The 288,358-nt window shown below is 41.6% G+C and overlaps 6 protein-coding genes and 1 pseudogene across 14 annotated transcripts; 2 read left to right on the top strand and 5 right to left on the bottom strand.

Moving 5' to 3' along the window:
• Positions 1–55,044: 55,044 nt before the first annotated feature.
• Prpf4b (pre-mRNA processing factor 4B) lies at positions 55,045–87,970 on the top strand. Of its 5 annotated transcripts, none has more exons than XR_005972382.1 (17): positions 55,045–55,214; positions 61,868–63,061; positions 64,787–64,960; positions 68,146–68,301; positions 69,635–69,716; positions 71,398–71,608; positions 72,654–72,727; positions 74,210–74,300; positions 74,881–75,028; positions 76,200–76,337; positions 76,965–77,118; positions 80,680–80,794; positions 81,423–81,574; positions 82,063–82,149; positions 83,304–84,042; positions 84,546–84,591; positions 85,095–87,970. XR_005972382.1 is itself a non-coding variant. In XM_041632657.1 (15 exons), the coding sequence occupies exons 1-15, from the start codon at positions 55,174–55,176 to the stop codon at positions 83,505–83,507; spliced, it is 3,021 nt and encodes a 1,006-aa protein (XP_041488591.1). In that variant the 5' UTR covers positions 55,045–55,173; the 3' UTR covers positions 83,508–84,796. The 5 variants fall into 5 exon arrangements, 1 of the variants encoding a protein (XP_041488591.1); XR_005972381.1 differs by having other exon boundaries at positions 83,304–84,591; positions 85,095–85,181; positions 85,982–87,970; XR_005972379.1 differs by having other exon boundaries at positions 83,304–84,591.
• Positions 87,971–92,581: 4,611 nt separating this feature from the next.
• On the bottom strand, positions 92,582–100,616 carry Fam217a (family with sequence similarity 217 member A). Of its 2 annotated transcripts, none has more exons than XM_041632955.1 (7): positions 100,446–100,616; positions 99,322–99,418; positions 97,511–97,614; positions 97,399–97,412; positions 96,604–96,678; positions 96,451–96,518; positions 92,582–94,039 (listed from the first exon to the last, which is right to left on the bottom strand). In XM_041632955.1, exons 1-7 carry the CDS (start codon positions 100,447–100,449, stop codon positions 92,818–92,820), a joined length of 1,584 nt encoding a protein of 527 aa, XP_041488889.1. In that variant the 5' UTR covers positions 100,450–100,616; the 3' UTR covers positions 92,582–92,817. The 2 variants fall into 2 exon arrangements, with proteins under 2 accessions (XP_041488889.1, XP_041488890.1); XM_041632956.1 differs by having other exon boundaries at positions 97,533–97,614.
• Positions 100,617–111,380: 10,764 nt separating this feature from the next.
• Positions 111,381–127,517, top strand: CUNH6orf201 (chromosome unknown C6orf201 homolog). The gene is made up of 4 exons (XM_041632634.1): positions 111,381–111,558; positions 114,141–114,339; positions 121,597–121,819; positions 127,482–127,517. The coding sequence occupies exons 1-4, from the start codon at positions 111,381–111,383 to the stop codon at positions 127,515–127,517; spliced, it is 636 nt and encodes a 211-aa protein (XP_041488568.1).
• Positions 127,518–129,557: 2,040 nt separating this feature from the next.
• LOC121433954 lies at positions 129,558–142,907 on the bottom strand (annotated as a pseudogene).
• Positions 142,908–151,949: 9,042 nt separating this feature from the next.
• LOC121434092 (enoyl-CoA delta isomerase 2-like) lies at positions 151,950–176,122 on the bottom strand. Its single transcript, XM_041632901.1, has 9 exons — positions 176,006–176,122; positions 173,709–173,807; positions 172,320–172,508; positions 170,478–170,547; positions 168,238–168,337; positions 166,923–167,043; positions 154,798–154,887; positions 152,906–153,049; positions 151,950–152,273 (listed from the first exon to the last, which is right to left on the bottom strand). Exons 1-9 carry the CDS (start codon positions 176,111–176,113, stop codon positions 152,118–152,120), a joined length of 1,077 nt encoding a protein of 358 aa, XP_041488835.1. The 5' UTR covers positions 176,114–176,122; the 3' UTR covers positions 151,950–152,117.
• Positions 176,123–194,624: 18,502 nt separating this feature from the next.
• On the bottom strand, positions 194,625–226,397 carry LOC121434141 (enoyl-CoA delta isomerase 2-like). Its single transcript, XM_041632962.1, has 9 exons — positions 226,087–226,397; positions 221,898–221,996; positions 220,500–220,688; positions 218,659–218,728; positions 208,391–208,496; positions 207,085–207,205; positions 204,920–205,009; positions 195,508–195,651; positions 194,625–194,871 (listed from the first exon to the last, which is right to left on the bottom strand). Exons 1-9 carry the CDS (start codon positions 226,192–226,194, stop codon positions 194,716–194,718), a joined length of 1,083 nt encoding a protein of 360 aa, XP_041488896.1. The 5' UTR covers positions 226,195–226,397; the 3' UTR covers positions 194,625–194,715.
• Positions 226,398–234,657: 8,260 nt separating this feature from the next.
• Positions 234,658–274,182, bottom strand: LOC121434140 (enoyl-CoA delta isomerase 2). 4 transcript variants are annotated; one of them, XM_041632959.1, is made up of 10 exons: positions 274,096–274,182; positions 253,035–253,197; positions 247,544–247,642; positions 246,257–246,445; positions 245,737–245,806; positions 243,665–243,764; positions 242,262–242,382; positions 237,114–237,203; positions 235,592–235,735; positions 234,658–234,974 (listed from the first exon to the last, which is right to left on the bottom strand). In XM_041632959.1, the coding sequence occupies exons 2-10, from the start codon at positions 253,140–253,142 to the stop codon at positions 234,819–234,821; spliced, it is 1,077 nt and encodes a 358-aa protein (XP_041488893.1). In that variant the 5' UTR covers positions 253,143–253,197; positions 274,096–274,182; the 3' UTR covers positions 234,658–234,818. The 4 variants fall into 4 exon arrangements, with proteins under 4 accessions (XP_041488893.1, XP_041488895.1, XP_041488891.1 ...); XM_041632961.1 differs by lacking the exon at positions 274,096–274,182 and adding an exon at positions 253,852–254,070; XM_041632957.1 differs by lacking the exon at positions 274,096–274,182 and adding an exon at positions 253,668–253,966.
• Positions 274,183–288,358: the final 14,176 nt, after the last annotated feature.

Genomic DNA, 288,358 nt, shown 5'->3' with positions numbered 1-288,358 from the left:
GAGCGTTGATTAAGGAAGAGAAAACTGGAAACCAGGGGTCAAAGAACAATAGATACCTGTTTCCTTGGTTTGCATTAATGTTCTGTAGCCAACAAACGGCCTCGGGCAATTATTTGAGGCCAATAAGAAAACCTCCTTTGGACTGTCCTAAAAGGAGCCAGGCGCACTGCCAGGTCTTTTTGTTTGTTTATACTGTCAATGAGCAGTCTCTATCAAAGTGATAAAAAATTTTAAAAAGCTTTATTGGGAGCTTTAGGAATTGTAATTTGGCAGATTCAGGATTGGGCAAAGCTCAAAGTAAGTGTGTTCCAAAGAGGAGAATGAAGGCTTTGGATTTAAGAAGGAGACCAAGTCATCAGTTCAGGGAAATGTCACATCTATGAGTCCACAGCCGATCAGTCAGCTTGGGGGTACAGTTTCAGGCAGCTCTGGGGGACATGGGGCTTACGTAGAGTGTTAGGATGATTTGAAGTTTTTGCCTTTAGACCCCCAACACCCCCCCCAGACACACACACGCACATGCACACACACAGGCATGCGCGCACACACAGAGTGCTTCCAGCTTGAGCAGAATTTCCCATGACTTCATAGCATCCTCCCACTTGCTCTTTACTAAGGAAATAGGTGTTATTTTCGATTTCTCACATTTCAAGAGAGGAAACCGAGTTATTCAGGGATTTAGAAACTTCAGATTTCTAAGCATTTGAAGCGGGATTAACCTTAGGTTTGCTGCCTTGCTAACTGCTATGCTTAACCAAGTAGAAGGCATCCTTGCTTGTATTCATTAGAGCTTTTGGCTGAAAGCATCAGAAAGCAGCTCTAGCCAAGTCAAACATCGAAGAATTTATTAAAAGGCAAAGGGGTGGGCAGGGATCATGGAGGATGTCGGTCCAGCTGATAGAATCCATAGAAGATGAATGGACTGGGCTCAGGGGCTTACACAATTCAGAGAGGCACTGAAATCTTGACAAGCAGCAAGCTCCCACCAGGGTCAGGCAGCCAGGCTTAGCCTTTGCTTCTAAACATGACCCCCAAGCCCTACCCTTCCTCGGGGCCCAGAGTCCAGGAGACACGTCTAAATTACCATGCTTGTTCCCATGGGTGCTTCTTGCAGTAAGAAGGACAATTAAACCCTTTTTGCTTCTAAACTGGGAAAGAGACCCTCTTCCTCCAACAGTACAGGGTAACTGAAGTCATGAATGCCAAGTAGTCGATCATGTCAAATGTCCCCAAATTCTAGCAGCCGGCCTCATGGAAAGCTGTGGAACTGAACTGCAGGGTAACCTTGGCAGTCCTCACCCACCTCCCAGCTACCACAAACTCTACAGGTTTAATCCTGATGGTTAGCTTGCTGGGTTTAGAATAATCATGGAAATATGCCTTGGGGCAAGTCTGGGAGTGGTTTCTAGACTGGGTTAACGGGAAATGTTAAATATTGGTGACACCATTCCCTGGGTTGGATCCAAGACTGAACGTGCAGGGAAAATGTGCACGCCCGCCAGGTGGCTCTTTGAGTAAAAGCCCTGGCTACACAAGCCTGGCAACATGAGTGACACCCTAGATCCCAAAGTGAGAAGCAGGAGCCAGCTCCTCAAAGTTGTCCTCTGACATCCACAGGCACACCATAGTATGTGCACGCTGGTCCTCACAAACACTGCACAGTGCGTGTGCACATGAATACACCCCCCCACACATTCACGAATACACATATACTAAAAATAAATCCAAAAAATCTAAAGAAGAAAATGAGCTGAGTACTAGCACTCCCTTCTCCTCCCTCTCCTTCCCCCCTTCTCTCTCTCTTCCCCCTTCAAGGAACCTCTAGCTCATGCCTGCTTGATCTGTAAAGTCCCATTCCTCACTCCCCCACCTCCTCAAACTCTGCCCACTCAGAGAGTCTCCAAACAAAGGGAAGACACCAAAAAAGCCCAGTTCCTCTTTCTTGGTGGCTACTGCTGTTTCCTGAAGTAATAAGGGCGGCAGGGCTGCGTTCTCAGCACCCCCGGCCGCCTGCCCGGCTAGCTTATGCCCAAAATAATTACACAGACACTGTATTCTTTTAATCACTGCTTGGCCCTTTAGCCCTAGCCCTTACTGGCTAATTCTCACATCCCGATCAACCCATCTCTAATAATCTGTGAGAACCGGTCTTACCGGGAAGATTCTAGCCTAGTCCATCCTGGGTCTTCATGCCGGGAGCGGGGCATGGCGTCTCTCTCAGGCGTCTGCTCCTGAGAGGAAAGCTGTGGAGACTCCGACCTCACTTCCTCTTCCTCCCAGTGTTCTGTCCTGTTTTCTCCTCCCACCTATCCTCTAACCAATAAAATGGGCCAGGGCAGTGCCTTTATTAGCCAATGACCTTCCTCCATCAGTTTCCTTTCCGAACGCTGCCAGCCCCCCAAGTCCACACCTAAAACAGTCAGCTTTGGATCGTATTTGGGCACAAACCCAGCTTGGGGCTCATTCGTCATTACCCATCACCTATAACCTATAACATCTCCCTGCTTTATCTCGGGTGTCTGGCTTTTCTGTCCTCCATCTCTAGGACTGGAGAACCCATCTGGGAGTTGCTTTGCTCAAATAAACCTGTTGTTATACTTTTTCAATTTGGCTTGATCTGGTTTACCGCGTTAGCAGAGAAAACTATCATCAGGGGACAGAGAACCTATTAATGTCCAACTGCCTCCCACTCCAGTCACCATGCATTCTCCGCTATGATGGACTACCTCCCTTTGAAATGCGAGCTGAAGTAAACCCTTCCTACCCAAAAGCCGCTTCTTGTCAGGTATTGTGCTACAGCAATAAGAAAAGAAACTAATGAATATGTTTTCTAGAGTTGAGTACAAGCAGGTGTCCCAATAGCTATATTTTTTGAGTGAACAAATTTTCCCACTGTTTCTCCAACTATTACTATATAATGTCACACAGCTCTGGACAAATCAGACAGCCTGAATACTTCACAGACTTGGAATATATAATTAGAGAAAGAAAATTCCCTAGTGTACTTGAGCAAGGTTTCAGCGGTGCTGAAAGCACACTTAACTAACCTAAGAATTGTCCTCTCGGTCGTCCTTACCTTCCCAAAATTCAGTGTCCTAAGATCCCTCCTCGAGTCAAAGCAAGAAATAGGCTCTATTCTTTCCTTCTCTGGGTCACGCATTCAGCCAGTGCACTAAGGGAATGATCAAATCCTGTCATTCCATATGCAGCCGTGGAGTTGGAGAGATGGCTTGGCTCTCACAGATGGCATGTGTTGAGTTCCCAGCACCCACATCAGGCCGTTCACAACTACTATAACTCCAGCTCCAGACGAATTTGGTGCCTCCAGCCTCCCTGGGCACCAGATCGAAGAAACATTTTTAAAAATGTGTCTGTCTTGAGCATGCACAGACTGGTTTTTCTCGCCGTTATCCCCTCATCAGTAGAGTATAACAACTGCTTCTCTATTGTCCTAGGTACCACATTAAGTCTGGTGATGACTTCAAACACGTGGAAGGGTGTGTATAGATTCTACACACGTGCTACACTAGACAGGCATGGTGACACCCACTTGAACTCCACTACTCAGAAGCCTAAGGCAGGAAGAATGTTAGTTTGAGGTCAGTCTGAGCTTATAGGGTAAACCTTGTTTAAAAAAAAAGCAAATAAATACCAAAAGGCACCCCCCCCCAAAAAAAACCCACACACAAACCCAACCCAAACATTGTTTTTTAATTACATACTACTTATATAGATAAAAGTAGCAACAGAGTTCTGGGATGGAGTTTTATTGTACGAATCTAGCAGTCCCTGTATCTAAGGTAAATCATTAGAGTAAACAACTGTTTGCTAGAAGGACTTTAACCTTGAAGAATCATTGTGGCCAACAGTGATTTTTTTCCATGATTTGCAGTTGTTTTTCTGAAGGAGTATTACAGCTTTCAGATAATTTTGGTCACGAGCCACTTCTGGCACACCTGCAGCTCTTGGGTTATTGTGTCCGGCAAACGGTACCCTAAAGCAGCAGGGGTGTGTGATGCTTTCCTTTAGAGAGACATCTGAATTAGGACATCTGAATTAAAAAGTACGCGAAAATACTTTACCTAGAGAAGCAACTTTGTGTAATCAATAAAAACGCCTTTGTACAGCTCTTGGAGGTTCAGTTCAAGTCATGAGGGGCTGGACATTCCTGATGCCACACAGGCCTTCAAATTTCATTTTGGGGTGGCCTCTTTCTTTGACCGACTCACACAACACCGAACACCCCCACAGAGTTTGGTAGTAATAGCAAACCAGAAGCATCTCGCCTGGCTTTCATGCTTCAAAAATTAAAAGTCTAAAACTGCACAACAAAAGGCAACTCTGTAGTTTTTCTTAGAAACTTTCCTACACATGAATCTGCTGTTGCTTAACAAGGCCATGACCATGACATTGACTCCTAAGTGGGTTGTAGGTAAAGACTGGCCTCTCACTGTCTGGGAGCCTTAGGCCCAGCTGTGAACAAAACAGAAGGGAATTTGGTTCTCTTTATTTGGGTTCGCCTGGATGTTGTTATGGGGCCCTGCAGATTTCCACAGTTCTGCTCTCACAGAGCAATTATTTCCAGAAAAGATACTGGCTCAGATGACTGCCACATTCCTCATGTGGTTTCTGAGTTTTGAGAACAGCAAAGCCCAGAGCTCCCCAGCCTTCTGTGCACCCTGGTAACGTGGCAAAGAGAAATCATGACTGCCAAGGAGTCGTCATGTCGATCTATGGCAACGTGTTTCCAGAACAAAATACTTGTTCAGATTCCAAACCCACATGTGTGCAGACTGTAATTTTCTGTGTGGACAGCAACTCTCTTTTACAAACAGGATTGGGGGTGGGGGTCACATTGAAGACTTCTGCCTTTGGAATATTTCATGCTGGACTCAAGCCTTGACAGACCATTCTGTGGCCAGTCTATGTGCCAGGGTGGGCAGCCGCGTGTGCGGTGTAGAGCAATACCTCTGAGTCTTGACTAGTTAAAAGACCGTGCCGGTGAGTTTCTGTGTTTCTAGCTTCATGCAGATTGGAGAAGGTTAGAGGAATCCCAGGTTCACCAGGAGCCATGGAGTCAGCTGCAGGCTAGAACAATTTGTGGAGTTTTGAAGAACCTGGCTTTAACCCTGGAGATTTGGTCCTAAAGGGCAAAACAGAGAGAAATTTAAGACTCCTCTTCCCTTAAAACTGAAAAGAAACAAAACTTGTTTCTGTTACCGTGTTAGCATTTTGCAAGTACTCAAAGTAAAAGAAAAATGCCATAAAAATCGGGACTTTTAGTACCAAAAGGCTCACTTGCACCTCTTCCATGTGAAAGAGATTCCAGTTCCATGATGTCACTGCTCGGTCAGTTTCTGATGATGCGGCTATCCCATAGCCCATGCTCTGTTTGCGTAATTTCCTCCTTTGTGCCCCTAAAGCAAATAAGGATGATAAGGAGGTTATATTTAGTAAACTGTGCTTGAGTAACTCAGTGTGTGGTTTACTATGCACACACACACACACACACACACACACACACACACAGTTCTCACAGTGGCTGACTATCTTCCCCTGTCCACATTTGAGCCTCCTTGTTCCCTTCCTGGATACACTGTTTGGAAACAGTATTTAGTGCAGAATTACCCCAGCTCTTTACTTTCCCACTTTGGTTTCCTTTCGTGGGTTCTGGGGTTCCTTAGCTTGTCATTGTGCCCAGGAGATGATGTCAGAGGAGTCAATCCTCCATTTCACCCCCTGCATCATTGATCTTAGCTGCTGCAGATGGATTTGTCTCCAACCTGGGGTCTGAGGTCTGTTATTTCATAATGCTTCTTCTTCTCAGATCTAAGGGAACCATCCATCTTCTTAGTCAGCCTCTGACTCTTTGAGGCTTGCCTTCTTCTTGCATAGGCCGTTGTCTTCCTTGCAAGTCAGGTCTCAGGCTTGGCCGGACTTCAAACCTGATCCGAGGCAGGCGATCTTAGACAGATCTGGAATCCAATCTAACCTCATTCCAATAAATAAACTCCAGCTGCACAGATCTGTAGAATTTGAAAAGAATTTGGGAATAGAATTAAGCCAGAAATAGCACTGTTAAATCTGGTCATGTGACATAATTCTGGCAAGCTTGCAGACATGTCTAAGTGCACAGAAGTAGGTGACCCATAACTAAACCCAGGAGACCATGACTGGGAGCCAGGGTGCTTTTTGTTTTGTTTTGTTTTTTTTACCCCAAGACAAGGACTTAGCAAGTACAAACTCAATAAAACGTGGCCTGAACATCTCTGTCTCTAGCTCATGTGTCTTGGATAATATCCCTTGAGTGAGCCAACTTCAGCCTCTCAGTGAGTAATCTCTGACAGCCTCACACTGGTTCAAAGTGCAGCCCTTGTGTGAAAGGGAATAATGGCTGGGAAGCTACAGAAGGATCCTCCCGGGTCCCTCTGGACCCCCCTAAAAACCTCTGCAGAAGATCAGGTCTGGAAGACCTTCCTTTTGTATGTTGATACTATGAAGCAGAGCAGACCAGGTGTGTTTCCACATGAGGTTAGTGTGATGGGGGCTGTGGCAGTAGCACAGTGACCTGCCTTCCTCTATAGGGAAACGGCCCCGGCTGCCTCTGAAACATCAGGCAGTTTTAGATCCTACACATGCTATGCAGTCTCTTATCGTATGCACCTACAATCACACTTAGTTTACAAACCAGACCAAGAACAAGGCTAACAGTAATATTTAATAATAAACAGGATTGTCTTAATACACATATGGCCACTAAAAACATACTGCAGCATTTTGGTCTCTCTGGAATTTTCTGTTTACTGTTGCTGTGTACTGCTGACTTCACATATCTTTTTCCAAGGAAAGTAAGACCACAGGGAACAGAGCTTCATTGCATGGAATAAAGACAGTAATCCTATGAATGGAAGGCACAGCACACGGTCAAGCAAGCCCCTGGGGGCCCCACCTTCCTAGTTTTTTTACCCTGAGATCTCATCACCCTTTAATGCATCAGTTTGGCCCCCCACCTGCCTGCTCCCATTCTCCACTGGACTGTAAGCATCTCAAGGGTGGAGGCTTTGTAGATGCTGTTTGTGTTCCTAATATCCACAGTGGAGCCTGGTACCCAGAGCTAGTAAAGGACACAAGAGAGCCAGGACTCTGTCACCTAGGTTTTCGATACAGGTCTGAGACATATTGGCCTGGTGATGACTTTGTACAAGTCACCACCTTCTCAAGTCTTCATTTTCTCTCCACTATGGATATAGCAGGGCTGCCGTGAGGACTAACTCAAGAGTAAGTGCACATTTAACCATGCAGCCCTGCAAGACCATGACAGAGCCATGTCATTCGAGGGGGACATTTGAAAATATCGCACACTGCTTAAAACGTATTTGGCATTTTGGAATCATCTCCCCTGTAGGCTTCATAGGAAATGAACTTATTGCCAGCTCAAGTAAACCAGCATTTCCAGGGTTTGAGGCTCTAGGCCTGTGGGGTGAAGGGAGGGAGTGGGGAAGACGGCCCCCCGCAGGTTATCTCAACACTGGTCAGAATTATGTTTTCCCAAAGATTCTGGACATCTTTCAACGGATCAGGTTAACATCCTTGGCGTTTGTCTTGTTATCCTGCAAACCACTTGGAGGCAAGTGTGGAGGGCTGTTGGAAGACTGTATTGAAGGAAGCTGATCTGATGCAATTTAATATTTGTGATGGCAGTACCAGCCCATGAGTAAGTACAACCCCTTAAGCAGTCAAAGGGGAGGAAAAAAAAATAGATCATTCAAGAATTCTCCCCCTGGCCCATATGGGACTGCCTGTCTGGAGTATTTTTATTAAAACTTCTTTTCACAAATCCCACAGATCAAAAATCTTTCCTCTGTAAATTTCTTCTCTTAAGCACAAACCTCGGTCGTGTTTACAGAGACCAGGTCCGTCTGGCAGAGGGTCACGAAGGCAACTCAAAAGCTGACAGCAGCAGCCCTGCTACCAAGGCCACAGCGTCCAACGGTTCGCCCTTCTCACTGTCCTAACACCTGTGCCCAAATGAAAGCAACAGCGTTCATGTGACACATGGCACTGTGCCTCTTAACAGGCTCGCCAGACTTCAGTATCAAAGGTGGCTCACCTCACCAAGTCCTGTGTCCCCAGGAAAACAGCATTCAGATCTCCAAGGCAGGCTCAGAGCGCACAAACTGGGCTACAGGTAGTCAATGTCCTAATGGTTCTGGAGCAGATTTAAAGTGACAGACTTTTCAGGGCAGGAACTAAGACCAAGAAGTGAGCGCTCCCTGGCGGAGAGGTTGCTAGAGGTGGCATTAAGGTGCACACCCCAAACTTGAGCCCAAATAACACGTTGCGAAGGTGCGAATGGTTCTCAGTATTCTTTCAGCTCTCAAAACGACCAGACCAGCGCAGCAGATCCCAGAGGCCCGTGCCACACCATGTATTTTAAAAGCAACGCATTCGTTTTGATGGTATGTTTCTCTCTCTACCTGGGCTCTGGAGACGCTGGCGTGAGTAGCCTTGGGCTCCCAGGTCCTGAGGAGTGAGGAGTCTGAGGCAGATATGAAGCTGAGCAGCAAGGGTTGTGCCAACAAACACACAGCAACAAGGACAAAAATGTTGGAGGTGAAGAGAGAAGGTCTGGGTTCTCCAGAACAACTGTCACCACCATGTACCAAGATCCCTAGAGTCTCTGACATCACTTGCCCACCTCCCCGCGGCATAGCCCCCACAGGCTCTTTATGAGTTCCAACTGGAGTTACACTGTGACCACGCTGACAAAGCCAGTCCTGGAGGGGCCCTCTGTTCTCCTTGGCTGCCTGGCCTGGGCGTGGACACATGGCCTTTCCTCTTACTTCATCTGAGGGTAGATCGGAATTTTCCAATAGGAATGTTTACAGGGCAACTCGGGAACAACAAAAGCCTGGAATGAAACTCAGAGGTATTTAAGGACCTGATTGATGAACAAAGGTAACTAAAATTCTAGCACAGATTTGCTGGTCAGGGAGAGAGGCTTGAATGCATCTGGGGGTGCAAGGCCAGGCTGCAGATGAACCCGCATGCCGTAGATTAGAGAGCAGAAGACCATCCCTGAAGCTGTTTCCTGGGTTCTACCCTGGGATGGGCTCCTTACCTCCATATCCCTTGCTTACATGGCTGGCTCACTTGCCTGGTCTGGAAACCAGAGTCTCTTACAGTTGTGAACGTGTTTGCTGTTGTGTTTAAGGATAATGGACATTTCTGCACTGCATCTGTACTTTGGCAAAGATTTTAGATAGAATCTGTTTTCTGACTTACCGTTTGTTTAGATGTTATCTTTTTTTTTAATTCATTTATTTATTTATTTATTTATGTATTATGTTTACAATATTCTGTCTATGTGTGCCTGCAGGCCAGAAGAGGGCACCAGACCTCATTACAGATGGTTGTGAGCCACCATATGGTTGCTGGGAATTGAACTCAGGACCTTTGGAAGAGCAGGCAATGCTCTTAACCTCTGAGCCATCTCCCCAGCCCCGTTTAGATGTTATCTTAAGAATGAAAAGAATAGCTTGGCGGTGCTGGCACATGCTTTTAATCTCAGCACTTGGGAGGCAGAGGCAGATGGATCTCTGTGAGTTTGAGGCCAACCTGGTCTACAGAGTGAGTTTCAGGACAGCCAAAGTTACACCTAGAAACCTTGTCTCAAAGAAGAAGAAGAAAGAGGAGAAGGAGAAGGAGGAGGGGAGGAGGAGGGGGAGCGGGAGGAGAAGAAGGAGGAGGAGGAGGAGGAGGAGGAGGAGGAGGAGAAGAAGAAGAAGAAGAAGAAGAAGAAGAAGAAGAAGAAGAAAAGAAGAAGAAGAAGAAGCAACCAAAAATCTCTCCTTTAAGGTGGTGCTGATTAGGACTAAGTTATATGTAGTCTGGCCAACTGAGATTGACTAGGCAATGCTGAATTCCAGAAGCTACTGTCAGGAATGTAACCACCCAGTGAAAATGCACGGTGATCTGCCAGCAAACTATAAGCAGGGGTTCGCGGGGCTAGTTTGGGAACTGGGTCAGAAATGCCAACTCTGCCATGTTCTATTGCACCTTCCTTGGGCAAGGTTCTGTCCAGTGGAGGAGTTGAGTGTGCTGAGGCTTCTGTAGCCACGCACCAGAGGCAGCTTCTGACAACAGAAACTTCCTCCTCTCCATTCTGGAGAATGGAGTCGGAGAACAGCACCAGAGGTAGCCAGCACTTCTGGTTTCTTACCATATCTTCCCATATCAAATAAAGGACCAGAGAATCCTTTGGGGCCCCACCCTCATGACCTGCACTTTCCTTAAGACCCTGCCTCCTAGGTATCACCATACTAATGGCTTCAGTTTATGAATGTTGAGCTGTGGCATCCTTACCCATGAAATGGCAGAACTCACATGGCTTCTGATAGGAGATAAACTTATTACAGTACCTGGAACATAATAAACTTGCAATAAATGGTGATAAGCCTTCGATGTTGTATTCCCCTGCACCGAATGCTCTCCAGGTTGTTGCCAGGTTGATATTCATGTCTCATCTTGGGGATTGAAAAGGCCATTTTGTTTTATCCTGAAACAGCCCTGAATGAGGGTAAAAAAAAAAAAAAATAGAGACCAAATGCTACCGCATTCTTAAGATGGCTGTGAATTGTCAAAGTCTTTCAAAATGATTTTTCTTGAAGCAAAATATAAAAATGCACAAGCCAAAAAAACCCTCAAAATCATAACGGCCGAGCTCAGAGTCACCACAGTGTAAACAGAGCTTGGAATCAGAAGCAAGGACCTGTGCCCACAACCCTACTGGAACTCCTTTTGACCCCCAGGCACCCCTGGGAGGATGTAGCCCCAAACCAAGCTAATCTCCCTGCTTCCTTCTCCTGTCACTCGGATGCCCTGTCGCTGCCTAGTGTCTCTCTTGGCTATAATTCTTAATGTTTGACGTCGAGTTTCTTAGGATGTTAGGATATTGGCTTAAATGGCCTCGGTTGTCTTTACCCGTAACTGAACCAAGGCCTCAGGGCTGCCTGATGCTCTGTAAACGACTTCCACCTGAACCTCCTCTCATAGCATGTCACTGACTGAGATGGGACACACCTCCTACCATTATATGGCTAGAAGTTGTAACCTTACTACCTTAGACGACACCAACACCGTAATTAGCAATAGGGGCTTTAAAGGGATGGTTGATTTATTCTGAGGTCATTAGGGTGACTGGTGTCTCGATAAAATGGGAGGACCGTAACAGATATCTAAATATTTTTCAGTGTAATAAAAACTCAGGATTCAGAAATTGAGATAAAGATCTGATAAATCCAAGGGCAGCAGAAAGTCAATTGGCTGACCTCCTTTTCATGTATTTTCCTGACCACCTCTTCCAGGATTCATATATGAGAGAAATAGATGGTATTTATCTCTCTGAATCTGGTTTACCTCACTTAACATAGTAGCTTCCAGATCCATTTTCCTGCAAATTTTGTAATTTTATTTTTCTTTATGGTCAAATAAAATTCCATTATTTCTGTGTTTTACTCAGCTGTTGAAAGATATTGAAGGTGATTCCATTTTCTTGCTATGGTTAGTAGAGCAGCAATAAATCCGGTTGTCAAATACCTCTGCAGCAGGATATAGAGGCCTTTGGGCACGTATCTAGGATAGCAATAGCTAAAAAATCTGGGTCCCATTTTCTTTCATTGCTCTACAATGCCTGCTTTTGTGCCGGCACCATGCTGCTTTGGTGACGTAGGTTGAGGAAAGGTATGTCTGAATCCTCCAGCGGTGTCTTTCTAATCAGGGGTTCTTTGGCTAGCTGTGATCTATTGTGGTGCTATATGATTTTTAGAATATTTTTCTATTCTGTGAGGAGTATCTTTGGAATTTTGAGGATGGGTTGCATTGAATCTATATATTACTGTACGATAGCCATTTTCACAATATTAATTACACGGTGCAGAAGCATAAACCTTTTTGGCAACATCTAGTGTCTTCTTCAATTTCTTTTCTTGATGTCTTAAATTTCTCATTGCTGAGATCTTGCACCTCCTTGATGAATCTTCCAGATTTAGTCAATTTGGGGGATATCATTTTCAAAATTAGACGTCCGGGGCCCAATTCTTACCACTTGTAGTGTCTTTCCTTCAGGGGGAGCTGGATGAATAGTCAGATCTTTCGTCCATCAAAAGTTAAGATGAGCCGGAAAGAGGCCAGATAATTGCTCTTTACCAAATCCCTTGGCCTGCCCTCCGCTAGTGTTCCAGACAGGTTCTGGTCTGAAGTCTCAGAATCTGTTTGTACAAACTTTACCATGCTTCTTTAAATAAAAAAAGATCTACCAGAAGAGGGAATGTGTGATTTTTTTTTCTTCTTTGCACACTTCTTCATAGCCTGTGAAGGCCAGGACTCTGGGCTTGTTATTTTAATTCTGTGTCATATTGGAGATTTATTTGTTGCTGTAAAGCTGTCATGCTTACAAATGAGGCATCCAGACAGTCTCTTCATGTTTCATCTGAAAGGAAAATAATGGTATTCATTTGCTTCCCCACCCCGTGGAGCTCACTGAGCAGTTCCTACAGTGCATAGCTGCACAGCTCTGTTTATGGCAGTGGTATCTTCCACTACCGTTCTCCACCAGTTTTGTGAATAAGAGCTGGTTTTTACCAAGTTAACATGAGAGGGAGAGATTCATTCTTGTCTTCTTCTAAGTCGCCAGCTGGGAACGGAGAGTGGCCGCATTGTCTTAGTCAGCTGTGGTTCCCGCCTTCCCCTTTGAAAAGAACTAAATCTGCCTGCTTAGTTAGGCTCATTGTTCCATAAAATCATATCTATTTTCTCCGGCCGTTGTTAGTGTGGATTGCGGATGTTGCATGTGGCCTGATGCATTGAAAATCCAGCTATTGAGCCAAGCCTGAGCTTTGCTTAGGCTCTATTGTTCCTTACCATTTCCAAAGAGCTTCTGATTGCGCGCCTATTAATCATTCTAATATGCCTTCATTATACAGATACTTGTCATTCTGTGATTGTTTCCAACGTAACTCAGTTAGGAGCAGCTTCCCTCAGGTTGATGGTGCTTCAGCATGCAGACTCCAGCATTGCTTCTACATCTAAACAGCATACTCTGTGGCTCATATGGTCTAGAGGTTAGGTCTCTTCATTCACAATCTCACACATTCCCTCTGGTCGCCACTCTTGTGTTAGGTGCTGGACCCACAAGCCTACAAGAACTCCACAATTCATAAGGGGAGAGGGCCAGGGAGCACATCCTCAAACAGACCCATTGCCAGCCTCCAAAGAGCAGAGAGACTCCCTCTCCTGGAAAGAGAAGTCAAGGGCAGAGGCGCTCCAAGGATCACCATTTTCAAGACTCACCAATTTCGGAGGACCATCCAGGACTCATTTTAATCTTCCTACTTCTCTACTCTCCATGCTCTAGCTCCATCCTTGTGCTTATGAGATAGAAGAATCAAAGAAAGCAGCCAGACACCCCTATTTCCAAGGAGCAGTGTATCTCACTAACAGTGAAAAATACTTCTGAAAACATGACCCCAGTCTGTCCCTTGAGTCCTACTGGACAAAATGTATTATTTACTCACATTTAAACCAATCACTAGCGAAGAACGTGGGTTGCCATGACTGTCTCCAAATCATCAGAACCTCAGGATGTCAACTCAGAAGTTGACATTCTCCTTTAAACAAGTAACTGCAGGGAATACGGAATAGCTAAACAAAGTTATGAGTCTCTTAAAAAGCAGAAAAGAGCCAGACAGTGGTGGTGCACGCCTTTAATCCCAGCACTCAGGAGGCAGAGACAGGTAGATCTCTGTGAGTTCAAGGCCAGCCTGGTCTACAGAGCAAGTTCCAAGACAGTCAGGGCTACCTACAGAGAAACCCGGCCTCAAGAAAACAAAGCAAGCAAACAAACAAACAAAAAATAGAAGCAGAAAAGATGAGCTTTGTGTCCCGGATGTTTTCATCTCCCTAAAATTCATACATTTGAAAACCAAGGCCTACTGTAATAGTAGTAAGAGGTGGGACTTTTTTTTTTTTTTGATTTTTTTGAGACAGGGTTTCTCCGTAGCTTTTGGTTTCTGTCCTGGAACTAGCTCTTGTAGACCAGGCTGGCCTCAAACTCACAGAGATCCGCCTGCCTCTGCCTCCCGAGTGCTGGGATTAAAGGCGTGCGCCACCAACGCCGGCGAGGTGGGACTTTTGAACATTATTCAGGACCTCTCTCATGAAGAAGAGGCTATTTGTGACTGTGAGGACACAGCAGCATGGTGCCATCTGCAACTTAGACCGCAGCTCTCATCAGACCCACATGTGCTGGAACTGAATGTTGTACTGGAGGGCTCCATGAACCATGCGTTTCTGCTTTGTCTCAGTTTTCCAGCCCTAGGTGTTTTGTTATAGCATCCAAACAGACCTACGTGGAGATAATGCATGTTAGGTCAGCGCCAATGGAATCTGCTGTAAGCACTTCCCGTCCAACTGGAAGTTAATGTCTTCTAGATAAATGGCAAAAAGAATCCACAAACCTGTGGGGTTTTAATTTTTATTATAATACAGTGTCTTGTTATTCTAGAGCTATAAATATATAATCTATTTCTACTATTTATAAATTAAATATAAAATGACAAAACAAATGAAAGGAAAATTGTCAAAATTAAAGCAACAAAGGACCTCATTATGCCAATATAAACCTTTGATAATGAACTACTATAGAAACTTCCTAAAATACACACCGACATAAATGAATGGAGTTTATATAGCAGGGGAAAATGACTCCCCACATGCCTTATATTATAGAAAGCCCAATGCCAAGTATGGGTTACTTCTTTTTTGGCTTACTGGTTAGGGGACCACAAGACCTCTGCAAACATTACAGGCTACTACCACTGTTTTGGTTACCTTCTAGACTGTATATGAAAAGACCTACTACTAAGGATACTACACACTTGAATCATAGGGCATGCAGAAATCAAACTAGAACAGGCCAGCTTTCTTAGTGCCATGGATATTACGAGTAACCAGCCACTTTCTGATTGTATTCTAGGCCTGGTCTAAAGGACGAAATTCATGTCTGGAACTGTTAGTTGGGTCAAAAAGTCTGTGGCTGGCTAAGTTATAGACTCCAGTGGAAAACCTAACACTGCTAAATGGGCATAGTAATAAGCTGCCCTCTTCTCAGTTCTAATCTTTAAACCCATAGATTAGTATATCTCTCAACCCTCATCAGGTAAGATTCTTTTTGCAGTAGAGTTATTAATCCAGAGACCTTCCCCACTGGTCAACCTGAAGAGACTAAGAGACTGTGGCATGCTCAGCCCTAACGAGGACATCTCTATCATGACCTTTCCCCTCAAGGCTCAGGGATTATCCCAGAAGAGAGGGTAGAAAGACCATAAAGGTCAGAGGTAGTAAATATCTCCACTGAACTAATATTTGCCAGACTTGACAGCAACACTGTTAACATGACCACACAGCAGCTGTGATTGCATGCACAAGACCTATACAAGATCAAGACAACCAGAATTCCAGCATGGATGAGGTTGAGGTTCCCCACTCCTCGATGAAGCATTATTGGCAACTGATAAACTGCTAAGGGAGGGAAAGTCAGTTATCTTTGGGGATACAGCCCTGAGAGGCTAGCCATGTTCCAGAAAATTGAATACCCATGTCACATATAGGCTACACTTAGTGGATAAACAAATGTGTGCTCTCATGATATCCGTGTGTTGTTTAAGTTTACTTAAATGATTATCAGCTGGAAGTTTGATACTATAGGAGGCAGAACATCATTAATGCTTTTCAGAGTTGGTCCATATTTTGAGAACATTGCTTTGTGTAAAGATATACTACAAGATGAAAACACCATGTTTAGACAATATCAGAAATTATTGGAAATTCTGTACTAATCCTAAGCCACAATTAATTTAACAATTATTTCATGAAACTCAAGTCAACTCAAGTAGCAATTTTTAAAATCAAATGTTGTATACAGTTCAGTCTAAAGATGCTCTAATTTGATGTTCAGACGCAGTAAGAAAATATTATGTTTTCCTTATAATTAAACCATTGTGCTTTGATAAGAACAAAATCTTTGCATGTACAATAAAACCACTGATCTCCATGACAGCAATAGGTTCTAATCTGAGCTGAGATGGTTCACAGGGCTCTGTGGAGTCAAGTGGCAGGAGGGCATGCACAGTGGTTTTAAGAATCAAAGGATACAGTGAAGTCATGGGATGAAAGATGAGCAAACCCGACCAGAAACTCCTCAGACACATTAAGTTTGATTTCTATTTAACTTGTGTGCACACATGTCCGTGTGTGTGCATGTGTGTATATGTACACTGTGTAAGAATGTGTAACATGTATGTCAAGGTCAGCAGTCAGTTCTAGGTGTCCTCCTCAATCATTCTCCACCTCATGTGATGAGACAGGGTCTCTCACTGAACCTAGAACTCACCTACCCAGCTAGATAGCCTGGTCAGTGAGCCCTGTATACCCTCCTGTCTCCACCTTCCCAGCACTGGGATTATAAGCACAAACCTCTGTGTCCAGTTACATGGGTTCTGAGGCATCAAACCCACGGCTTTATGCTTGCATAGCAAGTACTGTACTGACTGAGCCAGAATACTTGGAGTAAACCAGGTGTTTTTGTTTTGTTTTGTTTTTTGTTTGTTTGTTTGTTTTTTGTTTTTTTTGTTTTTTTTATTTCTCCAAAGATCTCTCATTTATTCTCCAAAACACCTTATATATCATCAATTAAGCGGGAAAACACATTAGTCTGTCTCCTAGGCAACCAGGTGCCTTATCCTGAGTGAGAGGTCGGCAGTCAATGACGGGTTTGAAGCTTCTTCTCCCCAGATGCTTAAGACAGGGGCTTGCATAAATGATGCCTGTTCCAATGACGGGAAAATTTGGGTAAATGAAGAGGACTTTGCCCAAACCAGGCGCGACTCATCTGTCCTGTTGCAGAAGCACAGGGGTTATTAATGTTTTTGGTTTTTTGTTTTGGTTTGGTTTAGGGGTGGTTTTTGTTTTTGTTTTGTTTTTTTTTTTTTTGACAGGGTTTCCCTTTGTAACAGCTCCAGTTGTTCTGTAACTAGCTCTGTAGACCAGGCCAGCCTTGAACTTACAGAGACTCACCTGCCTCTGCTTCCTAAGTGCTGGAATTAAAGGTGTGTAACACCACTGCCTGGTTATCCAAGCTCCTAACTCTTGCTCTCTCAAGTGAATCACTAGATGAAGCCAGGCAGCTTTGGAGATCACAGCATTGGATGAACCTCTGTAGTGATGGAGGAGGGTCATCTGTCTATTGGTTAATAAAGAAACTGCCTTGGCCTTTTATAGGACAGAAAATTAGGTAGGCGGAGTAAACAGAACAGAATGCTGGGAGAAAGAAGCCGAGTCAGGCAGTTGCCACAGCTCTCCTCTCAGAGATGGACACAGGTTAGAATCTTTTTGGTAAGCTACCACCTCGTGGTGTTACACACATTAATAGAAATGGGTTAATCGAGATGTGAGAGTTAGCCAGTAAGAGGCTAGAGCTAATGGGCCAAGCAGTGTTTAAAAGAATACAGTTTCTGTGTAATTATTTCGGGGCATAAGCTAGCGGCAGGGAAGCGGCCCGTTGCTCCATTACTACACTGTAGAAAGGGGAACTAGACTCATAGCGCTGAGGCTGGTATTCACCACCCATCTTCTGTGGTGGAACCGATCTCTTTTTTCTTTGTTGAGACAGACAGGGTCTCACTGCAAAGTCCAGAGGGCCTGGAACTATGGAGACCAGGCTTGCCTCAAGCTCACAGAGGTCTGACTACCTTTGCCTCTGGAGTATTGCAATTAAAAGGATGCACCAATTTTTTTGAGACTCTGTCACTCAGTGGTACAATTCTTTGACCCAGTGCAAAACCCTGTGAATCAGAAAATACTGCAGAGGCTTAACAGGTACTTGTAACAATTTGACCTTTTATTGATCTTGATTGGAATAAACCATTTAAAAACTCCACGAGACAGCAAAATTTGAAAGTAAATGCTATTTCTTGTTAAGTATAATATTAATACTATGTTTTTTGAAAGAGGTTTACTATTTTTATTACAGGTATAATGATATGATACCTAGAATTTGCATCAAAATACTATAAGGGAGCTATAAGTGAGTAAAGATATTGACCCTGTTAGACTGAGATGGGACCCAATGAGGGATACGTTGAACTGCTCTTATTCTTGAAATTTATGAAAATGTAACAAGTTTTTTCATAATGAATCTATTCCTAAAGGCCTTCCCCCAGCGAGGTAATTTGGGAAAGACTTCCAGAAGAAGCAGCTAGAGATGGTGGGAGACTCTTAAAGGAGCTTCATCCTTCCTGGAAATCCCCAAAGGATGCTGGTCTTCTGGAGCTTTGAGGACCTTTATTTATATTTCAGGGCCTCCAAGGACCTCAGCAGGTAACAGACAGTTGGATGTCCCTTTGTGTAGGTCCAGGACCTAATGCAGCAAAATCTGTGTTGAATTAACATGGTTGCTACAAAGATGCTGGCTTAAAATGGGCAGCAGTAAAATCTGAACAAGAGTTGCTCTGTTCCTTTGCAGCCTGGAGGGTAGTTGGCCAACGTGAACCTTTTCCCATTTGGCATAGACGATGCCTTCAGAAAGATTTTATCAACTGGGTCTTGCGGAAATACTGGTGTCAGAGTAGGTAACACTGTGCTCACTGTGTGACATGAACCTGGCATACGGCCTGCTAGCACGCTGCCCTGAGGATTTTCTTAACCACACCTCACAAAGGGTTCCCTATTTGCTAGGAGCCGATGCAAAGCTCCAGGCCTCAGGAACTCTGTCACGGTAGTGCGTTCGTTTTTCTTTATTATGTAATTGCTTTTAAAAGAAACCTAAATTTGTACTTTTTTTCATTATAAAGATAACATAGTCATAAAGCGTAGAAAGTCAAGGAAGAGAGAAGCCATGCATTCCTTCCTTGCTGCCACAAGCAACAATAGACATTTTAATACATCTTTACTGTTTCCAATTTTTTTACAAAGATTTTCTTGTTAGGATTTATTTATTTATTATGTATACAATGGTCTGCCTGCATGTGTCCCTGCAGACAGAAGTTGGCACCAGATCTTATTACCGGTGGTTGTGAGCCACCATATGGTTGCTGGGAATTGAACTCAGGACCTCTGGAAGAGCAGTCAATGCTCTTAACCACTGAGCCATCTCTCCTGCCCTAGAAGTTATATTTTTCATTCATGAAGTGGTTCAAATACACAAAAAGTAGCATAACATATATCTATATGCTGTCTCTAACCATATTTCACCACTAAAATACAAATTTTACCATTTTATTCAATCACTGCTGTGCTCTCTTCCATTTCAAATGCGGGACCTGATCATGGTTGAATAGGAACTCTCCTGCATGAGGCACTAGGCACTGGGTACCGTGTCCAGGCTCAGAACAATAACCAAGAACTGACACAGCGAAAGCTCTCACCCAGGCTGCCAGTCCCCTTCCTGCGTGCAAAGATGGCAATTGTGCCATTTGGCAGCCTCAGGGTCTGACTCCTATTTACTGGGTTGTGCATATTCCTGACATCTATTGCCATTGTGACTGCTTCTGAGATACACATAAATGATAAGCCACTGTATTTTCTGCTTTTTCTTCTCAGAGTTATGCCACCCAGACATTGCTGAAATTTTCCCAGACTGAAAACCTTCATTTTAGCTGGGGCACTGAGTGAACAAACCAGTTTATTCTTTTCCCCAAGGAGGGTTAGGTTGCTGCTGCTTTGGTGTTACAAACATTCTGCACAAGCCCTTTCAGTGACTTCTTATGTACAAGGACTTACTGGTGAGCATTCAGTCTTCTATGCCAAATCCTCACATTCAACCAACTGCCCAGAGAAAATACTCCCAAAACAATGGCATTTGTGTGGAGCTTTCCAGCATATTTTTTTCCTTGCCACCCCTAAACCATCCATACGATAACTAGTCACATAGTTGCTATTTACAAACAGTTATATTGAATTAGGAATTATGGGTAATCTGGAGATGATTAATGAGGAGAAGAAGGTGTGCATAAATCTTACACGGTTCTATATAAGGCACGTGGGCATCCCCAGTTGTTGGTGTTCAGAGAGAGTCCTGGACCACCTCTTCCACAGATGCTAAGAAGCAACAGCAAATGCATCTTTGTTAAAGAGAAAGTGACAGACTGCTTGCTCTTCAAAGCATTTGCATAATGCACACTCCAATTTTTCCAAGTTCCATTTTCCCTACGGGAAGTTGAACAATACAACTTCATATTAGTACAACAAGCCATCTACACCGTGAGCAAATACAATATGCTTGCCATGGTGTAAATATTGTTGTCCTTTCAAAATTCACGCGCTGGAGCCTAATCACAACATGGTACGGAGCCTTTAGGAGGTGGTTAGGTAATGAGGCCACACAATTGGGATCAGTGCCTTCCCTACTCCCCAGTGCTGGGAATTGACCTCAGGACACTGTATATTCCAGGCAAGCACCCTACCACAGAGCTGACCTCAGCCCTGAGATTAGAACCCTCATAAGGAGAAGCCATTATCAATCACTACAGTTGCAAGCACCTTGGCCTCGGGCTCCCTTGAACCCCAGAACCGAGTGATAAATTTATGTTGTATATAAATTACCCAGGCTAAGGTACTTTGTCATAGTAGCGCAGACACAACAAAGCCCAAGGTGTCTGCTGTATCATCCTTACTCCAATTACTAACCAACTTGAGCTGTGGTTTGAATATCAGTGATGCTATCTAAGCATCCACACATCAACGATTTGGTCCCCAGGGTTTACTGGAAGGTGTTATGACTTTTTAAGAGCTAGGGCCTATTGGGAGGACCTCAGACTGTAACTGAAGTTTCTCTCCTGCTTGCCAAGTTCTGAACAATCACTCTGAGGCTTATATGAATTACAAACTATTTGGCCGATGGCTCAGGCTCCTTACTGGCTATCTCTACATATTAAAATTAACCCATTGCTCCTGTACTAGTGAGCTTTATATTGCTGAAATAAACCACCTGCGCTAGTCACTCTAAAAGAGAGAAAAGTGGCTCACTCATAGCCATTTGGTTCTATTGCTTCAGGCCTCTGGTGAAGCAATCATGGCTAACTGTGAAAAGAGAGTGACAGAGGAAAGGGCTGGAATCCCATAATTTGCTTCTATTGTAACTGTTGCAGGAGGTCCTCCCACTCCTCCAGCCTATAGCCGCTGAGATACCAGCCCATTGGGGCGTGGTCTCTCTCCCTTTAAAAAAGTGGCCACTTCCCTCTCCTCTCTCTCTTCACTTCCTGCTCGGCAGGCGACTAGACTCCCTTCCTGGTTGCTTAGAGGGCTGTTGCCTGGGACAGTGATCTGTAAGTTTTTTCCCCTTTAAATAAATACCACCCTATTAATCATAATTCCAAACTGATGCGGCATTGTTTGTGACTTACGCCTTCATGTAACTTAATGACGTAAATAAAGACTAGCACCCCTCCACACACACTTAAAGGTGCCACCATCTCTCGCCAGTGCCAAGATGAGAAGGAAACCTTTAACATACAAGCCTCTGGGTGACACTTATCTACATCACAGCAATTCCCCGAGAGGAAAGGACCCATCAGGACAGGAAGTTAGCAGGAGACAGACAAGGGTTGAGGTGACATAAACACAGACTTGTTGGAGATGCTGGCAACATGGACTCTCTTCCGCAGACAGTCCAATTGCACTCTTCTCCTTTTCTTTTTCTTCTTTTTATCGAGACAGGGTTTCTCTGTGTCTCTCTGTCTGTCCTGAAACTCACCCTGTAGACTAGGCTGGCCTTGAACTCACAGAGATCCACCTGCCTCTGCCTCCCTGAGTGCTGGGATTAAAGGCATGCACAGCCACCACTATATCTGGCAGCTTTTCCTTTTCACACAGTGCTCAGGCTCCTGTTAACCCCAGTTTGACAGTAGAGCTCTAAAAATACCAACAAAATCCTACTTACACCAAGACCTGCAGGTGTTAATGCAAAAGCTTAGTTCTTACTCAGTTTAACAGTTTCCTCTGGAGCCAGATATGCGTGACCAGGCCCAGGAACACGATTCCCCCAAATACCACCTCCACCATGGAACCGGTTACACGATGATGCTTTATCACTTCCAGAACAAGAAAGTCCTACATCAGAGTGTTTACAGAATGCACTGGTGAGGACCACAGCGGTGGTACAGCAAAGCAAGGCAATGTCTGCCACAGGTGCTGTCTATCACCGGTGTAGCTTTCCCGTTGGTAGACGCTAACGGTCAATTGAGAGTACACTGTAAGATTTTGATAGTCACTAGAATGTTAGGGAGGTGCAGTCAGTGAACAGCCTTCCAAAGAACTAAAAATAGCCCTGGATGATTTGGCTCTAGTCTGAGATATTTTAGATCTCCATAATCTTAAAGTTGAGTTATTTGGCCTTGTTAGTCTCTCTCCCTCTTTCTCTCTCTCTCTCTCTCTCTCTCTCTCTCTCTCTCTCTCAGAGAGAGAGATAAACAGAGAGACAGAGAGGGTACTGTGTGTGTGTTTCTGTCTTCTGGGAACTTCACACAGGTAGCTAATAAAGCAGCCTGATTAAATCCATGGACAGCTGGTGGCTGTCCTCCAGGCCTCTGCGTTTTACCTAGATGCAGGATAAGACAACACATCAAACATGCCAGATGCCTTGGGGGTGCCCTAGCTAGATATCTGGTCTCCACGGACTATGAATATCTCTCTGAGTCTCAGCAGAGCAGTCAAGAGGGGTCCTGGCAGCCACCTAGATACAAGGAGTCGCTCTTGGACTCGCTGTCGGGGACGGGGGTGTTGCCTGGTGACACTGGCAGTGTTATCAGGGGTTCCTTCACCAGCCCTCTCCAGACATCAGGAGATACCTCAGACTGAGTAGCTAAGTTTCTGAAAGGAGCTGAAGCAATTTCTGGAAAGAATCCACATAGCTGGGTAAGGTCGCAGGCTTTCTGAATTGGCTCGCAGCGGGTGCAAGGCTGAGTGCAAACACACTCCTCCCTCTTGGTTCCCCAGGGACGTGGGGTAACATTTTGTGGATCCTTCTTCCCATTTACAAAGAGCCTGTGTGCAGGGAAGGAATGAACCCAAGCCGAGGTCTAAGGATTTACGCTGGGACCAGGGCAGGGGGAGGAGGGGCAGCTAATCCCAGGACCAGCTGCCACTGAAAGGGTGTTTGCAGTGCCGGGAGCATGTAAGCATCTTTGTTTGCTGGGCAAGGCTGGGAAAATGACTTGCATGAGCCCTGCAATCAAAGACTCCAGGAGAAAGCTGACATTCTTCTTCCTGTTTCCAGGGGAAGGGGAACAAATCCATTATATAAATGATGCAAGGCTCAGCTCCCGGGAACACACTGGCTAAACAGTCACAGGATGGTGCTTTAGAAGCAGCCTTGGGCTTGGCTCCTGAGCCACTTTGAACTACTCATTCATTGGCACTGCCCGAGTTGGGGCAGACAATCCCATAAATATCACCCCGATAGCAAGTAATTGACAGCTACTCTGTCCGTCGTGTTCCCACTTTCATGAAACAACTCCCTGTCACCCTTTTTTTTTTTTAAGCAGACCAAGGTCAAGATGCGAAGTCGCTCATTCCTAGCTTACATCCCACCGAGCAGCAGTGGGAAGCCGTTGCTTTAAAGTAGATGGCAGAAGGTGGTTCCACAAGGACCAAATGAAGAGGCCTCTACATACTGGCCATGCTGTCTTTCATTCAAAGCCAGTGGCTTGGGGTAGGGGTGGGAAGGCGGGAGGAGGTGTCTTGACTCCGAGGACCAGGGAGCAACATGTGAGCTGGGTGTTTCTCTTTGTGTGAGGCCTCAGAGGCTGCTGCCGACCCTGTCATGGAGATGTGGCTTCTTGAACCTTCCAAGCTATGCAGGGAGAGACAAACCAGCTGTTACTCAGGGCAGCATGCTTTTGCTGGGAAAAGTGAGAGGCACAGCCCTGGCCAGCAGTCCTTGAATCCTGATCCCCGTAAGGCCCTGGGGCTGTGGAAAATCCTGGGCTTGGAGCACCGGCAAGTCAGCGTACTTCCTGGAGTAGGGAAACAAGCTCTTTTCAACTCTCCTTTCTCCACCACAGGTATCTGACAAGTTCTAAAGTAAATATCTCATCCACTGGGGGGTGTGGCACATGGGGGCAGCAGAAGTCCCAGGAGAACACCACAGGGGCTCTTCCTTCCTTCAAGCGCTGTGTAATAACCACAGCAGGAGCTGTGGAACCAGGAGCCTTGGGAGCTCAGCTCTTGCCCCATGCTGAACAAGCTGAGTTCTCCAAGCTATCATCTCTGTATCTGAATCAAAATGAATGATTCAAAGAAAGAAGCAGAGAAAAAGGTATTTCTAAAGTTCATGAAGTTGATCGTGATGGCACCGCGCAGCTGACTTGGGTCCTCCCTTCTTCCGTTAGCGATCCTGTAAACTCATCGGTTCACCAGGCTGAACTTGGTGGTATTGTTGTGCTAGTCTGTCATTGACTTCCTGTGTGAGGTGAGACGTTATTTGTTCAGGTAGACCCTAGGAACAGTCTCATGACACTCAGCCACCTCCAAGTTTCCCCTCTCAGAGACTCCACTAACCCAAAATGGCTCAGATGCTGCAGTGTGGTTTAACACATGAAAGCAAGAGGGATGGCCAACAAATCCCCCTGGCAAGAGCAGTAGGTGGGCCTAGCAGATGTGTGCCACGGGAGGGGACACACCCTCAGACACTGTCACAGAGTGCAGAATAGAATGCACATTCATCATCTCCCACTAATCTGGCATCGCTCTGCTCAGCCAGTGTTTGACAGAGCCTTCCCCTCTGCTCCCAACCTCCCTCTTCCTTCCTCCACAATGCCCTAGGTCTCTTCTACCACTCTGATTCCCTTGGAAAATCTTGACTATAGTCCTTGTAGTCCATCCTCAGGGAAGAGCATGAGGGGCAGTTTCAAGGAAGTTTCCAGCTCTATGGAAGCTTCTGGAACTAAGCTTCTGGACACTATACCATCAGGTCCTATACCAACCCCCCACCACCACCAGGAGAGGCAAAGGAGGGGAAGGAAGAAAGCCAGTGTCACCATACACCTTAAATATTGTCTGTGACTATAGCATCAGATACTGTCCCTTTGGGGCACTTTTGGCAGAATGATCTCTTTTCTGATATCTATAGAGTTCTAAGAAAGAGATGCTACTGAATTCCCTTCCCCTCTCCTAACAGCTCATTGCCAAGGAGAAATGCTCTCTCTCTCTCTCTCTCTCTCTCTCTCTCTTTTTCCTGAGACATCTTAAAAATAGCATAAGGGTCAGTGGAAGGTTAAGCGACCTCCGCTGGATCATGCCAAGCTCAGGAAGTTCTGCTGCTGAGACGTTGCAGTCTCTGGAGACCTGGGAGCCTGACACAATGGGGTCTTTCTAACATCTGCTACCACAGGCTGATGAGCTAAATCAATCCCTGCTTCTTGTAATCAACGGAAGCAAATGGCCTTCCCTTCAAACCAGCTGTCAGCGGGGACTATAAATTGGCTCATTTTATGCAGATAGATGTCCTGTGATAGGCTGTCAGTTAAATAAATGCTTTCTTCAATGTGACTTGAAACAGCAAGTCAGGAGTGGTAGCAGAAAATGGAAGGAGCCAGAGCAGAGTTCTGATCTCCTCAGTTATGTGGAAGCTCCATGACAGTTTTACAGGAGCTAAAATTTGATGTTGCTACGTCAAGGCCATCATCCTTACAGGGACCCCTCACGTCTGCAGAGCAACTCTCTTCCAGGCTCCAGACGAAGGGTATAGCTGTTTTTTTATTTCACCCACCATTTGAGTATGCCAAGCGTGGATGCTTACTGTTAATACCTGCCAAGGTAAAGCAAACTCCAGACCCAAAGTTGGAAGCATGTTGCACTGCAAGACAGGGATGAGTTTAGAGAGACAAGTGCAATTCTGAGTGGCCCAAACCACCTAGATGTGAAACTGGTGTTTGATGGAAAGTCTGTCTCTCCCCCTGACTGTGATGGGGCTTCTGATAATTACAGAGCCTCCAAAAGCTTACATTTTTATTTAAAAGTTTGCCTTCAGAGACAAATGGAATGGGCAAACCTTTTTCTGTGCCTCTCTAAGTGTCTTTCCTATGCTCTTTTTTCAGCCTGGTTTGGATGACAGCAGACATTACCTGTATTAGTCACTGTTCTATTGCTGTGAAGAGACACCATGATCAAGGCCACTTTTATGAAAGAAAGCATTTAACTGAGGGCTTGTTTGCAATTTCAGAGGTTTAGTCCATTATCATCATGGCAAGGAGCATGGCGGCAAGCAGGGAGCTGTCAGAGCAGTAGCTAAGAGCTACATTTTGACCCTTAGGCTGAGAAAAAGAGAGACTGGGCCTGGCCTAGGCTTTTGAAACCCAAATACCGCTCACAGTGGCACATTTCCTCCAACAAGGCCACACCTCCTAATCCTTCTCAAATAGTGCTATTCCCTGCTAATTAAGCATTCGAATATATGAGCCTATGGGGACCATTCTGATTCAGACCATCACACCACCTCACAGGAGTGAGTCAGTATGCAGGGTGGGGGACTTGGAGGGAAATGATGGGGAGAAAGAGTCAGACTCACCTTACATCCTAGATCTGTTGCTGACTGGCTCTAGGAATTCCAAAGTTTGTTCGGTTCCTGTTGTAGTTTAACTGTCTCCACCAATATACACATTCCAACTTAATTCCCATTGTAAGACATTAAGCAAAGAGGCAAATGAGAGAACCCGAAGAAGAAGTTAGAACTGGAGAGTGGAAATGGGAAAGGAATATGATCATATGTCGTTGTATATATGTATGAAATTGTAAAGGACAATTTTATGTGAGGGATTAGACCACAAGCACTCATTCATGGAAAATGCACCCGTTGGTTAACGCGTTATCTTAAGGATCTTTTACAATTGCTGGTTTGCGTGTGTCCTGTGTCTGCCACAGTCTTGTCATAGAACACTTGGTGGCTCCTCGGGAGTCTGAAGAGGAAGGTCAATACACACCATGAACGCACAAAAGGTGACTTGGAGAGTCTGGGTGATGAAGACAGTCAGTGTGGCTCATCAGACTACACAGGGTGAGAGCTGACGTGGGGGATGGGATAGGAAGGTGTGAGGACATTCTGCATTCGGGTAGAAGACTAGTAAAACCACTCAAAGAAAAGCACTAAAGTTGGAGAGAGAGTGGAGGAAGAACCCAAGAGAAGACAGGCATTGTCTTCAGCCAATCCCATTCCTACAAAGGAGGGGCTGAAGCCACAACAAGCTTCCAGAAGGGTTAAACCTTTAAGAGGAGGGGGAGGTGGATGAATAAAAGAAAGAAGGGGGTAACTGGAAAAATAGTTTTAACAGGTAAAGAAGCTGCTGGTCTTAATTTGATCCCCAGAACCCACTTGGAGGATGGAAAGAAAGGACTCTGTCCTTTGACTTCCACAGGTGTGGTATCACACACGCGCGTGCGCATACACACACATGTGCACATGTCACACAAAACTAGGAAGGAAGGGAGAAAGGGAGGAAAGAGAGACAAAAGAGTAAAGCTCCCAATCCAAAAACCAGAGAAGACTCCTTAATAAAAAAAAAGGGGGGGGGGGACTCAAAATTCTGGGACTCCAGCCTGTGATTTAGAAATGGGGGTACAAAATGGAAGAACATCTGATAATCTGACATGAAATCTTATTTGTGGTCCTCAGTCTCCTTTCTTGTGACAATCTAGAAAATTATATTTCTACCTATCCTGGAAATGCAAATCCCCCCTCTTTCTCCTCTTTTTGTGGTATTGGGGACCATGATTGGCAATTGCTCTACCACTAAGCTATATCCTAGTCATGGAGACAGTTTTTTTTTTTTAAAAAAGAAGGAATTCTGCATCCATATTCCTTTTAAACCTGTGTAGATAAGAGGAAATGCCCTTTGAAAACAATAAAGCCAGTGTCGTTTGATTATGGTTCTGAGCCAGGACAGAGCCAGACACTGCAAAAGGGGGAGCATTGAGAGCATGCATGCTAAGACTCCATCGCCATGGTTTAGGGCTCGATGTCTCCCACAGGCTTATGAGTTTGGACTTTTGGTCCCCACTAGTTTGGAACCTCTGAGGTAACTGACATGACTGGAGGAGGTGGGTTCTTGCGGTGAGCCTCTGAGGGGTATAGTCTAGGCTTCTCGCTGAACTCTCTGCATCTTAATTGGCCAAGATGGTGCTGCAGGCTCCTACTGAATTAAAGCAAGCTGCCCAGGCTGCCATGACAACCTGTATGTTGGGAACTGTGGACCCCCAGACCCTGAATTTCCTGTGCCTGAGTAAACAGCTTGTTTTCTCTATGCTTGCAGCTGCTCTGAGCACAAGCCTAATGGCAGGGGAATGATTTCTGGTGGGCCTGCAGTTGAAAGATCCCGAGAGCTGGGGTGTGCCCAGAGCACTATATAAGCTGCCCCTGAACATAATAAAGGGGGCATTCTTGATTCAAAGATGACCCGTGTCACTGTCTCACTGTCTCTGTGTGTGTATGTTTAAATCTCCAGGCCCTTGCCTGACTAGTGAACTGTCTCGTAGGGCAGGCACCACACTACAGGCATAGTACCGTAGAACACGAAGAACAGTCAAACATACACTGTACCACAGTCATTAAGCCATCCTGCCTGAGGCACCTTCTGCCAGGTGTTTTGACACAGGAATGAGAAACACAATACAGATTGGAGGCAGGAGAGTTTTTATATCATTTCATAGCAAACAAAAGCAAAGACAACTTGGAACTCAAATCAGAGATGTATTTTTGTTATAAACATGTTAAGTTCCTTAGCACTAGTGCTGTTACTGGGTTTTTGGAAACAGCAGCACACTCTGCAGCCCCAGCTAACCTAAAATTCTCTAAGAATTCCAGGCGGGTCTTAAACTCACAGCATCTTCCTGACTTGGCCTCCCACATTTGTTTCTTTGAGTTTTGGGTCACGTTTCTTAAGTTCTCCTGTCCTTCCGTTTTTCATTTGTAGAACCGTGCCTTACAGCAAACTGCTCTCTGACTCCACCTGGCAGACAAGGGCGTTCCCTGGATATCCTAGGAGTAGAGAACCTCTCGCCTTTGCAGGAGGAGACCACTGAAACTTAATGAAGACACAGGCAAACGCATCAAAGGGATCTTCTCTATAATAAGTTGTTAAGTACTAAGAAGTGAGACATAACAGCTTGCAAATATAAGGAAGGGAGATGAGGACTTTTTTAAGTTAGTGTAAGACCGACATCCTCTCCCAAGCTAGGATTTGAAAGGCACCTGCTTGAGGCTATAATCCCTCCCAACCAGAGCTGCTACTGGAGCCTCATCATGGATATGAAATTTCTACCTTCATGAAGAGGCAGCCTATCCTGTGTACTTAAGAGTGATGTATGTGCCCCCAGTTTTTCTGAATGACAGCTATAACTCGAAAGGAGAGAAGGTGTGTCCTGGCAAGGCCTTGCGCTGTGGCCTAATTTATGTAGAGATATGTGTGGTATGATTTCACATGTAGGGATGTATGGAGCAAGAAATTTTCAGAGGCTTTCTGCCTGGGGGTTGGAGGGGGGCTGGGATTGATGGAAACTCTTGGGCAAGGGCCCAACAACTGGTAATAAAAGGGAAGTGGGCCATTTGTTGACCAAAATCTCAAGTGCCAACTGCTTTAAGTGGCCCATCCTTCATCAGGAGTGTCCTGGCCAGAGAATATCGCTTATTTTTTAATGGAGGCAAGTCTGGTTCTATACTTGCACTCCCAAAGCAGTTCTCTCAGCCACAAGGGAGTTTTCAGGTGGCTAAACAGTCTAGGAAAGGGGACCTCCTCTGGCACTATAGCATCTGGTAAGGAACACAGGTGAGGCCACCTCCTGAGGGTGGATTATGCAAGAGGATCCAGGAGACTGGCATCTTGTCTTAAGGTTATTTCTATGATCCAAAGTGCCATGGACAGACAGATGTGGTCTGGGAGAGTATTTTTAAGACAGTGTTGTGTGTAGCCAGTCACATTAACTTAAGTAGTGTAGAACACAGGATTGAGAGGGGCTGTGTCTTGCATTAGAAACCATTGAATGACTTGTGGCCATAGACAGTGATCTGGGAGGCACTTTGGGAGACACAAAAAGAGGTGTCAGGCTGATAGAAGTGCCTCCTCACTTTTTAATTATTAAATTAAATAAAATTATTTTTGAGATGGTTTCATGTAGCCTCGGCTGGTGTTGAACTAGAGATCTAGCTGAGGATGACCTTGAACTTCTGAAGCTTCTCCTGAGTGCTGGAACTAAAGGCATGCCCCACCCATATTCAGGATGTATGGTGCTGGGTTCCAGGGTAGGTATGCCAGCTAGTCTCTGTTGACTTGACACACAAACAAGAATCACCTGGGAGGAGGGGACCTTAATTGAAAAACAGCCTCCGTCAGATTTTCATGTAGGCAAAACTTTGGGGGCATTTTCTTGATGTGATGATTGTGGGTTGGCCCAGCCTACTGTGGACATTGCCACCCCTAGGCAGGTAGTCCTGGGCTGTGTAAGAAAGCAAGCTGAGCAAACCATGAAAAGGAAGCCAGTAAGCAGCATTCATTCCTTTATGGTCCTGCTTTAGTTCCTGCTTTTAGTTACTGCCTTGGCTTCCCTTGGTATTGTGCTATAACTGTAAAATGAAATAAACCCTTTCTTCCCCCAAACTGATTTTTACAAGCACTCCTCCAACTGTGTCATGTCCCTGTTAAATAGGCACCTCAGCTTAAGAGTTCAGGGTAGACCCTGTAACAGGAGGAACTGAAGGATGCTGGGAGAACCTGGCAGCCAGGTCTGCTTTGATGTGTTAAATAGGCACCTTAACCATTTATCTTGGGTTTGAAACTCAACGGTCCCCAGCCACTATTTTAAAAGTTTGCACAGCTGTCAGAGCCTTTTGTGGGAGATGCCCCCGTTTAAGACAGGCTGTTTTGTAAGTAGCCACAATACTTAGATTCATGTAGAATTTGTGAGTGATGAATATATTGTCAGTGGAATCTGAAGGGGACTCACTGTGTGCTAGCTTTTCCTTAAGGAGTGTGTTAAGTGGGTTACCTTGGCAGAATGTTTCATTGATATAATGCTGCCCCTGTGTCCCGGATGAAGGGCGGGGGGTGGGGGGGGTGGGGGTGGTAAGATAGTGCATAGTAGCAGCGCTGTTGAGTTTCCGGTGGTATGTTGTGCCCCTCCAGAGAAGACAAACTGTGCCTGGATGGCCGTTGCGGGAGGCTGTGTACGGAACACATTGGCCAAGTCTATAAATAGCTACTTGTAGTTGTGGATGAGATAAGGTGGGTGATTTTAATAGTCCTGGGTACTGGAGGTCGTAGCAGAATGAACTATAGTATTAAGTACACTATTAGCCTCCAGGAGTTCTCATTTATCTTCGTCCAGGTTCAAGAACTAGCAAAACAAAAACTGGGGCTACTAAACAGATAAGCAGTGGGATAACCATTTCCTTTTAATTAGATATTAGGTAATAAACTTTAATTATTAAAGGTCATTTTAATTAACATTGGCAATATTAATTATTTTAACTGAGAGCCGGTGGGACCTATTTATCAAAATAATTTGTAATTGTCAATGACTTAATTTAATTTGAATTTATCACTCACTGTCTAAAAGTTTCTATGCCCATTTTAGGTCTCTGGATACTATAAAGGACTATAAAAAAATTTTAATTAAATTTATCATACTTAGTTTCCCTATTTCATATTAATTTTTTGAAGACTACAAGGGGACTTCAATGTTTGCATTTAGCAGTTAGACTAGTTGGTTTTGTGTGTCAACTTAACACAAGCTAGTCATGAGAGAGGAAAGAGCGTCAGCTGAAGAAATGCCTTCATGAGATCCAGTAGTAAGGCATTGTCTTAGTGTGATCAGTGGCGTAGGGCCCAGCCCATGGTGGGCTGTATCATCCCCTGGACAAGTGGTCCAGGGCTCTATAAGAGGGGAGAGAGGAAAACTAGGTGCAGTAGCCAGAAGGCCAAAGGTACAATGGGGGCAGATAATCAAAACGTCTGGATTATATAGAGAAGAGCCTTTGGGGGAAGGGCAGCCAAGTCCCAGGGCAAGCCACACCCTGTAACAGGCAGAAACTGAGGGCTGCTGGGAGAACCTAGCTAGCAGGCCTGCTTTGATATGTTCAAAGACACCTCAGCCATTTGTCCCAAGTTTGAAGTTTCACAGTGTGTTCCTAGGGAAAAGGGAGGTGGAGTCTGAAGATGATTAGGAGGGAGGCTATCCTTTGTGGCCTGCTGCGCTGCAGACTTTGACGGCCTAATGCATCAAGTAGACAAGGCCTACTGGTGGGTACAAGTGGCTGCAGGGATTCTCGAAGCTGGGACCAGAGAGTGGCTTGAGCCCATAGATCAAAAGGGAGGTGGGGGTGGGGAGTATGGGATTGATGTTGGTGCTGGAACTAGAAAATTCATTTACATAGACTTTGCATTAATTTGCATATCAGCCTCTCTTAATAAACTCCAAATATTCTTCTATGAATCAACCAATTAGAGCAGCTAACCAGTGTTGCAGCCCAACCCAGCACAGGGAGCTTTGCACACATGAAGTTCTAAATAGATTTGTAGAGTCATAACCATGAAACCGCAAATCAGCTTAGGCCATTCACAAATGCAGCTGGCAGCAGTTGCTTCTCAGTTCTAATGTGAGATCTCTCTCTCTCTCTCTCTCTCTCTCTCTCTCTCTCTCTCTCTCCTCCCCCTCTCTTACCAAGGGCCTCATCAATACTAGTCAAGTAGTCTCCTAACAAATTCCAGGAAAAGTTGTTCCTTTGTAATAGCTGAGTGATTTTCCCCACTTCAATCCCAAAGAAGGAAAGAGGAGGCCAACAAGATAGCTCAGTGGGTAAAAAAGGTCTGTGCAAGCACGAGGACCTGAGTTTTATCCCTGGGACTAACGGTGGAAGGAGAAAACAGATGAAAATGATACTCTGACTTCCAAGGGCTGTGGCATGTGTATGCACATGTGCACCTGCGTACAAGCTCGCACACACACACATAGAGACACATACACATAACACACAAAAATAAATAATTTAGAAGGAAGAGAAATAATTTATTTACTGTCTTTCATTGTGTAACTGTTGTGTCCACACTTTACTGTTTAATAGGAATGCTGTCTGGTTGCTAGTTACTGAGAACGCATGGAGAAGGGCGCATTTGTACATACATGGTGTGAGGTTTCCCTTGGGGTCTGCAGGCATGACTAAACTCCCAGCTCTGAGATGCTCTTTTCATCCTTTCTCCTCGCTTATAGCTTTCCTAGAATAAGAATAGAAAATCTGTCCTAGTTTGCTTTCTGTGGCTGTGATAGAGATTATGCCCAAAAGCCAGCTGGGCAGAAAAGGCTTTATTTCAGCTTACAGTCCATTATAACTGGAAGTCAGGACATGAAGTCAAGACAGGAGCCTGGAGGGAGGAACTGAAGCAAGGTCCTTGAGTGCTGCTGCCTACTTACTGGGTTGTTCCCCTTGGCTTGCTCAACTGCATTTTTATACAACTCATTCATAGGACATTTGAGAAAAGGCAAAATTAAATGGGATGGAAAATGACCAGTGATGTTAACCAGAGAATGCTGGGGGTGAAGAAACTGTGGTGGCGGATACCTGACTCTGTAAACTTCTCATCCTAAAAAGTGAATTTTACTCTATACAAAGTAAAATAAAATTAATCAGGGTCTTATCTCCCATACAAACCCTAATAGAAGTTCTTGCCCACAGAGTTAGGGATGCAGCTCAGCCTGTAAATTGTTGGCAGTAAGGCTGAGGACCTGAGTTTGGATGATCAGTGTTAGTTCCTGGAGCCCCTTGGGAACCTGGCACAGTCACCCCTCTGCATATGGCAAGAAGTTCCCTGACTGTATGCAGGTGCAAAGGTCCCTTTAAGAGACAAGCTCTGCCCATTTCCCATCTCTTTCTCTTGCCTGCCATTCTTCTGAAGAAATGCCTCTCCACCTCTTCTTCCCTACTTTCTCCCTCTCCCCACTCTCTGTCTCTCTCTCATTTTCTCTTCCCTCCCCGTGGAGACCCAACAATGTGAGCGTATTTCTACCTTGTCTCATGGTCAGAAAGTTTGGACGTTGCTCAATATGGTTGACGAGTATAGCTATATATCCTGACTCACGATGTGATTACTTGACTATTTTGACATTAAAATGGCTCATACAGGTAGATCCATTCCATCCTGACAGATGATCAGGATATGCAAGCATACCTCTGCTCCTTCTTTTGTAATATGAGGTTACCTGTGGAATGGTTGCCTTCAGGATGCTTGGTCCAGGGCAGCTTAACTACCTAAACAACAGAATGCTAATGACTTAATGCCTCAAAGTGTTAATGCAATTAACAAGGAGGGCCCGCTTGTTTGTCCCAGGCTAGCTTAGCCCCAAAATAACCACACAGAAATTGTTCTAATTAAATCACTGCTTGGCCCATTAGTGTTAGCCTCTGATCTTGATTTAACCTATTTCTATTAATCTGTATATCACCATGTGCCATTGGCTTACTGGTAAAGATTTGGCATGTCTTACTCTGGTGGCGGCTCCATGGCAGCCCTCTGACTCTGTCTCCTTTCTCCTAGCATTCAGCTCTGTCTTCCCTGCCTACCTAAGTTCTGCCCTATCAACAGGCCCAAAGCAGTTTCTTTATTAACCAATGAAAGCAACACAAAGACAGACGGACCTCCTACACCATTATATATATATATATATATATATATATATATATATATATATATATATATTTTAAACAGAAAAGGAGTTGTGATGTGGAAATCCCCTATGTGTGTTGCTTGTATTGGTTAATGAATAAAGAAACTGCCTTGGCCTAGGGCATAACTTAGGTAGGCAGAAAAGACAGAATTGAGTTCTAGGAGGAAGAAAGCAAAGTCAGAGAGATGCCATGGATCTGCCGGCGACAGACACTGGGAATTTTACCTGGTGAGCCACTGCCATGTGGCTATACATAGACTAAGAGAAATGGGTTAAATTAAGATGTAAGAATTAGCCAATAAGAAACTAGAACTAATGGACAAAGTGGTGATTTAATTAATACAGTTTCTGTGAGCCTATTTCTTTGGGATTCCAGAATATACAGAAGACCAGTTGCGACACCCAGCTTCATAGGACTGAGCAACTACTAGACTTTCCATTCACAGCTAACATCATTGTTGGATGGCAGCCTGTAAGTCGTTCCAATAAATTCCTGGAGAAACAGACACACACACACAGAGAAAAAGAGAGAGAGAGAGAGAGAGAGAGAGAGAGAACAATAATTCCATAAGTTCTATGACTCTAGAGACCCCTGGCTGATACACTCATGTACAGTATAAATATATATATATATATAATTTTAAATATTAATATCAAGCAAAATGCACCTCGTTTACTATGTCTTTAGTCAGTCCAATCTATGAAGATAGAAAGAAAACGTTGTTCTCCCTGACAAAGATCTGTCACAGTCTCTGTATGCCGCCCTCAGTCTGGACTAAAGCACAAGGCAGGCAGAGAGTGGCGACAGCACAGATCATCTGCAAGAGTTAAGGGTAGAATGTATACATGTCAATTTTGAACTTTTTCATCTATTAAACATATGATTCAAGGAACTTCAATTATGGAAAATAACTTATAATTTTCATAGTTTCCCCCACACAAGAAGTATTTACTGATCCTTTCTGTGGTCCAGGCTCTGTGTGAAGGTAAAAGAGCGTGGAAACACAGATCGTCACACTGGCATGACATACCATGCTGACTTGAAAAATCAACATAAGAAGTACCTTGTATGACATAGGAAATACCTCAGAATGTTGATTTTTGCCGCCTGCCAAAATATATGTATGTACACAGATATATACAGATGATCTTCAATTTACATTAGTTTGACTTAGAAGTTGTTGACTTTATGGTGATAGGAAAGTTATATGCTTGTAACCAGCAGAGAAAGTATCACGAACTGATATTTTCCCATGCTACAGATGTGTGGTCCAATCTTCTTCGACGATTCTGGGCAGCTCCCAATGAGCTTCTCACTGAACTCCCAATCAGTCCATGAGCATCAGGACAAACAGCACTCTAATGTTCCATATTACTAAGCTATGGTGTTCACTACAGTAGATTATGACATGAATAAGATAAGTTGCCTTAGGGATGTGGCTAAGAGATGCCAAAAGATCTGAAGTATAAGGGACAAATCTGGGCGAGTAGCTGGATTAGGGGCAGGGATAGTTCAGGAAAAGATTCTTAGGACAAGTACAGAGGGCTCTGGGGGCAGTGGAGCAGCACGCAGGAGGCAAGGGCAAGTGTATATCTGTGAGCTGAAGTCAGCCTCGTCTATAGAGCAAGTTTCACGATAGCCAAGGCTACACAGAGAAACCCTGTCTTGAGAAGTAGATACAACAAACAAACAAAACATTTAGGAAGGAAGAGTTTGTTTGGGTGCACAGGTTAAGCATACAATCCATTAAGCCACTATGTTTGGAAAGTCAAGTCATGGCAGCAGAAGCTTGAGACAGCTGGCCATATGTGTGCATCATCCTGAAGCAGAGAAAGTAATAAACTAACTTTCTGTTTTTTATACAATCAGGGATCCCATTCCATTTACCAGTGCTACCCGCTGTTAAGGTGTGTCTTCCTGATTCAACTAATCTACACAATCCCTCACAGGCATGCCGAGAGGCTTGTCTCCTTGGTGACTCTAGATCCTTCCAAGTGACAACATTAACATTCATACATACATAAGTATACATTAACGTATGCATATATAGCTATACATACGTGTTATGCAAGCACTTTACCATTGAGCTACATCCCCAGCCCTCTCTTGATGAAATCAGAAACCACCTCATGAGCACAAAAATTAAGCTGCTTCTCTGTCCTTCCCATAGTTTCTTCGTACTATGTTGTATGTCATGATAGCACCTGCTGAAGGGGCTTCAGATGAAGCACATTTTTTTCCTGTCCCATGAGTTTGCATGTTGTTGATTCATTGAAAATGAACTTGTTGCCATAGCTCTAAACTGAAGAGGTTTCTCAAGCACATCTGTCAGGCATGCTGCACCCTTCCTATATTGGAAATCAGCAGCCAGCACCTCAGCATGATGCTGGAGGCCCGTTATAAATAGAAAAACAGAAAACATGGTATATAATAGGAAGCAGTAATGACAGATATTCACAGTGAGAGCTGGGACAAGGAATGACCGTGTCACCCTAATTCAGTTCACCTAGAACTTTGCACTGAGCAGCTTGAAGATTTTGCCACTCTGTACATGTCTGCAAAAGACTGTAATGTCCTGAGTACTGTTTTGGGGGTGTTGAGCTTAGGGTTCTTAGATGATCCTCACTAACAAGATCCAGGCAGGAGGATCTCTGTGAGTTTACGGCCAACCTAGTCTACATACAAAGTTCCAGGCCTGGCAGAGTTGAAGAGTGAGACCTCGTCTCAAAACCAACAAACAAAAAAAGTAATTGTTTAAGAATTCCCATCCTGTTCAGATTTAGAACTTATACTGGTTTTTATACATTTTTCACTGTGCTATATGCCTGCAAGTGACATAGAACAGTGTGTGTCACATGTGCAGTGTTTAAGGCACATGTGTGTCTTAAGAGTCTTGTCTGATTCTGATTCAGAGGCACAAGGGGCTCAACACTGTCTCTAGTGACTCCATGTTAAATAGCAAGGCTGTAGAAAATATGCTTATAAAACTAGAAATAGTGCTGTAGGCATAGGGAAAATAGTAAACTCCCAACAAAGTAAGAAATTACTTTAGAAAAAAGTTATTTGTGAGTGTGGGGTTGGCTCAGTGGATAAATTACTTGCCTTGCTAGCTCAGAGACTGAAGTTCAGATCCCCAGAAGCCACATAAGCTGGGTGGAAGAGAGCACATCTGCAATTTTAGTGCTCAGCAGGCAGAGACAGAAGCTGTCCAGACAAACTGGTTAGGCCAACTAGTTACATCTATCACAGCAGGAAGAGAATGGGAACCTTTGTCAAATTTGCATGAAAACTCCACTGGACTGGCTGCAGCTCTTAAATCAATTATCACTTAAAAGAAATGAAAGTATCTATCTCATTTGAGCAGAAAAAAACCTAGCTGACTAATGAGAGAAGGACCTAGTTTCTACAAGAGCAGTGTGTACTCTTAACACTTGAGATTTTTTTTTTTTTTTTTTTTTTTTTTAAGACAGGACCTTACCATGTAGCCCTGGCTGGCCTGGAACTTACTATGTCTTATATGGTCTCCAACCCAGATATCTGTCTGCCTCTGTATCTCCAGTGCTGGGATTAAAAGCACGAACTACCATGCTAGCTATATAACCTTTTGAAAAAATGGAATTATCAGCCATGCATGGTGGCACACACCAATAACTCCAGCTCTCAAGGGACAGAGAGAGAGAGAATGACTAAAATTAAAACAAGGATAAGTAAATACATAAATAGAATAAAAATTTAAGAAGAAAGAGGATGGGAGATACAGCTCAGTGGCAAAGTGTTTGCAGAGGGCCACTTCTAAAATTAAGTTCTAAATGTTTTGAGAGGCTCAAAAATCAACTAAAAGTTTATCTTTAAGTGGCATTGGCTGGGTTACTGCGTTGACTCCACCCTCTGGGGGCACACAGCTCATACCATGTATGTATGTCATACACTGCGCACATTTAAAAACTGCACACACAGTTCTATAAACTGAGAGAGTGACTCTCCAGATTGAATGTTCCACATTATTTGGTCCTTAAGTGAAGCAATGAGGACAGAGGTGCAGATCAGCTTCGGCAGTCTGGAGCTTGCTAGGTAGGGATGACACATGACGTCAACACCACAGACCCCACTGAGCAGTTCAGGAGGAGCTTTTCCATGAACCAATCACTCACAATATGCCCCAGCAGCCTCCCCTCTAAGCATTTCCTTTCTTTTCTGCACTAGACTTTGTTGTGATAAGCCCCAAATAAATGGTGTTTCCTGGCTAGGAGGATGCTGTAAGAGAACAAAAGAGAAGAAAGAAGATGAGAAGACGAACTAGGAATACAATAAATGGAAAGGCTTTGGAGGTAACTGCCCCGTATTTTATTCAGTGTACCACATCAAGGGAAAGAGATGTTGGTCATGAGACATATTTTAGTTGAGTAACAGTTTAGAAGGCCTACATTATTTATAACCTCCATCAATAGTTCACTAAACTCCAGTGGGCATGGTGTACTCCTTTCATCCCACCAGTGGGAGGAAGAAGTAGGCCAATTTCTCTGAGTTCCAGGGCCTGGAGATATTGTTCAGCAGTTAAGAGCACTGCCTGCTCTTCCAAAGGTGCTGAGTTCAATTCCCAGCAATGACATGGTGGCTCACAACCATTTGTAATGAGATCTGGTGCCCTCTAGAGAAAGAGACCTGGTCAGTCATCTTCATCAACTTAGATCATGAAGCCCAATATGAACAGGCTCAGGGGAAAAAAAAAAGGTATGTCCAGGAGAATTCCAGGCAAGCCAAGGGTACATAGCAAGACCTTGTCTCAAAAAAGAAAAGAAAGAAACAAAGAAAGGAAGGAAGGAGGGAAGGAAGGAAGGAAGGAAGGAAGGAAGGGAAAGAAAGAAAGAAAGAAAGAAAGAAGGAAAGAAAGAAAGAAGGAAAGAAAGAAAGAAAGAAAGGAATGCAGGAGAGGGAGGACTCTGTTGGACACTGGTAAGAATTAGGTCATGCTGCATAGCAGTAGGTTTTAGTCTAAGGTTGAGACTGTCTGCGTCTATGAAGCTGAAAGATTCATCGTATTCATTAACCCATACAATGTTCTCTGGTCTCTCGGCCAAAAATGTTTTTCCTTACTGAGTTTGTTGAAGTGAAATCCATGCCCAATTAAAACGATGCTATTATACCTTTCAAAGGAACCTAATTACAGATCTTATGTTCCTGAAAGTATGAAGGTGACAAATGACTAGCGATGCGGCTGTTGTCGACACCGTAGAATTATAAATACAGCCCTGGCTCACTGGGGCAAATATTTCTGAAGCCCGAATAGCTACAAGTAACTTTCTTTCTAAATAGCTGTCCTTTTTAATAGCCCAAGGCCACAATATCACATTTTCTAAGAGAATAATAGAGCATACACAGAGCAGAAAATCCACATGGGTGTTTTTCTTGTGGCCATTGTGATAACAAGCTAGCTTTAGCTACCATGCAAAGGCAAGAAATCACCCTCTCACAGACATGCAATTTTAAATTAAAACTATAGTACAGTATTCAAATTGTTGCAGTGTTCATGCTTGAGTTTTCATGGTTTGAATGTGAAATATCACCATAGATTCATATGTTTGAATACTTGGTCCCCAGCTGGTGGGGCTGTTTGGGGAGGTTTAGAACGTGGAGGAAATGGAGCTTTATAGGAGAAAGTAGGCCAGTGGGGATGGGGATTACAGCTTGGTCCTGCTTTCTGTCTGGTCTCTGCTTTCTAATCTGCAAAGACATGAGGAGGTGGGGAATCATAGCTACACCCTCTCACAGCCATGGAGATGATTGCCCCCATGCCTTCCCAAATGATGGCATATATTCCCTGAAATTATGAGCCAAGGCGGGGCATGAAGATGCAGGCCTCTAAGCCCAGCACTCAGGAGGCTGAGTCACATAGCTAGATCTCAGTGAGTTCAAATCAAGCCTGTTCTACACATTGCATTCCAGGCAGCCAGGGTTATAAGAATGCCATTTTCCCCACTTATCTTTGCTTTAAGGAATATGTGTGTGTGTGTGTATATATATATATATGTGTGTGTGTATATACATATATATATACTCTGTATATTCTGTATACATGGAATAAATATGTACATAAGATATATATGAATCTATGTATCTATATAAAATACATTATATATAACATATTCCTCTAAAGTTTAATTTTAATATGCATATAATTTAATTTTATTTGTATATAATGTGATATATACATGTATATAATTTAATTTTTATATATACATATTTAATATGTGTATAAGATGTATATATTTCTCTAAAGTTTAATTTTAAAATTATTTCCTTGGTCATTCCTTTCCATGCAAGTATTTGTTATCTCTTACTCTTAATATATCTTGAAATTAACTCATGGGTATAAATTCAAGAATATCTATGCAAATGTTCTGCAGTGCTCATGGAAGAAACATATGGATTTGACTATGCACACTCCTCAGCCAGACTTGGTGGAGCAGCAGTAAACAACATTCAAATACAAGGAACAGTGAGTTTTTGCTGTTCTGTAGGAGTAAAAATGTACATGGTTACTTTAACAGTCTAACATAAAACTTAATATTTAAAATACAAAACACTATTTTTAAACTCAGTATAGTTTTTCTGAACACACAACTAATTCTCCATACATTTGTGTTTGTTGCCTGGAGCTATAATTTAGTTCTGCCCCCCTAAACAATCTCTCCCTTCATATACCATACCTCTAAATCTATCCTACATGAGTTCAGGCTATTTATATAACATAGACCATTCTCTGTTTAATTTGCCAATCTAAGCCTTGCTTCATTTAAAAGAGGCACTGGAGGGAATAAATCATAGAAACTGAACTTGCTCCCCAATTTCATGTGTGGGCAGATAGAAAGACATCTGTGCAGCAGGGATCCGGGAACTGGGGCATTCCACTTGCTCTTGTTTTTCCAAGGGTGAAAGAAGAGACGAGTGTAACCATGGAAATGTTCCCTCCAAAAAAACACAGGTCTTAAACAAATCTCCATTGCCTAGAAAACACAGGAAGCCAGGAGTTCCCGCTTTCAGACAGAGAACTCAGCATCACCATGACAAACAGTAGCTGGCAGGGATTCCTCTCCAAGACAGAAAGACCTGTCTGTTTCTGACACAGCCTTTTGCTTTCAGTGTGGGCAAGATGCTTTTCTTCTACTCAATTAAATGTTTGTTAACAACTGTGAAAATGAACCAAATGTCTAAATTTTTCTTTTAAAATTATTGTCATTATCATTATTATTGATAATGCCATGCCATGGTACATGTGCAGGGGTCAGAGGTTAACTTTCAGGAATTGATTCTACCCTTCTACTGTGGGATCTGGGGTTCAAACTCAAGCCATCAGGCTTGTGAGACAAACACCTTTACCTGCTGAGTCATCTTGTTGGCCCTCAAATTTTCAGTCCCTATCTGTTGGATACATTTAAATCCTAAATTTAGACTGGATAAGTCTTATGGTTGAAACAGGGGTAGTCCTACAATGGACATAGATCTTTTTTGGTCTAAATATAATGAAAACAATTAAGATTTGGAAAAATTCATGAAAAACCTAAAGCCACTTTACTCAAAGAAGCTGAAGTATTCTGAAATTAATAAAACAATTATTACCATATGCCTGTCATGCTAAGTACTGTCAAATGCTAGGGAAACAAGTGTTGATAAAAATAGACAAGATCCAGGCCGGGCGGTGGTGGCGCACACCTTTAATCCCAGCACTCGGGAGGCAGAGGCAGGCAGATCTCTGTGAGTTCGAGGCCATCTTGGTCTAGAAGAGCTAGTTCCAGGACAGGAACCAAAAGCTACTGAGAAATCCTGTCTTGAAAATCCAAAAAAAAAAAAAAAAAAAAAAGACAAGATCCTTGATGTTTTACCACTTGTATCTATATAATTTAGTAGAAGAAAGAATTATACAGGGAAGGTGGATAATCATAGGAGTATGAAAATGTAATCATAAAACTCATTCTTTTGTACAAACTCGTAAAAACTTAATTTAAAAAGAAACCGTTATCTACAGTATTGTTTTAAGTGTGACAGGGAAATGGAACAGGGCAATAGGATGCTTGTAAATTAGGAATGGGAAGTGACCTCAGACTGGATGGTCCCTGAAAATGGATCCTTGAGCTAAGACCAAGGGCTAGAGGGGTGAACCATGTTAAAAAAAAAGAGGGCTCTGGAAAGTGGAACAAAAAACACAGTGGGTTTTGAAACAGGAGTAAGCTCCATGAATTTCTGGGGAAGATAGTGGCAAAGCAGACACACGTGAAGGAAACAGCTCTACAAACTTAAGGAACACAAAAGAAAACAATCACTTTCATTAGCATTTTATGATTTCTCATTTAAGATAGAGATGGTTGAACCAACTAATTTTCTGACTTCCACTTATAAAGCAGATATTTTAAAATAGAAATGGATAGGATTAGATTTATTAATTGTGCTTCAGTAGATAGAAAGGTAAATGACTAGTAAAAATATAAGCACAACAGATTGAAAAAAAGAATCTAGTCAATAAAATTGTACATGTAAAGGAAATGATAGTAAAGTTTAACAAAGGCAATGTAGTAACTGTAAGGAGTAATATCAATTACCACAATCAAGCTGTGAGAATTAAAAGAAGGTAAAATAAAACTGAACATAGTGGTGGATGCTTTTAATGCCAGCATTTGGGAGGCAGAGGCAGAAGGATCTCTGGGATTTTAAGGCCAGCCAGAGCTACATAGTGAGATCCTGTCTAGGAAAAGCAAAAACAAACAAACTCCTAAACCAGAGCAAAACAAGAGAAGGTGAAACAAACCTTCAATATTATTATTTTTCATTACTCATTTAGAAAGTTTTAAAATGTGCCCAAATTAAGATGTGGCAATTGAGATCAATTAATTAAGATTAATATAGTACTCATTTATTTTATGAACTTTAGGAGGCATATGAACAAATTGGTCAGTATATAAATGTATGCGACTTAGCTAAAAAACACAAGTCACCACTGAGTAATGGGCAATTCTTTGCAGAGACTTCCTAAAGTAAAAAGTGTCAATCTAAGATTGACAGGCTCAGAAAGCACAAGTGATCTTTCCACATTACAAAGCCCTTAAATCATTCTTCTACAAGTCAAATACTGACTACTGACTCAGAACCAAACATTTAATCAATAGAGTATCGCTGATATCTCAGTCCTCAGGAAATAATAAAACCTACAGTAGAGCATATAAGACAACCCAGGAATGAAGGAAAATGGTAAGTGTGTGCTATGTTTCCCGTCTTTGAATATTTCCATTTTCACAAGATAGGCCAATGGCTGTTGAGATTGATTACATGATAAGAACAAAATCATACTGGTCCTTTACTGCCCTCTGATGGAAGACGCACACAGATACACAGAAGCTTCCACCAGTAACTGTAGGTTCATTTGTTAGCCTTACATGTAGATGTTTTAGAACAACGCACTTAAGACATATACGGATTACAATGAGTGTTTGTAGAACTGAGCTGCAAACTTTACCGACAGTTGATGTTTACTTAAATGAGTAATCACTCTATAAAATAATCTTTGCAGAGGCGGGTAAATGGGTCAGCAGCTAAGAGCCAGAGCTGCTCCGGCAGAAGACTGAGGTTGGGTTCCTAGCATCCATGTGGCAGCTCACAACAATCTATAGCTCCATTTCCAGGGGAACTAATGCCCTCTTCTGGTCTCCACCAGCAACCCATAATCATTAACACACAGACATACATGAAGGCAGACATTCATACACATGAAGTAGAAATAAATAAATCTTAAAAAAATCTTTGTAGCATATAAAGTCATACATATCACATAATTTGATATTATATCAAATTATATCATGTAGCTAACTTATACACTGTCTTATTTAAGCAAAAGGGGGAGGTGCTGTAAGAACTCCTTCAGCCAGTAGCTTTTAAGATACCAGCGCATTTGGGCGTGGCCTCTTATATTATGAATGCAGCCATAAAGTGCATGCTTGCTCTCTCTTCTAGCTGGCTGCTGGATTCGGTTCCTGTTCCCTGTTTGTGCAGAGGACTATGATCTGTGAGTCTACCCCTAAATAAATAACCCTCTATTATACGCAATTCTGAGCTAGTGTGGGATTATTTTGTATCTTCCATCATCACTGAGGGCTCTCAACTTCATCAAATGATTAGCCTATTGATGGGTTCACAATTAGATGGGCTGGCTGGAGGCAACAGAAACTTAAGAGGCAAAGCCCAGGTGACAGAAGGGGACTTGAGGGCTACATCTTGTTCTTGCCCATCCCTTGCCTGTCTCTCCCCACTGCCTTTCTCTTCTACTTCTGACTACAGAGGGATAAGCAGCTTTGTTCTAGCATGTTTTCTCCACCCTCCATGTCCTGCCTCACTGCATACCCAGGAACAAGGAGCCCAGGACCACATCCTGAAATCCATGAGATTCAATCATAATAAATCTTTCCTACCGAATCAATTTCTTGACTTGTTTCTATGTCAAAATATCTAACAAAAGTAACTTATGGAAAGGAGGAAGAAAGGAAGGAGGGAGGGAGGGAAGGAAAGAAGGGAAGGGTTGGTTGCAGCAAAGACATGGCAGCAGGAGTCTGAGGCAGCTGGTCACATTACATTATGCAGCCAGGAACCAGAGAGAGATAAATCTTTGTGCTTAGCTTGTTTTCTCATTTTTATTCGGTCCAGGACTTCCACTCATAGAATGGCGTCACTCACATTTAGGGTGAGCTTTCCCACCTTTATTTACCTAGTCTAAACAATTCCTTATAGGCATGTCTTGAGACCTGTTTCTATAGTGATGATAAATATTGTCCAGCTGCCAATCAAAATACACATTTCCTTTAACTGACTACCCCAGCTACAGTCCAGTGTTTTATTAGAAAAACAACAGATTGTTTTCAGGAAAGTACAGGAAAGATGAGTTCACATGTATATCAGGACCAGAGGAAAGCTACCATTCGGATAAGAGGTCTCATGGAACTGATGCTCAAGACAGTGTCTGAAGAATGAGCTGTAGTCACGACGAAGAGAAATTTGGGCAGGAGGAATAAGAAAAACTCTAGGCCTCCAGGGAAGAAAAAGTAGAGCATATTTGAGGATTACCACGAACACACACTCTTGCTTCACTGAATTGTGCCTGAAAGCAGAGACTGACATCAGCAGGGCTCAAATCATCAAGGCCGTGACAAGGCATGTTAAAAAGTTTGAGTTTATTCGAAGTGTTCTTTTCCAGGCACATGGTTTGCAGCTAGAGAATGGCATTGTACTTTGACAGTGTACTTTGGTTTCTGGGTGGGAAAGAATTTGGAGCAAAGCAAAGACAGAAGTAGAAAAGTCAGAGGAGAGATAACTGCAGGAATGATTGAACACTGTATTAGGGTTCTCTAGAGGAGCAGAACAGATATATACATGGGATGTACTAGAGTGGCTTACAGGCTATGGTCCAGCTAATTCAACAATGGCTGCCTACCAAAGGAAATTTAAGAATCCAGTAGTTGCTCAGTCCACGAGGCTGGGTGTCTCTAAAGGTCTTCAGTACACTCCAGAATACTGAAGAAGTCGGCTGTACTGTCAGTGAAGAAATGGACCTGCCAACAGGAGCACAAGAGGAACAAGCAGGCAAAGAGCAAGTGCTTCCTTCCTTCTTCCGCATCCATCATATAGGTTATCACCAGAGGCGTAGCCCAGGTTTATGATGGACCTTCCCACCATAAATAATCTGGAATCTAGGGTGGGTCTTCCCACTTCTAATTATTTAATTGAGAAAAATTCCTCACAGGTGTACCCAGTCACTTGGGTTTTAGTTAATTCCAAATGTAGTCAAAGTGACAGCCAAGAACCTGTATGAGGTTCTCAACAAACTTTGGCCTGTTAACGTTCCCTCACTGTGGGGTGGAGGTAGGGGTGTCATTGGACCTTCAACTGAGGTTCCAGCCACTCCTTCCCTAATTGCCCCAAGTACTTCCTGCACAAAATTCTGCCCCAGAATTCCATGTCCTTGGAGGAGACAGAGGGTAGAAGGTGAATAATAAGGAAAGGACTCCAACCTCGCAGCTTTCAGGAGAATGTCACCCATGCCCAGATGAGACTTGTCAGCATTTGGGGGGGGGGGGGTAATTCGCACTTATCACATATACTCCAATAAGTAAACCCAATAAACTAATTGGTTTCCAAGCTAGACTTGGGTGGAATCATTTCTTCGCTTGGTTATTGGTGCTCTATGTGGGGAAAACAGACACATTCTTTTCTCAGGAAAATTAACGGCAAAGATTCACAAGGCCAAGGCGCTTAGATTGAGAATGTGCTACTGGAATTTGGGGAGGCAGATAAATTCACTGTTTTGGTGGTAAAATGAATAGTGCTTGCTGATACTTGATGATAATCCTGAAGAACTTGATGATGACTTATTTAAACAGCTGATGAATGAAGCTGGAATGTACTGAGGTAAGGAAGACAGGAGACAATTCAGCAGAGAGAAAGAATAAAGTTCTAGCCAAGTTCCATGCAATCTTCCTTCCCTCTTGCTTCATTTATTTGGTTTTTGAGTTGGGTTTCTTTTGAGGACCAACCTCAACAAAAAAACACTTCTTGCTAGGGTAGAGGCATGGGAAAATAAAGGCAAAAGACAGTATTGGGAGGGAGTTTCAGGGATTTTTCAGATCCTGAAAACCACCCGCATTTATTTTTCCACAGCTTTTATATGAAACGTAAACTGGGGGAGAAGATAACAAAGGCTTCTTAACATGACAGCAGGAGACTTCCCATCATCAGCATTCTGTTGCCTAGGTAGCAGGATGACTTAAGTCATGGTTTACTCATGTACACTTGGTCCCATAGGCAGAAAACACCCCAGGTAATCTCATAGTTACAGTGGAAGGGGCAGAACTACATTGGCATATCCTGATCACCTGTCAGGATGGTGCTGAGTTTTCTTAACTTCAAGAGAGCCAAGCAACCACCTCCTGAGTTATAAGGTGCAAATTACTACTGTTAGTCTCTCAAGTTCTCTGACCACCAGACAATGCTGAGAAATGGGTCTGCATTTCTCTGCTCCCACAGGTTTCAGGTAGCCCAGGTTGGCCCCTAATTCACTCTGTAGCTTGGGATTATCTTGAGTTTCTGATTTTCCTATCTTCTTCTGCTAAGTGCTGGGCAAAGTGATATGTGCCACCATGTCAAGTTTCAGTAAAAGATTCCTATACGTCAGTCAATAAATATATATAAAAAACCTCAACATATAATTGACAAAAATAGTGGAAAGACATGTGTTATGGGAATTTCAACCCCTTTGGCCAATGGCTTTTGGGGATTATGACTCCTAGGGTGTGGTCTTGTCTGTGGACAGGACAATTTATAAGTTTAGGGAGAGGGTGTTATGCTCTCTTGTTCCTGCCTTCTCTTGGGTGGTTGGAGCAGAGCAGGTGACTTGCTCTTCACCCCTGGACAGAATGACTGGGCGACTGGATTGGACGAAGGCAGCTGAATCAGCGACAATGTCTAAATCGTTCTGTATCAGTGAGTGGTTACCCCTATTTTATACCTAAATAAACACTTGAGAGCCCTTAACAGGCTCTTGTGTCATCACACTACAGGCATGAGACTCTTTAAAAGAATGTGCAGAGTAAGAAGCTATGACTGAAGTGGCAAATACAGGAAGAAGAATCATTGAGACCTAGGTCAGAGGAAAGGCAAGAACGCATCATGCTAGGTGCATACCTTTTGTAATCATCCCTTAAATACTAGCTCTCTTTCTGGGCAGTTATTTCAGCATCAATTTCATGTTTTATTCCACATAGCAGTGGCTACTTAGTCCGTACGGCTTACCGGCAACCTAGACCCACGTGGACCTCTCCCAGAGACTGTAATGCACTCTTTTATCCTTTAATGGTTTTCAAGGCATCTCCATATTACGTGGTTAATCCCATTCATCGAGTCATCAAGCAGGTGTGTCACTTCACAGCCCTGGATTCTCCTATGGACAGCTCATTCTCGCCTCATCCATGGCTGCATGTCTTATTACCCATTATAGGGAGCACACAGACACTCCTGTAACAAAGGAAGCATACAATCCCAAGCCACAAAGGAAAAGACAGCCACATGGGGATTGCTCCCATGAATACTCCAGCCCACACAGATCAGCCACTTGAGCACGGCTCAGCACCTATGGCAAGATCATCTAACCACTCCTTCCCAAGTCACCTTTGGGACGTGTCAGTCCTTGTTAAGAAGCCAGTTGTGTTGTGTGACCTTTACTGAGGAGATGAGAACAAATGTTTACTCGTCCCAGGTAGGGAACCAATGACAGAGCAAAGAAACAACTCCATCAAAACCCAATCTGGCAAACTGATAAATTGATCTACCTTCAAGGCAGAATCTCTTTAACAGTTAATACCACTTGTTATGCCTTGGGTAAGAATGAAGCCTAAGAGTCTGGTAAAGTTTTTCCTTCCTGAGTTTTAAGAAGTCTTCCAAGTGCTTTAATTTGGAACTTGGTGTCTCTCTCTCTCTCTCTCTCTCTCTCTCTCTCTCTTTCAAGTCTCACTATGATTAACCTTCATCAGGCGATGAAAGAAGACAGAGACAGAGACCCACATTGGAGCACCAGACTGAAATCTCAAGGTCCAAATCAGGAGCAGAAGGAGAGAGAGCATGAGCAAGGAACTCAGGACCGTGAGGGGTGCACCCACACACTGAGACAATGAGGATGTTCTATTGGGAACCCACTAAGGCCAGCTGGCCTGGGTCTGAAAAAGCCTGGGATAAAACCGGACTCGCTGAACATAGTGGACAATGAGGACTACTGAGAACTCAAGAACAATGGCAATGGGTTTTTGATCCTACTGAACGTACTGGCTTTGGGGAAGCCTAGGCAGTTTGGATACTCACCTTACTAGACCTGGATAGAGGTGGGTGGTCCTTGGACTTCCCACAGGTCAGGGAACCCTGATTGCTCTTCGAGCTGATGAGGGAGGGGGACTTTATTGGGGAAGGGGAAGGGAAATGGGAGGCAGTGGCGGGGAGGAGGCAGAAATCTTTAATAAATAAATAAATTAAAAAAAAAAAAGAAAAAAAAAGTCTCACTATGTAGCCCCTGGAAGTCATAAAGATTCTCTTGCCTCTGCCTTCTGAATATTGACATTAAGGACTGGGTCCCACAACAGGGACTTTCTGAGTCTTAAGGACCCTCCAACTAGGATGAAATCACTACACAGCAGAGCAGAGCAAAGCTTTAGAAATTACCTCAGTCCTGAGGTAGGTTGTTTTCTAATTTTCTGAGAAATCGCCATAATAATATCCAAAGGGGCTGTACCAGCTTGCACTCCCACCAGCAATGCAGGAATGTTTTCTTTACCCCACAACCTTTCCAGCATAAATTGTCATCAGTGTTTTTGATCTTACAAGTACGAGATGGAATCTCAGTGTTATTTTGATTTTCTCTGATGACTAAGGATGTTAAGCATTTCCTTAAGTGACTCTTAGCCATTTTAGATTCCTCTGTTGAGAGTTCTCTGTTTAGTTCTGTACTTCATTTTTTTTAAATTGGATTATTTGTTCCTTTGATGGCCAATTTCTTGAGTTCTTTGTATATTTTAGAGATCAGACCTCTGTCTGATGTGGGGTTGGTGAAGATCTTTTCCTATTCTGTAGGCAGCATTTTGTCTTGTTGACTGTGTCCTTTATTTTACAGAAGCTTTTCAGTTTCAGGCGGTCCCATTTATTAATTGTTTCTCCCAGCAATACCACTTTTGGGTATATACCCAAAGGATGCTCAATCGTATCACAAGGACTTGTGCTCAACTATATTCATAGCCTTGTCATAGCCAGAACCTGGAAACAACCTAATTGTCTCTCGGCTGAAGAATGGATAAGGAAAATGTGGTACATTTACACAATGGAGTACTGCACAACAGAAAAAAAAATAATGGCATCTTGAAATTTGCAGGCAAGGTGATGGAGCTAGACAACATCTATTGAGTGAGGTAACCTAGACCCAGAAAGACAATTATCATATGTACTCACTCATAAGTGGATTTTAGACATAAAGCAAAGAAAACCAGCCTACAAATCACAATACCGAAGAACCTAGACAACAATGAGAACCTTACATGGGAAGTAGCACAAAGCTGTTATGAGCTAGGCACCTTGTAACAAGAACAGAAATGCTCACTGAAACTAAAATTAGGTAAAAATTATTGTTGCATGAGAAAGCAAATCATTACAAATTATATATGTATAGGAAGGAGGTCTGCTTGTTCATCCTGGCTGCCCGGCTGCCCAGAACCAAAATAATCACACAGAAATTGTATTAATTAAAACACTGCTTGGCCCATTAGCTCTAGCTTTTTATTGGCTAACTCTTACATATTAATTTAACCCATTTCTATTAATATGTATATCACCATAAGGTTGTGACCTACCAGCAAAGTTTCAGCACGTCTCTCTCTGGCAGTGGATCCATGGTGTCTCCCTGACTTTGCTTTCTTCCTCCCAGCATTCTGTTTAGTTTCCCCTGCCTACCCAAGTTCTGCCCTATCAACAGGCCACTGCAGTTTCTTTATTCATTAATGGTAACCACAGCACACAGAGGGGACATCCACAACATATATATTCTATACTGAGGGTATGAAACACTAGAACTAAATTTCCACCCCTCCACACATCTAGAATCAGCTCTTTTCTTACATTGCTGTTAAATACTAAAGGCAACCACCCAAGCTAACACATTTTTAAAAATACGGTATTGAGGTTAGAACCCAGGGCCTTGTATAAGCTCCCCATGTGCTTTACCACTGTACTATCAATCCTCAAGCAAAAACTTCTAAGTGGCTTTCTTTTTCCCATATCCAATACATTAGTAAATCCCATAACCTGTCCTCTCACAACTTACCTCCATTTCACATTACCTCTCTTACAGCAATCTAAGCTACCACTATCTCAGTGAGATTCCTAGATTACTTCTTCACTGAGGCAACGAAGATCCCTAGAAATCTATTTCCATGAAGTAGCCAAGTAAATCTTCTAGGACAAATTTAATCATGTAACCCTGTGATTTCCCCAACTTACTTCATGCAGTTAATTTGTAATGAAATCCAAATTCTACAGCTCTTTATGGCTTTATCCCCACACCTCAATTCTCTCTCTCTCTCTCTCTCTCTCTCTCTCTCAGATCCTGTCTATCTACACATTCTTGGAATTATGTAGACCAGGGTGACCTCAAACTCACAGATATCTGCCTGCCTCTGCCTCTTGAGTGCTGGGATTAAAGGTTTGTAGCATTACTCAATGGCTTCTGCCATAATTTCATCTTCACTATCCTTAGCAAATTATTAAATCAAATTCATAATTCTATTTTGAAAAACACAATACACATATGCATAAATATGAGAAAGGATATTTCCAAACATGAATAATCATTGGTAAAAAGATTACAATTAATTTTTTCTTAATGTAAAAAAAGTTAATTTCTAATTCCAACAATTGTTATACCAAAACAAAAAAAGGCATTAAACCCTTTGCATCTAGTGTGGCAATAGAGTAACCATCCCCCAGACCTTAGCACAACCTATGCCATGTTGGAAGCACCATTTTTATCTTAGAACCTAGCACATAGGTCCCAACACCTGCTAAAACTGGAACATCGAACTAATCCATCAAAGACCTGGTCCATGATTCCAGGACCCAAGAAAGTCTTTAAAGGGTCACTCTGCTTTTTGGCTTCTGTAGTTTTTCTCCCTTACTGTTCTTGCTAATCAAAGTGTGACAACCATGTGGTTTTTGTGCACAAAGGACAAAAGGAGATAAAGCTCGGGGCTGGATGATTTGGGTAAGTTCCCTACATAGTCACCAGCAGGCAGTACAGATTTTCTATGTGTTCTTTATTGGAGTTTCCATGCAATGCTAGTACTTATACATAGAAATATAGAAAGAAATCATATGTCACCAAAAATAAATCACACAAGAAATACTTAGTAACTACTATTTATTAATATAGACATTTTGGTCATTATTTCATTTTTATACAATGAGAACTACTATCCCCAAATTACTGATTGGTAAAACTAGAAAAATATAAAAGTGAGTTATTCTTAGCTACACCATAAATGAAGAAGCCTTTATTGACATAAATCCTAGGTTCTTTTAAAAATAGTTGTATTACATCTTATTTGTGTGTGCATGAATAGAGGTCATTAGACAATTCATGAGGGGGGTTGAATATTGAACCTAGCCTCAGGCCTCTTGGCAGGCATCTTTTCCCACTGAGCCACCCCACCAGCCAGCCCCCTTGTTTTTTCTAAACACTGTTCTGTTTTTCTTTATAGTTATAATAGAGCAAAATCTGTTACAATCTAGACACCTAATAACAAGAAAAATAATGCAGCTAGATGTTTGCCAAAGCAGAATGACATAAACATTGAGAGCTATCACATCAGAGAGCAAACTATGTCATAGTGAACACAAGTGTGAGAAAATTAAGTATTTCACATAGGAAAAGACTAAAAATAAACCGACATATTCTTGTTTGTTCAATGTGGGTAATGGAGGGAGAGTTTTCTTTACTTTGCGTTTGCCCCGTTTTCATAAATGCACCAGAACTGCTTCAAAACAACAAAGAGCTAAATTAAGACAGGAGGCATGATGCCTCCTCATGCGTGTTAACACCAGTTTGGCGTCTTCCCACAAAACCCCAAATTCCAACTCTAAACTCGAGTGCTGTCCACTTGGCTGGCGTTCTACATCCTTCAAAGACATCTGGAAACTACAAGAGTCAAAGGAGTTTACGATGCTCGTAATTTGTTGGTAGTGTGTCACAATGAGCCTATTAAGAGCTTACTGGGATTGATGACTATCCGCCTTTTAGAAGGTACGAGTTTACTAGCTTTCCACGGGAATAAACTTAACTCAAAAATATTTTTCAATTATTTCAGGAATGTGCAACTCGTTAAAAATAATCCTCGAAGCAAGCACAGGTTGTAGGGAAAGATGAAGCGTTCACAAAGATGCGCTTGCCTCCAAAGCCTCAATTTTTTGCACTGTCTGCCCGCGGTGCCCCAAGCGTTGTTTCCAGTGTCACCGAACAGGACGGAGCTCTACTGGAGGGAACTTGGGGTCCGCATGGAAGCGCAGAGCGCAGAGGCAAGCTCCGCTGCCGCTCCGCTGACGTCGCAGGCCAGGAGGCGGAGACGCGCTGGGCAGGAGCCCGGAACTGGCACAGCCTTGCTAAACCAACCCGCCTCAGTGCTGTGGCAGCATTGACCGCGGCTCGCTTTGAACACGCCCACGCGTTTCCCAGGACGCACGCACGCCTGCGTCTTTCTAGGTGCCAAAGACTTCCGGGAAGCTGGTGCGGCGCCTTGGAGCGTTCACTTCCGCCCCGCTCCGCGGAAACTGTGGCTACGGGTCCGGGCGTTCCGATACCAGGGATCCCGAGGCGGAAAAAGTACTAGAAGGAACTGTTTGGTCTGTCCGTCACTTTGTAAACGTTTCCTGAATGATTAATGTTTGATTCACCTCTACTAACTGTTAACTGTAACAATATGGAATGTTTTAATCTTCTCTTTCGCTCCCAAACTGATAATAGCATGGAAATGAACTTTGTGAAAAAAAATCTTCAAAGGAAAAATTTTGCCAAAAATTCCCTGACTGCTTTATTCTGCTCTTTTTGTTTTGTTCTAATTGTTTGTTTTCAAGACAGGGTTTCTCTGTAGCTTTGGAGCCTGTCCCCCCACTAGATCTTGTAGACCAGGCTGGTCTTGAACTCACAGAGATGCTTCTGCCTTCTGAGTGCTGGGATTAAAGGCCACCTAGCTTTATTCTATTTTAAGAAAGGTTTACATAAATCTGAAATTGGTCACAGTTCGGTATCGGACAGCGTCCGTTATTTATCTTTTACTTATCCCTTCCAAAACCAGAAAGCTTAATTTTCATATAAAGCAAACCACAAAGAACATATGGTCAAAAGGGGACCTGGGGGAGATCCAGGCGCTTTAAAAGCTTTCGGCTAATCAATCAACAGCAGTAAGAGACACAGAGGTATTTTCACCCACGTCTGGGCTCCATCAAGAATCAGCTCCCAGAGATGCACGCCCAATAATACCAACATACCACGCCTTTGCTCCTTACTCTAAGTTTCTACACGGAAACACTCAGCTTCCCTAAGGGGCGTCGCTCAAGTTAGAAAGGCCTTCGTCCCCGCTCAGCCCGCCCCTAGATCCGGAAGTGACGTCAAGACGCGCCTGGTCCCGCCGCCGGAAGTAAGGTTTTTCTATCCGGATTCTTAGCGCGGACTCGGAGCGCTGCTTTTCTCTACGTGCTTTGCACATGCGCGACTGCTTTTCCCTTCTTCCTCCGCTTCCACTGGCGTCCACGGTTCGCGGAGCCGCCGGCAGCGCGGCGGAGAAGTCGGGAAGTTCAAGATGGCCGCCGCGGAGCCCCCGTCGCTGCGGGAGCAGGCGGAGTAAGTGGACCGTGCGGGGGGAGTGGGGGCGCCGGGCCCTGGGGCCGCCGGCCTGGAGGCGGTGGCGACCGGCGCGACGGGCGGGAAAGTTCAGGCCTAACGGCGACAGCCAAACTTTGCCTTTCCACGCTCCCTGGGTGGTGCGGTGGGAGGCGTGGGAGCGGCCCCGGCTTTGCTGCCCGTGGGGCCGCGGCTGTTGGGGCGCCAGCAGCGCGGCCTGCTGCGCGTCGTTGCCCTGGGAGGCGGCGGCTCGAGCGGCCTCTACAGGTCCAGTTCGCGTGGCGGCTGCGGCTGCCCTGAGGTCGCGCCTTCGTGCTCCTCCCCCGGGGACGGTGGAGCTCCCTGGGCTCGACCCACGGCGACCTCTGCGTGGGGGAACCGAGGGACAGTGGCGCCAGGCAGACCAAGCCCTACTTTGCTAACGCGTCCCCTAACGCTGCGGTCCGAGACGGAGGTGCTAGGGTCGCACTTTCCGACTGTCTCGGAAATTGTCTATGCTAGCGAAGTCCTTCGCCCTCCCCTATTCAGCCACAGCCCGGTATTTCTCTGCCCATTGGCAGCTTATTTCCAACTACCAAACTTGAGGCAAAGTGAGGTACACTTCCTGGTTTTTGAGGCCTGACAGTTTTTGCCCTAGTTTATTGCCTGTTCTGAAGACACATGGGAGAAATGTTGGGAATTGTTGCTACGTCTAAACCATTCTAGTCTGTGTTTATAAGTAAGCTAACACAGAAGTTGTTGAGACCAAGTGAAAACACATCCTCGAATAGGCAAAGGCTAGCCGTTGCTTAAATAAGAGCAGTGGTTTTATTTTTTCCTCGTGTTTATGCTAGAAAATTTAACTTAAAGGAGAATGGCATTGAAGACAGTGTTGCAACAGAACCACCCCCACACACACCTGCATTATCTAGGGTTTCCAGCCTCTCTAGGAAAGCGTTTACTACCGTCTCCAGCAACTTGTGATAGAGGACGGCTTTGCTACCAGATAAACTTGACTTCTTTGCTCAGAGTCTAGTCCTAGGTTCCCCTGTCAGCGTGGGTTTTTTTGTTGTTTGTTTTGTTTTTTGTTTTTTATTAAGTGTGTTTTGTTTTGACAGTTTGGCTTAGCAGAGAACAGACAGGGTTTTAACTAGACACAGCTTATTGTTTCTCATAGAGGTCCTGGTGTGGCAGTTACAGGATATCAGGTCAGTACAATGGGTGTCTTCGGCTGTTCTGGTAATCTCAAAAGTTCCTAGTATTATGTCCGTTTATTTAATTTGAAGGTAGAGTTCATTTTGAAGATGATTCAGCCCTATGACATTTGCACGATTAAATAATACTATAGTTATAAACATGCATTTGTTTTGGGCTCTGGCAACTGCACATAACACTGGGGGTAGTCTTTAATTTGCCTCCCTTCCCCCACAGAAATTGTGTAAATTGAATATTTTTTTCTGTGCCCTATTTTCACTAATTTGAAAGTAATTAATGAAGAAAGTGACAGTTTGCTATGAAAGCAGGCACTATGTGTGGGTCTGACCACAGTGCTCAGTGTCTAAATGGCTTCTAGTACACTGATTAGCTTGTAGTTACAGGGAAACTATTCAAATAGAAAATTAAGAAAGAATACATATGTTACATAGTTTAAAAATTCCTCAAAGAGCTTTTGTTGTAATTGCCTGTACATTTGTCAGCTTCTTTAGTTTAGCTTTAAAAAAAAATCTATTTGCGGTCACTAGTGACAAGGTACTATTCAAATCATTCAAATAGTAGCTCATTAATTCTTTTAACAATACTACTGAGGTAGATGCTGTTATTGCTGTTTCTTTTATGGGTGATGAAACTAACAGAAAGGTAGTTTGCTCAAGGTCACATTTAAATTTGTGCAGTCTGGTTTTAAAGACTCCTTTTTGACTGTTGTACTGTGACCCCTTTTCATTTTTGCTTAAGGTTTGAAATAATTTTGTTGCTAGTGTCCCAGAAAGATCCTTGTAGGGGGCGAAGAGGAATTAAGGATCAAACTCGACCCTTTTGCACGTGTTAATAAGCAAGTACTTTACTCCTGAGCCACATTCTCAGCCTGAGATTATTGAGAAGGGCCTGGTACTGGGAGTGAACTCAGCCTTACCTGTGCTAGCCTAAGTAAACACTCTGTCACAGAGATACACTCCACCCGCATGAGGGTTGGCGGTGTCCTTCAAACCAGCCTCCCAAGCATGCCGTACCATTCCCAGCTAAGATGTGTTTTTGATGTAATTCATTAAAATTTAATCTCTAAAACATGATTTGGAAGCTAGATCTAAGACTAATTGGTCTTTGGGACCCATTCTAGCTGATATATACATCAATTCTGTTTTTAAAGTATTTCAGTTTGTAAGAGAAGTCGTTTAACGACTTCCTTTACATTCACTCTGCTTAACATTAATATATATATTTTTTAAGATTTGTCTCTTTAAAAAACAATTGTCTAGCTCGCTTGTCTCTAATGGATAAGCTGAGTCCTTGCAATAATGATAAGACTATCCTAGCTGGGCAGTAGTGGTGTATGCCTTCAATTCCAGCACTCAGGAGGCAAAGGCAGGACCTCTGAGTTCAAGGCCAACCAGGGTTCACAGAAACTCTGTCTTGAAAAGCCACAAATTTTTAAAAAGGAAAAAAAGAATATCGATTGATAACAAGGCATGATGTTGTAAATATTTAATCCCAGCTCTAGAGAGGCAGGTCTCTCCGAGTTCCAAGCCACCTAGGGCCATATAGTGAGACTCTGTCACAGACAGTCTGTCTTTGATCTGCTCATGGTGGTGCATGCTTATAATCCCAGTAAGGGGGTAGCTAAGGAGGGAGGAATGGCAGTCCCAAGCCAGCCTGGTTGCATTGTGATAACCCCACCTTACCCTGCCCCTGTTTCTGGGAGAAGTCTGTGAAAAACAAAGGTAAAATAACACTTGTGCTTGGTGATTAATGAACCTGCTCCCCCCCCCCCCCACCCCAGACAGGGTTTCTCTGTAGTTTTTGGTTCCTATCCTGGAGCTAGCTCTTGTAGACCAGGCTGGCCTCGAACTCACAGAGATCCGCCTGTCTCTGCCTCCCGAGTGCTGGGATTAATGGTGTGCGCCACCACCGCCTGGCATGAACCCGCTTTTGATACTTTATTTATATACCAAATTTTTTACTTATTTATATACCAATTTTTTGTTGTTGTTGTTGTTCCAAGATTTGACACATGCCAGGCACTATACCACTAACGTGCCCCTGGAACCATAAACTGTGACACTTGTTTGTTTTGAAAGATCAACTGTAGAAGTTAGCAGTTTGCTGTCTGGGTGTATAGGATTATTTTAGTTAGCACTGTCCCAAGGTAACGTTTGTTATCAGGAAATTATAATTTGTAAAATTGTAGATTTTTTTTAAGCTAGATAAAATGTCACTTTCTAATGGAACTTATTTCATACATAAAGTTAAAGGCTATACTTAACATTCTATTTCCACCATTGAAAAACAAAACAAAAAACCCAGGTGTTTTGGGGAGGAAATGGGTAGATTTGAATCACTTAGAGTATTGCATATTAAGTACCGAGGAGTAAGTACTATGTGTGCGCATAGAAATCTTCTCATGTAATTACTGTGACCACATTGCGTGTGAATTAAATCTAATTTTCCAAACAAGCCTATGATTTGTCTGTTACTGCTATCTAGATTTTATAGCTGGAGAAATAGCATTAGAGGAGCACCTTTCCCGGGGTTACAACACCTGGGTTGTGTTGGGGGCACTTTGAGTCAAGTAGCTTGATTCTAGAATCATTCCCTTTTGATGGTATTCCTTCAGTGAATTAATAACCACCCAGTCATCTCCACAGAGTATGTTTGAATAGGATTATTTGTCTAATATGTATACAATAATTGCTAGCTGGGGGGGCAGTTCATGCTAAATACTGTTACAGATAAGCATTTAATATCTTTTTAGGTAGGTAGAGTTGTTTTCCCCTTCTGAACTTATAGATACTTTAAATTTGCCAAATTGTAGTCCCAGCACTGGGCACACAGAAGCAGGTGGATCATTTGAGGCCAACCTGGTCTACTAAGCAAGTTCCAGAACAGCCAGGGCTACACAGAGAAACCCCATTTCAGGGTTGGGGTGGGGGGGTCCTTGTCAAATCCTCACTATAGTACAGTAGTGGGACCAAGTTTTCACTGCAGCAATCTAGCTTGAGGATTGCTTGCTTTCATTTTAGAGCAATTTTATGTAGTATGATTTATAATTACTTTCATGACTAAAATTCTTTACTATGAATTTTATACTTGTATAAAGTAATTTTTTACGTGTATTTTATACAAATTTAAAATGTGTATTAAATTACCTTTTAAAAGATGAGTGCAATTTTTCTTGGACCTTTCCCCCTTATCAAGAGTCAAGGAAAAAAAATGCGATTCAGGGAACCATCCTATGTTTCTCCTGTATCATCTCATAGTCTACTAGTAAGAGATGAATACATACTAAAACCCGGCTCATCACAGGACAGTGTCCTCTATGTGTCTCTTCAGTACTTTAACAGAAATTGAAGTTGTACGTTCAGGGTTCCTTTGTGCCTTCCATGCCTTTGTTGTTGTCGGCTGGTACCTTCTCACTCAGAAATACTCTTGTCTCCCTCAAGAGTATTTGAGGGAGACAAATAGTAGTCTCCCTACCTACCAAGTCTTGGTAGTATCCCTACCTACCAAGTTACTGAGAAGGGAGGCCTGCCAGAGGAAGAGACTGTGTCCCCATGTCCTGCTGCAGTCCCCAGAATGGTGGTTCCTTTCTAGGTAGCTCAGCCATCCCATTAACCTCGCAGTTCCTGTGCCTTTGGGTTCTCGTTCTGTCTCAGTCTCTTCTAGAACCGCATACACTTTGTCACCTAGAGTCTTCCACAGGGCTGGCGCATTGACCACAGGTATCTGTGGTTTTCTCTGTATGACTGCCTTGTGCTGCCTGCTTTCTCCATTCCAAGTGCTGTTTCTCCACATTCTTTCCTCACTCTCTAGAATACTGTTACTGCACCTTTAGTTTTTAGCCCAGACTCCTTCTCAGTTACCATCTTTTCTTTACCATGCCCACTTAACAGATGGATTGGATTCTCGCCCTCCACTCACACACACCTCCCTACCCCTGTGATCTACAAAACACCCTTTTCGTCTATTCTTAAAAATAGGTTTAAGTGACCTTTCCATGTTCAACACCCCCTTGTTTGTGTCTTTTGTTACTGGTACTTCTCTAGTGTTTTGTGTGGTGTCCTTTCCTGAGGGAGGCAAATGTGTCCTTGCACATTTTTATTTTCTGGTCACCTTGCTGAAAATCTGTTTATAGTAGTAGGTCATTTTAAAATGTTCAGGACTGACTAATAGATTCATGATTCTTCCATGATTCTTCCTATGCAAGAAACAAACAAAACCTTACCCAGAAGCATTAGGAATATATCATTGGAGGCACACAAACTGTACCTTCTTCCAAATTAGTGTGGTGGACGGAACCCAAGATTATCCTAAATTCACCCTTGGTCCCATCTTGTAGAAAGCAGTGGTGAGTTGCTTTCAAAGGGAGATGATACGTGCTTATTGGTTGTCAAAACTGTGACCTTTGGCAGGATTGGTGCATTCAATATGTTATTTCATTTAGAATGTTTTGAATTTACAGTGGCTGTGCTGGGACACAACCCCATGTAAGTCAAGGAGCATCTGCAGTGTTGTCAAGGCTGTATTTAATCTGGAATTACTGAACATTAAGTCTTGATAAGTTGAGAGTCAGACTCTTTCAATAAAACGCAAGCATTTAAATAAAATGCAGAACATGCCTTAGTTCATTCTTTTTTTGCATCCACCTGTGAATATGAACATAATTTGGGATAACAGTTTCTATTGGAAATTCATAGAGAGCGAATAATTTGCTGAACAAATACTAGATCAAATCCTGCAACGTTTCTGGTATTAGACTACTGTTGACCTCCAGAATGTCCTTCCTTGTGGTTGTTGTAGCTAGTCAGCTACAAGCCAGGAGTCCTCACTCTTGGCTAGTTCTCTGAACTCTTGGCCCATCGGGATTTGTTTATATTATTACTGTCATCTTGAGAAACTTCCAGTGCACAATGACTGCTTATTTGAGCTAGTCAGTAGTAGCCTTGAGATTTTTTTTTTCTTTCAAGAGGGGATCATTTAGTGAGATGTTCACTAGTAAGCTGCTAGGCTTATTGTAGAACCAGCAAGTTCTCTGAGTGTCATGCTGACGAGATTAGCTTCCCAGTATGTCAGTACCTATGCTTTATGAAAACAAAGTGGGCCTTTTGTTTAAGTTTGTGTGAAAAATGCTTGTTGAAAATCAAATTACCGGAGTTTCTATGTAGCTAAAATTTATGGGATTTTATTGTTGCTGGTTTGGATTTTGTTTCAGTTAAATGATTTTTTTCTTAAAGCCATACTCCATAATACTTTTAGTTTTTTAATTCAACTATTAAAAACAAATTGTTGTATCTCTACCATCTCAGCACTTATCATACACCTCCTTTGAAATAAAATATCTGAAACTTAACAACTTTTAGTGACTAATGTGTTACATTGATAGATCATTTTATCTTTACCATTGTTATAACTGAACACTGAATGAATATTGTGATTGTTAAATGTGTTTCATACATTTATAGAATGGATGATGGTGATAATTCTGAAAAGAGTGTAAATGAAGAAAATGGAGAAGTATCAGAAGACCAGTCTCAAAATAAACACAGTCGTCACAAAAAAAAGAAGCATAAACACAGAAGTAAACATAAGAAACATAAACATTCCTCAGAAGAAGATAGGGATAAAAAACATAAACATAAGCATAAGCATAAGAAACGTAAAAAAGGAGCTGTAGATGCCTCTGACAAAGAAGGCCTCTCCCCTGCAAAAAGAACTAAACTTGATGACTTAGCTTTGCTGGAAGACTTGGAAAAACAGAGAGCCTTGATTAAAGCTGAGCTTGACAATGAGTTAATGGAGGGAAAGGTCCAGTCTGGAATGGGGCTCATTTTGCAAGGCTATGAGTCTGGCTCCGAAGAAGAAGGAGAGATTCATGAAAAGGCAAGAAATGGAAATAGGTCCAGTACCAGGTCTTCCAGTACACGGGGGAAACTTGAAATTACGGACAACAAAAATAGTGCAAAAAAACGAAGTAAAAGCAGATCCAAAGAAAGGACTAGACACAGGTCGGACAAAAGGAAAAGCAAGGGAGCTGTTGACATGGTGAGAGAGAAAGCAAATAGGAGCAAGTCCAAGGAGAGGAGAAAATCCATAAGTCCGTCCAAAAGAAGCAAATCTCAAGACCAAGCAAGAAAATCAAAGTCCCCTACCCTTAGACGGCGGTCCCAAGAAAAGATTGGGAAGGCCAGATCTCCTGCTGATGATAAGATTAAGATTGAAGATAAAGGTAAAATAAAAGATAGGAAGAAATCACCAATTGTAAATGAAAGAAGTCGAGATCGATCTAAAAAATCCAGGTCTCCAGTTGACCTAAGAGATAAATCCAAAGACAGAAGGTCAAGGTCCAAAGAGCGAAAGTCAAAGCGGTCTGAAATTGACAAAGAAAAGAAGCCAATTAAGTCTCCTTCAAAAGATGCCTCTTCAGGGAAGGAAAATAGGTCACCCAGTAGAAGACCTGGCCGGAGTCCCAAAAGAAGAAGTTTATCTCCAAAACAGCGAGACAAGTCAAGAAGAAGTAGGTCCCCACTTCTCAATGACAGACGGTCTAAGCAGAGTAAATCGCCTTCTCGAACTCTGTCTCCAGGTAGAAGGGCCAAGAGCCGATCCTTAGAAAGAAAGCGAAGAGAGCCAGAGAGGAGACGACTTTCTTCTCCAAGGTAACCTGCTTAGGAAACATTTCATGCTCTTTACTAGTGCTTTATATTTTAAAGGGAAAATAGAGTATGATGGTAATTTTAAATGAGATAGTGATTAGTTTCATAACTTTAATGTAACTTAGTACATTAGTTATATTAACGCTGAAGTGTTTATAGTAATTTATGTGTTTTATGAATAGTTTGATGACCATTTCTTTCAAATTCTTAATTTAGCCTCAAATTTGTTCAGTCAACCATTTAAATCGAAGCAGTTTACTAAATCTGCATGGGATTATTTTAGCTCACTGAGGGGGGGTGGTCCTTCATAAACTCTCTTTTTAGGGGAGGGTGTTGAGGCATGGTCCCATGATGTAGATGTGACTGGCCTCAAGCTTAGTGTTCTCACTTGAGTCGCCTAACTTCTGGGTTTACAGGTGTACCCCACTACGCTAGCCCTAAGCTAGTAGATTATACAACCAAAGGAATGATTTATTAGAACCATAGAATGAAATTTGGGGAAAATGGAAGAGGCTTTTTAGAAACTAGTTTATTGTGTATATAGGAATTGTGTATTTGAAATTATCTGATCTGCCAGCTTTTACTTAACTAAAAAGATGTTGGCATGAATTCTTAACTATTTATTCATTGCTATTAATATTAATATGTTCATGTAACTATAAGTTAATCTTAAAGTTAAATCATCCCATTCTGAGAACTCTCAGGAGTGTTTTCAAGAGACTCATTATTCTTCACTTCTGAGTAGCCTTCTGTTAAACAGCTCCCCTTTCCTTCAGCATTCTGCTTGGATTGTCTTATCTGAAGTGTTTTAGTCGTCCCATTTTGCTTGGAGTTCAGTAGGAAATTCTGAAAGTTTTATAGAAGACCAAACTTATGTATTTGAAAAACCCCCCTTTTTAATCATGAAAAGGTCAAATAATACAGAAGCCTATTAAGTCCTTTGCCTCCCCATCCCTCTAAGCCTCTTCCAATAAATTTGTATCCTGCTAGCCCACGTCATACGCACATTATAGTTGAATATAAGTGCTTTCTTATAAATGGAGTCTGCAAATTATCTCAAAGTACAAATGGTATACTATTTTTTGAAACATGCTTTGGTGACAGTATATAGGTCATTTTTTTATATTTTATAACCACAGTAAATTACAGTGTGGCTGTTGTGTGTTTTGCTGATGAATGTTAGATGGGTTTGTTTTTCACTGTTGGACACAGAGGTTCTGTTGGTTATATTTGAAGCTTCTTTGTAGAATATTCCCAAGTGAATTTGTCCAGTCTCTATATATACAGTTGTATCTTAGAAAATTTTGCCTAACTCTAAACTCTCACATGTCCCAAGGCACAAACACACACACACACACACATATATAATAAATAAAATAAGATTTGACCACAGAATTATCAATATATAGACACTTCAAAATGAGGAAATAGATTATTATAAGCCAGTTAGGCAAATTTCCTTTAGTTGTACATCTAAAATTAGAGTTTCTTTTTAACATGAATACCCTTTAATTCTTAAATTTTGAGGTCATGGGAAATACTTTCATTATATGCCACAATGCCATAACATCACAATGCCAGTGGGGTCATCTGACTTTAAATGCTAATTCAGAGTAAATTAATCAGAGTTACTCTCTTTAAGTTTGTGAATCTTACACTCTTTACATGTTGAGAGGATTCTTTTAGTTTGTTCTATTTTTGCCTTAACCTCCATTTGTTTCCCTTAAGAACACGGCCTCGAGATGATATTCTCAGTAGATGCGAACGATCAAAAGATGCTAGCCCCATCAATAGGTGGTCTCCAACCCGAAGAAGAAGTAGGTCTCCCATTAGGAGGAGATCCCGTTCCCCATTGAGACGCAGTAGGTCTCCAAGACGAAGAAGCAGGTCCCCTCGGAGAAGGTAAGTATAAAGGACAAATGTTATTGTCTCGACTTGTTCACATTTGACTCTTTGAAATTTTAATTGGCAGGTTTTCCCATAGACCATTTTTCTCTGAAACATTTTTGTTGATCCCATAGCCACTTCCTGCCAGCATGTGGTATTGCACACTGTTTTCTTTAGTGCAGTTTCCTTTGAAATTCATGCAAGCCATAGGTCTTCAAGAACTCAGTTACGAGGCTAGGGAGATGTCTCAGTTGCCTTTCCAGAAGACCCAAATTTGGGTCTCATCATTCATGTCATGTGACCAAAACCACTTGTAACTCCAGCTCCAAGGGATCCAGTGCCCACTTCTGGTTTTCCTGCACACGTACATACACATGGTATTCATGAATACAGGCACACATAATAAAAGGAGTCTTTAAAATTGATAATACCTAGATTTTTTTTTTTAAACTTGTAGCAAGACCTTTTTTAAAAAAGCAAGGTTGTATAAGTAACTTGATTTTTGGTTAGGATTTCTGACTAAAACATTTCAACTCATTATTTGAAAACATTTTATATAAAGTATATTTACAGGTTGATAAGAAAGGACTTAAAATCCGTGCATACATTAACCTGAACATAAGCATAAATGAACATTCTTTTGTCAACCTTTAATGTCGTTTGAATATAGTTTAGGAAGACAGCATACTAAAGGCTTACATTAAAACCACCTTTTCATATTTCTGATGATTTACTTCTTAAAACTATCTTCCTAGATATGGGAATGCATAAAAGTGCTTCTGCTCAGTGTAAGGTTTCTGCCTTTGCCAAGTTTGTGTGCGCCAGTGTGTACAATTGTGATCTCCTTCCTACACAGACTCGGGCAGGTGGTTTTCCTGCTGCTATCCTCTTGACCACTTTCTTTCTTCTCAGTTGTAGATCCATTTTCTGTTTGTAGTGTCATCTTTTCGTGCATGCAGGTGTCCAAGATGCCCAGAGGGCATTGGATCTCTTGGAACTGGAGTTAGAGGCAATTGAGTCACAGCAAGTTGTGAGCTTCCTGATGTGGATGCTGAGAACTGGATCTAGGTCCTCTTTAAGGACAGTAAGCTGGGCTGGAGAGATGGTTCAGTGCTAAAGAGCCCTGACTACTTTTTCAGAAGACCTGGATTTGGTTCTTGGCACCCACATGGTGAATTACACCCTCTCCTTCTCCCCCCTCCCATAAATAAGTGGATTGATTAATATTATAAAATTTAAAAAGAAAGCCTTAGGTTTGTCTTTTCTGTACCTAGTAAGCAGTAGTGTGCCTTTAAATTGATTTTATTAAAACATAGCTAGGCCAGTAGGGTGGGAAGAGGTGCTTGCACAAAGCTTAAGTTTAATCCTCAGATGCTACAGGGTGTCAAATGAGAAGTAGCTCTTGAGAGTTGTTTTACACTCATGTGCCTGTTAGACTTGTACACATGAAGGTGTAAATAATGTTTAAGACTTCATAAAGTAGGGGGAGGGAAATGGGAGGCTGGGAGGAGGTGGAAACTTGATTTTTGTTTATGTTTTTTTTCTTCTTTTCTCAATAAAAAAAATAGTAAAAAAATTTAAAAAAAAAAGACTTCATAAAGTAGCATTCTCTGGGATGTATGAAATTATGAGGTGTGACAGGCACACCTAGTCACCACAGTCTAGAGAGAGAAGATTCTACCTCTTTGTTATCAGCATCTCCTTTGACTCTAGCGCTTAGTGACCATCTGTGTGTTCTGTCCTTGTAGTTTCAACTTAGGTTTTATAGAAACTATTTTATGCTCTTACTTTGGGAGTTTATGTAATTAGTAATACAGTTAAAATGCATAGCTGGCATAAACAGCTTAGAGAACAAATGTTGTTGAGACCCAAAGGAAACCTTATTTTTACTATATTAATAAAATGTATGGCCAGAGAGATGGCTTAGTGGATAAGAACACTCTACAAGCATGAAAACCTGAGTTCAAATCTGCTGTGGTGATACTTTGTGTATGTTTTAACAAATAAAGCTTGCCTGAAGATCAGAGTGCAGAGCTAAGCCACTAGAGGCCAGGCAGTGGTGGTACACATCTTTCATTCCAGCACTTGGGATCATATGCCTTTAGTTCCAGCGCTAGGGAGGCAGAGACAGGAGGGCAGTACAGTCTGAGGCTTGGTGGAGACAGCTGAAGTCTGAGGATCGTCCCTGCAGTCAGAGGACAGGATAGCCCCTTTGGTCTGAACATTGGTAGAGGTAAAAGGTCTCCTTAGTGGCTGCCTGCGCTGCTTCTCTGATCGTCAGCATTAATCCCTATATCTGATTCTGGGTTTTTATTATTAATACCAGTTAGAATTCATGCTGCATCCTCATAACTCAGATAAAATGCTGAGCATGGCTATATAAGCGTATGACTCTGGCATTTAGGGGACAGACAGGTAAATCCTGAGTGCTGGCCACTCCAGCTATAAAGGCAAGTTTCTCAGGTCATAATGAGACTCTTGTCTCAAGAATTTAAGATGTGGAAGACAATAGAGAAAGACATCCTGCTCCCTTTTCTGCATTCTTACACTCTCACATGCGTCTACATAAGATAACATAACACATATATCTAGTATGGACCAGTACTGAGTCACAACTTTGGTGCTGGTAAATATTGATAGTGTAGCTCAGTTGTAGAGTACTTGACTTGCACACACTCTCCAGAACAACCAGAGAAACAAACAAATATTTGTTTCCATTTTGCTTAACTCCATATTCATGAAGAAAAAAAAAGAATATGACAGGTTTTATTAACTATGTTTGTTGAAATTTTTAAGTGAGGGGCCAGAGAGGTTCCTCTAGAGCACTTGGTGCTCTAGCAGAGGACCTGGATTTGGTTCCTAGCAACCACATGGTAGATCACTGTTGTATGTAACTCAAGTTCAGGAGATCAAATGCCCTTTCCAGGCCTCTGCAGGTATCAGTTGTACACATACATACATTTAGGCCCTCACAAACACAAATTTTTAATGACTCTAGGTCAGCCTCCTCCCAAGTGCTGGGATATATGTTGTGCCACCATGCCTGTGCACCTTTCTTCAATAGACTAGTTTTTGGAGATAGGTGGGTTCCCAGAAAAAGAAAGTCTCCCTTTATTCTTCCCTACGCATGTATGCCCTTTGCTTACCTTAATTGATACTTTAACAAACACTTATTTGTTCCTTTTTTTTCCTTCAAATAGAGATAGGGGTCGAAGGAGCAGGTCTCGCTTGAGAAGAAGATCTCGGTCACGTGGTGGTCATAGGAGAAGGAGCAGAAGCAAAGTAAAGGAAGATAAATTTAAAGGAAGTCTTTCTGAAGGAATGAAAGTTGAGCAAGAATCTTCATCTGATGATAAGTAAGACTGGAGCTACACCCATTTCATGTGCCTAGTACAGGAAATGTACTAGGTGATGTAGATGTACAAGAGATCTTTAATTTCTACCTGAGTGACATAAGTGAATCCCTAATTTCATGCAGAATTTACAAGCTAACCTTTTGTGGTCATTAGGTAGGCTTATGGCATAGATAACACTCTGATTTTAGGGGTTCTGATTTGTCTAGATTGAGTTGAATGTTGGGCCATCATTTTAATGAGTCTTCCTTTTGTTTTTATTAGAACAGACAAGTTTAGGGGAAGACTTCTACAAAGTTCAGACTTTTCGGCTTGTCAGATGTTAATGTGGTTTTCAGTTGGATAGTTGTTAGTATGTCAGTGGTGTTTCTCAAGTGTTAGAAATGTTTTAAAGTTTCTATAAGCACTATCTCCAAATCAAAGCTAATTTAGTTGGGTATTTCTCACTAGCACTTCTTGCCCTCATTGGACACATTTTGTTGGTGTCTGAAGACGTTTGATTGTTACCTTGTGTTAGAAGGCCAAGAATACTAGATCTTGCAATACCCAGGCTAATTTCACCTCACAAAACAACCCATCCCCCTAAATCAGTAGTGCTTGGATTAAGAAACCCCAACTGGTTCTGTGACTGAGGAAGATGCGAAAGAGAAGAGTTCTGCATCGAGCCTGACACAGTCACAGTGCACTTCTTAGTGTCATGAACTACTCAGCAGACGCTAAGCATTCAAAGGACAGCTATGCTTAGGAGGCCCTAAAGTTTGGGGTTACCATTGAAGAACATGTGGGTGGATATTCAGAATATGGACATTCGGAATAGTGTGTTGGATATTGAACCTTATTGCCCTTCTGAAAGAGTCAAGTGTTTGCATGAATACTTTTATTTTCTTTTTGTGGTTTTTTTGAGACAGGATTTCTCTGTGTGGCACTGGCTATCCTGGAACTCATTTTGTAGACCAGGATGGCCTTGAACTCAGAGATTTGTTTGCTTCTTCTGGGATTAAAGGTGTGTGCCACCACCACTTTCCAGCAGACCATGAGCGTTCTGTGATCTAGAAAAAAATAATAGCTTACTTGTTCCAACTTTTCTTTAGAGGTGAGAAAACTCAGATCAAAGCAGGAAAAGAACTCTTTTCTATGTTTATGTAGAGATCCTTCTTGTTTTCTAGTTTTGGTGCCATGAACAAGGTGAGGATAAAGTTTGCTAGGCTTCCATCAGGCAGCTGAGAGTCGGACCAGCAGTGATGGCTCAGACTGTGGCTCCAACTTTAATTTTTAAATATTCGAGTGAACAGTTTGGAAATCTGCAAAAATGTATGAAAACATTTTTTTTTTAAAGCCTTGAAGATTTTGATGTAGAGGAAGAAGATGAAGAGGCGCTAATAGAACAGAGGAGGATACAGAGGCAGGCCATTGTACAGGTATGTGATGTGTAAATGGACGTTTCCTGCTCCAGGAGTCACTTCCTGGTTACTACATAGAGGCTTATATTAATTGTAAATGCTCAGCCATTAGCTCAGGCTTGTTACTAGCTTTTACACTTAAATTAACCCATAATTCTTACCTATGTTTAGCCATGTGGCTTGGTAACTTTTCTCAGTATGGCATTCTCATTTTGCTTCTCTGCATTTGCCGGTGACTACTGACTCCACCCTTCATCTTCCCAGAATTCTCCTAGTCTGGTTCTGGTGTTCAATCTCTTCCTGCCCAGCTATTGGCCAGTCTGCTTTTTATTAGCCAATGAGAGTAATACATATTCACAGTGTAGGAAAAGATTGTTCCACAGCAGTGGTGTTCCTTCTAATGCCTGGTACTCAGAGGAAAATAGATTTTTAGGTTGAGCACAGAAGGGGAATAGTGACAGTAACCAGATCACTAGAAGAGCTTCTACATTTGTGACACTTGTATTTCTTCAGTTACTAGAACTGACTGTTTGGTTTTACATAGAATTGTGATATATGTAAAACATGAAAATTTGAAGTATTTTTTTTAACAAACATGAAAATTCTTATAGGATATATTGTAAATTCATTTAGCAAAATCAATGATTGTTACTATACAAAAAGCACCTTAGTATCTAAAAAGATAATGGCAAGGTTTGTAATTGGAAAATTTATTTTTTTGCACGTATGTTGTGTACATGTACATGCATCATGGCATGAGTATGGTGTATGTTGGTGCTGTGGGTTATTTGGAAGGACTTAGTTCTATGTGTGTGTGTGTTTTCTAGGAATTGAACTTCGGTTGCCAGGCTTGGTGGCAATTAACTTTTACCCACTGTGCCTTAGTTGCCAACCCATAATTGGGCTTTATATGAAAGATGAGTAAGAAAGGCATTCTGTTCGGGTCTTAGCAGTCACAAAGTAATAAAATTTGCTGCTTTGAAAGAAAGGCAAACCACATATCTTTTGCGGTCCTGAGACAAAATCCTGGTACAGCTTTTGGGTCATTGGGGACAACAATCCTCATAAAGTGTCTCAGAGGACAAAGACAAGAGCAGCCATGGCAGCTCACATGTAGCAAACGGTAAGTCAGGAAACCAAGGAAAGAATCAAATGCAAAAGAAGCAAGATAGACCTGGGAAGTTTTTAATGGCATTCTGGTAAAGTCTTTATTAAGCCGATACGCCTGAAAACTTGGTTGAGCCTGTTTTGTTATTGGCCAGATTCAAGATCCCTTATCTGCAACCCTTGCCAGATAAGATTCAAAACTTAGACACTTTTGAATGTTAAACAGTATTATGGGGTGTATCTGTCTACATCACTTAGAGCTACCTAAGGAATCTAAAATAGATCCTGTGATCAGCACATTAATATTTCTAAAATGAGATACATGAGTAGTCAAACCAGTGGGTAAAGAGCAATGAAAAATATAAACTCATAGTCAGGTCAGGTTTACCACCTGGTGAATGTACACCAAACACAAATACTTTTCAGACTTGGTGAAATTTGGAATTTTGTAAGGATTGTGCACCTGATGCAAGGCAGGTATGGATGCTTTGTTGTTTTAGCATTTGCATGACTCCCAGTGTCTAATGCAGCAACTTTAGAAAGTCATCTATTTAGATAATTTCTGAAGCTCATGTATCTATTGTTATTACAGAAATATAAATACCTTGCTGAAGATAGCAATATATCTGTGCCATCTGAGCCAAGCAGCCCCCAGAGCAGCACGAGGTCACGATCGCCTTCTCCAGATGACATCTTGGAGCGGGTAGCTGCTGATGTAAAAGAATATGAGCGAGAGAATGTTGACACCTTTGAGGCCTCAGTAAAAGCCAAGCATAATCTAATGACTGTTGAACAAAATAATGGTGAGTTAGTGTCTTAATGATGCTTTTCTCTGGTTTTAGCTGTATAACCTTATAATGATTAGATTTGAGGGAAACTAAACGGGAGTAAGAATATTGTGCTTACATGCTTTTTAGCTTATTTTGTGTATATGTGTGTCTGTATGGCATGGGTTTCATGTGCAGGCCAGGAGACAACCCCAGGTTTTATTTCTCCTGCTTCATTCATCTTTTCTTGAGACAGATCCTTTACTGTCTTAGAACTTGCTGCATAGGCCAGGCTGGCTCACCAGGGCATCCACCTGTGTTTGTCTTCCTAGTGTTGGGATCACAAGTGCAGCTATGACGCCCTGCTTTTTTATACAGGCTCTGGCAAAACAAGGACTCCATTGATTCTCATTTCTTGTTAAGGGTGTCTGTGTTTTATTCAGTCATCTCACAGATGTGTGTGGATTATATCCAGTTGTGGCTACCCATTGGATACTAATTTAGTAACACTGTATATCAGGTTGTTTTCAGAGCTAATCCACAGAGTTTTGGAATAGTTTCCTAGAAAGCCAATGTGTAAGAAGTAAAAAAAGTTTGATTAATACTACTGATTGTTCTGTTGACTTAGGTTTTAGTTTCTATTTTCATTTCTCAAGTATTAATGTGATCCCTGGATGAGAAGTGGATTCTTTGCGTGTGCTCTTGCTGTATATTGTCAGATTCTGTCTTTCAAGTTACGTCATCTTGCCATTCCATACACCTAGGTACTTACTTAGCCAAAGTCTTATTAATATAGTATTGTCTTCTAAATAAGATTTTAAGGGTAACTACATTTTAATCCAAGATTATTATGTAGTTGCTGTTAACTTATTTATTTAAACTGACAGTGGCTAAAGTTGATGTTAGTCTTTCTGACGTGTACTTGTAGATTTTTATATCAAGTATTATGAGCTGCTTTTCAAATACTGGTTGAAAGTCAGTGTGAAAAAGGAAAAGATTTGATTAATACTACTGATTTTTCTGTTGACTTAGATTTTAATTTGATTTTATTTCTCAAGTATTAATGTATATTTCATTTAAGGTTCATCTCAGAAGAAGCTTTTGGCACCTGATATGTTTACAGAATCTGATGATATGTTTGCTGCTTATTTTGATGTGAGTAGTTTTAAGTTAGTACTTAGGAAAAATTCTGTTTAACTAGTGTATATGAGCAGTTACAGAGAGAAATGAGGTTCTCATTGACAAAGTAAGAAAACATCTGAATAGGCTATGTGAGTAGCATTTCAAAACCAAAGTGTACTAATTTTGTACCTCCCAGAGGCCTAAACTGTTAGTTGTTAAAAGGTAAGGTGTACAACAGAAGTATTAGAGAACTTTACCAGAGTTCTCTATCCAGAAGACTAAATGTGCAGTACTTGTCTGCTTGTATGTACATACCCCACCTCCACACGTGAACAGGAATATATGCATGTGTTAGATACCATGGGGTGTTAGTTAACTGACCTTAGTCACTAGTTGGTTGTGTGTGTGTGTGTGTATTTGTTTTTGTTTTGCTGTAATATTTAACAATGCCATTTTATTAGAAGTCCTGACTACAAATACAGCTGAAAGTCTGGGGCCATTTTCAGTTTATATTTAAAGGATCATAAGAAATTCAAGGCCTTAGTAAGAAGAAATAGAGAGGATATAACAGGAAATAAAAATGAGGTAGAATAAACAGTGTATGAGACCCTGAAGACTCGATAGGCCTAAGTAATCTGCAGTGCATCACATGAACCACAACAGGCACACTAGAAGAACATGAGATGAATATTGTCCTCATTGAACTATCAGCACCTATCATTTGCCTAGATGATACTTTGTGTTCCCATTCTATTACTATAATGAAATACCTGGACAATTAATCGTAAAGAGAAAAGATTTATTTGGGTTCCGATCTGTAATCATCTGGCAGCACATCATGGCAGAAGTGGATGGCAATAAAACTGCTCATGGTCAAGAAGAGGAAGAATACAAGAAGGATTTTGTGTCTCAAAATCTTTGAACTTATGCTAGGTGATGACTCTTTAAAAGATTCCACTGCCTTCTGGCAATGCCACTTGGGGAATCCAAAGCCTTTGTCACAAAGACTTGGGAGTGTAGGTTGGGGTGTCTAATAACCAAACTATGACATCATTGCAGGATCTTCTGGGTACCATGGAAAATAATATAGAATAGGGTTCTTCACAAATACTAGAAAATTAAAAAATGTTATTTTTAATTTTCCACACAGACTCAACCTAGAGCAGCCATTGAATGTTAGTATACTTCATGCCTGTGTGGTAAGGGTACAAATGTCTGTGGACAAGAAGGCAGAGAAAGGAATGTTGGGAATCAGTAGGCATTGTTGGACACTGTGATAGTTGACAAGTTATGTAGGGCTTTTTCCAGATCTGATTTTAAATTTTGTTGTCATTTTTAGTACCCTAATCATACCCTGAAAACTTGGAAATCTTGAATATTTTTCCTGGTATTAAGATATTAGGCATTTGGTAATTATATTCTGGCTACTTAATGAAATGTTAGTTTTGCCATTTCTTGTTACTAAGGAGGTTTGCAGTCACCCAGCGAGCACTCATGTTGCCTCCCTCATTTCAGAGTGCTCGTCTCCGTGCTGCTGGCATCGGGAAAGATTTCAAAGAGAATCCCAACCTTAGAGATAATTGGACAGATGCAGAAGGCTATTACCGTAAGTTTGCATTTTTCATCAGCTTTAAAATTCATTGTACAATTCCATAAAAGCACACTGTTTGGTGTAATCACACATTGTTTAAGTCTCAGTAGAAAAGTTTGGCACAGCTAGTCGTGGCATAATGAAGTTTTGTTATATTCCAGTCAGCAGCCCAGAAGAAGCATTACATGTTAATTAAAGTAAAGCTAAGTTTGTTTGTAGATAATTTCAGCCGTGAGTGAATCCTTTAGAGGAGACGTCTATCACTTGACAATCTTTACATTGTAAGTCAAGAGAGCAACATGCAGAGGAACTCAGGTGCAGTCACAGTCTTTGTCATGCAGTGTTACAGCTGAAGACACTTCGGTGAGCATGTTTATAAAGTTGCCAGCAGTTGATGGGAACTCCTGGAATTGTCTGAAATAGGCATGCAGCTTCTTTCACATTTTGAAAAGATGACCAGCAGAGACCGTGACTGATTTTCCATTGTGTATTGGAAACTGGAGATTTGATCCAATTTTTAAATAACTTCAATGTGTTAATAACTTTTTGATTTTGTTTTTATAATCAAACTTTTAACTTTTAAATTTGGTTTTAGGTGTGAACATTGGGGAAGTCCTAGATAAGCGTTATAATGTGTATGGCTACACTGGGCAGGGTGTGTTTAGCAATGTTGTACGTGCCAGGGATAATGCAAGAGCCAATCAGGAAGTGGCGGTAAAGATCATCAGAAACAATGAACTCATGTAAGTAACTGAACCCAAAACAACAGGAAAACACCCAAACATGAATCTTTGGGGGGGGAAAAATGAAATTTATGTCCCGGCAATGTGGAAGAGATGCATGGGCAGCCCATATATGGCAGTTCTGTTGAACTTGTCAATCAATACTGGGTTTCATGGTCTAAGTTGATGAGGATGACTAACCAGGCAGGTCTCTTGCTCAAGAGGGCATTAGATCAAGCCACCATGTCTTTGCTAAGAATTGAACTCAGGATCTTGGGAAGAGCAGACAGTAACTGCTAAGCCATCTCTCCAGCCCGTGAATCTTAGTTAAATAAAATTTTTAGAAGAGATTTTTTTTACTGTATATTTTAATTTACAGCCATATCTTACATGTGATGATCTAGAACCATAGATTATGTTGAACTCATTTCAGTACCTACTCTGTACCAATACATCCTTAGTTCTCCTGCCTTACGTAATGCCGTGTCCTATTGTGACAACCTTAATCTAGAAGGAAGATATCAAAGTATATTGATTTCTGCTGACAGGAATTATTTGTCTTTCATCTCTTGACTTTTTTCTTTCATGAGCAGAAGTAATTACTGTACCCATCTATTTAAATTTGTACCACACACTGAGCTGGTAATAGAACCAGATTTTCACTGGCTTTTAAATGTTAGAAGTCTTAGAGATTTTTATTCAAGTCTTTGATTAAACTTAGAAAGATGTGTTTGGTTTGGAAGGTCTGGCCTGTACTGTAGACACTAAGATGTAGCTTATGACAGTTTACTGTCAGATTGTCATTAGCAAAGTTATACTGAGGAAGACATGCCCAATAGTTACGCTCTGAGAAGAACCAAAATAATTATATCAAGGTATTTTGAGATTTTTTTTAAGTTTTTTTCTTATGTGCACTGGTGTTTTGCCTGCATTTATGTCTGTATGAGGTGTCAGATCCCTTGGAGCTGGATCACAGACAGTAAGTTGCCATGTGGCTGTGAACCCTGGTCCTCTGTAAGAACAGCCAGGGCTCTTAACCACTGAGACATTTCTCCAGCCCCAAGATTTAAAAAAAAAATTAATAAGTTAAATATAACACTTAGTGTTACATGTGTTACAAATGGCATATCAGGCTGTATCTGAAAGATGTTACTCCTAAGTTCTTGTACCCTAATTTTCTTTTTCATTGCAGGCAAAAGACTGGTTTAAAAGAACTAGAATTCTTGAAAAAACTTAATGATGCTGATCCTGATGACAAATTTCATTGCCTGCGCCTCTTCAGACACTTTTACCATAAGCAGCACCTCTGTCTTGTATTCGAGCCTCTCAGGTAAAGTGTCAAACTGAGCAATCAAGTACACATATAGTTATCTGCCTACCAGCCTCATCCTGGGTAAATGCAGGGGAGATTTCGGGACTGCTTAGGGTTTTCCTGCTGGTTCTTTTCGTTAACCATATTCTCCTGAAAATCATCAGTGTGTAAAACATGAACTGATTGCTGTATCGTGTGGCAGACAGTAAGTAACCTCAGGTACCATGCAGGTCAGCAGTAATGTGGCTTCCAAGTTGTGTTTTCAAGGGGGCCTTTCTTGAGTAAAGGAGGAATTACTATGTAGTATTTCTTCCTTTATGTTGAAAATCGAACTTTGTTGGGAAGCTGTACTATGGATATATTGTTATTCTCTCAAATAATTTAGCAAACATTGGGGATAAGCTTTCTTAAACAATTATATAAACTGTATTTTGCACTTGATTCTTTTTATTTTTCTTAAATAAAACAAAAACAAACTCTTTTTTTCATTTTACATAGCAATTCCAATTCCCACTCCCTTCTTTCCTCCCATTTCCTTCACCTTTCCCCCACCCCATTCAATTCTTTTTTTTTTATGCTTGAAAATATTTTTGCCTTTTGTATTTGATTTTTGACCCTATTTTCTTTGATTTTCTCTCCTTAAAGTATGAACTTGCGAGAGGTATTAAAAAAGTATGGTAAGGATGTCGGTCTCCATATTAAAGCTGTGAGATCCTACAGTCAGCAATTGTTCCTGGCGTTGAAACTCCTTAAAAGATGCAACATCCTGCATGCAGATATCAAGCCAGACAATATTCTGGTAAGTCAAACAACTAAACTAGGTCAGCTTTGGTGTATGTCCACATCTCTTCCTGCTAATAACAGGACTACTGTTATGTTGCAGAATAACATATTTTAACAGTATAATTCTATGTATTAATAGCCCATTGTGACCTAATTTGTCAAATTTTATCTTTTTTGAAATTGAACCATGAATTTTATAGAAAACTCTTGAGGGAAGAGGAAATGAATCATCCCTTTTTAAAAATGTATTGATGGATTTATAGTGTGCAGTGGTCCTAAGAATGATGGCAGTCATTTCCTTGAATAGCTGAAGACGACTGTGTAGTTTTGCTGTGTTGAAGTGTGCTCTGATCTTGTGAACACTAAAGAAATTGCTCTCTACTGAGCAGCTATTTGGAGTTCAGTTTTTAAGGTGCATGTTTGGTTTTATTTCCCCAACTTCCCAAATCTCATGCTGAGATTACAGGCACATCCTACCACATTTGGTTCCTGTCTTTTTTTTTTTTTTTAATTGCCTTTGAAGCTGATTTCTGGGACCCAAGCAGTGAGGCTCAGCTCCAGCTAGGTGTTATTGTTGAAAGGTCTTTCTTTGAAGTCATACCATCTCTTATTAGTGATTTCTGCTGTAGTACAATCAGATTTCTCAGTGACTAGTGATTTTGCAATCTGAAGACAACGTCATCATGGTGATAGCATTAATGCACAAGCACACCCCTGCCTTTCTTCCCCTCTCTGTAGCAGTCAGTTTGAATCATATTCACAACTTGATGAATTGCTTCATTGTTTGCCAGTGATATGATCTACAACGTGTGTTTTCTTTTGTAATTTTTTCCCCTTTAAATCTTACTTTATGAATGTGTTTACCTGCATATATGTACATATACTAGGTGAGTGCAGTGCCCACAGAGGGCAGAAGAAGGTGTCACATCCCCTAGGAATGACATAATAGACAGTTGTGGGCACCATGCATGTTCTAGGAATCAGCCTCTCTCTGGAAGTGAAAGTCAGTGCTCTGAGCAGCTGGACTATCTCTCTAGCCTTAGCACCCCCAGTTTTTCATTGTTTTGTTTTTGTTTGTTTTGTATTGCATTGTTTTATTTTTGTTTGTTTTGTATTACATGCTTTTTTTTTAGTTCCTTCTGGAATAATACCATAGAGGAAAAACCATATATGTTAGGTTTTCTTTACTGAGATCATGTTTGAGCTGTGACAAACCAAATTCTTAAAGAGATTGTGAATGGGTGAGGGGCTATTGTAGCTCAGAGGTAGAGTGCTTGCCAGCATGCCTGAGACTCTGGGTTCAATCTCCATCCAGTACCATACCCCAAAACTGCGATCTCATAAAGTTTAATGACTCCCAAGGCTCTAATTTTGAGTACACAGTTATTTTGTATAGTTATATGTATGTGGTACATGAATGTTACACGTGTACATAAGGGTGCTTGTGCCCATGTGTAAGCATGTAGAGGCCAAAAGTCAGCATAGAATGTCTTTCCTCTTGTTCTCCATCTTAATTTTTCCCCATCTTAATTTTTCGAGGCAGAGACTCTCACTGATTCTGGAGCTTACTCATTAGCTATGTTAGCCAGCCAGTGAGCCCCTGGGAGTGTCCTGTGTCTGACAATACAGTTCTCCCACCACTCCCATCTTGAGTGTGTGCTTGGGACTTGAGCTCTGGTTCTCTTACTTGTAAAGCCAGCATTTTACCCACTGAAACCACACATACCATCTGTCTTAAAGTAATTCCTTCCAGTCTGTGACATTAATAATGATGCACATTCTATCTTGATGCTTGGTTTGTGTTTATTGTATTGTACTGTGTGTCTACTATAACTTAGGGGTGGGATTACTGAGAAATTAGCGAAATGGTAGGTATGCTTTACGTGGATTAAGAAATTGATAGCCAACTTTATACTTATTTTTTACTTCAGATTGGTCTTTTTAAAAATTGTGAAATACAGCATATATATCAAACACCTGCAGTTTAAAAGATACGAAGATGTTTGGCAGTAGCTCCTCTTTTTTCCTTTTATGTTAGTTTAGATTTTGGGAACCACGAAAAGGGGGGGGGGGGGAACAATCTTAGAGAACACTAGAACTGATTTCATTCCTGTCAATCTAATGCTTTAGCCTAGTTCTAGCTGCAGTGTGATTCATGTGCAGCATTCCCCATGGGGAATAAAAGTTGCTTAGCAAACTAAAGAGAGGCATTGCTGAGGGTATGTTGCATTGGTGTATTTTTAGCCTACATGAGGGCCCTGCACTGTACCCAATACCAGGTAAATCACCATCTGAGTGAGTGTAGGGCTCTGCTAACATTGAATGCATTGTAACCAGCTCACACGTTCCCCTGGTGCATGGTTCCATGTGTTTTCTGGGTGTTAGACCTTTTTAAGTAGCTAGATTCATTTTTTGTTGTTGCTTTGTTTTGATCACAAAAAAAGTTTACCATTTTAAGATAACTTTCCGCTGGTCTCCAAAGTAAAGAAAAAAAAATCAGTGTTGATATTGTGTTATAGTTTAAAATAATTTGTGTTTGGCTGAGCTTCCTGGCTTAGGCCTTTAATCTTAGCGCTTAGAGGCAGTCACACTTTGTGAGTTCAAGGCTAGCCTGGTCTACATAAATAAGTTCCAGGCCAGCCTGAGCTGCATAGAAAGGCTCTCTCTGGGACTGTGGGAAAGAAACTATTATAACTCAATTCTGTGGATACAGTCCAGCCTGTTCCACTAATTTCACCTTGTGGTGATAACTCCCCTCACAAAGAGAGTTCTAGAGTCAGCTAAACTAAATTGTCACGGGGCTGGGATTAGTGGGCCGAGTTCAAGTCCCACCTTGGCATTTGTATGTGTCTCTTTAGAAAGGGGGGGGGGGGCTCTGGAATATGAATTAACTTCACTTGTTAATCCTGAACATGCTTCTGATGGTGAGTGGCAGCAACGGTGGAGCAGCTCCAGCCTTTCTCAGCAGATGTCACTGTTACTGTATACGTGGGAGTACTTACCAAGGAAACAAGGATAGATGGCTAATAGAGTTCATGTCTGTCAGTTCTCTCACATACATTTAAATTTTTCAGATTTAAAGTGATTACAGTGGATAGAAACCAGATACCTAGATGAAGAATCATTTAGTGTTAGGTGTCATCTTTCCTTTGCCATTGTATTTTTCTGGCAACTGGTAGTTGACTTTAGTCAATTTTTTTTTTTTTTTGATAAATATTCTCATGCTCTTTTTAGAGAGTAATTTGACTTTAGACATTCAAGGAAATCTTAGAAATGCTTTGCCTCATGAAATGAGATTTTTATTTCATGATTCAAATCCATTTTAAATACCGTTAAGTAAAATTAAATAGGCCCAATGTTCCCCCATGCTGCCTTACTAGACAAAAAAAGTCTTACTAGTTGTAATAAAATATTTTAAGAGCACTTTTTTATAATTAGGAACTTGTATAATAGAAAAGGAAATTTTTAAATGCGTGATTTTTTTTTGTATTGAGTTTAATATAAATTTTTAAAGGACAGTTTTGATTTGCCTAATTATTTCTGGCATGAATTGAATTTCCTTCAAAATGTTTTACAGGTCAATGAATCAAAAACAATTTTAAAGCTTTGTGATTTTGGATCGGCTTCGCATGTTGCAGATAATGACATAACGCCTTATCTTGTCAGTAGATTTTATCGTGCTCCGGAGATCAGTAAGTTTCTTAGAGTGTTGTTGTACCTGGGCCATCCTCTGTGGTGGCGGCAGCGTGTGCAATGTCTAAGCACTGTTTTCCATCGTACTTCAGCAGCCGCACCAGTTCATTCATGAGGAAGGGAACCATAGCAAGTTCATCCTCCTCAGGTGGAATGAAGGTAGTTGTGGCAGGAGTCTTGATCATGTCGAGCAAGAGTAGCAAAACAGTTGTGGAAAACCCTCGACTTTAGAAGACTGCTCTTGATTGTTCAAGGTCTGATTATCACGTTTATGGATTGTGTGGGACCTTTGGTTTGCTCTTCCTGTTGCCTGGGTTGAGGTGGACTAGCGCCTCCAGCAAAGGTGAACGGAGAGAGAAGGAAGGCAGCACCTGTGCTTGTCCCTCTAGTTTTCTCCTCTCGTTATTAAACCTGTTGCCATTTTTTTGTTTTTCTTTTTTTCTTTCTTTCTTTTTTATTTTTATTTTTAAATATATCTCTTAAGAGTTAGTGGGAAAGAACATGAAACTAAACTGAGACATGGATATGGCTATAGTTCAAGCTCAGGTAGTCCCCATTACTGGAAATAAAAGTTAAGGAGTTGTTCATTCTTATTCTCATGTATTAAAACCTCCATTTTGTTTTCAGTTATAGGTAAAAGCTATGACTATGGTATCGATATGTGGTCTGTAGGTTGCACCTTATATGAACTCTATACTGGAAAAATCTTATTTCCTGGCAAAACTAATAACCATATGTTGAAGCTCGCCATGGACCTCAAAGGAAAGATGCCAAATAAGGTAGGATAAGTTCCTTCCTGTAGACTTAAAGACACTTTATCATCTAGACTACAGCTTGTAAAATAAAGCTCTCAAAGGCATGGGTAGGTAGCTGTTGTGAGGCCTTAGCTCCTTTCTTGTTAGGGGTTCCAGTTAATGATTTTAATCAGCCAAAAGCTATGAAAGAGAACTCCCTTTTCAGTAGCAGAAGGAGGGGGGCACCCTTGTTGTTGATGAGAAAGAATTGCAACCATGAGACATTAAATGAAAGACAGAATGGAGAGCGGCACATGCGTTAGTTACCATGTGAGGGAGTGCACTGGTCAGAAGAGAAGGCAGCTAAGCATGGCAGACTTACATGATAGACTTACTCTTGGTTCTGTGTACAAGGGCTTCTGGGCCCTAGCAAGAGAGTCTTAAATAATGTTTGCATGAATTATTGCATAGAATTGGTAGTGTGCCAGGCTGCTTTATAGTAATTTTAAAGCCCTTTCCCCACTGTTTTGTAGATGATTCGGAAAGGTGTATTCAAAGACCAACATTTTGACCAAAATCTGAACTTCATGTACATAGAGGTTGATAAAGTAACAGAGAGGGTAAGTCTGGCTTGAGTGTGCCACAGTGGTGGTTCCTATTTGTCTTTTCAGTGTGGGGACTGAGGTGGGGTTTCACATTTATTCGGTCAGTGCTCCTGCCACTGCACTAAGTCCCCATGCTGTATGCTTCATTATCCATGAATTGAGTTCTGTGTGCCATGTGCATTTGTGATTATTTTTAAAATGACAACAAAATATGCAATTTCTTTTTGCTATTAATTACTGAACAAAGCACATCAGGCCATGAAAGCAGTAAAGGGAGTGAAAATGTTTCTTTATTGTCATAATAGTCCCTAGTTAGGCCCTTGCCACCTCACTTAGATCCCTTGATCTGACTTTCCATATTCTTCTATATTGCTATTGGAGGATGTTGTCTATATTTTGAGTTTTGCAGAGTCACAAGCCAAGTTCTCCATAAACTCTGCCTTATTTAGCATTTTTCTCCTCCTTGCAAAGCCACTCTTGTCCAAGAAACACACTGGTTCAGGCATACTTGGGCTTGGTGCCTTTGCTCACAGACTTCCATGAGCTGAATGATATCCTGAGTTACCTCCTCTCCTGAACACATTTATCCAGCATTGCTGAAATAGACATTCCGTATCAACCTTTCTAAAACCTACAGGATGAAGTAATAATTTGCTAATTTTTGATCTGTAATACCAAACCCTTGCTTTTGTTAGAGCACTGGGTAACTTGTTCTGGTACTGGCCTGGTTCAGACCGTCTCTTGCCACTGAAGAATAAGACCAGAGAAAACATAGTTCATGCAGCAGATGCTCATTTGACTAATTGGGGGTTTTTCCATTTAAGTTCCTTGCTTGTTTGAAAAGCTGTGGAGGATAAAACTACCTAAAACCCGTGATTGGTCATCATAAGTATTCTTGTTTATATATTAATATAGACAAACAGCCGGGCGGTGGTGGCGCACGCCTTTAATCCCAGCACTCGGGAGGCAGAGGCAGGCGGATCTCTGTGAGTTCGAGACCAGCCTGGTCTACAAGAGCTAGTTCCAGGACAGGCTCCAAAACCACAGAGAAACCCTGTCTCGGAAAAAAAAAAAAAGAAAACAAAAAAAAATATAGACAAACAAAGTTTGGTTTACATTTACATACATGTAACCTATTTAGAGCCATGCATTGTAAAAATTATTTTTAGGAGAAAGTTACTGTCATGAGCACCATTAACCCAACTAAGGACCTGTTGGCTGACTTGATTGGGTGCCAGCGACTTCCTGAAGATCAACGTAAAAAAGTGCACCAGCTAAAGGACTTGTTGGACCAGATCCTAATGTTGGACCCGGCTAAGCGAATTAGCATCAACCAGGCCCTGCAGCATGCATTCATCCAGGAAAAAATTTAAACGAGATGAAGAAACTCCAAGGGTTTGAGTAACTAAATACAAAGACTGAAGAAATTTCACAGCAGTTTATTATTAATGTATATAAACTTATAAATATTTCTGCAGCAAATTTGAGGAAGCATGATATATTTGAATTAACACCAAGGGTGATATTTCTTTTAGAAATGTTAGTTAAACTGTTTTGTGTCTTATGTGAAATTTCACTGTAGAAATGTTTTAATTGCCAAGACTGCACAAAATTAAAGTGCTAATGTATATGGTTGCAGTTCACATAAAAGACAAAAGCATCTGTTATGAGTAGCAGTGCTGGGTGGTTGATTTGTTTTTAGCAGACTTGGCTTCATTTTGGTCTTCAGATACAATGGCCAGCATAAATGCTGTTTATATTCACGTTTTCCTAGGTGTGTGTGTGCAGGCCACAGCAGCATGCCCTTGGTGTAGTCAGTGCCGAAGGGAGTCTGTTCCTTCTTGAGCCTGCCTGCAGGGATGTCTCCTCTTTTAAAGCAGGTTGTGTACAACATTCAGTACACTGAAGGTAAGCTAAACCATCAACATCACCAGTGTTTTAAGATGTTATTTTATTGGAATAATTGAAAATGAGGGATAGCTGTGTGGCAGAATTTCCTGCATGTGTGATAATTGATCTTGTTTTATTTTTCTGGCATCGCGACTGTGGCATAGTTACAGTTTCTGTTCTGTTCATCACATTTAAAATTTGAAGCGTATGTGCTTGATGGATAGAGCGCCTTCAGTGTACTGTTTCTTATTAACTTTGCTTTTTTTTAAATCAACTTGCTATAGACTTTATATACATTTTGTTAAATACAGTTCTTAGTGACATAGAAACTGCATAGTTCTCATTTACTAATTAAAATGTTGAGGCCTACTTCTGAAAGTCCTCATATTTAAAAGATAGACAGCATAATGAGATTTTTAACTATTTGTATGTCATTTTGAAAGTGTACTGCTTTATGGTAAAAGTGTTTTTCATTTGTTCATTGTTTGCATTATTTGTGATCATGTTGTCTTTCAATACAGGCATAAACCTCCCACTCTTGAACAAAGCAGCTGCTTTTTAAAAGCGGTAATTGCTTCTTTACCTTTTATTTCTTTTGTAAATGAAGCTTTTTCTTTAAAAATGTGACTTTAAAGTGTTGTCTATTGCATAAACAGTTGACACTCACTTACTGTAAAGTGAACATTGTTCTCCTGCATGGGAAGTGGACCATGCAGAATTCTGTATGTTCTCAGTATGCATCACTAGATAATAAAGTCTTTTGTGAACAAGGCATTTGTAGCCATTTTTAAAAGATTTTGTCTTCAGTGCTGGTAAATCAGGTAAACTGTAAATAGTTAAAAACAGTCTTTGATTTTCTCCTGAAAGTATTACCTGCTAAAGATATAACTCAGCCTAGCCTGAGTTTTAAATTTTTTTTTAATTATTAGGGTCTTAATTATTTCCCCCAGATAAAAAGTTTTGTCAGCTTTCAGTGTAGTGAGGTTATTCCTGTAGGTTATGGGGTATAACTCAGGATTTAACTAATGTTTCTGCTATTTTCTCACTTTTCCTTTTGATGGTGCGGAAAGAGAAAAAGGAAAACGGGGCACAGGCCATTCGACGCCTTCTCCAAGGGGTCTGATTTGCTGAGACACCAGCTTCACCTTCTTAACAAGGTTATTTCTGACAGCATGTGTAGATAAACATTTAGCAACAATTTAAAACAAAATCATGTAAATCAGCTTGGTTTTGTAACACAAAGGAATTTGTATTTTTAATATGGTATAAGAGAATTTTCAGAATCCTGTGTAATCTTTTCTGTTTTGGAGTGGGTAAACTTACTGCTTGTCTCCCTGAGGATTATGAGAACAATAAAATTTTGGGGTTTAAATAATATTTTTACATTGTAAATGGGATTTTTTTATTCACCCAGGCACCTAATTACAACAAGCATGCACATTTTGGTGCATTCAAGAATGGAATATCAGAGTAGCAGCATTCTCCTGGTGGGTTATGCTCCATTTAAAGACATGAAATGAACTACACAGCCAGGAAGGTGATAGATGAGATAATAAACCACCTATGAACCTACACCCCCATCTCTCTTCATGGTTAGACTTACTAAAATAAGTACAAGGTGATTTTCATCTATGGGTAGAGTGAGGCCTTTAAACAAGGCGTCACAGGTGCAGCGCCCACCTTAATGATCTGAGTAGCGAGTTTCCCACCATGACTGACTTTATTTTGGTGCTGGTATGCTGCATAGTCAAGTATTTTGTAGTTGTTTTCACTCAGTAGTTAATGCTTTGGCTTCTGGTGGTTTTCATGGCTTCATTTTATAGTTAATAAGTTAATTTCCACTAGAAACCATTCATCTTATGCCTTCAAAGCTGTTGCCTACTCTTTAAAAAAAAAACAAAACAACAACAACAAAAAAAAAAACAAAGTTGCTTGTTACTTGTTCTTTGTGTTTTAGGTGCGGCTCAGTGGAAGATGACGGCAGCCAGAAGACATGAGCCGAGGCTTCTGTCCCATAAAGACCTTTTCAGTTCTCATTTTTAGTTTCAGCATTATAATTTGGGTGTCATTGCTGTGGTAGTTAGAGTAGTGGTGCTGTTGTGCTCGTCTGTAAAGTGTTTGTTTTTATCACATTTGCTGCAGCTACACCCTTCTAAAATGAAAATCAGCTTAGTCATAGAAAAAGCCCACACTCATGGTCATCAGAGTCACTGAGAAAGCAATAAATAGCTGCCAAGTCAGTGTACATTTGAAAGTAATCTGCGAGTTGGGTTTATTGACCACACCGGGCAAGTGGAGGCAGTAAGAGATTGAGATCAAGGCCTACGTAGCCTATATGAACCCTCTCCTTTTGTTTTTGTTTTCTTTTTAAAATAATTCTTTAGCTTTAAACAGGCACCTAAATTGTATGAGTAGTAAAATTTTAATAAACTGTTTGACTCTCTTAATAGCTCTTCTTTCTCTTAGTCCTTCATGACCAGCTTTTTAGTGCCAGAGACAAGGGGGAGGTGTGAACGATGGTACTGTACTATTACTTTTCCCAAAGGGACTCTGTAAACTGTGTTAGTACGCTCCATTCTACGTGGTGGCTGACTTCTCTGAGGAAGAAGTCTGGAGGTGTGTGAGAGCTGTTAGGTTGGGGTCATTTGGCTAATGACCCTATTTATCAAACCTGTGTTTGTGTTTCTGAGTGGCTGAGCTGTTTCCACATAAAATTGTTATGAGCTTTAAACTTTATGGGAAAATGACAAGTGATTATCAGACTTGAGGTTAATAAAACTATTTTGTCTTTTAGAAAAATTTTAAAGCCAAGTTTTGTTCTTCTTAAGAAATAAAAGATACGTGGGTATCCATGTACTCATTATACACATGGGCAGTTAATCCAAAGATCTTCTGATGTTAAAACCATTATTCAGAGCAGTACATGCAGACACCTCGGAGAGTGCTCAGAAAACTCTTAAGCATAACTCTCAGAGATTTGATTATCTGAGATTAGAGGAGGAAAGGACATTCAGAAAGCATCCGTTGTAGATGCTAGCCTCTTGGCAGACTTGGTTCTCAGGGACCATCAGAAATGAGGGAGTGTGGCAGTTGTGAACAGGAGCAGCTTATTGGTATAAACAGCAACCTCTCAGTACTTGTGTTTACACTGAAGTCCTGATTGAAAACCTTCTGGGTCTTGATTCCCAGTGGCTACTTTCTCAGCTATTTTGTTGAAAAATAATAATGTGATTTATATCTTACCATTGCAGTTACCATCTTTTTTCCTAATGAAACTAAATACTCAGGACAGTTTTGGAATAGAAAATACATATTTTATTGTGTGTAGCAGACTTAGTAAAATGTAGTTTTCTCATTTTAGCCCCAGGTTTGCATTTATCCTAGTCTACCTGCATAGGCACAAATAGACTGAAATGAAACAAAGGAATTACATGTATTCAAATTTAGGTTAGACATTTAGGAAATGAATGTATTTATTTTGGCAATGAGATTATATAGTGAAATGTGATATGTAGTATGCTTCCTTTCTTATGATACTATTAGCAGTTGGACTCTATAAGAAAGTATTGTTCTGTGGCCATAGTATATGCAACATGAATTTATTCTCCTACATGAAATGTTCTTATACAAATGTTCACTGCAAATTCATTGTACTTTTTACATGTTGATACAAAGTTGACTATAAGATGTGTTTTGTTTTTCTTTTGTTGGTTACATTGAGATACCACTGTGGTATCCTTACTTTCTCCTGTATATAGGGTAAGGGACTGTTCTTCTGAAGAACCATTCCATTTAGTGATCAAGATACAGTAGCTGCTCTCAGAAAATGCTTGACGTGTATCCTAATTGTTCACGATACCATTTGAGTTGTAACTTGCATTGTAGCAGCAAATGATCCCCAACAACCTCATAGGAAGCTTAATAAAGTATGCCTCTTGCTACCATATTGTCTGTTGGTATTTTCTCTATAGACACCATTTATCACCTGATATTTCTGAGTTTATTTCACTAGTGGCAGATGTATTTTGAGAAGAACCTCTGCTCAAACATTCATTAAAGTCAAATGGGAGTCTTTCTAACAGACTCTGAGAAAAGGAGCCCAGGGAAATGGCTCAATCACTAAAGTGTTTGCCTTGCAAGCATGAGGACCTGGGTTCACATTCCCAGCAGTCACATAAAAGCTGGGCATTGTGGTTTGTGCCTGTAACCCAGTGCTGGGAGGGCAGAAACAGGGTACTCTGGACTTGCTGGCCAGACTTTCTTACAGAATCAGATGCTGCCTCAGAAATAGAGTGACATAGGAAAACACCCATACATACAAAGAGTGCCTTGGGAAGGCCTGAAGGGGAATGTCCGACTTAAAAACCTGGAGGCTTGGAAAATAGGATGATTTTACTCAAACATCAAAATGTTTTCAAAGCATTAGGTACAGAATTCCACAGTATTCATGTTCCTTCTCTGATTTTTCTCTTGGCACATTGCAGTGTGAAAGCTAGGCCTATTGGATTTTTCTTAACCCCTCAATTTTACTCATTTAAGGAACTGTTGACAGCTTTAAAAACAACAGATAAGAGTCTATAGCACAGAAAACAGGATTGGAAGTGCAGAAGAGTGTCTGTTGATCTTAAGCCATCTCCTCAGCCCCCAAATAACAACTCACAGAGCCAAACAAATGCTGAAAGACTAGAAGGATAGATTTATGGAGATGAGGAAGGAAAAAGGAAAGGTGCTAACATAGGAAGGTGTAAGCCCCCTGAGGTGTAAGCGAGTAGCCAGGCTCTGCCCCCCAACTGCCAGGCCTCACCCCCCAGAATACTCTAACCTCAGTAACAGCCTGATCAGCTCCTTCAGATGGCAGGTAGCCAAGTGTGACTTGAAATCCTACCAATCACCGAGTTCTCCCCACAATCAGGCCATGCTAGAAAGCTCTGCTCTCAAGAAACCCTATATAAAGCCTGCCTCCTGCTCTTTTCTGAGCTGCTTCTCTCCTGAGCTAAGGCAGCCACCCTCCTGTGTTTTTCCCAATAAATTTTGTGTGGGGTTTGTTGTGTGGTGTGACTTTGTCATAATCTTGGCTCCTGTCAGGATACCTTTCCCTTCAGAGCTGTAACACATTGATGCTGTGACCAGATAGACTCTCCTAGTGCCTGTGCTCCCCCTTGTGGTCTGAGCCACACTGGGACCCTATCTCTCATCTCCATTACAGCAGCAACAGACTCACCCATCTCTTGGCACTCCATCCACCTAACTAGGTGATTTCCCCTTTGGTAGGCCTAAATGCTTCCCTGAGTCCGAGGAAGTGACCATTGAGGTCCAGCACCCTTGGGGTACTCTTGGAGGCAGAGGTACTTCAAACCAAGGTCTTAAAAGTGTATGCTAGCCTTTTTCACCTGACCCTGTACCCCCACCTTTAGAGCTGCAATCCTATAGTTCTTTTAGGCCCAGTGGGCTATTGTGCCTCTTCCCTTTTTCCTGCCTTCCCTTTGGAGCGGCCTGTAATCCTACAGCTCCTCTAGGCCCTTGTGGATTTTGTGACTCTGTTTCCCAACACTTTCTCCATGGATGAGATCCTGTTCCTGAGATTGATTTTCTTGTCACTTTCTGGCAAGCCTGCAGGTCTCATCAAAAGCCCTGGTACCAAGATCTCCTGGCTGCCAGGCTATTAACTCTGACCCCCATTGAATACGGTGATGACCCACTAAATGGCTTGGTCCTCATTGGTCCTCTCTGAGTCCTGGGGACACCTGCAACTACAGGCTGCAGTGACATTCTTCCTGCTTATCCTCCCCCCAGCCATGGGAATGGTGTCTTTCATACCCTCCCATTCTCCCTTGAGATGCCCTTACAAAACCTTCATCTTCTACACCTGGTACCTTACCCGAAGAACCCTAAACTTGTTCACTTTTGCAATCAAATATGCCCTCAATATCCCTTAGATAACCAATCCAAATGATTGCCTAACAGTACTATAGATTCCAACATTATTCGGATTTTACAAATACTTCAAGCAATTGGGGAAATGCAAAGAGATTCCCCATTCCCCAAGTTCAAACTTTCTTTTTTCTCCACTCCAAGCCGTGTTTTAGTCTCCCCCCCCCAATACACACGCACACTACACACACAGTTTAAACATTCTGTCTTATAACTTACCATTGATGGATCTCTAAGTTTGTTACAAAGAGAAAGCCATGAGCCTGACAGATCAGGATGGGGAGAAAGCAAAGCGGTAGACCAGCTGCAGTACGCACACACCCAAAACACACGCCTCCTTGCTGGCTGCTGTGGCTTTCACCTCCCTCCTACAGCATCCGCTGTCTATAGCTAGGGGTCAGAAATTTCCTACCTCTAAGCCTTCTTTTGGTTTCAGCTTATGGGATTCAGTTTTACAGGGATCAGGTGTCCTTTAGGTATGGGTGGCATTAGACTGTTTTTTATGCTGTCCTGTTTCAATTAAAAGGTGGCTTTGGGACTGACATATGGCTTCCCCTCCTCTAGACCCAAGCATGCTTGTTTAAAGGTTTAGTACAAAATATTACTGCCCCATATTAACTGAGCCACCTGACCATGTAAGAGAAAGGAGAGCAAAGAAAAAATGGGGGGACAGACTACTCCCAGTGGGTCTGTCGCCACTCATCTCATACTCTTTTGGTTTTGGTTTAACTCTTAATTATTGCTAAGGTATAAATCTTATCTCAAGATTTGTAAGACTGAAATTTTGGGCTCTTACCTCACCACTTATTAACTACTCCGAGGCAAATGCCACTACCACCCCTTGTTTCTCCCGCATCTCACTTCTTGCTATCACAGACTGTAGCGTGAATTCTAATTGGTCTTAATAATAAACACCCAGAGTCAGACATTAGGAGGTTAAAGCTGAAAGATCAGAAAAGCAGAGCAACCAGCCACTAGCAGTGCGCTCAGCCGCCTCTTACAAAATCCTCAGACTGAATAAGAGATCCTGTCTTTAGAAATGAGACTGAATGCCTTCTCTATGAAACCTCAGGCTGAATCCTGAGCTCCTGTCTCCATCCGCCTTATATTCCTTTTTCTACCCAACCATATCATTTCCTATCTCCACCTCCTGGGTGGGATTCAAGGTGTGAGCCACCACCAGTAGGCTCTGTTTCTCTTGTAGACTGATTCAACCTCGTGTAGCCCAGGGTGGCCTTGAACTCACAGAGATCCACTTGCATGTTTCCTGAGTGCCGGGATTAAAGGTGTGTGCTATCACTGCCTGGTCACTTTGGCTAACTTGTGTGCCTAGCTCCACACTCAGATCTTCAGACAATCTTTATTTGTTAAAACACACACACACACATCACCACACAGACTGCTTTAAGTCCTCAGAAACATGCTTTGTGGGCACCCTGGATTCCGTGGACTGCAATAATATCTTAATCTTTAGTCTACCATGCAGCCCAAACAGTTCGAGTGCCTCGATTCTCTGAGACACTCAAGTTTATCACTGCCTACCCGCTGGGTGGTTGGAGACTTGTGCTCTGGTGTTCCTTTTTCTTTTTTTTTCATATCCATCTCATTTATTGATTAGAACGCTGCAATTTTTAATTATCTATTCAATCTCACTTCCTTGGATTTTTACAAAATACTTTTTTCTAATTATCAGCATACACAAATATAAATTTGTTATAACTGAAGCATAACCTTCTAAAACTTTAATCTATGAAATGACTAACAAACATATAGGCATCCTCCTGAATATTAACCTTCATCAGGCGATGAAAGGAGACAGAGACAGAGACCCTCATTGGAGCACCGGACAGAAATCTCAAGGTCCAAATCAGGAAAAGAAGGAGAGAGAGCACGAGCAAGGAACTCAGGACCGTGAAGGGTACACCCACACACTGAGACAATGGGGATGTTCTATTGGGAACCCACTAAGGCCAGCTGGCCTGGGTCTGAAAAAGCATGGGATAAAACCGGACTTGCTGGACATAGCGGACAGTGAGGACTACTGGTGTTCCTTTTTCTAAAACTAGAAAGAACCCCTACTGGATGTCATCACAGGTTATAGAAGCACAGCATGACTAACGAGAGGTCCAGGTGCTAGCAGTCGGGGGCATAGTCACGGGCAATACCGCTGAAACAGTGGGGCTGACTACTTCCATAGCTGTTAGCCACCTCTTCCTCTGAGTCCATCCAAGATCTCCAATGGGTGAGTTAGACCATCCTTACCCTCCAGGGCCAAATGGACTCACTGGCCCACCTGGTACGACAAAATTGGCAGGGATTAGATGTACTAATAACATAGAGAGGCGCTCTTTGTTTCTTTCTCAGGTGAGGTTTGTTGTGCAGTGTGACTTTGTGGTATTCCTTGACCCCCCACCCCCCAACTGCCAGGATACCTTTCCTTTCAGAGCTGTAACACAGGAAGGACTAAGACAATCACTTCAGAGAACTGCAACTCTTACCTGGCTGTATATTAGAATAAGACAATAACTGCAACAGAATAAGCCAACTGTACCATTTATTGATGATGGAATCATATTGGAAAACAATCACCAAAAAAAAAACCAGTCTTCTGAATAATTTGCTTTACTAAGTGAGACATTTCTTGGAAGTACAACATACAAAGGATTGTCAGTATGTCAGTGAGGAAGCCCTTGACTACCTGTAGAGACGGCAGTGACGTCACAAGTTCTACCCCATAGCATATCGAGAAGTCATTTTGTAACGGTGGGGTGGTTTTTATTTCTAGTACCTGTTTCTCAATGATGAACCATATTTTTGATGGGTTTCATGGAATAGATTTACTCACACTGAGATGTACGGAAGCTATTTTTGGTCAGTGGGTGAGCACTTGCCTCTGGCTATGAGAGAAGGTGATAGGCAGTTTTGTTTCTGAGTGTGGAAAGCTTTATTCAGTAGTATGCTTTTCCTGTGAAGTTTCCTTTTGGCTTTTGGCGCCTTACTTTCTTCCTTTGGATTTTCTGGAAAAGACAGGGGTATGGGAGAAACTGCAACTGGGGACCTTGGTGGGAGACATTTTGTTGAAACCACTTTGGCCAGTGGTGGAGTTGCCTGGGCAGTAGTAGGCTTGGGTGGGAGTTCCTGGCAAGGGTTTAGAATGGCGCTTTTGGCATTCTTGAAGTCATCGAGAGCAGCAGCGCACTGTTTCGCAGAGGATGAGCATTTTAGCAGTGATCTGGAGCTCGACTTACATTTGCTGGCACCGTTCCAGGTCCATTTAGAGACATTTTGTTCTGGCTTTCCGGAACAGGAATTGTTTTTTCTCTTGTCTCGACTTCTGTCTCCACTAGAGGTCTGTAGAGTCAATGTGTCAGGAAACTTAGGTGGCCTGGCTTTCAGTGCGATGGTTTTAGAGGAAGAAGGTCGTTCTGCCATGGAAAATATTGAGAACGTGCTCTGTAGCCTTGGCTTCTCTCTTTGTATGGTCAAATGTTGTAATCTTTCCAGTTCCAATAAACGAATTATTAACCGCTCAATGGAGCTTTCTGGAGGGTGTACCGAGGCCTTCCAGCTCTCACATTTTGACATGGCAAATCTGTGCAAGTCCAGAGTGTTGAAAGGAGCAGGGAGAAAGTCAGCGTAGACAGATGCTTCATTTGCTTCCTCTGAGAAGGATCTCTCCACGTGTTCTATTGTTTCTGGCTTTAAGTTCAGGTCCATCTTTTTAAAATAGCTGAGCAAAGAGTCATTCCTTTTCTCACTTTCCGATAAGTCACTTTCATCTGTGACATTTTCTTCCACATTGAGGTTTCTGTATTTCAAATTCCAATTTATAGCAGATATAGAGTCACTATTGCTGTTTCCCATAGTGGAGTATGAGCCAAGATGAAACTCACTTCTATCCTTAAGGAAGTCTCCATCAGCATAGGGCCAACAGAGCCCTGCTGCCATGAACTGACCAGGATGAGCACTGACTTGCTTGCTGTCTGTCAAACCCGGACCACTTGTTAACAAGTGGTTTAGAGAGAAGAGCCTGGCACTGTTGGCTACACTGGAGCCAGTTTCTGCTGAAGATTTTTTTAATTCCCTTAAAAAAAAAAGAATTAACTAGAGGCTTCTTGAGTAGAATTAGAATACTACTAAATAACGAGGCTGGAATTAAGAGTACTTGCTCTTGTAGAGGACCTGAGTTCTCAGTTTCCAGTTCCCACATGGTGGCTCACAAGCATTGATAATTCTAGTTCCAGTGGACCCAATGCCCTCTTCTTACCTTCATGGGCACCAGGCATACAATACATACATGAAGGCAAAATACTCATAGATGTAAAAAAATACTCTAAAATAATATTAGTAGCCTTTATCAAAGATAGGTTAATGTTTAGTTTCCAATAACATTCATGCACATAGCTACCTCTAAAATGTTAGTTTCCAAGTATACTCGAATTAGATGCAACTACATAAATGTCTTAAGGTATACTCTAAAAAAACTGATGGGCAACTCTTGTGAAAGCACAATTAAGCCCATGATGATGACTTAAAATGATTAACTGTTGCTATGTGTATGTACTTAAAGTAGCTAAGTGTCTAAGAACAGGACACCAGAGAATGACTACCTGTAGCTTTGAGTAGCATTGAAATTACAGTGAAATACTTGTGGACCTCGAAGTACATGAAACTTTTAAAGAATATATATGCAGGGCTGGAGAGATGGCTCAGTGGTTAAGAGCACTACCTGCTCTTCCAAAGGTCCTGAGTTCAATTCCCAGGAACCACATGGTGGCTCACAGCCATCTGTAATGAGGTCTGGTGCCCTCTTCTGGCCTGCAGACATACACACAGACAGAATATTGTACACATAGCAAATAAATAAATATTTAAAAAAGAATATATATGCGTTACTTGTAATAAAGACTTCAAAGTTAAACTCTGATTTTTAAAAAATTATTTTAGCAAATAATGAACTCAACAGTATCTGTCAAATAAAATTTATCTCAGATGTAGCCCCTGGTAATTGTCTAGGCATTAGATTAAAACGATACTGGAAAAATAATATAGAAAACAGGAGTTGGGGGAGCCAGACCAAAGAACACTGGGTTTCTAATTAGGTTTTGTTTTGTGTTTGGATGTTTGCTTGTTTTAAAGCTAACTAGAGAGCAGGTAGCAACAATGCCCACCTGTAGACCTAGCTACATGGGAAATTCAGGCATTCAGACAGCTTGAGCCTGGGCATTTGAGTCTAGCCTGGGCAGCAGTGACAGACACACATACACAACATGGGTAGGGGTGGGAGATAATTAGAAATAGTAATATTGAAAGGTTTGATGCACCTACTTGACATGTAGTCTCAAAGGCTTCTTAGTTCTTTTAGGTTCAACATTTAATAAAAATAACAATCTAAGTCTTTGAAAAAGACTTTCATTTGTAGTAAAAGTGATTGAAACGGTCACTTAGCTAAGGCCTGGGAATGCCACCTTGCCTATGAAACACCACAGGAAAATGATTTGAAATTTAGGTTACTAACAGGCAGGAGCCCACGCAGTACAGTAGGAGAGGAACATCAGAAGGGAAGGCCTTCTGTACCACTGAGACAACAGCCTGGAGAGGCTATCTTCTCAGAGTGCATCTCAGGGCCGCTCTGAGGAGCAGGCCTTTCTCAAGGCTGAACTCTAAACACTTCTGCAAACTAAAGCTTAGTTTCTGCTGCTTCGTCACTTTCTTTACTTGTTGCTAGGCCGAGGAGAAAACTACATAGAATGCTGCTTAAACTGCTCTAAAATCCTTCCCTGATACCAAACTCCTTTCTCTACAGCAAAAGCCTACACAGTATCTACAGCACGGCCACTAGCCACATTCTCTGGTTACGCCTCATCACACTCTCATTCCGCACTCACTGGTGGAGAGGGGCGAAGTCACACCTCTGTGAGGGGTGAACTCCGTGCTCTGTCTTAACCATCGCAGCGCGCTCCCGCACTGGGCGCTTGCTCTGCTGAAATGCAGTGCCCTTCATTTGACCTTTAACCTGACATTCTTGTTCCCAGAAGAGTTCTTTCTGGTAGAAGTAGGTTTGCCCATCTCCTTCAGCTCTGCCGTTCCATTAGGACTAGTCCCTACGATTCCGTGTCATCTTGGTTGTAGCCACATTGCCTTGCCCTCCAATAAGAGGCCCAGTTGGCTCCATCTAAGTCTCACTGGAAGGGTTCAGTACACGTACACTGAGCTTTTTTTAGAGTGACTTTCTGTAATTTCCTATTATTTGCACAGAATATCTCTCTTCCTGATTGTGTTGGATCTTTCTATCTCAAGCAGTTAACAAGTATATTTAAATTGATTTCAGTGGAATATTAAGAGTCTATTTTCTGCTAGGTTTGGTAGTACATGCCTTTAATCCCAGCACTTGGGGTTAATCCTTTGGGCAGCCAGGCCTACACAGTAAGACCCTTTCTCAAAAAAAAAACAAAAAAAACAAAAAAAAAAACAATATGTTGACACTTTTCTTACCTGCTATCCGAGGTACTTCCTTTTTTGACAGGAGAACTCCATAGCTGAAATATCCCTTGGTTACTGTTCTGCTAATACAAAAAGCACACACGGTGTTTAAGAGCTCTGAGAAGTCCCCAGCAGCAACCGAAGGGTGCAGGGAAGAAATCGTACCTGCACTCCACTGTGAGCATGCTCCGACACGGTCAGCTGCAGCACCAGCTGTTCCGCCGGGGTGCCCAGGTGGTTCTGCAAGGCAGCAGGAGACTTGACTACAACACAGCCCTGCTTGCAAGTCACGCTCTAACAAAGTCCAACGTCCTCCCAACTCTCTGCTGTTTCTGCACTGTTAATTAATGAGACTTAGATACCACTAATATTACTTTTACAGTTAAATGTTTCACACGTTGATATACAAGGGTACACGGAAAGATTATTTTCACCACGAAGGAGGACAGTGAACATTTCAAATGCTTCAAGACATTTTAAGGGCACACATGACTGTCCTTTTGACAATGACTAGAAAGCTATATTTAGTTTATTACTGCCAAGTTCGGTTCACATTGCCATACTGAGAAAAGTTAAAGTGGAATCCTTAGTTTTCTTTCTTTCGTGATGCTGGGGTGACACTTAGCCCATGCATGCTAAGCAAGCCCTCTCCCTCTCAGCTGATCCTTCAGTCATATTTTCATTTCACTCGGTGGCCCAAACAAATCCTGGACTAACTGTGCTGCAGATGTCCCTCTGTGCTCCCACCTCCCAAGTCCCTGGATCTCAGGCCTGTATGACCAGACCCCTCCAAAATTGTAGTTGAATCACCAATTTATAACCCTGTAAAATGGCAACGATTTTAACTCTCCAGAAATAAAATTTCAAGTTTAGACTTGAGAAAGAGAGAAATTTGAAAGAGCATGCAAATAATTTTCCAGTAGTATGCTTTATGAGTTACTTTAAGCCAAACATCCTTACCTTGTTCATTTTGCCTGAAAGAATGTATAAGAAAAATGTCAATTAATAGTTATATAAAGTAGGTTAAGATTTTAAATCCTTTGATCTGTGCAATTCTTGTGGTATGACATACACATCCAGGGCTTCCCCACTACCTGCCGCACCATCCTTCCCAGGTAACTGGCCTTCTTTGTCAGCAAAGGTCTCTTCTGAATCCAAGTTCCACGGAGAGAGATTCTAAAACAATATTCATTTTAAAGGATAAAGTTTGTATTGGTGTTTCAAAGCCCTAGTACACCACTTTATACATTCTCTGGTAAAGGCTGACGGAGAGTAAGCACCCTCTGCCTTCTCTGCAGTGGCAATCAGCACATCTCTGTGGAGCACGCGGCCACCTCTTACCCAACTATTACCAGCTTGTTGGGGGAGGGGGGGACGGAAAGGCGTTTACAATGCATGGTTTTGTTATAAAGAGTGGCACGTGGGTTTTCAATACTGACTTCTAACATACAATGAAACGCCCTAGTCAGTGTTTCACTGGTGCGTGAGGGTGCACGCGTCAAGCATTGTGCATCGAGTGCACAGCCTACAGCATTGATCATCAGCCACGGAAAAGGTCCTATCCTTGTGTTATATTCAGTGCTAAGCAGCTCATTACTTATTCTGAATTGCAGGTGTTAGGGAACACGTGGAAAATATTCCAAAGAAAGCCAGAAATAGGTGGAAAGTGCCAATATCTACTACTGGGCAGATGTCCGGGAGAAAACTAGGGTGTGTGTGGAAGGTGACTCCAATAAAAGTGGAAAAGGCTGACGAGGCGCTCCAGCCGGGACAAGCCTTTGTGGCTGAATCTCTAAGCAAATGCACTGTTGGGTATTACAGGCAGCGCCTCTGGGCTGCGGAAGAAGAAATACACCTCATTCCCTGTGAGGATTTAATGTGCCCACAGAGAGGTTTCTCTGGGTACTTTCGTGTGTAAAGGAGGCTACAGACTATCCATCTTTAAAGATTTTGAAAACAAAATTGATACTTTTATGAGGCTGGAGTAATATAAATAAGGTCAATCTCCATGAGAATCATCTGAAAGGGGGCTTTTAGAAAAGTAATTGAGGGTTGAGGGTGTAACTCAGTATTAGAGCACTTTGGGTATCACGCTTAAGGTTTGTGTTTGGCCTTAAGCACTGGGGAAAATCCTACAGATTCTAACTTAGGAAGATGAGGGTGAGAGACCCATGAGCTGACTCAGGGTTAGGAGCACTGACTGCTCTCCTGGAAATCCTGGGTTTAACTCCTAACTCACTATTGTCTGTCTCCCGATTTCTGGGGATCTGACACCCTCTTCCGACCTCCATAGGCACTGCATGCTTGTGCACAGACATACATGCAGGCAACATACACATATTCATACAAATAAAGAATACGATTTCCCTTTAAAAAGACGGAGGTGAGAACCAGCTATTGGGATTTTGAAAAGAGCCTAGGGGATGCTCAAGCTTCTTTGGGCTATGTATTCTTGGGACTGTGGTATCTGAAATGTCACATGTGAGCAAAACATATCCTTATGTTGCAATGAGAAAGACCTGCTTATACACAGAACCAACTGTACCAAATGGTAAAGAAGACTAGACTGCCAGTTTCTCCAGGGTTGAAGGCTTGGCTCTATGTTTTTGGTATCCCAAACACCTTTACTGATATATAATAAACAGACATTGGAGAAAATAAGGAGAATATTGCTGAGTTGGCAACATAGTGCCATCCTCAATGAGATTGTTTCCATTTGTTAAAAACAGGGGTTTGTTTTGTTTTTCATCTGGTAATCAATCAGGCTAAGGGGAAAGCTCAGCAGACACTGCTCACAGAGCAGTAGCAGAGCGTTATTCTCACAGGAGGACTCTCTGTAGCTCTGTTCCTGCGGAAGTCGCAATCTCAAGAGCACTGCTGTACCTCCGGAGAGATGCTTGACACATGCTGGATGGTGCCACAGTTCTCATTGCTTTTTCTTCCCATTTTGCTGGAGCTGCTTGTCTGTCCCCTTGAAGTCCTACACGTAGAACAGGCACACTTAGGGGAAGGTTTTTCATTTTTATTCAAAGAAGTTTTGTTAAGAAAATTGCTTAGAAGGGCTAGAAGTATAGCTCAATGTCAGAACTCTTGGATTCCAATCCCAGGAGCAGCAGCATCCTACCAACCACAAAAAGTCTAGAAAGCAGAGACGGCAACCATGTAACATTAGAGACAATGGCAAGCCAGATGGACACCAGGCAGACAAAACTAAATGTCAAGATCTAGTTAGTGGGATATTAGGAAATGAAAGCCAGAGGTTTGAGGTCAGATAAGATGATGTAGACAATTTGGGGAAAAACAAATACAGAGAGTTATCTCAAATTTAAAAACATACCCCAAGCCTGCTTTTAATCATTCGAAATGGAATGTGCCCACCTGAAAGCAAAACTAACCTTTACACATAGGTAAGGCCACCTTTACACATAGGCAGGGCAAGAATCTCATGCATATCATATTTCCCTAAAAAACTCAGAGAGCCAGGTATTTTCCAATCCCAAACTATTTGGTCTAAAATCCCCCAGTAGTATTTAAGATGACCATATTCGATAGAGAGTTATACATTAATGCAATCACTGGAATAAGTAAGGTCTGGACAATTAGAAAAATTACAAACCACTGTAGTAGCCAGTAGATCTACTAATGGTTTACAAAGTATTATCTCCAGGGAATATTTATAGCTCAGGTAGTTTAAGAACCAATAAACTACCTGATCCATTGCTATACACATCCAGGACTCTGGGGCTGAAAAGTCCAGAAAGTAGCAGACTGCTAAGAAGCAGGGGCGCCATTGGGATCACTCAGATGTGTGCCCCCCCCCCCCCCCCAGTAAGGCACCACACCCGGAGGAAGGGCTGGAAACAAGGACACGTTCTGTGACCTCCATTCCAGGGTCTGCAGCCTTAGCTTCCCATGAGTAGGGAGGCGGGTCACCTTCCACTCCTGACTGTACCAGGCTTAGTGGCCCAGGACATCAGGGAGACCCTGAGGGTGGCTTGGGCTCTTACTCATCCGCCTCGAAGACCCACGTGTCCTGGCCGGCGTCTTCTTCCTCGCCTTCTGTCCGGGGCGCGGGTTCCTCCTCGTGACGCGTCAACAGCTCGGCGGGCGCCGGCTGGGCCTCGGCTTTCCTGCGGCGGGAGGACAGGGAGAGAGGCGGCTGCGGGCCGCGGGCGTCCCCGGCGGGGTCGCACCCGGGCCAGGCCGGGCGGCGGGAGGACGCGTTGCCCAGCAACTACCTCGGAGCTCGGAGCGCGGCTGTCCCCGCCACTCCATGTTCCACCCAGCCCCGAGCCTCTTGGGGGACGCCAGGCCCGCGGGGGCGCTGCCCTGCAGGCGGTTCAGCCAATCTGACATCCTCAGTGCCCTATCCCTGTGGGGCCCCTGCTCCCCACTGCCTTCCGCAAGATCCTCCCTGGCCTTACTAGTCCTTCTTAGCTCTCTGGGAAACTCCTGGAGTCTTTTTGATCACTCCTGGTCCTTCCCGGACCCAAAATTTTGGGGATGTTTTAGGCTCTTTAGGGCTTCCCTAGGCATTCCTTCGTTACTTTCCTTCCCTAGGTTCTGGGCTTCCTAGCGACCTGTAGGTCTTCTTGGCCCTGATGAGGCTCCACAGGCCTTCTCTGGGTGTGGCTGAGGACTCTTGAAGTGGCCAGTAAGCCTGTGGTACCCAGATCCTGGCTCACAGACATCTATTCCAATATACTTAGCCTGTCTAGGATACATTTATAAGAGTACAGTTTTGTAACCCCGAATGAGCATCTCCTGCCACCTCTACAAATTAAATGGAAAAGAAGTAAATTATATATATATATATTATATAGTATAATTAGAACTTATACACATATAAGTAAGTGCCTTTTCTCAGAACAGTTTGGTATAGATAAAAAATTTTAAGAGCCACTCTCTATATAAGTAAATGACTATTAAAAATGCCAGTATAATACAGTAATGACATTTGAGGGGTTTTGTTTATTTTGGTTTTGAGACAGGGTTTCCTCTCTGTAGCCCTGGGTAGTCTGGAACCTGCTGTGTAAACCAGGCTGGCCTCGAATTCAGAGAAATCTCTGCCTTCCAAGTTGCTGAGTGCTTGGATTTAAAGAGTTGTGTCACCATGTCCAGCTTTAAGGAGATTTTTAAAAATTGTTTGTTGATAATACTTTGTCTGATGAACACCAGGCTTTAGACTCAAATTCCAAAAGGTTCAACAAATACACTGGCTCTGTAAGGGTTGGGAGCACTGCCCTTTTATCTTCTAGAAAAAATACATAAATAACAAACACTGAACATAATTTCAAGAGCTTTGAAGATCTTTGATTACCCAACCCCGCCCAATAGATGTCTGTCTCCTTCCTCTGCACTTAGTCTGTTTCCCTAGAAAGGTTTAGAGAAGCCCTTCCTGCCCACCTTACCCCATTTCATAACCTCTTATGTTTACCCCTTTGTACAACTTGCAGTCTTGTTTATGAGCCTGCTTACTTGTTGATCTTAAAAATCATCTGTTTATGCACAGCAGTGAGGGAAAGAAAGGGTCTCGTTTGCTCAGTCCCATTATGTGACCAACCCTACTTAAAACTGTTTGGAACCCATAGTGGGGGCACAATCAAGTGATGAAGAGAAAGACTCATTCCCCACAGGCTTCTGGGAGGTCTAGCCTCCTCCAGGCTGTTTCCTGTCTCCCATAGTAGCTCTGACATATAGCTCGTCAGATGCTCTCCCAAGGCTTGAAGAAGGAAATGTTAATTCTTCAGTGCAGCTTAAAGTGGTTGTTTCCACCTTTCCTCTCTAACTCCTTATACATATCAGTCACCTTAGATAATTTCACTGTTTTGCACAACTCTCCCTTTTACCAGTTCTCCTGTTCTGTTCTAACCTGCAGGTTTGAACTGGAGTCAACTGCTGAGGAAGAATCAACAGCTAACTATTCACCTGAGATTGCTAGTCTGGGTTGTATTATAGTGGCTTGCCTAAGTCATTGATTAATGTGGAAATTTTTCATCAAAAGATATAAAATATATCTCTTCTACATTTTGAAGACAAAATCTACCCTTATTCAATCTAGCAGAATATGTGGCATACAGTAGGCACCCATAAAATGCTTGGGTTAACTGAATTACTGTCAAACAATAATTGCCGGCAAGCACGGTATATTAAGAGTACCAACCGTACTGCTGAACATTTTATATGAATTACCTATTTAAAATTCAACTAAATGAAGCAGTTACTTCTAGTTGCCCTAATTTGTAACTGAGAAATATGAGCTGTAAATATATTAAGTGGCTGTTTTCAATTTACAATTACTTTGAAAAACTGTGAATTGGGGGCCATCACTCCCGGCCAATCTCTCCTAGGGTATATGTAGCTGGGAATTTTTCTTCTGTCTCCTCTGGAAACAGAAATTATATGTGCACAGGTGTGTGTTGTGCATATGCCACATTCATGTATCTGGCTTACTTGGTCTCAACTTTCTTGTTTAATGTCTCTGGTTCTGCCTTTTCTTTTCGTCTTCCAGGTTCCTAATAATCACTCTGAGGTCTGTATACCCTCTGAGATTCTCTGTTATTCTCTGTGGCACAAGCTAATCTCAACAGCCTCTCTTTCCCATTATCATCCCTACTCAAAGGCTTTTCCTTCCATGCTTTGATGACATCAAAATCATGGCTCTCTTTTCCTTTGTCACTAAATGTGAATGACTATAGGTAAGTATAAGCAGTTAAGTATAAGAAAGCAACTAAAAGTATGGTACCTTCTCCAATTCCTTGTTTCTGATTTGACTCTAGTCCACACTGGGGAAGTTAGATATTAGGCCATTTTCTTAGTAGATCAGACCTAGCATTAGTATCCACCATTGGCCAAAAAGAATGCACCTTTCTTCAATGTCATGGCCAGCATTCAGTTCTTAGACATAGTTTCAAGATGGCTTTAGTTTAAATTTGAACCTTTCTACTTAATACAGAGGGAAAGGTGTTTTTGAAACTGAACTAGAATAAGGTGAATGTTCTCTATCCCATAGTATTTGCCAATCTTTTCTACAAACTACAGAAGAGAAGGTTTGTTATTAATTTACTTATGTTTCTGAAGAGATCAAAGGACTGTCAGATTCCCTGTAGTTGGAGTTACAAGGGGCTGTGAGCTTCCTGATGTGGGTGCTGGAAATAGAACTTAGGTCCTCTTGGAGAACACATGTTCTTAACTGCTGAGCGATCTCTCAGTCCCCAGCAGAGGTTTGAATCAGAGGGAATGATAGCAAACCTTTGGTTAGGAGTTTAAGATTGTTCAGTAAGCCCACCTTAGCTTCTCCTCTTATGGCAGAGATAACAATGACCACAGAAGAATACTATTGTGGAAAGCACCTCAACATTTCTTAGTTATTCTTCGTGGGAAAGATTTCCATTTCTGCCTGTCTCTCAGTGCCTTTCATATTTAGGTACTCATCTTCCAGGTATACATGACCTCAGAATCTCCTTCAGAAGGATTGTGTAAACAAATTTCACAAAGTTGGTCAGTATTTTCTAATTAACAATATGCATTTTTGAGGTGCATAAATAAGAAACTTGATCAGGGGTTAGAGGACCCAGGTTTGATTCCCAGCACCCACATGGCAGCTCAGGACTGTCTGTAACTACAGTCCCAGGGAATTTGATGCCTTCTTCCGGCCTCTTTTAGTACCAGACATACGGGTGGTTCACAGACATACTTGCAGGCAAAACACCTGTACACACACACACACAAAAAAGAATACATAATTTAAAAAATATATTTGACCAGTGGGAAACAACTCACATCACTGGTAGACAGATGCTATTAGTATATGCTTTGGATTAATAACTTGATTTTATTTCACACCCCTATCTACGCCTTTTGGTTGTAGCTGATTCTCTTCCTCCCATCTTCAGGTTTTGCTTTTATGATTATTAATCATGAGTATCCTAGCTTTCTTGAGCCTGTATGGCTTCTTTAAAAAAAAAAAACATGAGTAAAATGTTTTCACTTTGAAGGATTTCTTTTTTCACTTTCTACTTTAAAGTTTTATTTCAAAACTCAACCTTTGCCTGGAGTAGTGCCGCAGGTCTTTAATCCTGGCAGAGGTAGGTGGATTTCTGTGCCATCAAGGCCAGCCCAGTCTACAGAGTGAGTTCCAGGACAGCCAGAGCCACAGAGTGAGACCCTGTCTGGGAAAAATACAACAAAACAAGCAACAACAACAAAAATGAACCTTTAATGTTTACCCCCTTAACAACACGATCCTACTTGGGAAGCTACCATTTTATTCCAAAAAAAAAAAAATACAAGAAATTTTCTTTCAAAATTTGTTCCTAAGGTGGATGGGAGTGAGGTACTAAAACATTTTTCAAACAAGAGAAGCACACACATCGGTGAATCCCACATCCTGTGCCAGTGTTACAGCTGGTGCTTGGAACACGTTCTCTGTCACGTGTTTCCTATTTTATTTCACTCCTACGGCTGGACTTGACCCCTGGGATTGCATTTCTGCCTAAGCCTTCTGGTTCTTTGGATACTGGTACGGAGCTGTTTTCCTGACTGTTTGGGATAAGCTTACTTTGAGTTTGGGTCTACTTTTTAATAGGGACTTACTTTCTGGCACTAGGACACGCTGAGCTGGGATCCTCTTTCTGGGAGTTGGGGCCCTCCCACCTCAGCTGCTGCGAGCCAAATACTCTCTTCAGGACGCTTCCTTTGAGAAACCTGGAGATGATCTTCTCTCTCTGAACGTTGCTGAACACTCTGCCTTCTGGGAGCCAGCTGGCCTTGTCAAATGCACAGCTGTGGTTTGCTGGCAGCGGAAGGTGTTCAGAAGACACAGGAGCCATCTTTGAAACAACAAAAAAAACAAAGGAAATTGCCTGTTACCTAAGAGCTAGTTGTAAGAGAAGAAAAAACAACCCTGGGTGCTGCCCTGCCCTGCCCCGTGCTGCGGTATCAATTTATTTAGTAAGTCTGGCGGCAAGGCAACTCACCCCCATGCAGCAAGGCAAGAGCACTGGGCACAGCAGAATTCTCATGGTATTGTTCATTGGAGAAAAGAATTGGAAATAAGATTAAAAACACAAACATTGGCTGCATCTGGACTCAGAAACCAGGCTGGATTCTGCCTGGGAGCATGAAACCAAGGCCATCATGCTACCAGTCTGCAGTGGGTGGCTAGTCTTCCAGCCTCACTGAGCTCCCATCCCAAAGTTCCTTCCACCACAGTATGCTTAGAAAAAAGCAAATGACAATGGATCCTACAAGTCTTACCTATTGTAGAAAATCAGAACCAGGCCAAAAAGAAAAATTCATCAGATGGTCTGTTTCACACAAAGTGGCTGAAACAGTTATTCTAGTGTGCATATGGACAGTTCTTTTTCTTTTTGACACAGGTCTCTCTAGGTAGATCAGGCTGGCCTTGAACTCACAGTGGTCTGCCTGCTTCTGCTTCTTGAATGCAGGGGTTAAAGGCCACCAGGCTCTGCCTATGTACTCTTTCTTTATCCATTTATCCGTTCATGGATGGCCAGCTAGGCTTCCTCCCCATATGCTAGCTATTGTCACAGCATTTTGAAGAACACAGGTATGCAGGTGTCTCGTCATCATAAGAATCGTATTTCCTTTGGATTACCCAGAATTGGAATGGTTGGTTTTGGATGAACCTCAGTATTGCTTTTCTCAATGGTTGTTGTCCCCGTTACCATTTTTACTCACAACAAAAGGGGATTTTAAAGTTCCCATCTCTCTGCCCTCTTGTCAGCACTTTATATTGTCTTCTGCTTTTAGGGTTTTATTCTATTTAATTTTTTTTATTATTTTATATATATGAGTGTTTTGCCTGCATGTGTCCATATTCACGTGCCATGCCTGGAGCCTGAAGAGGCTCGAAGAGCGTGTGGGGACTCCTGGGACTGGAACTAGAAATGGTTGTAGCTACCACGTGAGTGCTGAGAACCAAGCCTGGGTCCTCTGCAAGAGCAGCAAATGAAGTGCTCGTGATGACTTAGTCAGCTTTCCAGCTCCTATTTTGCTTTCTTCATAATCAATAGTCAATTTTTTTCAAGGATAACTTTTAATCATGACCTACTTTTGTTTCCAGTCAATGTCCATAGCTTCAGTTAACTATGAACATTCCACCAAGTGCTACTTAGAGAGACACTTCAGAGCATATTGTCAGTCAGGCATAGCTGTGCACATCATTAATCCTAGCGCTCATGAGGAAGAGGCAAGCAGATCTCTGCAAGGTTGAGGCCATCCTTTCTGGTCTACATATAAAATTCCAGGCCAGCCAGGGCTACATAATAAAACCCTGTCTAAAAAAACAAACAAAACATTGCTAGTCACCACTGTCAGGCAATCTTTGGGAACAAATTCCTATATCAACACAGCTTCAACATGCCATTTCCTTTATTATGAGCCCAAAGTTTATGAGGCATCATGCCCAGATGCATTCTTGTTCACAATTTTAACCTTTCAAGCATGTGTTTCACAACTTTGAGCTGAGCAAATGTGCCTGTCATCTTTCCTTCCTGAATTATAACCTTAAATGATGTTACAAGGACACAGTCCCTTGTTTGTCCCAGCCACCCAGCTAGCTCACACCCGAAATAACCACACAGAAACTGTATTCATCAAAACACTGCTTGGCCCATTAGCTCTAGTTTCTTATTGGCTAATTCTTACATCTTAATTTAACCCATTTCCATTAATCTGTGTATTGCCACATGACTGTGGCTTACCAGCAAGATTCTAACCAGCATCCATCTCAGGTAGAAGATCCATGGTGTCTCTCTGACTCTGCCCTTGTTCCTTCCAGCATGTAGTTCTGTCTTCTCCGCCTACCTAAGTTCTGCCCTATCAGGCCCAAAGCAGTTTCTTTATTCTTTAGCCAATGAAAGCAATACATGAAGAGAAGAACTTCCTACACCATTTCCATTTTTCTGTTTAAACAAAAAGGAAGGCTTTAACTTTAATATAGTAAAGTTACATATAACAAAACAGGTATCAAATAAGAATTATAGTTATAATACTTATATTTACTTTATCTTTTATCATAACTAAGGAGAACAATAACTATGACTATAAATTCTTCAACTCCATCAAAGACTCCAAAAGGATATAATATTACCTAAGTAAATAGAAAGTGCATTGTAAGCAACTTCCAAAACTCTAGAAATGACAGAGATACCTCGCTGTTCTTTTGTACTGTTGGGGCATCCATCTTTGGCCTTCAGGCCCATAGTATCTAGCAGACTTTTCCACGAAGCAGGAAATTTCAAAGACAGTTCAATCACTTTCTTCTGTATCCTGCAGAACATCTGGCAGACACTTTCATGAAGCAGGAACCCTGAAGGACCATCTCACCTTTAGGCAAGTTCAGCAGTCATCTCTCTGTGGGTACTGCATGTCCAGTGAAGCAGTCCAGGCAAGAGCAGTTTCTTGCCCAAATGGCTAGCAAGCTCCATAAGGAGCCTCTTCAATGCCCATCTTCCTCTTGAAGTAGCTCGTGCTGCCAGGAGCAGATCGTTTCATTGTCATGAAAAGTCCTAAGTTATTAAAACATTTTAAATGCCATATTCTGTAGTCTTTGAAAGATATGAAGAATGTCTATCCATCTGAAATATATCTATGCACATCTAGAAAATCTAACTAACATGATTACAAACTTGACTAATATAGATGATTATCTATTCACCTGTGTTTCTTAATTATACATTACATTTTTAAATGAACTATACAATCACAATACCTTAATCAAGATCAGAAATATATATACATATAACAAAATTCACCTTAAATTCGCATCAATAAAGCAAGATCCATACCAATGCAAATTATTTATATCTATATCACATCCCCTTTAAATATAAATAGTTATAAACAATATTTAGAAATATGGGGCACAGTTTTTTTCTCTCCAAACTGCTTCGTGCTGTATGGGGGTGCTGTTAATCAGGTCTTTCATGGTGTATCCCGTGTGCTAGGTTCATCTCAGTCAGCAGTTGAGCAAAGTAATTTTTTGAGGGTGTTCACAGCAACCTTTTAGGGGGGCATGGTCTATCAAACCATATTGGTCTAGAAGCAATCCACAGGGTCTCATCTTCTGTGAAAACAAAAGAAGAACCTCTTTCTAAAGCATCATATCCTTAGACCCAAATTCTGAAGTCAAGATATATTTATAATATACATGTTGGTTTAATTTAGCAGCCCATACAATGAAATGTCTCTCTGTACTTAGCTCCTTTACAGTCAAAAATTTTAAAGAAAACATAATAATACACAAAATCCAGACTCTCTGTGAATTTTCCATTTTCATGTGGCTTATTTTTCCTTACTTTCTTTAATCTATGATTATCTGTACTATGTCTCTTTAAAGACTTTATCCTTTTTTTAAACATTAACTTTATTTTTATGACTCTCTATACTCTTTTTCTTCTCTCTCCCAAGCCTACGTGCATTTATTCAACACTGTGAACCGTTTAGAGGTCGTTTATGTCTGAATCTGTGCTGTTGTGAATCTGTAATTCTTTACTGTCCAGGAGCACTTCTTAAAATGCTAAGCACTTCTTAAAAGCTTAAATGGTGCCATTAGTAAGGGTAATATGATAACACCTGTTTGCCCGCCCAGTCTAACAGCTGCGCTATTATTATGGCAAATACGGGAGTTCCTGCCCACATTCCACACATTTCAGCATGGCAGAGCTGCTTGTATCTCTGAGCCATGCACACTGACCAACTTCCAGGCACAAAGCTGGTCTACGTTGCCATCAAGCAAGCTGCACCAATCTTCTCAGAAACCCCATCCAGATGCTCTGTCTCCCGCAAGAGACATAGGTTGCGCTGTTGGCACAGCCCAGAAAACTGGTATTTTAAAACCACCACTTTTTTCCTGCTTAGGCTGCTGAGCTAGGAAAATCTCTCTGTGGTATGCTGCCCGCAAACAGCAAAAAGCTGTGTTAAACTCTATATTTGTGTTTATAATTCCTTTTCAAGCCCTCTCAGGTTTTATGTGGAGTTAGTTGACCATGTTGAAGCACCAATTGTTACAAGGAGAGGGTCCCTTATTTGTCCAGGCTACCCGGCTAGTTTATACCAGAAATAACCACACAGAAACTGTATTCATTAAAACACTGCTTGGCCCATTAGCCCTAGTTTCTTATTGGCTAATTCTTACATCTTAATTTAACCCATTTCTATTAATCTGTGTATTGCCACATGACTGTGGCTTACTGGCAAGATTCTAACCAGTGTCCATCTCAGGTAGAAGATTCATGGTGTCTCTCTAACTCTGCTCTTCTTCCTCCCAGCATTCAGTTCTGTCTTCTCTGCCTACCTAAGTTCTGCCCTATCAGGCCCAAAGCAGTTTCTTTATTCATTAGTCAATGAAAGCAACACATGAACAGAAGAACCTCCTACATCAAAACAGAGCTTGTTTTGTGCCCATTCTTAAAGTGCTTTTCTATATGAATATGTATCAGCTTTTCCAATGAAATCCATGTGTTTTGTTTTGCTCTAGGGGGATGGTGCTTTGGAAATAACCCATATTGTCCTGCAGTGGGTAGTAAGTCTTTCTCCATTCTTTTATTTCTTGGCCTTATGGTTCCCCAAATACAGACCCATATATTTCGTTACAATATAGGTCAATTTACACAGTGTATATAGAAGACATTTAAAAATGCTTTCTTCCTTTTCTATTTATGAAAATGAAGACTTAGAGTTATGCATTCAACTTTGCTTAGAAGAAAGAAGCCAGGGTGTGTGTGTTCTAGTTGCCATCATATTCTGTCCACTTTCTCTGTCAATTCTTTTTTTCAGCCAAAAATACTTATGCAATATTGAGAAACACATTGCATTCAAGTGGTTCTTGTTAGTTCTATACAACATTTTAAATGGGTTTATATGGGTTTGGTTTTGTTTTTAAGTCTTTACTTTTTTAGTTTGAAAATTGAAGATAAAAAAGTGGAATTTCTTATTTTCTGCTCTGAACATAAATGATCTATAGAGTACAGCCATGTTATTTTAAGGTTTTTGCCTAAGGCTTTGCAGTGCAGCTAAAAAGCTAACCAACATGAGCTGCTTAGGCTACCGAGGGTGTATGGCACATGGTCTTACTATTGCACTGTGGCTTGCATTCCAGTTCAACAAGCATTAAGTAGTCATAGGGAACCCTGGTGCCCTGTCTGGCTAGTGGGCTGACAACCAATGGGGTGACTCTAACCATGCTATTATTTATATTTTCATTGCAAACTGGGGAGTGGTTCTTGGTTGCTTCTCATTTGCTCCAGCTGGGCTATGAAGTTTGGGGCTTTGTTATTTAGTACTTGTTTTACCCACTTCTCCTTGGCCTACAGTGAGAAAAAACTAACAAAGTTTTATTTGTTTGTTTCTTTTGGCAATCTAGGAATGAAAAAGAGTAAAAGGCAGACAAGTCCCCTTACCTGTATTAATCTGGACGTTTCCTTAGTTTTAGGACCAAAAGCTCTTCCTCAGGTCTATAAGGAGCAGAGCTGATGTAAACACTCTCTTTGGGGCCTCCAAGGTCTATGAAGTCTTTATGCACACACCAGGTACAAGGCCTCTAAAAGGGGAGGATAGCACGGGCTATGTGCACACCAATTGATTTCCTTTCAGGAAAACTTGCTTTTTCTCCTCAGAACTCATCCATATCCAGACAGGACACTGGAATTTCTGTGGAAAAATCTCTAAATTATTTGGTAAGATACCTTCCCTAGGCAGCTTTTCTCTGCTTTGAAGATGCAGAACAAGTTCTGAGGGTTCCAGGCCAATACTTGGGCCATTGTGATGCTCAGAATGCAAATCAGTCAGAGACCAGAAAGCTTCTTCCATCACCTCCTCCTGGAGATGGCAGCAAGCTGAGGCAAAGACCAGTCACAAGACACACTGGCACATCTCGTGTCTTCTGCTTGGTTTTCTCTTTAACTTAGCGAGCCATCATGGGAACAATCAACAACAATCCTTCATTCTTAAACGTCTATGAGAAGATGAAAAATTATACCCAACCCGACACCCTGTGTCACACATTCAACCTTCTCTCTAACCTTCACAAGTTGCTTCCGAATCACTTGGTGGAAGTGCTTCATTCCTATAGAAGTGAAAGTGACAAAATCAAATGTAAGTGAGCAGGGGGTGGATGAGAATACGTATATTTGCATGACGTTATGAACCCTCTTCTGTTAGTTGTGAGCATTAACTTCTTGACATTGCAGGTGCCATCAGTTCATGAGATACATGCCGCATCATGGCTTGCTAAGTCTAAGTCTGTGTTCTCAGAACAGGCTGTGAATTTGCCCATGGGTAGGGGTCTCTCTCTCTCTCTCTCTCTCTCTCTCTCTCTCTCTCTCTCTCTCGATATTTTGAGACAGAGTTTCTCTGTGTAACTTTGGAGCCTGTCCTGGAACTCGCTCTGTAGACCAGGTTGTCCTCGAACTCACAGAGATCCACCTGCTTCCTAAGTGCTGGGGTTAAAGGTATGCGCCACCACTGCCCGCCAAAAATACACCTGTGGAAAGATGACCATGAGCCATGTACAGCTGTCCTCATTATAAATTAAGATGTGGCTTTGATGTTGAGATTAGTGCGAGAACTTTCAAGGTGAGGGTCAGATTACGAACTTCATTCCTTGCTTCAGTTCTCTACTATTCCCTTCTTCTTTTGCTAGGAAGACGTGGTTATTCTCCTTAAAGTAATTTTAAGTATATATATATATATATATATATATTAAATATTTATTTATTTATTATGTATACCATATTCTTTCTGCGTGTATGCCTGAAGGCCAGAAGAGGGCACCACACCTCATTTCAGATGGTTGTGAGCCACCATGTGGTTGCTGGGAATTGAACTCAGGACCTTTGGAAGAGCAAGCAATGCTCTTAACCACTGAGTCATCTCTCCAGCCCCCTTAAGTATATATTTTTTATTATTTAGTATTACTATTTTGAGATTGAGTCTTGATAGGTTGCCCAAGATGGTCTGAAATTTCTGGATTCAAGTCATCCTCCTGCTTGAGCTTCCTGGGTAGCTGAGACTATAGGCATGTGCCACTCCATATAGCGAGTAGTCTCTAGCTTTTGCAGTTTGGAGTGGCCTGGTGGTCTTAAATTGGGTCAGGATGGTTGAGAATTTGATTTGTAGCACTAAATGAACCCCAACCTTGAACTGTTTGACTAACTGTAAGATACTGGTAGATGGCAGCCACATGTGCCCCAAAACTTGGAAGACAAAATAAAAACTTACACACTGATTCAAATAAGGCAAGGGCTGATACATGCTTACCTGTTGGAACTAAATTGGTTGTATTCAAGTTAATCCCTTCTTCATAATCCAGAGCATTATGAATAAGCCCATATATCCAAGTTACATTATACATTCCACATTACATAAGGAATACACACAGAATTTAAGGCACTTAGCACAGAACTTCCCAAACCAGCTACTTTTTTACTCCGTCTGTACCTTAGTTCTTCCTTTCACTCCATTCTATTGACTTTTGTTGCTACCTTTAGATGAATTACAGGCGAATTTCATAGCTTTGGGGAGTTATATTGCAAATGAAATATCAGTTCTGATAGAAGCTTTGAAATCCACTCTCAGTGTGTTTAGATCCTTCCCACCTCCCTCTGCTCTGGTGGACTGAGACTCTGAAGCCAGGGGAAGGCAATGGTGATGTGCTGAGTCTGCCTTTTTCTCTCTCAGCTTTTCCCTTGGGGAAAGGAAATGGAATAGGAATTGCTCATGTGAAGGGCAGGCATATGTAAGCGGATCTGGATTCTTCCGTTGTGTCAGTGTACAGTCTGTGGATCTAAAGTCCTCCATAGACTGATGATTCGAATGCTCGGTCCCAGATGGTGGCACTGTTTCAAGTGACTCCAGAGACCTAGCAAGTGGAATCAAACCGGAAGAAGTAGGTCACTTAGGAAGACATTATTACTGGCAACTTTCTGATGTCCTTTTTGGTTCCTGGTTAGCTATGATGGAGACAGCTCTCTTATGGCACTTATTTCTACAGTCATGATATTCTGCCCAAGCTTGTGGAATCTAGCGATCGTGAATCCAGACCTCTAAACCATGTGCCGGAATAATCAATCCTTCTTTTAGTTGTGTCTGTCAGTTCTGATAACAGGGTGTAAACCTTACCCTCTCAAGGCAAGTCCACATTCTGTCATCCTCACTGCTGTGACCACCCAGAGAGCTCTAGCAGTAAGAGACAAAGATCTAAATCTCAAGTCTCTGTTATTGGAGCTCCAATGCAGAACACTTCTTAGGCAAAACAGCAGGAAGATGGTGCTCCAGATTAAAAGCAAGACTATAATCTCCACTCATTCCATTTCCTCTGGGAAGTTTCAAAATGCATGATAATAATAAAATAATAATTATAACAATGGTGTTACAGTCTGCAAACTGTACTTAAGGAACCAACAATATTATCACTGGTCTTGGCACACTTAATGCATGCATTTTAGCGAATGCTTCTCTTAGACTAAGATGATAAGAAATTTTGCTGGGATAAAGGGGTGGCAGAGCTGAGAGGTAATTACCAAATTGCCAAAGTACAGCTGGGGGAAATACCTAACATGTGAGATCCTGGGTTCCGTCCTTGGTGCCCGGTACACACACACAAAGACTTTAAAGAATCTTGCTGTGAAGAGGTAGAAATGAACACTGAATCATGTTAATACTTATTCTACCACCAGGTGAGAATTCTGAATTATCTGGCATGGAAAAGATCCTAGCAAGACATATGTTGCCAAGGGAGGTTAGTCTATCTCCGAAGCCAAGCAAAATGTCCTCGTGGAAAAGAAAAATTATCAACAATATCAGTGGCAACTGGAAGAAATGCCATATGTGGAAGAAAAACATATATGAACCACCCATGTGCACGGTCATTGCCAGGTAGGTTCTTGGGCTTTTGTCTCCTGCTTATGTTTAAAGAAACACAGAATGGTCCCAGAAACTCTTCATTCCCACCCCTCCAATAAAAGATTTAATTTGGTCTTTATGAAACATGGAGGCTGTGGAAATGGGCCTACCTTCATAAGAGTACACAGCTTCTGCTTTCCCACATCCCAAGTTACCGAAGAAGCCCTCAGTGCAAGCAGACTCATGGAGTGGGAATAGTGGTGTGTCACGGTCACCTGTGCCTGCGGCCTCCTGGTCTAGTGCGCAGAGATCTGCAGGACTGCTGCGGGATTGCTGGAGAGGGACCCCTCCACTCAGCACCGCCATTAGCATGACCAAGGACCAGACCCTTAGCTTTATCCCCAGTCTGCCAGATTTTTACACTGGGAAAGGAGAGAGTCATTGTAAGGATGGAACAAGTCATTGTAAGGAAGGACTGAAGTACTCTCTGGCCTTCATGGAGATAGGTGGCAGCTGGAGCCCTGCTGGGAGCTTTTCTCATTAATACCAGTGAGGAATAGCCGGTCTCAGGCTAGGTGAGAAAGCCAAGTCTTAAGCTCTGGTTACTCAGCAAGCCACCTTATTTTGAACATTTTCCTGCCCATAACTTCTCTTTGCTGCTTTCCTGTTGCTAACTGTACTGTACAAACTGTCACCTGTGCTTTGAACCTAGTAGGCATTCACAGACTGTTAGTAGGCTGACAGGATAAAGCAGAGCCCTCTTGGATCTTAACAGACGTTAGGATGCTAACATACAGAGGTGCAGCCCTTGAAGTTGCTGTACTAGAAGCATCCTCTGAGCCCATCATCCTAGTTAACAAATCACCTTGTCTACTTGCTCTCTGGTGTCCCCAGTGTCAGACCTTGACAGACAGATTTAAAATTCCACAGCTAGAGATTGGGTCTCCTAGCCATAGCAGAAGCTATACCCATAAAGTCGCACCAACATGGCTGCCCAAATGTGAGCCGAACAAGGATGATACAAGTGGACATGCCAAGGTGGACAGAGGAAAGCACACAAGGCCTCAGCCCTGTACAGAGAATACAGGCAACTGAGGAAGGCTGGGAGTGGGAGAAGTGGTCTTCTCCAGGGAAGAGCGCACCAACTGGTTGTCCAATGCCAAATGGTCTGGCCTGAAAACACACACACACACACACACACACACACACACACACACACACATATGTAACATTATACAGACAGAACAAGTTACATTTGGAAATACATGTATGTATGCAATAACAATTAGTAAAAAGAGACCTTGATTTTAAGGGAGAATGGAAAGGATTTTGAGGGAGGAAAAGAAAGATAGAAATAATATAATTAATTAAACTATAAACTCAAAAAAAACTAACCTATAGCTAAAGAAACTAAAGTTATGTTTTAAGGGAACAGTGGTCATTAGAACCATGGCATTTTCAGGGTAATACAGCAACACTAAACTTTTAAAGGGTAAAAGTTATTTTAAAATATTCAAATTAAGATTATGTGACCATTTTTGGAGGCCTGTTTTTAAAATCAAGTTTCAACATCATTAGAAGGCTGTTTGGGGTATGTTGCCTTCAAATGGAGTGACATGTCTTATTTAACATCCTAGCATGACCTATGGGAATGTGGCTTGACTATCAGCACCCAAGAGTAGATACTTATATTCACATATTTCCTTCCACAAACACACATCTGCTGTCCATGAAAGTGCGGTCTGTTTTGTTCATTTGTGGGTTTCATTTGTTGTTTAGGGTCTCTGAGCTCATATAGAAATAAGAGCACAAATAATCAGCTGGTGGCCAGTAACATGACCTTCTAGACACTTGAAACTCTATCATCCTTACTCTCTTGTGACTTAACTGGTACCCTCAAGAGCATCCATTCTTGAAGGCAAGCCTAGGTGTCCCTGAAGAATATTATCAAGAAGAACAACGTCCTTGTATAAATATTGCTTGTAACACTGCTGGCTTTCCTGCCCTTGGTCATCTGTAAAATGACAAGATCTTATGTAGTGGGGAAAAATGGCAGGCACTTTTTTGGCAGGTATAACTTTCAGTGAGAATGCGCACTTTAATTTGTGTAAATGGTAGACTGAGCCAACCACAGTAACCTTGAACTTAACACTGGCGAATGTGTTTAGCATTTAGAATCTGTATCTTCACTTGTAGAGAGGACAAGGCCTTTCCCTAACGAGGATTTAATCCATTTTCTATTGCTGTTGCAGAGTACTTGAGACTGGGTAAGTTACAAAGAAAAGAACTCCATTTAGGCTCATGGCTCTAGATGATAGAAAGTCCAAGATAAGAGCTGGCACTGCTTGAAAACATGGCAGAAGCTGGAAGGACAAGTAAGGAAACATGGAAGACAGGGAGAAAGCAAGCAGGGTAGCTGTAAACAGGGTGGCCTTTCTTAGTAACAATCTTCTCTGTGTGTGTGTCTCTCTCTGTGTCTCTGTCTGTCTGTCTGTGTATATGTGTGTGTGTGTGCAAACCAGAAGTCAAGGTTAGATGTCTCATTCACTCCCCAGCTTATTTTTTTATTATTATTATTTTTTTTTTTTTTGATTTTCGAGACAGGGTTTCTCCGTAGCTTTTGGTTTCTGTCCTGGAACTAGCTCTTGTAGACCAGGCTGGCCTCCAACTCACAGAGATCCGCCTGCCTCTGCCTCTCGAGTGCTGGGATTAAAGGCGTGTGCCTCCATCACCCGGCTCCAGCTTATTTTTGAGATAGAGTCTCTCACAAATCTGTAACTCTCTATCTTAGCCAGATTGCCTGACCCAGGAACCTGCCTGTCTTCATCTCCCCAGCACTGGGACTACAGGTGTTTGCCACACCCAGCTTTTATGTGGGTGCTGGGAATTGAACTTGGGTCTCCGTATTTGCAGAGCAAACACTATTGACGGAGAAATCTTCCCAAGCTGTAATGAAACTAGTTTTGTCTGGTTAGGATGAGAGTTAACATAGTCCCATCACATGGGCATGAATCTCTCTTACTAAAACCTCCACCACAATAGCATGAAGAATCAAGGTTCTAATTTATGACTTTCTAGGGAGCACAGTCAAACCATAGCACATAGGGATGGTAGTCATTGGGTCACACACTACGTCACATCGGCTTTTGACAAAGATCTTCCATTTTGTTACATAAACAAATCAGTAGTCCTCAAAGCCATAGCATGCTATAAAATAGATTTCCAAAGAATCTAGACTCAAAGATGGTGGTGCATTATCCATGCTGGAGAACTTGGCAGGATGCCAGAACTCACTTTTTTATAATATTGTAAATCCTTTCTGGAAACTGCATGTAAATTATAATTGTAAACGACATTCCTTGGCTCACTGTGTCATAGTCATGGGCTCTGGGGCTCCTTTTCTTTTTCTTTTGAAAAGTGTGGCAAAGTAGTCTTGAATACAAGATGGCTGAATGATCCACACAGGGACTCTAGCTTAGATTCTAAAATATCTTTTTTTTTATTAAAACAACACCATAGTAATTAGAGACAAAGGTAGGTGAATCTCTGTTGAGTTTGAGACCAGATTGGTCTGCATAGGAAGCTCCAGGACAGTCAGGGTTACATAGTGAGAGCCTGTCTCAAAAGACAAAAAAGCGAGCATGATCAAAGTGATTATATGCTCATATGAAAACACCGCAAAGTTGTTAGTATACTTAGTATGCAATTAATTAAGCACCCTAGCCAGAAAGACATAGGAAGCACAATATTATGGGACTGCTACTGGTGTTGCATAGCAGCAGATCTACAGCAATGTTTTTAATAAGTAGAAGCACACTCTAGCCCAATGGTAAAAATATACCATTGTAAATACACAAGCTAACAACATATCATTGTGAGGTATTATGTACTGAACATAATTTTATATGCTATGTATCACTGGTTGCATTGTAGTTTGTTGGCACCTACCTCAACACAAACTCATGGTGCATTTATTACAACTTTAGAATGTCTAAAAAACAAAGCCTCACTGGGAACTTTTCAGTTCCATAGTGATCCTAGCCTCATTGTGCCTGTGGTCCTTCATGGACCATTATTAGTTGATAACTATGTGTATCTATGTATAGGTACTAGATACAGACATAGATAGATGCCACTCTCTATTTTTATAAAGAACCCTATCCCATTCCATAAACTCAGGGTTTGTATAGTTATAACTGTGCTTAAGTGGAGTTAATTTTATAGTCTAATAGGAATGGACTCACTATGGAAATTAAGAGATTAAGCAGACTTATCTAATGAGTGGGAACTGAGCATTGCTTAAATAAAGAAGGCAAGAATTCGTTACCATGCTGTCCTTCCCTCATTGTAAAGAGTTGCTGGGTATGATGCTGGAATGAGGAGTAGCTAAAGCTCTGGCAGAGTGGCACAAGGTTGGGATCTGGGTCACATATTTCTAGGTCCTTGGCCTCTTATTCAAGAAATTGAAATAAAGGCTCACACAGATTTTATTCAGAAAAAAGCTATAGAATAAGTCGGAACACACTGCAAAAGAGCAACACACACACACACACGAGCAACAGGCCATGAGTGAAGATAGTCAAGGACTTTGTTTATTGTTTGCATCTCTTCTTTTTTAGGGTTCAAGAGGAGGAGTTTGGTTACTAAGGGCTGTACCAAAGGTGTTTATTATGACTGATAGATTAGGTCATATGATTGTTTTTCTACTGTGCATGTCCCTGCCTATAGTGCATCTGATTTTAATTATATGCACACCCAATTATGCACAGACATTGGATAATACATAGGAGATTCTTTCTATAAATTTACTTGAGGATACAGTTTTGCCTTACTGCATACACAATATTAATTCATGCTGGACCAGCCTACTCATCCTTTGTAACTAAATACATTGGGAATATATTTGAGTAGAAACTATTTGATTGTTGTTAGGGGAGGAGAAACCTATTCTACTGTTTTGAGAGAAGTGTACATGTAGCCTGATGTAGGTAGGGGTTCAAGGTTGCTAGATGTATTGTTTGGAGAGGGTGCATGTATACAGTATGTGTGGCATTATTAGAAGAAGTGGGGTGTTTTGGAGAGATGGCCCAGTGGTTAAGAGCAGGACCCAGCTTCAGTCCTCAGTACCCACCTATTATGATTATTTACAACTCCAGTTTCAGGGGCTCCAATACCCTTCCTATATCCCAGGCATACACATGGGCAAAACACTCACCCACATAAATAAAATAAATACACCTTCAAAAAGAAGGGGGAGGAGGAAGAGGAGGTGTGCGTAACCCAAGCCAGGTAGAGTCCCAGGTCATTATTCCTTTTGCTTGCCTGCACACACAGTCACTCTGTGCCTGCTGGAGCCTCAAGAGACTACGTGCATTGCCATCTCAGGAGTGGGGCCCAGGTCCTGCCATTCTTAGAATGTTCTCTTGGTGAACAAAATTTGCAAGCAGGAATGATAGCCATTGAAGCCCTCCTAGCCATTTCCTTGTGCTCTGTAGAGTTTGCTATTTTCAACATTCCAAAAGCAATCACATAGCATTCGGCAGATGCTAGCTACCTGGCTGCAGAAAAGGCAGGTCCTGAAAAAATGCCTTTCTGCTCTCAAAGTCACTGATGAGAACAAAACTGTCCTGCAGAAAAGGGGAATAATCCAGGAAAAAAACCTAGAAATGGAGCCCAGACCCTAATGAAACAAACAAACTTGTAGCCAAAAGTTTCTGGGAAAAGAAAATACATAGGAGCAAAATAGTCTTCAAAGATCAGACCTTAAGAAAGAGAGCTCAAAAAATACAATTGAAATTGTTGCTAATTACATTTAAAAAGCCATAGAAAAGCTTATGTCAGAAGTCAAAAGAATGGTCCACATCTTGTTTCTTTTTGTTGTTTTGTGTGTGTATGAACAATATCACATTTCACACAGGACTAGAATATAGAATCCAGATAGGTAGTGATAACTGATTTCATTTCTTTTTGATAAATACTCACAATTGGTATTACTGGATCATATAATTTCTCTGGCATCATTTTCAAGGGATAAAATATGATGGGCAGCAAGCACCAGCAACTTGTCCACATTTTCATAAAACTGAATGCTTCAGACTAAGATTATTGTGATAAAAAAATTAAGACAGAAAAATGTATAGGCTTTAATAAGCTAGCTAATTGGAAACTACTGAATGAAAAAAGAATGGTATTTAAATTTTTATTATTTTTTGAGACAATATAATTATATCACTTCCCCCTTCCCTCTCCTCCTTTCGAACCCTCCCTTATACCCCTCTACTCTCTTTCAAATTCATGGCATGGATCTAATAGGCAGGGGCCTCTGTGACCATCACAGTCAGCAGAGCAACAATCTAGGGGAGGCCGGAAGATAGTTCAGTTCAGCGCAACTAAGCAGCAAGTGTTGGTTCTAACTTCTGAAGTCTGACTCCAAGTAGTCTATTTTTAGGCATAGTTAAGCATAGCACAATATGAAAAAGTTCCCCAGTGATAATTATTGCAATCCTATGTGCACAACAAAGCTTTATGACATGACTACCTACAAACTCTTTTTAAAGTACAAGTGACATCTTCCATAAAGATGGAGTGGCCGAGACAATCAAGATCAAGATGAGGCTCTAGGGAGGACCTGATGTGGCCTTGGCCACACAGATACCACAAGGGCAGGAAAAAAAAGTTATACGTCTCTGCCTTTGAAGAGACAACCCTGTGTGTTAACATTCCTGCTTAATGTAGTTCTTTGTCTTGGGCTGAGATCTCCTGAGCTGTCTGTCCCCTTCCGTGTTCCGTGTCTATGGTGGCGTCATTGTTCAGATGTTTAGGCAGACATCATTGTGAAACGTCACAGGTATGTGTATCTTCTGACATTTCAAGGAGAGACAATCTCACAGCAAATTCCCCGTTTCTCCGGTTCTTACAGTCTTCCTGCCCCCTCTTCCGCCATGATGTCTGAGCCTTCAGTGCAGGGTACTGTTGTAGATGTGTCATTTGGGACTGGACCTCGCAACTCCATATTTTTGTCAGTGGTGGTTTTCTGTAATGGTCTCCGTCAGAAATATTACTTCAAAAGCCAAATCTCCATGCCAGTTTTTGTGGGCTTCAAATAGCTCGTGAAAGGCCTTGTCAAGTTAGAAGGTTAGGCAGTATACAGATGCCTCACAAAACACTGCCCCGGGAACATTGCTTTTCCAGTGAAACAATCCACTGTCCCCTGCTTGTTTAGGTGTGGACTGGGAGAGAGGTGGCAATGAATATTCTTATTTGTTTTCCTCCCATTTGCTCCATTTCCAGGTGGGCGAAAAAGAACATGCAACCTGCAGAGGACCTCAAGTCGGGGATCCAAAGACTGTCCGTACTAGGCCCAATTGTCTCAGTCACTCCTTGTGGGTACCAAAGTGCTGTCGTGGTGTTCAAAGACACGACCTCAGCTTGCAAGGCTGTGAGTGCTTTTCCGACCATGTCCGCAGGCACTATGTTCCAGTGCTCATGGCAGCATCGTTTCATGTCAAAAAATGTAAGACTTTCTATTGAATGTGTAACTACAACCTGTTCAGTCTGTATAATGTTACCCATATGTATATGATACCAGAGCTGACTACTTGACATTGGATAACCAATGTCTCCCACTCTCAACATTCCCCCAGTTGCCTATAGTTCTGTCTAGGGTTGAGGCTCCATAAGCTATTCCCCTTCTATCTCAGCATGTTCATTGGTGTTCATGTCTTTTTTAGGCAGCCATGTTGATAAGACTTCATGGGCATAGCCTATCTTGACATTGTTAGGAGGCATGATCTTACAGCAAAGTTTCTTTTCCTCTGTCTCTTTCCACCTCCTTTTCTGCAACTGTCCCTGAGCTTTAAAAACAGGAATTGTTTTGTGGATGTGTGACTTCAGCAATAGGGGGAGTATCAGCTACTAAGTACCACAGGACCTCTTGTTCTCTGTATTTTCATCAGTTGAAGTTTTCTGTGATGGTGTCTGTCTGTTGCAAAGACAACTTTCTCTGATGAGGTGTGAGGGCTACATGTATCTATGAATATAAGGGTAAGTATTTAGGATGTTCTTAGGAGTTATACTGGTTAGTAAGCTGTCCAATAGTAGGTTCACCTCTGAGATCTATGACTTCATCAGTCCTTGATAGATGGCTAGGTTTCCAGCACCAGTCATGGTTTTTCTCTTGTTGAGTGGGCCCCAAGCCCAACCAGAGAGTTGTTGATTACTGCCAAGGTATCTCTACTACTCTTAAGAGTACAACTCTGCTCTTAGTGTTATCATGACATTCTGGTCTTTGTTATGGTTCATAGGCATCATGGCTGGGTAGGAATATTGGCTGAACCCCTCTCTTGGAAGCTTTCACAGCATCTTTTGGTACCATGATAGCTGGTCCTCAGGGAGGCAGCTTTCAGGTTAAGTGCAGTTTGGATCCTCGGTGCCCTGTGTCTTAAGTACATGGTGTCTTCGGCAATAGGGACTCACCTTCCGCTTCTGGAAAAATACCAAGGGCAACCGCAATCATGTATAACATTTTGCAAGTCTCTTGGACATCTCAAAAGGAGGTTCTTTAGGTTTATTTGGGGGGCTTTGTTAAGTAATTTACAGCTCTTTGGAGGAACATGCATTGTCAGTTTAGATGTAAAAGTTTCATTTAAACTATGTTCATATACCTAGACTCACATGTGTTCTGGGTCTTTTTAGGTAACTAAATAATAACAAATAAATAAATAACATAGCTCCTTACAACTTTTTCAGACATCCTTTCTGCTATTCTACTCTCCCCTCTCCTTCTTTGGTATTTTTATTCTTCCCCTTCCCTAATTAGAGACCCCCATTTTTTCATTTTCCCATTCAAATCACTTGCACCCTAATATACTCCCATTGGTCCAGTGGTCCCCTTTCAGTTTCCTGGTTTCTATGGTTACTCTAAACTATATACTCACATCCGAAGACTTGGAGCTAGGAATCACAGACTAGAGAGAACATATGATGCTTGTCTCTCTAGGTCTGGTTTACCTCATGAAATGACCTTTTCTAGTTCCATTACTTTGCCTGAAAAGTTTGATTTTGTGTTTCTTTATGGATGAATAGTACTATATAGTATGTGCGTACCACATTTTCGTTATCCACTGCTGTTTGAAGGATGTTTAGACTGTTTTATGGTTTGAATGAAAATGGCTCTCAAGGGCTCATATATGAGAATAAATGGTTCACATTTGGTGCAACTGTTCTGGAAGATTACAAGTGTGACCTTGTTGGAAGATGGGCTTTGAGATTTCAAATGCCCATGACAAGTCAAATCTCTCTCTCTCTCTCTCCCCCTCTCCCTCTCCCTCTCCCTCTCCCTCTCCCTCTCCCTCTCCCTCTCCCTCTCCCTCTCCCTCTCCCTCTCTTTCCAACTTGAAGATCAGGATACAACTCTTAGCTACACCTGCAGCATAATGCCTGCCTATCTGTTGTCAAGCAACCCACCACGATGATCATAGACCCACCCTCTCAAACTGTAAGCAAGCCCCCAATTAAATTCTTTTATACGTTGCTCTAGTTAGTCATGGTGTCTCTTCACAGCAGAAGAAAAGCAACTAAGACAGGTTGTTCCCATTTCCTAGACATTGTGAACAAAGTAGCAATAAACATGGCTGAGTGTATGTGAAATAGGCTGTCAAGTCCCTTGGGCGTACTCTGAGGAGTGAGGAGTGGAAAAGCTGTATCATATGGTAGACTTATTTTTAGCCTTCTGAGGGTTCTCCACACTGGTTTCCAGATTGTTTGAACTAGTTGGTTTTTTTTTCTTTTTTCTTTTTTCTTTTTTTGGTTGTTGTTGTTTGGTATTTCGAGACATGGTTTCTTTGTGTAACAGCCCTGGCTGGCTCTGTAGACCAGGCTGGGCTCAAAAATCAGACATCGGCCTGCCTCTGCTTCCTGAGTACTAGGATTAAAGGTGAGTGCCGCCATCACCACCCAGTGTGTTTGAACTAGTTTTACAAGGCCCCATTTGTCATTTTTTTTACCTCAATTCCGAGTTAAATGGGGTCTGATTTCAAAAGTCCTTCCCTACATTTATATCATGTATGGCACTGCCTGTATTTTCTTCTAGCGGTTCCAGTGTTTCAGGTTCCACATTCAGGTCTGTGGTCCATTTGGAGTTAGTTTTTGTGCGAAGTGATGGGTACAGGTCTAATGTCAGTCTTCTACAAGTGGGCATTCAGTTTTTCCAGCGCCATTTTTTGAAGACACTGTCTTTTCTCCAGTGTATATTTTTGATACATTTGTCAAATGTTAGATGGCTACAGTTACAGTTCTTATTGTGCCCACATTATATTGTTTTTATTACTTTGCCTTTGTGATATACACTGAGGTCTGAAATGGTAAATCAATACCATTTCTCTTTTTGCTCTGGCTCATACTGAGGTCTTTTGTGGCTCCATATGAATTTTAGAGCAATTTTTTTTTCTATTTCTATGAGTAATCAATGGGAATTTTGACTGGGTAACATTGAATCTATAAATGGCTTTTGGTGGAATAGTCGTTTTTAAAATATCATTCTACCAATTCATGACCATCGTTTCCCTTTCCATTTTCTAGTGCTTTTCTCTCTTTTTGGTCAGACATTTAAAGTTTCCATTGTAGAGGTCTGTGACCTCCTAGCTTAGATTTATTCCTGGATATCCTCCATAAATTCCTAAGGCTTGTTTTATGGAAGTTTTTATTTGTCATGACCGAGGCATTCTCACCATAACTTCTATGTTACTTAAGAAAAAAACCACCGTGACATGCGTGCTGCTCAAGCTCCCAAAACGGGAGCTCGTGGCACACCGTTCCTCTGAGAGGTCTAGCTGCTGCGGTGGACTTTACAGTTTTACTTTCCTGGACACGAACTTCAAGAGTGCGTGCGAGCGTTCTTCTGATATCAGCCTTTCTTGGATGATAGTGCTCTCTTCAGCATTAACAGTGTGCACCTTTTGCTTCTCATTTTTGCTCATTAACTCTTTGGAAATTTTCATACCCTGTTGCGATGAAACCAAGAATAAGAGTTATGCAAACAGGAATAATATTATAGGATTCTTTTTTGTTTGTTTATTTGTTTGTTGGAGGCAGGGTCTCTCTACATGGCCTTGGCTGGTCTAGAGCACAATATATAGACCAGGCTGGCCCCCAAATCATAAAATCCACCTTCTGCAGCTTCTTGAGTGTAGGAATTAAAGGAGTACACCGCTATTCCTGGCTATTTCTAGTTTTACAAATTGTTTATTTGAGTGTATGTCTGTTTTGACTATTTGCATGTGTACATACCATGTGCATGCAGTGATTACAGTGGCCACAAAAGGATGCTAGATCCCCTTGGACTGGGGTTACAGATGGTGAGCCCCTATGTGGGTGCTGAAAATTAAACCTGGGCTCTCTGGAATAGCAGCAAGTGCTCTTGGCTGCTAGGCCATGTCTCCATCCCCCTTTCTGCCTTTTCTTCTTTTCATTTTTTTCTTTCTTTTTTTTTTTCTTTCTTTCTTTTTTTTGTTTGCTTTTTGAGACAGTGTTTTTCTGTGTAGCTTTGGAGCCTGTCTTAGAACTCATTCTGTGGACCAGGCTGGCCTGAAACTCAATGAGATCCACCTGCCTCTGACTCCCAAGTGCTGGGATTAAAGGCATGAGCTCCCACCACTTAGCTACTGTTAAATCTTTCTAAGATGTACAGGCTTCCCAAGCCTGACTGTGTAAAGATGAACACAGTGAGTGTAACGCAGCTCTGTTATTATACATTTCTAAACAACCCTAGATGGATACAAATCTTCTGGTTCCAGGATCACACACTCAACAGTAAGAATGTAAGAACAATCAGCCACGAGCTACTACCTATACAAACTGATGTGCTATAGAGTGGGGTCCCCTAAATATACTCAACCTCCTCACCTCCCACCTGAATTCCAAAGTAAAAAAGCTGGGTGTCTACTGGCATCCTCCTGGAGTCATCCCCATGAAGAATGTCCCATTTGACCTTGTAACATGGAAATGTCTATCTAGTAAGTTCTCTTTAAAAACATCATTTAATAGGCGTGATTATAGCATCTTTGGTTAACTGCTAACACGTTTCTCCATATTTTTAAAGTTAAATTATTTGCCTTAGCTGTGAATTATAAGAATTATTTATAGACACAGGTTACAAGTAAATATCATGCAAAGATTTTTTTACTGATCTGTGGCTTATCATTACATTTAAATAAAAATAATGGCTCTTGCTACGTAGCACAGGCTGGCCTCAAACTTAAAGCAGTTCTCTGCTTGGCCTCACAGAAGAGTGCTGGGCTCACAAGCATGAACTATCACACCCTGCTGGTGTGTGTGTGTGTGTGTGTGTGTGTGTGTGTGTGTGTGTGAAGGGGTAGTGGTGAGGAAGAGTGTAGGAGAGGGTCAGGTGTAGCTCAGGGTGGACTTCAATTTGCTGTGTGGCCAAAGATGACCAACTCCTGACCTTCTGTCCTCTCTGCTTCCTAAGCACTAGGGATACTCCCATACATCACTGCACACACATCTCCATCCATTTCAATTTCAGTACGCCTACTTATCTGTGAGTGAGTGTGTGTGTGTGTGTGTGTGTGTGTGTGTGTGTGTGTGTGGATTGGTTCTCTCCTACCATGTGGGTCTCAGGCTCTGAACTTAGACCATCATACTCAATGACAAACGCCTTTGCTAGAGCAGCTGTCTTCCCTGCTCCTCAGAGTTCTCTCTCTCTCATTAATGTTCTCTCTCGTGCTTTAAAGAGCCCTTATGTTTCATTTCTTGTGTCTTTTTTATTTCTCCTTACTGCCAATTTTTACACGGATTTTTGATTGATTGCTTTATAAACGTGTTTTTTTTCCTATACTTAAGAAAAAATTGTCATGAGATAAGATCTTACTCTATAGCTCAGACAGGCTGGCCTCAAACTCATGACAATCTTCCTGCCTCAGCTTTCCAAGTGTTGGTATTACAGGTAAAAGTCAACACATTGTTTATTTATAGAGTTTTGTTGGGTAATAAATATTATTAAAAGAATCACCGATGTAAGTAGACAAATACTTAAACTTAATTTTTAATGGTAAGACATAGTAGTTATTTTAATACATTTTGTGAGAATATATGAATTTGGTAGCATATAAATAAAAACATAAAATACTCCCATTAATGTCACTTTTTTTTCACCCCAGAAACTTTGGTCAAGAAAACACCCTTCAAGAATATAACAGACAACGTAGCTTCAAGAATATAATCAGAAAAGAAACCACAGCTAAGTTGACATAAACAGGTACACAGGAGCATGACAAGGAGTAGTTATTGCATTGCTATTTCCAAAGATGGAACGGTAGATGCAGTTAAGGGCTAAGATTCTAGCGATGAACTGATTAAAAGTTTTGGGACAGTCCCTTACCCTCTCTGTGAGAGTTTCCTCTATCTGTAAACCTAGTATGACCTCATAGGGCTGCTGTGTGTATTGTGTAAAATGTGTATATGTATTAACAGAGTACCTGCGCACTGTGGGCATGCAAACATCTATTTGAACAAGTTTAAAACTCACATGGAAATGGTGCATTTGCTGGTAGAGAAGCTACTAGCATATTTAGTTAAGATCAGTATTCATCACAGACAACAGCACAGTGATAGGCATTTTCATAGAGTTGAATGTGAGCTTTTGTTCAATACAGTATTTGTTTATGAAGTCAATAAAAACCCAGGGAATGTCTTCAGTGGTTAGCCAGGAAACTTTGGCCCCTCCCAAGGAGAAGGCTGCAGAAGAACCTGGGGGCTGCTGGTCTATGATTCTGGAGTAATTACTAAGATAACTGTCATCACATCTGTGTTTACAACAACAAAACTCAGAAAGAGCCTAGGGTTTCAGAAGCCAGGCACTGGTGAGATTGGCTAAGTTATAGAAACCAAATACTAGCACTGGTTTCCATCTAGGTGAGTTTTTCCCCAAATAATAAATTTCACACTGAGTATTTAAGGCTAGACAATGTGTTACTATGAATTACACACAGTGGAACCAGTTAACTCGCATAGTCGCCCCCGCAGCCAGAGACAGCTATAATAGATCTATTCACTTGGTAAACTTCCTATAGTCCAGTATTATTGACTATAATCTGTACACTGTACATTAGATCCTTTAGTCCTATGTATCTGCTTTATATCCCTTACATCACATCACTCATACCTAACAAAATGGTTTCTGCCTTGTTCTTCCTCCCTTCCTTTCTTTCTCTGATGTTGCTGGGGGAGCCAAAACAGAGCCTTGCTCACATGAGGTAATAAATGCTCCATTATTGATCCAAACCCTACTTTCAATTTTTAAAACTTAAATCTTCTTCTTTGTATTTTGCATATGTTCAAAATATTTTATTTTTGGTCACCACAGAGATACACTATAGTAAGAATAAAAATTAATATACTAAATGCAATGGTGAACACAGGTCTAAACTGTGTTGTGGACTCAGGACTGCTTGGGGCTTTAGTTCTCTGATAGACAAGGGAGGGAGAGCAGTAAACTATCACAGTCCCTTCTCACTTTGGAAGACTAAACACTAGGCTTCCTGAACTAGGGAAAGAGGACCAAGCAACCTGTGTGGAGGTTGTAGCCTCTTCAGCAAGCTTTCAATCATCTCTGAGCATTTGGAGGCAATATTCAAAATAAAAATTGAATAAATATTAAACTCTGATTAAAATACAGAATCACCAGAGTTGGAGTTATGTTTATGGCAATAAACATAGCAAGGAAAAAACCCAAATTGTCAAGTTAGACTGAGTCTTTAAGAACTATCTAAATGACTGCATTCTACCACTGTCTTGCTGTGTTTCCTGTGGCTGTGATAAAACACTGACCAAAAGCAACTTGGAGAGGAAAGGGTTTATTTGGGTTATAGGTTACAGCTCATCACTGAAAGAAGTCAAGGCAGGAACTCAACAGAAGCAGAGGCAGGAACCATGGAGCAGAAGTGTTTATGGGCTGGCTCACTATGGTTCACTTGGCCTGCTCTCTAGTACGGCCCAGAGCCACATTTGATGGGTGGCAATGTCTATAGCAGTCTGGAACCTCCCACTTCAATCATTAATCAAGGGAATGCCCCGTAGACAAACCCAGCGAACAGTCTGAGGGAGGCAATTCCCCAACTGAGTTTCCCTCTTTCCATGTGACTCCACTTTGTGTCACTGATAAAAACTAACCAGCACAGCCATTAGCTCCCATAATATGTTTGTCTCTAGTCAGTATAAAGGAGAGTCATGGGAGCTCACTGATTAGCCAGGAACAGAATTACCTTGTCAGATATGTAGATAGCATCAAATAGTCCCAGAAGAGTGACGGCGAGTCCTACAGCTGGGCCATTTACTACTGCAACCAGAGGCTTGGGAAAGTCTATAAAACCACTTACAAGTTCCCTACAATAATGGAAATAGGAAAGCATTTCATATTTCAAAGTAGTACTACCTAACTATAGAAAGGATTGAATACATTAAAGCTGACACTACCCTAAAGGGTCACCTTCCCAGGCTAAATCAAGAGCCTTGTAAGTGGAAAGTCAGACCATGACTCCTACAAGCTGAGCCTGATTCACACTGTTTCCTGGACAGTGAGTTCAAGGCTGTGGGCCAGCTGTGGCCTGAGACATCATGGTGTGTGACTACATGCATAACTGCATATCACAGCGCAGGGGGACTGAGAGACTTACCAGAACTGGGATAGGAAGGTGAAGCCTCAACCCTCCTTCAACAGCTTTCAAGACTCCTTCCAGTGCATAGCCAGCATCTGCAGTCACTGTCTGTTCACCCTGCTCCGTAGGAACTCAGACTCCCTCTGCCTCTTCCTCACCTGCACTTTCCACTCAACCTCATGAGACTACAGGATGAAGAGAGGGATCTATGGGGAATCATGATTAAGTGCATCAACATGGACAAGTGACTGTTTACTGTTGCGGGCATGAGGAGATAACTCATCATTTAAAACATCTGCCAATCAAGTATGAGGACTGAAGTAAAGCTTGGGTCCCCAGAACCCACATAAATGCTGTCTGGGTGTGGAGACCTGCTTCAGAACTCTGGCCTCAAAAGGTGGAACCTAGAGCAAGCTGGCTAGCAGGATTAGCCATGTGTGTGAACTCTGTATTTAAGGGAATGTGTTTCAACAAAGAGGAAAAACAATCAAAGATGATTCTAACGTCTACCTAGGACTCAGCATCCATATGTATATACATACCCGCAAACACCTGGGTCTACACACATGTGAAACACGTAAATGAACAAGTATACCATAAACACATAGGGGGAAGTGGAGGGGGGGAGGAGAATGAATCCCTTGGGATGAGACAAATGTCACACTTACCTCAGTGCCATAGCACACTTTAAAGCTAACTCCTGGATTTCACCAGTGGCATTAATCAAGTTATTTAGGTCATTCCCACTTCAGTAATAGTCACCAGCTCCTGTGAACAGTCAATCAACAGAGCTACGATTCCGTCATGTTCCAACTCATTCTAGACTATGTGCATCTGCTGTGTGCAGGGCTCAGCCAGTCACCAGCAGAACAAGAGTGAACCTCATTTACACACTAGGGACTAGCAAGACATTGGTATTAAAGAACCTAAGTAAATGCAGATGGTGTGACTAGAACATGACAGATGGCTACATGCTATGACTATGGAGCAGGCTCAGTCTATTGTGGTGTTTAGTGTGGAGCTCACACAGGAAGGGGCAGCTGGACTGAGAGCTGAACAACAGGCAAGGCTAGCAGAGATGGAACAGTGCACATGAGGTTCTGTGTCTGTGGTCTCCAGGGTCTACACAACAGCCTGAAAGAAGAGCCCCCAATGCTGAAGCAGAGAAAGAACAGGGTGCCGGGCGGGGGCTGCTATAGTCAAGATGAGTGGACAGACTGTGTGGGACTGTCTAGATTACGATAAGAACCATTATCTCTATCTTTAGACCCATTGAAGGAGTGTGCTTATTAAAGTATACTTTGCTTACAATGAAAAGGTTACTTTTTAATGAGTATTGTTTGAGACAAGATCTCAAGGAGCCCAGGTTGGCCTCAAACTCCCCATAGAGTTGAGGATGACTCTGAACTGCTGATTTTCTGGCCCCACCTATGGACTGTCAGTATTGAAGTCCTGTGTCACAATACCCCTGCTGGGAATTAAACCCAGGGGTTCCTGTATGATAGGTGAGCACTCCATCTCAGCCTACTTCCCTAGAACCCTAAATAGTTTTGTAACTGTAAACACTGGAGTGATCCCAACCCAAAACAAGACACAGTGATTCTCCCTTATTCACACAAGATAGATTCCAAGACGGTCCACAAATCCCTGAAACATGGGGATGGTACCAGGCACTAACGTATATAGTGTGTTTTTCTCCTTTCCTATTTATCCTCTATACCCTCAGGTTTTACATCTATGGATTCAACCAACAAAAAACATTTGAGGACCAAAAAAAAAAATCATCTGAACTGAACATTGACTGAATATTTCTTCCTTGTGACTGTTCTTTCCTAAACAGTGAATACTGACATAGCATCATTCTGTGTTAGACATTGTAAGACACCCAGAGGGGATCCAAGATCCTTGGGATGTGTGGGCCTTCTATGCAAATACATGAGTGTGAAAATTACTGTATTGAGGAGAGTCATGGAACTAGTTCCCAGAGCGTGCTGAGGGTGACTGTACGTGCATACCTGTGACAAAGTTCAACGTATATATTAGGTAAGATATTTACAGTAACAAACTTTAATAATAACAATATGATATATAAAGAGTTATTTTAAACATACTGTGAATTTTCTAGACACTCCTACTTATTTCTAGACCAAGGGTACAACGCTTAACTGAAATTTTGGGAGGCAAAACAACCAAAAGGAGCATTCAGTTAAGAGGGGCTACTGCACAGACGCTTCAGAATACTCCAGATGCTTTCTACCCTGCCATGCCAACTGCCGGAGGCAGTCATATCCAGACTCCACCAGTCAACAGAGCAGAACCTCTCTCCAATATTGTAGAACTCGCAAGAGTTGAGCCAAACAATGCATACTTTTATTTTCTTGAGTTTTCTGAATCTTGTCTTAAAGATATGTGTGATACACATGTTTGCGTGTATCACACTTTGATTTCTTTTTATTACTGAGCAGGATTTATGGATAAACAAAAGCTGTCTTTTCATCCGTTTTTGGACAGCTGAGTTGTTTTATGCCCTGACTTTTGTCACTGCCACAATGAACTTTACTATACCAGTCAGGATGGGACATATGATTTATCATGAATAATTATCGAAGCATAGTTATCCTACATCCATGATGTTATGGTTTATTTATAAATTAGACCACTGCACACTGAAAAAGATCTTCAAACATCATCACTAAATTCCTTATATACTAAGAGACTTCCTAAAGAAGAAATTAAGTCTGGGAAAGTCTTACCTGTGAAAACAGTTATGGTTGAGTTAATCCCTGCTGGCATTTTTAAGTGCAAGCATAATCTCCTGATACATCTCTGTGAATGAAAAGGCAGATAAAAGAACAATGAAAATGAGCTCCACCATCCAGTGGACTGACACTATATCAGTCTGGAAGCCTTCTCTCAACACAGTGCTAAACACTCATAGAGACTGTTTTGATACTAAAAGAGAGGCTGCCTGAGAGGATTTCCACTCCTCTAACAATGGCTGGGTGCACATGATGTACAGGTGCTGTGGCAGATGCACCAAATAACCACTTTGTTCAAAGGTGAGCAAGAGAGACATAGTTCCTGAGCTTTGCAGCTGGACAGTTACTGTGCTCCAAGAGGGATGGGGCGAGGGAGGGGCATGGGGTAGCACACAGCTTGCTAGAACTGCTGAGTTTGCTGCAGCAGGTGAGAAGAAAGGTGGCTGAGAAAACAGTCCCTGAAACAGCTTCTCAACTGTGGCTTTGAGGAAGGAGATGTATCCTGGGCAGTCTGGGAAGCCACAACTAACACCGAGGTTGGATTTCTCCGTGCTGGGAAACAAGGGCCCTAGCACTGGACATCTCTGAAAATCTTGCTGAAGTTCTGTTGTGTTTTCAAAACTGGCACGGATTTTACTTTAATAAGATTCAGTGTGGGAAAGAGTTATGAGGCGGGTGGGTATTTGTAAAGACACTGGAATGTAGAAGCAAGAACTTAATACGTGAATAATGATAAGACTCTTTCCTTCAAAGCAGGGGACAGGAAATAACTTTTGAGAATTACAGCAGCCAAGGTGACTAGGTAGAGCTGGGGCCAGGAAAGAGATGGATCAATGTAGATTCTCCTGCTTACCAGCTATAAGAACTTCTCAAGTTACTTCTCAACCTGCTGAACTATTTCATTAAATAGTGGTGATAAGGTCTTGCAAGCATATATAAATCTCTGTGCAGGAAGTCCTGATTCTTGCATGCTGTAGTGTGTAGCTGTAACTACCCTCCCGTACAGAGAAGTCTCGGAGCAAACATGAAATTCTCAGAATGAAGTGCCTTATCAATTTGAAGGTTTGTGAGCCACTTTACAAGATTCTTATGGCTTCAAATGAGCATGCTGCCCCACACTGCAGATGACAGCCTTGACCTCCAGTTCACCTCCAAGCATCTGCTAAACCCCTGTAATTAGGGGGAGGGTCTCTGGTGATTAATTTATTATCAGTGTAGTTCAAGGAGAAATTTCCAATTGCCCTGGGAAGAAGTTCATTCAAATAAAACTATTAATGTTCGGCCAAAGACCCCTCTCCTCTCCTCTCTTCTTCCTCCTTTCCTCCCTTGCCTGTAGAATGACTAATAAAAACCCAGAGACAGAAATTGGGGTTCAACTTGAAGCAAAGCAACCAGCCACTAGCTCTTACCTCAACATCAGTCTGAAATGATGGCCCAGCCTCCTGGAATCTCAGAATGAGACTGTGTGAAAGAGCTGTCTCCTCCCATTTTATATTCCTCTCTAGTGCTGGGATTAAAGGTGTGCACCACTATCACCTGGTTTCCATGGCAAACTAGTATGGCTACTGGGATTAAAGGTGTGTACCACTGCCTAGTGTGTAAGACTGATCAGTGTGCTTGTTTACTCTCTGAACTTTAGGCAAGTTTTATTTATTAAAATACAAGTGAAATGCCACTACACTTTCCCTCCCTCTCTCCTCTTCTTCTGTAACATTCCCCCCCCCACACTTCTTGTATAAAATTAGGGTTCACAAGCATAGAAAAACTCAGAAGGCAGTGACGTAAAGACTCTTTGGGGAGGCTTATCTCCCTTGTGGGGTCTCTGTGTATCTCTCTCCCAATGCTCTTTCATTTAAACTGATTTAACTGATTTGTGTTTCCATTCATAGCAAAGCTTCATTGTCTCCTGGATATGTAGAACCTACCAGAAACTCCCCAGTTCTAAACAATGCCCAACTTGCTCAGTCAAACCAAATACTTTAATCTCCTTCCACAAAAAATAGGAATAATGCTCAAATTCTACAGTTGTGTTAGTTAAAGAAATAGAAGAAAGAACAAGTGTGTCCGTGCCCTGGCAGGAGGGAGTATTACCTGTAAAGTTATAGCATTCTTTCTGGAGGGCCGATTGAACATGATCTTCGTGATGCCATCTTCAGAGGTTACCACAATGTCCTTAGACTCCTGGACTTTCACATCAGCTCCACTTTTGCCCTGGCTAGAAGCTTCAGATGAGGGACTCAAACTGTACGCCAGATCTGCATTGTTCTGCCTGGCAGTTTCCTGTGGATGACGAAGACCTCGGTCTTTAACCTAAACAACTTGAGAAACATACTATGCTAATAAATACCCCTATGCAATAAAGAGCAGAGTCTTTGATTCAATAGCGGGGCATGGTAACTTTAAAGGTGCTGGGAGGGGTGACCCATATGTGGCACTCCAGCCACTGGGTCCTAATTGTGAGTACAGCACCAATCTTAGCAACAATAATGAGAAAAAGAAAAAAAAAACTTCAAAAAAAAAAAACTGGGAATAGCCATTCACTGAGAAACTAAGCCTCCTGTCCTCTAGTCTGTTATAGTAGAATAAGTTTACCTTCCATGCACCCTGCTTGGTTTTGTTGTCAAAGTCAGGCACACCCAGTTTAGGCATATTCCAGTGACTTCAGTCTGTAGAGACCACAGGGGTGGTTAATATGCAGTATGCAAGAGAAAGTCTTTGAGAGGGTGGTTCTAAGATTCTGAGTTCAGTAATTTTGAATTTGTTATCACAGCTTTCACAGGAAGTGAAAATGCTGAGCTAATTTTCAAAAGTCAGAACATTTGGAAATCCATATCGTATTCTAAAGTATGATTGCAATAGTTTCCAAACATTCACAAAAGGATGCGTTACAATAGGTAATTAATCCAATAGAACACTTATTAAAATTTATATCATGTACTTTACGTACTTTCTTTTGTGCTTATTGCAAGGGATCTAAAACATCCCACACACCACTCTAATTCCACCTTGACTGTTTACCATGCATTTCTCAAGGTACATTCTACTATGTAACCAACAATAACCAGAACCCCTCTAGATAATTTCTAAAACTCAGTCCAGATTCAGAGTTGCCCAGTTTGCTAAAGTATCTTTTCTGTGGATTTATGCTCATCAGAGGGAATAAAACAAGGGCCAAGCTGTTAGGTCTTTTACATCTCTTTATTTAGTAGGGATATTCAGGGATGTTCTGTACTTTAACGGTATATCAAGGCCTAATCATCATATAAAAAGCAAAACAAGCCAAGCAGTGATGGCGCACACCTTTAATCCCAGTACTCGGGAAGCATAGGCAGGCGGATTTCTGTAAGTTCGAGGCTTGTGATCTACAAGAGCTAGTTCCAGGACAGGCTCCAAAGCTAGAGAGAAACCCTGTCTCACCCCCCCCCCCAATGCAAAACAAAACCTGCAACCTGCATGTATGCATCCCAAGGTGGGTCAGCAATGCCACCCAAACATTCAAGTTGCATGTTTAAAGGAACTCAAAAAATTTTTAAAATATTTTTAGGTATTTGAGTGTTTGGTCTGGCTGTCTGTGTACCAGGGCATGCCTTGTGCCCACAGAGGTTTGGAACTGGCATTAGAGATGACTGTGGAAGGGAATGTGGGTGCTGAGAGCCAAACCTGGATTCTCTCAGAGGAGCAGCAAGTGCTATTAACAGCTGAGGCCTCTCTCCAGCTCCCTCAAAATGTTTTTAAGCAACACCAGATCTCAGGGTCACACTGCTTATCCAGTGCACAGTCTTAGCTTCACTTGGTTTCCTGAGTCCTCTTTCAAGAGTTCCATTTGGTTCACTGCATTTTCGACGTCCTGCTCACTGGTTCTCATCCTCGGTTGCCCAGATGCATCTGAGCCACCTGGAAGCTAAAGACTTGCAGGAGACTACAAACAGCGGTTTCTATTTGTCCCTAGCCCTTCATTTCTGCAGCAGGATTGCTGATTTGCCTCAAACCCTATAGAGCAAAATGCCATGTTTCTCTCTCTTTTCTCTCTGCTGTCCCAACAAGCCAGCTTCAAATGTTTCCTGAATAAAATCTGTCTACAATTTTTTTTCCCTTCAAAAAAAAAATAAGTCTTCATTTTGTTTTAACCTGACAAGGGCCATTTTTTCCAAGGAGAAAGGAAAGGAAGGTTTAAAATGTCCAAGAATGGCTCATATAAACAACTTCCCACAGACTGGTACGAACTTGTTCAAATGAAGGTAGGTTTTCTTTTAAGAAAGTCTCTCATGCCGCCGCTTTACTGCAAGCACCACGTTCCTGGCTTTGCTCCTGATGCGTAGATTATTTGAGCTGTTACACATGGGTCACTCTGTCCAGCCACTTCTCTCAACATAGCGAACCAATTGTTTAAAACCTACACTGCTGATAATGGTCTGCGAATGAGTGACTCCGAGCTAACCAGCAATCTTGGACACACAGCTCCGCGCATCCTAAGGAAGTTCCAGGTTGTGTCTACAGGCATAGGAGCTGCCGGTACCAGAGCTCGCGGCTCATTCAGGCTTGGCAGGCATCCTGAGAAAGGTCATCCTTACCCTTCGGGACATGCGATGTTACTCTTTCGAGCTCTCTCACTGGAAAACCACAAAAGGAGTATCCTGCTTTCCTGCAACCAGACGAGATAGAGCGGGCGACTCCGCGGGCGGGTGACAAACCCGGCTGACAACTTTGGGCCAGACGACGGAGGCTAAAAGCTTACCTCGGACACCAGCACCGCGCCAATCTCTAGGTCGCAGATGCTAAGACCAACATTGAGGCAACCCAGAATCCTGACGCTTAAGAAAGGCTGGAACCGGTGGGAGGAGCTAGGCAGGGGCGGATTTAGACGTGAGTCTGGGCTGTGGGTGAAACTAGGGTCTCAGGGAGCAGGGGAAGGCGGAGCCAGTAAGTGAGGCCTTGGCACAGGCAGGTTCGGGGTGTGGTTTGAGGTGGGTATAAGCAAGCTTTCCGTATAGGCGCTTGGTTGGTAAAGAAGCGGAACAGAGAGAGCTGAGGCAAGCGCTTGGCTCTGGAGTAGGAGGACACGGGCGCTTTGGGCAAGCAAAAGTCTAAGGGTGTAGAGTGCAGTCACTGGAATCTGGGAAATGGGTTCAGAGAATACGGCTCAGGGGATAGGATGCAGAAGGTAGGGTGGTCTTTGGCGCAGGAGGCAGAGAACCTGGTGCTAGGCATAGAGGGGAGGATGCTGGGTGCAGGAGGGTGCTGGGCTTGCTAGCAAGGTTCTGCCTACAGGGGCCAGTGGGCAGGGTGCTGGGCTCACTGGACCCAGAACAATGGTTCAGTGAGGGAGCCCTATATAGAAGTTGAGTGCTCTTGGGCCCTTGCAGTTCCCTTTAAAACAATTCAGTGCTGAGGCCAGTTGCCTTGTGAGGGAAAAACACTTCCCTAGACGGCATAAAGTATGAGAAAGGATTCTGACAGCGTTGCCCAACCAACATCAAAAGTTAGGAATCTGAAAGCAGTCTGAATCCCTTCGTCCCACTGCGGGCTCCCCTCTATGGACCTGTTGTCCTTCCACAGCTGTTTCTTGGCTTTATCTCCCCCTCCCCCACCCCACTCAGTCTTTCCTCAGGTCTCACTGTTTCTGCATTGCTGTAACTTGATCAGCCCTGACTGGCTTTGCTTTTTTCCCACCTCTGCAGCCTGCTTTGCTCCTGCTCTCTGACTGATCTCCCTACAGTGTAACTCTGACATCTCTCAGTTCCCGTGTCGATGGCATTTGGGAGCAAGACCTTTGAGTAGTGACCAAGGTGAGACATTAACAAACAGCACGAAGGCCCTGGCCGGTTGCCAGAACCTTGTCAATTAGACATCGCACCTCCCAGAATGCAGAACTGGCTTCTGTTGTCTGTAATTTAGCCAGCTGGTGGATTTTCATTGTAGAAACATAAAATGGACCAAGACACTGACATGACTCACGACAGCCTCTTGATCCGTCCTCTGTCACTGGAATCTTGTGTGGGTCCCTTTGCCTAATAAGTAACCCAAACCTCTTAGTGTAACACATGATGAAGGCCTTTGAGATTTGGCCCGTAATGTCTACTCATCTCTCCTGCTTGCCCTTTCCATTCATTTATTCACACAGTCATTTATCCATTATGTTAGCTTTTTATGAGATAGTCTCACTGTGTATCCCAGGCTGGTCTCAAGTATTTGGTGATCCTCCTGCTCCTGCCTCTTGAGTTCTAGGATTATAGGCTTGCACTATGGTACACAGCTCTTTGTTTTTATTTAAAACCATTTGTTTTGAGGCAGAATCTCACTATGAAGGCCTTACTTGAACTTGTGTTGATCCTCCTGTCTCAGCCTTGGATTGCAGGTAGACATCCCTGCCTGTTCTTTCTGTTTGGAAATGGGTGTCCAGCCTCTCTGGGTCTCTGCAGCCCATGCTTTCTTCATCCAGACACTGTTTGATGTGAGAAGTCTCTGACCCCCCCTTTGGCTCTAGTCTCCTGCTGTGATCCTACTCTCTCCAGAGCTGGCCTATTTTTTTTTTTTTTTTTTTAAGACAGATGTCACTAAGTTTATCTCAGACTAGCAGTTTGTTCAGCCCTCATCTGCTATGTCCCATCTCTGGGCACCCTGCTTGGCAGTAAACAGTGGCTGTTTGTTGCATGTAAGTGAACTGTTGAAAGCTTCTGTCTGACCTGTGTGTTTCCACATCTGATGACAACTTTGGGTCAATTGTCACATTTGGGTAAGCTGTCAGACAGTGTTAACTGACTTTATGCAAGTCACAGCGCAGGCAAAGGAATTGGACTTTTGCTAGGTTCTTATGACGAAAGCACCAGGGAAAGTAGGACGGGGAAAATCATATGCTCATATAATTGCAGGGGGAGGGGGCCTATTATGACCCAATTAATCTTGAAAGAGTCTCTGTGTCCTTTGTTCTCCCTCGTGTTTCCTGCTTCAGTTTCATGATCCTGCTTGAGATGAACAAACCCTGTGTAACTGTGACGGAACAAACCTGGGTTCTGTTTCTATCTCTTACCAGCCTTTCCTCATCTTCAATCTTGTTGTTTTGAGACAGGCCTCATGAGTCTCAGGCTTATTTCAAAGTCTCTACATAGCGGAGATGATCTTGAACTTGGGATCACCCTTCCTCCATCTCCAAGTTCTGGATTCTTTGACAACAACAGGTTCGAATCTAGGGTTTCATGTTCCATCGGTAAGCATTTTACAATCAAACCACTTGTAAAATGATACAATATCCACTGGATAAAAAAAAATATCCACTAATACCTTTACCACATTTATTATTATTATTTTATTATTATTATTCCCAGAATGACCTTAAAATCATCTTCCTGCCTTGAAATCACTAGAGCTGAAATTGCAGGTGCACACCATGACAATCTCCTCTCCTCTCCTCTTCTTTCCTTTCCTCTCCTCTCCTCTCTTCTCTTCTTCCCTTCTCTTCTCTCCACTCTCATCCTCTCTTTCCCCATCTACTCCCTCTTCTTACTCCTCCCACCTCCCTTCAAGCTAGGGTCTTGAACATAGTCCAGGTTGGGTTTTAAATCAGGATAGTTCAGTCTTTCTGGGATTACAGTTTATGCAATATGCTTTTCTTTTTTTTAATATTTTATTTATTTATTTATTTATTTATTTATTTATTTATTATGTATACAGTGTTCTGTCTGTGTGTATGCCTGCAGGCCAGAAGAGGGTACCAGACCCCATTAGAGATGGTTGTGAGCCACCATGTGGTTGCTGGGAATTGAACTCAGGACCTTTGGAAGAGCAGGCAATGCTCTTAACCACTGAGCCATCTCTCCAGCCCCGCAATATGCTTTTCTTTTGCTTCATCTTTAACAACCTGCCCCTCCATAGAGTGTTCTAAGTCAAAAGAGGGACCTCGGTAATGATTCCTTCCATTCTCATCTCATGGTTCCAGCTGAAAAAAAAATGAATGTGTCTTTAACACTGGTACCCAGAGAGCTAATTGATTTTGATGAAGAAGAAAACAGTTATTGGGAAGAAGATCCCCCCTTGTGAGGGGCTCTTGACCATTGTCTTAATGTAACCCCCATTTGTCTCCTAAACCCCCTTTGTGCTGTTACACCCTAGAGATGGAGATCTGAGGCAGGAAGGACTCTGCTGTTTTCCTCAGTGCCTGTCACTGGCAGCAGGAATGAACTGATGCAGCTAACTGGGTAACCTGATGATCATCCTCAAGGATGCAGGGTGTTCATCTGCTCGAGAGACACAGGAGTTCCTTCATGACTCAGGGTCCTCTACTCAGGAGACAGAAGAGTGTCCCTCAGACTCCTTTGCAGGATGTGGGAATGAAGCAGAAAGACAAGAGGACTCGGATGGAGTCGAGCATCTGCATCAGGAGAGGGATGTTATGTCTGTGCCTCAGCAGCAGCTGTGTGTGACCCAGGGACTGTGAGGCTAATCAGCTGTAGCTGAGTTTAGTGGTCAGGGACAGTGCGTGCTGCTGGGATCCCTGTGTTTTCTACAGGATTCTGCCCTTGAAGAGGAGACTGTTTGCAGGTACTCTGTGCATGCTTGAAGCTTGAGAAGGGTGCACTAGTAAAGAGAAAACCTTGATCAGGGGGGTCCTTAGTAAAGGGCTTAGACCATCAGCCTTGTTAAACAGTCTTATTTGAGATGCCCTCGGAAAGGCCAGCACAGCTCCTTTCCCAGGGTGTGGAGTTCATTATGTAGAAGCAGCAGGTTGTCAGCAGTGAGATGGAATTAGAACCTGGGGCTTGAGAGGAGGCTTCCAGAAGCTGCCCTCTCTCAGCCCTGTTTCCTAACTAGCTCTTCTGCCTCATGCCAACAGGCCTAAATCTATTTCCTCCTGATTCTGTCTGACTTCCAGGTTTTCAGGACAGCAACCAGCAGTCAAAATCTGAAATTCTACTAACACAATTACTAAGCATTTTTCCCCCCAGAATCAACTTGTTTTCTTTTTGTCTCTCTCTCTCTCTTTTTTTTTTTTTTTTTCTGTTTAGGCTGTGCATCCGTGTCTCACATCACAGCACACAAATTTATTCAAAGATGCTAAAAATAGCATGCTGAATTTTACCCACTTCTGGGATGCTCCCTTACTCCAAATGCTTATAATTTAGAAAAGAAAGCCATCTCAGAAATAAACATTGGCTCCATTTGCCTTCGTATTCCTCACATAGTCATGGTTTTCTTGCCCAAAGCTCTTTCTCTCATTCTCTTGTGTATTGCACGAGTATTAGACCAACTTATGCTCCGTGATTACCTTCAACTACTTTCCTGGCAAAGAAATATCCCTCAGGTATTACTCTCTGGAAAAATCAAAAGTGGTAGTCATTACTGTGTAGGAAACAGATTTTTTTTCTAAACATCTAATAATATATATTTTTGCATTTATCCAAAGTTTAATCTATAGTCTGCCCCAAAGTGTAATTAAAGGAGAGCCATCAAAACACCGTGGTCAGCCTAGGAGAGCCACAAGGACCGTCATATACATTAAACACGGTGTTATATCATTCACTCTCATTCAAGGGATGAGAAGGATAAGAAGCAGGTGCCATCTCTCTTATCTACATTTATAAGCAAGGGTGACCCGACACCCTCCTCCTGTGCTAGAAAGAGCTAAACTGAAAATTCACCCACAATACCAGCAATGCATCAGCAATCAAGAGGCCTAGTTTCCAAGGGGATGGGGGAACCAAACCAAGCAGCCAGCCAAACATGCTCCTGGGCTCTTCTACCTATCAAGAGACAAGCTCTGGCCTGCCCCAGCCTTTTGTTATGGTCATTTATTGTCCTCTGCAACTTCACCCCCTGGGCCAAAGGATCCCTAGTCACCCAAACAGTGACACAATTCCTGCTGCAGTTGGTGATGTTGGGCTTGCCTTAATGAGTGTTAGTGAGTGTTGGCAGTGTCTTACCCTGGGTCTCTAGATCTGACCGGGCCTCCAATAAAGCCTAATCCTTCTGCTATGTTGTAGGCAGGAATATGGAGCCCAGGAGAGGGGTGCAGTATAGTGCTGTTGGGCAGGGTTTTAAGGCATGTTGGGGGCAGTGGGTGGTGTCTTACCGGGGTCCTTAGGACTATCCTGGCCCCCGGTAAAGCTCCGGGAGGCTGTGGGTGAGAGGGGAACAATGCAGGATGTGCCCTGGGGATCAGGGTCTGGGTGTGGGCCATTTCGGCAAGGAGGTAGGTTACTTATCTCTTCTTCTGACTGGTGTGGATTGTACCTGGGTCTGTGGAGTCTATCTGGGTTGTGGGGAAAAACTGACCATAAAAAGGATGATGAGGTAGGAGGGGTTGGGTGGCAGAGTGAGTTTTCTGGAAGCAGAATCCAGGGAGTGGGAGCAGTCCAGCTGGCAGGCGGGTCACTCACGTTCTGGTCAACTCCCCTTTTGTTTTTAAAACATTTTCTCAGGCAACTTCATCAATGTTTCTCCAGCTCAATGTTCCCACTTACATTGTATATAGGAAAATGACAATTGATGCTTTGTATTAGTGAATCCTATCATGTTTTGTTTGGTTGGTTTTGTGCGTGTATGTGTGTGTGCGTGTGTGTGTGTTATGTGTCTCATAGGTTTGGTCTCTTGTACTTGTGTGTCTTGTAGGTTTGGTCTCTTGTACCTGACTCTTCACGTTTTCCTGTCTTCATCGGTACTCCCTTTCTTTACTGCCCAAACATGCACAGGGCAGTTCTGCACTTGACACTGTCAGACCAGAAGCATGATTTTAGTTCCCAGCTGAATTACAAATCTCCCCTATAGCGTCTTCTTGGGTTGTGATGCATTCATGGTAGAAAATTCAACTCGCAGGTCCCATCCAGTTAATGTTGTACATTATTACTGATAGTTCTCTTAAATAATATCTTCATTTTTAACTCTAAGTATCTGTAGAGTGCCATGGGGGAGAAACTTAGCACGTATTTCATATCTTTCAAGATTTTAAGCCCAATTATTACTGAAGACAGTCTTCATAATTGTAATGACATGCCTTATCAAGACTTCATAGTTACACAGGCCAGAGGAAATTATTGCATTAAAGGGCTCTTTCCAACCATAGGTCAATAGGACAAATAATTTATTAGCATTATTCACCTGCTTCACAGAGGTGTTGGCAGCATTGCAAGGTTGGCATATTGACAATAGTCATTCATTCATTCCTCAATCATGCCTCCAGAGAGTACTTACTGTTCATCTCTTGTGTGCCAGGTAATAGCAAAGGGCACTGGAATAAATTTGAGGTTTTGAGTTGCCTGTGAACTTCAGGTCAGTGCTTCTTTTACTATACAAATATTGATGCTGAATTTAATAAGCTAAGCCCAGCATCGTCAACTAGCTAAAACTGTCACAGTACTGTTTAGGATTACCTTGGAGATACAGAGCATTATTTTTTGCTATTTTACTGACATGAAATTGAAGCTTGGAGTCTGACCAGCCGTATCAAAGGCACAGTACATACAGTCATAGATTAAAAAAGTAAAGATAAAAATAAATATTAAAAAGTAATAGAGTAAAAATAAATAAGCCACGTAAAGATGTAATACATACAGAGAGTCTGGATTATGCATATTATTGTGTCTTCTTTGAATTTTTTGACTGTGAAGGAGCTAAATACAGAGAGACATTTCATTGTATGGACTGCTAAATTAAACCAGCATGTATATTATAAAGGTATCTTGACTTCAGTATTTGGGTTTAAGGATATGGTGCTTTGGAAGAGGTTCTTTTGTTCCCACAGAGGATGAGAACCTGTGGATTGCTTCCAGACTAATATACTTTGATGGACCAAGATCCCCTGCAAGGTCACCTTGAATACCTTTAAAAATTTATTTGCCCACTAAACTGCAGGAAGCATTTTGGAGAAGAATTATGCCCATCTTTCTAAATACTGTTTATAAATGTTTCTTTGCATTTAAAGGGGGATATGTTATAGAGATTTTCATTGGCATGGATCTTGGTCTATTGATACAAATTTAAGGTAAATTTTGTTGTATGTATTTCTGATCTTGATTAAGGTATTGTGTTTGTCCAGCTCATGGAAAGATGTAATGTATAATTAAGACATATAGGTTAATAGAAAATAATTTATAATAGTCAAGATTATAGTCATGTTAGGTTTTTCAGATATATAGAGATATATTTCAGGTAGATGGATAATCTTCAGACCTCTCAAAGACTACAGAATATGGCATTTAAAATGTTTTCAGAATTTAGGATTTTTCACGACAGTGACACATATGCTTCTGGCAGCACCAATCTACTTCAAAAGGATTACAGGCATCAAAGAGGCTCCTTATGAAGTTGGTTAGCCATTTGGGCAAGAAACTACTCTTGCCTGGACTTCTTGATAAACTGGACATACAGGACCCACAGAGAGAGACTGCTGAACTTGTCTAAAGGTAAGATGGTCCTTCAGGGTTCCTGCTTTGTGAAAGAGTATCATTGACAATCTGCAGGACGCAGAAGAAAGTGACTGACAAACTCCAGTATAGGTGGAACTCTCTTTGAAATTTCCTGCTTCATAGAAAAGTCTGCTGGATACTATGGGCCAGTAGGCTAAATATGGATGTCCCAACAACACAGAAGAACTTTGGGTGACTATCCAGGAAACATGATGTTTCTGTCAATTCTAGAGTTTTGGAAGTTACTTACAATGCACTTCCTGTTTACGTAGGTAATATTATAGCCTTCTGGAGTCTTTGATGGAGTTGAAGAATTTATAGTTATAGTTTTCCTTAGTTCTAATAAAAGATAAAGTAGATACAAATATTATAACTATAATTCTTACTTAATATCTGTTTTGTAATGTAATTTTACTATGTTAAATTAAAACCTTTTCATTTAAAGAGAAAAGAGCAGGTGAGATAGGATTCCCCTCTGTATGCTGTGAATATCATTAGTTAATAAATGAACTGCTATGGGACTATAACAAAGCTATAAGGGAACAGAGCTAGGCAGAGAAAACTAAATGAAATGCTGGAAGAAAGGAGGCAGAGTCAAGAAGAAGCTGTGTAGCCCCACCAGAGACAGACGCCAGAACTTTACCCAGTAAGCCACAGCCTCATGGCAATACACAGATTAATAGAGATGGGTTAAATTAAGATGTAAAAGTTAGTAAATAAGAAAATAGAGCTAATGAGTCATGCAGTGATTTAAATAATATAGTTTCTGTGTGGTTATTTTGGGTCTGAACTGCCAGGAGGCTGGAAACAAACTAACGGCACTCTTACAATACCTGTGCCTCTGACTGATGACTGTGCCTCTGTCTTTTCCCACAATTCTCTTAGTCTGGTTGCCTTGCCTATATTTCCTGCCTAACTAATCAGCATTTTATTAAATTAATATGAGCTACAAATCTTTACAGTGTATAGGAGCATAATCCCACAGAATTTCCCCCTTTTGCTTTTAAAAATAAGGACTCTGAATCACATTTCCTTTGTATGGCTTTTTTCCTGACCAGTATCCTTAACAACTTGTAACCAACACTCTAAATAAAGACACACATCCATAATACATAAATCATTATTTCACAGCATCCATATTTTCAGAAATGAACTGAAGATAGACTATTGAAAGATTTCTGCCAGTAAGATAAAAGAACTGGTTTTCTGGTCCTTAATGGAATCATTTTCCTTGGCTCTCCACTGAGGTATACCTGTGACAATGTTAGCATATTAAAGCCCATGTTGGTCTCTAGGCTCTCTCAGTATCACAGAACCTGTTGTACATTTCACAGTCTATAGTATCATCCTGGTCCTTCAGCCTTTCCTAAGATCCTTATAATCCACATGATTTGTCTAACCCCCACTCTCTATCTCTTGCTTTCCCCTTGCTTCTTGTTTTGCTCTGCTCTCTATTGCTATCCATAATTTCAACTGTTCTTTCCCTTCCCTGGTCATGTCCAGTCTGTTTCTCTTTCTCTATGCTCTGGCCTCTTCCCAATGAACCTTCCTGATGCCAGGTGTGATGGCCAGGCTTATATCTTTAATCCCACCATTTGGGAAGCAGAGGCAGGTGGATTTTTGTAAGTTTGAGGCCAGCTTAATCTACATAGTGAGTTCTAGAACAGCCTGAGATATATATAGAGAGAGAGACATTGTCTCAAAACAAAAGCTGAAACCAAAATAACTTATCCCTAAAAAAGGAATGGTCATATCAGAAGCTTCTTTTTTTGTGTGTGCCCACTTGAATACACTATTCTCTCCTGTTCTCGCTCTTCCCTAGCTCTGGCCATTTCCAATCTTATCTCTTTCTCTCTGTTCGTACTCTTCCAGATAATTCTGGATATTTTCTCTCTCATTCACAATAAAAAATTGCCCTTCCACCTGATAATGGAGTAATCCTGTTGGCAGTTTCTTACTGCACCCTCTGATATATAGCCAGGTGTTCCACATATCTGTAATATCAACACTCGGGAGGTAGAGGAAGGAGGATAGAGTTCACTGTCAGTCTCAGCAATATAACAAAACTGAAGCCAGCCTAGGCTCCCTCTCAAAAAACTCAAAATCAAAACAAAATACAAAACAAGCACAGCTGAGATCCCTTTTCCTCCTTCTCCTCCTCCTCTTTCTTCTTTCTATTTTCAAAAAATCTAAGCTACACCAAATACTCTCACAAGTGAGTTACAGAGGGTGACCTAGCTGGGTACATGCAGTCTACATCCATGGGGCATGCAAGCTTGAGTCGGCTGAATCTTAGCCACCATCATGTTCCTTTGGGTTGTCCCCATAGGGAATGGGCAAACTTATACAACTGTAATTGTTCTTAGTATGTTGTGGCCCCAGGTGCCTGGAACATGGTGAAAGTGAATAAATGTTTCTCAATTGTTATATTCTTCTTGGGTTTTGATCTGGCAAGGGAGACAATGAAGTGCAGAAAGGACAGACTCAAGATACCCATAGAGGAAAACTGGGATCAGGTGGGCCATGCTCCTGTAAGATATGCTTGCTCTAAACGAGGACACCACCAGCAACCCCCAAATTCAGAGTGTTTATTCTACACATCTGAATAGATGAGGTATAATGACTGCTTACAGCTGGATAAGGAGGAGGGTACATTATGGTAAACAGCTAAACTAGGCAGATTTAGCTAATCTCAGTAGGAGGTCTCTGTAGGATCACAGTGTGAAGTCTCTGTAGGAGAGAAGCCTCAGGCTTTAGTCATGCTGAAAGAGGAAGCCTTGACTAACAGTTTCTGCACTTTTTGGCTGATCTTTTGTAAGCACTTGGTACCAGTATCAGGGGAAGGCTTTTGCAGTTTCCTGGACCTGAGCTGGAGAAGGTTTTGGCATCCCCTCAAGTCCAAGGCATTGGGGACCTTAATACGGTTGTGCCCATATAAACAATACACTCAGGGCTCCCCTCCTCACCACAGTTAAGTAAAACAAAAATGATTGTTAATTTGGATCACTACATTCATCTCTATGTGTTACTGGTGACTGATCACTGCCACTTTTCCAGCGTGTGAAGATTTCATGGTCCTTCATATGCTGAGTTTTGATTCTTGTTTTAACCCTTTGGAGAATGTGCTGACCATTGTACATTTTGTTTGTCTTGGTAGGCAGATACCGATTTAAGTTCAAAGTCCTATAGTTCAATCCCTTTCTCTGGGGAATATTTCCATTTTCAATTAAATTTCCATACTTTTAACACTGCTCATGTTTGTCTCAGGTGCATCACCCCACCACCACATCCCCAGAACAGTGGTCAATCTAAGTCTTGGGAAAATTCACGTCAACTGAGCTCTAGAAGTCTTTGGAAGGCTCATAAGGGCCAGATCTACCCATGGTTAGTGCATAGTCACTGCTTCCAACTTCTCTTGAAGCAGACAGGAAGATAGGGAAACCAAGGAGACAGGAGAAGGGGAAGATGCTCCTCACCCTGGGATCTGCTTTGTCAATGTCTGAGAGTACAGGAAACTCAACACAACTGGGTAAGCTAAGGATGCCTAGAACAGGTGCTTTCCTAATAATGCCTCAAACATGGATGTTAAAAACAAAAAACAAAGAAAAACAAATGTAATATGATCACTTGGGGCCAGAACATCTGTTGCCAGATATCAGCTTTCCTCTCTGACCCTTGAATCTATATAACATATTTCATAAGACCACTCAATTTCATTTGCAAAAGGAAATTCTTTTTGGTAAAGAGTAAATGTATAATCTCACATATTTTTAATTGATCTTTAAAACTTCCTCAAATTTAAAGTTTTCTTTCATTTTAGTGTCTTTCTGGTAACTCAGGAAGCCACAGGACCATATACAGCCTTGGGAAGACATGTAAGTGAGATTCCATCAAGGAGTCCACTCTCCTGATTTTCCTATGTAACTTCCTATCTAGATGTTTAATCCACCAACTTTTGGTGTGGGAGGTCCTTCTGTCTATGTGTTGATTTTATTGGATAATGAAATAAGAACTGGCTTGGCCTATAGCATGGAAGGAGGAAGGCAGAGTCAGGGAGACTAGAAGGTAGACCTTGATGTAATAAACTCTCTAGTGAATGTGAAGTCACTCTGGCAATAGCACAGAGCAGTGAGGGGAACAGAGAAAGAGCAGCTGAGGTAGCTTCTCTAGTCCAAGGCTGCCTGGTATGTGCTGTGGCTCAAGTGGGAAGGATTTCTCCCTAGGGATGCTTATTGTGAGGCTTGGGGGATGGGCTATTGCAATCGCTGTGTTTATAAACAATGGCATCCTAGGTCTAGAAGGGACTTTGGTTTCTTCTACTCTGTTATTCATTTTCTCCCACACCAGAAACACCTCTACGGCACCCCCTACTGGCCATTCATGCAGTCTTTCCAAGTACAGTAAACAAAGACCAACTAGGCTGTTTCCATTTCATGGTTCCATTATCTGTGGATTCAATCAACCATAAATCAAAAATATTTGCAAAATCCCAATCGAACCTTGTACTAAATATGTACATAATTTTCTGTTAGTCCCTAACCAATAGAATTCACCAACTATTTGCATGACACTTATAGTTTTCTAGGTATTATAGCCAATGCATGAACCATTTAAGGTACATGGGATGATACGGGTAGCTGTTCCATTTTCCATAAGGGATTTGAGTCAGCACATTTTGGTATCTATGGGGGCTTTTGTATCACTTCCCTGTGGATTTCTATGGAGCCACATACAACTGTATGATTTTTGTATGACTTCTTGAGGCATAAGATAAAAGTTGGGGGACAAGGAGCTTGGCATACCCAGCAGTCTGAATAGAAAGATGTGAATCCTGAGGGGTAGAAACCCTGGAGCTGTGAGAACACATAGGAGCCCACCAGTCTTCTCTTATTCTTCCAGGACACCAAGGAGAGGCTGCCTGGGGGGGATAACTGCACGTGGGGCCTGACAGTCTCCCCTACTCCTCTGATATCTGTCCTCATACCTATATATATCTGCCGACATATTCAATTAATAGTGGGCTGTAAAATCAGTTCTAGTGCTCAGGGTTAATTTTGACACTAATACTCGATGTGGTGCTTTGATGTAGCTGAAGCCAAGAGAAGTCCCACCATCACCACTAGCAGAGACAAAGGCAATCAAGTGACTTGGTTGTCTCCCTTTCCCCAACCCCTTCTAAGTCCAGAAGTCACCAGCCTTTCTGCTGCCACCTAGTGACAACAGCCAGTAATGTACAGTTTTTAGGGGAAATTTTAACCACATTCTAAAAGCAAGTTTGCAATTTTCTTCTAATGTTCTATTTCTACTAAAATTAAAAACCCATTTAAGTGTGTAAAAATTTGAAATATATGACCTGTAAGGAATTGGTCGTCACTTTCAAAAGCTCAAAAATTGAATGATAGGAGGAAGGGGAAGAATACTGGGGAGGTTTAGATGCGATGGGGATAGTGGGGGAGGGGAGGGCAGAGCAAGGCTAAAGAGCACTAAGGAAGTTTGAGAAAGCTATATGGAAGATTACTGTATCAGTAGGGTTCTCCAGAGGGACAAAAAACAATCTTTATACTAGAGTGGCTTACAGATTGTAGTCCTTCGACAATGGCTGACATTAAGTCCAAGAATCCAATAGCCATTTGGTCCAGAAGACTGGACAACTCAGATGGTCTTCCACATACACCGGAATCCAGAAGAAGTAGGCTCTACTACCAGTGAAGGGATGAACTTGCCAGCAAGAGAGCAAGCAGGCAAAGAGCAAGAGCTTCCCTCTTCCATGTCCTTTATATAAGTGCCATCAGGTGTGGTCCAGATTTAGGATGGGTGTCCTCACCGTGAATGATCTAACCAAGAACAATTTCTCCCCGGTATACCCAGCAGCTTGGGTTTTTATTAATTCCAGATATAGGCAAGTTGACAAACAAAAAGAGCCATCACAGCTACTATATTATTAAGTACGTGTGTGTGTGTGTACATGTGTGTATATGTGTGTGTGTGTTTAGTAGGCGTTACACTTCAAAAGTGAAAATTTCTAACTGTCTTTAGTTAATCAGCTGAAATTTCTTTTTTCTTTTTTTTTTTTTTTTTGGTTTTTGGTTTTTCGAGACAGGGTTTCTCTGTGGTTTTGGAGCCTGTCGTGGAACTAGCTCTTGGAGACCAGGCTGGTCTCGAACTCACAGAGATCCACCTGCCTCTGCCTCCCTAGTGCTGGGATTAAAGGCGTGCGCCACCACCGCCCGGCTAATCAGCTGAAATTTCACATGTAATCACATGCGATTTTCTTGGCCATCTGGGACAGCTAGAAGATCTGCTTTCTGTGTGACAATTCCAACTTCTGGGTAATCATTGGACTGACACACCTTCTCCTTCTCATTGTGACTGGCCAACCGTCCATATGCCAAATGTGTGTGGACCGTGTCATGGACACTGTGACTATAACCCTGCATGGCCTCTGTTCTTGGAGACTTTCATGTGGAGGACTGTTTTAGCAAGTGCCTCAGACAACAGTTCCATTCTTGACATCCCTTGAGTGGCGGTGACAGTCCCACCGTGACTTCCTGTGAGTGGTGGTGAAGGTCCCACTATGACTTCCTGTGTGTGGTGTTGACCGTCCCACTGTGACTTCCTGTGAGTGGTGGTGATGGTCCAATCAGTTTATAATTGATGTAGACCTTTGTGTCATTTCTTTGGGGCTTAATGGCTGCAAAATCAGGTGGGACAGAAACCTCGGTCAACAGGTCCCCAAGTACACTGTCTTAAAGTTTATACACTCATGTCAAGAAATGTAAGACTTTCTCTTACCAAAAACTTACATAAACTCTTAAGACTTGATGTATGAAAGTTTTTATTTATCAGCGCTTTTAGGCCTTCTTACCATAATTGCTGTGTTGTTAGTCAAGAAAAAGGCACAGTGAAGGGTGTTCTTCGTATGCCAGAAACCTGAAAACACAGAAGGCACATACTTCCTTTGAGAAGTCTAACTGCTGTGATGGGCTTCACAGCTTTGACTTTCTGGATAAGAAGCTCTTGATAGCGTTGATGTATTCCTCTGACAGCATCATTGCTTTGATGGTACTGCACTCTTCAGCATTAACTGCATGGAGCTTTTCTTTCTCATTTTTTCTGATTAACTGTTTGGAAATTCTCAGAGACTGATGAAACAAAACCAGCAATAAGTTATTCCAACAGGAATAGGATCAATAAATTCTTGCTATCTAATTAACTGATCCTTTTAGATTTTGCTAAGGCATATATATATATATATATATATATATATATATATATATATATATATATTAGGGTTTATCTTTAAGGTACACAGAGATGACTCTAAACAGCCCTAGATGGATACAAATCTTCTGGTTCCAGGATCACACACTCAACAGCAAGGATGTAAGAACAATCAGTTATGAGCTACTACCCATATGTACTACCCATACAAACTGATATTCTATAAAGTGGGGTCTCCTAAATATATTCAACCTCCTCACCTCCCACCTGAATCCCAAAGTAAAAAAGCTGGGTGTCTACTGGCATCCTCATGGAGTTATCACCATAAAGGATTATCATTTGACCTTGTAGCATGGAAATGAAATGTCTATCTGGTAAGTTCTCTTAAAAAAAAAATCACTATTCCCAACATCATAGTAACTTCTAACAAAATTCAGAGGTGCTTCATGCTAACTGAAGACATGACTTGTCTTCTTAGGATGTGCCCTACTAAGGCACATTTCCCCTTAGGAAATGATTTCCACATCCCCACAAGTAAAAACCAAATACTAACATTTTGTGGGAGCTTCGCATACGCTTTCAGCCTGGTCCAGATTTCTTTCTCAAAAGTGCTGTCAGGAAAAACTTCAGTGACGAGGCCTTGAGCACAGGCCTCTCTTGCTGTGAGCTTCTTCCCAAAGAGAAGCATCTCAGCTGCCTGCAATGCAAATCAAGATGCAACCTCAGCTTTATAAAAACAGGCTTCAGCTGACTTCAGAACAACCAGCTACTGGGAGATGCAGATGTACTCATGGCTCTTAAGGTTGCCAGTCTTTCACAGGAACAGGCAAGCCGAAGACCACACTGGACAAAGGTTTTCAAACAGCTGAGACCATAACTGTTTATGACTCTCTAAAAGTTAGAACGGCAGGTGCTTCTATGAGGATCTGCATTGGAGAGGCAAGAATGGGAAGCCCAGTACTTAAACCCATAGTTGGTGTAGGAGGTCCTTCTGTGTATGTGTAGCTTTTATTGGTTATTGGCTAACGAAAGTGTCTTGGGCCTGCACAGAGAATAGAGGTGGGGGGGGAGGGGAGAACTAAACTGAATGCTGTGAGAAAGAAGGGCATATCAGAAGGAGAAGCCTTGGAGTAGCCACCAGAGACAGACATGCTGAAACTTTGCTGGTAGGCCACAACCTTGTGCTGATGCACAGATTAATGAAGATGGGTTACTAACTATGTAAGAGTAAGACAATAAGAAGCTAGAGCTAATGGGCCAAGTATTGATTTAGATAATATAGTTTCTGTGTGGTTATTTTGGGAGTCTGAGATGCGGAGCAAACAAACATCCCTCCCTGCAACACCTAGTAGCTATTAAGCTCTGTAAATGATAACAAAAAAGAGCAGGGTAGAACAACAGAATCCATAGGGTCCACCTTTGAGGTTTCCAAAATCCATTCCCTTCCTGGTTGTTGACTCTGAATGTCATCTTTCCCTGCACAGATATTCAGATTACTTTCATGTGAATGAAGGGACATGGGGATAGCTTACATTGCACATCTATAATATCCAAAGCCAATTAGCAATTGTTTTTTCTATAGTTGCATTTTCTCTTCAAAAAACCTAAACAAATTCAAATGTCTAACTTTTAAGAGCTGCTTCTGCTCAACTATTCAAACTTTACCAGATTAATAACTCAGTCTCTATGACGACAGCCCGGTAAAGTTAAAGTTTGTATGCATGTGTACTATCTATGTATGCATGTGGGGAAATCCACAGCAAAAAGTCTAATAGTCACCAAATAGGTTCTTTTACCATACTGAGATGGCGACCAACGTCTGCTAAGCCCTTCCCTCTGTCCATCCTCTCCAGTCCTATCTTCCTTCATGTCCTTGAAGTTACTCCACAGAGGACAAGTAGATTTGCACAAACACAGAGCTAGCTAGACCTGAGCAGTCAGTGGGCTACCTTGGGCGTCTCAACACACAGCACAATAACTGGTAAAAGGCAGCTCTGACTGGGAGTCACAGTGACTATGACTATGGAGCTGCTAAAAGCTGGCGACTTCTAGAATTCACATGGCTCCAAAGAGAAGATGTCACCATGTTATCTCAGAGGATGTTGCTCATCCACACAGTTTAGTGGCTCTGAGCTGATCACATCTGTAAAGACTTCCTAGTCCCAGGCCTACAAGGACTGTCACACAGCTGTGGAGGACAAGGTCTTCTGCTGCCACCAGTGCTCCAGCTCTAGGTCACCAGCTGTCAGACACGGTCCCTGCATCATGAACTGCAGAGGAAATATCCTGACCCTTCCCTTACATCAGTTCTCCCCTTGGTCTGGGTTTTCCATATTGCAGAGCAAATAGTCATCCTGCAAATATTGCCCAAGGGAAAGAAGGCAGAGTACAGGATTGCCTTGGCAACAAAGACAACACACTGCATTTTAAGTTTTTCTAAGTTACCTTTGCTGAGCCCATTATCTTTGGAAATGTGTAAGAGGAGCATGCTTCTGAGCACTGACCAAGGGAGGTAAACGGAGTATGAAATGTTGCCTAGTTGGGATTGAGGAAGAACAGAAAAGCATTAAGGTATAAAGAGGTTCGTCTATAATTCATCTCTGACAAAGTTATGTAATTACTATTTAATCTTAAATTCACAGTCTGGCCTAGAACTTAACCATCTTATGCCTCAGCCTTTGAGGGCAGGGATTACAGGAATGTACAACTGTGTCTAGCTCAGTATTCCTAATTGGTGAGGATATTTAAATTAAACTTACGTGTTATACTATGAATACACAAATCATTTTTAGCGTGTTTTCAATGGGGTTTTACAAATATGTAAATTATGTTGCCACTAAGTATTTGAGCTGAGAAAATATTTAGTACACCAAAAGCCCCCTATGGTCCCTGTGGGCAAGCCCTTCCTTCTGACATTCCCATGCATCACTATCTGCTCTCTGTCCCTGCAGTTCCCACACCCTGTTTTTTTTTTTTGTTTGTTTGTTTGTTTGTTTGAGAAGGTTACATGCATGGAATCCTATATATAATAGATCTTTGTTTCTTGCTCCTGTCCCTCAGCATAAGGTTTGGTAGTTACTCATGCACTGCACATTGGTGGCCTCTTTCTCATCATTGCTGCTCTTAACCCTGTGTGTGTGGCATCACTTAACGACCTATATGCCAGTTAACACTTTTACTAATGTTTCCAGCACTTTGTTCATTATCAGTAGGGTCAGTCACAACCATGAAACTTGTTATAATATATAAAATTCCCCCTTTTCAAAAATACCTCAGCTATGTTGAAAAACAAATCCTTTTCACATTTGTTATAGTAAAAAAAGAAGTAGATGTGAGTAGAGTCTCCATGCATCAACACCCCATACTGAGACAGGAGAGCCCCACTTTGTCCATGCCCTTATTCAGCTTCCCCAGGAGAAGTCCTTGTAGCCCACACACATCACTATGAACATAGTGCTGCCGCATATGTTTTCAGTTCACACATTAGCAGTAGCCTCAGAGTCCAGCTCTTCCAGACCACCTCCAGTGTGCGAGGAAAAAATGCATAGGGAAGCAAAGCTGAGCATATACTTTCTATTTGAGGGTAAACACTCATACACATGATCTGAAGGTCAAGTTCTTTACTGTTTTGTTTGATGGAGGAAGGTCATTGGATAAATAAAAAGAAACTGCTTGGCCCTCATTGGTTAGAAGATGGGTGGGAGGAGTAAACAGAACAGAACGCTGGGAGGAAGAGGAAGTGAGCTCAGACTCCACAGCTCTCCTCTCAGGAGCAGACGCCTCAGAGAGACGCCATGCTCCCAGCTCCCAGGCAGACGCAAGTGATGAAGCTCTGACCCAGGATGGACATAGGCTAGAATCTTCCCGGTAAGCACACCTAGGGGCGCTACACAGATGATTAGAAATGGGCTAAATTAATATGTGAGAATTAGCCTAGAAGAGGCTAGATAGAAATGGGCCAAGCAGTGATTAAATGAATACAGTTTGTGTGTTGTTATTTCGGGCATAAGGTAGCCAGGCAGCCGGGGTGCTGGGGACGCAGCCCCGCCGCTCCTATTACTACACTAATTCTTCTGCTATGGCTTCTTCTCTTCTTTTTTGTTTTAATTCTCTGTGCCAATTCTTTTTTGCTTCTCAGATTGCCTAGCTTAAATCCCCCCTTTTTAAACAGGAGGCTTAAGGTAAAAAGAACAAAGTTACAGGAATTACATCTCATTGGTCATAGCACATTACTTAGATAAGTGATAAGGAGACAAGTCATTTACCATATACCATGGCCCTCAAGGTTTCAAGGTTCCAGGTCTATTATGTGTATTATGTGTATTAACAGAGTACCTAAGCACTACGAACATGCAAACATCTTTTTGAACAAATTTAAAACTCACATGGAAAGAGTGCATTTGCTGGTAGAGAAGCTACTAGCATATTAAGTTGCTAGTATTTAAGACCAGAATCCATCACAGACAACAGCTTAGTGATAGGCATTTTAATAGGGTTGAATGTGAGCCTCTTGTTCACTACAGTATTTGTTTCTGAAGTCAATAAAAACCCAGGAAATCTCTTCAGTGGTTAGCCAAGAAACTTTGGCCCTTCCTAAGGAGAAAGCAGCAGAAGAACCTGGGGGCTACTGGTCTATGATTCTGTGATAATCACTAAGGTAACTGTCATCACATCTGTGTTTACAACATCAAAACTTAGAAACATCCTAAGGTTTCAGAAGCCAGGCACTGGTGAGATTTGTTAAGCTACAGAAACCAAATGCTTGCACTGGTTTATATCTGAGTGATAAAAGGAGTGATTTTTCCCTAATTAACAAATTTTGGGATGCATATTTAAGATAGGTATACACACACACAGAGTAAAACTGCTGCTTTAGTGAAACCAATAAACTCATATATTCACATCCAGGTATACCAATTATCTATTCATTAGCCAAAGTTCTTGTATAAATTCCACTAGGACTGACTACAGTTCTCACACAGCAATTTAGAGGCTCAGCATCATGTATCTGTGACTATGTATCCTTTGAACTATATGTCCCTAATCCTCCCACCCCCATCCATCATCCTACAGATTAGTAGATGTGAGAGTCCCCTCTGTGTGCTGTGATTATAATTAATGAATAAAGAAACTGCCTTGGCCTGTTGATAGGGCTGAACTTAGGTAGGTGGGGAAAAATAAACAGAATGCTGGGAGGAAGATGGCAAAGTCAGAGAGATTATGGGGCCACTGCCAGAGTTGGCCATGCTGAAACTTTGCCTGTAAGCCACAACCTCGTGGTGATGCACAGATTAATGGAAATGGGTTAAATTAAAATATAAGAGTTAGTCAATAAGAAACTAAGCTAATGGGCCAAGCACTGTTTTAAATAATATAGTTTCTGTGTGATTGCTTCAAATATAAGCTAGCCTGGCCGCCGGGAAGAACAAGTGGCTCACTCCCCTGTAACAATTAGTTTTCCTTAAATGGTCCTGGTGATCCAAAACAGAGCCTTTCCCTTCTTAGTTTACTGATCAACACGTACATTTCCTGTGTGTGTGTTTTGGTTTTTCAAGACAAGGTTTTGCTGTAGTTTTAACAGCCTATCCTGGATCTTTATTTTTTCCTTTTTTTTTTTTTTTGTAGTTTCTATACTTTTGGAAATTTTAAGTTTGGCCATAACAGAAAAACACTATGGTTAAAAAAAAAATAAAGCAAAAACACAAGTTGGGCATGGCAGCATCTACCTTTAATCCCAGCAACTGGGAGGAGAGGCAAGAGTATTTCTGTGAGTTCAAGGCCAGCCTGGTCTACCTACACTGTGAGTTCTAGGAAAGCTCCTGTGACACAATGAGACTCCCTTGTAGGGATAAGTCCCGCCCCTTGGGGGGCATGTTCGCCTCGGGCTAATGTCTGCCTATAAATTTGGCGAGTGTGCTCCCAGCCGTCCCTTCTGCTTTCCTGGTCTCCGTGGGAACGGTGGTTCTGTAAGTCTATTTCTACATTAAAGCTATAGATATATATATTTTTACAATCTGTCTGCCTTTGTTTATGCCGCTACATTTTGGTATCCAACGTGGGCTATATTGCCCCCGACTCAAGCGGGTAGCCCCCTAGCTAACACAGCACCCTCCTGGGGGCTGTTTTTTAGTTCGTGACTCAGGCCCCAGTGCCAAGTCTGAGACACACTCGGCCACACAGGCCCATTCTGCCCCGCCTGCTTGCCAGAGCAATTAACCCCTCCCTGCCTGCCTTGGCTAAGTTTGGATCGGAACCCCACTGCCTGAATTAGCAGAAACTCAAGTACCTGCGGTTTTGCAACAAAAGCCGCCACAGTGGCAGATTTGGTCTGATACAAAGTGACTTGCCTGGGTGGTGGTGGCACACGCCTTTAATCCCAGCACTTGGGAGGCAGAGGCAGGCAGATCTCTGTGAGTTCGAGGCCAGCCTGGTCTACAAGAGCTATTTCTAGGACAGGCTCCAAAAACACAGAGACCACCACTGGCAGGAAAGGATCATTGCAGTTAAAAAATTTTTCTTTTATAAATAAAATATCTGAACACATTAGTATTCAAGAATTTAACAGTTTTTTTTAATTGTACCTTGTGGGAGATTTTACAAGAGGTGTCTATCACCCCACATCTATGGATCCTTCTGGGATTCGTAGTTTTCATTGGCACTAAATGGTTTGATAATAGAAATATGATAAAGTCTTTTCGAGACGAATCCAGGATTCTTAAGGCAGAGATTGAACGCTTAAAAACAACTGAGAATCAGTTTGAAGTTCTCCAGGCAGATGTTAAGGAGAAATTCATTACTATGGAAGAGGAAACAGCTGATCTGGATCGTAAGCTTCAGTGCCTTTCTGTAGGAACTGAAACATTAGTGGCTGATATTAAGGAGAAATTCATTACTATGGAAGAGGGAACAGCTGATTTGGACCATAAGATTCAGTCCCTTTCTGTAGGAAATGAAACATTAACTGAGAGAATCAAAACTGCTGAATGTGACAATCGGATTTTGTCTAAAGCTTATGACAGATTGGCAGAAAGATTGTCAATACAAGAAGGCACGGTTTATGCCATAAAAATTATGTCCAAAGATGAGATGTTATCTCTAACGGACAAACTTCATACTTTAGAATCCTCAATGAAGGCTTTGGAACATAATCTGGACAGGAGATTCAGACATTGCAGAAGGCAATGGTGAATAGAATTGAAAAGATTGAGGAATTTCTAAATTCTGATGAAGAAGAGCAAAGGGTAGAAAGGCAAATTTTAACTACATCTATGGGTAAATCTCTCCGGGACAGTTTCCACAAAGCTCTACCTACAGCTCTACCTGCCTTTCCAGTAATAACAACAGAGAAGGTGATTGGTTCCAGAAACCCTAGGGTCATCAAGGAGGATACATGGGAGCCTGTCTGTATGAATGATCTCAAGGAAATAAAACAGGCTGTCATGACTTTTGGGATGCAAGCCTCTTTTGTTAAAGAGATGCTAAGAACTTGGGCCATGACAAACAGAGCTACCCCCTCGGACTGGCTCCAGCTGAGCTCTGTGGTACTTGAGAGTGGACCGCAATTGAAATAGAAATGCTTATTCAGGCAAGAGGCTAGACTTTTAGAACAGCAGGAAAAAGTGAAGGGAATTGACATTTCCCTAGATCAAATTCTAGGTGAAGGGCTCTTTTTCGACCCTCAGGAACAAGCTAATTTGGATGAAAACACACTCTCCATGTGTACTACAGCAGCCTTAAGGGCTTGGGACAGGGTACAAGACCCAGGACAGAGAATGGAATCATTTGTCAGAGTTAAACAGGGTCAGAGAGAACCCTTTAGTGACTTTTTACAAAGATTAACTAAGGCTGTACAAATAGGGATATCTGGCCCAGAAGCAAGACGTATTATGATTGAGTCTTTGGCTTATGAAAATGCAAATGTGGAATGCAAAAGGATTTGGGGCCCTTTAAAGCTCAGATCAGCGCCCTTGGAAGAATGGGTCTTGCATACACTCAATGTTGATACATTTGATTATGGCCCTGAAGCATGGGTAGAAGAAGCAATTTCCAATGGTAAAAGGAGACACCAGAATACCAAATGTTTTAATTGTGGCAAAATGGGTCATATGAAAAGGAATTGTAGACAACGGATTTTCAGAAATAATAATAATAATGCATCTTTCAGAAATAATAATAATAATAATGCATCTTCTAGAAATAACAGGAATAGGAGGACTCAGCCTTCAGGTTCATGTAGAAGATGTGGAAAAGGCAGACATTGGACGAATGAATGCAGGTCTACAAGAGATAGACAAGGCAACCTGATACAGACGGGAAACGTGAGAGGGGGGCCTCACAGGCCCCCATGGCAAACATGGTTCAGTCATATCCAGTTTCTGCAGAGAACGTGCCTCATCAGGACAATTAGAAAGGCCCATGCCTACTGTTACAAGCAATAATGATCAGAAAGATAAGTTACGTGTGTTTTGGCAAACTTCTATAAATGATCAAAGACCTAAACTGAGAGTGTGTGTAAATGGCATTTTTATTACTGGTCTGCTGGACACAGGTGCTGATGTATCATTACCCCAGAATCTTGGCATCCATATTGGCCTCTTCAGAATGTAAATGTTCAGCTCCTGGGAATTGGAACCCTATCTCGAGTAAGGCAGAGCACGAGATGGGTTGAATGTATAGGGCCAGAGGGACAAATAGGAAAATTAAAGCCATATGTAGCCAATATCGCAATGAATTTATGGGGTCATGACGTATTACAACAATGGAATATCGAAATTAACATTCCTGCTACTTTTAGAGCCTATATTTCTGAGAATAATATTAAAAGATATTACAAATGGAGAAAACTGGCCATTCGGGCTGTACAAGAACAAGCAATTGATGTCCCTTCAGAGATACCAACAGCCTTGCCTCTAAAATGGTTGACTGAGAAACCAATATGGACAAAGCAATGGCCTTTAGCTGAGGAAAAGTTAAAGGCTTTAGAACAGCTGGTACAAGAACAATTAGATGCTGGACATATAGAAGAATCTACCAGCCCTTGGAATTCTCCTGTATTTGTGGTTAAGAAAAAATCAGGTAAATGGAGAATGGTGACAGATCTCAGGGCCATCAACAAGGTTATTCAACGTATGGGCCCTCTGCAATCTGGAATTCCTTTGCACTCTTTATTACCAAAAGGATGGCCTCTCATAGTTATTGATTTAAACGATTGTTTTTTCACTATACCTTTGCAAAAAGAAGACAGAGAAAAATTTGCCTTCACAGTGCCTACTTATAACAATTCTCAACCTTTGAGGAGGTACCACTGGACCGTCCTCCCCCAGGGTATGTTAAATAGCCCCTCCCTGTGCCAATATTTTGTGAACCAACCATTGCAAATAATACGCAAGAAATTTCCCAAATCTATAGTATACCATTACATGGATGACATTTTGTTATCCGATTCAAACATGGATACCTTGAACAGACTGTTTGAAGAAATAAAGATACTTTTACCTAAATGGGGATTGCAAATCGCTCCTGAAAAGATTCAGAAGGGAGATTCTGTTAATTATTCAGGTTATAAAATAGGTTTGCAAAAAATTAAGACACAAAAAGCACAAATTAGGAGAGATTGCCTACGGACTCTTAATGACTTTCAAAGACTGTTAGGAGACATTTCCAGTCTACGACCAGCTATTGGAATAACACCTGATCTAATAATTCATTTGAACAAAACCTTGGATGGTGATAAAGATTTAAACAGTCCCAGAGAATTAACAGCTGAAGCAGAAAAGGAACTGACAATGATTGAGGAAAAATTACAACAGGCACATATGGACAGGGTGAATCCAGAGCTTGATTGTATTCTCGTCATACTACCATCAAAAATTTCTCCTACAGGAATTTTAATACAGAGAGATGATATTATTTTGGAATGGATCTTTTTACCACATAAACCAAGTAAGAAACTGAAAACTTATGTGGAAAAAGTCTCTGAGTTAATTATAAAAGGCAAGCTGAGACTTCGTCAACTAGCAGGCATAGACCCAGCAGAAATTATAGTGCCTTTCACTGCTGATGAACTAAAGAAATTATGGGAAGATAATGAACCATGGCAAAGAGCTTGTGCTAATTTTTTGGGAGACATTAATAACAACTATCCAAAAAGCAAGAGGCTTAACTTCATAAAGAGAACTTCTTGGATTCTTCCTCGAATCGTCCATGATGCTCCAATAACTGGAGCCCGTACATTCTATACTGATGCCAATAAATCAGGGAAGGCAGGTTACAAATCAGAAGACTTGGGTAAGGTGGAACAAAGTCCTTATAATTCTGTACAGAATGCGGAATTATATGCCATTCTTATGGTGCTAAGGGATTTTAAAGAACCTATTAATATAGTCACTGATTCACAATACGCAGAGTTATTTTACATATTGAAACTGCTGAATTTATACCTGATGATACAGAACTAACCTCATTGTTTCTCCAGGTTCAAGATTTGATCAGGAACAGGCTTTGCCCTATGTACATAACACACATCCGATCCCATACGGGTCTGCCAGGTCCTCTAGCACAAGGTAATGCAGAAATTGATCAATTATTGATTGGTAGTGTGCTACAAGCCTCTGAATTTCATAAAAAACATCATGTTAATAGCAAAGGTTTGAAGAAAGAGTTTTCAATTACATGGCAACAAGCTAAGGAGATTGTAAAGAAATGCCCTACTTGCTCTTTCTATAACCAAACGCCACTGCCTGCAGGGGCTAATCCAAAGGGCACTCAAAGGAATGAAATCTGGCAGATGGATGTGTTCCACTTTGCAGAATTTGGCAAATTAAAATATGTTCATCACACCATTGACACTTATTCAGGCTTTCAGTGGGCAACTGCTTTAAGTTCAGAAAAAGCTGATTCAGTAATCACTCATTTATTAGTAGTCATGGCTATCATGGGTATACCTACACAAATAAAGACGGATAATGGTCCTGCCTATGTCTCTAGGAAAATGAAACGGTTTTTTGATTATTACAATATCAAACATGTTACAGGTATACCATACAATCCTACAGGTCAAGCAGTCATAGAAAGATCAAATCAAACTATAAAGGATATGTTGAACAAACAGAAAGGGGTGGAAAACAACCCCAGAAATAGGTTACATAATGCTTTGTTAACCTTGAATTTTCACAACGCTAATGAGAAGGGAACAACTGCTGCAGAAAGACATTGGATAATGGAAAAGTCTACTGAACTAAATCAACCAGTTTATTTCAAGGATGTGCTGACCTCACAATGGAAGCCAGGAGATGTGCTACGTTGGGGAAGGGGTTTTGATCTTATCTTCACAGGTGAGGAAAAATTGTGGATACCATCAAAATTAATAAAGGTTCGGTTTGAAGAAGAGAAGCCACTTGGAAAAGATAACTAACAATTCTTTCATAAGTATGGCGAACATACTGATGGTAAGAAATACAGATAGGTTGGAGGCAGGGTTCTTTTCTTATCTCCACAGGAAAATACTCATCTTCAAAGAAATTGAGGGACCCTCAATATTTAATTACTGATGGATGGACACATTTTGTAAGTATTAATTTATATATATATGTCTTATTAAACATTTCTTTATAAATATATAGAGCTGGTTTTGAAGTTGGACTCTGGCTCAGTCCCTCTCCAATTCCAAGCCTGTTAGTAAGAGAAAAACCCAGAGTTTCTGGAGTTTCTGTCTAATGTCAAGTGCCATGATAGGTGACAGAAAGAAATATGAGTTTAGAAAACATCTTTACTTTTATTCATATCTATCATACTTTTCATTGAATATATCTATCATGCCTTTCATTGAATATATATATATGTATGTCTATATATGTCTATATGATTAATGTTTAAGTTTTTCACAATGAACAAATGAGTTTTTCCTGAAGTGACATTTGAAGTTTCCAGGAAGAAGATGGGGCCCCACAACAACAACTCTACCTGGTTTATATGACGTCATGATACTGATAGCTCTACTACAAGACCTGTTTTGGATATCAGTTGCACAAGACGATCCCAACTTGGTTAGCTGAAATGGTGCACCTCTTGTACAACATTCTGGCCAGACCTCCACAAAATACTCAGAGACTATTTGCAATTTTAAAAGACATTGATCTTGAAATTTAACCATCATTTTACTTTCACAGGATACCCCAGAAAGAACGTCGCCCCCATGACAGCTGGAAGTAATTCTAGAGGACGACGTCCCCTCTCCCAGTAAAGTTTACCCCTGGGTTTAGGGACATCATTTAGGGTTTGGGAGGTTGGGGGAGGAATTTTATAAGCTCAGGGATCATTTTGAAAAAAAAAAAAGAGGGAATGATGGGATAGATTTATAATTGTGAGTTACTGCTTTTAGACAAATATATTGGTATCGATTCTTGTATATTGATACAAAGTTAAATTATATTGACTATTGTATGCATGCATGTTTCTATCTCTTTTTAAAACATTTTTTATGTTTTAACTATATTGTACTGATAAATATATATTGTATATATTTACCATATTGCAGTGTACATTTCTACCTCTGATTAAGATACTTATATAATGTTTGTGTATTGATATATATTTACCATATTGCAATGTATATTTGTACAGTGTTTATATTTGGAGGTCATTATCCACATTTGTTACACAGTTGTTTATTGTCTTAGTCTTTAAGTTAGATAGATATTGAGAATTATATAGATAAATAGTCATCTAAGTTTGTCATTTATAATTAGACTAATCAGGTTCTCTAGATATATAGAGATTATACTCAGTATAAATAGATAATCTTCGACCTCTTCAAAGAGCTGTAGAAAATGGCCTTTAATCTAACTCAGAGTTTCGTGATAGTGAGACACAATTGCTCCTGGCAACACCGTTCTATTCCCGAGAGAATGTTGAACACCAAAGACACTCCACCTGGAGCCTTTCTATTTGGCAGAACTGGCCTTTGGGTAAAGAAATGCCCATACCTCAACCGCTGACAGAGATACAGAGCGTACATCAATGGATAAAACAGGACTGTCATATCCTGCCAAGACAGGGTAAGATAGTTTTGAAAAGTTCCTTGCCTTTAATAATGGTATGTCAGTTATGTCAGGCCTTAGCCAAAATTGGTTGACTCAAGATTTGGGTGATTGCCCAGGTAGTCAGTTGTCTCTGTCAATTGTTGCACATTTTGGATATATCTCGTTTGTTGAGTAGTGTTTATTCCCTTCTCAGATCTTTGACAGAGTTGAAGATCATATAATTGTAGTTACTCTTTACATTATTTGGACTCCTTGAGATAGAACGTTTAGCAAAAATTTTGTTCTCAATATTGTTTGTTATATTTATTATTTGTTGTTATTGTATATAGTTGTATTTGGTTTTGTTCTGTCTTATTTAGACAAAATGGGGAGATGTAGGGATAAGTCCCGCCCCTTGGGGGGCGTGTTCGCCTCGGGCTTATGTCTGCCTATAAATTTGGCGAGCATGCTCCCAGCCGTTGCTTCTGCTTTCCTGGTCTTAGCGGGAACGGTGGTTCTGTAAGTCTATTTCTATATTAAAGCTATAGATATATATATTTTTTTACAATGTGTCTGCACTTGTTTATGCCGCTACACTCCCTCTTTCTCTCTCTGTTGCTGTCTCTCTCTGTCTTTCTCGCTCTCCCACACGTACAGAAACACATGCACAAACACACACGAATGCAAACACATGCTAATTACAGTGGTGAACACAAGGCTGAACTATGTTAAAGTCTCAGAATTTCTTAGGCTTCAGTTTCTTTTTCTAAAAAGGAAGGAGAACATTGAATGACCAAAGTCCCTTCTTAATCTAGAATCATAAATACTAGGATTCCTGAAATAGGAAAAGAGGTTCAAGCAATCCTGCAAGCTGTCCGTCATCTCCTGACCATTTTTGAGTAATACGAAAACTGAAAATTGAACAGCTATGTAGTCTGATTAAAATACAGAACCATTAGAGTTGGGGCAATGTTTGCAATGGCAGTGTTTTGAAAAAAAATAATTAACAATGATGTAAGAATACAAATTGTCAAGTACTGAGTCTTTAAGAACTATCTAAATGACTATATTATACTGCTGTCTTGTTTTGGTTTCTGTTGCTGTAATAAAACATTGACCAAAAGCAACTTGGGCAGGAAAGGGTTTATTTGGATTATAGGTTACAGTTCATCGTTGAGGAATGTCAAGGCAAGAACTTAAGAATCAGAGGCAGAAGCCATGGAGAAACAGTGCTTATTGGCTGTCTCCTCACAGCTTGCTCAGTCTGCTTTTTACCACAAACCAAGATTACCTGCACAGTGGTGGTACTGCCCACAGTGGGCAGGGCCCTCCCACATAAATTGTTAACCAAGTAAATGTACCAAAAACATGACCAATGTGTTAGAAAAAATTTCCCAGGTTAGATTCTCTGTTTACAAGTAACTATTTTGTTTCAATTTGACAAAAAACTAGCCAGCACAACCATAAACCCCTTGTAATATATTGAGGGATAGTCACAATAAAGAATGGAGGTACTTACGGATTGACCTGTGCTTGCACAAGTAGACTTACCCTGTCTGATGCATAGACAGCATCAAACAGTCCCAGAAGGGCTACAGGGATTCCTATAGCTGGGCCGTTTACTACCGCAACCAGAGGCTTGGGAAAGTCTATAAAAGTGCTTACAAATTCCCTAAAGAAATGGAAAGAGAAAATCATTAAACATCCCAAAGTGGCACCACTAACTATAGAAAGGAATGTATAAATCTGATATGATATCAATCTATAGGGACATCTCTGCTGATTGGCCCAGGATTCCTTTAAACCTAATGGAATATCAGGTCATGACTCCTAGAGGCTAAGGCCAGTTCCCATTTTGGGCACTGAATTCAGGACTGTGGGCCAGCTGTGACCTGAGACATCATGGTGAGTGACTACATGCATAACTGCATATCACAGCGCAGGGGGACTGAGAGACTTGGCAGAACTGGGATAGGAAGGGGAAGCCCCAATCCTCCTTCAACAGCTTTCAAGACTCCTTCCAATGCACAACCAGCATCTGCAGACACTGTCTATTCACCCTGCTGCGTGGGAACTCAGACTCCCTCTGCTTCTTCCTCACTTTACACTTTCCACTTAACCTCATGAGACTACAGGATGAAGAGAGGGATCTATTTGGAATCGTGATTAAGTGCATCAACATGGACAAGTGGTCATTTTACTGATGTGGGGGGCGGTGAGGAGATGACTCATTGGTTAAAGCATTTGCCAACTAAGTGTGAAGATTGGAGTAGAATTTGAATTCTCGGAACCTCCATAAATTCTGGGTGGACTTGGAGACATACATGCTAGTTGTAAGTAAACTTGACACAAGCCTGAGGCATTTGGGGAAAGATCCTCTCAGTTAAGAAAGTGCTTACATGGTTTTGGGCTATAGGCAAGTCTGTGGTGCATTTTCTTAATTAGTGATAGATGTGGGGGGGGGGGCAGACCATTACGGGTGATTCCACCTTTGGGTCAGCAGTCATGGAAGCTATAAGAAAGCAGGCTGAGCAAGCCAGGAGGGTGCAAGCCAATGAGCAGTACTCCTCCATGGTCTTTGGATTGGTTCCTGTCTTCAGGTTCCTGCACTTGTTTCCTTTGATGACGAATCATCAGGTGCAAATAAAAAAGGAATTTCCTCTCCAAGTGTTTTTGGTCCTAGTATTTTCTCAGAGCAACAGAAACCAGAACTATGACCAAAAGCAATGCAGAAAATGTCTGACATCAACCCCAGACTCCACATGAACATGTATGCACTATACCCACACATATGCTCACAACAAAGACACATGAAGCTGGGGAGCAAAGAAGTAACCCTCTAGGAATGAACAAATGTGACTCTTACCTCAGAGACTCAGGACCCTTCCTAGCTACCTCCTCCATTCCACCAGGGACTCTTGTGAAGTTAGTTATGTCATTCCCACTGCAGTAATAGTCACCATCTCCTGCGAACAGTCAATCAACAGAGCCATGATTCCTTCATGTTCCAACTCATTCTAGACTATGTGCATCTGCTGTGTGCAAGGCTCAGCCAGTCACTAGCAGAACACGAGTGAACTTCATTTACACTAGGGTCTAGCAAGACACTGGTATTAAAGAACCTAAGTAAATGCAGATGGTGTGACTAGAACATGACAGATGGCTACATGCTATGACTATGGAGCAGGCTCAGTCTATTGTCGTGTTTAGTGTGGAGCTCACACAGGAAGGGGCAGCTGGACTGAGAGTTGAACAACAGGCAAGCCTAGCAGAGATGGAACAGTACACATGAGATTCTGTGTCTGTGGTCTCCAGGGTCTACACAACAGCCTGAAAGAAGAGCCCCCAACACTGAATCAGAGAAAGAAGAGGTGCAGGGCAGGCTGCTGTAGTCAAGATGAGTGGACAGACTGTGTGGGACTGTCTAGATTACAGTAAGAACCATTATCTCTATATTAAGAGTCACTGAAGTTGTGTGATTATTTAAGTACTGTTTGTCTACAATGAAATGCTTTCTTCTTAATTACTTTTGTTTTGAGACTGGATCTGAAGAAACCCAGGTTGGCTTCAAACTCCCCATAGCTGTGGATAACCCTAAGGGGCTGATTTTCTGCCCCTACCTCTTCATTGCCAGTACTAAAGTCCTGTGTTAAAATAACATGCTGGGGATCAAACCCAGGGATTTCTACTTGATTGGTAAGCATTCTACTCAGGCTACTTCCTTAGCACCCTTAAATAGTTTTGATAACTGTAATATCAGGGTTTTCCCAGACCAAAAGAAGACACGATGATTCTTATTGGTGTGCATAGGATACATTCCAAGATGGTCCACAAATCCCTGAAACAGGGGGATGATCATCAGGCTTTACAATATGTATTTTGTATTTCCTTTCCAGTTGATCCTCCATACCCTCAGGTTTTACATCTATGGATTCAACCAGCAGAAAATATTTGAGGAACAACAACAACAACCATGTATACTGAATATTCGTAGACTTTTTCCCTTTTGACCATTCTTTCCTAAAGTATGTAATGTGTACTGACATAGTATCTTTCTTGTTAGGCATTAGGACATCCAGAGTGGATACAAGATACTTGCAACGTGTGGCTCTTCTATTCAGATACCACATGATTCAACCAGCAGAAAATATTTGAGGACCAAAAAAATCATGTATACTTAATATTCGTGGACTTTTTCCCTTTGATATTTCTTTCCTAAACAATGTCATGAGTACTGACATAATATCTTTCTTGTTAGACATTATGACATCCAGAGTAGATTCAAGATACTTGGGATGTGTGGCCCTTCTATGGAGATACCTCATGATTCTATGCAGGGAACATGAGTGTGAACAATACTATTTTGATGATAGTAGTGGAACTAATTCCCAGAAGCTGTTGAGGGTGACTGTAAGTGACAAAGTTCAACATATAATTAGGCAAGATATTTACAGTAGCAAACTTTAATAATAACTATATATTATATAATGAGTTATTTAAAACATACTGTGAGTTTTCTAGAAATTCCTACTTATTTCTAGACCAAGGGTGACAACAGATAACTCAAATTTTGGGAGGAAAACCCCTGAAAGGAGCATTCAGTTAAGAGGGGCTACTGTACTGATGCCTAAGAATGCACCAGATGCTCTCTCTACCCTGCCATCCCAGCTGCTGGGGGCAGTCATATCCAGACTCCATCAGTCAACAGAGTAGAGCTTCTATCTAGTACTAGAGGACATATGTAAATTAAACTGAGCAATATGCACTCTTATGTTTCATTATTTCACTAAGCAATTCTGTATATCTGCATGTATAAAAAAATGTCTTTTCATTGTCGAGCAGAATTCTACAAACAGTTAGAAGTCAACCTGTTTGTGGACGGATGAGTTGTTTTCTGTTGTGACTCTTGTGAGTCAGACAGCATGAGCTTTACTATGATAGGTTGGGACTAACGAAAGAGTGGTTATAACATGTGCATGATAACATGGTCCATTTATACATCAATGCACTGGAGCGCTGGGAAAGACCTTCAGTTAGCATCAGTTCTCTCCCTACAAAGAGACTCCCTAAAATAGAAAGTGAATAAGTTCATGAAAATGGTCTTACCTGTGAAAACGGTTATGGCTGAGTTGTCTGTGCTGGCGTTTTTAAGTGCAAGCATAATGTCCTGATACATCTATTGGAACAGAAAGACAGGGAAGGGAACAGCAAAAATGAGATCCATTGTCTGGTGGACTGAGCCACTGTATCTGTCTATAAGCCTTTTTTCAACCCAGTTCAAACGTAATTTTTTTAAAAAGACTTGCTTAATTCAGTTATTTGTGTGAGTGTTTTGCCTTGTGTATGTTTGTACAGTGCCTCGGACCTGGTGCTTTTGGAGTTCTGAAGGGGGTGTCAGATCTGCTGTGACTGAAGGGACAGATGATTGTAAAGCACCGTGTGTGTGGCTGGGAAACTTAGGAGACATGAGTGCTCTTAAACACTGAACCATCTCTCAAGTCCCAATAATTGTATTTTGATGATGAAAAAAGAGGTTGCCTGAGAGGATTTCTGCTCCTCTGACAAGGGCTGGGTGCACATGATGTACAGGTGCTGTGGCAGATGCACCAAATAACCACTTTGTCCAAAGGTGAGTAAGAGAGACATTGTTCCTGAGCTTTGCAGCTGGGCAGTTACTGTGCTCCACAGGGATGGGGTGAGGGAAGCCCATGGGGTAGCACAAAGCTTGCTAGAACTTCTGAGGTTGCTACAGCAGGTGAGAGGAATGGTAGCTAAGAAAACTGTCCCTAAAACAGCTTCTCAGCTGTCACTTCAAGGGAGGGGAAGTGTACTGTGCAGTCTGGGTAGCCAAAACTAATGCAAAGGCTGGATTTCTGGGCCTCTCCGTGCTGGGATACAAAGGCACTGGCCATGAACATCTCTGAAAATCTTGCCATAGTTTTAATGTGTTTTCAAAATTGGTATAGATTTTATTAAAACTGTACTAAAAAAAATTGTATTGATCTTATTAATGATTCAATGTGGGAAAGAGTTATGAGGAGGGTGGGTGTTTCTAATGACACCAGAAAAATAGAAGCATGAACTTAATATGTGAATAATGATGAGACTGTTTTTCTTAAGGCAGGGGACAGAAAATAATTCCTGAGAATTACAGCAGCCAAGGTTACTAGGTAGAGCTGGAGCCAGGAACGTGGTGGATCAATTTAGATTCTCCTGTTTACCAGCTATAAGAACTTAGCAAGTTACATCTCACCCTGCTCAACTAGTCTATTAAGTAAGTGTGTCAGGGTCCTCTGTTCAGAAAAGTCCTGAGTCTTGTTTCAAAGTGTAGCTGTACTCCCCAGTTAACACAGAGGTAACTCAGAACAAGCAAATACCGAGTTCTCAGAATAAAGTGCCTTAAAAATTTGAAGGTTCAGTAGCTGCTTTATAAGATCCTTAAAGCTTCAAATGAGCCTGCTGTCCCATACTGTAGATGGCAGCCTTCACCTCCAAGCACCTGATAAACCCCTGTAATCAGGGGAGGGGATCCAGTGATTGACTTATTATCAGTGTAGTTCTGGGGAAATTCAAATATAACCTGTTAAGCAGCTCATTCAACAGGGCTATTACTACTGCTGTGCTGAGGATAGAGTCTCTCTCTGCAGACCCCTTCAGGTGCACACAAGCATGGTCCACGTGTATGGAAAAGACTCAGATTTTACAATTCCCTAAGGGGTCTCTGTGCATCTCTATCCATGCTCTTTCATTTAGACTGATTTAACTGATTTGTGCTTTCATTCATAGCAAAGCTTCACTGCCTTCGGGATATGTAGAACCTACCAGAAATTCCCCAGTTCTAAACAACGTCTGACTCTGATGAGTTAAGTCAGATGCTCTAATCTACAAAAATAGGAATAGTGCTGAAATTCTACAGTTGCATGAAAGAATGAAATAGAGGAGCATCACCTCTGAAGTTATGGCATTCTTTTTGGAGGGCCGATTGAATATGATCTTCGTGATGCCATCTTCAGAGGTTACCACAATGTCCTTAGACTCCTGGACTTTCTCATTAGCTCTACTTTTTCCCTTGCTAGAGGCTTCAGATGAAGGACTCAAACTGGACACCAGATCCACATAGTTCTGCCTGGCAGTTTCCTGAAGAGTAGATGAAAAAGACCTTTAGCATTTAAAATAAGCAACATGAGAAACATACAATGCTAATAAACACCACTATGCAATAAAGAGCAGAGTCTTTGATTCAACAGAGGTGCATTGCAACTTCCAAGGTTGTGGGAGAGGAGACCCATGTGTGTAATTCCAGCCACTGGGAGGCTGAGGCAGGCAGATTTTTGAGTTCAAGTCCAATCTAGACTACAGTAGTTGAAGAGTCCAAGAATAAGAATATAGAAACGTAGATACCAGTAATAAGAATATATAAATAAAAAATTACAAGTTGTAAGCCTAGGAGAGTGAGAGCAGGCTGTTAGCAGCTTTCTCAACAGCTTAAAGATTAACTATTAATAGTAGGTTACTTCATTTTATAATCCATAGTTCGATCTGAGAGGCTGAAATGGCCCTGGCTCTGCAAACCGAGCATCACTCTGCAAACTGAGCATCAGCTTTTAGTTAAATCCCTGGCCACTCATGACCAGCAATTGATGTGAGCTGAGTTAACTTTTAAATTATGGGATGTAAGTGACTTTTGACTTTTTGATTGTGTATTTTCCAATACGCTTCCCTGCCATGAGAAACTGACAGTATCAGGGAGGTGCAGAGCCTTGGTTAACACTATCAAGGACTAAATACAATGATGAGGTTAACTAAAATCTCTGTAAATGAAATTGCAAAGAAGGGCCATATGTGTCTATATATTTCACCTCCAGATTGTAAAAATTTCTTTCTTAGTGCCTAATACAATACTGTTGTGTCTCAGGTAAGGAGAGTCAGGGAGAGAGAGAAAAGTAGGAGAGGGCTATTCATGGGTGGGGCAGATAGAACACTTTAGGCATTCTTCAGTTTTTGTTATAAAAATGGGGGGGGGGGGTTCAAAAAATTGTCTTTTGCCACAGCCTTTCAAGCCCAAACTCTGGCTGTGGTCTCAGCTAGCTGATAAACTTTTTGTGCCCCATACAGATTTATTTTTTTAAGTTTTAATTTTTTTCCTAGAATAAAGTTTGCTTCTATTAGTAGATTTGGGTGGTCTGTCCCCACCTTTGTGTGAATTGCTGCCATCCCCCTGGTAGACCAAAGATAGTGAGGGGGCAAAATAAAGGAATTTTAAAGACTCACTCAATGATTTGCTGGGGATGGGTAAACATTTATTGAATTCTGGTTAATAACAGGACACAAACTTACCTTTGGGAGGCTTCCAAGGACATTCCATGCTTGCCACTTGGCTTTATTGACTTGGTCAAACACTCTTGGCTTAGGCATATTACAGGGTCCATCTGTGGCCTACAAAGAACACATGGTGATTAATGTGGAATAGAAATCTTTTGAGAAAGTGGTCCTAGAAGCTAAGAATTCATCAGTTTGGTATCCCTCATCAGATGTTAAAAGTGAAAACACCAAGCCAATTTTTAAGTCACAACATTTGAAAATCCACACTGTCTTCTAAAGTCCTCTCTATGGGGACAGAACCAGGAATTTACCGGTAAACTCCAGCTAACTGCTCAAAGGGCTGTAGCTGGTGCAGGTAGGGATGGGGTCTTCAGATCCTGGTCCTCAGGAAGCTTAGCTAAATGACACTCCAGGAAATACAAAGAAAACTGATTTTTGTGAGGGCAGGTAGGATGGGTATCTTGAAATGAATTAACACCCAACTCAGCTACTTTTCAAAAGAGATTTTCAAACGATTTCAAATGTATAAATTTTGCCCTAGAGTCATTTAGTGGAGGACAGAGGAGTCTTGGAGATGACAGGCAGTTGAGGCTTTGCTCATCCAAAGTCACCCACTGTAGTCAGTCATCTGGGAGGTGACAGGGAACCGAGCCCACAAAGGGCTGCACAGAATTCCCTCTGCCAATGAGAAGCTAAGAACCTGCTGGAGATTACAGGTAGTGGCTTCTATTTGTTCCTGGTCCTTATACTTCTCTATCCCAACTGCTGACCAGTCAGTCCTAACTCCAGACAGACAGCAAAGCTTAGGGTTGTGCAATTTCTAAGACCACCTCAGCTCATATCCACTAAAAAGACTCATAGTACCCTTGCAAGCTGTGGTATTCATGGTTAAAGTTCCTCAAAGAGAAAAAATAGAGACTTAACTAACAGAAGGCAAAGACTCATAGAATAAAGTTCAGAACTAAAGTCAATGTGACACTTCTATTGTCTTCTCACCAAAGGTTATGAAGGGGGAAATCCCCAGATTGATGGATATATGAAAATATGGTGGACTATTGCCAATGAAGAAGTTCTCTGCAGTTTCCATGTCCACTGTTTGCCAGAACCTTAACCCATAGGTAAACTTACTTACCCTAAGAGCAGCCTGTACACTAAATCAATGGCTAGACTCTCCAGGCAAACAAAGATGCTTGTGTCAAGCATGACCGTGCATGGGCTTTGAGAATAACCACTAGCAGCTGAGGGCAAAGTCTTTTTGGGCAAGTAAAATTCTTGAATGTATACTTCCATTTCCTGAGTTAGGGTTTCAATTGCTGTGATAAAAATACTCTGACCAAAAACAACTAGGGGAGGGGAGTGTCTACTTCAGCTCCCAACACTGAGGTCTTACTCCATTGGTCACAGAAGTCTGGGCAGTAAATGAAGACAGGAACCTGGAGACAGGAACTGAAACAGAAGCCATGGTCAATGCTGTTTACTGGCTTGCTCAGTGTCCTCTCTTAGGCATTCCACATCAATCATCAATCAAGATAATGTCTGACAGCTGTGCCTACAAGTCAATCTTATGGAGGCTCTTTGTCAATTGAGAATCAGTCTTTCCAGATGACTCACGTTTATGTCAAGTTAACAAAGAAAAACAACCTGGACACCTCCACAGAGACACTCATGCTAATCACCTAGTAGATATCTTAAAAATAATAAATTGTAACACAGGAGTCCAGGCTGGCAGACAGAGGAGTGAAGTCTTTCCATTATAGCCTTTAGTTTCTCAGTGATTATGAAAATTATCAAACATTCACAAATACATGAGTTGTAATATCCTATTAACAGTTATTAAATTTTATCTTATATGCTTCACCTATTTTTTAATTTTAATTTGTTTCAAACATCCAAAACACCACATTATGTACCCTTAAATTACTATCAATTTCCCTGAAACACAAACATTTATTACCTAAACATGGCACCATTAACAATATCCAGGATACCACTAAATAATAGTAAATCTCAATCAATATTCAAATTTCCCAAATTGTCCCCCAAACTCCGTTTCACTGAGTTACTCTAATCAGGTAGGACTCCAAAGCAGGAGCCCAAACATGCAAATGTGAATGTGAATGTTATATCTCTGTGCTTTGAAAGTATATCAAGACCCACCCTAAAAAGTAAACCTAAACAAAGCCTGCATCACAAACCTCAAAGAGTGACAACCATGCAGCCCAACCATGCAAAGCTGCCTGTTAGAAGCATATCAACTTCAGGAATGATTTGCTCCAAATGTGTATAAATCACATCTGACCTCAGCCCATTACCTGCTTATACAGCGCATAGAGTTGCAGCTTCACTTGGTTTCCTGGGTCCTTCTTCAAGAGTTTCACTTGGTTCACTGCATTTTCAAAGTCCTGCTGACTGGCTCTCATCTTTGGTCTGCCCAAGTGCAACTGAGCCACTGGGAATCTAAAGACCTGCGGGAGACTACAAACAGTGGTTTTTATTTGTTCCTAGGTCTTCCTTTCTGCAGCAGAATTACTGACTGGTCCCAAGCCCTATTAATCAGGATGACATGCTTATCTACAAATTTTTTTTATTGAGAAAAGGAAAAAAAAAACTATCCGCCTTCTCCCAGCCTCTCATTTCCCTCCCCCTCTTCCCACCCTTCTTCCCCTCCTTCCACTCCTCTCCCCCTCCCTCTTCAGTCCAAAGAGCAGTCAGGGTTCCCTTCCCTGTGGAAAGTCCAAGGTCCGCCCCGCTCCGTCCATGTCTAGGAAGGTGAACAACCAAACTGGCTAGGCTCCCACAAAGCCAGAACAGGAAGTAGGGTCAAAACCCCGTGCCATTGTCTTTGGCTTCTCATCAGCCCTCATTGTTTGCCATGTTCAGAGAGTCCGGGTTTATCCCATGCTCTTTCAGTCACAGTCCAGCTGGCCTTGGTGAGCTCCCAATAAATCAGCCCCCTTTTCTCAGTGGGTGGGTGCGCCCCTCGTGGTCCCGACTTCCTTGCTCATGTTCTCCCTCCTTCTACTCCTCATTGGGACCTTGGGAGCTCAGTCCAGTGCTCCAGTGTGGGTCTCTGTCTCTATCTCCATCCATCACCAGATGAAGGTTCTATGGTGGTATGCAAGATATTCGTCAGTATTGCTATAGGTAGGGTCATTTCAGGTTGCCTATCCTCAGCTGCCCAAGGGACTAACTGGGGACATCACCATGGGCTCCTGGGAGCCCCTCTAGGGTCAGGTCTCTTGCCAACCCTAAAGTGGCTCCCTTAACTAAGAATTGTGGTTCCGTGCTCCCCTGTCCAACCTTCCTTTATCCCAATCATCCTGTTTCCCCAAGTTCTCCCCCCCCCTTGCCTTCTAACTTTTCTCTCCCCATCTCCCCTTACCCCCATCCCACCCCACCCCCAAGATCCCAATTTTCTCCCTGGAAATTTTGTCTACTTCCCATAGCCAAGAGGATAACTATATGTTTTTCCTTGGGTTCACCTTCTTATTTAGTTTCTTTAGGTTCACCAATTGTAGTCTTTGTGACCCTTATTTATGGCTAGAAACCAATTATGAGTGAGTGCATCCCATGTTCATCTTTTTGGGTCTGAGATACCTCACTCAGGATAGTGTTTTCTATTTCCATCCATTTGCATGCAAAATTCGAGAAGTCATTGTTTTTTACCGCAGCGTAGTACTCTAATGTTTAGATATTCCATACTTTCTTCATCCATTCTTCCATTGAAGGGCATCTAGGTTGTTTCCAGGTTCTGGCTATTACAAATAATACTGCTATGAACATAGTTGAACAAATGCTTTTGTCATTTGATAGGGCATCTCTTGGGTATATTCCCAAGAGTGGTATTGCTGGGTCCAGGGGTAGGTTGATCCCGAATTTCCCGAGAAACCGAAACACTGATTTCCACAGTGGTTGCACAAGATTGCATTCCCACCAGCAATGGATGAGGGTACCCCTTCCTCCACAGCCTCTCCAGCACAGGCTATCATTGGTGTTTTTGACTTTAGCCATTCTGACAGGTGTAAGATGATATCTCAAAGTTGTTTTGATTTGCATTTCCCTGATTGCTAAGGAAGTTGAGCATGACCTTAAGTGTCTTTTGGCCATTTGAACTTCTTCTGTTGAGAATTCTCTGTTCAGATCAGTGCCCCATTTTTTAATTGGGTTAATTAGCATTTTAAAGTCTAGTTTCTTGAGTTCTCTATATATTTTGGAGATCAGACCTTTGTCTGTTGCGGGGTTGGTGAAGATCTTCTCCCAGTCAGTAGGTTGCCTTTGTGTCTTAGTGACAGTGTCCTTTGCTTTGCAGAAGCTTCTCAGTTTTAGTAGGTCCCATTTATTCAATGTTGCCCTTAATGTCTGTGCTGCTGGGGTTATACATAGGAAGCGATCTCCTGTGCCCATCTGTTGTAGGGTACTTCCCACTTTCTCTTCTATCAGGTTCAGTGTTTTCGGGCTGATATTGAGATCTTTAATCCATTTGGACTTGAGTTTTGTGCATGGTGATAGATATGGGTCTATTTTCATTCTTCTACAGGTTGACATCCAGTTGTGCCAGCACCATTTGTTGAAGATGCTTTCTTTCTTCCATTGTATACTTTTAGCTCCTTTATCGAAAATGAGGTGTTCATAGGTTTGTGGGTTAAAATCCGGGTCTTCTATACAATTCCATTGGTCGACTTCTCTGTTTTTATGCCAGTACCACACTGTTTTCATTACGGTAGCTCTGTAATAGAGTTTGAAGTCAGGGATGGTAATGCCTCCAGAAGATCCTTTATTGTATAGGATTGTTTTGGCTATCCTGGGTTTTTTGCTTTTCCATATAAAGTTGATTATTGTCCTCTCCAGATCTGTGAAGAATTTTGACGGGATCTTGATGGGGATTGCATTGAATCTATAAATTGCCTTTGGTAGAATTGCCATTTTTACTATGTTGATCCTCCCAATCCAAGAGCAAGGGAGGTCCATCCATTTTCTGGTATCCTCTTCAATTTCTTTCTTCAATGCCTTATAGTTCTTGTCAAATAGATCTTTCACTTCCTTGGTTAGATTTACCCCAAGATATTTTATGCTGTTTGTGGCTATCATTAACGGTGAAGCTTCTCTGATTTCCCTCTCTGCTTCCATATCCTTTGTGTATAAGAGGGCGACTGATTTTTTGGAGTTGATCTTGTATCCTGCCACATTACTAAAGCTGTTTATCAGCTGTAAAACTTCTTTGGTGGAGTTTTGGGGGTCGCTTATGTACACTATCATATCATCTGCAAATAATGAAAGTTTCACTTCTTCCTTTCCAATTCGAATCCCCTTGATCCCATTATGTTGTCTTCCCTGAATTATGTTGCTAGAACTTCAAGCACTATATTGAAGAGGTATGGCGAGAGTGGACAGCTTTGTCGTGTTCCTGAGTTTAGTGGGATGGCTTTGAGTTTCTCTCCGTTTAATTTGATGTTAGCTGTCGGCTTGCTGTATATAGCTTTTATTATATTTAGGTATGACCCTTTTATCCCTAATCTCTCCAATACTTTTATCATAATGGATGTTGAATTTTGTCAAATGCTTTTTCAGCATCTAATGAAATGATTATATGGATTTTTCTTTCAGTTTATTTATATGATGGATTACATTGATAGATTTTTGTATGTTGAACCAGCCCTGCATCTCTGGAATGTAGCCTACTTGATCGTAATGGATAATTTTTCGGATGTGTTCTTGGATTCGGTTTGCCAGTATTTTGTTGAGCATTTTTGCGTCGATGTTCATGAGTGAGATTGGCCTGTAATTCTCTTTCCTGGTTGAGTCTTTGTGTGGTTTTGGTACCAGAGTAACTGTAGCTTCATAAAAGGAATTTGGTAATGACCCTTCTGTTTCTATATTGTGGAATACATTAAGGAGTATAGGTATTAGCTCTTCTTGGAAGTTCTGGTAGAATTCCGCATTAAAACCATCTGATCCTGGGCTTTTTTTGGTAGGGAGGTTTTTGATAACAGCTTCTAATTCTTCGCGACGAACAGGTCTGTTTAGATTGTTCACCTGGTCCTGGTTTAACTTTGGTATATGGTATTTATCTTAAAAAGTGTCCATTTCTTTTACATTTTCCAGTTTTGTGTTATACAGGCTTTTGTAGTAAGATCTGATGATTCTCTGAATTTCCTCTGTGTCTGTGGTTATGTCCCCCTTTTCATTTCTGATCTTATTAATTTGCATATTCTCTCTCTGCCATTTGATTAGTTTGGATAGGGGTTTATCAATCTTGATTTTCTCCAGGAACCAGCTTTTTGTTTCATTGATTCTTTGGATTGTTTTCTGTGTTTCTATTTTGTTGATTTCAGCCCTCAGTTTGATTATTTCCAGTCTCCTACTCCTCCTAGGTGAGTCTGCTTCTTTTTTTTCAAGAGCTTTCAGGTGGGCTGTTAAGTCTCCAATATGTGCTTTCTCTGTTTTCTTTAAGTGGGAACTTAGTGCGATGAACTTTCCTCTTAGGACTGCTTTCATAGTGTCCCATAAGTTCGAGTATGTTGTTTCTTTATTTTCATTGAATTCAGGGAAGACTTTAATTTCTTTCTTTATTTCTTCCTTAATCCAGGTATGGTTCAGTAGTTGACTGTTCAGTTTCCATGAGTTTGTAGGCTTTCTGGGGATAGCATTGTTGTTGAATTCTAACTTTAATCCATGGTGATCTGATAAGAAGACACAGGTGGCTACTAATATTTTTTTTGTAACTGTCTAAGTTAGCTTTGCTACCGAGTATGTGGTCAATTTTCGAGAAGGTTCCATGAGCTGCAAAGAAGAAGGTATATTCTTTCCTCTTTGGGTGGAATAATCTATAGATGTCTGTTAAGTCCATTTGTTTCATTGCCTCCATTAATTCTCTAATTTCTCTGTTAGGTTTCTGTTTGATTGACCTGTTCATTGGTGAGAGAGGAGTGTTGAAGTCTCCTACTATTAGTGTGTGCGGTTTGATGGCTGCCTTGAGTTTTAGTAATGTTTCTTTTACGTACGTGGGTGCTTTTATATTAGGGGTGTAGATATTCAGGATTGAGACTTCATCCTGATGAATTGTTGCTGTTATGAGTATAAAATGTCCCTCTCCATCTCTTCTGATTGATTTAAGTTTGAAGTCAACTTTGTTAGAAATTAGTATGGCCACACCTGCTTGTTTCTTAGGTCCATTTGCTTGATAAGCCTTTTCCCAGCCCTTTACTCTGAGTAGGTGCCTGTCTTTGTGGTTGAGGTGTGTTTCTTGTAAACAGCAGAATGTTGGATCCTATTTTCGCATCCAATCTCTTGCCTGTGCCTTTTTATAGGTGAGTTGAGCCCATTGACATTAAGTGATATTAATGACCAGTGGTTGTTAACTCTGGTCACTTTTTTAGTCGTAGGGTTTGTGTGTTTCCCTTCTTTGAGTTACGCTGGTGAAGGGTCTCTAGATGTCTGAGTTGTTGTCGTCATTGTTGGACTCCTTGGTTAGTAATTTTCTTTCTATTATTTTCTGTAAGGCTGGATTTGTGGCTACGTATTGTTTAAATTTATTTTTATCCTGGAATATTTTGTTTTCTCCATTTATAGTGAACAAAAGCTTGGCTGGGTACAGTAGTCTGGGCTTGCATCCATGGTCTCTCAGTTTTTGCAGTACATCTATCCAGGACCTTCTGGCTTTCATGTTTTCCATAGAGAAGTCAGGTGTAAGTCTGATAGGTTTACCTTTATAAGTAACTTGGCCTTTTTCCTTTGCGGCTCTTAATATTCTTTCTTTATTCTGTATGCTTTGTGTTTTGATTATTATATGGCGAGGGGATTTTTTTTTTGATCCAGTCTATTCGGTGTTCTGTATGCTTCTTGAACCTTCATAGGTACATCTTTCTTCAGGTTGGAAAAGTTTTCTTCTATAATTTTATTAAGTATATTTTCTGTACCGTTCAGCTGTACTTCTTCTCCTCCTTCTACTCCAATTATTCTTCGGATTGGTCTTTTTATTGTGTCCCATATTTCCTGAATGTTTTGTGATGAGAGTTTGTTGGACTTGCTGTTTTCTTTGATCAGTGTGTTTATTTTCTCTATGTTATCTTCAGAATCTGAGATTCTTTCTTCTATCTCTTGTATTCTGCTGGTTATGCTTGTTTCTGTAGTCTCTATTCGTTTACCTAGATTTTCCATGTCCAGCCAGCCCTCTGTTTGTGTTTTCTTCTTTGCCTCCATTTCAGTTTTCAAGTCTTGCACTGTTTCCATTATCTGTTTGATTGTTTTTCCTTGGTTTCCTAGGGTATCATTCACTGATTTACTCAATTCCTCAAACTTTCTGTTATACTTCTCATCCATTTCTATAAGGGCGTTTTTTATATGCTGTTTAAGGGCCTCTATAACTTTCATAAAGTCAGTTTTTTCTACTTCTTCTTGATTAAGGTGTTCATGTCCTCCTGTTGTGAGGTCGCTGGGTTCGGTGGTTTCATGTTATCTTTCAGATTGTTGGGTGAATTTTTGCATTGGCGCCTGCCCATCTTTTCCTCCAAATGCTCCCCTATGGATCTTCTCTTACAGAATCAGTTCTTCTTGCCCACTGATGTACCTTCCCAGTGATGTCACTCCCCAGTGATGTTTCTCCTGGTGTCCAGATCGGATCTCTGTGCTGCTAGGGTAGCTCGCAAACAAAGGGCCCACCCTGCTTGCTGCAGGCAGGCTATGGAGACAAAGGAACTACAGCCCTCACCTTTGCCCTCCCGATTCGGGTTCGGTCCCAGCGCCCGAGCAGGCTGAGCTGGGAGGTGCTATGCTGCCAAAGAGGGGAGGGAGGGAGGGAGACAGGGAGTGGGGTGATCTGGATGTAAACTGGATGGGATAGTAAGAGAGAGGAGGTATCGGGCAGTATAGACCCTGCAGGACGACCAGGAAGTGTAGGAGGGATGAGGAATGTCTGAGTTCCCTGTTCCCGGCTGCCGCCGCACTCATTCACCCCAATGATGTCTCTCCCGGTGCCCAGATCAAAACTCCATCTACAATATTTTCTCCAAGTCAGCAACTTCCCACAGACTGGCACAAACTTTTTCAAATGATGTGTAGGTTTTGCCTCTTGAGAAAGTCACTCATGCCACCACCGCTTTACTGCAACCACCAGGCTCCAGGCTTTGCTCCTGGGGCGCAATTTCTTTGGGTTGTTTCATTTAGGTTGCTCTAACCAGCCACTTCTCTGAACAGAGTTTGAAAACCACGATAGTGATAACGGATTGTGCATGTGCAGCACTCAGAAAACTGGCAATCTTGGTCACAGTGCAGCCTTAGAGCCCTAGGAAGTTCCGGGTTCGGCCTGCAGGCATGGGCACTGCCAGAAACCAGAGCTTGCAACTCTCCCTGGTGGACAGAGGTGAGCAGAGTACTTCCATTCTTTCCCTTTTCGATTCAGCAGAGGAAGGACATTCTATTTAGAGCTCTCTAGCTGGGAAACCCTCAAAGGAGGATCCTGCTGTCCTGCTATCCAGACCAGTTGACAGATTGGGCTGCTTGCGTGGGCGCTTCCGCGTGTTGGCAACAAACCCTGCTGGCAACTTTGGGTCAGAGAGGGGAGACTGCAGGCTTACCTCGGACACCAGTACAACACCACTCTCCAGATCACTGCCGCCAAAGCTAGATGCTTAAGACAGTGTGATCCCTGAGGCTTAGGTCCAGTTGAAACTGCAGGACCAGACCAGGTGGGGGCAGAGCCAGATGTGAGATCTGAGCAAAGGTGAAGCCAGGCTTCTTAGAGCAGGTAGAACAGGGCTAAGGTGTGTGCTCTGGGGGAGGGGTGGGGCTGGCCTCTCTTACAGATCTGAGAAAGGGCAGATTTCAGGGAGGAGCCCAGAATTTCTGGTCCAACTTCGTACGAAGGCGACTGGCACAAGACTGGCAAAGACGGCTGGAAGCAGGAGTAAAAAGGCAGATCGCTGGGCTCTGGGAATTTTAATCAGAGATCCTAAAGCATGTTCATGTAGAAACCGGATCATTTTTCAGCATGTTCAGTTAGGAGCACAATTCTGAGCACGCTCAGTTTAAGGTCATGGAGCACATGTTTAAAAGATTAAATGAACAAGAATGACCCCTGGACATGCTTATCTTACACAATAAAGTCTAAGAGGAACATGGAGGACACTGTTCAAGTTGCTTTAATGTAGGCATTTGTACCTGAAGGTGTCAGCCTTGCTTAGCAGCTAACCATATGAGCAGGGGCCATGTCCTGTGAACGCAGTGTCTGACTGGAGACAGGGTAGTAATGGGGCAGTTCTCAATGAAAGGGAACCACTGTGAGTTGGGCAGCACTCCTTTTCAGCATGAGGATCACTGTGTCCAGGCAATGGTGTTTGGATTCTGTGCTGAGAACACGAGAGAGCCAAAAAAGAGCTAATTGATAAGGCTAGAGAGTTGGCTGAGCTGTTTGAGAACATTTGTTGCTTTTGCAGAGGACCCGGGTTTGTCTTTCCTGAACCTACATAGTGGCTCATGACCATTCAGACTCTAGAGCCAAAGTAACCGATCTCACAGTCTGACCTCTACAGGCACCAAACACACAGATGGTGTTAAATGTGTACAAAATTGCAAAATCAACCACACATAAACTAATAGATAAAGTTAAATTAAAATCTTAAATACATTTTTTAAAAGATCCATTTGGCATGCCTTTGATCTAGTTCACAGAGCAGTCAGAGTTGCCCAGCACACATCCTGAGGGTATTGATTCTGGACCAGAGTAAGAATGGCAGAATCCTCAAGCCCTCAGCCAGAGCTCTAATCTCCACTGTGTTGTATGAGGACCACAGCCTCTGGGTTCTTTTTTTTTAATATTTATTTATTTATTATGTATGCAATATTCTGTCTGTGTGTGTCAGCAGACCAGAAGAGGGCAGCAGACCTCATTAAAGATAGTTGTGAGCCACCATGTGATTGCCGGGCATTGAACTCATGACCTTTGGAAGAGCAGGCAATGCTTTTAACCACTGAGCCACCTCTCCAGCCCCCAGCCTCCTGGTTCTAATGAAGACCTTGAGATAAGATGTCTGATTCAATTAGATCTGACCTTAGAGGTTGAATGCAGGTACCAGTGCTGCCTAAGAAGGGATTTGATAGAGTCCCAGGCCTAATAATGGTCACAAGAGCCTAAGAAATGTTTCAAGTGATACTGAATCTTGGGGGTTCTACTTTACCTTACATGCTAAGAATTTTGGCAGATGTTTCTTGAAATAGTAGAATGAAACCTATGGTTGATGAACCTGTCAGCCAAAGTGACTGTTTTTATTTTTAACATTAAAATCTCATAAGATTATATTATTATCCTGATATATAAAATTCTAGCACATATAGTGTAAGGAATGACTTTAATTTTGTGCAAACAATAGCGAAGGTTGGAGTCTGAAAGAAGCCTGTAATCCCTTCTGTCCCACTGTGGGCTCCCCTCTCTGGATCTGTTGTCCTTCCACAGATGTTTCTTGAGTTAATCTCTCCCTCCCCCACCCCACTCAGTCTTTCCTGGCAAAGAAATATCCCTCAGGTATTGCTCTCTGGAAAAAAATCACAATTGGTAGTCATTACTGTGTAGGAAACAGATTTTTTTCTAAACATCTAATAATATATATTTTTGCATTTATCCAAAGTTTAATCTATTGTCTGCCCCAAAGTGTAATTAAAAGGAGAGCCATCAAAACACCGTGGTCAGCCTAGGAGAGCCACAAGGACCGTCATATACATTAAACACGGTGTTATATCATTCACTCTCATTCAAGGGATGAGAAGGATAAGAAGCAGGTGCCATCTCTCTTATCTACATTTATAAGCAAGGGTGACCCGACACCCTCCTCCTGTGCTAGAAAGAGCTAAACTGAAAATTCACCCACAATACCAGCAATGCATCAGCAATCAAGAGGCCTAGTTTCCAAGGGGATGGGGGAACCAAACCAAGCAGCCAGCCAAACATGCTCCTGGGCTCTTCTACCTATCACGAGAGCAAGCTCTGCCAGCCCCAGCTTTTTGTTATGGTCATTTACTGTCCACTGCAACTTCACCCCTGGGCCAAAGGATCCCTAGTCACCCAAACAGTGACACAATTCCTGCTGCAGTTGGTGATGTTGGGCTTGCCTTAATGAGTGTTAGTGAGTGTTGGCAGTGTCTTACCCTGGGTCTCTAGATCTGACCGGGCCTCCAATAAAGCCTAATCCTTCTGCTATGTTGTAGACAGGAATATGGAGCCCAGGAGAGGGGTGCAGTATAGTGCTGTTGGGCAGGGTTTTAAGGCATGTTGGGGGCAGTGGGTGGTGTCTTACCGGGGTCCTTAGGACTATCCTGGCCCCCGGTAAAGCTCCGGGAGGCTGTGGGTGAGAGGGGAGCAATGCAGGATGTACCCTGGTGATCAGGGTCTGGGTGTGGGCCATTTCGGCAAGGAGGTAGGTTACTTATCTCTTCTTCTGACTGGTGTGGATTGTACCTGGGTCTGTGGAGTCTATCTGGGTTGTGGGGAAGGACTGACCATAAGGAGGATGATGAGGTAGGAGGGGTTGGGTGGCAGAGTGAGTTTTCTGGAAGCAGAATCCAGGGAGTGGGAGCAGTCCAGCTGGCAGGTGGGTCACTCATATTCTGGTCAACTCCCCTTTTGTTTTTAAAACATTTTCTCAGGCAACTTCATCAATGTTTTTCCAGCTCAATGTTCCCACTTACATTGTATATAGGAAAATGACAATTGATGCTTTGTATTAGTGAATCCTATCATGTTTTGTTTGGTTGGTTTTGTGCGTGTATGTGTGTGTACGTGTGTGTGTGTTATGTGTCTCATAGGTTTGGTCTCTTGTACTTGTGTGCCTTGTAGGTTTGGTCTCTTGTACCTGTCTTCATCGGTACTCCCTTTCTTTACTGCCCAAACATTCACAGGGCAGTTCTGCACTTGACACTGTCAGACCAGAAGCATGATTTTAGTTCCCAGCTGAATTACAAATCTCCCCTATAGCGTCTTCTTGGGTTGTGGTGTATTCACTGGTAGAAAATTCAACTCGCAGGTCCCATCCAGTTAATGTTGTACATTATTACTGATAGTTCTCTTAACTAATATCTTTATTTTTAACTCTAAGTATCTGTAGAGTCCTATGGGGGAGAAACTTAGCACGTATTTCATCCCTTTCAAGATTTTAAGCCCAATTATTACTGAAGACAGTCTTCATAATTGTAATGACATGCCTTATCAAGACTTCATAGTTACACAGGCCAGACAAAATTAATGCATTAAAGGGCTGTTTCCAACCACAGGTCAATAGGAAAAATAATTTATTAGCATGATTCACCTGCTTCATCGAGGTGTTGGCAGCATTGCAAGGTTGGTATATTTACAATAGTCATTCATTCATTCCTCAATCATGCCTCCAGAGAGTACTTACTGTTCATCTCTTGTGTGCCAGGTAATAGCAAAGGGCACTGGAATAAATTTGAGGTTTTGAGTTGCCTGTGAACTTCAGGTCAGTGCTTCTTTTACTATACAAATAGTGATGCTGAATTTAATAAGCTAAACTCAGCATCATCGATGAGCTACAATTGTCACAAGTACTGTCTAGGATTACCTTGGAGATACAGAGCATTATTTTTGTTATTTTACTGACATGAAATGGAAGCTTGGAGTATGACCAGCCATATCAAAGTCACATTACAGACAGTCATAGATTAAAAAAGTAAAGATAAAAATAAATATTAAAAAGTAATAGAGTAAAAATAAATAAGCCATGTAAAGATGTAATACATACAGAGAGTCTGGATTATGCATATTATTGTGTCTTCTTTGAATTTTTTGACTGTGAAGGAGCTAAATACAGAGAGACATTTCATTGTATGGACTGCTAAATTAAACCAGCATGTATATTATGAAGGTATCTTGACTTCAGTATTTGGGTCTAAGGATATGATGCTTTGGAAGAGGATCTTCTTTTGTTCCCACAGAGGATGAGAACCTGTGGATTGCTTCCAGACTAATATACTTTGATGGACCAAGATCCCCTGCAAGGTCACCTTGAATACCTTTAAAAAATTTATTTGCCCACTAACCAGCAGGAAGCAGATTGGAGAAGAACTATGCCCATCTTTCTAAATACTGTTTATAAATGTTTCTTTGCATTTAAAGGGGGATATGTTATAGAGATTTTCATTGGTATGGATCTTGGTCTATTGATACAAATTTAAGGTAAATTTTGTTGTATATATTTCTGATCTTGATTAAGGTATTGTGTTTGTCCAGCTCATGGAAAGATGTAATGTTAATTAAGACATATAGATTAATAGAAAATAATTTATTATAGTCAAGATTATAGTCATGTTAGGTTTTTCAGATATATAGAGATATATTTCAGGTAGATGGATAATCTTCAAACCTCTCAAAGACTACAGAATATGGCATTTAAAATGTTTTCAGAATTTAGGATTTTTCACGACAGTGACACATATGCTTCTGGCAGCACCAATCTACTTCAAGAGGATTACGGGTATCAAAGAGGCTCCTTATGAAGTTGGTTAGCCATTTGGGCAAGAAACTACTCTTGCCTGGACTTCTTGATAAACTGGACATACAGGACCCACAGAGAGAGACTGCTGAACTTGTCTAAAGGTAAGATGGTCCTTCAGGGTTCCTGCTTTGTGAAAGAGTATCATTGACAATCTGCAGGACGCAGAAGAAAGTGACTGACAAACTGCCAGTATAGGTGGAACTGTCTTTGAAATTTCCTGCTTCATGGAAAAGTCTGCTGGATACTATGGGCCAGTAGGCTAAATATGGATGTCCCAACAACACAGAAGAACTTGGGGTGACTATCCAGGCAACAAGATGTTTTTGTCAATTCTAGAGTTTTGGAAGTTGCTTACAATGCACTTCCTGTTTACTTAGGTAATATTATATCCTTCTGTAGTCTTTGATGGAGTTGAAGAATTTATAGTTATAGTTTTCCTTAGTTATAATTAAAGATAAAGTAGATACAAATATTATAACTATAATTCTTACTTGACATCTGTTTTGTTATATGTAATTTTACTATGTTAAAGTTAAAACCTTTTCATTTAAACAGAAAAGGGGGGGTGACATGGGATTCCCCTCTGTATGCTGTGAATATCATTAGTTAATAAATGAACTGCTATGGGACTATAGCAAAGCTATAAGGGAACACAGCCTAGGCAGGGTAAACTAAATGAAATGCTGGAAGAAAGGAGGCAGAGTCAAGAAGAAGCCGTGTAGCCCCACCAGAGACAGACGCCAGAAATTTACCCAGTAAGCCACAGACTCGTGGCAACACACAGATTAATAGGGATGGGCTAAATTAAGATGTAAGAGTTAGTAAAGAAGAAAATAGAGCTAATGGGCCATGCAGTGATTTGAATAATACAGTTTCTGTGTGGTTATTTTGGGTCTGAACTGCCAGAAGGCTGGAAACACACAAACAGCCCTCTTACAATACCTCTGCATCTGACTGATGCCTGTACCTCTGTCTTTTCCCACAATTCTCTTAGTCTGGTTGCCTTGCCTATGTTTCCTGCCTAGCTAATCAGCTTTTTATTAAATTAATATGACTTACAAATCTTTACAGTGTATAGGAACATCATCCCACAGCCATTCCCCTTTTGCTTTTAAAAACAAGAACTCTGAATCTCATTTCCTTTGTATGGCTTTTTTCCTGACCAGTATCCTTAACAACTTGTAACCAACACTCTAAATAAAGACACACATCCATAATACATAAATCATTATTTCACAGCATCCATATTTTCAGAAATGAACTGAAGATGGACTATTGAAGGATTTCTGCCAGTAAGATAAAAGCTGGTATTCTTCAAGAACTGGTTTTCTGGCCCTTAATGGAGTCATTTTCCTTGGCTCTCCACTGAGGTACACCTGTGACACTGTTAGCATATTAAAGCCCATGTTGGTCTCTAGGCTCTCTCAGTATCACAGAACCTGTTGTACATTTCACAGTCTATAGTATCATCCTGGTCCTTCAGCCTTTCCTAAGATCCTTATAATCCACATGATTTGTCTAACCCCCACTCTCTATCTCTTGCTTTCCCCTTGCTTCTTGTTTTGCTCTACTCTCTATTGCTATCCATAATTTCAACTGTTCTTTCCCTTCCCTGGTCATGTCCAGTCTGTTTCTCTTTCTCTATGCTCTGGCCTCTTCCCAATGAACCTTCCTGATGCCAGGTGTGATGGCCAGGCTTATATCTTTAATCCCACCATTTGGGAAGCAGAGGCAGGTGGATTTTTGTAAGTTTGAGGCCAGCTTAATCTACATAGTGAGTTCTAGAACAGCCTGAGATATATATATAGAGAGAGACATTGTCTCAAAACAAAAGCTGAAACCAAAATAACTTATCCCTAAAAAGGGAATGGTCATATCAGAACCTTCTTTATATGTGTATGCCCCCTTGAATTCACTATTCTCTCCTGTTCTCGCTTTTCCCTAGCTCTGGCCATGTCCAGTCTTATCTCTTTCTCTCTATTCGTACTCTTCCAGATAATGCTGGATATTTTCTCTCTCATTCACAATAAAAAAAAAAAGCCCTTCCACCTGATAATGGAGCAATCCTGATGGCAGTTTCTTACTGCACTCCCTGATATACAGCCAGGTGTTCCACATATCTGTAATATCAACACTCGGGAGGTAGAGGAAGGAGGACAGAGTTCACTGTCAGTCTCAGCAATATAACAAATCTGAAGCCAGCCTAGGCCCCTCTCAAAAAACTCAAAATCAAAACAAAATACCAAACAAGCACAGCTGAGATCCCTTTTCCTCCTTCCCCTCCTCCTCTTTCTTCTTTCTATTTTCAAAAAATCTAAGCTACACCAAATACTCTCACAAGTGAGTTACAGAGGGTGACCTAGCTGGGTACATGCAGTCCACATCCATGGGGCATGCAAGCTTGAGTCGGCTGAATCTTAGCCACCATCATGTTCCTTTGGGTTGTCCCCATAGAGAATAGGCAAACTTATAGAACTGTAATTGTTCTTAGTATGTTGTGGCCCCAAGTGCCTGAAACATGGTGAAACTGAATAAATGTTTCTCATTTGTTATATTCTTCTTGGGTTTTGATCTGGCAAGGGAGACAATGAAGTGAAGAAAGGACAGACTCAAGATACCCATAGAGGAAAACTGGGATCAGGTGGGCCATGCTCATGTAAGATATGCTTGCTCTAAACGAGGACACCACCAGCAACCCCCAAATTCAGAGTGTTTATTCTACACATCTGAATAGATGAGGTATAATGACTGCTTACAGCTGGATAAGAAGGAGGGTACATTATGGTAAACAGCTAAACTAGGCAGATTTAGCTAATCTCAGTAGGAGGTCTCTGTAGGAGAGAAGCCTCAGGCTTTAGTCATGCTGAAAGAGGAAGCCTTGACTAACAGTTTCTGCACTTTTTGACTGATCTTTTGTAAGCACTTGGTACCAGTATCAGGGGAAGGCTTTTGCAGTTTCCTGGACCTGAGCTGGAGAAGGTTTTGGCATCCCCTCAAGTTCAAGGCATTGGGGACCTTACTACGGTTGTGCCCATATAAACAACATACTCAGGGCTCCCCTCCTCATCCCCAGAACAGTGGTCAATCTAAATCTTGGGAAAATTCACGTCAACTGAGCTCTAGAAGTCTTTGGAAGGCTCATAAGGGCCAGATCTACCCATGGTTACTGCATAGTCACTGCTTCCAACTTCTCTTGAAGCAGACAGGAAGATAGGGAAACCAAGGAGACAGGAGAAGGGGAAGATGCTCCTCACCCTGGGATCTGCTTTGTCAATGTCTGAGAGTACAGGAAACTCAACACAACTGGGTAAGCTAAGGATGCCTAGAACAGGTGCTTTCCTAATAATGCCTCAAACATGGATGTTAAAAACAAAAAACAAAGAAAAACAAATGTAATATGATCACTTGGGGCCAGAACATCTGTTGCCAGATATCAGCTTTCCTCTCTGACCCTTGAATCTATATAACATATATCATAAGACCACTCAATTTCATTTGCAAAAGGAAATTCTTTATGGTAAAGAGTAAATGTATAATCTCACATATTTTTAATTGATCTTTAAAACTTCCTGAAATTTAAAGTTTTCTTTCATTTTAATGTCTTTCTGGTAACTCAGGAAGCCACAGGACCATATACAGCCTTGGGAAGACATGTAAGTGAGATTCCATCAAGGAGTCCACTCTCCTAATTTTCCTATGTAACTTCCTATCTAGATGTTTAATCCACCAACTTTTGGTGTGGGAGGTCCTTCTGTCTATGTGTTGATTTTATTGGATAATGAAATAAGAACTGGCTTGGCCTATAGCATGGAAGGAGGAAGGCAGAGTCAGGGAGACTAGAAGGTAGACCTTGATGTAATAAACTCTCTAGTGAATGTGAAGTCACTCTGGCAATAGCACAGAGCAGTGAGGGGAACAGAGAAAGAGCAGCTGAGGTAGCTTCTCTAGTCCAAGGCTGCCTGGTATGTGCTGTGGCTCAAGTGGGAAGGATTTCTCCCTAGGGATGCTTATTGTGAGGCTTGGGGGATGGGCTATTGCAATCGCTGTGTTTATAAACAATGGCATCCTAGGTCTAGAAGGGACTTTGGTTTCTTCTACTCTGTTATTCATTTTCTCCCACACCAGAAACACCTCTACGGCACCCCCTACTGGCCATTCATGCAGTCTTTCCAAGTACAGTAAACAAAGACCAACTAGGCTGTTTCCATTTTATGGTTTCATTATCTGTGTATTCAGCCAACCATAAATCAAAAATATTTGCAAAATCCCAATCGAACCTTGTACTAAATATGTACATAATTTTCTGTTAGTCCCTAACCAATAGAATTCACCAACTATTTGCATGACACTTATAGTTTTTCTAGGTATTATAGGGAATGCATGGACCATTTAAGGTACATGGGATGATACGGGTAGCTGTTCCATTTTCCATAAGGGATTTGAGTCAGCACATTTTGGTATCTATGGGGGCTTTTGTATCACTTCCCTGTGGATTTCTATGGAGCCACATACAACTGTATGATTTTTGTATGACTTCTTGAGGCATAAGATAAAAGTTGGGGGACAAGGAGCTTGGCATACCCAGCAGTCTGAATAGAAAGATGTGAATCCTGAGGGGTAGAAACCCTGGAGCTGTGAGAACACTTAGGAGCCCACCAGCCTTCTCTTATTCTTCCAGAACACCAAGGAAAGGCTGCCTGGGGGGATAACTGCACGTGGAGTCTGACAGTCTCCCCTACTCCTCTGATATCTGTCCTCATACCTCATACTATATATCTGCCAATATATTCAATTAATAGTGGGCTGTAAAATCAGTTCTAGTGCTCAGGGTTAATTTTGACACTAATACTCGATGTGGTGCTTTGATGTAGCTGAAGCCAAGAGAAGTCCCACCATCACCACTAGCAGAGACAAAGGCAATCAAGTGACTTGGTTGTCTCCCTTTCCCCAAACCCTTCTATGTCCAAGTCAGAAGTCACCAGCCTTTCTGCTGCCACCTAGTGACAACAGCCAGTAATGTACAGTTTTTAGGGGAAATTTTAACCACATTCTAAAAGCAAACTTGCAATTTTCTTCTAATGCTCTATTTCTACTAAAATTAAAAACCCATTTAAGTGTGTAAAAATTTGAAATATATGACCTGTAAGGAATTGGTCGTCACTTTCAAAAGCTCAAAAATTGAATGATAGGAGGAAGGGGAAGAATACTGGGGAGGTTTAGGTGCAATGGGGATAATGGGGGAGGGGAGGGCAGAGCAAGGCTAAAGAGCACTAAGGAAGTTTGAGAAAGCTATATGGAAGATTACTGTATCAGTAGGGTTCTCCAGAGGGACAAAAAACAATCTTTATACTAGAGTGGCTTACAGATTGTAGTCCTTCGACAATGGCTGACATTAAGTCCAAGAATCCAATAGCCATTTGGTCCAGAAGACTGGACAACTCAGATGGTCTTCCACATACACCGGAATCCAGAAGAAGTAGGCTCTACTACCAGTGAAGGGATGAACTTGCCAGCAAGAGAGCAAGCAGGCAAAGAGCAAGAGCTTCCCTCTTCCATGTCCTTTATATAAGTGCCATCAGGTGTGGCCCAGATTTAGGATGGGTGTCCTCACCGTGAATGATCTAACCAAGAACAATTTCTCACCGGTATACCCAGCAGCTTGGGTTTTTATTAATTCCAGATATAGGCAAGTTGACAAACAAAAAGAGCCATCACAGCTACTATATTATTAAGTACGTGTGTGTGTGTGTGTGTGTGTGTGTGTGTGTGTTTAGTAGGCGTTACACTTCAAAAGTGAAAATTTCTAATCAGCTGAAATTTCACATGTAATCACATGCGATTTTCCTGGCCATCTGGGACAGCTAGAAGATCTGCTTTCTGTGTGGCAATTCCAACTTCTGGGTAATCATGGGACTGACACACCTTTTCCTTCTCATTGCGACTGGCCAGCCTTCCATATGCCAAATGTGTGTGGACCGTGTCATGGACACTGTGACTATAACCCTGCATGGCCTCTGTTCTTGGAGACTTTCATGTGGAGGACTGTTTTAGCAAGTGCCTCAGACAACAGTTCCATTCTTGACTTCCTGTGAGTGGTGGTGAAGGTCCCACTTTGACTTCCTGTGTGTGGTGTTGACCGTCCCACTGTGACTTCCTGTGAGTGGTGGTGATGGTCCAATCAGTTTATAATTGATGTAGACCTCTGTGTCATTTCTTTGGGGCTTAATGGCTGCAAAATCAGGTGGGACAGAAAACTCGGTCAACAGGTCCCCAAGTACACTGTCTTAAAGTTTATAAATTCATGTCAAGAAATGTAAGACTTTCTATTACCAAAAATTTACATAAACTCTTAAGACTTGATGTATGAAAGTTTTTATTTGTCAGTGCTGTTAGGCCTTCTTATCATAATTGCTGTGTTGTTAGTCAAGAAAAAGAGCACAGTGAAGGGCGTTCTTCGTATACCAGAAACCCGAAACACAGAAGGCACATACTTCCTTTGAGAAGTCTAACTGCTATGATGGGCTTCACAGCTTTGACTTTCTGGATAAGAAGCTCTTGATAGCGTTGATGTATTCCTCTGACAGCATCATTGCTTTGATGGTACTGCACTCTTCAGCATTAACTGCGTGGAGCTTTTCTTTCTCATCTTTTCTGATTAACTGTTTGGAAATTCTCAGGGACTGATGAAACAAAACCAGCAATAAGTTATTCCAACAGGAATAGGATCAATAAATTCTTGCCATCTAATTAACTGATCCTTTTAGATTTTGCTAAGGCATATATATATATATATATATATATATATATATATATATATATATATTTATATTAGGGTTTATCTTTAAGGTACACAGAGATGACTCTAAACAGCCCTAGATGGATACAAATCTTCTGGTTCCAGGATCACACACTCAACAGCAAGGATGTAAGAACAATCAGTTATGAGCTACTACCCATATGTACTACCCATACAAACTGATATTCTATAAAGTGGGGTCTCCTAAATATATTCAACCTCCTCACCTCCCACCTGAATCCCAAAGTAAAAAAGCTGGGTGTCTACTGGCATCCTCATGGAGTTATCACCATAAAGGATTATCATTTGACCTTGTAGCATGGAAATGAAATGTCTATCTGGTAAGTTCTCTTAAAAAAAAAATCACTATTCCCAACATCATGGTAACTTCTAACAAAATTCAGAGGTGCTTCATGCCAACTGAAGACATGACTTTTCTTCTTAGGATGGGCCATACTAAGGCACATTTCCCCTTGGGAAATGATTTCCACATCCCCACAAGTAAAAACCAAATACTAACATTTTGTGGGAGCTTCGCATACGCTTTCAGCCTGGTCCAGATTTCTTTCTCAAAAGTGCTGTCAGGAAAAACTTCAGTGACGAGGCCTTGAGCACAGGCCTCTCTTGCTGTGAGCTTCTTCCCAAAGAGAAGCATCTCAGCTGCCTGCAATGCAAATCAAGATGCAACCTCAGCTTTATAAAAACAGGCTTCAGCTGACTTCAGAACAACCAGCTACTGGGAGATGCAGATGTACTCATGGCTCTTAAGGTTGCCAGTCTTTCACAGGAACAGGCAAGCCGAAGACCACACTGGACAAAGGTTTTCAAACAGCTGAGACCATAACTGTTTATGACTCTCTAAAAGTTAGAATGGCAGGTGCTTCTATGAGGATCTGCATTGGAGAGGCAAGAATGGGAAGCCCAGTACTTAAACCCATTGTTGGTGTAGGAGGTCCTTCTGTGTATGTGTAGCTTTTATTGGTTATTGGCTAACGAAAGTGTCTTGGGCCTGCACAGAGAATAGAGGTGTGTGTGTGTGGGGGGGGAGAACTAAACTGAATGCTGTGAGAAAGAAGGGCATATCAGAAGGAGAAGCCTTGGAGTAGCCACCAGAGACAGACACGCTGAAACTTTGCTGGTAGGCCACAACCTTGTGCTGATGCACAGATTAATGAAGATGGGTTACTAAACATGTAAGAGTTAGACAATAAGAAGCTAGAGCTAATGGGCCAAGTATTGATTTAGATAATATAGTTTCTGTGTGGTTATTTTGGGAGTCTGAGATGCGGAGCAAACAAACAGCCCTCCTTGCAACACCTAGTAGCTATTAAGCTCTGTAAATGATAACAAAAAAGAGCAGGGTAGAACAACAGAATCCATAGGGTCCACCTTTGAGGTTTCCAAAATCCATTCCCTTCCAGGTTGTTGACTCTGAATGTCATCTTTCCCTGCACGGATACTCAGATTACTTTCATGTGAATGAAGGGACATGGGGATAGCTTACATTGCACGTCTATAATATCCAAAGCCAATTAGCAATTGTTTTTTCTATAGTTGCATTTTCTCTTCAAAAAACCTAAACAAATTTGAAGGCGTAAGTCATAAACAATGCCACACCAGTTTGGAATTATGATTAATAGGGTGGTATTTATTTAAAGGGGAAAAAACTTACAGATCACCATCAGCCCTCTGCGCAACCAGGAAGGGAGTCTAGTCGCCAGCGGAGCAGGAAGTGAAGAGAGAGAGGAGAGGGAAGTGGCCGCTTTTTTAAAGGGAGAGAGACCACGCCCCAATGGGTTGGTATCTCAGCGGCGATAGGCTGGAGGAGTGGGAGGACCTCCCGTAACACCTCCCCCTTTTGTTTAAATAAGAGAGTTCTAAACCTACTATGAAATTATATACAATAAGTACAAATATTCTATTCTAACTAGCTTAGGTCTTGTATAATAAATAACTTGGCCAAGTCATGAGAGAAAGTAACTACATTTATATAGTCTTCAACCCCATCGAAGATCTGAGAAGGGAAATAATGTTACCTGGGTAATTAGGAAGTTCAGTAAAACAACTTCCAAAACATGCAACAAATCACAGAGACAACTAGCTACCTAAGCAATCACCCAAAGTCACATTAGCAGCGTTGAAGCAACCAACATTGGCTAAGGCCTAACATAACTGACATACCATTTTCAAAGGCAAGCAACTTTTCAAAACTATCTTACCCTGTCTTGGCAGGATATGACAGCCCTGTTTTATCCATTGATGCATGCTCTGTATCTTTGTCAGTGGTTGAGGTATGGGCATTTCTTTGCCCCAAGGCCAGTTCTGCCAAAAAGAAGGCTCCAGGTGGAGTATCTTTGGTGCTCAACATTCTCTCGAGAATAGAGTGGTGTGGCCAGGAGCAATGTGTCTCACTACCACAAAACTCTGAGTTAGATTAAAGGCCATTTTCTACAGCTCTTTGAAGAAGTTGAAGATTATCTATCTATACTGAGTATAATCTCTATATACCTAAAGAACCTGATTAGTCTAATTATAAATGACAAACTTAGATGACTATTTATCTATATAATTCTCAATATCTATCTAACTTAAAGACTAAGACAATAAACGACTGTGAAACAAATGAGGACAATGGCCTCCAAATATAAACAATGTACAAATATACATTGCAGTAGGTAAATATATATCAATACACAAATATTATATAAGTATCTTAATCAGAGGTAGAAATGTACACTGCAATATGGTAAATATATACAATATATATATATATCAATACAATATATGTCAATACATAAAAAATGTTTTAAACAGAGGTAGAAACATGCATGCATACAATAGTCAATAGAATTTAACTTTGTGTCAATATTCAAGAATCTATACCAATATATTTGTCTAAAAACAGCAACTCACAATTACAAATCTATTATCCCATCATCCCTCTTTTTTTTTTTCCAAAATGATCCCTGAGCTTATAAAATTCCTTCCCCAACCCTCAATCGTATACTAATTATAATCAACCCCTAAATGATGTCCCTAAACCCAAGGTCAAACTTTACTGGGAGAGGGGACGTCGTCCTCTAGAATTACTTCCAGCTGTCATGGGGGCGACGTTCTTTCTGGGGGATCCTGTGAAAGTAAAATGATGGTTAAATTTCATGATCAATGTCTTTTAAAATTGCAAATAGTCTCTGAGTATTTTGTGCAGGTCTGGCCAAAATGTTGTACAAGATGTGCACCATTTCAGCTAACCAAGTTGGAACTGTCTTGTGCAGCTGGTATCCAAAACAGGTCTTGTAGTAGGGCTATCAGTATCATGATGTCATATCAACCAGGTAGAGTTGTTGTTATGGGGCCCCATCTTCTTCCTGGAAACTTCAAATGTCACTTCAGGAAAAACTCATTGTTCATTATGAAAAACTTAAACATTATTCATATAGACATATATATATATATATATATATATATATATTCAATGAAAGACATGATAGATATATTCAATGAAAAGTATGATAGATATGAAGAAAAGCAAAGATGTTTTCTAAACTCATATTTCTTTCTGTCCCACATCATGGCTCTTGACATGAGACAGAAATTCCAGAAACTCTGGGTTTTTCTCTTACTACCAGGCTTGGAATTGGAGAGGGACTGAGCCAGAGTCCAACTTCAAAACCAGCTTTATAAATTTAGAAATATGGTTTAATTTTACTTACACAACCCATTCAGTTTTCTTGATATTTCCTATTGGGCAGGTATTTTTCCATCTGTCAGTATCCAAACATCCAGGGTCCCTTGAATTTCTCAAAGATGAGTGTTTTCCTGTGGAGATAAGAACAGAACCCTGCCCCCATTCTATATGTTTTTCTTACCACCTGTATGAATATCATCATTGTGGATAAGTTGTCATTTCTCCTTTCCAAGAGGTTTCTCCTCTTCAAATCGAAACTTTATTAATTTTGATGGTATCCACAATTTTTCTTCTCCTGTGGAAACAAGAGCAAAACCCCTTCCCCAACGTAGCACATCTCCTGGCTTCCATTGAGAGGTCAGCACATCTTTGAAATAAATCGGTTGATTTAGTTCAGCAGACTTTTCCATTATCCAATGTCTCTCTGCTGCTGTCATTCCTTTCTCATTAGCGTTAAGTAAATTCAAGGTTAATAAAGCATTATGTAATCTATTTCTGGGGGTATTTTCAGTCCCTTTCTGTTTGTTCAGCATATCCTTTATAGTACGATTTGATCTTTCTATAACTGCCTGACCTGTAGGATTATTTGGTATACCTGTAATGTGTTTTATATTATAATAATCAAAAAAGCGTTTCATTTTCTTAGATACATATGCTGGACCATTATCTGTCTTTATTTGCGCAGGTATACCCATGATGGCCATAACTTCCAATAAATGTGTGATTACTGAATCAGCCTTTTCTGAGCTCAGGGCAGTAGCCCATTGAAAACATGAATACGTGTCTATGGTGTGGTGTACATATTTTAATTTGCCAAATTCCATAAAGTGGAACACATCCATCTGCCAGATTTCATTTCTCTTAGTACCCTTTGCGTTACTCCCTGCAGGCAACGGTGTTTGATTATAGAAAGAACAAGTAGGACATCTCTTTATAATGTCCTTAGCTTGTTGCCAAGTAATGGAAAATTCTTTCTTTAGGCCTTTACTATTGACATGATGCTTCTTATGATATTCTGAGGCCTGCAACACACTTCCAATCAATAATTGATCAATCTCAGCGTTGCCTTGGGCTAGAGGACCAGGCAGACCTGTATGGGACCGGATGTGTGTTATGTACATCTGACAAAGCCTGTTCCTGATTATGTCTTGTACCTGGATAAACAATGAAGTCAACTCTGTGTCATCTGGTATAAATTCAGTGGTTTCAATATGCAAGATAACTCTTTCTGCATATTGTGAATCTGTAACTATATTAAGAGGTTCTTTAAAATCCCTTAGCACCATAAGAATGGCATATAATTCTGCCTTCTGGACAGAATTATAAGGGCTTTGTTCCACCTTACTCAATTCATCTGACTTGTAACCTGCTTTCCCTGATTTATTTGCATCAGTATAGAACGTACGGGCTCCAGTTATTGGAGCATCACGTACAATTCTAGGAAGAATCCAAGAAGTTCTTTTTATGAGGTTAAGTCTACCACTTTTGGGATAGTTGCTATTAATTTCTCCCAAAAAATTAGCACAAGCTCTTTGTCACGGTTCATTGTCTTCCCATAACTTTTTTATTTCTTCAGTAGTAAAAGGCACTATAATTTCTGCTGGGTCTATACCTGCTAGTTGACGAAGTCTCAGCTTACCTTTTATAATTAATTCAGAGACTTTTTCCACATAAGTTTTTAATTTTTTACTTGGTTTATTAGGTATAAATATCCACTCTAAAATAATATCTTCCCTCTGCATTAGAATCCCTGTAGGAGAAATTCTGGAAGGCAATATGACTAGGATGCAGCTAAGATTTGGGTTCACCCTATCCACATGTGCCTCCTGTAATTTTTCCTCAATCATTGTCAGTTCCTTTTCTGCTTCAGCTGTCAGTTTTCTTGGACTATTCAAATCTTTATCACCATCTAAGGTTTTGTTTAAATGAACTATTAGATCAGGTGTTATCCCAACAGCTGGTCGTAGACTGGAAATGTCTCCTAACAATCTTTGGAAGTCATTAAGAGTCTTTAACCGGTCTCTCCTAATTTGTGCCTTTTGCATTTTAATTTTCTCTAACCCTATTCTGTAACCTAGGTAATTAATAGAATTTCCTCTTTGAATCTTTTCAGGGGCAATTTGTAATCCCCACCTAGGCAAGACTTTCTTTACTTCTTCAAACATCCTTTCTAAAGTATCTTTATTTGAATCAGATAACAAGATGTCATCCATGTAATGATAAATGATGGACTTGGGGAATTGTTTATGAATTATTTCCAATGGCTTACTTACAAAATATTGGCACAGTGTAGGACTATTGAGCATACCCTGTGGGAGGACAGCCCATTGATATCTCCTATTAGGCTGAGAATTATTATAAGTAGGCACTGTGAAGGCAAATTTTTCTCTATCCTTTTCTTGTAACAGTATAGTGAAAAAACAATCTTTCAAATCAATAACTATAAGAGGCCATCCTTTTGGTAACAGAGAAGGCAAAGGAATTCCAGATTGTAGTGGGCCCATAGGTTGAATTACTTTGTTGACAGCTCTTAGATCTGTCACCATTCTCCATTTACCAGATTTCATTTTTACAACAAACACAGGAGAATTCCAAGGGCTGGTTGATTCTTCAATATGGTGAGCATCTAGTTGCTCTTGCACCAGCTGTTCCAATGCCTGTAGTTTATCTTCAGCTAGAGGCCACTGTTTGATCCATATTGGCTTCTCAGTTAGCCATTTTAAAGGTAGGGCTGTTGGTACCTCTAAAGGTTTGGTATTTGCTGTATGTTCTTGTACAGCCTAAGTGGCTGGTGTTCTTTTTCCATATTACCTCATCATATCCTTCCCAGAATTATGAGTCCCTGGAACTACAGGAATGTTAATCTGGGTATTCCATTGCTGTAGCAGGTCACAGCCCCATAAATTTATGGCAATATTGGCTATATATGGCCTTAGTCTTCCTATTTGCCCTTCGGGCCCTATGCATTCAACCCATCTTGTGCTTTGTTTTACACGAGATAGGGTTCCAATTCCCAGGAACTGAACATCTACCTCTTGAAGAGGCCAATTCGGATGCCAAGATTCTGGGGTAATGATACTTACATCCGCACCTGTGTCTAATAAGCCTTCAATAAAAGTGCCATTTATACAGACTCTTAGCTTTGGTCTTTGATCATTAATAGAAGTCTGCCAAAATATACGTTTACTCTGTCCTACTGGGTTTTTTGATTCATCCTCCACACGTATTTCATCATTTAGACCAGTATTACTTTTTACAGCAGAAATTGGAGCTTTTAATTTTCTTGTTGAGGCACGTTCTCCACTGTGACTGGGAATGACTGGGCCACTGTTGGCTTGGGGGCCTGCGAGAGGCCCCTCAAGGAGTTTCCCGATGGTATCGGGTTGCCTTGTTTGTCTGTTGTTGACCTGCATTCATTGGACCAATGTTGGCCTTTACCGCATCTCCTACATATACCTGAAGGCCTAGGTCTCCTATTTTTGTCATTCCCAGAGGAGATAATATTCCTAGAAATTCTGTGCCTGCAATCCCTTTTCAGATGTCCTAATTTACCACAATTAAAACACCTGGCAGTTTGATGTCTCCTCATTGCTGTGGAAATCGCTTCTCCTACCCAAGGTTCATCGTTATAACTAAACGTCTCAACATTCATCGTATGCTGAATCCATTCATCCAAAGGTGCTGATCTAGACTTTAAAGGCCCAATTATCTTTTTGCATTCTATGTTTGCATTCTCAAAAGCTAGAGATTCAAGAAGTATTCGTCTAGCTTCTGGGTCTGTTACCCCTATGTCCAGAGCCTTAATTAATCTTTGCAAAAAGTCAATAAAGGGTTCTCTCGGTCCCTGCCTAATTCTAGTATATGATTCAACCCTTTTTGCTGGATCTTGTATCCTATTCCAAGCATTTAAAGCTGCTTGGTGACATAGACACAGTACTTCATCATCATAAAGAGCTTGGACCTGTGGATCAGCATATTCTCCTGCACCAAGAATTTGATCTTGGGAAACCTCGACACCTTTTGCTCTTCCTTGCTGTTCCATATGTTTGGATTCTTCTCTGAAATAAATTCCAAACATCAAGGAAGGTCCATTATCTGATGGAAATCATGGGGGGTAGCTCTAACGTTAGAAGCTCAAGTCCTTATCATTTCCTTTACATATGCAGAGTGCAAGCCAAAATTAACAATAGCTTGCTTAATTTCTTTTAGATCATTCATTGCTATTGGCGTCCATCTAGCTTCTCTGACTCCCTTTGAGCCTTTTGAAGTTGACGCTTTGTCAGAATTAAGTATAGGGTATGCCGCTAAAACCTTGGGTAAGCCAGTTCTAATAGCTGGTGTTGGCATTGTATCCTGTCCTTGTGCCTTATTACTCTGTTCACCAGCTCCAATCATTTCTTCAATCATTTCAAGTCTTTTTATTATTGTCTTTATTATTGTCTCTTTTGAATCCTGAATCTCCTGACCTGCATGAGTTTCTAGTAAAGATTGTATGGTTCTTAGGAGTGCCATGATCTTCCTAAATGATAGAATATTCAAAAGAATACTGAAGCCTAGTAACCAGTAAATTAAGTTATCCCCATAGTCTTATAAACCTTGCATGATATAACCCATTGTATTGGCAACCAGAACAGTTAAATTCGCGTTGGAAACGAAAACTGACATATTACCTATTATCCAGCAGGTGGCGCTGTTGCCACGTCGCGACGAAAACAGAGTCCTGTTTCAGAGTCCGCCTAGTATTTGTTAAAAACTGGAAAATGTAAGTTGCTCAACAAAGTAAATGTAATTAAATCAATTCCAGAGACGGAACCAGAAACCCAGAATCCAGGGGTAGAGAAGAGCCACCTGGAAGCTGCTTATGCCTCCACGTGACAGAGTCACCCTGAGAGGTTGCAGCTTTCAGCAACCGCGTGCTCTGGTTCGTGCCACTTAAGAGCTGTGCTTGCAAGGGAGATTTAAAAACGACTCAGAAAAGAGCAAACCACGCGGCAGAGACTACGCGGGCCTGTGGAGTTTAAATCCACGTGGGGAGGCCAAGGCCGCTGGCGGCGGCTGAGGAAGGGAGGGCTCCCGCCAAGCCTAACTTGGGGCCGGCAGCCGAGCGGGGAAAGGAGAGGTTCTAAAACCAATCGTTGGGTGCCAACTGAAGGCGTAAGTCATAAACAATGCCACACCAGTTTGGAATTATGATTAATAGGGTGGTATTTATTTAAAGGGGAAAAAACTTACAGATCACCTTCAGCCCTCTGCGCAACCAGGAAGGGAGTCTAGTCACCGGCGGAGCAGGAAGTGAAGAGAGAGAGGAGAGGGAAGTGGCCTCTTTTTTAAAGGGAGAGAGACCACGCCCCAATGGGCTGGTATCTCAGCGGCGATAGGCTGGAGGAGTGGAAGGACCTCCCGTAACACAAATTCAAATGTCTAACTTTTAAGAGCTGCTTCTGCTCAACTATTCAAACTTTGCCAGATTAATAACTCAGCCTCTATGACAACAGCCCGGTAAAGTTAAAGTTTGTATGCATGTGTACTATCTATGTATGCATGTGGGGAAATCCACAGCAAAAAGTCTAATAGTCACCAAATAGGTTCTTTTACCATACTGAGATGGCAACCAATGTCTGCTAAGCCCTTCCCTCTGTCCATCCTCTCCAGTCCTATCTTCCTTCATGTCCTTGAAGTTACTCCACAGAGGACAAGTAGATTTGCACAAACACAGAGCTAGCTAGACCTGAGCAGTCAGTGGGCTACCTAGGGCATCTCAACACACAGCACAATAACTGGTAAAAGGCAGCTCTGACTGGGAGTCACAGTGACTATGACTTGGAGCTGCTAAAAGCTGGCAACTTCTAGAATTCACATGGCTCCAAAGAGAAGATGTCACCATGTCATCTCAAAGGATGTTGCTCATCCACACAGTTTGGTGGCTCTGAGCTGATCACATCTGTAAAGACTTCCTAGTCCCAGGCCTACAAGGACTGTCACACAGCTGTGGAGGACAAGGTCTTCTGCTGCCACCAGTGCTCCAGCTCTAGGTCACCAGCTGTCAGACACAGTCCCTGCATCATGAACTGCAGAGCAAATATCCTGACCCTTCCCTTACATCGGTTCTCCCCTTAGCCTGGGTTTTCCATGTAGCAGAGCAAATAGTCATCCTGCAAATATTGCCCCAGGGAAAGAAGGCAGAGTACAGGATTGCCTTGGCAACAAAGACAACACACTGCATTTTAAGTTTTTTCTAAGTTACCTTTGCTGAGCCCATTATCTTCGGAAATGTGTAAGAGGAGCATGCTTCTGGGCACTGACCAAGGGAGGTAAACGGAGTATGAAATGTTGCCTAGTTGGGATTGAGGAAGAACAGAAAAGCATTAAGGTATATAGAGGTTAGTCTATAATTCAACTCTGACAAAGTTACGTAATTACTATTTAAATTTTAAATTCACAGTCTGGCCTAGAACTTAACCATCTCATGCCTCAGTCTCTTTAGTGCAGGGATTACAGGAATGTACGACTGTGTCTAGCTCAGTATTCCTAATTGGTGAGGCCATTTAAATTAAACTTCCGTGTTATAATATGAATACACAATTCATTTCTAGTGTGTTATCAATGGGGTTTTACAAATATGTAAATTATGTTGCCACCATCAATTTCAGCTGAGAAAATATTTAGTACACCAAAAGTCCCCTGATGGACTCCCGTGGGTTAGCTCTTCTTTCTACCATTCCCAGGCATAACTATTTGCTCTCTGTCCCAGAATGCTAGGAGGAAGATGGTGATGTCAGAGAGATTATGGGGCCACTGCCAGACTCAGTCATGCTGAAAGTTTGCCAGTAAGTCATGATCTCATGGTGATGCACAGATTTATGGAAATGGGTTAAATTAAAATATAAGAGTTAGTCATTAAGAAACTAGAGCTAATGGGCCAAGCAGTGTTTTATATAATATAGCTTCTGTGTCATTACTTCAAATATCAGCTAGCCTGGCATCTGGGGAGAAAAAGTGGCTCACTCCCCTGTAACAATTAGTTTTTCTTAAATGGTCCTGGGGATCCAGCACAGATCCTTTCCCTTCTTAGTTTACTGATCAACACATACATTTCCAGTGTGTGTGTGTTTTTTTTTCTTTTCTTTCTTTCTTTTTTCTTTTTTTGGTCTTTCAAGACAAGGTTTTGCTATAGTTTTAACAGTCTGTCCTTGATCGGATCTTTCTTTTCTTTTCTTTCTTTTTTTGTAGTTTCTATATTTTTGGAAATTTTAAGTTTGACCACTACAGAAAAATACTATGGTTAAAAAAAAATAAAGGAAAAATACAAGTTGGGCATGGTAACATCTACCTTTAATCCCAGCAACTGGGAAGAGAGGCAAGAGTATTTCTGTGAGTTCAAGGCCAACCTGGTCTACCTACACTGTGAGTTCTAGGAAAGCTCCTGTGACACAATGAGACTCTGTCTCTCTCTTTTTCTTTGTTTCTGTCTCTGTCTCTCTCTCTCTCTATCACACACACACACACACATGCACAAACACACACACACACACACACAAACACAAACACATGCTAAATAAAGAGGTGAACACAAGGCTTTAGTTTTTTCTTCTAAAAAGGAAGGAGAGCAGTGAATGACCAAAGTCCCTTCTTAATCTAGAATCATAAATACTAGGATTCCTGAAGGAGGAAAAGAGGATCAAGCAATCCTGCAAGCTGTCCGTCATCTCCTGACCATTTTTGAGTTATGGAACTCAAAACATGGAACAGCTATGTAGTCTGATTAAAATACAGAACCATTAGAGTTGGGGCAATGTTTCAATGGCAGTGTTTAGAAAAAATAATTAACAATGACGTAAGAATACAAACTGTCAAGTTAGACTGAGTCTTTAAGAACTATCTAAATGACTACATATACTGCTGTCTTGTTTTGGTTTCTGTTGCTGTAATAAAACACTGACCAAAAGCAAACTGGGAAGAAAAGGGTTTTGTTTTTTTTTTTTTTTTTTTGGATTGTAGGTTACAGTTCATGATTGAGGGAAGTCAAAGCAAGAACTCAAGAATCAGAGGCAGGAGCCATGGAGAAACAGTGCTTATTGGCTGACTCCTCACAGCTTGCTCAGCCTGCTTTTTTTTTTTTTTTTTTACCACAACCCAAGATTACCTGCACAGTGGTGCTACTCCCACAGAGGGCAGGACCCTCCCACATCAATCATTAACCAAGTAAATGTACCACAAACATGACCATGGCCAATCTGTTAGATAAAAATTCCCAGGTGAGTTTCCCTCTTTACAAGTAAGTATTATGTGTCAAGTTGTTAAAAAAACTAACCAGCACAACCATTAACCCCTTGTAATATACCGAGGGATAGTCACAATTAAGAATGGAGGTACTCATGGATTGACCTGTGCTTGCACAAGTAGACTTACCATGTCTGATGCATAGATAGCATCAAACAGTCCCAGAAGGGCTACAGAGATTCCTATAGCTGGGCCGTTTATTACTGCAACCAGAGGCTTGGGAAAGTCTATAAAAGAGTTTACAAATTCCCTAAAGAAATGGAAAGAGAAAATCATTAAACATTCCAAAGTGGCACCACTAACTATAGAAAGGAATGTATAAATCTGATATGATATCACTCTATAGGGCCACCTCTGCTGATTGGCCCAGGATTCCTTTAAACCTAATGGAATATCAGGTCATGAATATTATAGGCTAAGGCCAGTTCACATCTTAGGCACTGAATTCAGGACTGTGGGCCAGCTGTGGACCTGAGACATCATGGTGTGTGACTACATGCATAACTGCATATCACAGCTCAGGGGGACTGAGAGACTTGGCAGACTGGGATAGGAAGGTGAAGCCCCAAACCTCCTTCAACAATTTTCAAGACTCCTTCCAATGCACAGCCAGCATCTGCAGACACTGTCTATTCACCCTGCTGCGTGGGAACTCAGACTACCTCTGCCTCTTCCTCACCTTACACTTTCCACTCAACCTCATGAGACTACAGAATGAAGAGAGGGATCAATGGGGAATTGTGATTAAGTGCATCAACGCGGACAAGTAGTAATTTTACTGATGTGGGGGGCGGTGAGGAGATGACTCATTGGTTAAAGCATTTGCCACCTTAGTGTGAAGATTGGAGTAGAATTTGAATTCTCAGAACCTCCACAAACTCTGGATGGGCATGGAGTCATACCTGCTAGTTGTAAGTAAACTTGACACAAGCTAGAGCCATTTGGGAAAAGAGCCTCTCAGTTGTGAAAGTGCTTCCATGGTTTTGGGATATAGGCAAGTCTGTGGTGCATTTTCTTAATTAGTGATTGATGTAGGGGGCCCAGATCATTGCAAGTGATTCCACCCCTGGGTCAGCAGTCATGAAAGTTATAAGAAAGCAGCCAGATCAAGGCAGGAGGGAGCAAGCCAATGAGCAGCACTCCTCCATGGTCTTTGGATTGGTTCTTGCCTTCAGGTTCTTCCTTCCTTTAATGACAGATCATCAGGTGCAAATATGAAAGGAATTTCCTCTCCAAGTGTTTTTGGTCCTAGTATTTTCTCAGAGCAACAGAAACCAGAACTATGACCAAAAGCAATGCAGAAAATGTCTGACATCAACCCCAGACTCCACATGAACATGTATGCACTATACCCACACATATGCTCACAACAAAGACACATGAAGCTGGGGAGCAAAGAAGCAACCCTCTAGGAACGAGCAAATGTGACTCTTACCTCAGAGACTTAGGACCCTTGTTAGCTACCTCTTCCATTCCACCAGGGACTCCTACTCCTGAGAAGTTAGTTAGGTCATTCCCACTGCAGTAATAGTCACCAGCTCCTGCGAACAGTCAACCAATAGAGCCATGATTCCTTCATGTTCCAACTCATTCTAGACTATGTGCATCTGCTGTGTGCAGGGCTCAGCCAGTCATTAGCAGAACACGAGTGAACCTTTTTTACACTAGGGACTAGCAAGGCATGAGTGTTAAAGAACCTAAGTAAATGCAGATGATGTGACTAGAACATGTCAGATGGCCACGTGGCATGACTATGGAGCAGCCTCAGTCTATTGTGGTGTTTCATGTGGAGCTCACACAGGAAGGGGCAGCTGAACCAAGATCTGAACAACAGGCAAGGGTAGCAGAGATGGAACAGTGCAAATGGCATTCTGTTTCTGTGGTCTCCAGGGTCTACACAACAGTCTGAAAGAAGAGCCTCTAATGCTTAATCAGAGAAAGAAGAGGGTGCAAGAAGGGGGGCTGCTATAGTCAAAATGAGTGGGCAGACTGTGTGGGACTGTCTAGATTATGATAAGAACCATTATCTCTATATTAAGATATAGAAGTTGTGTGATTAATTAAGTACTGAAGTTGTGTGATTATTTAAGTACTCTTTGTCTACAATGAAATGGTTTCTTCTTAATCACTTTTGTTTTGAGACAGAATTTGAAGTAGAACAGGTTGGCTTCAAACTCGCCATGTACCTGTGGATGACCCTGAGCTGCTGATTTCCTGCCCCTACCTATTGATTGACAGTACTGAAGTCCTGTGTTACAATACTATGCTGGGGATCAAACCCAGGGATTCCTACTTGATAGGCAAGCACTCCATTTTAGGCTACTTCCTTAGCATCCTTAAATAGTTATGATAACTGTAAATATCAAAGGTTTACCAGACCAAAAGAAGACACGACGATTCTTATTGATGTGCATAGGATACATTCCAAGATGGTCCACAAATCCCTGAAACATGGGGATAGTATCAGGCTCTCCAATATGTATTGTGTATTTCCTTTCCAGTTGATCCTCCATACCCTCAGGTTTTACATCTATGGATTCAACCAGCAGAAAATATTTGAGGACCAAAAAAAATCATGTATACTGAATATTCGTGGACTTTTTCCCTTTGACCATTCTTTCCTAAACAATGTAGTGAGTACTGACATAGTATCTTTCTTGTTAGAGATTATGACATCCAGAGTAGATTCAAGATACTTGGGATGTGTGGCCCTTCTATGGAGATACTTCATGATTCTACACAGGGAACATAAGTGTGAACAGTACTATTTTGGTGAGAGTGGTGGAACTAATTCCCAGAGGGTGTTGAGGGTGACTGTATGTGCATACCTGTAACAAAGTTCAACATATAATTAGGCAAGATATTTACAGTTGTGTAGCGGCGTAAACGAATGCAGACAGATTGTAAAAATATATATAGTTTTAATGTAGAAATAGACTTACAGAACCACCGTTCCCGCAGAGACCAGGAAAGCAGAAGGGCCAGCTCGGAGCTTGCTCGCCAAATTTATAGGCAGACATTAGCCCGAGGCGAACACGCCCTTTAAGGGGCGGGACTTGTCGCTACATCTCCCCTTTTTTGTCTAAATAAGACAGAACTAAACCAAATACAACTACATACAATAACAACAAATAATAAATATAACAAACAATATTGAGAACAAAAGCTTTGCTAAACATTCTATCTCAAGGAGTCCAAATAATGTAAAGAGTAACTACAATTATCTAATCTTCAACTCAGTCAAAGATCTGAGAAGGGAATAAACACTACTCAACAAACGAGATATATCCAAAATGTGCAACAATTGACAGAGACAACTGACTACCTGGGCAATCACCCAAAGTCTCGTTTGCAACGTTGAGTCAACCAATTTTGGCTAAGGCCTAACATAACTGATATACCATTATTAAAGGCAAGGAATTTTTCAAAACTATCTTACCCTGTCTTGGCAGGATATGACAGTCCTGTTTTATCCATTGATGCACACTCTGTATCTGTGTCAGTGGATGAGGTATGGGCATTTCTTTGTCCAAAGGCCAGTTCTGCCAAATAGAAAGGCTCCAGAGGGAGTGTCTTTGGTGCTCAACATTCTCTTGGGAATAGAGCGGTGTTGCCAGGAGCAATTGTGTCTCACTATCACGAAACTCTGAGTTAGATTAAAGGCCATTTTCTACAGCTCTTTGAAGAGGTTGAAGATTATCTATCTATACTGAGTATAATCTCTATATATCTAAAGAACCTGATTAGTCTAATTATAAATGACAAACTTAGATGACTATTTATCTATATAATTCTCAATATCTATCTAACTTAAAGACTAAGACAATAAACAACTGTGTAACAAATGAGGATAATGACCTCCAAATATAAACACTGTACAAATATACATTGCAATGTGGCAAATATATATCAATACACAAACATTATATAAGTATCTTAATCAGAGGTAGAAATGTACATTGCAATATGGTAAATATATACTATATATATCAATACAATATATGTCAATACATAAAAATGTTTTAAACAGACATAGAAACATGCATGCATACAATAGTCAATATAATTTAACTTTGTTTCAATATATAAGAATTGATACCAATATATTTGTCTAAAAGCAGTAACTCACAATTATAAATCAATTATCCCCATCATTCCCTCTTTTTTTTTTTCAAAATGATCCCTGAACTTATAAAATTCCTCCCCCAACCTCCCAACCCCTAAATGATGTCCCTAAACCCAGGGGTAAACTTTACTGGGAGAGGGGACGTCGTCCTCTAGAGTTACTTCCAGCTGTCATGGGGGCGACGGTCTTTCTGGGGGATCCTGTGAAAGTAAAATGATGGTTAAATTTCAAGATCAATGTCTTTTAAAATTGCAAATTGTCTCTGAGTATTTTGTGGAGGTCTGGCCAGAATGTTGTACAAGATGTGCACCATTTCAGCTAACCAAGTTGGGATCGTCTTGTGCAACTGATATCCAAAACAGGTCTTGTAGTAGAGCTATCAGTATCATGACGTCATATCAACCAGGTAGAGTTGTTGTTGTGGGGCCCCATCTTCTTCCTGGAAACTTCAAATGTCACTTCAGGAAAAACTCATTGTTCATTGTGAAAAACTTAAACATTAATCATATAGACATATATAGACATACATATATATATTCAATGAAAGGCATGATAGATATATTCAATGAAAAGTATGATAGATATGAGGAAAAGTAAAGATGTTTTCTAAACTCATATTTCTTTCTGTCCCATATCATGGCTCTTGACATGAGACAGAAACTCCAGAAACTCTGGGTTTTTCTCTTACTAACAGGCTTGGAATTGGAGAGGGACTGAGCCAGAGTCCAACTTCAAAACCAGCTCTATATATTTATATGGAAATATTTAATAAGACATATAAATAAAAATTAATACTTACAAAATGTGTCCATCCATCTGTAATTAAATATTCAGGGTCCCTCAATTTCTTTGAAGATGAGTATTTTCCTGTGGAGATAAGAAAAGAACCCTGCCTCCAACCTATCTGTATTTCTTACCATCAGTATGTTCGCCATCCTTATGCAAGAATTGTTATTTATCTTTTCCAAGTGGCTTTTCTTCTTCAAACCGAACCTTTATTAATTTTGATGGTATCCACAATTTTTCCTCACCTGTGGAGATAAGAGCAAAACCCCTTCCCCAACGTAGCACATCTCCTGGCTTCCATTGTGAGGTCAGCACATCCTTGAAATAAACTGGTTGATTTAGTTCAGTAGACTTTTCCATTATCCAATGTCTTTCTGCAGCCATTGTTCCCTTCTCATTAGCGTTGAGAAAATTCAAGGTTAACAAAGCATTATGTAGCCTATTTCTGGGGGTGTTTTCCACCCCTTTCTGTTTGTTCAACATATCTTTTATAGTTTGATTTGATCTTTCTATGACTGCTTGACCTGTTGGATTGTATAGTATACCTGTAACATGCTTGATATTGTAATAATCAAAAAACCGTTTCATTTTCCTAGAAACATAAGCAGGACCATTGTCCGTCTTTATTTGTGTAGGTATACCCATGATAGCCATGACTTCTAATAAATGGGTGATTACTGAATCAGCTTTTTCTGAACTTAAAGCAGTTGCCCACTGAAAGCCTGAATAAGTGTCAATGGTGTGATGAACATATTTTAATTTGCCAAATTCTGCAAAGTGGAACACATCCATCTGCCAGATTTCATTCCTTTGGGTGTCCTTTGGATTAGCCCCTGCAGGCAGTGGTGTTTGGTTATACAAAGAGGAAGTAGGGTATTTCTTTACAATCTCCTTAGCTTGTTGCCATGTAATTGAAAACTCTTTCTTCAAACCTTTGCTATTAACATGATGTTTTTTATGAAATTCAGAGGCTTGTAGCACACTACCAATCAATAATTGATCAATTTCTGCATTACCTTGTGCTAGAGGACCTGGCAGACCCGTATGGGATCGGATGTGTGTTATGTACATAGGGCAAAGCCTGTTCCTGATCAAATCTTGAACCTGGAGAAACAATGAGGTTAGTTCTGTATCATCAGGTATAAATTCAGCAGTTTCAATATGTAAAATAACTCTTTCTGCGTATTGTGAATCAGTGACTATATTAATAGGTTCTTTAAAATCCCTTAGCACCATAAGAATGGCATATAATTCCACCTTCTGGAAAGAATTATAAGGACTTTGTTCCACCTTACCCAAGTCTTCTGATTTGTAACCTGCCTTCCCTGATTTATTGGCATCAGTATAGAATGTACGGGCTCCAGTTATTGGAACATCACGGACGATTCGAGGAAGAATCCAAGAAGTTCTCTTTATGAAGTTAAGCCTCTTGCTTTTTGGATAGTTGTTATTAATGTCTCCCAAAAAATTAGCACAAGCTCTTTGCCATGGTTCATTATCTTCCCATAATTTCTTTAGTTCATCAGCAGTGAAAGGCACTATAATTTCTGCTGGGTTTATGCCTGCTAGTTGACGAAGTCTCAGCTTGCCTTTTATAATTAACTCAGAGACTTTTTCCACATAAGTTTTCAGTTTCTTACTTGGTTTATGTGGTAAAAAGATCCATTCCAAAATAATATCATCTCTCTGTATTAAAATTCCTGTAGGAGAAATTTTTGATGGTAGTATGACGAGAATACAATCAAGCTCTGGATTCACCCTGTCCACATGTGCCTGTTGTAATTTTTCCTCAATCATTGTCAGTTCCTTTTATGCTTCAGCTGTTAATTCTCTGGGACTGTTTAAATCTTTATCACCATCCAAGGTTTTGTTCAAATGAATTATTAGATCAGGTGTTATTCCAATAGCTGGTCGTAGACTGGAAATGTCTCCTAACAGTCTTTGAAAGTCATTAAGAGTCCGTAGGCAATCTCTCCTAATTTGTGCTTTTTGTGTCTTAATTTTTTGCAAACCTATTTTATAACCTAAATAATTAACAGAATCTCCCTTCTGAATCTTTTCAGGAGCGATTTGCAATCCCCATTTATGTAAAAGTATCTTTATTTCTTCAAACAGTCTGTTCAAGGTATCCATGTTTGAATCGGATAACAAAATGTCGTCCATGTAATGGTATACTATAGATTTGGGAAATTTCTTGCGTATTATTTGCAATGGTTGGTTCACAAAATATTGGCACAGGGAGGGGCTATTTAACATACCCTGGGGGAGGACGGCCCAATGGTACCTCCTCGAAGGTTGAGAATTGTTATAAGTAGGCACTGTGAAGGCAAATTTTTCTCTATCTTCTTCTTTTTCTTTTTTTTTTTTTTTTTGGTTTTTCGAGACAGGGTTTCTCTGTGGTTTTGGAGCCTGTCCTGGAACTAGCTCTGTAGACCAGGCTGGTCTCGAACTCACAGAGATCCGCCTGCCTCTGCCTCCCAAGTGCTGGGATTAAAGGCGTGCACCACCACCGCCCGGCTCTATCTAAAGGTATAGTGAAAAAACAATCCTTTAAATCGATAACTATGAGAGGCCATCCTTTTGGTAATAAAGAGGGCAAAGGAATTCCAGATTGCAGAGGGCCCATAGGTTGAATAACCTTGTTGATGGCCCTGAGATCTGTCACCATTCTCCATTTACCTGATTTTTTCGTAACCACAAATACAGGAGAATTCCAAGGGCTGGTAGATTCTTCTATATGTCCAGCATCTAATTGTTCTTGTACCAACTGTTCTAAAGCCTGTAACTTTTCCTCAGCTAAAGGCCATTGCTTTGTCCATATTGGTTTCTCAGTCAACCATTTTAGAGGCAAGGCTGTTGGTATCTCTGATGGGACATCAATTGCTTGTTCTTGTACAGCCCGAATGGCCGGTTTTCTCCATTTGTAATATCTTTTAATATTATTCTCAGAAATATAGGCTCTAGAAGTAGCAGGAATGTTAATTTCGATATTCCATTGTTGTAATAGGTCACGACCCCATAAATTCATTGCGATATTGGCTACATATGGCTTTAATTTTCCTATTTGTCCCTCTGGCCCTATACATTCAACCCATCTCGTGCTCTGCCTTACTCGAGATAGGGTTCCAATTCCCAGGAGCTGAACATTTACATTCTGAAGAGGCCAATATGGATGCCTAGATTCTGGGGTAATGATACTTACATCAGCACCTGTGTCCAGCAGACCAGTAATAAAAATGCCATTTACACACACTCTCAGTTTAGGTCTTTGATCATTTATAGAAGTTTGCCAAAACACACGTAACTTATCTTTCTGATCATTATTGCTTGTAACAGTAGGCATGGGCCTTTCTAATTGTCCTGATGAGGCACGTTCTCTGCAGAAACTGGATATGACTGAACCATGTTTGCCATGGGGGCCTGTGAGGCCCCCCCTCTCACGTTTCCCGTCTGTATCAGGTTGCCTTGTCTATCTCTTGTAGACCTGCATTCATTCATCCAATGTCTGCCTTTTCCACATCTTCTACATAAACCTGAAGGCTGAGTCCTCCTATTTCTGTTATTTTTAGAATATGCATTATTATTATTATTTCTGAAAGATGGATTATTATTATTATTATTATTTCTGAAAATCCGTTGTCTACAATTCCTTTTCATATGACCCATTTTGCCACAATTAAAACATTTGGTATTCTGGTGTCTCCTTTTACCATTGGAAATTGCTTCTTCTACTCATGCTTCAGCCCCATAATCAAATGTATCAACATTGAGTGTATGCAAGACCCATTCTTCCAAGGGCACTGATCTGAGATTTAAAGGCCCCAAAATCCTTTTGCATTCCACATTTGCATTTTCATAAGCCAAAGACTCAATCATTATACGTCTTGCTTCTGGGTCAGATATCCCTATTTGTACAGCCTTAGTTAATCTTTGTAAAAAGTCACTAAAGGGTTCTCTCTGACCCTGTTTAACTCTGACAAATGATTCCATTCTCTGTCCTGGGTCTTGTACCCTGTCCCAAGCCCTTAAGGCTGCTGTAGTACACATGGAGAGTGTGTTTTCATCCAAATTAGCTTGTTCCTGAGGATCCGAAAAGAGCCCTTCACCTAGAATTTGATCTAGGGAAATGTCAATTCCCTTCACTTTTTCCTGCTGTTCTAAGAGTCTAGCCTCTTGCCTGAATAAGCATTTCCATTTCAATTGCGGTCCACTCTCGAGTACCGCAGAGCTCAGCTGGAGCCAGTCCGAGGGGGTTGCTCTGCTTGCTGTGGCCTAAGATCTTAGCATCTCTTTAACAACAGAGGCTTGCATCCCAAAAGTTATGACAGCCTGTTTTATTTCCTTGAGATCATTCATACGGACAGGCTCCCATGTATCCTCCTTGATGACCCTAGGGTTTTTGGAACCAATCACCTTCTCTGTTGTTATTACTGGAAAGGCAGGTAGAGCTGTAGGTAGAGCTTTGTGGAAATTGTCCCGGAGAGATTTACCCACAGATGTAGTTAAAATTTGCCTTTCTACCCTTTGCTCTTCTTCATCAGAATTTAGAAATTCCTCAATCTTTTCAATTCTATTCACCATTGCCTTCTGCAATGTCTGAATCTCCTGTCCAGAATTATGTTCCAAAGCCTTCATTGAGGATTCTAAAGTATGAAGTTTGTCCGTTAGAGATAACATCTCATCTTTGGACATAATTTTTATGGCATAAACCGTGCCTTCTTGTATTGACAATCTTTCCATCAATCTGTCATAAGCTTTAGACAAAATCCGATTGTCACATTCAGCAGTTTTGATTCTCTCAGTTAATGTTTCATTTCCTACAGAAAGGGACTGAATCTTATTGTCCAAATCAGCTGTTCCCTCTTCCATAGTAATGAATTTCTCCTTAACATCAGCCTGGAGAACTTCAAACTGATTCTTGAGAAGATTGTTATCAGCCTGGAGAACTTCAAACTGATTCTTGAGAAGATTGTTATCAGCCTGGAGAACTTCAAACTGATTCTCATAAAGATTGTTATCAGCCTGGAGAACTTCAAACTGATTCTTGAGAAGATTGTTATCAGCCTGGAGAATTTCAAACTGATTCTTGAGCAGATTGTTTTCATTCTCAATTGTTTTTAAGCGTTCAATCTCTACCTTAAGAATCCTGGATTCGTCTTGTAAAGACTTTATCATATTTCTATTATCAAACCATTTGGTGCCAATGAAAACTATGAATCCCAGAAGGATCCATAGATGTGGGGTGATAGACACCTCTTGTAAAATCTCCCACATGGTACAATTAAAAAAACTGTTAAATTCTTGAACAGTAATGTGTTCAGACATTTTATTTATAAAAGAAAAATTTTTTACCTGCAATGATTGGTTCCTGTCAGTGGTGGTCTCTGTTTTTGGAGCCTGTCCTAGAACTAGCTCTTGTAGACCAGGCTGGCCTCGAACTCATAGAGATCCGCCTGTCTCTGTCTCCCAAGTGCTGGGATTAAAGGCGTGCACTACCACGTCCTGGCAGGCCTCAAACTCACAGAGATCCGCCTGTCTCTGCTTTCCAAGTGCTGGGATTAAAGATGTGCGCTACCACTGCCTGGCCGGCCTCAAACTCACAGAGATCCGCCTGCCCTTGCCTCCCAAGTGCTGGTATCAAAAGCGTGCGCCACCACTGCCCGGCCAAGTCACTTGTGGCAGCTTTTGTTGCAAAACCGCAGGTACTTGAGCTTCTGCTAATTCAGGCAGTGGGGTTCCACTGCAAAACTTAGCCAAGGCAGGCAGAATGGGCCTGTGTCGCCGAGTGTGTCTCGGACTGGGCACTGGGGCCGGAGTCACGAACTGAAAAACAGCACCCGGGAGGCTTTTATCTTAGCTAGCGGGCTACCCGCTTGAGTCGGGGGCAAAATAGCCCGACGTTGGACGCCAAAATGTAGCGGCGTAAACGAATGCAGACAGATTGTAAAAATATATATAGTTTTAATGTAGAAATAGACTGACAGAACCACCGTTCCCGTGGAGACTAGGAAAGCAGAAGAGCCAGCTCGGAGCTTGCTCGCCAAATTTATAGGCAGACATTAGCCCGAGGCGAACACGCCCTTTAAGGGGCGGGACTTATCCCTACACAGTTGCAAACTTTAATAATAACTATATATTATATAATGAGTTATTTAAAACATACTGTGAGTTTTCTAGAAATTCCTACTTATTTCTAGACCAAGGGTGACAACAAATAACTCAAATTTTGGGAAGAAAACCCCTGAAAGGAGCATTCAGTTAAGAGGGGCTACTGTACTGATGCCTAAGAATGCACCAGATGCTCTCTCTACCCTGCCATCCCAGCTGCTGGGGGCAGTCATATCCAGACTCCATCAGTCAAGAGAGCAGAGCTTCTCTTCAGTACTAGAGGACTTATTTAAATTAAACCGAGCAATATGCACTCTTACGTTTCATAATTTCACTAAGCAATTCTGTATATCATGCAGATATACACGCAGTATAAAAATTGTCTTTTCATTGTCCAGCAGAATTCTACAAACAGTTAAAAGTCAACCTGTTTGTGGACGGATGAGTTGTTTTCTGTAGTAACTCTTGGGATTCAGACAGCATGAGCTTTACTATGATAGGTTGGGACTGGCGACTTATCAGGAGAATTAATCAAAGAGTGGCTATAGCATGCACACGATAACATGGTCCATTTATAAATCAATTCACTGAAGTGTTGAGAAAGACCTTCAGTCAGTATCAGTTCTACCTTGTAAGAAATTCCCTAAAATAGAAAGTGAATGAGTCCATGAAAATGGTCTTACCTGTGAAAACGGTTATGGCTGAGTTGTCTGTGCTGGCGTTTTTAAGGGCAAGTATTATGTCCTGATACATCTATGTGAACAGAAAGACAGAGAAGGGAACAGTAAAAATGAGATCCATCGTCCAGTGGACTGAGCCACTGTATCTGTCTGCAAGCTTTCTTTCAACCTAGTGGCAAAGTAATTTTTTTTTAAAGAGTTACTTATTTCAGTTATATGCGTGAGTGTTTTGCCTTGTTTATGTTTGTGCAATGCCTCAGACCTGGTGCTTTTGGAGGTCTGGAGGGAGTGTCAGATCTGTTGTGACTGAAGGGACAGACGATTATAAAGCACCCTGTGTGTGGCTGGGAACCTTAGGAGATATGAGTGCTCTTAAGGACTGAGCCATCTCTCAAGTCCTCAATAATTGTTTAGAGATGACTAAAAGGAGGCTGCCTGAGAGGATTTCTGCTGCTCTGATAATGGCTGGGTGCACATGATGGACAGGTGCTGTGGCAGATGCACTAAATAACTATGTTATCCAAAGGTGAGCAAGAGAGACATAGTTCCGGAGCTATGCAGCTGGGCAGTTACTGTGCTCCAACAGGGATGGAGGGAGTGAAGTACATGGGGTAACACACAGCTTGCTAGAACTGCTGAGGTTGCTGCAGCAGGTAAGAGGAAAGGTGGCTGACAAAACTCTCCCTGAAACAGCATCTCAGCTGTCACTTCCAGGAAGGGGAAGTGTCCTGTGGAGTCGGGAAGACAAAACTAAGGCAAAGGCTGGATTTCTGGGACTCTCTGTGCTGGGATACAAAGGCTCTGGCCCTGAACATCTCTGAAAATCTTGCCATAGTTTTAATATGTTTTCAAAATTGGTATAGATTTTATTAAAACTGTACTAAAAATTGGTATAAATCTTATTAATGATTCAATGTGGGAAGGAGTTATGAGGAGGGTGGGTATTTCTAATAACACTGGAAAAATAGAAGCATGAACTTAATACGCGAATAATGATGAGACTGTTTTTCTTAAGGCAGGGGACAGAAAATAATTCCTGAGAATTACAGCAGCCAAGGTTACTAGGTAGAGCTGGAGCCAGGAAAGAGATGGATAAATTTAAATTCTCCTGCTTATCAGCTGTAAGAACTTACCAAGTTACATCTCACCCTGCTCAACGAGTTTATTAATTGTGTCAGCGTCTTCCTTTCGGAAAGTCCTGAATCTTGTTACATTGTGAAGTTGTACTACCCTGCTAACACAGAGGGAACTCAGAACAAGCAAATATCGAGTTCTCAGAATTAAGTGCCTTAAAAAATTGAAGGTTCATGAGTTGCTTAACAAGATCCTTGAGACTTCAAATGAGCCTGCTGTCCCATACTGCAGATGGCAGCCTTGACATCCAAGCACCTGATAAACCCCTGTAATCAGGGAGAGGGGATCCAGTGATTGACTTATTATCAATGTAGTTCAGGGGAAATTCAAATATACCCTGTTAAGCAGCTCATTCAACAGGGCTATTACTGCTTTGCTGAGGATGGAGTCTCTGCAGTTCCCTGCAGGTGCACACAAGCATGGTCCACGGGTATGGAAAAGACTCAGATTTTACAATTCCCTAAGGGGTCTCTGTGCATCTCTATCCATGCTCTTTCATTTCGACTGATTTAACTGATTTGTGCTTTCATTCATAGTAAAGCTTCACCGCCTTCTAGATTTGTAGAAGCTACCAGAAACTTCCCCGTTCTAAACAATGTCTGACTCTGCTGAGTTAAGCCATATTCTCTAGTCTTCTTCAAAAATAGGAATAGTGCGGAAATTCTACAGTTGCATGAAAGAATGAAATAGAGGAAATAGAGGAGCATCACCTCTAAAGTTATGGCATTCTTTTTGGAGGGCCGATTGAACATGATCTTCGTGATGCCATCTTCAGAGGTTACCACAATGTCCTTAGACTCCTGGACTTTCACATCAGTTCCACTTTTGCCCTGGCTAGAGGCTTCAGATGAGGAACTCAAACTGGACACCAGATCCACATAGTTCTGCCTGGCAGTTTCCTGAAGAGTAGATGACAAAGACCTTTGGCCTTTAAAATAAGCAACATGAAAAACATACAGTGCTAATAAACATCACTATGTGATCAAGAGCAGAGTCTTTGATTCAACAGAGGTGCATTGCAACTTCCAAAGTTGTGGGACAGGAGATCCATGTGTGTAATTCCAGCCACTGGGATGCTGAGGCAGGCAGATTTTTGAGTTCATAGCCAATCTAGACTACAGTACTTGAAGAGTCCAAGAATAAGAAATAGAAATGTAGATATCAGAAATAAGAATATATAAATAAAAAAATACAAGTTGTAAGCCTAGGAGAATGAGAGCAGGCTGTTAGCAGCTTTCTCAACAGCCTGAAGATTAACTATTAATAGTAGGTAACTTCATTTTAGAATCCATAGCTCTACCTGAGAGGCTGAAGCGGCCCTGGCTCTGCAAACCGAGCATCACTCTGCAAACTGAGCATCAGCTTTTAGTTAAATCCCTGGCCATTCATGACCAGCAATTGATGAGAGCTGAGTTAACTTTTAAATGATGGGATGTACGTGACTTCTGACTTTTTGGATGTGTATTTTCCAATATCCTTCCCTGCCATGAGAAACTGGCAGTATCAGGGTGCAGAGCCTTAGTTAACACTATCAAGGACTAAATACAAAGATGAGGTTAACTAAAATCTCTGTAAAATGAAATTGCAAAAAAGGGCAATATGTGTCTACATATTTCATCTCCAGATTGTAAAAATTTCTTTCTTAGTGCCTAATAAAATACTGTTGTGTCTCAGGTAAGGAGAGTCAGGAAGAGGGAGATAAGTGAGTGGCGGGGGGGGGGGGGGGAGACACTGGTGGGTGGGGCAGTTAGAACACTTTAGGCACTCTTCAGTTTTTGTCATAAAAACCGGGGATTCAAAAAACTGTCTTTTGCCACAGCCTTTCAAGCCCAAACTCTGGCTGTGGTCTCAGCTAGCTGTTAAACTTTTTGTGCTCCATAGAGATTTATTTTTAAGTTTTAATTTTTTTTCCTGGAATTGAGTTTACTACTGATTTCCTAGACTTGGGTGGTCTGTCCCCATCTTTGTGTGAATTGCCGCCATCCCCCTGGTGGACCCAACATAGTGAGGGGGCAAAATAAAGGAATTTCAGTGACTCACGCACAGAGATTTGGGTGGGGCAGGGAAACATCTAGTGAGTTCTGGTTAATAACAGGACACAAACTTACCTGTGTGAGGCTGCCAAGGGCATTCCATGCTTCCCACTTGGCTTTATTGACTGGGTCAAACACTCCTGGTTTAGAAACATTACAGGGTCCATCTGTGGCCTACAAAGAATGCAGGGTTTGAAGTCAGGGATGGTAATGCCTCCAGAAGATCCTTTATTGTATAAGATTGTTTTGGCTATCCTGGGTTTTTTGTTTTTCCATATAAAGTTGATTATCATCCTCTCAAGATCTGTGAAGAATTTTGATGAGACCTTGATGGGGATTGCATTGAATCTATAAATTGCCTTTGGTAGAATTGCCATTTTTACTATGTTGATCCTCCCAATCCAAGAGCAAGGGAGGGCCTCCCATGACGGAGGAAGGTCATTGGCTAATAAAGGAACTGCCTTGGCCCATTTTATTGGTTAGAAGATAGGTGGGAGGAGAAAACAGAACAGGATACTGGGAGGAAGAGGAAGTGAGCTCAGAGACTCGACCGCTTTCCTCTCGGGAGCAGACGCCTGAGAGAGATGCCATGCCCCACTCCCGGGATGAAGCTCCGACCCAGGATGGACTAGGCTAGAATCTCCCCGGTAAGCGCACCTTGGGGTGCTACACACAGATGATTAGGAATGGGCTAAATTAATATGTGAGAATTAGCCTAGAAGAGAATGGGCCAAACGGTGTTTAAAAGAATACAGTGTCCGTGTAATTATTTCGGGGCATAAGCTAGCTGGGCAGGCGGCTGGGGTGTTGGGGACGCAGCCCCGCCGCCACCCTTATTACTTCACTCCCATTTTCTGGTATCCTCTTCAATTTCTTTCTTCAATATCTTAAAGTTCTTGTCAAATAGATCTTTAACTTCCTTGGTTATAGTTACTGCAAGATATTTTATGCTGTTTGTGGCTATCGTGAAAGGTGAAGTTTTCTGATTTCCCTCTCTGCTTCCATATAATTTGTGTGTAAGAGGGCGACTGATTTTTTTCGAGTTGATCTTGTATCCTGCCACATTACTAAAGGTGTTTATCAGCTGTAAAAGTTCTTTGGTGGAGTTTTTGGGGTCGCTTCTGTACACTATCATATCATCTGCAAATAACGAAAGTTTAACTTCTTCCTTTCCAATTCGAATCCCCTTGATCCCCTTATGTTGTCTTATTGCTATTGCTAGAACTTGGGTGGGATGGGGGTAAGGGGAGATGGGGAGAGAAAAGTGAGAAGGGGAGGATGGGGGGAACTTGGGGAAACAGCATGATTGGGATAAAGGAAGGTTGGATAGGGGAGCAGGGAAGCACAAATCTTAGTTAAGGGAGCCACCTTAGGGTTGGCAAGAGACTTGACCCTAGAGTGGCTCCCAGGAGCGCAAGACGATGTCCCCAGTTAGTTCCTTGGGCAGCCGAGGATACGGAACCTGAAATGACCCTATCCTATAGCAATACTGACGAATATCTTGCATATCACCATAGAACCTTCATCTGGTGATGGATGGAGATAGAGACAGAGACCCACACTGGAGCACCGGACTGAGCTCCCAAGGTCCCAATGAAAAGCAGAAGGAGGGAGAACATGAGCAAGGAAGTCAGGACCACGAGGGGTGGACCCACCCACTGAGACAGTGGGGCTCATCTATTGGGAGCTCACCAAGGCCAGCTGGACTGTGACTGAAAAAGCATGGGATAAAACGGACTCTCTGAACATGGCGAACAATGAAGGCTGATGAGAAGCCAAGGACAATGGCATGGGGTTTTGATCCTACTTCATGTTCTGGCTTTGTGGGAGCCTAGCCAGTTTGGATGTTCACCTTCCTAGACATGGACGGAGGGGGGAGGACCTTGGACTTTTCACAGGGAAGGGAACCCTGACTGCTCTTTGGACTGAAGAGAGACTGGGAGAGGAGTGGAGGGAGGGGGAGAAGGGTGGGAGGAGGTGGAGGGAAATGGGAGGCAGGGAGGAGGCAGAAACTTTTTTTTTCTTTTTCTCAATAAAATTTTTTTAAAAAAAGAACGCAGGGTTGATTAATCTGGAATAGAAAGCTTTTGAGAAAGTGGCCTAGAAGCGAAGAGTTCATCAGTTTTGTATCTCTGATCATTTGTCACAAGTGAAAACACTAGCCAATTTTCAAATCACAAAATTTTGAAAGACCACACTGTCTAAAGTCCTCTCTATGGGCATAGAACCAGGAATTTAGTGATAAACTCCAGCTAACTGCTCAAAGGGCTGTAGCTGGTGCAGGTAGGGATGGGGTCTTCAGTTCCTGGTCCCCAGGAAGCTTAGCTGAATGGCACTCCAGGAAATACAAAAATTTTGTGTGAGGGCAGGTTGGGTGGGTATCCTGAAATGAATTAACACCCCACTCAGATACTTTAAAGAAGATATTTTCAAATGTTTTAAGATGCATAAATTATGCCCTGGAGTCAGTTCATGGAGGACAGAAGAGTCTTGGAGATGATAGGAAGTGGAGGCTTCGCTCATCCAAAGTCACCCACTATAGTCAGTCATTTGGGAGGTGACAGGATACCGAGCCCACAAAGGGCTGCACAGAATTCCCTCTGCCAATGGGAAACTAAGAACCTGCTGGAGATTACAAGTACTGGCTTCTATTTGTTCCTCATCCTGGCATTTCTCCATCCAAACTGCTGACCAGTCAGTCCTAACTCCAGACAGACTATGAAGCTTAGGGTTGCAAGGTTTCTAAGACGACCTCAGTTCACTTCCACTAAAAACACGCACAGTACCATTGCAAGCTGTGGTATTCATGGTTAAAGTTCCTCACAGTGAAAGGATAGAGACTTAACTACTGAGGGCAAAGACTCATAGAATAGAGTTCAGAGCTGAAGTCAATGTGACACTCCTATTGTCTTCTCTCCAAGAGTCATGAAGGGGAAAATCCCCAGACTGATGGATACATGAAAATATGGTGGACTATTGCCAATGAAGAAGTTCTCTGCAGTTTCCATGTCCACTGTTTGCCAGAGTCCTAACCCATAGGTCAACCTACCTACCCTGAGAGCAGCCTGTACACTAAATCAATGGCTAGACTCTCCAGGCAAACAAAGATGCTTGTGTCAAGCATGACCATGCATGGGCTTCGAGAATAACACCTAGCAGCTGAGGACAAAGTCTTTTTGGGCAAGTAAAATTCTTGAATGTATACTTCCATTTTCTGAGTTAGGGTTTCAATTGCTGTGATAAAAATACTCTGACCAAAAACAACTAGGGGAGGGGAGTGTCTATTTCAGCTCCCAACACTGAGGTCTTACTCCATTGGTCAAAGAAGTCTGGGCAGTAAATGAAGACAGGAACCTGAAGACAGGAACTGAAGCAGAAGTCATGGTCAATGAAGTTTACTGGCTTGCTCAGTGTGCTCTCTTAGGCATTCCACATCAATCATTAATCAAGATAATGTCTGACAGCTGTGCCCACATCAATCATTAATCAAGATAATGTCTGACAGCTGTGCCTACAAGTCAATCTTATGGAGGCTCTTTCTCAATTGAGAGTCAGTCTTTCCAGATGACTCACGTTTATGTCAAGTTAACAAAGAAAAACAACCTGGACACCTCCACAGAGACACTCATGCTAATCACCTAGTAGATATCTTAAAAATAATAAATTGTAACACAGGAGTCCAGGCTGGCAGACAGAGGAGTGAAGTCTTTCCATTATAGCCTTTAGTTTCTCAGTGATTATAAAAATTTTCAAACATTCACAAACACATGAGTTGTAATATCCTATTAACAGTTATTAAATTTTATCTTATATGCTTCACCTATTTTTTAATTTTAATTGGTTTCAAACATCCCAAACACCACATTATCCACCCTTTAATTACTATCAATTTCCCTGAAACACAAACATTTATTACATAAACATGGCACCATTAACAATATCCAGGATACCACTAAATCTCAATCAATATTCAAATTTCCCAAATTGTCCCCAAAACTCCGTTTCAGTGAGTTACTCTAATCAGGTCGGACTCCAAAGCAGGAGCCCAAACATGCAAATGTGAATGTGAATGTTATATCTCTGTGCTTTGAAAGTATATCAAGACCCAACCTAAAAAGCAAACCTAAACAAAGCCTGCATCACAAACCTCAAAGAGTGACAACCATGCAGCCCAACCATGCAAAGCTGCCTGTTAGAAACATATCAACTTCAGGAATCATTTGCTCCAAATGTGTATAAATCACATCTGACCTCAGCCCATTACCTGCTTATACAGCGCATAGAGTTGCAGCTTCACTTGGTTTCCTGGGTCCTTCTTCAAGAGTTTCACTTGGTTCACTGCATTTTCAAAGTCCTGCTGACTGGCTCTCATCTTTGGTCTGCCCAAGTGCACCTGAGCCACTGGGAATCTAAAGACCTGCGGGAGACTACAAACAGTGGTTTTTATTTGTTCCTAGGTCTTCCTTTCTGCAGCAGAATTACCCACTGGTCCCAAGCCCTATTAATCAGGATTTTCTATAAGTCAGCAACTTCCCACAGACTGGCACAAACTTTTTCAAATGACGTGTAGGTTTTGCCTTTTGAAAAAGTCACTCATGCCACCACCGCTTTACTGCAACCACCAGACTCCAGGCTTTGCTCCTGGGGCGCAATTTCTTTGGGTTTGTTTCATTTAGGTCGCTCTAACCAGCCACTTCTCTGAACAGAGTTTGAAAACCACGATAGTGATAACGGATTGTGCATGTGCAGCGCTCAGAAAACTGGCAATCTTGGTCACAGTGCAGCCTTAGAGCCCTAGGAAGTTCCAGGTTCGGCCTGCAGGCATGGGCACTGCCAGAAACCAGAGCTTGCAACTCTCCCTGGTGGACAGAGGTGAGCAGAGTACTTCCATTCTTTCCCTTTTCGATTCAGCAGAGGAAGGACATTCTATTTAGAGCTCTCTAGCTGGGAAACCCTCAAAGGAGGATCCTGCTGTCCTGCTATCCAGATCAGTTGACAGATTGGGCTGCTTGCGCGGGCGCTTCTGCGTGTTGGCAACAAACCCTGCTGGCAACTTTGGGTCAGAGAGGGGAGACTGCAGGCTTACCTGGGACACCAGTACAACACCACTCTCCAGATCACTGCCACCAAAGCTAGATGCTTAAGACAGTGTGATCCCTGAGGCTTAGATCCAGTTGAAACTGCAGGACCAGACCAGGTGGGGGCAGAGCCAGATGTGAGATCTGAGCAAAGGTGAAGCCAGGCTTCTTAGAGCAGGTAGAACAGGGCTAAGGTGTGTGCTCTGGGGGAGGGGTGGGGCTGGCCTCTCTTACAGATCTGAGAAAGGGCAGATATCAGGGAGGAGCCCAGAATTTCTGGTCCAACTTCGTACGAAGGCGACTGGCACAAGACTGGCAAAGACGGCTGGAAGCAGGAGTAAAAAGGCAGATCGCTGGGCTCTGGGAATTTTAATCAGAGATCCTAAAGCATATTCATGTAGAAACCGGATCATTTTTCAGCATGTTCAGTTAGGAGCACAATTCTGAGCACGCTAAGTTTAAGGTCATGGAGCACGTGTTTAAAAGATTAAATGAACAAGAATGCCCTCTGGACATGCTTATCTTGCACAATAAAGTCTAAGAGGAACATGGAAGGACACTGTTCAAGTTGCATTAATGTAGGCATTTGTACCTGAAGGTGTCAGCCTTGCTTAGCAGCTAACCATATGAGCAGGGGCCATGTCCTGTGAACGCAGTGTCTGACTGGAGACAGGGTAGTAATGGGGCAGTTCTCAATGAAAGGGAACCACTGTGAGTTGGGCAGCACTCCTTTTCAGCATGAGGATCACTGTGTCCAGGCAATGGTGTTTGGACTCTGTGCTGAGAACACGAGAGAGCCAAAAAAGAGCTAATTGATAAGGCTAGAGAGTTGGCTGAGCTGTTTGAGAACATTTGTTGCTTTTGCAGAGGACCCGGGTTTGTCTTTCCTGAACCTACATAGTGGCTCATGACCATTCAGACTCTAGAGCCAAAGTAACCGATCTCACAGTCTGACCTCTACAGGCACCAAACACACAGATGGTGTTAAATGTGTACAAAATTGCAAAATCAACCACACATAAACTAATAGATAAAGTTAAATTAAAATCTTAAATACATTTTTTAAAAGATCCAATTGGCATGCCTTTGATCTAGTTCACAGAGCAGTCAGAGTGTCCCAGCACACATCCTGAGGGTATTGATTCTGGACCAGAGTAAGAATGGCAGAATCCTCAAGCCCTCAGCCAGAGCTCTAATCTCCACTATGTTGTATGAGGACCACAGCCTCCTGGTTCCTTTTTTTTAAAAAATATTTATTTATTTATTATGTATACAATATTCTGTCTGTGTGTGTCTGCAGACCAGAAGAGGGCAGCAGACCTCATTAAAGATAGTTGTGAGCCACCATGTGGTTGCCAGGAATTGAACTCATGACCTTTGGAAGAGCAGGAAATGCTCTTAACCACTGAGCCACCTCTCCAGCCCCCAGCCTCCTGGTTCTAATGAAGATCTTTAGATAAGATGTCTGATTCAATTAGATCTGACCTTAGAGGTTGATTGCAGGGACCAGTGCTGCCTAAGAAGGGATTTGATAGAGTCCCAGGCCTAATAATGGTCACAAGAGCCTAAGAAATGTTTCAAGTGATACTGAATCTTGGGGGTTCTACTTTACCTTACATGCTAAGAATTTTGGCAGATGTTTCTTGAAATAGTAGAATGAAACCTATGGTTGATGAACCTGTCAGCCAAGGTGACTGTTTTTATTTTTAACATTAAAATCTCATAAGATTATATTATTATCCTGATATATAAAATTCTAGCACATATAGTGTAAGGAATGACTTTAATTTTGTGCAAACAATAGCGAAGGCTGGAGTCTGAAAGAAGCCTGAATCCTTTCTGTCCCACTGTGGGCTCCCCTCTCTGGATCTGTTGTCCTTCCACAGCTGTTTCTTGGCTTTATCTCCCCCTCCCCCACCCCACTCAGTCTTTCCTCGGGTCTCACTGTTTCTGCATTGCTATAACTTGATCAGCCCTGACTGGCTTTGCTTTCTTCCCACCTCTGCAGCCTGCTTTGCTCCTGCTCTCTGACTGATCTCCCTACAGTGTAACTCTGTGATGGCTGTGGTTGGAACTGTGGCCCAGAGTTCTCATTTGGGAAACATCTCTCAGTTCCTGTGTCTATGGCATTTGGGGGCAAGACCTTTGAGTAGTAACTAAGGTGAAATATTAAAGAGGATCATGAAGGCCTTGTCTAGTTGAGAGACCTTGACAATTAGATATCCCACTTTCCAAAATGCTTCTGGCTTCTGTTGTTTGTAATTTACCCAGTTGGAGGCTTTTTGTTGTAGAAACACAAAATGGACCAAGACACTGACATGACTCACGACAGTCTCTTGATCCTTCCTCTGTCACTGGAATCTTGTGTGGGTCCCTTTGCCTAATAAGTAACCCAAACATCTTAGTGTAAAACAAAAGGAAGGCCTTTGAGATTTAGCCCATAATGTCTACTCATCTCTCCTGCTTGCCCTTTCCATTCATTCATTCATGCAGTCATTTATCCACTACACAAACTTTTTATTTTTAAGACAGTTTCACTGTGCATCCCAGGCTGGTCTCAAACATATGGTGATCCTCTTGCTCCTTACTCCTGCCTCTTAAGTTCCAGAATCATAGTCTTGCACTATGGTGTACAGCTCTTTGTTTTTTATTTCAAATCATTTGTTTTTAGGTGGAATCTCACTATAAAGGCCCTACTTGAACTTGTGTTAATCCTCCTGTCTCAGCCTTGGGTTGCAGATAGACATCCCTGCCTGTTCTTTCCGTTTGGAAATAGGTGTCCAGCGTCTCTGGGTCTCTGCAGCCCATGCTTTCTCCATCCAGACACTGTTTGACGTGAGAAGTCTCTGACCCCCTCCTTCGCTCTAGTCTCCTCCTGTGATCCTACTCTATCCAGAGCTGGCCTATTTTCTAAGACAGATGTCACTAAGTTCTTTCAGACAAGCAGTTTGTTCAGCCCTCACCTGACCCATATTAAATGCCGTGTCCCATCTCTGGGCACCCTGCTTGACAGGAAAGACTGGCTGTGGTCATTTGTTGTAGAGAGGTAGACAGGCCAAGAACATTCTCAGAGGCTCTGAAGAAAAGACAACAGGAACTTTAGTTCTGGGTCCTCGGTAAGGAGTGCACTTGGCAAGGCCAGTCTGAGGCTGGAGTCAATGCCTTGAAGGAGTGAAGGCTGCAGTTTCTGGAGGTGTGACGCTTCCCTCTTGGTTGTATCAGCTGTTACACTGCTGATGTATGTCTGATGTATCTTGTGTTCTTTTCCCCAGCATTATCTGATTTGGCTCTCTGCTGACCTTGGTCATTATCCCCCACTAATAGTATATAAGTTGCTGAACTTCTTAATAAACTTCCTTGTATAAGTTGTCAGCTTCTTAGTCCCAGGTATTTTTGCCCTTTTCATTTCTCACTCCTGGTCTCCTATTCAACACCTTGCTCTCTGGGACTTTTATTCCTGAAGGTTCAGGTCAGTTTATTGAGGGCAAGTGAACTGTTGAAAATTTCTGTCTAGCCTGTGTGTTTCCACATCTGATGACAACTTCATGTCAATTGTCACCCGTGGATAAGCTGTCAGACGGTGTTAACTGACTTCATGCTCACAGGCATTTATTTGTCTGTGAGTCATGGCGCAGGCAAAGGAACTGGACTTTTGCCAGGTCCCTATGACGAAAGCATCAGGGAAAATCATATTCACATATAAATGCAGGGGGAAGGCACCTATTATGACTTGATTAGTATCTAAAGAGCCTCAGTACCCTCTGTTCTCCCTCGTGTTTCCTGCTTCATTTTCATGATCCTGCTTGAGATCAGTTAAACCTGTGTAACTCTGACAGAAGAAGTCACTTTATGCTTCTGTCCGTCTTACCAGTCTTCCCTCATCTTTCCCCTAAACTTTTGTTGTTCTTTTTAGAGGAAGTTTTATATATTCCAGGCTTATTTCAAACTCTACTTAGCTGGGGATGACCTTGACCTTCTGATGCCTCCATTTTTCAAATGCTGGTATTAGGTGCAGCCCTGAGCACGGAATCGAGACAAGAACTGTGCCAACTGCACCCCAGCCCCAGCCCCAGCCCCAGCCCCAGCCACCCCACTCCCACTTTTTTTGTTTTGTATTTTATGTTTTAAGGCTTAGTTCTACTCTGTACCGTGCACTGGCCCCAAACCTCCTTGTGCCGCAGCCTTCCTCTTGTGAGAGTTACAGATGTGCTCGGCCTAACCCTCTACCTTGTCCCTTCTGTCTCCTTCCTCCTCTTCTTCCTCTTCCCCACTTCTTGTCAAATCAGGGTCCTGCCACACAGCCAAGGTTGGGCTCTAAATCAGGATTGTTCAGCCTTTCTGTGATTACAGTGTATGCAATATGCTTTTCTTTTGCTTCATCTTTAACAACCACCTCCTCCACAGGGTGTCCTAGTAGAAAGAGGATCTCGGTAATGCCCCCTTCCTTTCACATATCAAATGTATTCTGCTGCAAAAATTGAATGTGTCTTTAACACTGGTACTCAGAGGTCAAGGGCTAATTGATCTTGATGAAGAAGAAAACAGAGTCATTGGGAATAAGATCCCTCCTTGTGAAGTGCTCTTGACCATTGTCTTAATGTAGCCCCCATTTGTCTCCTAAACCCACTTTGTTCTGTTATACCCCTGAAGATGGAGATCTGAGGCAGGAAGGACTCTGCTGTTTTGCTCAGTGCCTGTCACGGGTAGCAGGAATGAACCCATGCAGCTAACTGGGTAACCTGATGATGATCCTCAAGGATGCAGGGTGCTCATCTGCTCGAGAGACACAGGAGTTCCTTCATGACTCAGGGTCCTCTACTCAGGAGACAGAAGAGTGTCCCTCAGACTCATTTGCAGGATGTGGGAATGAAGCAGAAAGACAAGAGGACTCGGATGGAGTCGAGCATCTGCATCAGGAGAGGGATGTTATGTCTGTGCCTCAGCAGCAGCTGTGTGTGACCCAGGGACTGTGAGGCTAATCAGCTGTAGCTGAGTTTAGTGGTCAGGGACAGTGCGTGCTGCTGGGATCCCTGTGTTTTCTACAGAATTCTGCCCTTGAAGAGGAGACTGTTTGCAGCTACTCTAGGCATGCTTGAAGCTTGAGCAGGGGGTATTAGTAAAGAGAAAATGATCACTGGGGCCCTTAGTAACACCTAGATCACAGGAGTGTAGCCTTAGGCTGTCGGCCTTGTTAAACAGTCTGTTTGCGATGCCCTTGGAAAGGCCGTCACAGCTCCTTTTTCCAGGGTGTGGAGCTCATTATGTAGAAGCTCCAGGTGTCAGCAGTGAGATGAAATTAGAACCAGAGGCTTGAGAGGCTTCTCTCCCTCAGCCCTGTGTTTCCTAACTAGCTCTACTGCCTCAGGACACCAGTAGTAATTCTCTTTCTTTCTGATTCTGTCTGACTTCCAGGTTTTCCGGACAACAGCCAGCAGTCAGAATCTGAAATTCCGGTAACACAATTATTAAGCATTTTTTTCCAGAATCAACTTGTTTTCTCTTTGTCTCTCCTTTTTTTCTGGTTAGCCTGTGCATCCGGGTCTAACATCACAGCACAACTTAAGTGCACAACTTATACTCAACGATTACCCTCAACTAATTTTTTGTCGCAAAGAAATATCCCTCAGGTATCCTTCTCTAGAAAAATTGCACGTATTATTCGTTACTTTTGAAGAAATAGACTTCTCCCCTAATCATCCATTTTTCTTACTTATACAAAGTTTAATATTCACTTTGTTCCAATATATTTTAAAGAAAGAGAGTAGTGGCTATAGTTTTTTGATGGTTTGCTGAGAATGGTGTACCAGGCTTTTTCTTTCGGGCCACCAATCAGTTCCCAAATCATGACGCAGATTCTCATTATTAGATTTGATGCTCCACCTAGCTTAGGCTTGGTTCTGGATAGCTCTTCTAACTTAAATTTCCTGTTTCTCTTTATCTACCTTTGCCTTGGGGCTTCCTTCTCTATACCTTACTTTCACTGCTTCTCATGTCTGGCTGGCTTCTGGACCAAGGTATATCCTTCCTTCTCTCCTCTCTTCTCTTGTTCTTCCCTCTCTCTCTCTATAGATTTCTCCTCATACTTATTCTCTCTACCCACCAGCCCTGCCTAGCCTTTCTCTGCCTAGTTATTGGGCTTTCAGCTCTTTATTTGACCAATCAGATGCCTTAGGCTGGCAAGGTGAAACAAATGCAACACATCGTTACATAATTAAACACACCTCCTTACATCACTAAACAAATGCAGCATAAACAATACAACAATCTTTACATAGTTAAGATGATATTCCACAACAGAATGGCCTCCACATACCCCTGTATTTGAATACTTGGATCCTAGTTGGTGAAACTGTTTGGGAAAGATGAAGAGTGGCCTTGTTGGAGGAGGTATATCATTGGTGGTGGAGTTTTTAACAGATTGGTACAGTTCCCAATGTGTTCCCTGCCTTCTGCTTGATGTTTGAGAGGTGAGCATCAGTTTCTATTGCATACTGGTCTGATTTTGGTTCATAATGTATTGCGATTGGGTAATGAAAACTGAAACAATTCTTTCTACCACTAGGTTGCCTTTGGCTATGGCGCTCAGCACAGTAGTAGAAAAGCAAACTAGAATAATTATTTAATTTCCCCCCACTATTTCAGATGCAATACTTTTTGTAATGTAGTTTTCTGTGTGAAGACTGCTGGTTGTTATATGTTGATTTTGTATCCTTCAAATGTACTTGTATTGTTTATAAGTCTAAGCTGTTTCTGGTAGAGGATAAAGGATCTTTTAATTATGTATCCATATCTTTTGAAAATAGGAATAATTTGATTCTTTCTTTTCTAATTTCATCCTTTTTATTGGAGCACTGCGCTGAATAAGAGAGGTGGTAATGGATATCCTTGTCTCATTCTTGATTGTTTTAGAAAGTGATTTTCATTTCCCCATGTAGGATAGTATTGGGGACAGGTTATTGTACATGGTGTTCATTACTTTGAAGTATATTCCATCCAATCTTCACTTCTCCAGCACTTTTACCATGAAAGCATGTTGAGCTTTATCAATTGTTTTTTCCTGCATCTGTCCAGATCATGTGGTCTTTCCTTAAGTTTAATTATATGCTATATTGCATTTATCCATCTATGTATGTCGAACCATCCTATATATCCAAGATGAACTCTACATGATGTAATCTTCATAAAGTTTTCCTCAAATGTGTTTGCAAGTATTTAGCTAAGAACTTGTATCTATGTTCATCAGGGAAATTGCTCTGTAATCGTCTGCTGCCTGCAGATTTGGATATAGAACTCTCAGCTACTTCTCTAGCACCATGTCTGCTTGCATGCCACCATGCTTCCTTCCAATGATGACAATCGACTAAACCACTGAACTATAAGCCAGCCCCAATTAAATGCTTTCTGTTATAAGAGTTGCTGTGGTCATGGTGTCTCATCACAGCAATTGGAACCCTAACTAAGACAAGTGACACTGAAGATTTTTTTTCTTCTCCTTTGCCAGATGGTTGAAAAAGAAAATGTAATCAAAGAATACCTCAAGTTGGTGATCCAAAGACTGTTGGTGTTTGGCCCCATTTACTCAGTCACTATGTGTGGATGGTAAATTGTTACCGTAGTGTCAGAGACGTGAACTCAGAATGTCAGGCTCTAGACATTTTTCAGAACAGGTCCCCAAGAACGCTGTCTTAGGGTTCATTCATTCATGTCAAGCAATGTACGACTTTCTATCACCAAAAACTTTCATGAACTCTTAAGGCTTGAGGTATGAAAATTTTTATTTGCCAGCGCTGTGAGGCCTTCTCATTACATTTGCTGTGTTAGTCAAGGAAAAGGCACAGTGAAGGGTGCTGTTCATATACCAGAAACCGGAACTCACGGCACACCCTTCCTTTGAGAAGTCTAAATGCGGGGGTGGGCGTCACAGCTTTGACTTTCTGGACATGAAGCTCATGATAGCATTGATGCATTCCTCTGACAGCCACCTTGCTTTGAGGGTACTGCACTCTTCAGCATTAACCGCGTGGAGCTTTTCTTTCTCATTTTTTCTGATCAACTCTTTGGAAATTCTCATGGACTGATGAAACAAAACCAGCAAGAAATTATTTCAACAAGAACAGGATCAGTCTATTCCTGCCATCCACTGTAATGAACTTATGCTTTTTGATTTTACTAAGACATGTATAATCGGGTTTACCTTTAAGGTACAAAGAGATGATTCTATTATTTAAGGTACACAGAGAGCTCTGTTACTATACATTTCTAAACAGCCCTAGATAGATACAAATCTTCTGGTTCCAGGATAACACACTCAACAGCAAGGATGTAAGAACAATCAGCCACGAGCTACTACCTATACAAACTGATGTGCTATAGAGTGTGGTCCCCTAAATATACTCAACCTCCTCACCTCCCACCTGAATCCCAAAGTAAAAAAGCTGGGTGTCTACTGGCATCCTCCTGGAATCATCTTCATGAAGGACCTTGCAGCATGGAAATGAAATGTCTATCTGGTAAGTTCTCTTTAAAAAAAAAATCACTATTCCCAACATTATAGTAACTCTTAACAAAATTCAGAGGTGCTTAAAGCCAACTGAAGACATGTCTTGTCTTCTTAGGATGTGTCCTCCTAAGGCACATTTTCCCCTTGGGAAATCATTTCCCCATTCACACAAGTAAAAGTCAAATACTAACGTTTGGTGGGAGCTTCGCATATGCTTTCAGCCTGGTCCAGATCTCTTTCTTAAAAGTGCTGTCAGGAAAAACATCATTGACGAGGCCTTGAGCACAGGCCTCTCTTGCTGTAAGCTTCTTCCCAAAGAGAAGCATCTCAGTTGCCTGAAATGCAAAGAAAGATGTGACCCCAGCTTAATAAAGAAAGGCTTCAGCTGACATCAGAACAGCCAGCTACTGGGAGATGCAGATATACTCATAGCACTTAAGGTTGCCTGTCTTCCACAGGAACAGGCAAACCAATGACCACACTGGACAAAGGTTTTCAAATAGCTGAGACTATAACTGGTTCTGCCTCTCTAGAAGTTAGAACAGCAGATTCTTCTGCGAAGATTTGCATTGGAGAGGCAAGAATGTGAAACCCAGGACAGAAAAGGCCTGAACCCCTAGTAGCTATGAAACACTGTAAACTATGATAAAAAGGAGTAGGGTAGAACAATTGCATCCATAGGGTCAACCTTTGAGGTATTCAGAATCCATTCCCTTTACTGGTTGTTGTAATGGTTGACTCTGAATTCTTCTTCCCCTGCACAGGTACTCAGATTACTTCAGTGGGAATGAAGGGACATGGGGAGAGTTTTCATTGCACTTCAATAAAAAACAAAGCCAATGAGCAAATGTTCTTTCTATAGTTGAGACACATAAATAAATTCCAAAGGTCTAACTGTCTAACTCTGAAGAGCTAGTTCTGCTCAACTTTTCAAAGTTTAACTGATTAATAACCCCAGCTCTGTGACGACAGTACGGTGAAGTTAAAGTTTGTATGCATGTGTACTATCTATGTATGTATGTGGGGGAATCCACAAAAAAAGTCTAATAGTCACCAAATGGGCTCCCTTACCATACTGAGATGGCGACCAATGTCTGCTAAGCCCTTCCCTCTGTCCTTCCTCTCCAGTCCCATCTTCCTTCATGTCCTTGAAGTTACTCCACAGAGGACACATAAACACAAACACAGAGCTAGCTAGACCTGAGCAGTCAGTGGGCTACCTTGGGCGTCTCAACGCACAGCACAATAACTGGTAAAAGGCAGCTCTGACTGGGAGTCACAGTGACTATGACTATGGAGCTGCTAAAAGCTGGCAACTCCTAGAATTCACATGGCTCCAAAGAGAAGATGTCACCATGTCATCTCAAAGGATGTTGCTCATCCACACAGTTAGGTGGCTCTGAGCTGATCACATCTGTAAAGACTTCCTAGTCCCAGGCCTACAAGGACTGTCACACAGCTGTGGAGGACAAGGTCTTCTGCTGCCACCAGTGCTCCAGCTCTAGGTCACCAGCTGTCAGACACGGTCCCTGCATCATGAACTGCAGAGCAAATATCCTGACCCTTCCCTTACATCGGTTCTCCCTTTAGTCTGGGTTTTCCATGTAGCAGAGTAAATAGTCATCCTGAAAACTTTGCCCAAGGGAAAGAAGAGTACAGGATTGCCTTGGCAACAAAGACAACACACTATATTTTAAGTTTTTTCTAAGTTACCTTTGCTGAGCCCATTATCTTCGGAAATGTGTAAGACGAGCATGCTTCCGGGCTCTGGCCAAGGTGGCTAAACGGAGTATGAAATGTTGCCTAGTTGGGATTAGGAAGAACAGAAAAGCATTAATATATATAGAGGTAAGTCTATAATTCAACTCTGACAAAGTTATGTAATTACTATTTAATCTTAAATTCACAGTCTGGCCTAGCACTTAACCATCTCATGCATCAGCCTCTTGAGTAAAGGGATTACAGGAATGTACAACTGTGTCTAGCTCAGTATTCTTACTTGGTGAGGACATTAAAATTAAACTTATGTGTTATACTATGAATACACAATTCATTTCTAGTGTGTTATAAGTGAGGTTTTGCAAATATATAAATTATGTTGCCACCATCAATTTCAGCTGAGAAAATATTTCGTACACCAAAAGTCCCGTTATGGCCCCTTGTGGTCAAGCCCTTCCTACTACCCTTCCTACACATCACTATCTCCTCTCTGTCCCTGCTGTCTCTCCCTCCAGCCATTTTTTAGAAGGTCACATGCATGGAATCCTATATACAATAGATCTTTGTTTCTTGCTCCTGTCCCTTGGCATAAGGTTTGGGAGTTACTCATGCACTGCACATTGGTGGCCTCTTTCTCATCACTGCTGCTCTTCCCATGTGTATATGGCATCACTTGTTGCCCTATATCCAGTTAACACTTTTACTAATGTTTCCAGCATTGTGGCCATTATCAGTAGGGCCAGTCACAACCACAGACTTACTTGATATAATATATAAAATTCCCCATTTTCAATAATACCTCAACAAAGCTGAAAAAATTCTTTTTGGATTTGTTTTACTAAAAAAGAAGTAGATGTGAGTAGAGTCGCCACGCACCAACACCCCATACTGAGACAGGAGAGCCCCACTTTGTCCATGCCCTTATTCAGTTTCCCCAGGAGAAGTCCTTGTAGCTCACACACATCACTATGAACATAGTGCTGTCTCTTATGTTTTCTGTTCACATATTATCAGTAGCCTCAGAGTTCAGCTCTTCCATGGTGCAAGGAAGAAATCCATAAGGAAGCAAAGCTGAGCTTATCCTTTCTATTTGAGGGGTAAACACTCATACACACGATCTGAGGGTCATGTTCTTTACGTTCTGTTGGCTCTAATTCTACCTGTGTGGCTTCTAGTTTTCCTTTGTTTTAATTCACTGTTCCAATTCTTCCATGCTTCTCTCGCTTAGCTTAAATATATTTTTTTAAAAACAGGAGGCTTAAGGAAAAAGAATAAAGTTACAATAATTACATCTCATTGGTCATAGCACACTCCTTAGGTAAACGATAAGGAGACAAGCCATTTACCATATACCATGGCACCTCAAGGTTTCAAAGTTCCAGACTGACAAAGGGCTGGGGACACAGTGCCTGGGTGAGACAAGCTGCAGAGAGATCTGCACAGAGAGTCAGGTCTTATCAGTCATACTTGGCATAAGAAGGATTGGCATGGTTTTTAGGTTGCTCTGTGTTAGTAACTTTGCTTAGACATCTGCAACTCTGACTGTGTGCATAGCTGTAAAGTTTTTAACTTATGATCCATATACAGAAATATTTAGTCATGTTTGAACTTGCTCTGAGGTGAAAATGAGTTGTGTATACTTTGAGTAAAAGGAACAAAACAGGGTTATGTTTCACTTATAGTCCTGAGGGAGAGTGGATCTAGTTATGAAGCATATCCAAGTATACTTTCTATATATCAAAATTACACAGCTTAATGAGAAGTCATCTTCCTGACCAACATGAGATGCAATTGTGAGATTACATATACAAATCATATGAAATTACACACTTCAGTGCAGGTATTGGGGAGATACCATAGCTGCTTGAGCAAATGTGAAATTACAGACAGGAGACACCCTGCCTGGATGGGATTCTTCTCCATCAGAGAATCATTCCTCCAGTGGGTTGACATCTGAACACTAGTTTTAACCTACTGTATACATTCACGGCACTTGATAATATGGCCTTTATGACTAATGATGTTGAGAATGTTTATGTCTACTTCTGGCTGTGTGTAGTAGCATCTTGGGTAAAGTAACTGTTAACATATTCCCCACTAATTTGTTTGTTTATTATTTTTGAGACAGGGTTTTTCTATGTAGCCCTTGCTGTATTGGAACTTTCTCTGTAGACCAGGTAGGCCTTGAACTCACCGAGAACCATCTGTCTTTGCCTTCTGAGTGCTGGAATTAAAGGTGTGTACCATCACCATCTGGCATTTCCCACTATTTTAAAAAGTAAATTATTTGCCTTCTTATATTTGAATTGTAAGGATTCTTTATAGACACAGGCTACGATTAAGTATTATGCAAAGAATTTTTACTAGTTTGTGGGTCAACTTTCCTTTTAAATAAAAACCATGTTTTGGATAAAGGATCCTTATCAAATGTAGCATAGGCTGGACTCTAACTTAAAGTAGTTCTCTTGCCTCAGCCTCTTAGAAGAGTGTTTGGATTATAGGGATGAGTTATCATACCCTCCTGGCCTTTTGGAGGTAGGGATGAGGAAGGATGTGGGAGAAGATCTTATGTAGTCCATGCTAGCCTTGTTAGATAGCCAAAATTGACCTTGAGTTCTTGATGGTCTAGTTCTTCTTCCTAAGTCCTGAATTGTATCCCTCTACCATATATACAGTTTCTCTTTGCATTACAAAAGCGTTAAGTTCCATTTATTTATTTATTTATTTATTTATTTATTTATTTACATGTATATATGCATGGGAGCATGCACATTTCTATGGATGAAGGCCAGAGGTCAATTTGCTGCAGTTCTTTTTCTCCTTCCCTTATGTGCAGTCAGGCATTGAATCTAGGTTGTTGTGAGGACTAGTTTTATATTAACTTGATCCAAGCTAGAGTTACCTGAGGAGATAGAACTGCACTTGAGAAAAAGTTCTCGTAAGGTTGGCCTGTAGGCAACTCTGTAGATTAATGCCTTGATTGATGATTTATGTGGGAGAGGTAACCCCACAGAGAGTGGTGCCACCTCTTGGCTAATGGTCCAGCGTGGTATAAGAAAGCAGGCTGAGCAAGCTGTGAAGAACAGGCTAGTAAGCAGCACTCTTCCACAGTCTCTGCATCAACTCCTGCTGCCTGGTTCTTACCCTGTTGGAGTTCCTGTCTTGACTTCCTTTAGCGATGGACTGTGATGTAGAACTGTAAGCCTTTCCTCCCCAACTTGCTTTGGCATGGGCTTTTATCACAGCAGTAGAAAATCTAAAGACAGTTGACATATGAGGAGCAAGTACCTTCACTAGCTAAGCTCTCTTGCTCAACCCCTAGACAAGCAGGCTATTTTTAATGCTCTCTTTCATGGTTTAAAGAGCCATTATGTTTCATTCTTGTATGGTATTTATTTCTCCTCACTGCTAGTTTTTGTACTTGATTCTTGATCGATTGCTTTACATATTGACTTTAAAAATATTTTGGAGTGACCAGCTTTTGTTGGATGAGTTGAAATATTGTTTTCTCAATCTTCCATTTGTCTTGATTTTGCCCTAGAGTTCTTCTGTCTGGCTTCAGATTCTAGAGTTACTTTCAGTATTGGTGGTTTAGATGACAAGCATGCTCATGCATATTTAAGGTAGGTATACACACACACACTAAAACTGCTGCTTTAGTGAAACCAATAAGCTCATATATTCACATCCAGGTATACTAATTATCTATTCATTTGCCAAAGTTCTTGTATAAATTCCACTATGATTGGCTACAGTCCTCACACTGTAATTTAGAAGCTTTGGCACCATGTATCTGCCACTGTGTATTCTCTGAACTATATGTCCCTAATCCTCCCACCCCCATCCATCATCCTACAGATTAGCTTTTCTCAAATGGTCCTGGGGATCTAGCACAGAGCATTTCCATTCTAGTTTACTAATCAACACATCCATCTCCCATGGGTATGTTTGTTTGGTTTTTTAAATTAATCTTTTTTTTTTGTAGTTTCTATATTTTTAGAAATTTTAAGTTTGGGCACTACAGAAAAATACTACGGTAAGAAAAAAATAAAACAAAAATACAGGTTTGGCATGGCGGCATCCACCTTTAATCCCAGCTTCTGGAGGCAGAGACAAGAGTATTTCTGTGAGTTCGAGGCCAGCCTGGTCTACCTACATAGTCAGTTCTAGGCCAGCAATGTGACATACTGAGACTCCCCCCTTTCTCTCTCTCTCTATCCCATTCACAACACACACACACACACACACACACACATGCACAAATACATAAACTCACAAACACACATGTTAAATACAGTGGTGAACACAAAGCTGAACTGTGTTGAGGGCTCAAATTTCTCAGGCTTTAGTTTTCTTATCTAAAAAGGAAGGAGAGCAGTGAATGACCAAAGTCCTTTCTCTTTCTAGAAGCCTAAATACTAGGCTTCCTGAACTAGGAAAAGAAGATCAAGCAATCCTGCAAGGTGTCAGTCATCTCCTGATAACTTTTGAGTAATATGAAAACTGAAAACTGAACAGCTATGTAGTCTGATTAAAATACAGAACCGTTAGAGTCGGGACAATGTTTGCAATATTGGTGTTTAGAAAAAGTAATGAACAATGAAGGACAAACACAAACTGTCAAGTTAGATTAGTCTTTAAGAACTATCTAAATGACTACATCTACTGCTGTCTTGTTTTATTTTCTGTTGCTGTGATAAAACACTGACCAAAAGCAAGTTGGGGAAGAAAGGTTTATTTGAGTTACATTATTGAGAGAAGTTAAGGCAAGAACTCAAGAATCAGAGGCAGGAGCCATGGAGAAACAGTGCTTATTGGCTGTCTCCTCACAGCTTGCTCAGCCTGCTTTTTTACCACAACCCAAGATTACCTGCACAGTGGTGGTACTGCCCAGAGTAGGCAGGGCCCTCCCACATCAAACATTATAGAAGAAAATGTACCACAAACATGCCCTAGGGCCAATCTGATGGAGAAACATTTCCCAGTTGAGTTTCCCCTCTTTATAAGTAACTCTCTTTTGTGGCAAGTTGACAAAAAAACTAACCAGCACAACCATTAACTCCTTGTAATATACTGAGGTTTAGTCACAATTAAGAATGGAGGTACTCACGGATTGACCTGTGCTTGTGGAACTAGACTTACCTTGTCTGATGCATAGACAGCATCAAACAGTCCCAGAAGGGTGACTGATATTCCTACAGCTGGGCCGTTAACTACTGCAACCAGAGGCTTGGGAAAGTCTATAAAAGAGTTTACAAATTCCCTAAAGAAATGGAAATAGAAAATCATTAATTATCCCAAAGTGGTACCACTAACTATAGAAAGAAATGTATAAATCTGATATGATATTACTCTATAGGGACACCTCTCCTGATTGGCCCAGGATCCCTATAAATGGCACCAAATGGAATATCAGATTATGAATCATACAGGCTAAGGCCAGTTCACATCTTGGTCACTGAATTCAGGGCTGTGGGCCAGCTGTGACCTGATATATCACAGTGGGTGACTACATGCAGAACTGCATATCACAGCTCAGGGGGACTGAGAGACTTGGCAGAACTGGGATAGGAAGTTGAAGCCCCAACCCTCCTTCAACAGCTTTCAAGACTCCTGCCAGTGCACAGCCAGCATCTGCAGTCACTGTCTATTCACCCTGCTGCGTGGGAACTCAGACTCCCTCTGCCTCCTCCTCACCTTACACTTTCCACTCAACCTCATGAGACTGCAGGATAGAGATGGTGGATCTATGGGAAATCATGATTAAGTGCATGAACATGGACAAGAGGTCATTTTACTGATGTGGGGGGCGGTGAGGAGATGACTCATTGGTTAAAGCATTTGCCACCTAAGTGTGAAGACTGGGGTAGAGTTTGAATTCCCAGAATCCCCATAAATTCTGGGTGGGTGTAGAGGCCTACTTGTAATTGGCCTCAGAATGGGAGCCTAGAGCAAGCATGTGAGTGATCTCTGGGTTTGAGACATCAAGTTTCAGTGAACAAAATGAAAGAGTACGCTGGCTAGTTTTAGGTCAACTTGGCACAAGCTAGAGCCATTTGGGAAAAGAGCCTCTCAGTAGAGAAAGTGCTTCCATAATATTGGGCTATAGGCAAGTCTGTGGTGCATTTTCTCAATTAGTGATTGATGTAGGGGGCCCAGACCATTGAGGTTGATTCCACCCCTAACTGGCAGTCCTAAAAGTTATAAGAAAGCAGGCTGAGCAAGACAGGAGGGAGCAAGCCAATGGGCAGTACTCCTCCATGGTCTTTGGATTGGTTCCTGCCTTCATGTTCCTGCACTTGTTTCCTTTGATGATGGATTGTCAGGTGGAAATATAAAAGGAATTTCCTCTCCAAGTGTTTTTGGTCCTAGTACAGCTACAGAAACTGGAACTATGACATAAAGCGATGAAGAAAATGTCTGACATCCACCTCAGACTCCACATGCACATAAGTGCACTTGTACACACATATGCTCACCACAAAGACACATGAAGTTGGGGAGCAAAGATTAACCCTCTAGGATCAAACAAAGGTCACTCTTACCTCAGTAGCACGGCACCCCTTTCAGCTGCCTCCTCCATTCCACCAGAGGTACTGGTGAAGTTAGTTAGGTCATTTCCACTGCAGTAATAGTCACCAGCTCCTGCGAACAGTCAATCAACAGAGCCATGATTCCTTCATGTTCCAACTCATTCTAGAGTTATGTGTAGGCTGTGCGCAGGGCTCGCTCAGCCAGTCACTAGTAGAACATGAGTGAACCTCATTTACACACCAGGGATTAACAAGACACTGGTATTAAAGAACTAAGTAAATGCAGATGGTGTGACTAGAACATGACAGATGGCCACGTGGTATGACTATGGAGCAGGCTCAGTCTATTGTGGTGTTTAGTGTGGAGCTCACACAGGAAGGGACAGCTGGACTAAGATCTGAACAACAGGCAAGGCTAGCAGAGATGGAACAGTGCACATGAGGTTCTGTGTCTGTGGTCTCCAGCGTCTACACAACAGCCTGAAAGAAGATCCCCCAGTGCTGAAGCAGAGAAAGAACAGGGTGCCGGGCGGGGGCTGCTATAGTCAAGATGAGTGGACAGACTGTGTGGGACTGTCTAGATTACAATCACTAAAGTTGTGTGATTATTTAAAAACTGTTTGTCTATGATGAAATGGTTACTTCGTAATCACTTTTGTTTTGAGACAGATCTGAAGTAGCCCAGGTTGGCTTCAAACGCCCCATGTAGCTGAGGATGAGCCGATTTTCTGTCCCTCCCTACCTATTAACTGCCAGTATTGAAGTCCTGTGTTACAATACCATGCTGGGGAATCAAAGTCAGGAATTCCTACATGATAGGCAAGCACTCCATTTCAAGCTACTTCACTAGCACCCTTAAATAGTTTTGATAACTGTAAATATTGGAATGATCCCAGGCCAAAAGAAGATATGATGGTTCCCATTTATGTGCATAGGATACATTCCAGATGGTCTACAAATCCCTGAAACATGGGCATGGTATCAGGCTCTACAATATGAATTGTGTATTTCTTTTCCAATTGATCCCCCATACCCTCAGGTTTTACATCTATGGATTCAACCAGCAGAAAATACTTGAAGACCAAAAAAAAAAAAAAGTCACCCATAATAAATATTCATGGACTTTTATCCTTGTGACTATTCTTTCCCAAACAATGAAATGTTTACTGACATAGCATCATTCTCTCTTAAGCATTATGACACCAAGAGGGGATTCAAGAGCCTCGGGATGTGTGGACTTTCTATGGAAATACAACATGATTCTAGACAGGAACATGAATGTGAAAATTACTGTATTGAGGAGAGTCATGGAACTAGTTCCCAGAGGGTGCTGAGGGTGACAGTATGTGCATACCTGTGATGAAGTTCAACATATATATTAGATAACATATTTATAGTAACAAACTTTAATAATAACAATATATTAAATGATGAGTTATTTAAAACATACTGTGAATTTTCTAGAAACTCCTACTTATTTCTAGACCCCCAGGTGACAACATGTAACTCAAATTTTGGGAGGCAAAACCCCTGAAAGAAGCATTCAGTTAAGACGGGCAACTGTACTGATGCCTCAGAATGCTCCAGATGCTCTCTCTACCCTGCCATCCCAGCAGACGGAGGCTGTCATATCCAGACTCCATCTGCAAACAGTGTGAAGCTTCTCTCCAGGAATATAGGACTTATGTAAATTGAGCTGAGCAATAAGCACTCTTATGTTTCATGAAGTTCACTAAGCCATTCTGTAAGGAACATCAATATTTCTGCATGTATCAAGAATTTGCCTTTTTTATTGTTGAGCAGAATTCTACAAACAGTTAAAAGTCAACCTGTTTGTGGATGGATGAGTTGTTTTCTGTAGTGACTCTTGGGATTCAGACAGCATGAGCTTTACTATGATAGGTTGGGACTGACAACTTATCAGGAGTAATTATCAAGAGTGGCTATAGCATGTGCACGATAACATGGTCCATTTATAAATCAATCCACTGGAGTGCTGAGAAAGACCTTCAGTCAGTATCAGTTCTACCTTGTAAGAAATTCCCTAAAATAGAAAGTGAATGAGTCCATGAAAATGGTCTTACCTGTGAAAACGGTTATGGCTGAGTTGTCTGTGCTGGCATTTTTAAGGGCAAGTATTATGTCCTGATACATCTATGTGAACAGAAAGACAGGGAAGCGAACAGTAAAAATGAGATCCATCGTCCAGTGGACTGAGCCACTGTATCTGTCTGCAAGCTTTATTTCAACCCAGTGCCAAAGTAATTTTTTTTAAAGAGTTACTTATTTCAGTTATATGTGTGAGTGTTTTGCCTTGTTTATGTTTGTACACTGCATCAGACCTGGTGCTTTTGGAGGTCTGAAAGAAGTGTCAGATCTGCTGTGACTAAAGGTACGGATGATTGTAAAGCACCCTGTGGGTGGCTTCTGGATTTGTAGAACCTACCAGAAACTCCCCAGTTCTAAACAATGTCTGACTCTGCTGATTTAAGCCAAATGCTCTAATCTTCTACAAAAATAGGAATAGTGCTGAAATTCTACAGTTGCACGAAAGAATGAAATAGAGAAATGAAAAATGTGCCCATGCCCTGGCAGGAGCATCACCTGGAAAGTTATGGCATTCTTTTTGGAGGGCCGATTGAACATGATCTTCGTGATGCCATCTTCAGAGGTTACCACAATGTCCTTAGACTCCTGGACTTTCACATCAGCTCCACTTTTGCCCTGGCTAGAGGCTTCAGATGAGGGACTCAAACTGGACACCAGATCCACATAGTTCTGCCTGGCAGTTTCCTGAAGAGTAGATGACAAAGACCTTTGGCCTTTAAAATAAGCAACATGAGAAACATACAGTGCTAATAAACATCACTATGTGATCAAGAGCAGAATCTTTGATTCAATAGAGGTGCATTGCAACTTCCAAGGTTGTGGGAGAGGAGACCCATATGTGTAATTCCAGCCACTGGGAGGCTGAGGAAGGCAGATTTTTGAGGTCAAGTCCAATCTAGACTACAGTAGTTGAAGAGTCCAAGAATAAGAATATAGAAATGCAGATACCAGAAATAAGAATATATAAATAAAAAAATACAAGTTGTAAGCCTAGGAGAATGAGAGCAGGCTTTTAGCAGCTTTCTCAGCAGTTTAAGGATTAACTATTAATAGTGTTTGCTTCCTTTTATAACCCAGAGCTCTATCTGCAAGGCTGAAGCAGCCCTCACTCTGCAAACTGAGGGTCAGCTTTTAGACAATCCTCTGGCCACTCATGACCAGCAATTGATGTGAGCTGAGTTAACTTTTAATTGATGGATTGTACGTGACTTCTGACCTTTTGGTTGCTCATTTTCCCATACCCTTCCCTGCCATGAGAAACTGGCAGCATCAGGGTAGGTGCAGAGCCTTGGTGAACACTATGAAGGAACACCAGGGGAAAATAATGGACTAAATATGAACACTAGTTTAACTGAAAAACTCTGTAAATGGAAATGCAAAGAAGGGCAACTTGTGTCTACGTTTCACCTCAAGATTGTAAAAATTCCTTTCTTATTGCCTAATGCTTATTGTTATAAAAAGGCAGGGGAGTCAAAAAACTACTGTTTGTCACAGCCTTACAAGCCTGAACTCTGGCTGTGGTCTCAGCTAGCTGATATACTTTTTGTGCTCCATAGAGATTTTTTTTTTTAATTTTTAAATTTTTTTCCTGGAATAAAGTTTTCTTCTGGTTTCCTAGACTTGGGTGGTCTGTCACAATCTTTCTGTGAATCCCGCCCCTCCCCATAGACCCAACATAGGGAGGGGGCAAAATAAAGGAATTTCAGTGACTTACGCACAGAGATTTGCTAGGGGCAGGGAAACATCTAGTGAGTTCTGGTTAATAACAGGACACCAACTTACCTTTGGGAGGCTGCCAAGGGCATTCCATGCTTCCCACTTGGCTTTATTGACTAGGTCAAACACTCCTGGCTTAGGCACGTTACAGGGTCCATCTGTGGCCTACAAAGAACATAGTGGTGATTAATCTGGAATAGAAAGCTTTTGAGAAAGTGGCCTAGAAGCTAAGAGTTCATCAGTTTTGTATCTCTGATCATTTGTCACAAGTGAAAACACTGAGCCAATTTTCAAATCACAAAATTTGAAAGTCCACACTGTCTAAAGTCCTCTCTATGGGGATAGAAACAGGAATTTAGTGATAAACTCCTGCTAACTGCTCAAAGGGCTGTAGCTCGTGCAGGTAGGGATGGTGTCTTCAGTTCCTGGTCCCCAGGAAGCTTAACTGAATAGCACTCCAAGAATACAAAGAAAACTGATTTTGTGTGAGGGCAGGTAGGGTGCATATCCTGAAATGAATTAACATCCCACTCAGCTACTTTTCAGAAGAGATTTTCAAACAATTGAAAATGTATAAATTATGCCCTGGAGTCAGTTCATGGAGAACAGGAGAGACTTGGAGATGACAGGAAGTGGAGGCTTTGCTCATCCAAAGTCACCCACTGTGGTCAACCATCTGGGAAGTGACACAAAATCGAGTCCACAAAGGGCTGCACAGAATTCCCTCTGCCAATGGGAAGCTAAGGACCTGCTGGAGATTACAAGTACTGGCTTCTATTTGTTCCTGGTCCTTGCATTTCTCCATCCAAACTGCTGACCAGTCAGTCCTAACTCCAGACAGACAGCAAAGCTTAAGGCTGTGCAGTTTCTAAGACCACCTCAGTTCACATCCACTAAAAACACTCACAGAACTTTTGCAAGCTGGGGTATTCATGGTTAAAGTTCCTCACATGGAAAAAAAAAATAGAAACTTAACTAACAGAGGGCAAAAACTCACAGAATAGAGTTCAGAGGTGAAGTCAATGTGACACTTCTATTGTCTTCTCTCCAAGAGTAATGAAGGGGAAAATCCCCAGACTGATGGATACATGAAAATACAGATGGACTATTGCCAATGAAGAAGTTCTCTGCAGTTTCCGTGTCCACTCTTTGCCAGAGCCCTAACCCATAGGTCAACCTACCTACCCTGAGACCACCATATACCTTAAATCCAGAGCTAGACTCTAGCAGCTGAGGGCAAAGTCTTTTTGGAGAAGTAAAATTTTTGAATGTACACTTCCATTTTTTGAGTGAGGGTTTTTATTGCTGTGATAAAAGTACTCTGACCAAAAGCAACTAGGGGAGGGGAGTGTCTATTCCAGCTTCTTCTCAACACCTCATGGAACCTTGTCAAAAATTGACCACATACTTGGTAACAAAAAACCTCAACAAATACAAAAAAAAAATTGGAAGAACCCAAAGTATCTTATCAGATCACCATGGTATAAAACTAGAAGTCAAAAGCAATACTAATTCTAGAAAACCCACAAACACATGGAAATTAAACTGTGCTCATCTGAAGCATCAATGGGTCAAGGAAGAAATAAAGAGATAAATTAAAGACCTTCTAAAATTCAATGAAAATGACCACACAACATACCCATGTTTATGGGACACAATGAAAGCAGTGTTAAGAGGAAAGTTCATAGCACTAAACGCTTACATAAGAAGCTGGAAAAATCCCACACTAGTGAATTAACAGAATATTTGAAAACTTTAGAACAAAAATGAGCAAACTCACCTAAGAGAACTAGATGACAGGAAATAATCAAAGTGAGAACTGAAATCAACAAAATAGAAACAAAGAAAACAATACAAAGAACCAATGAGATAAAGAGCTGGTTCTTTGAGAAAATCAATAAAATTGACAAACCTTTATCCAAACTAACCAAAAGGCAGAGAGAGAATATCCGAATTAATAAAATCAAAAATGAAAAGGAGTCATAACAGACATGGAGGAAATACAGAGAATCATCAGGTCATATTTTGAAAACCTGTACTCCACAAAATTGGAAAACTTAAAGGAAATGTACAACTTTCTGGTAAGTAAATATCACTTACCAAAATTAAATCAAGACCAGATAAGCAACTTAAGCAGACCTATAGCTCTGAGTTAATAGAAACAGTCATCAAAAGTCTCCCAACCAAAAAAAAAGCCCAGGACCAGATGGTTTCAGCTCAGAATTCTACAAGACTTTCAAAGAAGAGCTAATACCAATACTCCTCAAATTATCCCACACAATAGAAACAGAAGGAACATTGCCAAACTCTTTTTATGAGGCTACAATTAACCTGATACCCAAACCACAGAAAGACATTACTTAAGCAAGAGAATTACAGACTAATTCATGAACATTGATGCAACAATACTAAATAAAATACTGGCAAATTGAATCCAAGAACACATCAGAACCATTATTCACCATGATCAAGTTGGCTTCATCCCACAGATGCAGGGATGGTTCAACATATGAAAATCTGTCAATGTAATCTTCTATATAAACAAGCTGAAAAATGAAAACCACATGATCATCTCATTAGATGCTGAAAAAGCATTAGGCAAAATACAACAACCCTTCATGATAAAGGTCTTGGAGAGAGCAGGCATACAAGGAACATACCTAAACATAATTAAGGCAATACAGCAAGCCAACAGCCAACATCAAACTAAATGGAGAGACATTTCCAGAGAGTCCACTGAAATCAGGAACAAGGTTGTCCACTCTCTCCATACCTATTCAATATAGTTCTTAAGATCCTAGCTAGAGCAATAAGATACCAAGAGGAAATCAAGGGGATACAAATTGGAAAAGAAGAAGTCAAACTCTCACTGTTTGCTGATGATATGATAGTTTATATAAGTGATCCCAAAACTTCTACCAAGGAACTTCTACAACTCATAAACACTTTCAGCAATGTAGCAGGATACAAGATTAACTCAAAAAAGTCAGTAGCCCTCCTGTATACAGATAATAAAAGGACCAGGGAAGAAATCAGAGAATCAACACCCTTCACAATAGCCACAAATAGCACAAAATATCTCAGAGTAACTGTAACCAAACAAGTGGAACACTTGTATGACAAGAATTTTAAATCTTTGAGGAAAGAAATTGAAGAAGACACCAAAAAGTGGAAAGATCTCACATACTCTTGGGTACACAGAATTAAGATAGTAAAAATGGCAATCTTACCAATCTACAGATTCAATACAATGTCCATCAAAATCCCACCAAAATTATTCAAAGACCTTGAAAGAACAGTACTCAACTTCATATGGAAAAGCAAAAAACCCAGGATAGCCAAAACAATTCTGAACAATAAAAGAACTTCTGGAGGCATCACAATCCCTGACTTCAAACTCTACTACAGAGCTACAGTACTGAAAACAGACTGGATTTGGCATAAGGACAGACAGGAGGACCAATGGAACTGAATAGAAGACCCGGATATCAATCCACATATCTTTGAATACCTGATTTTTGACAAGAAAGCAAAAAATATCAAATGGAAAAAAGAAAACATAGTTAACACGTGGTGCTGGCATAACTGGATATCAACACGTAGAAGGATGAAAATAGACCCATATCTATCACCATGCACAAAACTCAAATCCAAATGGATCAAAGACCTTAACACAAAGCCAGCCACACAGAACCTTATAAAAGAGAAAGTGGGAAGCACATTTGAACGCATTGGCACAGGGAACCACTTTCTAAATATAACCCCAGCAGCACAGACACTAAGAGAAACAATTAATAAATGGGATCTCCTGAAACTGAAAAGCTTCTGTAAAGCAAAGGACACGGTCAACAAGACAAAACAACAGCCTATAGAATGGGAAATCAGACAGAGGTCTGATTTCCAAAATATACAAAGAACTCAAGAAATTGGACACCAAAAGAACACATAATCCAATTTAAAAAAAATGGAGTACAGATCTAAACAGAGAACTCTCAACAGAGGAATCTAAAATGGCTGAAAGACACTTAAGGAAATGTTCAACATCATTAGTCATCAGAGAAATGCAAATCAAAACTCTGAGATTCCATCTTACACCTGTAAGAATGGCCAAGATCAAAAACACTGATGACAACTTACGCTGGAGAGGATGTGGGGAAAAGGGAAAAAAAGAACACTTTTGCATTGCTGGTGGGAATGCAAGCTGGTACAGCCCCTTTGGATGTCAGTGTGGTGATTTCTCAGAAAATTAGAAAACGCCTTTCCTCAAGACCCAGTAATACCACTTTTGGGTATATATCCAAAGGATGCTCAATCGTGCCACCAGGACATGTGCCCAACTATGTTCACAGCAACATTGTTTGTCATAGCCAGAATCTGGAAACAACCTAAATGCCCTTTGACTGAAGAATGGATAAGGAAAATGTGGTACATCTACACAATGGAGTACTACATAGCAGAAAAAAATCAACACCTGGAATTATTCAAAAAAATTGATGGGGCTAGAAAACTTTATTTTGAGTGAGGTAACCCAGACCCAGAAAGACAATTATCACATGTACTCACTCATAGGTGGTTTTTAAACATAAAGCAAAGAAAACCAGCCTACAAACAACAATCCCAGAGAACTTAGACAACAATGAGAACACTAAGAAAGACTCACATAGAGCTAATTCATATGGAAAGTAGAAAGTAGAAAAAGAAAAGAGCTCCTGAGTAAATTGGGAGCATGGGGACTTTGGGGAAGGATTGAAGAGGGGAGGGGAGAGGCAGAAAGGGGAGCAGAGAAAAACGTAGAGCTCAATAAATATCAATAAAAGTAAGTATATAAAACAAAAAACCACCAGGACACCCACACAGAGACACTGATGCTAATCGCCTAGAAGAAATGATAAAAATAATATATGGTAACACAGGAGTCCAGGCTGGCAGACTTATGAGTGAAGTCTTTCCATTATAATGGAATAAGTTCCTCAATGATTATAAAATTTTTCAAACATTCACAAATACATGAGTTGTAATATCCCATTGACAGTTATTAAATTTTACCTTATGTGCTTCACCTATTTTCTTTTTTGTTCATTTTAATTGGTTTCAAACATCCCAAACACCTCCACCCTTAAATACTTACTTTCCATTTCCCCAGAACACCAACATTTTATTATATAAACATGGCACCATTAACAATATCCAGGATACCACTAAATAATAGTTAGTAAAACTCAGTCAATATTCAAATTTCCCCAACTGCCCTGAAACACCTTTTCAGTAATTACTCTACTCAGGAAAGACTCCAAAGCAGAGGTCCTAAACATGTAAACATGAATGTTCTTTCTTTCAAGTCTTTTTATTCTGGAGAGAAGCAGAGGGGCAACTCGGTGCTTTGAAAGTATATCAAGACCCAACCTAGAAAGCAAACCTAAACAAAGCCTGCATCACAAGCCACAAAGGGTGACAACCATGCAGCCCAACCATGCAAAGCTGCCTGTTAGAAACATATCAACTTCAGGAATGATTTGCTCCAAATGTGTATAAATCACATCTGACCTCAGCCCATTACCTGCTTATACAGCGCATAGAGTTGCAGCTTCACTTGGTTTCCTGGGTCCTTCTTCAAGAGTTTCACTTGGTTCATTGCATTTTCAAAGTCCTGCTGACTGGCTCTCATCTTTGGTCTGCCCAAGTGCACCTGAGCCACTGGGAATCTAAAGACCTGCGGGAGACTACAAACAGTGGTTTTTATTTGTTCCTAGGTCTTCCTTTCTGCAGCAGAATTACCCACTGGTCCCAAGCCCTATTAATCAGGATTTTCTATAAGTCAGCAACTTCCCACAGACTGGCACAAACTTTTTCAAATGACGTGTAGGTTTTGCCTTTAGAGAAAGTCACTCATGCCACCACCGCTTTACTGCAACCACCAGACTCCAGGCTTTGCTCCTGGGGCGAAATTTCTTTGGGTTTGTTTCATTTAGGTCGCTCTTACCAGCCACTTCTCTGACTAGTGTTTGAAAACCACGATAGTGATAACGGATTGCTCCTGTGCAGTGTTCAGAAAACTGGCAATCTTGGTCACAGTGCAGCCTTAGAGCCCTAGGAAGTTCCGGGTTCGGCCTGCAGGCATGGGCGCCTCCCAGAACCAGAGCTTACAGCTCTCCCTGCTTGGCAGAGGTGGGCAGAGCGCGTCCATTCTTACCCTTCTGACTTCAGCGGAGGAAGGACATTCGAGGTCCCTATTTAGAGCTCTCTCGCTGCCAAACCGCCAAAGGAGGATCCTGTTGTCCTGCTAGCCAGATCAGGTGACAGAGCGGGCGGCTCCGCGGGCGGGCGACAAACCTCGCTGGCAACTTTGGGCCAGAGAGCCGAGGCTGCCGGCTTACCTCGGACACCAGCGCCGCACCACTCTCCAGGTCACTGCCGCCATTGCTAGATGCTCAAGACAATCTGATCCCTGAGGCTTAGACCCAGAAGAAACTTCAAGCCGCGACCGGGAGAGGGCGGAGCCAAATGTGAGCTCTGGTCGTAGGCGGAGCCAAGGGGTGAGCTTGGGCAGTGAAAGGAGACCGGTAAGGTGGGGAGGGCAGAGCGCGGCTAGACTGTGAGCCCCAGGCAGGAGTGTGGCTGGCCTCTCTGTCAGAGCCTGAGCTCTGAATGGGCGGGTTTCAGGGAGGAGCCCAGAATTTCTGGACCAGGTCCAACTTGGTACAAAGGTGACTGGCACAAGACTGGCAAAGACGGCTGGAAGCAGGAGTAAAAAGGCAGATCGCTGGGATCTGGGAATTTTAATCAGAGATCCTAAAGCATGTTCATTTAGAAACCCGATCATTTCTCAGCATGATCAGTTAGGAGCACATTTCTGAGCACGCTCAGTTTAAGGTCATGGAGCACGTGTTTAAAAGATTAAATGAACAAAAATGCCCCCTGGACATGCTTATCTTGCACAATAAAGTCTAAGAGGAACATGGAAGGACACTGTTCAAGTTGCATTAGTGTAGGCGTTTGTACCTGAAGGTGTCAGCCTTGCTTAGCAGCTAACCATATGAGCAGGGGCCATGTCCTGTGAACGCAGTGTCTGACTGCAGACAGGGTAGTAATGGGGCAGTTCTCAATGAAAGGGAACCACTGTGATTTGGGCAGCACTCCCTTTCAGCATGAGGATCACTGCGTCCAGGCTAAGGAGTTTGGATTCTGTGCTAAGAATAGTAGAGAGCCATAAAAGAGCTAGTTGGTGGGGCTAGAGAGTTGTCTGAGTTGTTTGAGAACATTTGTTGGTTTTGCAGAGGACCTGGGTTTGTCTTTCCTGAACCTACATAGTGGCTCATGACCACTCATGACTCCAGGTCCAGGGGAACAGACCCCATCTTCTGGCCTCGGCAGGCACCAAACACACAGATGGTACTGCATGTGTACAGTTATACAAAATCAACCACACATAAATAAACTAATAGATAAAGTTAAATTAAAAAGTTAAACGCATTTTTTAAAGGATCCAGTTGGCATGCCTTTGATCTAGTACACAGAGCAGTCAGAGTTGCCCAGCACATCTCCTGGACCAGAGTAAGAATGGCAGAATCCTCAAGCCCTCAGCCAGAGTTCTAATCTCTACTCTGTTGTAAGAGGACCAGGGCCTGCTTGTTCTTATGAAGACCTTGAGGGAAGATGTCTGGTTCAATTAGATCTGACCTTAGAGCCTGGTTGCAAGGACCAGTGCTGCCTAAGAAGTGATTTGATAGAGTCCCAGGCCTAGTGGTGACAAGAGCCAAAAAAATGTTTCAAGCAACACTGAATCTCGGGGGTTCTGCTTTACCTTATACGCTAAGAATTTTGGCAGATGTTTCTTGAGATGGTGGCATGGAACCTATGGTTGATGAACCTGTCAGCCAAAGTTACTGTTTTTATTTTTAACATTAAAATTTCATCAAATTATGTTACGATCATGACATATAAAATTCTAGCATATAGTGTCAGGAATGATTTGAATTATGTGCAAACAACAGCAAAGGCTGGAGTCTGAAAGAAGCCTGAATCCCTTCGTCCCACTGTAGGCTCCCCTTTATGGATCTGTTGTCCAGCTGTTTCTTGAGTTTATCTCCCCCTCCCCCACCCCACTCAGTCTTTCCTCAGGTCTCACTGTTTCTGCATTGCTGTAACTTGATCAGCCCTGCCTGGCTTTGCTTTCTTCCCACCTCTGCAGCCTGCTTTGCTCCTGCTCTCTGACTGATCTCCCTACAGTGTAACTCTGTGATGGCTGTGGTTGGAACTGTGGCCCAGAGTTCTCATTTGGGAAACATCTCTCAGTTCCCGTGTCGATGGCATTTGGGGGCAAGACCTTTGAGTAGTGACTAAGGTGAGACATTAACAAACAGCATGAAGGCCCTGGCCGGTTGTCAGAACCTTTTCAATTAGACATCCCTGCTTTCAGAATGCAGAACTGGATTCTGTTGTCTGTTATTTACCCAGTTGGAAACTTTTTGTTGTAGAAACATAAAATGGACCAAGACACTGACATGACTCATGATGGTCTCTTGATCCTTCCTCTGTCACTGGAATCTTGAGTGGGTCCCTTTGCCTAACAAGTAACCCAAACCTCTTAGTGTAACACATAAGGAAGGTCTTTGCGATTTGGTCCATAATGTCTACTCATCTCTCCTGCGTGCCCCTTCCATACATTCATTCACACACTCGTTTATCGAATTTGTTAGCTTTTTTTTTTGAGATAATCTCACTATGTGTCAAACATATGGTGATCCTCTTGCTCCTGCCTCTACCTCTTGAGTTCTAGAATCATAGTCTTGCACTATGGTGTACAGCTCTTTGTTTTTTATTTAAAACCATTTGTTTTGAGGCAGGATCTCCCTATAAAGGCCCTACTTGAACTTGTGTTGATCCTCCTGTCTCAGCCTTGGGTTGCAGGTAGACATCCCTGCCTGTTCTTTCCGTTTGGAAATAGGTGTCCAGCGTCTCTGGGTCTCTGCAGCCCATGCTTTCTCCATCCAGACACTGTTTGACGTGAGAAGTCTCTGACCCCCTCGTTCGCTCTAGTCTCCTCCTGTGATCCTACTCTATCCAGAGCTGGCCTATTTTCTAAGACAGATGTCACTAAGTTCTTCCAGACAAGCAGTTTGTTCAGCCCTCACCTGCCCCATATTAAATGCCATGTCCCATCTCTGGGCACCTTGCTTGACAGGAAAGACTGGCTGTGGTCATTTGTTGTAGAGAGGTAGACGGACCAAGCACTTTTTCAGAGGGTCTGAAGAAAGGACAACAGGAACTTTAGTTCTGGGTCCTCAAAGGAGTGTGTAATGGAAAAATTAAAAATGCTGCAGGATCCTTGCTGGCGGCAGACATCAGAAACGCGGCAGGTACCCAAGCAGTAGCAGCAGGCCATGTGGTGGCAGGAAGGGAGCAGTGGGTCCCAAGAGCAGCCATTCCCAGGTAGGGATGGGGCAGGAGACAACGTGGCAGGTCCTTGAAGGTGGTTGGTCCCTGGCAGCAAGCCAGGTTGCCAGGAAAAAGAGATAGAACTCATGCTGGAAGCTGAATATCAGCCTGTCTCAGCAGACAGGGGAAGGAGTGGGTGTGGCCTGTCTCTTAAAGAGACAGAAGAGATCATTACAGAGTGAATTTGGCAAGGCCAGTCTGAGGCTGGAGTCAATGCCCTGAAGGAGTGAAGGCTGCAGTTTCTGGAGCTGTGACTCTTCCCTCTGGGTTGTGAGTATCAGCTGTAACATAGTTGGTGTATGTCTGATTTCTCTTGTGTTCTTTTCCCCAGCATTATTTGATTTGGCTCTCAGCTGACCTTGGTGATCCCCCCCCACCCGCCCCGCTAATAGTATATAAGATGCTGAACTTCTTAATAAACTTCCTTGTATAAGTTGTCACCTTCCTAGTCCCTTTCTTTGTGTCCTCCTTGTTTCACACTTCTGGTGTTCTATTCAATACCTTGTTCTTTGGGACTCTTATTCTTGAAGGTTCATGTCAGTTTATTGAGGGCAAGTAAACTGTTGAAAATTTCTGTCTAGCCTGTGTGTTTCCACATCTGATGACAACTTCATGTCAGTTGTCACCCGTGGATAAGCTGTCAGACGGTGTTAACTGACTTCATGCTCACAGGCATTTCGTTGTCTGTGAGTCATGGCGCAGGCAAAGGAACTGGACTTTTGCCAGGTGCCTATGATGAAAGCATCAGGGAAAATCATATTCACATATAATTGTGGAGGGAAGGCACCTATTATGACTTGATTAGTATCTAAAGAGCCTCAGTACCCTCTGTTCTCCCTCGTGTTTCCTGCTTCATTTTCATGATCCTGCTTGAGATCAGTTAAACCTGTGTAACTCTGACAGAAGAAGTCACTTTATGCTTCTGTCTGTCTTACCAGTCTTCCCTCATCTTTCCCCTAAACTTTTGTTGTTCTTTTTAGAGGAAGTTTTATATATTCCAGGCTTATTTCAAACTCTACTTAGCTGGGGATGACCTTGACCTTCTGATGCCTCCATTTTTCAAATGCTGGTATTAGGTGCAGCCCTGAGCACGGAATCGAGACAAGAACTGTGCCAACTGCACCCCAGCCCCAGCCCCAGCCCCAGCCCCAGCCACCCCACTCCCACTTTTTTTGTTTTGTATTTTATGTTTTAAGGCTTAGTTCTACTCTGTACCGTGCACTGGCCCCAAACCTCCTTGTGCCGCAGCCTTCCTCTTGTGAGAGGTACAGATGTGCTCGGCCTAACCCTCTACCTTGTCCCTTCTGTCTCCTTCCTCCTCTTCTTCCTCTTCCCCACTTCTTGTCAAATCAGGGTCCTGCCACACAGCCAAGGTTGGGCTCTAAATCAGGATTGTTCAGCTTTTCTGTGATTACAGTGTATGCAATATGCTTTTCCTTTGCTTCATCTTTAACAACCACCTCCTCCACAGGGTGTCCTAGTAGAAAGAGGTCCTTGGTAATGCCCCCTTCCTTTCACATATCAAATGTATTCTGCTGCAAAAATTGAATGTATCTTTAACACTGGTACTCAGAAGTCAAGGGCTAATTGATCTTGATGAAGAAGAAAACAGAGTCATTGGGAATAAGATCCCCCTTGTGAAGTGCTCTTGACCATTGTCTTACTGTAACCCCCATTTGTCTCCTAAACCCCCTTTGTGCTGTTACGCCCCTGAAGATGGAGATCTGAGGCAGGAAGGACTCTGCTGTTTTCCTCAGTGCCTGTCACTGGCAGCAGGAATGAACCCATGCAGCTAACTGGGTGACCTAATGATCTTCCTCAAGGATGCAGGGTGCTCATCTACTCGAGAGACACAGGAGTTCCTTCATGACTCAGGGTCCTCTACTCAGGAGACAGAAGAGTGTCCCTCAGACTCATTTGCAGGATGTGGGAATGAAGCAGAAAGACAAGAGGACTCGGATGGAGTCGAGCATCTGCATCAGGAGAGGGATGTTATGTCTGTGGCTCAGCAGCAGCTGTGTGTGACCCAGGGACTGTGAGGCTAATCAGCTGTAGCTGAGTTTAGTGGTCAGGGACAATGCATGCTGCTGGGATCCCTGTGTTTTCTACAGGATTCTGCCCTTGAAGAGGAGACTGTTTGCAGGTGCTCTGTGTATATGCTTGAAGCTTGAAAAGGGGGCACTAGTAAAGAGAAAACGTTCATCAGTGGAGTCCTTACTAACACCTAGATCACAGGAGTGTGGAAGAGGGCCTAGGCCGTCAGCCTTGTCAAACAGTCTGTTTGCGATGCTCTAGGAAAGGCCAGCACAGCTCCTTTTCCAGGGTGTGGAGCTCATTATGTAGAAGCCCCAGGGTGTCAGCCCTGAGATGGAATTAGAACCAGGGGCTTGAGAAGCTTCCCTTTCTCAGCCCTGTTTCCTCACTAGCTCTCCTGCCTTAGGTCCGAGGAGTAAATCTGTTTCCTTCTGATTCTGTCTGTCTTCCTGGTTTTTAGGATAGCAGCCAGCAGTAAGAATCTGAAATCTGAAATTCCGGTACTCACTAAGCTTCCCCCCCCCCCCGCCCCCAGAATCAACTTACATTCTCTTTGTCTCTCCTTTTTTTCTGGTTAGGCTGTGCATCCGGGTCTCACATCACAGCACATGTATTCCATGTGCACAACTTATGCTCAACAATTACCCTCAACTATTTTTTTTTGTCGCAAAGAAATTTCCCTCAGGTATCCTTCTCTAGAAAAAATTGGAAGTATTATTCGTTACTTTTGAAGAAATTGACTTCTCCCCTAATCATCCATTTTTTTCTAAACCATACAAAGCTTAATATTCACTCTGTTCAAATATATTTTAAAGAATGAGAGTAGTGGCTATAGTTTTGTGATGGTTTGCTGAGAATGGTGTACCAGGCTTTTTCTTTTGGGCCACCAATCAGCTCCCAAATCATGATGCAGGTTCTTATTATTAGATTTGATGCTCCATCTAGCTTAAGCTTGTTTCTGGATAGCTCTTCTAACTTAAATTTCCTGTTTCTCTTTATCTACCTTTGCCCTCTTGATACCTTACTTTCACTGCTTCTCATGTCTGGCTGGCTTCTGGACCGAGGTATATCCTTCCTTCTCTCCTCTCTTCTCTTGTTCTTCCCTCTCTCTCTCTCTCTATAGATTTCTCCTCCTCATACTTATTCTCTCTACCCACCAGCCCTGCCTAGCCTTTCTCTGCCTAGTTATTTGGTGTTCAGTTCTTTATTAGACCAATCAGATGCCTTAGGCTGGCAAGGTGAAACAAATGCAATACATCCTTACATAATTAAACACACCTCCTTACATCACTAAACAAATGCAGCATAAACAATACAAAAATCTTTACATAGTTAAAATGATATTCCACAACAGAATGGCTTCTACATACCCCTGTATTTGTATACTTGGATCCTAGTTGCTGAAATTGTTTGGGAGCGATGAAGAGGTGTGGCCTTGTTGATCGAGGTTTATCACTGGTATTGGAGTTTCCAACAGATTGGTACAGTTCCCAGTGTGTTCTCTGCCTCCTGCTTGATGTTTGAGAGGTGAGCTTCAGTTTCTGCTTCAATTTCTGCTCCTATTTCACTTCATGATGTATTGTGATTGGGCAATGTGAATGGAAATAATTCTTTCCACCTCTAAGTTGCCTTTGGCCATGGTGCTCAGCACAGTAGTAGAAAAGCAAACTAGAATAGTTATTTAATTTCCCCCAATATTTCAAATGGAATATATTCTCTAATGTAGTTTTCTGTGAGTTCATTATTGTTATGTGTGAAGACTACTGGTTGTTATATGTTGATTTTGTATCCTGCAAATGTACGTGTAATATTTATAAGTCTAAACTGTTTCTGGTAGAGGATAAAGGATCTTTTAATTATGTATCCATGTCTTTTGAAAATAGGGATAATTTGGCTTATTTCCTAATTTCATCCCTTGTATTGTAGCACTATACTGAATAAGAGAGGTGGTAATGGATATCCTTGTCTCATTCTTGATTATTTTAGAAATTGATTTTCATTTCCCCATGTAGGATAATATTGGGGACAGGTTATTGTACATGGTGTTCACTACTTTGAAGTATATTCCATCCAATCTTCACTTCTCCAGCACTTTGTCATGATAGCATGTTGAGCTTTATCAAGAAGATTTTCTTCATCTGTCCATAAGATCATGTGATTTTTCCTTAAGTTTATTGATATGCCATATATCATTTATCAATCTATGTATGTCAAACCATCCTGTATATTCAAGATGCAATCTCCATATTGTTTTCCTCAATTGTGTTTGCAAACATTTAGCTAAGAACTTGTATCTATGTTCATCAGGGAAATTGCCCTGTAGTCATCTTTATCTGTTTTTTGTCATCCTCTGGTTTCCATGTGAGAATAATTATGCTTTCACAGAATGATTTTGGTTCTTTCCCCTTCAATTTGGCTGAACCATCTGAGGAGTGTTGATGTTAGATCTTCCTTAAGCTTTAGTTGAATCCAGCTATGAGTCCTTGAAGACCTGGACTTCTTTGTGGGAGTACTTCTAATTACAGCTTTAATCTCATTGCCTGTAATGGTTCCTCTATTGGAGTTCTTTATATTCTCCGGCTCCAATTTTGGATAAGTTATATGCATTTAGAAATCCATCTATTTCTTCCTGGTTTCCCAGGTTTTGGAATATGTTTTCAGAGCATTTCCCAGTAATGATATAGATTTTACTGGGGATTTATTGTTTATCTATCTATCTATCTATCCTTCCTTCCTTCTTTTCTTCCTTTCCTTTCCTTTCCTTTCCTTTCCTTTCCTTTCCTTTCCTTTCCTGTCCTGTCCTTAGCTTTCCTTTCCTTTCCTTTCCTTTCCTTTCCTTTCCTTTCCTTTCCTTTCCTTTCCTTTCCTTTCCTTTCCTGTCCTTAGCTTTCCTTTCCTTTCCTTTTCTTTGCTACAATATCCCCTTCATGTATAATTTTCAAAATCCTGGGTCTTTTCTCTCTTTTTATTAGTTTGTCAAAGGGTTTGTCATTCTTGTTAATTATTCTTGAGTTTCATTCTGAGAACATTTTCTCTTAGTCTCAATTTTATTTAACAATTCATTTACAGTGGATATATTGATGGCTGTGAGGGCCTGGGGAGATCTCATGAATAGATAGAGACCTCTTAGTCGGAGGCCGCTTGTTTGTTCCCAGCTGCCCAGACTAGAAATAACCATACAGAAACTGTATTAATTACAACACTACTTGGCCTCTTAGCTTATGGATATTTCTAGCTTACTCTTATCTCTTAAATTAACCCATGTCTATTATTTTATATTTTAGCATGAGGATTGTGGCCTTCTGGCAAGGTTCCAGCTGGTGACATATGTCTTTCTCCTCTGATAGTTTTGTGGCATCTCTTGACTCTGTCTTCTTTCTCTTAGCATTCAGTTTAGTTTTCCCCACCTAGCTCTAACCTGCCCTATCACAAGCCAAGGCAGATTTTTTATTCATTAACCAATAAAAGCAAAAAATATACAGAAGGACTTCCCCTTTTCTGTTTAAATAAGAAGGATGGTTTTAAATTTAACATAGTAAAAATTACATATAACAAAACAGTTATCAAGCAAGAATTACACTTACAATATTTGTACTACTTTATCTTTTATCATAACTAAAAAACCTATAATTATAACTATCCTTCAACTCCATTAAATACTCCAGAAGGATATAATATTACCTAAGTTAACAGGAAGTGCATTGTAAGCAACTTCGAAAACTCTAGAATTGACAGAGACATCTGGATGCCCGGACAGTCACACAAAGTTCTTTTGTACAATTGGGGATTCCATCTTCAGCCTATAGGCCCATAGTATTTATAATACTTTTCAGGAAGCAAGAAATTTCAAACACGGCTCCGCCTATATTGGCAGGTTGTCAGTCAATTTTTTCTGTATCCTGAAGAATGTCTATCAAACTCTTTTATGAAGTAGGAACCCTAAAGGATCATCTCACCTTTAGGAAAGTTCAGCCGTCATTTCTCTATGGGTCCTTCATGTCCAGTTAAACTGTTCAGGCAAGAGTAATTCCTTGCCCAAATGGCTAAGAAATTGCACGAGGAGCCTCTTCAATGCCCATCTTCCCCTTGAAGTAAATTGGTGCTGCCAGGAACAGATGTGTCTCATTGTCATGAATAGTCCTAAGTTCTTAAAACATTTTAAATGTCATATTCTGTAGGTCTTTGAGGGGTTTGAAGATTATCTATCTAACTAAAATATATCTCTATATATCTAGAAAACCTAACTAACATGACTATAGGCTTTACTAGTATAATGGACTCTCTATTAACCTATATTTCTTAATTATGCATTACATTTTAAATAAACTGCACACACAACACCTTAATAAAGAGCAGAAATACACATATAACAAAATTGACCTTAAATTGTATCAAGAGACCAAGATCCATACCAATGCAAAGTATTCATCTCTATGCAATATCCCCTTTAAATGTAAACAAACATTTATAAACAATCATTTAGGGAATTTGGTGTAGTTCTCTTTAAACTACTTCCTGCTTTTTGTTGGGTGAAGTATTTTGGGGGGATGTTCATAGTGACCTTTCAGGGAGTCTTGGTCCATTAAAGCCCATTTGTCTGGAAGGAATCCATAGGTTCTCATCTTCTATGGAAACCAAAGCAGAATCTCTTTTCCAAAGCAACATATCCTTAGACTCAAATTTTGAAATCCCTTTAAAATATATATGTGGATACACAATGAAATGTCTCTCTGTACTTAGCTCATTCATAGTAAAAAAAAATACAAAGAAAACACAATAGTATACATAATTCAGACTCTGTGTATATTCCATCTTTATGTGACTTATTTTTCTTACTAATTTAAGATGTAAGAATCAATTAATAAGAAGCCTAATAGGCCAACTAGTTTATGATTAATGTAGACCTCTGTATGTTTCTTTGGGACTGAACAGCTGTGGGAATGGGCCAGACAGAAACCTGTCAACAAACTGTGCCAACATGGACAACTAAATCCACGTAAAACCTGAGAGACTTTGGGAAAGAGTTCTAGCCACAAAAGGAACAGAGTTAAGCACGGTTTCTTGGTAGCAGCATTTTCTTTGGTGGACTCTATTTGCTAGAGACAAGTGTGTCTCATTTAAGAGAGGCTTCTTGACTCAGCTTTGGCTGCTTGCAGCCCTTTTAAGAAACTCTTCCACAAAGCACTTAAATGGTGTTTATAGCTGACAACATGTTTCTTCATGGTGGCAGGGACCTTGAAACTCCACAGAGTTATGGCAATAAATGTGGCTTCTGCCAGTACCTCTGCCATGAAGCTAGATTCTCAGAAAGCTAAGGAATGGGGTGGCTTCAGTTGTTAAATTCACAGCTTTAATCCTAGCCATATCTCTTATCAAATTAAAGACTCATGTGGCCAGCAAAAGAGAGATATACAGTAAAAATAGATTCAGATGAAAAAGACCCTCTAAATGGTTTACAGTGTATTTAAAAATATATGTAGACTTGGGTTAGAAAAGAAGAAGGATAAAGACCTTCAAGGAAAAAGTTGGGAGTGGTGGCACACACCTTTAATCCCAGCACTAGGGAGGCAGAGGCAGGCAGATCTCTGTGGGTTCAAGGACATCCTGGTCTACAGAGTGAGTTCCAGGAGAGCCCAAGATACATAGAGAAATGCTGTCTCAAAAAAATGAAAGATGAAAAATAAAACTAAAAAAAAGTTTAAATAAAGCCACGTAAAGAAGAAAAACACACAGAGAATCTGGATACTGTATGTTATTTTGTTGTCTTTGAATTGTTTGATGGCTGAGGCAGGAACAACTGCTAAAAGACAGTTGATTATAAATGCTGCTGAATTAATCCAACATAAGTATTTTGAAAATGCCTTGTCTCCAAAATTTAAGTCAAAAGGTATTTTGTTTGGAGAAGAGGTTTTGCTTTTGTTTCCACAGGAAATGAGAGGCTGTGGATTCCCTCTAGATTAAGAAAAATCAGGTTTGATTAAGGAAGACTACCCCTGAGAAATCTCCAATAGGTGTTGATGGCCCAGATGATCCAAAATTTCAGAGAACCTCTGTGGAAGTTTCCTCTGAGATCTACATCCAGAACAGTTTCAAGACTGCTGGCTGAGATGATCAAGCCTCACAGAATTTTCAAGTCAGGACTTGACCATAATCTTAAATTTTCTTTAGGTCCCTATAAGATTATCAGTGCCCCCAATCAGCAGGAAATAGCCTGGAAAACTTTGCCCACATTCCCCCCAAAATGGACTATGGATATTTTCCTTTGTTTAGAATGCCGGTTACAAGTTTTCATGGATAATGTTCAGGAGAAAAGCTAAACAAAGCATAGTAGATTCAGAGTTCTTGTTTTTATTTTTTTTAAAGGAGGGGTAGTGATGTGGGACAATGGTCTTGTCCACTGTAAAGATTAGTCAGTTGTATTGTAGCCAGTCAGGAAGTATAGGCAGGGTGACCAGGCAGAAAGTATAGGTGGAGCAACCAGATTAGAATTCTGGAAAGAGGAAAGACTCAGTCTGCAGTTGTAACCCAGATGAACAGGAAGCAGGATGAGAATACCTCACTGATAAAGGTACCAAGCCACATGGCAACACTGGCAAGAATTATGGGTTAATGTAAGATATAAAAGTGAGTTAATAAGAAAGCCCGAACTAACAGGCCAACCAGATTATAATTAATATAGACCTCTGTGTGTTTCTTTGGGACTGAATAGCTGTGGAACTGGGCAGGACAGAAACCTCTGTCAACATACCTCTCCCAATATTTATATGATTTTATTGTAAGAGAAAGAACTCAAAGAAAACAGTATAAGGAATTTGGAGAGAGCATTTATTACAAAGCTAAAATACTCAAGGGGTAAGTGTGAGTGTTCTCAGCATAAATCACTAGCTTTAGGTAACTCATCTATGAGCAAATTTTAATGAAATATTGATGAGTTCAGATAGAGTGGAGGAACAGACAATTCTGAAATTGGGGAGATTGTGTTTCCTACTGTTGGTATAGAATTTATTCCCCCTTTCTGCCCAAAACATCAGATGCATGATGGGAACAGCCAACACTATTGACAAGTAATTTTAATACCATCCTGTTGGACATAAGATGTCTAGCCTGTCCCCAGCACCCTGGCAGTGGTTTCTGTTTGTTTCTCTTCATCTGGGGCCTCCACATCACAGACCAGATGTGATTCCACTATGTGCAGAGCTTGGAGTCAAACTTTATTTACTGTCAGCACTTGAAAGACTCTTTTGCATTCCTGGCTTGAGTTTGGATGACTTCTCCATGAACTCTACTGAATAATTTTGAGTTGTTACTCCCTGGACATATGCATCTTCTCGCTGCAATTTTTTCTAAGACTTTTTTTTCTTCTTCTAAGATCTCTCTGTTCCAGTCAGAATCTATGTTACCCAGGCTGGTTGGTATCTTGCCATCCTCCTGCCTCAGCCTCCCAAGTGCTGAGGTTACATATATCCAAGCTATCATTTTTTTTCCCCTCTGTCTTTGTCCTTCAACAGTTTGGCTTTGATGTAAGCATTATGTTCTTAGAGTGCAGCCTGTTTGGCGTTGTTGAGCTTCTTAGATGTGTGAACCTATATCTTTCACCAAGTTTGAGAAAGTTTTAGTTGGGAGTTCTTTAAATATCTTGTCTGTCTCAACCAATGTCTTTATCTTTTACTCTGTGCATACAGTGATGATGAGATGCCCACCCCAGTTCATGCTGTTGTTTTAAAATTTTTAATATCATTTTGATGTTTTTTTCATATTAGCTAACTTCCACTGATCTGTTTTCCACTTTACTGACATCTTCTTTTATTTTCTCAGTTTACTGTGGTTCCTGCATTATGCCTTTTTAAAATTAGAGATATTCTTTCTTCTTTTTTTCTTATTTCCTATATTTTCCTTTTGGCTTTTAAGAAAATAATTTTTCAGGCAGCTGCTTGTATCCATCTTTCCAGCCTAATAAGCCCACTTACACAATATGCAGGATCATGACGATGACTGCTTCATATTATCAAATCCGTTAAGTTTGATTTCGTGCCACACAGGCTTGGTACTGTGCACTCAACTCCTCATGTTTTCCTGCCTGCATCAGGATTCCCTTTGCTGCATTATGCTAATCTGCACAGGGAAGCTCCAGAGACATGACTCAGGTCCCCAACTGAAGTATAACTTCTCTTACCTAATAGTTTCTTCTTCAGTTGTGGTAATTAACTCAAATCATGTTAAAATAATGAGTTCACTGATAGAAAATTCACAGGCCCATCCAGTCAGTGGCATAGTCTATTACTTACTATTCTCTTGATAAGTCTTCTTTTTTTAATTCTAAGTACCTGTAGAGTTTTGTGTGAAAGTCAACACTCATTTCATATCCCTCAAGATCTTAAGCTCAATTATTACTGAAGATAATCTTCATAAATCTAATGACACGCTGCACCGAGATCTCATGGGAGGCCAGATGTAAATAATGTATTAAAAGATTGTTATCAGTCATAGGCCAACAGGACTTTAAATAACTCATTAACATGATTCATGTGAGATGATATCGCTATTCATCTGCCACACACAGGTACCTGCTTCAAGGAGGTGCTGCCAGCACTGGCAAGGTTGGCATATTGGCAACAATCATTCATTCATTTGTAAATCGTGTCCCCATTTATTGATCACTCTTGAGTTCCAGGTATTAGCAAAGGTCACTAGAATGAAGATGAGGCTTTGATGAGTTGGCTATGAACTTCAGATCCTTGCTCCTCTTGCTATACAGAGGACAGTACATTTCTATCTGTATCAATTCCAGGATGACACACGATGAGGATTTTGTAATGTGGGTTCACACATTTGTTATATAACAGCATTGACCAGAGTCCAGTAATGCTGAAGTTCAACAAGTTAAGCTCAGCATCATCAATGATCCACTGTTTTCCAGAGTACACTGTTTTTGTTATTTTCCTGACATGAAACTGAAGCCCAGAGTCTGAGTGGAGTTCAAGGTTTCAGGTTCACGGTCTCAGAATTAGTGAGTCTGTGATGTGGTAGCTTAAGATCATTATCAAATCGGTTAAGTTCTCTGTTAATTATTCTTGTGAGTGAGAAGAGTCAATAAACAGAATTTCAATGGAAACATGAGGTGTTTCTGGGAGGCAATCTTTTTTAAAAGGTTAGAAAATTTAAATGTATCAAAATTGAAATCACCTATTATTTTAATGCTAAATAAATCTAATCTTTGTAAGATTGAATTTAGATTAGTGAATTCAATATTGTATGTGGGTTCTCTAGAAAACAGAACTGATAGAAAGAATATTACAAGTGGGATTAATTAGATTGTCAGATAGAATGCAAACTGGGTAGTCCAAAATGGCTGAATGTGCACTGGAGAGGCTTAGAGATCAATAGCTGCTCATCCGATGAGGGACATGGCCTCAGGAGTTCCATCTAGTGATGAAGGTCAGGAGGATTCATGTAGAGTCCCTAGTCTTCATTATCAGTGGAAGATAAGCTGGAGTCTATCTACTCAAGTGGACTAGGGCAGCAGCAACAGAGTAGATACAGTCCACTCACCAGCAGGGGGCAAAGGAGAGCAGGTAAAGAAGCAATAGTTTAACCTAGGCCCCTCCCATAGCTGAGGCATCCAAGGGAAGGTCTATAGGAAGGTGCTTCCTTCTAGGGATGTGGGACTTTGTCATATAATCCATTCTGGAAATACCCATACAGACCTACCAAATGGTTTATTTCTTAGTTGATTCCCAATCCAATCAAGCTGACAATCAAGATTAACCAACAGAGATGTTAATTCTAAATTTAAGATACTGAAAAGATGTGATAGAAAAACTTTCAAAAAAAAAGCTTGAATTTAAGATCAATTGATATTCTCAGGTGCAGATATTTTAACGAAAAAGAAAACAGCATTTATGAACAATGAATCATGAGGGTATTTTTGTGGTAAAACATGCATGATAGCAAGTTTATCCTTTTGAACATTTTAACGTGTACAGCTCAGTAGTGTTAGTGTTAGGAGCCTTCAGAGTGTTGCACACTCCATCTCCAGAACCTTTTCATCCTTCAAAGCTGGAACTCTGTCCCCATGAACCTGCAACTTCCATTTTTTTTTTTTGCTCCCTTCCCTCTAACCGCCATCATTCCATGATGCTCTATGAACCCGACTATTCCAGCTATTGCTGTAAGGGTTATATACCCAGTTGTTGATTTTTTTTCTTACCAACATTCCCCACATATCTGTCGAGTCCCTTTCTTAGAAGATAAGCTTCATATGTTTAGTAAGGGGGAGAACGTTGGCTTGTCTATTTTCTGCTAATTTTCTGGAATGTCAGTCTCTTGGTTTCCCAGTTGAATGAGCTAGCATTTCTATTACAGAAAGTAATAACTGTTCATCAACTCAACCATAAAGTTATGATATCAGTAACAATCGGCCCCAGAGCAGGTCATAAGAATAGAGATCTCTGATTTGGAGACTGTGTCACCCTGTATGGACACTCAGCTGGAAGACACTGTATTCTGGGAGTGATTGACTCCTAGTTTAATAGAGGGTAGCCATAGGCAACTCTAGAGGACAGCCTTGAGACAGGGAGAAGCAGAGAGGGGAGGTTCTGGATTTTCTTAACACTGCATTTGATGGAGAGCACAGGGCTGTAAAGAACATTGGGCCAGTTTCTCATCTCAGCTTCTGTGAGATTTCTATTTCTTTTCAAATTCAGTCTGAGGTCTTGTTTGTTAAGGTGAGGAAAGTTGCCAGCTGTCACACACATCTGTTATATCAACACTTTGGAGGTGGAGGGAGAAGATTAGAATTCAAGGCCAGCCTCAGCTATATAACTTGTAGTTGTCCATCCCTGTGCCTGCAGTGCTGTGCTAGGAAAAGAGAGAGAAGCCAATCCGGCCTGCATGAAACTCTATCTTGAAGAATTCAAAATCCAGTAGCCTCATTGGTTTGGACCTCTGCAAGGATAATGTCAGGGTAAAACTAGTAAGTAAGACTCCTTCAAGGAGCCCACTCCCGCTTAGGAATTGTATACTACCCTTTCCCTTTGTAACCTCCTGTCTAGATATTTAATCCGCCAACTTGCCTCACTGTGACTCGTGTTGAAATTCTTTTCTATGACACCGTCAAGGAGCTGGCTACCTTGAAGGGATGTTCCCAAGAGGCTAGTGAACTCTGTAAGTTACAGGTGGCTATGCCTTCTTGATGTCACCGACACTCCATGTCTCTCTAACACTTGTGATTAATGGAAAGTCCCTCTTCTGGTTGTCCAACTTGTAGTTGTCCATCCCTGTGCCTGCAGTGCTGTGCTAGGAAAAGAGAGAGAAGCAGACTGCCCGCTTTCTTCCACAGCTCAGCACGGTCCCCACTGTTTGACAGAGCCCACTGGACTTGCCCTTAGCTCATCCTGCTGTTTCTCAGCCTTTCTGTCCAATCCATACTAATCCCATGCTTCTGAAGCTTGGCTCACATGACAACACAGCTCTGTGTGCCTCTGGCCACCCTCCCTGGGAGCTCACCAATATCTTCTCTCTTACCTAGAGAACTCGGGGCCTCATGCATGTGTGTCAGCCCTTTGTCCCGCTTCTTCAGGGCCTTCTATGAACTCTGAGACTTCTTTAATCCTTTGTGGCCTGTGGCCATTCTGTAGCCTACACACATACATATTACTGGGTGAGGTGTGATGTGTTTGTTACCTGAATGTTAATCTAAGTTTTCTTAGTCACTGTTCTGTTGCTGTGAAAAGACACCATGACCAAGGCAGCTCTTTTAAAAGGAAGCATTTAACTTGGGGCTTGCTTACGGTTTCAGAGGTTTAGTAGGTTATGGCAGTGAGCATGTGGTATGAGAACTACATCTTCATCTGTCGGGGGGGGGGAGAGAAAGAGAGAGAGAGAGAGAGAGAGAGAGAGAGAGAGAGAGAGAGACTGGGCATGGTGGGCCTTTTGAAACCTTTTGAGCCAACCCCTTGGGATACACTTCCTTCAACAAGGCAGCATTTCCCAATCCTTTTAATCCTTTCAAACTGTGCCATGGCTGGGCGGTGGTGGCGCACGCCTTTAATTCCAGCACTCGGGAGGCAGAGGCAGGTGGATCTCTGTGAGTTTGAGGCCAGCCTGGTCTACAAGAGCTAGTTCCAGGACAGGCACCAAAAACTACAGAGAAACCCTGTCTCGAAAAACCAAAAAAAAAAAAAAAAAAAAAAAAAACCACCACCAACAACAAAAAAAAACTGTGCCATTCCCTAGTGACTAAGCATTCAAAGATATGAGTCCATAGGGCCTTTCTTATCTAAACCTCCACATTAGTAATTAAACTAATAATAAAATAACCAGTGTTTGCCAATGGCCATCTACCAAGGGGAAATGGGACAACTAGGCAAACTGCAGCCAACAACACCGATACAGATATAGCTTGTGATTTATTGCTATTAAAAAAAATCTCACATTGTGAAAGACACAAATGGTACTGTTTATGGCATAAGCATAATCCTGACAAGGTCTCAGGACACAATATCATTCATTGTTCTATGTCATATAATCACTTGTCTGTCCTTGGGAACACTGAAAAGGGTGAGGGGTTAAGTGACAGATGATGAAACTCCACTTGGCTGTTATTACTGGGAGAAGTAATTCCCCTGGGCCCCGTTCAACATATTTCTGTTAATACCCAGACATTATATTTCAACATTAGATATCCAGGCAACAGTGTCTATTGTGAACTACTTTCCTTGGGGATCAAGATATGTTTACTAAGATAATCTTGGCGTGTCATTTCACACAGAGCGAAGGGGTTGCTCTTGGGACAAATGTCATCGGGATAATGACAGATTTTTCAGAAATGGGAGAGAGGAGGTCTGTCCTGCCAAACCTTCTGGTACTGAGACCAAAACTAAAGATTTCACTTTAGGAAGTCAAAAAAGTGCCACCGAAGGTCACACTGAGTCACATGGTAACTCTGCAAGCTCCTTTCTCGGCATACCAGCTGATCTCAGGGGTAAATCTCTCCTGCTCTATCCTCTGGGAGCCACTAAGATCCACATAGTTAGTCACTCGAGACAACATCATTTGGGGGATTCTCAAAGTTGAGAAGAATGTGGCTATCTTCAGGTGCATTTTTGGTAAAAGGTAGAGAGAATGTGTTTTCTCTCCTGAATGGAGGTGGTGATGTCTCTCCTGAACCTTGCAGCAATAAAATTGATGATATAAAGAATTTACTAATAGGCTTACTTAGGAAATATTAGGTTACACAAAGTAGAATTTAGCTATAGCTCTGCCTCCAATGAGGCTGGCAATAGGTAGTGTATTAGCCAGGTTTATCAGAGACTGTAAGAAAGAAAATTCTGTATCATAATTGGAGTTTGGGGTTGCTGATAAAGTTTCCGCTTATGTTTATTAACCAAGATTGATTTCCAATTAGGCTTCTTTTCCACAACAAAGAACACAACTGTTACTTATAATCAGCCATTAGGTCCTTTCCCATAGCAAAGAAAGTGCCTGGAAGGAGCAGCTCAAGGGCTGCTAAATCCCCTGTGCTTTTATCAGGAGAAGTGTAATTCTGCCAGTTGTGAAAGATGAACCTGGGTACCAACTATGGGTAAAGAACACCACTGGTGAATTTAAGAATTAATTCTAATTTTGATAGTCTTTGCTTTGTAAATCATTTGCCCACATGACCCGATCTGCAGTCTCCCTGTTTTTGTTTAAATTGTTCAAAGTGTAATCTGGGACAAGGGTCTAAAAGAGATTTAAGGATGACAATGTATGTGGATATTGTAATGAGGTTGATACTTCTGGATTCTAGGGGTCGTGCAGGTGCAGATAAGCCCTTAGGTAGAAGTGCCTAATGGCTCCCTGGGAATGTTAAAGGGCCCAGTGTGATCCACATGTACATAATTTTTGGCTCATTTAGTCCTTAACCAATAGAATGTACCAAGTATTTGCATGGTATTTACAATTTTTCTAGGTATTATAGCCAATGCATGGACCATTTAAGGTACATGGGATGATATGGGTAGGCTCCACGAAAATACCCGCCCTTTTCTTCATCGCTCCTGCATTAAGGAATTAAAAACAAATCTTCCTCTCGGAACAGTGTAGAGCAAGAGTGAGGCCAAATTTGAATTCTTCACTTCTTTGTGTATTTTTCTTCTGTATGTTGTTTGTGGTTTGCAGCCTGTTCTCTCTGGTGTGTAGGTGCAATGTCTGTCTGTCTCTGCTGTCTGTCTGTTCCTGTTGTCTCTGACAAAGACTTGGCTCTGTATTTACTGTATAGGAAACACCATGTGGGAAAGGAATGAGGGAATTTACCCCCCCCCCCATCAAAATCTTTAACAGATTTTGCAAGGGAAAGCTGACCCAAAATAGCGCTCAAAACCTCATCCTATATCCACATATTGCTTCCAATATCCACAGGATATTTGTGCTTTTATTTATGTATTTATTTATGTTTTTGTTTTTTTAAGACTGCTTTCAACCTGCTGGCTGCTTTCAGCAAACAATTACCCCAACACACACACACACACACACACACACACACACACACACACACACTTCTGGGTCAGAGTCACGGAAGAGTACTTAGATTACAATTAAAGCTATGCACTTAGTTTAGGTTGTAAAAGCTATATACATGGGAAGTCCAAAGGTATGGTAAAGTTTGTTACATTGTTTTCTTAAAGGCAGGTTAAATTTAACTTGGCTGATTACGCAATATTGAGTATGTTATTTTAAACGATCTCAAAGCCTGGCTAAAGTTCTGTTTCTGAAAGCAAGAGACATTTTCAGAAAAAGCTACTTAGGTCCCTACAAGGGATTTGATCAGCACCTTTTGATACCTAAAGGAGTGACTGGAGCTAACCCCCCTCGGGAATCTCAACGGACAGCTAGCTCTGTGTTCTTGAGGCACAGGTTAGAAAATCAGGGACAAAGATTTTTGGTAGTCCGAGTAGACAGAACTGAATCCTAATGAATATCTGAGGGACAGAGGACACACAGAAGCCCACCAGCCACCACACTACTCTTCAGGAACACCAAGGAAAGGGGGTGGAGCAACTACACTTGGGTCTGATAACCTCTTTGCTGCCTGTTCCCACAGCAATTCCCGCCCACATACTCAGTTGGAAGTGGGCTGTAAAGTCAGGTCCACGATTCTGGGTACTTACTTTCAACCTGCCGTATTGCTTCGAGGCATCTGAAGCCACGACGAAAATCCCCTCCGCTGTCCACCAGCAAAACACAACAGAGATGGAGTTGTCTCCCCTCCCCCAACCCTTCCAAAGCCAATGGCCAAAAGTCACGAAGCCCTTCTGCTGCCATCTGGTGACGTCACATAGCAACTACATGGTGTTGGGGGGAAAGTTTTAACCTCGTTAGGAAACAGCTTGCAATTCTCTACTAATACTCCAGTTTTACTAGAATTAAAAACATTACCTTCCTAGAAACTTAAAAGATCTGCTTATAATGAGTTTGTCTCTACTTTCAAAACCCTAAAAACTGTTTAACGGGAGGTAGAGCAAGAACAGGGGAGAAGTTTAAATGGGGATATGGTTGGGTGGAAAGGACAGAAGAGGGATAAATAATGCTAAAAATATTTGAAAAAAAATTTTGCGCAAGCCTATTATTTGATAAGCTTTCTAATATATATATATAAAAAACTATATAAGCCATATATTTAAAAGTTTAATTGGAGTTACCCTACACAGAGGGTAATATTTCTCTCAGGAGTCATAGATTCCAAACTAGGTGTGGGACCCCATCTATCGAACTGACTAAGGAAGGGGATGTCTTAGGTACCTCACAACATTGCAGGTTTCTGCTGGGGGCTGTGCTTTCTTAATCTCTGAGTCCATTGTATCAATGCCAGCCTGCAACACGAGGTGCTTAGTAAATTCTTATGACCGGGGCTGACACATTGAATGGTCTCTTTTAGGGGTGCCACAGATGGTTTGACTTTGATTCGACATTTTGTTCAGGTGTCTCCTCGTCGTTTCTCCAAATTAAATACAGCTTTGTTTGAAGCTTGTATCTTGCCGATTGGTTGGCAGAGGGAATAGAAAATGTTCTCAGAGAGTCACACGCCGTCAAGCTGTTGCTGACTGCCTGCGTCCTTCCACCTTTCCTTCCAGACTACAGATGGCAGGTTCCAGAAACCGTGATAGAGATGGCTGCAGGTCTTAGGGGCAAATGTCTAGACAAAACTGCTAATAAGAACATGAATGCACTGGCCAGTGTTCTCTAGAAAAATAGAACCAACTGAAGGAGAAGGAGAGAGAGAGAGAGAGAGAGAGAGAGATTATTTAAAATTTTCATACGACATATTTTGATTATATTCTTTTCCCTCCCCTAACTCCGCCTAGATCCTCCCCCACCTTGCTATTCACAATTTCATGTTCTTTCTTTCTCTCTTTAAAATAAAAACAGAAAAAAAACAACAAAAAATGGAAACTCAAAACAGACAAACTCAAATAATTTAATAAAACAAAAAAAATACCAAAACAAAACAAAAAGTGCACACAAAAGCCAGGGAGTCCATTTTGTGCTGGCTGACTGCTCCTGGGCATGGAGTCAGCCCTGGAATATGACTGATATACTCAGAGCCAGGCCATTGGCAAAAACAGGTTTTCTCTTACCCAACAGTTATCGATTGCAAAGAGCTTCTTGGTTAGGGGTGGGACTTTGTGTGTCCACTTCCCCCTTCTCGGTGCTGGTATTGTGTCTGGTTTGTTCCTGTGCGGGTTTTGGCTTGCTCTTACAGTCTCTGTTCCTTCATATGTTCGCATGACCTGCTGTGCCTGGAAGATGCGATTCTTGGAGCCATGAGGCTCAGGCTCTTACAATCCAATGACTGGATCCTGTAGTTCAGTCGAGTTGACATACGAAGCTAACCGCTCTGGCTACGTACCAGGGAAGCACCTAGCGTCTCTGTTTTCACAGCTGGCATCAGAATGTGTTCTTCCAGTCAGACAGGAGCAAGCCGTCCACACGCCAAGACTGTGCTCTGCTCCTGCAGCCAGGCAACTACAAGGACCCTTGATTTCACAGCCCACATCTTTGGTTGATTATCACTACTGCAAACTCTTTTCCATTAGTTTATGCATAGCAATGTGGCATATACACGTATTTCTACAGATATGTACACGTTTAAAAAAATAAACTTGTTTTATAGAAATAAATTGAATGGAATTATCTAAGAAATGAAAAATAATTCCATTTCTTCCCAGGCTAAAGATATTTGTAGAATTGAAAATGTTCAGTTTGGGAATCCCAAGAAAATGACCCTAGGAGTATACTAATAATTAAAATCCATCTCTGTTTTCTGCCAGATGCTGACTTTGGATCAGATAGCAAAAGAGGAAGTTTGTTTAAGAACCACACTACACTTGCGTTTACGAAACAGCCCATTATCTCCCTGTACTGTACGCCTCGTTCATTTGTCTTTACTGGCCAGCAACTGACTGTTTGATGAAGGGGATTGTCGTTAAACGTTTATAACGAATAAGAGATGGTGCTGCCATCTTTGTTGTTGTTTATATTTGACTGTGTAGGACTCAGAGTACTAAGACCCCCACTAGAACCCCAGACTTGACTGGTCCCACATTGAACTCCCTTTTTACCCTGATTCCATCTTTTTTCAAGGTATAAACCTTTTGCTGACTTTAGGCAGCCTCTTTTCTCCTGTTTCCCATAGTGGATGGTAGTTCCTAGAAGAGACTGCATCTATGCTGAAGGTCCTGCAGACTAACTGATCAGGAATTCATAATTAAGGGAGATGGAAACTTGTACATGTGGCCAAACATCTTCATCTATAGTCCTCTTATGGTCGTTCCCTACTAACCGATGTATCTGACCTAACATCTCTGTGATGTCAAGTCAAACTCTGGGAATGCACTGTAAATTTAGCAGACCACTAGCTGCCACCAAACCCACGTTAAGAATGACACAAGGAGGCACCTGAAACCTACAGAAGAAATCCCTGCTCCTCTGTCATAACCCACCTACCTGATGTCCCCACCGAGTAATTTGGTACATGCATTGACTTCTGACTTTCTTTCCTTCTATGCCCATAAATGTTTACATGACTTCTTTCTTAGTGGAGCAAACCATTCAGGGGCCCCGGATCAGTGTTCCCATGCTACAGCTTCATCTTGGCTCAGGATCCACCATTACTTCTATGGTTTTCATTGATACTATGCTTAGCCATCAAATCCTAGGGTTCTGCCTTCAGTCATTCTTGCCACTTGCCCAGCCCCTTATCACCCATGCCTGGAGTCCCACGGTAGCTCTTTACTAGGTCTGTCTACCTCCCAGGCAACTCTGCTTCTTCTGGGTGGTCTTTGAGAGATGAACATCAACCGCTCAGTGATCCCTCAGGCTGCTTGGATAAAGTACACATGGTGGTGTGGCCCAGAAGATGCCCTGTGCTGGTCCTTGTCTACTCCTCTAAACCAACCTTATTACCCATCCCCACTGGTCCTTTGCTGCAGTCCAATCTTTTACCCCTTCTCCATAAATACACAGAGCTCTCCCCCTTGCTTTTAGGGTTGCCAGACATTGTTTGTTGTTGTTGATTTTGGTTTTTAGTCTACAATCCATAGCTCCTCCTCCTTATTTTTCAGAGCACGTGTTCTCCCCACCACTGTGTGAAATTACCTGGCGTGAGTGAGAAGGAAACACAGAATACACAACAAACCCGCTTAGGAATTTATTAGAGGGGGCGTGTACAGGCCTGGGGAAATCAGTGTGTGTGTGTGGGAGAAGGTGCTGGCAGCTTTTAAAAGCTGCCTAGTGCATGCACACAGGAAGTTGACATGTCTATGTCATATGCAGATGATGAGGCTCACGCATGTGTGCAAGGGCTTAGCTGAGTCATACACCGATGATGCAACCATGCAAGTGCATGGGTCATGAGGGACCCTTTAACATCCCCAGGGTTATTAGACACTTCTGCCTGAAGGCTTGTCCGTACCTGCATGGCCCTAGAACCAGGAAGTGTCACCCTTATTGTGGCTGAAATCCTAACACTGTGTGCTGAGGCTGTGGGTATGCCAGCTGTCCTTGACTGGCCAAGGAGAAAGAGTGTGACTCTGCCTGGACTACTGGATCCCCATCTTAGATTTGTCAACAAGATTAAAGTGTCACAGGAAGTACAACCTATGCCAGGAACTCTGGGTTCCAGTTGCCTGATCAGTGAGTCCTTGCTGGCTGGGTTCCATGATCTGCCATACTTCCTGCTTGCCTCAGTCAGCCTTCATAGTATTCTTTTTCATCTGTTCCATTTTGTTTGAGTTGGATAGAAGCAGTCACTACTATTTGAATACATTTGTCTACCCCCAAATTCATGTTGATATCTGGTCCTCTGTACAATGCTGTGAAGAGATGGTAGAACCTTGGGAGGTATTTATCATGAAGGAGATCTGGCTTTATGCATGAATTAATGTCATTTTTCTTAAGGCACTGGCTATCTTGGGCATTTTCCTCCCTCTTCCAACCTCTACTCACTATTCACCCACTATTCTGACATATGAAACCTTCCACTATATTCTTCATGTTTTCCATCACAAGGACCTCACCAGAAACTGAGTATCTGCTGGCACCATGATTTTGAATGTTTACTCATTGTAGGGATAAGTCCCGCCCCTTAGGGGGCATGTTCGCCTCGGGCTAATGTTTGCCTATAAATTTGGCAAGCTTGCTCCTAGCCGCTGCTTCTGCTTTCCTGGTCTCTGCGGAATGGTGGTTCTGTAAGTCTATTTCTACATTAAAGATATATATATATATATATATATATATATATATATATATATTTACAATCTGTCTGCATTCGTTTATGCTACTACATTTTGGCGTCCAACATCGGGCTATTTTGCCCCCACTCAAACGTGTAGCCCGCTAACTCACACAGCACGCTCCTGGGTGCTGTTTTTTAGTTGGTGACTCGGGCCCCGAGACACACTCGGCCACACAGGCCCATTCTGCCCCGCCTGCTTACCAGAGCAATTAACCCCTCCCTGCCTGCCTTGGCTAAGTTTGGAGCGGAACCCCACTGCCTGAATTAGCAGAAACTCAAGTACCTGCGGTTTTGCAACAAAAGCCGCCACAGTGGCAGATTTGGTCTGATACAAAGTGACTTGCCTGGGTGGTGGTGGCACACGCCTTTAATCCCAGCACTTGGGAGGCAGAGGCAGGCAGATCTCTGTGAGTTCGAGACCAGCCAGGTGGTAGTGGTGCACGTCTTTAATCCCAGCACTTGGGAGGCAGAGACAGGCGGATCTCTGTGAGTTCGAGGCCAGCCTGGTCTACAAGAGCTAGTTCTACGACAGGCTCCAAAAACACAGAGATCACCACTGGCAGGAAAGGATCATTGCAGTTAAAAAATTTTTCTTTTATAAATAAAATGTCTGAACACATTAGTATTCAAGAATTTAACAGTTTTTTTTAATTGTACCATGTTTGAGATTTTACAAGAGGTGTCTATCACCCCACATCTATGGATCCTTCTGGGATTCGTAGTTTTCATTGGCACTAAATGGTTTGATAATAGAAATATGATAAAGTCTTTACGAGACGAATCCAGGATTCTTAAGGCAGAGATTGAACACTTAAAAACAACTGAGAATCAGTTTGAAGTTCTCCAGGCAGATGTTAAGGAGAAATTCATTACTATGGAAGAGGAAACAGCTGATCTGGATCGTAAGCTTCAGTGCCTTTCTGTAGGAACTGAAACATTAGTGGCTGATATTAAGGAGAAATTCATTACTATGGAAGAGGGAACAGCTGATTTGGACCATAAGATTCAGTCCCTTTCTGTAGGAAATGAAACATTAACTGAGAGAATCAAAACTGCTGAATGTGACAATCGGATTTTGTCTAAAGCTTATGACAGATTGGCAGAAAGATTGTCAATACAAGAAGGCACGGTTTATGCCATAAAAATTATGTCCAAAGATGAGATGTTATCTCTAACGGACAAACTTCATACTTTGGAATCCTCAATGAAGGCTTTGGAACATAATACTGGACAGGAGATTCAGACATTGCAGAAAGCAATGGTGAATAGAATTGAAAAGATTGAGGAATTTCTAAATTCTGATGAAGAAGAGCAAAGGGTAGAAAGGCAAATTTTAACTACATCTGTGGGTAAATCTCTCCGGGACAATTTCCACAAAGCTCTACCTACAGCTCTACCTGCCTTTCCAGTAATAACAACAGAGAAGGTGATTGGTTCCAAAAACCCTAGGGTCATCAAGGAGGATACATGGGAGCCTGTCCGTATGAATGATCTCAAGGAAATAAAACAGGCTGTCATAACTTTTGGGATGCAAGCCTCTGTTGTTAAAGAGATGCTAAGATCTTAGGCCACAGCAAGCAGAGCAACCCCCTCGGACTGGCTCCAGCTGAGCTCTGCGGTACTCGAGAGTGGACCGCAATTGAAATGGAAATGCTTATTCAGGCAAGAGGCTAGACTCTTAGAACAGCAGGAAAAAGTGAAGGGAATTGACATTTCCCTAGATCAAATTCTAGGTGAAGGGCTCTTTTCGGATCCTCAGGAACAAGCTAATTTGGATGAAAACACACTCTCCATGTGTACTACAGCAGCCTTAAGGGCTTGGGACAGGGTACAAGACCCAGGACAGAGAATGGAATCATTTGTCAGAGTTAAACAGGGTCAGAGAGAACCCTTTAGTGACTTTTTACAAAGATTAACTAAGGCTGTACAAATAGGGATATCTGACCCAGAAGCAAGACGTATAATGATTGAGTCTTTGGCTTATGAAAATGCAAATGTGGAATGCAAAAGGATTTTGGGGCCTTTAAATCTCAGATCAGTGCCCTTGGAAGAATGGGTCTTGCATACACTCAATGTTGATACATTTGATTATGGGGCTGAAGCATGAGTAGAAGAAGCAATTTCCAATGGTAAAAGGAGACACCAGAATACCAAATGTTTTAATTGTGGCAAAATGGGTCATATGAAAAGGAATTGTAGACAACGGATTTTCAGAAATAATAATAATAATAATAATAATAATAATAATAATAATGCATCTTTCAGAAATAATAATAATGCATCTTCTAGAAATAACAGAAATAGGAGGACTCAGCCTTCAGGTTTATGTAAAAGATGTGGAAAAGGCAGACATTGGACGAATGAATGCAGGTCTAAAAGAGACAGACAAAGCAACCTGATACAGACGGGAAACGTGAGAGACGGGGCCTCACAAGCCCCCATGGCAAACATGGTTCAGTCATTTCCAGTTTCTGCAGAGAACGTGCCTCGTCAGGACAATTAGGAAGCCCCATGCCTACTGTTACAAGCAATAATAATCAGAAAGATAAGTTACGTGTGTTTTGGCAAACTTTTATAAATGATCAAAGACCTAAACTGAGAGTGTGTGTAAATGGCATTTTTATTACTGGCCTGCTGGACACAGGTGCTGATGTAAGTATCATTACCCCAGAATCTTGGCATCCGTATTGGCCTCTTCAGAATGTGAATGTTCAGTTCCTGGGAATTGTAACCCTATCTCGAGTAAGGCAGAGCACGAGATGGGTTGAATGTATAAGGCTTGAGGGACAAATAGGAAAATTAAGGCCATATGTAGCCAATATCGCAATGAATTTATGGGGTCGTGACCTATTACAACAATGGAATACCGAAATTAACATTCCTGCTACTTCTAGAGCCTATATTTCTGAGAATAATATTAAAAAATATTACAAACGGAGAAAACCAGCCATTTGGGCTCTACAAGAACAAGCAATTGATGTCCCTTCAGAGATGCCAACAGCCTTGCCTCTAAAATGGTTGACTGAGAAACCAATATGCACAAAGCAATGGCCTTTAGCTGAAAAGAAGTTACAGGCTTTAGAACAGCTAGTACAAGAACAATTAGATGCTGGACATATAGAAGAATCTACCAGGCCTTGGAATTCTCCTGTATTTGTGGTTAAGAAAAAATCAGGTAAATGGAGAATGGTGACAGATCTCAGGGCCATCAACAAGGTTATTCAACGTATGGGCCCTCTGCAATCTGGAATTCCTTTGCCCTCTTTATTACCAAAAGGATGGCCTCTCATAGTTATTGATTTAAAGGATTGTTTTTTCACTATACCTTTGCAAAAAGAAGATAGAGAAAAATTTGCCTTCACAGTGCCTACTTATAACAATTCTCAACCTTTGAGGAGGTACCACTGGGCTGTCCTCCCCCAGGGTATGTTAAATAGCCCCTCCCTGTGCCAATATTTTGTGAACCAACCATTGCAAATAATATGCAAGAAATTTCCCAAATCTATAGTATACCATTACATGGACGACATTTTGTTATCCGATTCAAACATGGATACCTTGAACAGACTGTTTGAAGAAGTAAAGATACTTTTACCTAAATGGGGATTGCAAATCACTCCTGAAAAGATTCAGAAGGGAGATTCTGTTAATTATTTAGGTTATAAAATAGGTTTGCAAAAAATTAAGACACATAAAGCACAAATTAGGAGAGATCGCCTACGGACTCTTAATGACTTTCAAAGACTGTTAGGAGACATTTCCAGTCTACGACCAGCTATTGGAATAACACCTGATCTAATAATTCATTTGAACAAAACCTTGGATGGTGATAAAGATTTAAACAGTCCCAGAGAATTAACAGCTGAAGCAGAAAAGGAACTGACAATGATTGAGGAAAAATTACAACAGGAACATGTGGACAGGGTAAATCCAGAGCTTGATTGTATTCTCGTCATACTACCATCAAAAATTTCTCCTACAGGAATTTTAATGCAGAGAGATTATATTATTTTGGAATGGATCTTTTTACCACATAAACCAAGTAAGAAACTGAAAACTTATGTGGAAAAAGTCCCCGAGTTAATTATAAAAGGCAAGTTGAGACTTCGTCAACTAGCAGGCATAGACCCAGCAGAAATTATAGTGTCTTTCACTGCTGATGAACTAAAGAAATTATGGGAAGATAATGAACCATGGCAAAGAGCTTGTGCTAATTTTTTGGGAGACATTAATAACAACTATCCAAAAAGCAAGAGGCTTAACTTCATAAAGAGAACTTCTTGGATTCTTCCTCGAATCGTCCGTGATGCTCCAATAACTGGATCCCGTACATTCTATACTGATGCCAATAAATCAGGGAGGGCAGGTTACAAATCAGAAGACTTGGGTAAGGTGGAACAAAGTCCTTATAATTCTATCCAGAATGCAGAATTATATGCCATTCTTATGGTGCTAAGGGATTTTAAAGAACCTATTAATATAGTTACAGATTCACAATACGCAGAAAGAGTTATTTTACATATTGAAACTGCTGAATTTATACCTGATGATACTGAACTAACCTCATTGTTTCTCCAGGTTCAAGATTTGATCAGGAACAGGCTTTGCCCTATGTACATAACACACATCCGATCCCATACAGGTCTGCCAGGTCCTCTAGCACAAGGTAATGCAGAAATCGATCAATCATTGATTGGTAGTGTGCTACAAGCCTCTGAATTTCATAAAAACATCATGTTAATAGCAAAGGTTTGAAGAAAGAGTTTTCAATTACATGGCAACAAGCTAAGGAGATTGTAAAGAAATACCCTACTTGCTCTTTGTATAACCAAACGCCACTGCCTGCAGGGGCTAATCCAAAGGGCACCCAAAGGAATGAAATCTGGCAGATGGATGTGTTCCACTTTGCAGAATTTGGCAAATTAAAATATGTTCATCACACCCTTGACACTTATTCAGGCTTTCAGTGGGCAACTGCTTTAAGTTCAGAAAAAGCTGATTCAGTAATCACTCATTTATTAGAAGTCATGGCTATCATGGGTATACCTACACAAATAAAGACGGACAATGGTCCTGCTTATGTCTCTAGGAAAATGAAACGGTTTTTTGATTATTACAATATCAAGTATGTTACAGGTATACCACACAATCCTACAGGTCAAGCAGTTATAGAAAGATCGAATCGAACTATAAAGGATATGTTGAACAAACAGAAAGGGGTGGAAAACACACCCAGAAATAGGTTACATAATGCTTTTTTAACCTTGAATTTCCTCAACGCTAATGAGAAGGGAACAACGGCTGCAGAAAGACATTGGATAATGGAAAAGTCTACTGAACTAAATCAACCAGTTTATTTCAAGGATGTGCTGACCTCACAATGGAAACCAGGAGATGTGCTGCGTTGGGGAAGGGGTTTTGCTCTTATCTCCACAGGTGAGGAAAAATTGTGGATACCATCAAAATTAATAAAGGTTCGGTTTGAAGAAGAAAAGCCACTTGGAAAAGATAAATAACAATTCTTTCATAAGGATGGCGAGCATACTGATGGTAAGAAATACAGATAGGTTGGAGGCAGGGTTCTTTTCTTATCTCCACAGGAAAATACTCATTTTCAAAGAAATTAAGGGACCCTGAATATTTAATTACTGATGGATGGACACATTTTGTAAGTATTAATTTTTATTTATATGTCTTATTAAACATTTCTTTATAAATATGTAGAGCTGGTTTTGAAGTTGGACTCTGGCTCAGTCCCTCTCCAATTCCAAGCCTGTTAGTAAGAGAAAAACCCAGAGTTTCTGGAGTTTCTGTCTCATGTCAAGAGCCATGATATGGGACAGAAAGAAATATGAGTTTAGAAAACATCTTTGCTTTTCTTCATATCTATCATACTTTTCATTGAATATATCTATCATGCCTTTCAGTGAATATATATATGTATGTCTTTATATGTCTATATGATTAATGTTTAAGTTTTTCACAATGAACAATGAGTTTTTCCTGAAGTGACATTTGAAGTTTCCAGGAAGAAGATGGGGCCCCACAACAACTACTCTACCTGGTTGATATGACGTCATGATACTGATAGTGCTACTACAAGACCTGCTTTGGGTACCAGCTGCACAAGACAGTTCCAACTTGGTTAGCTGAAATGGTGCACATCTTATACAACATTTTGGCCAGACATGCACAAAATATTCTGAGACTATTGGCAATTTTCAAAGACATTGATCTTGAAATTTAACCATCACTTTACTTTCACAGGATCCCCCAGAAAGAATGTCGCCCCCATGACAGCTGGAAGTAATTCTAGAGGACGACATCCCCTCTCCCAGTAAAGTTGCCCCTGGGTTTAGGAACATCATTTAGGGGTTGGGAGGTTGGGGGAGGAATTTTATAAGCTCAGGGATCATTTTGAAAAAAAAAGAAAGAAAGAAAGAGGGAATGATGGGATAATAGATTTATAATTTTGAGTTACTGCTTTTAGACAAATACATTGTTATCGATTCTTGTATATTGATACAAAGTTAAATTATATTGATTATTGTATGTATGCATGTTTCTATCTCTGTTTAAAACTGGGATATATCTCATTTGTTAAGTAATATTTATTCCCTTCTCAGATCTTTGACGGAGTTGAAGATTATATAATTGTAGTTACTCTCTACATTATTTAGACTCCTTGAGATAGAATGTTTAGCAAAACTTTTGTTCTCAATATTGTTTGTTATATTTATTATTTGTTATTATTGTATATATTTTTATTTGGTTTAGTTCTGTCTTATTTAGACAAAAAGGGGAGATGTAGGGATAAGTCCCGCCCCTTAGGGTGGTTGTTCGCCTCGGGCTAATGTTTACCTATAAATTTGGCGAGCGTGCTCCCAGCCACTGCGTCTGCTTTCCTGGTCCTCGTGAGAACGGTGGTGCTGTAAGTCTATTTCTCCTTTAAAGAAATATATATATATATATATATATATATATATATATATATATTTACAATCTGTCTGCATTCGTTTACGCTGCTACAACTTATGATCCATTTAGTCATAGGCTCTGCAAGACAGCAACAGAAATTGGAATCAGATCTTGAATTTAAAATATAACAACCCCAATTAATTCATCTCTTGCCCTTTATAACGAAGCTCCTCGAAGATTTTCAACCCTATCTTGAGCTAGAACCACTCTCCTTTGTTTCCAAGTGTAGGGATGATATAGTTGAGTGTGTACTTCCTTTCTTTACTTGAGCCATAGGCTTCTCTGCAGCCCAAGTATGTCAACAGCCTGAGGCTGAATGTCTGGCAGTGTCTCTGTTCCATGACTGTCACATGATAGACACTGCTACATCCCCTCACTAAAAATAAGCGGAAGGCCCAGGAAGCACTTTATATAGAAATCAGAAAAATTGATGTTTTTCAGAATCAAATAAAAACATTTTCAACGAAAATCTTGCAATCTATAAAAATTCTCTACATTAAACATTAAACAGAGTGAATTTTCCCCTTTTGATGGCTCAGAATATAGTTGGTTGCTCTGAGCTGACAAGCAGTGCTGCCCTTGGGACTCCTCAAGAGGCCCCTGGAGCTGCCTTATGGTTGCTGGAGTGTGGCCTTTTCCTGTTCGCTGCTGTCCCAGCATTTATTATGCATGTTTCTTTGGTGCATTATTAAAGAAACACCTATTGATCACTTGCCACTTGGCAGCCGCGGGGCTGAGATTAGCGTGCATGCCACAGTTACATTCTGAAGGGCACACATCTGGGATTGAGGGGTGGATCAACGAGAAATGATTCAAGGGTGATGCTCAGGAGCTCATCGGTAGGGGTCCTGATCTACAGGGAATCAGAGGCTTTTTTTTTCCGGTTCACCCTTCCAGGTGAAGAGGAAGGGTGGCGTATGTATGAGTAGTGTGTTGTGTGTGTAGGGTAGATATGTGTTTGTGTGATGTATGTATGTGTAAATAGGGTGTGTGGTCTATATGTATGTGTAGTGTGTGTGCGAGTTGTGTGTGTAGTATGTATATGTGTTTAGTATGTGTGTGAGTTGTGTGTGCAGTGTGTGTGTAGTGTGTATGAGTGTGTGTGTGGAAGTATATGTATAACGTGCCTAGTGTGTATGTGCTGTGCGTATGTGTGTATGGTGTGTGTGTGGGGGTATATAAATGTGTATGTGCACAAATCTATTGGGTGTCCTACTGCATCATTCTTGGCCACCGTAGCAAGGAAGCAAGCCCAAGTAATCCTCTTGTCTATGCCTTCCACACAGCTGTGGTTATAGGCTTGTGTGTGTGGCTAAACCCAGCCCTTGATAAACCAAAACCAAAACCAAACCAAAACAAACAAAAACAAAACCCCAAACTCCTCACAGTGCTGGGAATCTAAACTCGGTTCCTCAAGCTTACATAACAAGAGCCCTTACCCAATGAACCCTAAGGAAGAATTTTCTGAACTTGCCTTTGGCGTTTGTATATGGGACTCACCTGTGTTTGGAACTGATGCTTATATCTTCCTTCCTTCCTACCATGGCTGTTCCTCTGCTCCAGTTCTGCAAGTTGGGTATTGCTGGGCTCCTGGAGAATAACAAATGAGGGTGATATGGCCACAGGTAACTGCTCAAGTGGGCACACTAGCACAGTGAGTCTATAGAGACAGTCTCTAGAGGGCTCTAAATTGTCAATGATTGTCAATTGTGGAGGTCGGAACAGTAGGATGTGAGACTCCATGTCTCTTGCCTTGTGGCAGAAACTCCACCCCAGGGAGGGAAACGGTTGGAGTCTCCTTCAGGGAGGTTCAGGGAGAGATGAAGGGACCTGGGGGCAAGGGCATTCTTATTCTTGCTGTCACTGAGACTCAAGTGCATCCTTGCTCTTCACATGTCTTGTTGTACATGGATTAGTCTGTTTCCTGCTTTATAACGAAGTACCAGAGGCTGTATGACTTATAAAATGAGAGGTTCATTTACTTCATCATTTTGGAAGTAGTGGCAATTATTCTGGAGTGTCACACTTTCCTGGCTGTGTCACAGCGTGGTGGATGACATCATGGTAGGGAGCACATGGGAAGAAGAGATCATGTAGTAGGACAGGGGACCAGAGATGGGTCCCACGAAAACTATAATAACCCTCAGTGAGCCAACATCCTCCCACTGAGTCCCAGCTCTCAGAACTCCACATTGAGCAGTGAGATTCCACAAATGAGCCTTTAGGGGAACAAACTGCACCCCAACCATAACAGATTGCATGGTTAATGACAGTATCTTCTCATACATCCTGAATGAGTCAATGAGTAATTTATAATGAAAACTAACTTGCCAAGAAGGAGCCCACGCTACTGTCTGTGGGTTTTCCATCAAATATATCAAAATATAGGTGACAACCACAGCATTCAATCTCTGCCTGTGCATTTGCCATGAGTTCACAAACACTGGAAGGTACACACTCTTGCTCATTGCTCTTCCTCATGGGAGAGGGGATTATGGTCAGGACTAATTGGTATGGTCACTCTAACATACTTGATGTTCATATAGATTTACAAGTTTGAAATATCAGACTGTATTGAAAATAAGAGGATTAGCAGTGGCAGCAGTAAGTAAAGATGCCAGATACCCTGCAGCCATCAGAGGAAGGCAGGCAGACATTGT

This window comes from Microtus oregoni, unplaced genomic scaffold, assembly GCF_018167655.1.
Source record: "Microtus oregoni isolate MIOR12 unplaced genomic scaffold, Mior012 000042F_ref0000377, whole genome shotgun sequence".
Lineage (NCBI taxonomy): Eukaryota > Metazoa > Chordata > Mammalia > Rodentia > Cricetidae > Microtus > Microtus oregoni.
Note: the sequence above shows the minus strand (reverse complement) of the source record. Positions and strands in the feature narration are given on the sequence as shown.

Excerpts from the sequence above, each read along its gene's own strand:
- CUNH6orf201 (XM_041632634.1), top strand. The coding sequence starts at position 111,381 with ATGGGAACAATCAACAACAATCCTTCATTCTTAAACGTCTATGAGAAG. Across the intron at positions 111,559-114,140 it reads TGAAAGTGACAAAATCAAAT|GTGAGAATTCTGAATTATCT; the intron begins GTAAGTGAGCAG and ends TTCTACCACCAG. Across the intron at positions 114,340-121,596 it reads ATGTGCACGGTCATTGCCAG|GTGGGCGAAAAAGAACATGC; the intron begins GTAGGTTCTTGG and ends CTCCATTTCCAG.
- LOC121434141 (XM_041632962.1), bottom strand. The coding sequence starts at position 226,194 with ATGAGAGCCAGTCAGCAGGACTTTGAAAATGCAGTGAACCAAGTGAAA. Across the intron at positions 220,689-221,897 it reads CCCTTGGCAGCCTCACACAG|GAAACTGCCAGGCAGAACTA; the intron begins GTAAGTTTGTGT and ends TCTACTCTTCAG. Across the intron at positions 208,497-218,658 it reads AGCCATAACCGTTTTCACAG|GAGCTGGTGACTATTACTGC; the intron begins GTAAGACCATTT and ends GACTGTTCGCAG.
- LOC121434140 (XM_041632961.1), bottom strand. The coding sequence starts at position 253,895 with ATGGCGGCAGTGACCTGGAGAGTGGTGCGGCGCTGGTGTCCGAG. Across the intron at positions 245,807-246,256 it reads AGAATGCCATAACTTTCCAG|ATGTATCAGGACATAATACT; the intron begins GTGATGCTCCTG and ends CTGTTCACATAG. Across the intron at positions 235,736-237,113 it reads AGATAATGGGCTCAGCAAAG|GCAACTGAGATGCTTCTCTT; the intron begins GTAACTTAGAAA and ends TTTGCATTTCAG.
- Prpf4b (XM_041632657.1), top strand. The coding sequence starts at position 55,174 with ATGGCCGCCGCGGAGCCCCCGTCGCTGCGGGAGCAGGCGGA. Across the intron at positions 72,728-74,209 it reads TGTTTGCTGCTTATTTTGAT|AGTGCTCGTCTCCGTGCTGC; the intron begins GTGAGTAGTTTT and ends CCCTCATTTCAG. Across the intron at positions 76,338-76,964 it reads CTTGTATTCGAGCCTCTCAG|TATGAACTTGCGAGAGGTAT; the intron begins GTAAAGTGTCAA and ends CTCTCCTTAAAG.
- LOC121434092 (XM_041632901.1), bottom strand. The coding sequence starts at position 176,113 with ATGAGAGCCAGTCAGCAGGACTTTGAAAATGCAGTGAACCAAGTGAAA. Across the intron at positions 168,338-170,477 it reads AGCCATAACCGTTTTCACAG|GAGATGGTGACTATTACTGC; the intron begins GTAAGACCATTT and ends GACTGTTCGCAG. Across the intron at positions 153,050-154,797 it reads AGATAATGGGCTCAGCAAAG|GCAGCTGAGATGCTTCTCTT; the intron begins GTAACTTAGAAA and ends TTTGCATTGCAG.
- Fam217a (XM_041632955.1), bottom strand. Across the intron at positions 97,615-99,321 it reads TGTCAAGCATCTCTCCGGAG|AATCTCTCTCCGTGGAACTT; the intron begins GTACAGCAGTGC and ends ATATTGTTTTAG. Across the intron at positions 94,040-96,450 it reads GGAAGTACCTCGGATAGCAG|GGAATTAAAAAAATCTTCAG; the intron begins GTAAGAAAAGTG and ends TTTTTTTTTAAG.